This window comes from Canis lupus, chromosome 3, assembly GCF_048164855.1.
Source record: "Canis lupus baileyi chromosome 3, mCanLup2.hap1, whole genome shotgun sequence".
Taxonomy (NCBI): Eukaryota; Metazoa; Chordata; class Mammalia; order Carnivora; family Canidae; genus Canis; species Canis lupus.
This window is the reverse complement of record NC_132840.1, coordinates 34,114,725-34,396,679: the sequence shown is the minus strand read 5'-3', so window position 1 is coordinate 34,396,679 and position 281,955 is coordinate 34,114,725. Positions and strand designations below refer to the sequence as shown.

At 51.2% G+C, this 281,955-nt stretch overlaps 3 protein-coding genes and 4 long non-coding RNA genes across 18 annotated transcripts in view; 4 read left to right on the top strand and 3 right to left on the bottom strand.

Moving 5' to 3' along the window:
• The window catches only part of LOC140624689 (uncharacterized), an 8,246-nt gene extending 2,522 nt beyond the window's left edge, over positions 1-5,724 (bottom strand). Inside the window, exons 1-2 of the long non-coding RNA XR_012024150.1 lie at positions 5,589-5,724; positions 4,761-4,920 (exon numbers count right to left, since the gene is read on the bottom strand). This is a non-coding gene — a long non-coding RNA (uncharacterized lncRNA). The remainder of the gene's footprint in view (positions 1-4,760; positions 4,921-5,588) is intronic.
• Positions 5,725-26,019: 20,295 nt separating this feature from the next.
• LOC140624687 (uncharacterized) lies at positions 26,020-30,157 on the bottom strand. Its single transcript, XR_012024139.1, has 3 exons — positions 29,900-30,157; positions 28,931-29,117; positions 26,020-27,843 (listed from the first exon to the last, which is right to left on the bottom strand). It is a non-coding gene; the product is annotated as an uncharacterized lncRNA (long non-coding RNA).
• Positions 30,158-32,572: 2,415 nt separating this feature from the next.
• On the top strand, positions 32,573-55,277 carry LOC140630342 (uncharacterized). 2 transcript variants are annotated; one of them, XR_012028105.1, is made up of 5 exons: positions 32,573-33,138; positions 33,388-33,628; positions 35,769-35,884; positions 36,767-36,924; positions 54,862-55,277. It is a non-coding gene; the product is annotated as an uncharacterized lncRNA (long non-coding RNA). The 2 variants fall into 2 exon arrangements; XR_012028106.1 differs by lacking the exon at positions 36,767-36,924 and having other exon boundaries at positions 32,574-33,138.
• A 17,127-nt stretch (positions 55,278-72,404) lies between these two features.
• On the top strand, positions 72,405-76,499 carry LOC140630341 (uncharacterized). Its single transcript, XR_012028104.1, has 4 exons — positions 72,405-72,578; positions 72,869-73,750; positions 74,420-75,654; positions 75,793-76,499. It is a non-coding gene; the product is annotated as an uncharacterized lncRNA (long non-coding RNA).
• Positions 76,500-80,788: 4,289 nt separating this feature from the next.
• On the top strand, positions 80,789-245,061 carry SSBP3 (single stranded DNA binding protein 3). Of its 7 annotated transcripts, none has more exons than XM_072820329.1 (18): positions 80,790-80,947; positions 81,842-81,914; positions 82,157-82,218; positions 84,882-84,966; positions 196,998-197,087; positions 219,096-219,176; positions 220,120-220,179; positions 224,275-224,341; positions 224,435-224,511; positions 231,464-231,528; positions 232,221-232,269; positions 232,923-232,958; positions 233,504-233,558; positions 234,940-235,010; positions 242,003-242,081; positions 242,338-242,366; positions 242,500-242,601; positions 243,293-245,061. In XM_072820329.1, the coding sequence occupies exons 1-18, from the start codon at positions 80,892-80,894 to the stop codon at positions 243,320-243,322; spliced, it is 1,167 nt and encodes a 388-aa protein (XP_072676430.1). In that variant the 5' UTR covers positions 80,790-80,891; the 3' UTR covers positions 243,323-245,061. The 7 variants fall into 7 exon arrangements, with proteins under 7 accessions (XP_072676433.1, XP_072676430.1, XP_072676437.1 ...); XM_072820336.1 differs by having other exon boundaries at positions 231,440-231,528; XM_072820331.1 differs by lacking the exon at positions 219,096-219,176.
• A 2,529-nt stretch (positions 245,062-247,590) lies between these two features.
• On the bottom strand, positions 247,591-261,890 carry MRPL37 (mitochondrial ribosomal protein L37). Its single transcript, XM_072820328.1, has 7 exons — positions 261,470-261,890; positions 258,102-258,285; positions 257,892-258,007; positions 254,872-255,057; positions 252,819-252,976; positions 249,687-249,890; positions 247,591-248,039 (listed from the first exon to the last, which is right to left on the bottom strand). Exons 1-7 carry the CDS (start codon positions 261,813-261,815, stop codon positions 247,962-247,964), a joined length of 1,272 nt encoding a protein of 423 aa, XP_072676429.1. The 5' UTR covers positions 261,816-261,890; the 3' UTR covers positions 247,591-247,961.
• A 25-nt stretch (positions 261,891-261,915) lies between these two features.
• On the top strand, positions 261,916-281,275 carry CYB5RL (cytochrome b5 reductase like). 5 transcript variants are annotated; one of them, XR_012028102.1, is made up of 9 exons: positions 261,916-262,071; positions 264,839-265,129; positions 266,038-266,186; positions 269,441-269,528; positions 272,888-272,992; positions 274,723-274,815; positions 276,096-276,299; positions 279,880-280,209; positions 280,858-281,275. XR_012028102.1 is itself a non-coding variant. In XM_072820337.1 (8 exons), exons 2-8 carry the CDS (start codon positions 264,935-264,937, stop codon positions 280,081-280,083), a joined length of 1,038 nt encoding a protein of 345 aa, XP_072676438.1. In that variant the 5' UTR covers positions 261,916-262,071; positions 264,839-264,934; the 3' UTR covers positions 280,084-281,275. The 5 variants fall into 5 exon arrangements, 3 of the variants coding, with proteins under 3 accessions (XP_072676438.1, XP_072676439.1, XP_072676440.1); XR_012028103.1 differs by lacking the exon at positions 280,858-281,275 and adding an exon at positions 279,185-279,281 and having other exon boundaries at positions 279,880-280,019; XM_072820337.1 differs by having other exon boundaries at positions 279,880-281,275.
• Positions 281,276-281,955: the final 680 nt, after the last annotated feature.

Here is a 281,955-nt window from a genome sequence, read left to right as displayed (position 1 = left end):
GGAAATGGTGGCAGTGTGCTCCCTCTCCATGCACCTAAAAAAATCAGACACATTCCACACCTCAAAAACAAGTTTCCTGTTGAAAACCTTCGTTGTGTTTATGTATTCTTTGTGATATGTAACTTTGGCCTAATTATGCTTGAAGAACTCTTGCCCTCCCTCACCATGGAAACCCTTACAAAAGCCTCTTGCATTAACCCAACCTTGGAGTCCGCTATATTGAAGGGCTCCAGACTGACCAGGTCCTGGGTTTCTCCCCAGCATCAGGAGCGGATGTGAGAGCTCTGTCTCTCTTTCTATCTGCTTTTACTTGCCTCCTACCATTGCCCTCACAAGGACCAACTTCCCTATCTTTCTCTGGAGTATTTGGAGATGAGGGTATTGGTTATCAAATGCTAAGTAACAAATCAAACCAGAACTTAGTGAACCCAATATTTCATTATGCTCACAAATTCTGTGAGTCAAGATTTCAGGAAGCTGGGCAGTTCTCATTTCGGGTCTTCCATGTGATTGCAGTCAGATGTCAGCCAGGGCTGCAATCCCCTGAAGGTTTGACCAGGCCCAAGGATCTGCTTCCAAGGTGACCCACTCATGTGGTTGGTAGGTGATGCTAGGGATTGGCTAAAGGCCTTGGCTCCTCCCCATGTGGGCTTCTCCACAGGGCTGCTCAAGCCCTCTTAAGGCATGGCAGCTAGCTTCCCCTAGAGCAAGACAGCCAAGAATCTAAAGCAGGAGGGGCAATGCCTTTTGTGATCCAGTCTTGAAAGCCACCTTATCTCTCTCATCTAATTCTAGCATCCACACAGGGCCAGCCTTGATTCAGATGCTCCTGCAAGCGATGTGGGTCACTGGGGCCATGTTGAGGGCTGGCTACCACAGGAAGTTTAATGAGAGCCCTCTCCACCCCAGGTACTCAGCCCATACTGCCTGATGTTCAGTCCTGGCCCCACCCCGATACACCTCTCTTCCTTTACCACCACCACCACCACCACCACCTCCCTAACCCCCCTAACATGAGACTGGTGTATAATAGCATGTACCAAGAATTCGGGACAGCACAGGCCTGGGGCCCAGGGCAGGAAATGTCTGCAAAGCCCTTGTCTGCCATTGCTGTTTTGAAGCTCATCACCATTCCCCTTAGTGTCCCTCCCTGAGCCATGCTCCTCTTGCAAACTCACAGGACTCCTAGGGTCCGGGAGGGAAGCCCCATCATCTTCTGCTGCCCTCCAGGGACAGAGGCCCCAGGAGGCTCAAAGGGAAGAATGGGCTTTATTACTGATGGGGTGAGATTGGGGGATGGAGGTGGGGGGACCTTCTCCCTACCCCACAGACTGTAGGATGACAGTCTCCCTGCTCCAACAACCAGCACCAAAAGAAGAGAGAATCCACTCCAGAGGCTGCCTATACTCTACCAGAGGAGACCCCAAACAAGAAATGCCCAGCCTTAAGTTCCCAGAATCTGTGGGCCACAGGGTCTATGAGCAGAATGCAAGATGCTTTTAAGCCACCTGGTTTGGGGATAATTTGATCTGCAGCATTAAATAACCAAAACCCCCTAGTTCCAAATACACCACATTTCTGCCCCAGGCTAACCTGACCCAGGGATGTCAGGCTGTTTGCAATTTTGTCAATCAAATGGGTCACTCCTCCTGCTCTCATGTGGGAACAGGCAAGACGATTGGAGAGAGGGGCGAAGAGCATTCACTGCAATAATCTTCAACTACAGCAGGCAGGCAAGGGGAATGCAGACAGGGCCGCTCCTCAGACCACATCCGCACACTGTGCCTTGTTTTACCCACCCCTGTGCCCAGCTCCCTGGGTACAACCCTTAATCCTTGTTTCTTCAAGCAGTTTGGCAATTCGTCCTCTCCCTTCCACCTCTTCCCCACCCACCCCAACCCCAAGTCTCCACGCCAGCATACGTAAATGCTTAGGGCCCAGCTGAACACAGTCCAGCCTCTGCCTCCGGCAGCACAGAAACCCAGCAGATGCTGGACATTACAGCTTGCTCCTGAGCTTACTGAATGAAAGTGGCCGCCCACACAAGGAACCAGCCCTGGGAGGGTAGGCTAGGGGTGGGTAGAAACTTCATATTCCTGGAGTTTGACCACACCTGGGAGGAAAAGCATAAACTATATTTAAGCAAAATGGAGGGTTTCTTGGGAGGTCAGTGGGATGGCCCACGAAACAGCAGGGATCTTGGCAGGAAGCGGGGTGGTGGCTCCAGGGGCCTTGAGAACTAGAACATAAACCACACTTTAACAATGATTATGTGTGGGGAATAGGGCCATGGAAGACTGTGTTTCTTCCATACTGTTTGGATTTCTTTCTCAATACTCATGTAAAATCAACAATAAGAACATTTCCATTTAGGGACACCTGGTGGCTCAGTGGTTTAGCATCTGCCTTTGGCTCAGGGTGTGATCCCGGGGTCCTGGGATTGAGTCCCTCATTGGACTTCCCACAGGGAGTCTGCTTCTCCCTCTGCCTGCGTCCCTGCCTCTTTCTCTGTATCTCTCATGAATAAATAAATAAAATCTCTCTCTCTAAAAGAAAAAAAACATTTCCATTTAGAGAGAGCAAAGAAGTTTAGATCAAGGGGTGAAGGGGTGGGAGGATGCCTGGAGCCTCACAACCTATGCCCCAGTCAGCACCCACCCACCCCCACCCCATTCCCTACCAAGGCTCCCGAGCAATCCACTGGACGATTTCTCAAGATCTTCCAGCTCAGACCTGTCATCAAATGCTGCCAAGCTGGAGCTGTTCCACGTCCGAGCCCGGCCTCACCTGCCCTGCCCTGGCCCTGGGATGGCAGCCAGCACCCCACGTGGAGGGACGTGGGCCCCCACTGTTGATGTGCTGACTGCTGACAAATGATCCTGCCCGCGCCATGAGCTGTGACACCCAGGCCCATCCGTCAGCTGCCCAGCCAGCGCCACTGGAATTTAACGGTGTCGTGACAGGAGTGATTACAATTGTTAATCACCTCCCAGCCCTCAGCAGCTTCCCAGGTACTCAGCCATGTGGCGGCTGCACGCGCACCCCAAGCCCGCACACACCTCTCCCGGCCTCATGGACCATCCCGCCCCGCCCCGCTCCCCAAGGCCCTGGGATTCGGGCACGCGCATTGCAGTGGGGCGCCCCGAGGCACCGGCACGTCCCCCATGGCCCAGCACTCTGAGGGCCCGAGTACTTTCCCCACTGGTTTAATTTCTGGAACCCGCGCTGTCAGGATCCTGAAGGGAAACACCGGCCACCCCGCTATCTGCTCACAGTCAATGGCTCCCTCCTGCCACAGCATAAATTTAAACACCTCAGCTTGGCATTCTGAATGTTCCACGGAGGACGCCCACGGAGGAGGTTTCCCGCCTTCCCCCAGCCATCGCTCCTATTACTCAACCCTGCACGGGCCGCCCCTCCCCGGGAGCCCAGAGCCCAGAGCCCCGCACCTTCCATCCCTACCTGCTCTTCCAGGCCTGCATCCAGGGCTACCTCCGCGGAGGATGGCGGGGAGGGAGGGCGGCCCGGATCCTCTCTCCCGCCCCCCACACCCCACGCCAAGTCATTCTGGCCTCCTGGGATCGCCCAGAGCACTTCCTCTGGCCCCCGCCTTTCTCACTCATCAAGTCCCCGGTGTAGCTGAGGCCTGTGTCCCGGTCAGGGGTCAGGGCAGGGCGTCGGCACTCAGCCCAGGCCCAGCGCGGTTCGTGCTCAGAATCAATGGGTGAGTCTTCCAGCTGGCCCAGGAAGAAGGCAGGGCGTGCCTGCTGCCTCCTCCCCAGGGGACCCTGTGCCCCCGTCCAGGCCCTCACCACCTTACGCAGCAGGAATGTCCCCCTCACTGGTGCCCGCAGCTCCCCGCTACCCTCTGGCAGCTAACGCAAGCCTTCAAAGCTGCAGGCTGCACCCCGCCACTCTGCACCCCGCCACTCTCGGCTTACAGCCTTTATCACCTGAAGGGTAAGTTCCTTAGTGTAGCATTCAAGGCCCTTCACGACCACGGCGGGCACACTCAGCGCTGGCCTCACGGCTCACTGTCACTCCTCCTTTGAAGACGACAGCCGAGGCCACAGGAGCCATGTTTGCACCTCATGCGCTCCCCACCAGTCACAGGTGACCGGGCCTCAGCTGGGCCTACCTGGTCCAAGCTCAGCCCATTACGTGCTCTCTCTTCCCATGAGACCTGGGCTTCCCAGATGTGAATGGAGGGTATCTAGGTGCTCAGGAGCCATGGGGAGGTTATCATCCACTTAGAGACCAGAGAGGACACGTGAAGGGACACAGAAAGAAGGGAAAGGAGAGGACCACAGGGAGACAAGACTCCGGACTCAGTTCCAATGGCTTCCGGACAGGCTCTCTTTGTAACATTGTCCTCCTCTCATACTCTGGTTTCTCTTCAATGTGTAAAAGAGCAAAAAGGACATTTTGTTCACCCAAACATGTATAGTTGGGAACAAATATTATGTGTGCAATGAAGAAATTCTCTGCAGAACCAATCTGGGGTGCAGTAGGGACCTGGGGGGTGCAAGTTCCAAGGGCTTGTCCGCATTCCACAGGTTGGGGGGCTGCCCTCTGAGAGGCAGGTGAGAACATCAAGCTGCTTCTAGAAGCTTTCTGCAGCGGGGATTCCAGAGAACCACCATGTGGATTTCAGCCCCCGGCTCTACCACTCGCTGACTGGGTAATAAGACAGGACCAGTGGACTCTGGCTTTAGTTTCCTCATTTGTATGACAGGCGTGCTGATGGGAATGGGACCTACCTCAACGGGTTGTTGAGACGACTTGAGGCACTTCACAGTACCTGGTAACAGCCAGCGCCAGCAAGCATTAGCAACAGTGAGGGAAGCGGCTGCTGTCGACATCAAGTCCCTGGAGTCCTGAGATCACTTTAGTGTGCAAGGAGCTGGGGCACAGGTAAATCTGAGAAGAAAAGAACATAAAGCGGACTATTGGCCACTGCGTTCCTGGGGAGGGGGCGGTATTCTGGGCATGAGGCACCCCGACTCCCTGCTCTCACGGAGCTTTAACACCTGAGGGGAACAGGCAACTCACAGGGTCCTTTCAGATGATGACCCCAACACAACAATAGCCGGGAAGACAATGGGGGTGAATGGAAGGAAGGCTTCTCTGGAGCTGGTGGTCAGGGAAGGAGGTAGAGATAAGGACAGAATGCTCAAAGGCACGGGCCCTGAGGAGGGAAGCCACCAAGGAGGGGACAGCGCATGCACGGGCTGGCCTGGTGAGGGAGCGGGAAGAGAGATGCACCAAGGTGGGGAGCAGGTGTGAGGAGGGCAGGATGGGTGGGGGCCCAGGGCAGGCAGCCCAAGTCCAGTCAATCTGCTGTAAGAAGGAAGCTGAGAGACTTCACCTTTATCCTGAGGACTTGCTGAAGACCAGAAGGTTCTCTCAGTGACCTCTAGTGAGGAGAGGAAGGAGCACTGGTTTGGGAGTCCAGCAGACTGGGTTCCAGGCCCTGCTCTACCACCTATGTACTAAGTGCCTGGGCAAGCCACGCAAGCACCCTGCTCTGTAACATGCGGTGATACTTCCTAGGAAGGGCCTTGCACACCATGTCAAAGAGGACTGACCTTGGGGTGCCTGGGTGGCTCGTGGTTGAGCGTCTGCCTTCTCTCAGGGTGTGATCCCGGTCCTGGGCTCGAGTCCCACATCGGGCTCCCTGCATGGAGCTGCTTCTCCCTTTGTCTATGTCTGCCTCTCTCTGTGTGTCTCATGAATAAATAAATAAAATCTTTAAAACAAACAAACAAACAAAGAGGACTGACCTCAAGGGACCCAAGCTAGTCATCCCATTTTCCCCTCCCAGGGGACAGGGCCAGTGGGACAGCATCTCCAAAGTGAAGAGCGGTGCTAACTACTCCTGGATGACTGCCTTCCAGGTGCTAGGCAGGGGCTAAAGAAAAAATACCAAAAGAGACTAAAAACACCAAGAAGGAGCACTGGGTGGCACAGCCTTCCTCCAGAGCTCACCCAATCCAGGATCTAGGCTCCGGGGGGGAGGCAAGTTTGATGAGGAAAAACTGCATTAGGCTTTTTAAAGCCAAATACCAACAACCGTCTGCCCCATGTGAGGAAAGCACAGATTCTGAATGGGCCGGTGATCCCAAGGCTTATCAGCAGACAGGTGCTGGGCAGGCTGGAGGTCCTGCCTGCATGTGCGGCCCCAACTCAGGGGCAAGGTGTTAGCACCGCTGCTGTGCTCATCACAGGCACGGGGACACTGGGGTCAGAGCCCAGCAGGTGTGTCCCAACCTCAGTAGGCCAGGTGACCAAGGCTGGGTTTATCACCCTGTACAAAACTCTACCTGTGTTATCGCTGATCCTTAGAACAACCCCACAAGATACAGCTTCTTATTCCACTTCTAAAATGGGAGACTGAGGCCCAGAGAGGTCAGGGATCCCCCTGCCTCTGCCCCCAGGTCACAGAGTTAGAAGGCGGCTGGGCTGGGATTCGAACCTGGATCTGCCTGGCTGCAAAGGACCTAACTGTCACATCAAGCCACAGAAATGCCTGCTCTGGGCAGCTAACAAGCAGGCAATAGGCAGACTGAGCTCAGAAGGCTCCGAAGTTTGTAGAGGAGGGAGGCAAGGCGGAGCCGGGCCAGAAGCGTGGGGCCAGCGTGCCCTCCCAGGCCCCTGGGGTGGGTGGGAAGCGGAGCCACGATGGCACTGAAGGCAAAGTGGGATCTCTTCCAAGCTGCCTTGGCAGCACCAGCTTCCAGCCTCCCCTCAACAGCCCCCCCCCCACCCCTACACCACCACCAGGGGGTGATTTTTCAACCCAGACTTTCCAACCTCACCCGGCCCCTCGCTGGGCGGCCAGACACCCCGACCCCCCTCCCCACACCCCAGACCGCCTGCCAGCCAGGCCTGCTTCCCTCCTGGAGCGGCCGGAAGCCCGCAGTCGCTCTGCAGACACCCCCTGGTGGAAACAGCTCATTACGGGATGGGGAAAATGTGCTAGAACATTAGCTTAATAAATCAAGCGCTCCCGGAGCCTGCAGCCGCCACTGCTCCGTGAGGCCGGGCCCAGGGAGGCAGGGCCTGGTGAGGCAGGGCCAGGAGAGGCAGGGCTGGGAGGCGCTCACCCCCGCTGGGCCTGGAGTGCAGGCAGCCACAGCACCCGCTGGTCCACCCACCCCTCCTGTCCTGTAGAACCGGCTTGCATCCTCACCCCATGGGGCCCAGCCGAACCCCTCACCCGCAGCCACCTCTGCCATGGAGCACAGAAGCCTGTGTGTGGAGAGGGCTTGGGAGTTCAGGCCACCCAGGGTGTGAATTCTCCTGCTGCCACTTGCCACGTGAGCATGTTGGAGCCTCAGTGTCTTCATCTCTACAATGAGGCAATAGAGACACCATGGATTGAGACACCTGGGTGACTCTGTGGTTGAGCAGCTGCCTTTGGCTGAGGTCATGATTCCGGGGTTCTGGGATTGAGTCCTGCATCAGGCTCTTCCGCAAGGAGCCTGCTTCTCCCTCTGCTTGTGTCTCTGCCTCTCTCTGTGTGTATCTCATGAATAAATAAATAAATAAAATCTTTAAAAAGGGGCACCTGGGTGGCTCAGTGGTTTAGCATCTGCATTCGGCTCAGGATATGATCCAGTAATCCTGGGGTCCTGGGATCCAGTCCCCCATCAGGCTCCCCATGGGGAGCCAGCTTTTCCCTCTACCTATGTCTGTGTCTCTCATAAATAAATAAATAAATAAATAAATAAATAAATAAATAAATAAATAAATAAATAAAATCTTAAAAAAAAAAAAAAGATACTGTGGATTGAGGGCCAGCTAAGAGCCAGTACCTTCCATAATTCTCAGGACTCTCTGAGATCCCTGAGGCCATCCCATTTTTCAGAATGGAGAGACATAAAGCATGTAGCTGGGTTATTTTCTATCAGCCCTTTGCCACGGAGCAGTACCAACCCAGTGGCCCCATCCCCCGGCCCCTGAAGGGCACTCTATGTGAAGGCAGTCCTGCAGGGTGGCCAGGTCCTGCAGAGCAACAGGCTGGGCACTCTACTAAGTCTTGGGCCTCCCTGCCCAGGAAATCCCAACCAGTGGTAAAGGGGCTGCTTCCTGCCAGGGACCCAGGAGTCCCAGGCTTCCTGCAGCTGGCTGCCCCTGGTGTGTCTCACACTGAAGCCTTCCCAGTCTTTCTTCCCCACCTTCCTGGGACAGTGGAAGGGCTGCCTCCAAGCAGCTTTTCCCTTCTAGTCCTGGCTCAGGTGCCAGCCCACTTAGGGCCTGCAGAGCATCCCTCCCTCCCTCCCAGGGCCTCAGTTTCCTCCTCCAATGCTTAGCCCTGGAGGATCCTAAGTAGTCTTCTGCTTGCCACCTCCCTCTCTTCCTGCTGATCCAGGCTGGGAAGGGGATGCAACACGAGAGCTCCTTAGCTGGGAAAACCACTGTCTAGAGAGCTAATTCCTTCTGCTCTCTGGGGGGTGGAGAAAGGGCTAGAGGAAAAAAAAAATTCAATTACCAGACCGACTATTTGTCAACTCCTCCCTCCCCATTGACTTAATTTTCTCTAACCAGACGCAGAGTCAGAGAAGGCAGGAGTAAGCCTGCAGGCCCAGAGAGGGAGGGAGAAAAGAGAGCTGGGGCAGGGATAGGGAAGGAGGACCCCCAAAAGAGACACAGGGATGAGCCTACTGGACACACACCCCAAGCCAGGAAGCCACACTTGGGAGCCAAAAACAAACAAGCAGCACCCAGAGAAGAGGGACAGATATTCTTCTGTGCCTAGCCCTGCCCAGAAACTCAGAGCAGCACCACTTCCTCCAGGAAGACTTCTCAGATCTCCCAGGCTGGGTTAGGAGTCGCCCCTGGGCTCCCACAAATCCCCAACACCACGCTGATATGGACTGTCAACTTTCATTCATTTATACAACAAATATCTGTAAAGGATAGTATGTTCCAGGCTGAGTGCTGAGAATAGAACTGAAAACAAAAACTACTCGGCCAGAGGAGACTGACAATAAAATAAGTATAAACCTGCTTGGATTATCTACTGCTGTGTAACAAATCATGTCAGACCCTCGTGGCTTAAAATAACAATCATGTTCTTTCCTCTCAGGATTTCTGTGGGTGAGAAACGTGGGAAGGGCACAGCTGGGCCATCCTGGCTCAGGGTCCCCCACGGGCTGCAGGCAGACAGCCACTGGAAACGGGCCAGCCGGGGCCCAGCAGCTGGGCTGTCGGTGGACATCCCTGTGTTCTTGTAGTCTCAGGACGCCTCCGCGGGATCTGTCCGTGTAGACGAGTTTGGGCCTCCTCCCAGCATGGCGGTTTTAGGGTGGCCATGGCAGCCAGCTTCCACCACAATGAATCTCCCAAGAACACAAAGCAGCCGTGCATGGCATTTTTATGACCTGGCCTTTGTCATAAAAATCGTGTCCTTCCACCACACTTTGTTGGTCAAGGAGTCATAAAGGTCTACCCAGGTTCAAAGAGAGGACATATTAACCCTTGATTTGAGGGGAGGAATGTCAAAGTCACATTGAAGAGGAGCGTATGGGATGGAAGAAATTATTGAGGCCGTTTTTGGAAAATACAATCTGCTACAAAACCCACTTCGATTAAAAAAAAAACATAAAACAAAAACAAAAAACAAAACAAAACAAAACCCACTTCGATTTAAATAAGATCACCTGAAACCCTCCATTCACCCTTAGGAAGCTAACTCCCCAGGGGCTAACTTACTTTTCCACAATCACCTCTGATTCCAAATTCCTGCTTCTGCTCTATTTGATTATTCTTTGGACGCTCTCACTGGCCTGTGGGGGCTGACTCTGTCACAAGCCAGGAAACTTGGACAGAAACTCCACCTCCACCTGTTTCCACGAAACACTCACCTGAGGCAGATGAGGACAGAGTGGGCTTTGCGCGTGTAAGGAGATGGGGGAGCAGCTCTGGAGACCTGAACTGAGTGTCAGGCACCCTGCCCTAAGGAGATTTATGCCTGGCCTCTCCACAGGGCACCCCTCACCCCGCCTGCCTCCCAGTCTCCTCTCCCCCACCTCCCCTTTGCTCCCTGCCTCGCCCCTTCCTCACAACCCCGACCCCCACCCCCCACCTCACCATTTGGTCAGCTAAGCTAAACACTTCTCCAGGACCCCTTGCCCTAATCTCAGCCCCAGGCACCCATCCTTCAGGAGGCTCCAACGAAAGGCCTTCCAAGTTCCGAGCTGCCTTCCCTGGAAGTTTGGGGTGGGTTTGTTGATTCGGCGATGGCTGTTTTCCTCCATTCCCCAAGCCAGGACCATCAAATGGGACAGATGCTCTAATGGGGAAGTGCTTCATTTCTACTGCCTCACTCAGTAGTCTTTGGAACAACTCTGTCCTGTCCCGTCTGCCTGTCTCCTGGCACTGTGAGTTCTTAGGAGTAAGAACAGCCTGAGTCATTGGGTCCTTGGACCCCACACAGGGCCCAAGCCCAGGAGAGCACTCAGCAATTTCAATAACAGTGACACCAGTGAGTGAGAGCTCAGACCCTTCAAGCCAACCTGATTACCCCATTCCCAGAGGACAGATCTGCTCTGAGGCAGTTGCTGCAGGCTGTCCTCGAGGCTGACCTTGGAGCACCCAACAGGAAGGCAGGTCAGGAAACCCACAGCAGGAGAACGAGGACTCAACAAGTGATTCACAGAAGGAGAAGCCCTGGTGGCTAACAAATGAATGTGCTGGCAGTCTACACCCATCATGTTGGCAAAAATTAGAATGGTGGATAATACCAAGTGCTGGCAGGCAGGACTCTCCTGTACTGCTGGTGGGGCACCAAGTGGTTCAGCCATTCTAGAAACCTAACAACATTTAGTACAAGTAAGTAGATATGTGTCCCATAACACAGCCGTTGGATCCCTGTATATCCCAGGGAAATTCTCGCACAGGTCCACAAGAGGACACATCCAGGTCTGGGGACACTTTTTCTTTTTTTTAAGATATTTATTTATTTATCTATTTATTTAGAGAGAGAGAGAGAACAAGCAAGCAGGGGAAGGAGCAGAGAGAGAGGGGGAGAGAATCTCAAGCGGACTCCCTACTGAGCACAGAGTCTGACACGGGGCACTTCTCACATCCCTGAGATCATGACCTGAGCTGTGATCAAGAGTGGGATATTCAACCGCCTGAGCCCCCCAGGCACCCCTGGGGACACATTTACAAGGGTGTTTTTTTTTTTCAAGAAATTATTTGTGAGCTGAGTGAAGTAACTCAGTCGGAAAAGGACAAACATTATATGTTCTCATTCATGTGGGGAATATAAATAGTAGTGAAAGGGAATACAGGGGAAGGGAGAAGAAATGTGTGGGAAATATCAGAAAGGGAGACGGAACGTAAAGACTGCTAACTCTGGGAAACGAACTAGGGGTGGTGGAAGGGGAGGAGGGCAGGGGGTGGGAGTGAATGGGTGACGGGCACTGGGGGTTATTCTGTATGTTGGTAAATTGAACACCAATAAAAAATAAATTTAAAAAATTATTTGTGAGAAGACAACGTTGGGGACAACACAAATGTCTTCACCAGAAGAAGGGATGCTAACACATGGTAGGTGTATGCTCAGGAAACTATACAGCAACTAGAATCCACATAGAAAGATCTTCAAACACATGGTGTGGAGTAGGGGGGTGAAATGAAAGATTCAGAATGACACCCCTAGCACCCAAAACAACACTACATATTTTACAAAGATACATACGTATTAGGGTCATATATGGAGTGGGAAAGAAGAGCCCGGGAGAGGGGGCTAAGAAGAGGGTGGGGGCAGTTAGGAAGAAGCAGAAAAATGCAACATACATTATATATTTACTGTGAGCCAGGCAGAGTATCAAGAGCTTTGTATGTAGCATCTCATTTAAACTTTAGAATCTCCTATGAAGTAGGTATTACTAATACCCCCATTTTTTTTTTTTTCAGATGAGAGAACTGAGGCCCTTATACTATTCAAGGTCACACAGCTGTGTTTTGACCCCAGGCCTTGGATTGGTGCTCCTCTCCTCCTGCGCTGCCTGAGTTCACCCCCAGCCCAGCTCCGCTGAACTCTGAATTCAGCTCCATGAGCCAAAACTTGCTCCTTTATCGGGTTCTGTGGCCTTGCGTGTCTACCAGGCTGCTGGCACTCAAACCCCAGCTTTCTCTTCAGACTCTGCCTTTCTTTAGGATCCCTCCAAGCCCTGGGATTCCCCCATTGCCCCCAGCTCTGGCCCCTCCAAACCCAGCCCCACTGGCCAGCAACCAGCCCCCTTTGCCACCCCACAAAGGACAAATTGGTCCAAGAGAAGCTCAAAGCTCAGATAAGGGGGCAGCCTGGGTGGCTCAGCGGTTTAGCGCCGCCTTCAGCCCAGGGCCTGATCCTGGAGACCCGGGATCAAGTCTCGTGTCAGGTTCGCTGCATGGAGCCTGTTTCTCCTTCTGTCTGTGTCTCTGCCTCTCTCTCTCTCTCTCTCTCTCTCTCTGTGTGTGTGTGTGTGTGTGTGTGTCTGTCTCGTGAATAAATAAATACAATCTTTAAAAAAGAAAAAGTCTATTCCTATTATTCTCAACAACAAAAACTTCACTGAGCATCCATTCTGCGCCCTGGGTATATATGACCTGGAAACCCCAGAGCTGATCAGAGTTGGAGGCTGCCGATCTCCTGTGGATTATTCAACCATGCTAGGATGGGTTCTGGGATAAAGAGGAGACAAGGCGAATTGAGGGGAGGAGGCCATGGGGGACCATGGAGGGCTTCTTAGAAGGAGGGAGCCCTCAGCAGCATCTTGAGAAGGCCAAGGGTGAATGAACAAGTGGCAAGGGGCCTGGGTGCTGGAAAGTAGGATTCCAAGCAGAGCAAACAGTATGGGCCCAGGTCTGATGGCTGGTGGTCCACGGGGGGCAACCGCAAGTAAGAGCTGGCTGCAGGAGAGGAAGTGGGAAGGGTGGAACCGAGGTGAGCCATGAGCGGAGAGGTCATCAGGGCAGACCACCAGGGCCCTAAGTGCCCCGCAAAGGAGCAGGGCTTGCCACCGAGGGCACCAGGGAGCTAATAAAGAGGTTTCAAACAGGGATGAACAGGGCCACTAGATGTATATTCTAGAAAGTTCCCACTGTGCTTTCTTTATTCTGCTTGACCCACTTTATTCTTCATCTATCCCAGTCTACGAGCTCCTTGAAGGCAAGGACCATATCCGATTTTCCTTTAGATCCTTTCAGATCCTCTACAGAAACAGGCAGGAACAAGGACGGCTGTAAATAAAACAGTCATTTCTGTATTCCCGGGACCTGGTCGCAAGAGGAAGGGTGTTCCAAGCATGCAGTCCAGCCCAGGGCTCAGAACCCTCCCTGGCTCCCCATGGCCTGCATGTGCAAATCCCAGCTCCTCAGGCCAACACCAACAAGGACAAGGACCACCTGGATTTGGCTCCCTCCCCAGCCTCATCTCTCCTTACTGCCCTATCCCCTCACACTTTAGCTCCACTGTCTTCTAGATTCCTTAAGGGTCATGCTCTCTCATGACCTGTGCCTGCCCGTGCTGATGCCTATTCATGTCATTTCTCTCCCTGGGTTGTTTTCCCTCTTCACCTCCACATATCTTTTTTTTCTTCCTTGATTTTATTTATTTATTCACAAGACATACACACACACACACACAGAGGAGAGAGAGAGAGGCAAAGACACAGGCAGAGGGAGGAGAAGCAGGCTCCATTCGGGGAGCCCGATATGGGACTCAATCCCAGGACCCCAGAATGATGCCCTGAGCCAAAGGCAGATGCTCAACCACTAAGCCACTGAGGCGTCCCTTCACCTCCATGTATATGACCAATTCCTAGTCTTCCCCAGCATGAGCAACACTGCCTTCAGGGAGCCTTCCCTGATTTCCCCCCAGCCAGGTGCGGATCCTCTTAAGACCACATTCCACCAACAATTATTATAGGACCATGCTGGTTGTGTCTGCCATGGTCTATGAGCTCTCTGCAGGGAAGAGTGGTCTTCTTATTCATCTCAGTATCCCCAAGGCCTGGAAAGACCTAGGGTCACAACTTGTAGGACCCCAGGGAGCAAGACGGGCTCCTGAAGTCACATGCAAAGTCATCAGGACACAAAAGACACACTAGACCCAAAATGAGGCTGGAGAGGCAGGCTAGGCCCAGGTCACAGAGGACCTACCAACCTGGGGTTGACCCTAGTGGAGTAGAAGGCAGGGCAGGGATTGAAGCAGGAAAGGATGCACTCTGTGGCTCAGAAAGCTAGTGGCAGGGGACAGGTGTGGAGGAAGGCTCAGAGGGGCCAGTTCAGAGACCCCTGGAGACCAGCAGTCTGGCAGATTAGGGTGCTGGCTGAGTGATGGGGAGAAGAGGAGGACCGAAGAGAGATTTAAGGGGAGAAAGGACCAGACTTGGTGCCTGATTGTTCGTGGGCAGTAGGAAGGAGGGAGGAGTAGAAATGACTCCCAGCACAGCTCTCCGCATCTCTAGGGAGAGACGAAGGAGGCTAGCAGCCAACTTGGACACCAGTTACCTTGGACACAAATAACCCCCGGGGACCCTGCTCCGCCATCGCCTAGCTGCAGCCTCTGACAGCAGTCGCCCCCCCCCCCCCCGACCCTTTTTCCCTTTTTCCCAAGGGGTTGACTTGACGCTCTGCTGGCTCCTTGCCCACCGCTCCCTCCCACAGTCAGCTCTGCGCCTGCCAGTAGACGAGGGGAGGGGCGGGGCAGCCGCAGAAGCCCTGCGGCGGAGGGGGGGGGGGGCGCTGGCGGAAGCAGCCTGTTCAGCCGACCCCAAACCAGAGAGCCAGGGAGAGCAGAGGAGAGGCAGTGACAAACAAAAGAGTCGGAGCAGCATAGTGTTATCCAAACACTAGGGATGCAAAATGCCTTCCAGATCCTCCTGCCCACCTCCCATTTTAGAGATGGGGAAACTGAGGCCCAGACAAGGCAGCAATTCAGGAGCCTAGAACTCAGGTTTCAGCAGACCCACGCCCCCTCAGCTGGAGCAAGCACCTCTGCCCTGGTCTGGCCGCCGTGGGACCCCCAGGTGGAAGGCTGCCAGCTATCTGAGCCAGTGGTTCAAGGTCCCCGAAGTCCTCATAGTATGGAGAGCTGGGCTGGAAGTCAGGGGGTCTGAGTTCTCAGCTGTGAGGCTTAGGGAGGTCAAGACATCTCTGATTTCTCATCTGTAAAATGCCTGATAATGCCTCTCTCGACAGCGCGCTGACATCAGGGATGAAAGAGGACTTTATCAATCCAAAAAAGCCAGAGGACCCCGGGAGGACTGGGCGCAAACCCCACGTCCCTAAGCAAGTCGTTCCCCTCTCCGGGCCTCAGTTCCTCCAACTGCACAGTCAGGGGACTAGATCCATCGATATTAAAGATCCAGTCCATCCCTGGAAGCCCGCAGGATGCACCCAACTCTCTGCCAAAGTTTTAAACCCTAGAGCGGACGAATCCCACCACCTTCGTCCCCCAGGCCCTAGCACGGGCGCTTGGAAGCCGTCCTCCGGGCTGTGCGGGTCACTGGGGTGGCCGCCGCCGCCGCCGCCGCCGCCGCCGCCGCCCAGGGCCAGACCTGGACCCAAACCTCAAGGCCCCGGACCGCCCGGGTTTCGGAGCTCGCGCGGCGGCCCCTAGGGGGCAGTGTTGCCCCGGACTTGGGCAGGCGCCGCCGCGGCCCCCGCCCCGGAGGGTGCCCCCGCCCCTGCGGGCGCCCGGAGAATCCTCGAGTTCTGGGAATGTTGGTCGCCCCCCGCCGCCCCCGCCCCCGCCCCCGCCCGCCCCAGCCCCGGGGGCTCCCGCGCCGCGCGCAGCCTGCCCGCTGCGGACTTGCCGCCGGCTCCCCCACCTCTGCCGGCAGAAAGCACCTAGCAAGGATGGGGCTCTGGGTTTTATGTTTTTATTTATTTTTCTGTTTTTTTGCAGGAGTAGGGGGTAGGGGGCAGGTATGGGGCTCGGGCTGCTTCGCGGCGACTGAGGTGTCGGTGCTCAAAGATCCGAAGGAGGAGACATTGGAGGGGCCGGAGGGCCAAGAACCTGTCAGCTGCTTCCCCCGCCGTCCTCTCACCCCCTGAGCACCCCTACCTCCTCCCCCCACACCCATCTCCAGGGATCCCCCCACCCCAACCCCGCCGGATGAGCCCCCGGAGCTGGGGAGCTGCACGAGGCTGGGGGTGGCCACGGGATCCGACGGGCCCGACCCCACCGCCACCAGCCTCGCTTTCCCCGGTTCGAGCCCAGGATGGGGGCGGGGGGGGGGGGGGCAGGACACAGTCCTGATTGGAGGGGTCGGGGAGGGGAGGGGAGGGGGTGTGACCCCTGCTGCAAAGAGCTCCCCCCCACCCCTACCCACCGCCCTGCAAAGGCAGGGTCTGGCGTGCAGGCGCTAGAGGGGAAACGGAGGGAAAACCCCATTCAAGTTTGGTCCAACGGTTTCACGGGAGAGAGGGGAGTGGGAAGAATTTAAAAGCCCCGAACCCACAAAGCAGACTTTTTAAAAAATCATAATTGAAAACATCTCGAAGTAAGGGCCGCCAGAAGTGGGCCAGCTCCCCCCCCGCCCCTCCCCCTCCCCCTCCCCTGCTCCCCGGAGTCCGATGAAGTCACGATAAGTAGGCTGCAAAAAAAAAAAAAAAAAAAAGTGGGGGGGCTGGGGGCACCGGGGTCCCAGGCTGGGGCCCCGCGTGGACACAGTTTGGATACTATGGTTACGCGATCCGACCCAAACAGCCGAGGCGGACAACAATAGCGGCCGCCAGAGGAGGAAATTCCTTCCGGGGTGGACGGCGCGGGGGGAGGGGCGCCTGGCTGGAACGCCGAGGCGGCGGCTCGGCCAATCAGCGCGCGGCCGCCGGCGGTTTCAAGGTGCCCCGCGCCGCGCGCCCCCCCCCCCCCCCCCCCCGCGCTCCGCTCGGGCGCTGGAATTGCTGAGACGTTTCCCTGCACGCGCCCGGGTAACCCTGCGGGGGCTGCTGCCCAGGCCGACCCCCTCCCCAGCCCGTCTCCCCGCCGCCCCCCACCCCCAAGCCCACCGCCCCGGGAAGGCTGAGCCTTCTGCTGCAGGAGTTGCTTGCACTTGAGGGAGGTGGGCGGCTGGGGGGGAAGAATCCCTCCAAACCACCCCTTGCTTTGGGGTTGGTTCCTGCACAAGCCTGTTTTCTATTTTAAAGCCTGTCTCGAGAAAAAATGAGAGAAGGAGGCGAGCGAAGGTCCACCCGGACTCAAGAAGCCTGGGAGGCTCTGACCCCTGCCTGCCTGGCCGCAGGGGCTGTTATATAAGAAGCTGGGTTATTGATATTGGCGGTCCTGCCTGGGCATCTGGCACGCGGAGGTCCAAGGGCAGAGCTGCACGTAGAACCCCCTGGTGTCGGTCCCCCACCCACCCCGTTACTGTTACCTGCCTTGTGCAGGACTAGAGAAACCAGGGGTTCCCCTCCGCCGGCATCTGGTTATGTATGTGATGCCCGCCCGGGGACTGCCCGCTTCTCCCCCACCTACCAGGGACTCTGTGCCCAAGTGCCCTCCTTCAGAAGCCCCAGACTAGTTCCCAAGCCTCCTTCCCTGCCGCCAGGCCCTCCGCCGTGCCTCTTGCTCTCCTGCCAACTACCCAAAGCCAAAGCGGCATGCTGGGCACTGCCAGCACCGAGTTGGTCCTGTTCCTTTTTTAAGCTCCCTGAACCAGGTTTCTGCTTTCCGATGCCTCCTGGGCACGGAGCACCACTTCCGTGGGGAGTAGATGTCTTTTTTATTCATTGCATATTAAGAGATTCACTTCTCTGGAAGGATCTAACGTTCAAAAAGTATTTGCCTCTCTCTCCCACTCTTTCTCTCTCTTCATATATAATGGGGATAGCCCTAATTCTCCAGTTCCTCGTGTGTCGCTTTATAAATAAATAATGAGATTTTATTAATTATGCACGTACAGTATCTGCAAGCAGATTGCTACGTCTCTTGATGCTTAATAAAAATAAAAAAAGGAAAAAGGAAAACCCCTCCACACTGAAGCTGGGTTGTTTTCTTGAAGCAAACAAAAACTTCAAGGGGCCATAGGTCTTCCAAGGAGGGAGAGGAAGACAGAAGTTGGGGAGTGTGTCGGGTAGGAAGGGAAGGATTAAAGGGGGTTCCTTGGGGATCCCCGGGTGGCTCAGCGGTTTAGCGCCTGCCTTTGGCCCAGGGCAGGATCTTGGAGTCCCAGCATGGAGCCTGCTTCTCCCTCCTCCTGTGTCTCTGCCTCTCTCTCTCTCTCTCTCTCTCATAAATAAATAAATAAATCTTAAAAAAGGGGGGGTTCCTTTGCAAATTTTCAAGGCAGCTGAAGGTGTATTTTGAGTTGCCTGCTTCACGTTTGTGACTGAGCTGCCTGTCTGAAAACACACCAAGGTTCGCAGGGGCGTTTATGCACTAGGCGGGATGGGCAGCTGTTAATAGTAAACAGGAAACCAGTGAGAAGAGAGCTGGCCGCAGCCCAGTCCCTCTCTCAACTCCATGCCCCTCCTCATGCCCTGAGCCCCCAGCTCTCAAAACACACTTTCAGGGCACTTGTGCATCACGGATCTCCTGAGCGCCCAGCATGATCCCTGCACATAGTAAAGGCCCAGCAAACACCTGCAGGTTGAAGATCTGGAGCATGGAGCACCTACAGGGGGTTGTGGGAGTGGTCTTGGGGCACCATGACTCAGAGTTGTGAGAGTTGGGGCTTTTGCCCTCAGACAAGGGGGGAGGGGCTTGCCTCTCAAGTTTTTTTGGTTCAGGAAATGACAGAGCAGACCTGAACGGTGAAAAACGAATCTGGATGTGGAAGACCAAAGAGAGGTACAGTATAGTAGGGTGACATGAGGCAGAGTCCATGTGGCTAGAGAGAAAAGGCTACGGGGGACGTGCCTTGGTACCTGCAGCACACCCAGATGAGGAAAGTTGGGGGGGGCGGTCAGGGGCGAGCTGTGATTCAAAACCTTCTGGTTCCGGTTCCGAAGAGCAAGTCTGTGTAGAAACAGAGGTTTGAAGTGTGCCGGCATGAGATACAGAGTCTCCTCTAGAACAGGCACCTTAGGCTGAAATTTGAAAAGCAGAAAAAATAGACCCCAGGGGAGGCGCGTACAATTGCTCTTAGGGCTGTTGTCCAGGGAGTTGCTGGGGCAAGAGGCCCCAAAAAGAGCAAGGACACATGGGGTTCCCATGGCCAGACGGTGGCCAGGCTGGAGCACTGTGGCCATGATCTTTGCCTCCTTCTCACCTACTTTGCACTACACCCGCCGGGCAGGAGAGGTTTCCTGGCCCAGCCCAGCCCCCGACAGACCAAGTGGCCTGACCAAAGGGTTAATTCAATTGGGTGGGTATTGCACAAGTTCAAAGATATGTGGTGTTGTGTTGTGTTGTGTTTTGTTTTCAAGGGAGAAGTTCTGGATGCCATTTCTCCTGCCTGTGAGAGGTCTATATATCACCAAGGAGTTAAAACATAAAAATAAAATTGTGCTGGCTGAGGTTACCACAAGCTATCAAGCTGGGTCTTGTTGCTGGAGCCCTGGCATCTGCTGTGTAATTTGGGGAGCACTTAGTCTTCCAACCGTGGGTGGGGGTAGCCGTCTGACTTCTCTCTTTGTATCCTCCTAATTAAAAAGGACCAGGATCCCTTTCCACATGTGTTAAAGAACATCTTTTTGTGCCCAGGAAAGTCAAGGAGATGCAGATGCCATAGGCACTTGGGATTTGGGGAGGTGGTGCCAAGATGCAGCATGAACCCCAGAACCCCCTCTAAGCATGACCTGTTGTGTGACCTTGGGCAAGGGCTTCAGTTTTCCCACAAATCAAATCATGTGGAGGAGGGGAACCTGATTGAAGATCAAAGATCCTTCTCACTCTCTGGTTCTAAGATGTAGGTCCAATTGGACCTCAGGGCTATTTTCCCTTGTTGTCTTTTGGGATGGAGCCCCTGCCCCCATGCAGCCATCATGCCTATATCCTACCCCCAGTTCTAATTGTGGGCCAAGGTCCAAAAACACAAATTACCTTTAGACCATAAAGGTCCCCAAATTACGGACATGCCCAAGCTGCAACAGACAGGGTCTCACATACATGCAGCAAGATCCTAGGGTCAGACACCACCCAGGCTGAAAGATCACCTGGCCCAGCAAGCTCGGGATGCACATAAGCCCTCTGCAACATCCCAGGCTAGTGCCTGTCCAGCTCCTGCTTGAATGCCATGTATGACCGGCAGCTCACGCCACTTCTGAACTCCAGCACACTATAACCTAACCACTTACTGCTCCTGTCCAATGAGACATCCTGCTAACTTCTCAAAGCCAGCAGGCACCAGGATTGGAATCTTGATGCTGTCCTCAACAGACCTGCTCCTCCTCCCCTTCCTCCTGCATCTCCTGGCTCAGAAAACTGGCACCACAAGCTAAAAACCTGGGACTTCTTGATTTACCCCCTCCCCCACCACCCATCAGTCTCTGAGTCCCGACCTTCAATCTCTATCTCTTCGATTGGTCCCTGCCTCATCATTACTCATCTGTGCAATGGCGTCAGCTTCCTGGCTCAGTCTCCCTGCCTTCCAACTGGTCCCATCCAAATTATACTCCAAGCTACCTAGCAGAGGACTCTTTCTAAACCCTTAGCCTAAAAAAAAATAAAAATAAAAAAATAAACCCTTAGCCTGAATACAATACTCCTCTGCTTATAAATAAATGAGGACCTGAGTTGCCCATATGACCAAAATTCAAATTCCTTAGCACATTATTCAATGCCTTGCTTGATCTGGCTGCAGATACACATAGAGTCCCATTGCCCGCTTGTCTCAGCTGCTTTGCTTTACATGCAGCCATACCAAATTCTCTGAACATACTTTGTTCTTTCACGCCTGTGTCCTCCTCCAGGCTGTGCCCTCTACTGAGGACACCACTCTCAGCCTTGAAGAGATGAGAAGTAAAGGTCTCCTGCCCTAGGGGAACCCTGATCCTAGAGCTACCCTATCCACTATGGTAACCACCCACCACATGGCCTCACTGAGTACATGAGACGTGGCTGACCCTGGGATGCCTGGGTGGCTCAGCGGTTAAAGCTTCTGCTTTCAGCTCACAGCACAATCCTGGAGTCCTCACGGCGTGATCCTGGAGTCCTGGGATTGAGTCCCACATTGGGCTCTCTGCATGGAGCCTGCTTCTCCCTCTGCCTGTGTCCCTGCCTCTCTCTCTCCGTCTTTCATGAATAAATAAATAAAATCTTAAAAAAAAAAAAAAAAAAGAGAGAGAGAGAGAGAGAGAGATGTGGCTGATCCAAATTGAGATGTGCTGTAAAGTTCAAAATACACACCAGGCTTCAAAAAAGAAGAGGAAGACTATCTGTTAGCTTGTTAACAATTTGTTTATATCAATTACATGTTTATAGTATTTGGGATACATTGGGTTTAATACAGTATATTATTAAAAGTAATCCCATCTGGTTGTTTTGTTTTCAGTAAGCTCTACACCCAACATGGGGCTTGAACTCAGGATCCAGAGATCAAGAGTCATATGCTCTACCGACTGAGCCATCCAGGTGCCCTTATTTTTTATTTTTTAAAACATTCATGGCCTGCATGATATGTGGATGGGACAGTACCTCAAGGAGCAGAACCATGAAAACAAGGGGTTCTAAGGATACTGTGGCAGGAAGCACAGGGTGCTGGAGGCAGAGGGCCAGTGGGACACTTGGGCAGCACCTGCATCCGGCTGGTCCAGCTGGCCTGCTGTGACAAGTGCTGCTGGAAATCAGTGCAGAAAGGAAGGAGAAGCAAACATTCAGATCTCCACTCCCAGCCACTTTCTCTGGGAAGCCATCCCTGACCACCCTGTCCCCGGCCCCAGCCTGGGTTAGGTCTGCCCTGGGGCTCCCACAGCCCCTTCTGCTTCCCAGTTACACACTACAGATCAGTCTGCATCATCATTGCCTTTAACTGGTGTGACCATCTGCCCACCCTGTCCCCAAACGTGTGCCCGAGGGCAGTGTCTTGCCTCCCTCACAGTGTGTCCCAGGGCTTGGCGAGGGCACAGGAACGGGGGCGGGGGGAGGGGGTGGCACCCGGTGAATGTTTGTTGAAAGTTGAATGAATTCCTTCGTTCAACAAACAGTCACTGACCCTGAGTGACCTTTCCAACGACATCCTTCTCCGATCCCACACACCCTCAAGCATGCCTGCCAGCAAGGCTATGTGCCCATGCTCCAGCAGATAACAGCAACGGGGGCTGAGTCTCACTGGGCACTGCCATGGGCCGCGTGGTACTGAGGCAGGTTCCTCTCATTGCCAGCTCTCCATAATCCCGCGTGAGATGACCTCCGTGTGCACCCATTTGTGCACAGATGCGGAGCTTGAGGCCTGGAGGGGTGAAGCACTTGCCCAAGGCCCAAGGTCACACAGTAGGTCTGGAAGGAGCTGAGTTTCACAAAGCTGCCCTCCAATTCCCAGGCCTTTGGCCTAAGTCAGGACCCGCCCAGGCTGATCCTGGGACTGAGTTGACCACTGTGCATTCTCTCCTCTTCCTTGTCCCTCTCCTTCTGTCTCCAGCCTATGAGAGAGCTAAGTTTAACTCAGACCCCAGCAGCAGGGAGGGCCCCCACTCCACACCCTGCGCAAGGGCAGGGCCTCCCCCCAAATGCTACAGAGGGCTTGAGCACCCCGCCCCCAGCTGGGGAAGGGAGGAGGCCGGGAAAGAGAAACCCACCGGGGCCTCTGGGGCACAGCCCTCGAGGAGCCCCGGTGTTTGGTTTCAATTAGGAGGACAAATTCCAGGAAGCCAGGCCAGTGCTGAGGGGGGTGGGGGTGTGCAGAGCAGGGCTCAGAAAGAGGAGGCTCCTGGAATCTGGCCTCGGGAAGAGGCTCCCGGAGGGCTGAGGGGCCCACAGGGGAAGAAGCCTGGCCTGCAGGGCCCAGCATGAGCCCCAGTTCACAGTTCCCCACTCACAGTGTGTGCTCTCAGGGTGGGGGAGAATGTGGGCCAGGCGCCTGGCCCCCAGTAGGCTCTCCATCTCTCAGTAAACAGGGACCAGAATTGCTTCTGTTGGTGCTCACATTGTTCTATAAATTCCAGCTCTGGGGGTGGGAGCAGTGACTGGCAATTGACAGTGCAACCTACTGCATATGGAGCCGGGCGGGGGGTGGGGGGGCAAGATGACCAAAGCAGAGAGCTCACACACAGTCCAGGAGCAGACAGGTACAAAGGGCTGCTGTGCTTCGATGTGGCCGAGGTGAGAGCAGCCAGAGCCGGGCCCAGGCCCCGGGAGGCTCTGAAGGGTGGGAGATCAGGAGGGAGGAAGACTCCTCTGCCCAGTTCCTGCCGGCCTCCCCAGCCCCCAACCCCATGCCCGACACATAGGAAGCACTCAGTAGTTATTTGTTGAAAGAATGGGTAATGAACTCTTTTGGGAAATTCTTCTGGCAAAGCTTCTTAGAAAAAGGGTGCATCTAAGCAGGGTTTTAGCAAGTGAATCAAAGCTGAGAGACCAAGGAAGGAAGAAAGGGCATTCCAAGCAAAGGGAACAGCTGATGCATCAATGAGGCAGCACAGAGCAAGTGGCAAAGTGTTCACTGATTCACTCATTCAACCAATATCGATGCCGTGTGCCTGTGAAGGTCCAGGCACTGTGCTCAGCAGATGGCTGTGGCTGGGCTGGAAGGGGAGGAGCTGGAGGGGGGAGCAGGGGTCAAGCCGTGGGGGCGATGGTGGGGGTGGGCTTGTGTCGCCTGCAGGGGAGTCAGGACTCTGCCCTGTAAGCTCTGGGAGCTCCTGAGGGGTTTCTGCCTTCTGGGAAGTCCTGGAGGCGATATAAGAGTGGCATGTGGGAGTAGAAGAGTCCTCCGCACAGATGAGGAACCTGAGGCTCAGAGCCCTGTTGGCCCGTGCTCAGGGACATCTAGATAGGCAATAGCGGAGCCGAGCCTCTTGTGTCACAGCCCAGGACTGGCTCTCCTACGCCAGCACTGGGCCTGGCTCCCCTTCAACTAGCCCCACCCTGGGGCAAGATCCTGGGTCCTTGGCCTCTGAGGCTACTTCCTTACTGAATGACCTTGAATATGTCTCCTCCTCTCTCCCCACCAAAGGGCTTCAACTGAGGCCGAGGATCTCGAAGCGTGTGTCGGGTACACTGGGTGGGATGGCGCCCAGACCTGGCCACACACAACATGGAACCTCAAGCTCATCTCAGGAAAGTCGTTTCTTCTGTTGAAGTCAAGGAGAAAAGGCCAGTGTGAAGCTAATATGTCTTTAACACCTAACACCGACTTAATCTCCCTCTCTAGCAAAGAGAGAGGCCTCCTAGCAAGCAAGAGTAGCTAAGCTAGAATTGCTTTGTTTTCATTGAATTTACTTTTAGATTTACTGTCTGTTTTTGGAAAGCCAAAACATTTAGAGTATAGATACAGTTTCCTTCGTTAAAGTTTTGTAAAAGTGAGTTAATTCAAAGAAAACCACTAAGTAGATTGAGGTAGGCAGATAACAGCAGACATCGTGGCAGAGGTACCGATGACTGGACATTAGGGAAATCCTGGGTGGGGCGCCTCTGGCTCTTGGGTCTAATATCAACCATTTTTTTAAGGAAACTGACCTAGGTTCTCAGTGCTGCTTTTCATCTTTTTATTTAAAGGTAAGAATTTGGGATCCCTGGGTGGTGCAGCGGTTTGGCGCCTGCCTTTGGCCCAGGGTGCGATCCTGGAGACCGGGGATCGAATCCCACGTCGGGCTCCTGGTGCATGGAGCCTGCTTCTCCCTCTGCCTGTGTCTCTGCCTCTCTCTCTCTATCTGTGACTATCATAAATAAATAAAAATTAAAAACAAATTTTTTTTTAAATTTAAAGGTAAGAATTTCACCCAGGCATTTCATGTTGGAATCAACTCTACTGAGCAAGGAATTTCCCTCATTGAACTTCAATAACAGCTGTAGCACCTTGGCCAGGTCCCCACCCCCCCATGAAGGTGGGGATAGGGAAGGAACCCTAAGCTGGTGTCGCCCATCTTAAGTCATTGTCACCTTCCTTCTCCTGATTCTGGGGGAGCTCTTGGAGGGAACTCTGGGACTCCCCCAACCCCAAAGTCAAGAGCAGCTGTCAGGAAGGTCCTTAGCAGAACGTCTGACCTTGGAGCCATTGGGGGTATTGGGCCAGTGAAGCCAAAGACCTGCGGGGGTGCTTCTTGTGTGGCACTCAAGACTCTTCAGTGGTATCCCCAATCTATCTTTGCACATGTCTCATCTAGCGGGCTGGTTCCCACCCTGGCTTCAAGCTCCCTTATCACCATTTCTGTGGAGCCCTTTGTCAACCTCTCCAATTCTCTGCCTCTAGTCTGAGCCAGGACCTCCTGTGGGATCCCAAATTCCTAGAATCCCAGCCCCAACCATCCTAAGTCATCATTGCCTGTGTGTGTGCCTGTCATCCCCAAGGATGGGAAGACTGTGTCTATTGTGCCTCTATATCCCAGCACCCAAAACAGGGGCTGTAGCTGGGGGATGCCTGGTGAAGCTTTGCTGCATTGAAGAGGGCACATTTCAGTGTCCATGTGGTGACCTCGGTTCCTTTCACAGAACTGCTCTTCCTCTGTTGAGTATCCTGTAGGAAAAGGTGCCTATGAAGAATAGTGAGAGGCAGGAGGAAAGGCCAACATCTTACACCAGGCAGATATGGATTCAAATCTTGTTTAGCTGTTCAAGTGATGTAGCTGAGCTGCAGCATTCCCACATGTTAAGGGGGATCCTAATCCCCACCACAGAGGCAGATAGGGGGTGATGAATAAATGAGAAAATGTGAGAAAAGCAACGTCCACAGCTCAGGTACACACTCCCCCGTTAAATCACAGAAGTGTTAGAACTGTGGAAAGTGCAGGAAGCCCAGATGCCCAGGAGTAAACAGAACTCATTCTGTCCAATGGAATGACACAGGGAAAGCCCTCTAGTTGAGGGGACAGATTTTGAGTTGGGCTTTGTTTTTTTGGTTTTTTGGGGGTTTTTTTTGGTTTTTTTTTTTTTTTTGAAAGATTTTATTTATTTATTCACGAGAGACGGGTGGGGGGGCGGCGGCAGAGACACAGGCAGAGGGAGAAGCAGGTTCCATGTCAGGATGTCAGGGAGCCCGACATGGAACTCGATCCTGGTTCTCCAGGATCACGCCCTGGGCTGAAGGCAGCACTAAACTGCTGAGCCACCCGGGCTGCCCTGAGTTGGGCTTTGAAGGATGATTAGGAGCTCCCCACAAATAGTTAGAGGACATTGAGATGAGAAGACTGAGGGTCCCTTAGGCAGAGGACTTCCAGCCTCTACATGGAGCTACAGCAAGAAAAATTTTAAGATTAAGGGAAAAGGACTTCTCTTCCCAAGTTTAGGGCAGAATTGTAATCCAGGATTTGACTAAAGGTGAGAAATGGCCTAAGAAGGGTCAAAGGCCTCTTCATTAGAAGTCAAGGGTCAAGTGGTTCATCCCTCTAGGGCTAAGCTAACTCATGTACTTTTGTCCATAAATCTGCTTCCTTTGTGCTAGAAGGGAGTTCACCTTGAGTGAGTAAGGGGGAAGGAGATCCTCCACCCCACCCTACCCTCCCATTTCCTGGGTTCCTAGCCAATAGGCCAGCGGAGGGCCAAGCAGCCCCCTTCCTTCCCTCTCCAAGAGGCTGACCGGCATCCTGCCCCGCTTCTTTATTTCTATCTGTAGCCTTGACTCAGGCAGAGATGCCAAATTGGGAAATAAGCCCCCTTTTGTGGGCTGGGGAGGGACAGGAGGCAGGGCCCATTTCCTAGGTCAGAACTCCTAGTCCTTGCCCTTCCTCCCCTAGCCCATGTTTTCTAAAACTAGACCTTGGGGAGAGCAGGAGGAGGGGGTGGAGGCAGAGAGTGTGGATGCTTCTGTGTGTGACTGAGTGTGGAGGCCTGTGTGGAGAGAGGGAGAGGGAGGGAGAGAGAACAGAGCCTGGGAGTGTGTGTGTGTGTGTGTGTGTGTGTGTAGAGAGAGAGGGTGACAGAGAGAGAGAGAGGGAAAGAGAACAGAGCTTGGAGTGTGTGTGTGGGGCTGTGCGACGGAGTGACTGTGTGCTAGGGAGACTGTGGTGTGTGTGTGTGTGTGTGTGTGGCACTCCAGCAGCAAGCTGTACCTTAAAGGCACAGACCCTGTCTCTGCCCTGCTCCTCTGTACTTCCACCCCTAGCCAGAACCACCCTCCACCAGCGTCAGCAGGGAACCAGGGCAGGGTCAGTCCCCAGTGACTTCTGCCAGAGGGAGGAAGCAAGGCCTGCCCTCCAGACAACCCCCTCCCTGGCTGGGGCTTGCAGCGCTCACAGAAGGGTCCTGCAGGAGGCAGGAGGAAGGACAGCAGGGCCTCCCAGAGAGAAGACTGGGGTCTGGGGAGGTGTGGAGGCCCAGCTCTGGGGCCATGCTGCCGGCTGGGGGCCCAGCTCATCATTTACAGCATTTACCACGGGTGGGTGGGGTGGGCCGAGGGAGGACACAACCTCCACACCTTGTCTGCAGGGCCAGGACAATGGCCCCAGCTGTGCAGCGGTGGGATGCAGGTCGCGAGGGCGTGAGTGGTGGTGGGAGCCCCACGGGGGTCTCTGCTGCACACGGGGAGCCCCTGTCTCAGGTGTGCGCTCCCGGGCAGCCTTCCTGTCATCTGGCCAGAGCGGGGGCGTTTGTCTTCTCCCGTTGGCAACCTGGGTTTTGGCTCCTGATGGGCGGAGCCCTGGGAAGCTAGGACCCGCTTTTTCATCCTGTAGCCTGCGACTGGCTGTGTGACCCTGAGCAGGTTCCTGGCCCTCTCTGGGCTTCCGCTGGCCGCTCTGGCCGTCCACCAGCTCTTGTAGCTCTGCCATTCCCCGCTTCTGGGTCCTTTGATGAGAACGTGCCTCCGTCTAAGAAGAGGATGAGAAATTACCCAAGCCTGAATCCTCCGGGCCTCTCCCAGAGCCATAAAAAGTACATGCGCTGAAGCGTGCATGAAAATGTCCTGGTCGGGCTCCGCCGCCCCACAGCCGGGGAAACTGAGGCCGGGAAGGAGAACGTGGAGGAGGTGGCCTACGGCCAGATGCGCAGGCAGGGAGTGCGAGCCGACTCGCCAAGGGGGCGGCGGGAGCCGGGAGGCAGGGAGGGGAGACCCCCGGGGCGCGCCCCTCCAGCGCCGGCCGCGGGCCCCTTCCGGCCCCTCCCCCCGCCTGCGCCCCGTCCCGCCACCTGCTCCCCCGCCCACCGGGGCGGGGCTGCCGCCCCCCGTCCCCATGGCAACGCGCGCCCCGGCCGCCCGGCCTCCCCGTGGCGGTGCAGCCCATCTGGCCCCGAGCCCGCCCCAGCTGGGCCGCCCGACGCCCGGGTCGCCGGGGGCCCTCGCGGCCCCGCAGCGCCCTGAGACTAGGGCGGGAGCGCCTGGCGTCGGGCACGTACCCTGCCAGCACCTGGGCTAGCGCCTGGGCGCCCGGATGGGTCAGGAGCCACCCAGGACCGGCCACACACACCCCACCCCCGACGCTGCCGCCCCAATGTCCACCCACAGGACAGCGGGAGGCAGCATCCTAGGATTAGAGGCCAGCTTTGGGGGGGGGGCGGGCAGCCACTCTGGTTGCAAATCCCCAGGTAGTGTGATCTTGGGCCATTTACTTAACCTTTTACCCATCTGAAATTGGAGATGATCATAGGACCTGTCTCCTAGGGTGCTCGTGAAGGTTAAATGGGTCAATAAAGAAAAATACATGGAGTCAGCACTCAATAAATATCAGCTGTTGTTATGAGTGCAGGTGGCAGGTGCTGCAAGAGAGCCAGGGCAGCCAGAGCAGGGGTCCTAACCCGGTCTGGGAGCAGCAGGGGTGGCTTCCTGCAGGCCATGCTGGTGGAATCTGAGCAAGTAGCAGTTAGCCAGGAAATCCAGGGGAAAAGGGAACAGCAGCAGCAAAGACAGAGAGGTGAGGAATAAGCCTGGGGGGTGGGGAGGGGTGTAAGGAGACTTACAAAGCCCTTCAGTGTTCCTGGAGAGTACAGGAAAGCTTGGCTTTTAGTCAAAGGGCACTGAGACAGGAGCCACTGAAGAGTTTCAAACAGAGGCATGACTTGTCCCTTGCTTTCCTAGAGATCACTGTAGGTGCCATATATGCAGTGGCTTGGGAGAGCCAGTCGTCCTTCAGGGAGATGATGAGGCCTGAACAAAGAGAGCTGCAAAGTCAATGGAAGATGGGGACAGGTTCCTGGCTATGAAGGAAGTAGACCCAGCAGGTTGAAGAACAATGGACTGGAAGTAGCTGGAGAAGGCAGAGTTAAGGATGGACACAGACACTGGCTTGAGCACTGATGGTGTGGCAGGGCCAGGAGAGGGGCAGGTCTGGGAATGAGGGGTGCTGCTCAGCTTGAGAACACTTGAATTTGGAGCCAAGAGACCTGGAGGCCTGGGCTGGGGACGTCAACATAGAGACATCATACATGGATGGTCACAGACCCTGCCAGGGTCTGAGAGCACCCCAGAGTGAGCGGAGAGTGAGGGCCCGCACCAGACCAGAGAACAGGATTTATGCTTCATAATTGGATTCTAAGCTTTGTTTTCCTGGAACCAAGTAGAATTTGTCCAAATGACTTCTGACCCAAATTGAGTGCTGTTATCTCTGAGGTTTTGGCGTTTGGGAGGGTTCTTTGGAGTGAGGGAGAGGCAGGAGAGTACAAGGCTGATATCATATTGTGCTGACCCATCCCAGCTCTGTCGATTGCTAGCTGGAAGGTCTTAGGCAAATCTTCTTGCCATGCCTCAGTTTCCTCCCAGCTACCTACCTTACAATAACCCCGTAGGGTTTTTTTTTATTGTAAGAATTAAATGGGGGACACCCAGCTGGCTCAGTCAGTGGAACATGCAACTTTTTTGGGGGGGTGTGGGTTTGGGCTCTATACGTTGGGTGTAGAGGTTACCTAAAAATAGTCTTAAGGATCACCTACCTGGGTGGCTCAGTTGGTTAAGCATCTCCCTTTGGCTTGGTTCATGGTCCTGGCATCCTGGGACCCAGCCCTGTGTTGGGTTCCCTGCTCAGCAGGGAATCTGCTTCTCCCTCTCCCTCTGCCCCTCTCCCCTGTTCGTGCTCTTTCTTACTCTCTTTTTCTTAAATAAAATATTTTTTAAAAGACGAAATCTTAAAAAAAAACAAAAAGAATTAGATGGGGAATGGGATGCTGGGCACAAAGCTCCCTGCATGGTCTCTAGCCATCTTTATTAGATATGCTAATTCTAGAATCTTGGGGCACCCAGGTGACCCAGCGGTTAAACGTCTGCCTTCGGCCCAGGGTGTGATCCTGGAGACCTGAGATCAAGTCCCACGTCGGGCTTCCTGCATGGAGCCTGCTTCTCTGTCTGCCTGTGTCTCTGCCTCTCTCCCTGTGTCTCTCATGAATAAATAAAATCTAATAAATAAATAAATAAATAAATAAATAAATAAATAATTCTAGAATCTTCTCCAAAGTCCAAGAATATGAATTTCCATGGGTGGATCTGGGAATCCACAGGTAAAATTGGCCCATCATTGGATCAAAGTCTCCAACTACCATCCTGAGACTCCTCGGACACTGACCCTTCCTTGGGGTGGCCCACCAAATATGAGGATATCTGGAGCAAGAGTTCAAATGGCAGTCCCCTTGCCAGGTTCTTCGCTCTCTTCCCACCTGCTTCGTGCCTACTGGAGAAGTCTTTGTGTGCAGACCCCATGTCCAAGGTCTTTCCTTGTACATCCCTCAGGCCTCAGGCTGCAGCACAGCCCACTGGGAGAATAGATCCAGGTCTTGGAAGTGATCTCAGAGCCCTTTGGGCAGGGAATTCCAGATACCAGGCACCTGGATTATGATCTAGAATGATAAACTTGGGCTCTAGGTGGCATGTCCCCTTGGCCCCGGCCCTGTGTGTATCCCGCACCTGGGAGCAAGGAGGGACTGGAGGCAGGGATAGGGGAAGCTGAGATAACAGAGCCAGAGCAGAGGCCCGACTGCACTGGACTGCGGGCTTCCCCTGCCCGTTTCTATCAGCCTTTGCCACCAGGCCCTCTGGCCAGCCTACCGCTTCCCAGCAGCCGTGTCATGGAGCCTGCAGCCACTTGTCCATCTGCCTGCTCCCTGCCCGGCCAAGGTCACCCCAGACTTCGCTTTAGCCTCTGCTGGACCTGAGAAGTATGGGGTTCTGGGGCCTCCCACGCAGCTACCTCGCAGCCCATACATGCCGGTCCCTGGCTTGACATGACAGGTTATGTTATTCTTTAAAAAGAAGAACGCTGAGGCTCAGAGAAGGCAAAGGAAAAATCGGTATTAAGAGCACCTAGTGAATGCCAAGTGCTGAGGTATGGTGCTTTTAAAGACATGACCCCGCAACACTCCTGTCAGAATTAGCCCCCATTTACAGGTGAGGACGTGGTGGCTCAAGAAGGACACCTAACTGGGCCCAGGAGCAGATAGGGGGCAGAGTCAGAGTTCAAACATAGATCAGTCAGACCCCCCAACCCAGACCCTGGGGATGCATGGTAGGCCTTCAGTAAGGCTTACCCAGAGGAGCTGAGGACCGATGGAAACCTGGACCTGCCACCTCACGTGAGGGCCACGGAATGTGAGGAATGTCCACCCCCAGGGTAGGGCTGTGGGCAAGGTGACCTTTGGGAAGATAAAGTTAAATTCCAGTCCTCAGAGACTAGCAGAGGTAAACCTGGGGTGGTACTGCTGGAACCGGAACCCCTGCAGTGGATCACCAGCCCCCCAGACCCTGCCCTGAGCCAATAGTTGGGGGTGCATGTGGGGAGCCGCTGCTATGTGTCAGCCCCCCGCTCTTCTCTCAACTGGAATCTCCTTTCCTGGACTCTGCTAGTAGCACCTTAGCCATGACGTTTCTTCTCCTGTCCCTAGCCATCACCTGAACATTTATTTCCATTAGGAGGGCCCTGGGGAGTCTCAGCCATTACTGTCCATAACTAAACTCAGCATGTTCTTGAACTGTCTCCCACTACCCACCCTGGGGGGGGGGGCAGTGCCTCCTCCATGCCCTGACTTGATTGCTCAGACAGCAGGGTACAAGCCTTGCCTCTCCCTTCTCCTTCTTACTCCATCTAGACTCCATCTCCTGTGTCTTCACCCCCTCCCCACTACCTCTGGCCTCCAGCCTCAGACTTTCTGACCCTGTCTTTCCATGGCAGCTGGGGTAAGTTGCCAGATGTGGCAAATAAAAATGCAAGAATCTCAGTTAAATTTCTTTTTTTTTTTTTAGATTTTATTTATTTATTCATGAGAGACACAGAAATAGAGGCAGAGACACAGGCAGAGGGATGAGAAGCAGCTGCATGTAAGGAGCCCGATGTGGGACTCGATCCCGGGAATACGGGATAAGGCCCTGAGCCAAAGGCAGACGCTCAATTGCTGAACCACCCAGGCGTCCCCTCAGTTAAATTTCAATTTCAGATAAATAATGAATTAATTTTTTTAGTATAAGTATATCCTAAATGTTGCACGGGACATACTTATGCTAAACAATTTTTGGTTGTTTATCTGAAACTTAAATTTGTATTTAAGCATCTTGTATTTTACCTGGTAACTCTAAGCTAGAGGGTACTTCATCTCTTATTACTCTCCAGTGGTTCCGTGAGGAGCGGAGAATAGGGAAATCTCCAGCGCTTGGAGCACTCCATCCCTGCCTGTCATCAGCAACCATTCAGTTCTCAGAAATCACCTCCTCCAGGAAGCCTTCTGGGCCACCATACTTCCCTTATCAGAACCCCAAGAGCATTGCTGGTCGCCATCAGTAAGAGCTCCATCTAGCATCATGGTTTTTTGTTCACTGTGTTCTCTAGCCCCTAGCTCCTTGCATGGCATGTGCAAAGATCTGCTGTGGAAGCCGGAGCAAGCCCGTTGCCTCCTCTGGGTCACTGTCTCCATCCTTATGAGACGGGCCATATGAAATGGTCTCTGAGTCCTCTTCCCACTCTGCTGTCTGCCCATTATGGCTGACCCTGCACTCAGATCCTGGAGATCCTGGGTAGGGCAGCCCAGGCAAGAACTCTGAGCTCAACTTGGAAGAGATGAGGACATTCCTGAGCTCTGCCTCTACGCAGCCTCAGACACCCCCACCCTCTCTCAGCCCAACCTTCCTCTTCTGCCAGGTTCTGGACAAGTGGGGATGTAACACAGCCTGCTGTAACCACCTTAGCAGGCTGGTAAGATTGTTAGGAGGTTGAGGGCAGAGAGGAAAAGGTGCAAGCATGGCCCCAGCACCTAACCCTCAGGAACACAAGATTCCTGCCTGCTCTTCCCACTCAGCTGGGAGGCTGAAGGGCCCTGGAGGGGCTCAGGCAGTGGGGGCTGTAAGAGCTCCAAGGGGAGGAGGGAGGGAGAAGCTGGGCTGGGAGCATTCAGGCAAGACTTTAAATCTGGTCTTCGATTTATTTATTTATTTCTTTTTAAAGGGCCTGAGCGTCTTCTGTGAGGAATCCATCCAACCCAACAGAGAGACACCCTGAAGCCGAGTCCCCCACTTGGTGCAGGGGGCTCAGTGTTCAGCCTTAAGCGCAAGGTGAGGATCACGTGGGCGTCGGTGGAGCAGACCTGGGAGACCTGGGTCCAAGGAGACACCACCGTGCGGGTTCATCCAGTGCCAGGACAGGCTGCTCTCAAGGCCCCATTCTGGTCTCATCTGAACAATTTGGGGTAAGGAGCAGGGTTCGGTCCCTTCTGGTACCGAAGGGTTGTCCAGGGTTCTAGAGTGCGAGACTGCAGTGGGTAACTCAAGTGTTCTGAGCCCCTAGAAATGAATTCCTGCCTCTGAACAGAAATCTGAAGACCAGGCTCTCTCCCTCCACTTCTGCCTCCTTAGATGCTTCCCTGTCCCCTCTCCTGCCTCCTACCTTCTCCTGCCCTCCCTGCCTGTCTCTCCCAGCTCCTGCCCAACTCGCTTCCCAGGCCCATTAATCAGGCTTGATCTGACCTCAAGGCCGATGAGCCAAGAAGGAGGGAGGCAGGGAGGAGGAAAGAGGGGAAATGGCCTGCACGGAGACCTGGTTAGTGCTGCTCACCTTTGCCTCCCTTGTCTCCTAGAGGTCTCCCCCGGTCACCCTATAAGGCAGAACCTATTTTTAGGGGCGCTAACTCAGCCTCCAAGAGCATAGATGTGTTGACAGACACCACACAACTGGTAAGGAGCCACCTTCCGCGCTCCTCCTCTTCACTCTAGGGTTCCAAGATGAAATTTGGGAGCATAAACTGACCCTGGAGGAAGAAGAGCATCTCCCGTGTCCTGAGGCCCTCTGTCCCAGAGAAGGTGATTCAGGGCTGAAGCCAGTTAGAGCAGGCAGGAGGGCTGGCCTGGCCAGTCCCTGTCCCAAACAGGCCTGGTGGCCAGAGGCAAAGTTACTTCACCTTTCTGAAGATCCCTTTGTCCAGTTAAAAGCTGGCCAGGTGTGACCTTTGGCCTCAAGGGAAAAGTGGTAAGTGCCCTGGCTTAGAGCTAGACTTGATTTCACTTTTTTAAAAAAAGATTTTATTTATTTATTCATGAGAGACACAGAGACATAGGCAGAGGGAGAAGCGGGCTCCCTGCAGGAAGCCTGATGCAGGACTTGATCCCGGGACCGCGGGATCTTGCCCTGAGCCAAAGGCAGGCGTGCTCAACCACTGAGCCACCCAGGCATCGCTGCACTTAATTTCAAATTCTGGTTCTGCTTTTCCCTCATTGAGTAGTTAGTGACAAGTCACTCCCCAACCCTGTGAAATGGGTGTGATCAGGCCATCCCCTTGGGGTTTCACTGAAGACCAGGCACCTTAATGGGCTCCACCGCTGGTGCACGTGCTGTGGGGAGAAAAGCACTGAGAAAGCCTAGTGACTGAGAGCCATGGGACCCAGGCCTATAAGGTTCCCACCACCTTGCTATGGGATTAGGCAGGTGGCTCCCCCCAGCACCAAAGCCCTAGAGACTCATGTCTGACCTTTCACCCTCTTGGACCCCCAGAGAGTGCACCTTCACCCCATCCTACCATCCTAGCCCGGACATACCCATCCTGCTCCATTCTTCCCCACACTGGCCCCAGGGCTCTATTCCCACACCATCCCCAGAACAAAAGGGACATTTGACATTCTTTGTCCAGTGCAGATTCATTCTCTGAGTGTGGGACCCACCAGGCCTTGCAGCTGGGACCTGCCACCTTCCCCGAAGGCTTGGCCCAGCTCTCTAAGAGCTTCTCACTGAAGGAGAGAAAGAGAGAGAGAGAGAGAGAGAGAGAGAGAGAACACGAACAGGAGGGCGGGAGGAGCCTCACAGGAGAGTCCCAACCCCCACCATCAGAATTGGCAGGAAGGAAACCTGGTGGGGGAGGGGTGGGGAGAGTGCCAGAGAAGCTCAGAGAGGACTGCACTCCTGGCTTCCAGCTATAGGGGTTCTTTTCACTAACTAATTTCATAGTAAATTTTAAAGGAACTGGTCCCAACTCTGCCCTTTTCTTGTGTGACCTCTGGTGAGTTCTTTTCACACTCTGGACCTTGGTCTCTGGTATAAGATGGAGGGAAAGATCCAGAGGATCTCTCACATGATAGATTTCCTGAGCCCGGCACTGGGGTACCACAGACAAGCCATGCTCCCAGAATCTGGTTCTAGGATTCTATCAAAAGGAGCACAAAATGACTCTTGATGTAAAAGTAATATGTTTCCATCAAAGTAGGATCTCCCCAGATGGATCTAGCCTCCCTACACTGGAACTCATAGGGTCCTGGACAACCTCCAAAGCTCTTGACTCCCCTTCATCTATCCATAAGCTTGTAAGACAAATGAGACTAAATAGTGTTCTCCTTTTACAGAGAAGGCTGCAGGCACCCAGAGAGGACAGGCTCCAACCCGCCCCAGGAGTGATGCCTGAGACCAAGGGGAAAGATGGACAGTGGATATTCTGGGCGAGGCAGAGAGCACCACACAGGTACTGTGGTTCCTTATGCTGGGGCTGGTGGTGGGCTGTACCCCAGGGGAGCAGAGAGGAGGCTGGAAGGTGTTGGCTATGTGGCTAAGGAGTTTGTCCTATGGGTGCCACACACAGGGGTTTGTGCCAGGCCTGTTTATCTGCTACTGTCGGTGGAAAGGGAATGAATGGTGGGCCCAGACAGAGATCCAGGGAGCCCGGACAGCTGCACACACAGGTAGCTTCTGACAAAGGGGCCAGGGAGCCTCCACAGGCCATGGGGGAGGGGGAGCAGAGCAATCCCTCTTGGGAAAGAGGGGAAGTGAGCGGAGAGATGAAGCAGGGGAGAGGAAATGAAAGATTAAGTGTATAAAGGCCATAAAGCTCTGAAATGTCCAGGCCGGATGGATTCCCAGTTTATAGATACATTTGTGTTCAAGGATGCTCAGCCAGGCCTGATACCTCAGCAACTGCAGCCACCCAAGGAGGTAGAGGGGATCCTGGAGGCTGGAAGGGACCCCTCATGTCCCTGACCTCCTCTCTGGCCCACAACCCCCCTTTCCCAACCTACCCCCAACTCCTCCGGCTGGCTGACAGCCCAGCTGGAAGCAATTGTGGGAGCCTCCAGCCTGGAGAGCTGCATCCCACAAAGGGCCCTGGTAAATAGCAGCCCACACCCCAGACGGCCTGCACAGCCCCCCCTGCTTTGCAGCCCCCTGCCCGGAAATTTAAAACAACTGCTCAACATAGTCTTAAATCCTCCAGGAAGGAGCTCCGGTAAGAAGGCCAGGCAGGAAGCTTGAGACTGGCCAAGGCCCTGCCTGGAACTCCCTCCCTCCCCAGCTCCCACACTGAACTCCCCTGAAAGATCACCCCCTGAGAGTCTCACCCTGCTCTGCCCAGCCCTAGGGTTCCTGTGCTGGTGTGCACTGCAGCTCCAGCTTCGCAGAATTGCCAAGGAGACCGTGAGCAACCCCACACAGGATGGTCTCATCCCGGCTTACACCCCACAGTGCACATGCAGAGCACATATATGAAGAATGAATACACGAAGCCACCAGGTGACCCTGACTCATCACATCACTCTGTTCTTTGGGCCTCAGTTTCCTCACCTATCAAATGGGCATGATAACTTTTACTCCGTCTACTTCCCAAGGTCGTAAGAGTTAAATAAGAACCTTTGTGCAAGTATTTTAGTAACTGCAAAGCTGGCCTGCCTTCCTGGCCTTGGTTTGCCTTCTGTAAAATGAGGGTCCCTCCCAGCTTTGCTATTCTGAAACTTTAGCTAGAGATGGGGATGCTCCTTAAATACCCGCTGGGCATTCAGGGGAAGGCAGAGGATGCAGTGTCCAGAAATAGAGCCCTGTCCAGGGCTAGGAAGGCCACTGTTGTAGTTCCAGAGTGGCCCCTGATTCACTATATGATCTCTGGGCCTCAGTTTTCTTCTCTGTAAATTGGGAGTGGCTGGACATAGAATGTCTGAAATGACCTCTAGGATTCTGTGATGACAGGACATTATCCAGAGGGCAGCAGGAAACCACTGATGGGCTTTGAGCAGGAGAGTAACATGATCCCAGTTGTGTTTCAGAGCACTTGCTCTGGCAGTGGGGTGGTTTGTGGGCAGAAGGGCAGGGAGGCCAGAGTCTGGAGCCTGGAAAAGGGCTGTGGCCTTTGCTCAGGCAACAGAAGACTGCAGCCTGAGTGTCTTCCTCATGCTGAGCCCGTGCTTGGACTACTCTGCCTTTTCCCCATGTCCCTGCTTTTTCAATATCACCCATCTCAGACACAGTTCAGGGAGTACTTCCTCCCGGAGAAGGTCTTCCCAGCATATCTCTGATGCAGTCACTTCCTCTGCCTTGTGGTTTCCCATCACTGGACCAGTGTGGATTACTGTTATGTATGTATACACAAGAGTCCATGCATGTTCTTTCCTGGGCTGTGAGCTCCTGAGGTCAGGGTGGGTTCACCCCACCCTCATATCATCTCTAGAACCCATCACCCAGCCTGGCCCAGAGGAGGTGCTCAGTACATGCATGCAGAGTGCTGGGGATGCCAGAGCATCTTCCTTCCCGAGTCCATCTGCCAGATGGGAGACTGGGCTCCAGCCCCAGCTTAACTGCCAATAGCCATGTGACCCTGGGCCAGTTGTTTCTCCTTTCTGGACCAAGGGCCTTTATTGGGCAAGTAGGAATTACCCTGATTATTCATTCTTGAGTCAGGACTCTGAAGGGAGAGAGTATCCTTAGCATCCCTCCCACGCTATTTTCTTTCCTTCATCCTGGATCACAGTGAGCTGTGACAAATGTGACTCCCCACAGAACCCAGGCTCACTGGGAACCTCAGCCCTGGGTCCTGCACAGTGCTGTGCAGAGGGTGCTAGAAGGCCTGTATAGAAGGCCTGTATAGAGGCCCCAACAGAGGGATCCCAGTAGGATCTCCATAAAGGGTGATGTGCATCAAACATAGGGCTTTGCAAGAGGCCAAGAGCGTTGGAAGTCCAAGAGCAACTGCAGCCTAGCCTCTACCCCCCATTCTCCTGGGGCTAGCTAAGCTGGCCTCCCCTCAGAAGTGTGGGGAAGGGGTGCTGTCAGCCCCCCAAAGCAGATGGATCTTTAGCCAGCGCCACTCAGCCCCAGGCAAGCCCCGCATGAATCTCAGCCAGATCCCCCTCCCCCTCCCCCGCCCCCACGGCCGGGACAGACCTCAGCCAGCAGGCCTCCCAGCTTTGATCAATACAGGGCAGGCAGCCAAGGCGGCTGCAGGCTCCCTCCTCCCAGGAGGCCCCAGCTCAGCCGGGGTCACGGGGGAGGGGCCCCCACCGCCCAGCTCTGGGGCTCTGGGGGCGGGGCGGGGCTGGGGAGGAGCCCGAGAGGCAGGCGTCCCTCCTGCGGAGCTTCACCCCTTCACCTGCTCACTGGAGCCCACAGATACTTGGTGAGCATCAACTTTGCACCAGGTGTGGCATCAGTTCCCAGCCGAGGAGGACAGGACAGCTGCTCCTGTGAAACTGAGGTTCGCATCCAGGAGAGAGAGAGCCCATGAACGGAAGGAACCAACAAAACAAGAGGTGGTTTCCAAAGGTGCTAGATACAGAAGAGGGTGCAGACACAGAGAGGTGGGGTGAGGTCGCACACGGTGAGCAGGGAGGCGGCCAAGGAGGATAACGTCTGAGCTGAGACTCAAATGAGGAAGAGGTGCCCACCAGACTGCCTCAGTGGGACTCCCAGAAGCGGGAGAGTGGGGGCAGGAAGCTCCAGGGGTGGGGGCAGGGGTGGGGTTGGCTCCACACCTCTGGGTGAGGCAAGCAGGGCAGGGGAAAGGAGGGAGTCCCGGACACTCAAGTCACAACAAAGGCCTCAGCTGCCCCCCTCCACGGATCTAGGAGCCAGAAGAGCCTCTCCAAGCTGTCCTGTTCCAGACAATGGGCCCAGTCTTTGTACCCTCACCCTGACCAGCCACTAGGTAGCTGCTCACAGGAAGGGCCAAGACTTTGGGGGAGCCAGCCATCTTCAGGGGGAGGCGTTCCAACGGGGGGTCTCAACTGAGGGCAGGTGGGGAATGAGTACCTCATCCCCAGTGGGAAATCTAGGTGGCACCCCTCAGCATTTAGGAGGTGTGCTTTGATTTGAAGGAAGAACATTCCAGATAGAGGAACACCAAATGAAAATCCCTGAGGTGGAAATGAGCTAATGTGCCTGTGTAAGGCACAGAAAGAAGGCCAGCGTCATGGAGTGTGCGGGGTGAAGGAGTCCGAGGACAGTGGTTAGACAGCAGGCAAAGGCCAGCCCAGAAGGGCCTGGAACCGAGAGACTTTATTCTCTGTGTAAAGGGCCACACCAGAGAGTCTGAAGAGGACCGTGATCTGATAATTACCTCTTAACCCTACCCTGGCTTCTGGAGGAGAAGGGGAGGGGACCCGGAGCAGTGGGAGGCCGTGGGAGGGGTCCCAGTGAAAGGGTTCCAGATAAATCTTGGCTGTCAAGGGGGATATCATAGAGATGCTTCCAGTATCCTGTGGGAATATTCACCCACGTGAATTTTACTTTTTCCAACCTGAAAATTCTGAAATCTTTTGGCTTGGGGAAGAAACCTCAGACACCCCCAATTCCTCTCCCCAACCTGGGCATGAAGGCCCTTTCCAAAACTGGCAACTAGTGACCAGAGTTCCTGCTGCACCCCAAAGGGACTGAGGAGTTCATGCCTCCCACGGATCCCTCTGCTAGAAAGTTCTGAGAGCTCCCTCCTTGTAGCTGTTCCCAGGGGCCCCTGCTCTGCTCTGGGCCACACTAACCACATCTGTTCCTTCTGCCCCAGGAGTTCCCCAAAGGTGAGGACATGCTCCTGTCTCCACCCCGTCCCATATCTTGTCTAGTGGTGATCTCAGAGGATGTTCCCTCCCTACCTCAAGCCTGGTTCCTTGCCAGCTCACCGACTCATTGCCATGATGTGCATTTGATTCTGCAAATAAATAAAATTAATTACTTACATTTTTTTTAAAAAAGATTTTATTTATTTATTCATGAGAGACACACAGGGAGAGAGAGGCAGAGACACAGGCAGAGGGAGAAGCAGGCTTCCTGCAGGGAGCCCGACCTGGGACTCAATCCTGGGTCTCTAGGATCAGGCCCTGGGCTGAAGGCGGTGCTAAACTGCTGAGCCACCCAGGCTGCCCATATTTATTAACTTATTTTAAAGATTTTATTTATTTATTCATGAAAGACACACACACACAGAGGCAGAGACACAGGCAGAGGGAGAGAAGCAGGCTCCATGCAGGGAGCCTGATGTGGGACTTAATCCTGGGACTCCAGGACCACGCCTGGGCTGAAGGCAGGTGCTCAACCACTGAGGTACCCAGGCATCCCTATTGTTTATTTTTTCAAAAGCTTTATTTATTTATTTATTTATTTATTTATTTTTAATTTTTTTATTTATTTGTGATAGTCACACAGAGAGAGAGAGGCAGAGGGAGAAGCAGGCTCCATGCACCGGGAGCCCGATGTGGGACTCGATCCCAGGTCTCCAAGATCATGCCCCGGGCCAAAGGCAGGTACTAAACCGCTGCGCCACCCAGGGATCCCCAAAAGCTTTATTTATTTATTTGAGAGAGAGAGTAGAGGAAGGAGGGGCAGATGGAGAGAGAGAAAATCTCAAGTAGACTCCCACTGGCCCAGAGCTCAACACCACAGGGCTCAATTTTAGAACCCTGACATCGGGGTAGCCCCGGTGGCACAGCAGTTTGGCGCCGCCTGCAGCCTGGGGTGTGATCCTGGAGACCTGGGATCGAGTCCCACGTCGGGCTCCCTGCATGGAGCCTGCTTCTCCCTTTGCCTGTGTCTCTGCCTCTCTTGCTCTCTCTCTCTCTCTCTGTCTATGAATAAATAAAATCTTTGGGGGAAAAAAAAAAAAGAACCCTGACATCATGACCTGAGCCAAAATCAAGAGTCAAACACAACTGACTGAGTCACCCAGGTGCCCCATTTTCTTCTTTTACTTTTTTTTTTTTAAATACATTTTCTTTTCTTTTTTAAGATTTTATTTATTTACTTGACAGAGAAACAGAGCACAAGCAGGAGGATTGGCAGGCAGAGGAAGAAGTAGGCTCCCTCATGAGCAAGGAGCCCGATGCAGGACTCTTATCTCAGGACCCCAGAATCATGACCTGAGCCAAAGGCAGACGCTCAACCACTGAGCCACCCAGGTGCCCCTGTAATACATGTGGAGGCATAACCAGGCTAGGAGTTGGGCTCTAGCTTTCTATGTGACTTTGGACTAATCTTTTCCTCTTTCTGGGCTTCATTTGCTCCTCTGCAAATGAGGCTGTTTTTTTTTTTTTTTTTTTTTTGTTTTTTAAAGATTTATTTATTTATTTATTTATTCATTCACGAGAAACACAGAGAGAGAGGCAGAGACACAGGAGGAGGGAGAAGCTGAGCCACCCGGGCTGCCTGAGGCTGGTTTTTATTATATTTTTAAAGATTTATTTATTTATTTATTTATTTATGACAGAGAGAGAGAGGGGGGCAGAGACACAGGAGGAGGGAGAAGCAGGCTCCATGCCGGGAGCCCGACACGGGACTTGATCCCGGGACTCCAGGATCGCGCCCTGGACCAAAGGCAGGTGCTAAACCGCTGAGCCACCCAGGGATCCCCCTGCGGCTGGTTTTTAAAGGCTGAACCAAAATATTGTGAGTCCTTGTGTAGATCTATCCTTGTTCTTTCTTCAAAACCTGAGCCAAAGGATTTTCTATTTTCTTTTCCTCTGACTCCTAGAGTCAGAGAACTCCAGACACTTGGAGCTAGAAAGGTCTTGAAAAAGTCTAACTGACACCCCCTGCTCCATATGCCACCTGCTTTCTGCACTTTGTTTCAACATCACCATCAGCTGATTTTCTCTACTTCCAGAGCTTGAACACCTCCAAAGATGGGGAGCTCACTACTTTGAGAAAGTTCTTCAGCTAAACACAAAGATTCTATAAGTAACACAGTGACTCTTATTTTACTCTTTGTCACTGCTCACCCATTCATTCATTCAACAATATTTTTTGAGCTTCATCAAATGAAACAGAGCACTCACAGCCTAGTGTTGGGGCAAAATCATAATTATAAAGGTAGTTTATGTTCTTTGAGTACTTATGCAAAGGCCAGCATTGTACAAAGCACCTCATACACACCATCTCATTCAATCATCACAGTTGCCTCACTGTTTACAAACGAACGAATTGAGGGTTAAGGAGTATGTGACACAGAGTCCCAGTAGGAAACAGATGGCAACTGAAGTGTTTCTTGCGGAGTTGAACAAAGGGACTATTTACAACAGAAGGATGGAAAGGGTGAAGTTTCCTTCACCCTTCAAGGCATGCCCCCACCTTCCTTCATCCCTACAAGGGATGATGGGGTGCCCAAGTTTAGCAACAGTGGGGAGCTGTTATCATCTATAGGTCTGTAGGGAAAGAAGTGAGAAGGTTGTCACTAGCACCAAGTGAAGCTGGGGTTGTGAAAGTGGGGGCACCTGTTGGGAGCCATGGATGTAGAAAATGAGGATAGGAGGAGAGGCACAAATACCCTTTCTTCCTGTTCTTCGAGGACTTCCCACTGATTGAATCCATAGGGAATCAGAAGGCAAGGTGTTTCAGGTGATAGATTCCACAGAGGTCAGCCTTCTGGGCACAGCAAGGGAAAAGCGTAGTGTGCAAACTGAATTGCCAACGCAGAGAGTTAGGTGATTTGCCTAAGGTCTCCCAGTCAGGGAGTTGTAGAGCCATAGAAATAAAGACATAGTGGGTACCTGGGTGACTCAGTGGTTGAGCGTCTGCCTTCGGTTTGGTCATGATGCCAGGGTCCTGGGATCCAGTCCTGCATTGGGATCCCAAAAGGGGGCCTGCTTCTCCCTCTGCCTGTGTCTCTGCCTCTCTGTGTCTCTCATGAATAAATAAATGAAATATTTTTTTAAGGTTTTATTTATTTATTCATGAGAGACACAGAGAGAGGCAGAGACACAGGCAGAGGGAGAAGCAGGCTCCCTGTAGGGAGCCTGACGTGGGACTCGATCCCGGGATCATGGGATCATACCCTGAGCCAAGGGCAGACACTCAACCACTGAGCCACCCAGGCATCCCAATCTTTTTTTTTTTTTTTTTTTTAAAGATTCAAGTTTTAAGAGCATGAAGGAGTGGGGTCGTGGGTGGGTTTAGAAGAGTCTGAAGCAGCAGTTTGCAGGACAAGAAAGGGGAAAGGACATTCCAGAAAGAGTAGAGATGGTACAAGAATACCACCTGTTGGGCAAGATTGAGCCACTCTGCAGGGCTAGAGAGAGCTGGGAAGATGCCAGAAACCTCTGGGGGAGGCTGGAGAGGGAGCTTAGAAGTGTTACTATTGGAACGAGATAAAGCCACTACTCATCCATTAATTTACTTAAAATATGTATTGATTGAGCTTCCTCTGTTTGCCAGGGACTGTGTTAGGAGTTGGGGTTACAGCCGCAAGAAGTGTAGTCCCAGTCCTGTGCAGTCCTGTCCTGACCTTGTGGAGCTTATGGTCTAGGAGGGGGATGGTGGCAGCCACACAATGAGCTGATGACCATGGGGATCAGCTCTCTGAAAAGGAATCTGGATTTTCTCCTGTAAGCAGCAGGAGACACTGATGGACATTGATAGTTTAAAGTTTTGAATGTTTTTAAAACTTGAGGTGTGGTTTACAAATAGTAGATCACCCAAATCTTAAATGAACTACTTGATAAGTTATAACCACCACTCAGATCAAGACTGAGAACATTTCTGGTGACCAGAGGCTCCTTCATGCCCCCACCCAGCCATATCCCCAAAGAGTAACCACTATTTTGATTTTTACCACCATATATTCATTTTGCCTGTTTTTGAACTCTGTATAAATAGAATCATATAGTATGTATGTTTGTGTGGCTTCTTTTGCCCTACATTTTGCCCAAAAGTTTCAACTGTGTTACAGCATGTGGCAATTGTCTGTTCTTACCCATGGCTATATAATCTACTCTGTGCGTGTGTGCGTGTGTATGAAAACATATATTTTTTATTCATTCTACTGTTAATGGACATTTGGGTTGTTTCCAACTTTGGGTTATTAAATAATGCTGCTATGAATATTCTTGTATCTTGTTTTTGGAGAGCATATGCACACTCATTTCTGTTGGGTGTGTACACAATATTGGAATTCCTGAAACATATATGTTTAACTGCAGCAAATACTGCCAATTTTCAGAAATAGGTATCAATTTATTTTTTAAGATTTTATTTATTTATTCATGATAGACATAGAGAGAGAGAGAGAGGCAGAGACACAGGCAGAGGGAGAAGCAGGCTCCACACAGGGAGCCCGACGCGGCACTCGATCCCGGGACTCCAGGATCACGCCCTGGGCCAAAGGCAGGTGCTAAACTGCTGAGCCACCCAGGAATCCCCAAGTATCAATTTATTTTCCTACTAACAACATATGAGAATTCTGGTTGCTCCACATCCTTGCAAACACTTGAAAATGTTGGTCTTTTTCATTGTAGCCACTCTCCTAAATGTGTAATAGTACCTCATTGTAGTTTAAATTTGCATTTCACTGGGGCACCTGGCTGGCTCTGTCAGAGTCTCGGGGTCATGAGTTCCAGCTCCACACTGAGTGTAGAGATGACTAAAGAAAATACATCACAAAAATATTTTATTTATTTATCTGAGTGAGAAAGTGAGCAAGCACAAGCAGAGGAAGGGACAGAGGAAGAGGGAGAAACAGACCCCCCACCTCCCTGAGCAGGGAGCCAGACATGGGGCTCAACCCCAGGACCCTGAGATTATAACCTGGACCAAAAGTAGACGCTTAACCGAGTGAGCCACCCAGATGCCCCAAGAAAATAAATTTTTAAAAATCTTTTTTTCTTAAAGATTTATTTATTTATTTATTCAGAGAGAGCGAGAGAGAGGCAGAGACACAGGCAGAGGGAGAAGCAGGCTCCATGCAGGAAGCCTGATGTGGGACTCGATCCCGGGACTCCAGGATCACACCCTGGGCTTCAGGCGGCGCTAAACCGCTGTGCCACCAGGGCTGCCCTTTAAAAATCTTTAAAAAAAATAAATTTGCATTTCACCATTAACTAATGATGTGGAGCACCTTTTCATGTGCTTACTGGCAATTTTTGAAGTATCTGTTTAAGTCTCTTGTTTATTTTACTCTATTTTTTTTTAATTTTTGTTTATTTATGATAGTCACACAGAGAGAGAGAGAGAAAGGCAGAGACACAGGCAGAGACACAGGCAGAGGGAGAAGCAGGCTCCATGCACCGGGAGCCTGACATGGGATTCGATCCCGAGTCTCCAGGATAGCGCCCTGGGCCAAAGGCAGGCGCTAAACCGCTGCGCCACCCGGGGATCCCTATTTTTTTTTTTTTTTTTAAATAGGCTCCACACCCAGCATAGAGCCCAACACAGGGCTTGAGCTCACAATCCTGAGACTGAGACCTGAGCTGAAATCAAAGAGTCAGGTGCTTAACTGACAGAGCCAGCCAGGTGCCCCTCTTGCTTTCTTTTTTTTTTTTTTTATTGGGTTGTCTGGTTTGTTTTCTTGATATATGAGTTCTTTAAATATTCTAGGTGTAAGTCCCTTGTTGGATATATGTATTGCAAGTATCTTCTCCCAGTCTGTGGCATACCTTTTCACTTTCATAGTGTTTTTTTTTTTTAAGTTTTTCTTCTTTCTTTCTTTCTTTCTTTCTTTCTTTCTTTCTTTTTCTTTCTTTCTTTCTCTTTCTTTCCTTTCTTTCTTTCTTCTTTCTTTCTTCCTTCTTTTTTTATGATTTTACTTATTTATTCATAAGAGACACAGAGAGAGAGAGAGAGAGAGAGAGAGAGAGGCAGAGACACAGGCAGAGGGAGAAGTAGGCTTCATGCAAGGAGCCCAACATGGAACTCGATCCCAGGACTCCAGGATCACGCCCTGAGTTGAAGGTGGTGCTAAACGGCGGGGCTACCCAGGCTGCCCTATTTATTTATTTTCTTAGTAATCCCTCTCCTTAACATGGGGCTTGAACTCATGACCCTGAAATCGTCTCACTCTCTACTGACTGAGCCAGCCAGGTGCACCTCTTGGTGGTATCTTTTTTTTTTTTTTTTAATTTTTTTGGTATCTTTTTTTTTTTTTTAAGATTTATTTATTTATTCATGAGAGACACAGAAAGAGAGAGGCAGAGACATAGGCAGAGGGAGAAGCAGGCTCTTTGCAAAAGCCAAATATGGGAGTTCATACCAGAACCCAGGATCAAGACCTGAGCCAGGACAGCCCAGGGTGCTCAGCCCTTTAGCGCTGCCTTCAGCCCAAGGTGTGATCCTGGGGTCCTGGGATCCAGTCTCGCGTTGGGCTCCCTGAATAGAGCCTGCTTCTCCCTCTGCCTGTGTCCCTCTCTCTCTTCCTGTGTCTCTCATGAATAAATAAATAAAATATTAAAAAAAAAAAAAGACCTGAGCCAAAGGCAGCTGCCCAACCACTGAGCCACCTAGGTGTCCCTTGGTGGTATCTTTTCATAAACAAAAGTTCTTAAATTTTTTTTAAGTTCTTAATTTTAATGACATTCATTTCCCTTATCTTTTATCTTGTCAACTTTTTCCTTTATGGTTGATTTTTTTTGTTTGTGAGTATGTGATATGATAAAAAAATCCTTATGTACCTCAAGATCATAAGAGATTCTCCTATGTATTCTTCTAGAAGCTTTAGTATTGCTTCATATTGGGCATGGAGCATCTTAAAAAAAAAAAAGAGTTGTGTATGGCATGAGGTAGGAATCAAGATTTCTCCTCCTCAAATTTCCAGCTTTCCAGGAAAATACTCTTTTCCTTTCAATGAATTATAGTGGCCTTTTTTCATATATTAGGTAAAAATATATGTGTGAGTCTATTACTAGGTTCTCTATTCTGCATCATTGGTCTACTTGTCTACTCTATGCCAATACTATATTGTCCTAATTGTTAAAATTTTATAGTACGCTTTTATACATAGCACTATAACTCCTCAAGCTTTGTTCTTCTCCAACAATGCACTAGTTTTGTCTAGAAACTAGACAACAATCAGTCTAATTTCTTTGAATTTTCTTTTTTTTTTTTTAAAGGTTTTATTTATTTATTTGAGAGAGTGACAGAGCAAGCATGAACAAGGTGGTGGGGGATGGGCAGAGGGAGAGGGAGAAGCAGACTCCCCTCTGAGCAGGGAGCTGATGCGGGGCTTGATCCCAGGATCCTGGGATCATGACCTGAGCCAAAGGCAGATGCTTAACCACCTGAGCCACCCAGGCGCCCCATGAATTTTCTTATAAATTTTAAAATCAGGGATCCCTGGGTGGCGCAGCGGTTTAGCGCCTGCCTTTGGCCCAGGGCACGATCCTGGAGACCCGGGATCAAATCCCATGTCGGGCTCCCGGCCCATGGAGCCTGCTTCTCCCTCTGCCTGTGTCTCTGACTCTCCCCCTCTCTCTGTGTGACTATCATAAATAAATAAATAATTAAAAATAAATAAATAAAATTTTTTAAAAAAATTTATTTATTTATTTATGATAGTCACAGAGAGAGAAAGAGAGAGAGGCAGAGAGAGAAGCAGGCTCCATGCACTGGGAGCCCGACGTGGGATTCGATCCCGGGTCTCCAGGATCGCGCCCTGGGCCAAAGGCAGGCGCCAAACCGCTGCGCCACCCAGGGATCCCCAAATAAATAAATTTTAAAATCAGGGCATTAACTTAAAAAATCTATTGGAATTTTTATTGAAATTGTATTGAATCTATTAGGCCAATTTGAGAAGTATTTGTATCTTTACAACATTGAGTCTTCCAATCCATGAACATGGTACATCCTTTCTCTTTCCATTTATTTAGGTCCTTTTTTACTTCTGCAGCAATATTTAAAGTTTGCAGAGTAAGGATCTTACACATATTACATTTATTTCTGATGCTTTTTATGCCATTGTAAATAGCATCATTTTCAAATTTCATTTTTTTAAAAACTGGCATGGAGCCCAGTGTGAGGCTTGAATTCATGACCCTGAGATGAGGACCTGAGCTAATATCAAGAGTTGGACACTCAACTAACAGAGCCACCTAGGTGTCCCTCAAATTTCATTTTCTAATTGTTTATTGCTAATATATATATATATATATATAAATTATTAGATATATAATTGTTAATATATATTTATTTATATATAAATTATTTTTGTATATTGTCTTTAGATCTAGAAATTTTTTTTAATTCATTCTAATACTTTATTTAGAAATATTTTTGGGGATCGCTGGGTGGCTCAGCGGTTTAGTGCCTGCCTTCAGCCTAGGGTGTGATCCTGGAGTCCTGGGATCGAGTCCCACGTCGGGCTCCCTGCATGGAGCCTGCTTCTCCCTCTGCCTGTGTCTCTGCCTCTCTCTCTGTCTCTCATGAATAAGTAAATAAAACCTTTAAAAAAAGATATATTTTTGGTTTTAAAAAATATTTTATTTTTTAAAGATTTATTTATTTATTTTAGAGAGAGAGAGCCAGTGGGGCAAGGGACAGAGGGAGAGAATCTGAAGAAGATTCCCTGCTGAGCATAAAGCCTGATGCAGGGCTAGATCTCAGGACCCTGAGATCATGACCTGAGCTGAAATCATGAGTCAGATGCTCAACTGACTGAACCACCCATGTGCCCCTAAAGATTTTATTTTTAAGTAACCTCTATACCCAATGTAGGGTTCAAACTCACAACCCTAAGATCAAGAGTCTTATGCTCCACCAACTGAGCCAACCAGGTGCCCTATTCTGTTGCTTTTCTTGCCTTATCATCCTTGCTAGGACCACTAGTATAATGGTTGAACAAAAATGTGTGATAGAACATTTTTGCCTTGTTCCTGACATCAGGAAGAAAATGTTTGATACTTCCCATTAAATATACTCTCAGCTCTAGGATTTTGTGGCTATCCTATCTCAGACTAAAGAAGTTCCCTTCTATTGCTAGTTTGCTCAGTTTTATTATAACTGGTATTGAATGTTATTAAATGTCCTTTTTCTCTATTTATTGAAATGATCATATTTATCTGTTTTGTGAATATAATAAATTATATTGATCTATTTTGATCTCTTTTAGAATATTAAACTAAACTTGAATTCCTGGAATAAGCTCTACTTGATTATACCCATAGACCAGTACATAGCATGGATCAGAGAAAGCATGACTGGAGGCAGTGAGCTCACTGAGAAGGCTGGTGCAAAGGTCCTGGTGAAGGGGCCTGGACTAGGGCAGAGGCTGTGATAAGTAAAGAAGACACTCTGAGAGGATAGAATAAGCAAGATTCAGTGACAAATGAGAACAAGGGCTTCTGGTCTGGGCATCAAAGTGGGTGATAGTTGTGTCATCATCTAGGAAGGGGACTATAAGTCTGGGTGGACAGTGAATGATAAATTCTCTTTGATGTATTACATATATCCAGGAGAGCTGTCCAGAAGACAGGTGGCAATGTAGGCCTAGAAATTGCGAGGTGATAGAAGCTTTGAGAACAGAAGACATGGCCTGGGGGACAGAGTGCAGATGGAAGAGTGGAGAGCCCCAGGATAAGCCTCCGGGAAGCCCCCGTTAAGAGACAGAAGATGAAAAGCCAGGAAGATGTAGAAAAGAGCAGCGAGAAAGGATGAAGGAAACCCAGGACCCTGGGATATCAAGGAAGCCACAGGAGACCACATTCCAAGGAGAGAGTGGTCAACTGCATCAACCAAGAGGTCAGATGATGAAAGACCCCAGTCAGAGTTAGCTCCAAGTACCCCTGGGGAACTGAGGTAGGAGCAGATCTGGGAGGTCAGAGGTAAGAACTGGCTACTCTCACGGAAGCAGAATCAGAGATCTGGTCTTCACATTTCCTATGCCAGAGACTGAGGCCTAGTACGAGGAAGCATCTTGTTCAAGGTCACACACCATAGCTGAGGCAAAACAAGGACCAGAGACCTGTCACTCTAAGTCCCATCTAAGTCCCAGCATTTTCAGTATTGATTGCAATAACGATAGCTAACATTTGCAGAGCGTTTACCAAATGCCAGACACTGTTTTAAGCACTTAATAACATTAACAATTTAATACTTTTTTTAAAGAAGATTTTATTTTGGGGGTGCCTGGGTAGTTCAATTGGTTAAGTGTCTGACTCTTGATTTCAGCTCAGGTCATGATCTCATGGTAATGGGATCGAGCCCCATGTCAGGCTCCATATCCGGTATGGTATCTGCTTCAGATTCTCTCTCCCTCTCCCTGTGTCCCCCCCACCCCCACCCCCACTCATATGTGTGTGTGCTCTTTCTCTCTTATTTTTTTATTTTTTAAAAAGATCTTATTTATTTATTCATGAGAGACACAGAGAGGCATCTCTCTCTCTCTCAAGTAAATTAATCTAAATTTTATTTTATTTTTTAAAAATTAAATTTTAAAAAGATTTCATTTTTAAAAAATTTTTATTTATTATTTATGATAGTCACAGAGAGAGAGAGAGAGAGAGAGAGAGAGAGGCAGAGACACAGGCAGAGGGAGAAGCAGGCTCCATGCACCGGGAGCCTGACGTGGGATTCGATCCCGGGTGTCCAGGATCGCGCCCTGGGCCAAAGGCAGGCGCCAAATCGCTTCGCCACCCAGGGATCCCAAAGATTTCATTTTTAAGTAATCTCTACATCCAATGTGGGGGCTCAAACTCACAACCCTGAGATCAAGAGTTGCATACGTACTCTACTGGCTGAGCTAGGCAGGCATCCCTAACTAATTTAATCCTCAAAAAGTGAGATATATATTTATTTCCCATTTTATAGATGGAGAATCCGAGGCACAGAGCATGAACAAAGTCCATGTTCTTAAGCATTTCTCTATAATCCCTCTTTCAAACTTTATAAACTACCCCTCCATGGGGGCACCTGGGTGGCTTAGTGGTTGAGCATCTGCCTTTGGCTCAGGGTGTGATCCTGGGGTCCTGGGATCGAGTCCTACATCAGGTTCTCTGCAGGGAGCCTGCTTCTCCCTCTGCCTATATTTCTGCCTTTCTCTGTGTCTCTCATGAATAAACAAATAAAACCTTAAAAAAAAAAAAAACTACCCCTCCATGGATCTGAAAATAAGGATCCTATCCTACAACCTCATGATTTCTAAGTCTGTATATATGTTCCCCTTGGCGTCCACAAAATATCACCAAGGCATTGCCACTCCTCTGCAATGTCCTTCTATAGCTCCCCATTGCCTACATCCTAACCCCTAAGCTGGCTCTAGTCCTCCGTGATCTGGCCCAGCTACACCTCATCACCCACCACAGCATCTCCCTTTGTGTTTCATTCAGGGCTGAAGAAATGGTGTGTTTTGCAGGTTGTGAGGTAGCTCAGAGAATCATCAGGAGAATTAGAGAAACAGACTCAATAATAAACATCATTTCTGGGAAAAACTGCAGAACTGGTCATTTGAGAACATGCTGTCACTGCCATTATCATAGCCAAACACCAAATGCTAGCACCTCAGTGTAGTGGCAAGTGGTGGTACTGTGCCACAAGCACCAATGCCACATCTACGTCAGGGACCCAACTCTGCAAACTGTGCTGCCCCCCAAACCAGAAGCGAGTGTATTGCCTGCACCAGCAAGATGTAATATCATGTTGCTCCATCTGGAATCGAAGTTCTGGGCAAGTGCATGGGCAGAGCCTATGTCACATGTCTGCCTTCTACTTGCAAGAGTAGCTCAGATTTGGTGTTCTTCTATCTTGGGAAGGTGGGACTCATTAGGGAGAATCACCCACATAAAAAAATATTCATTAAAAGATAGACAGCCATGAATATGATAAATGTCCTTAATACACATTCCATCCTATCAACCAGCAGTGCCCTCTCTGTTCCTAATGAACTATGGAACTCGTTTTTTTTTTTTTTTTTTTAAGATTAATTTATTCATTCAGAGAGAGTGAAGAGAGAGGCAGAGACACAGGCAGAGGGAGAAGCAGGCTCCATGCAGGAAGCCTGATGTGGGACTCGATCCTGGGTCTCCAGGATCACACCCCAGGCTGCCGGCGGCGCTAAACCGCTGAGCCACCGGGGCTGCCCTGGAACTTTTTATTTTTATTTTTTTAAAGATTTTATTTATTTATTCATGATAGTCACACAGAGAGAGACAGAGAGGCAGAGACACAGGTAGAGGGAGAAGCAGGCCCCATGCAGGGAGCCTGACGTGGGATTCGATCCCAGGTCTCCAGGATCGCGCCCTGGGCCAAAGGCAGGCGCCAAACCGCTGCACCACCCAGGGATCCCTGCCCTGGAACTTTTTAAAGGCATCCTTAGGGGGTGCCTGGTGACTCAGTCGGTTGGGTGTCCAGCTCTTGATTTTGGCTCAGGTCCTGATCTCAGGGTGGTGGGATGGAGCCTTGCTGCAAGCCCCACACTGAACAGGGCAGGGGGATGAGAGGGGATCTACTTGGGATTCTCTCCCTCTGTCCTTCCCCCTGCTCATGCTTTCTCTCTCTCTCTCTCTCTCTGTCTCTCTCTCTCAAATGAATAGATGAATATTTATTTATTTATTTATTTATTTATTTATTTATTTATTTATTTATTTTAAGAAATAAAGGCATCTGGGACGCCTGGGTGGCCCAGTGGTTAAGGTGTCTGCCTTCAGCTCAGGGTGTGATCCCAGGGTCCTGGGATCGAGTTCCACATCGGGCTCCCTGCATGGAGCCTGCTACTCCCTCTGCCTATGTCTCTGCCTCTCTTTCTGTGTCTCTCATGAATAAATAAATAAATTCTAGAAGAAAGAAAGAAAGAAAGAAAGAAAGAAAGAAAGAAAGAAAGAAAGAAAGAAAGAAAGAAAGGCATCCTCTCAGTATTACGTCTTCCAGGAAGCTTTCCCTGTTTCCCTGGCTCCCAGTGCATCTCAGCCTGTCTGGGTTGAGTTGGGTGCCACTCAACCCTATAGTGCCCTATAGATCTCATGGCACCAAGAACAACATACTAACATGCTGTGATTGGCCTCCCCTACCACCACTAGATCACAGATTTCCCTGAGAGCTGGAGAATTTTTGTCTCACTGAGATTTCATCACAGGCAATATAAACCTAGTGAATGTTTGTTGAATGAATAAATAGATAAATGAAGAGATTAATAAAGAGGGTGAGTGGGTGAGTTGTCCTCCACCTGGACCATGGCAACAATAGGAGTTCTTCCCGAAAACTGAGGCACAAGAGAAGGGATATAGGGGCATCTGGGTGGCTCAGTCGGTTAAGCATCTGCCTTGGGCTTGGGTCATGATCCCGGGGTCTTGGGATTGAGTCCCAAGTTGCACTCCCTGTTTAATGGGGAGCCTGCTTCTCCCTCTCCTCCTGCCCTCTTGTTCATGCTTTCTCTCCCTATCTCTTTCTCTCTCAAATGAATAAAATCTTAAAAAAAAGGGGGGGGGGATGTAGTTGAATAAGGGAGAGAAGAGACTACTGGTATATCAGACCAATATAACAAACAGGGCTGTTAGCATTGCTTAGATGGTGCAGCCTCCTGGTAGTTCTATTGGCTGCAGGGAGAAATATTTCGAAAGACCTGGAACTAGGGATAGAATTTTGGGTTCCATTTGAAACCTGATAGGGTTGCTGTGAGTTTCCGAGCCAGCAAAATGGAGCAGAGCAGATAGACCTGCACTCCAGTCCCTTTTTTGGTTACTGTTTCCCCGAGTGGCTTAGACAAGTATTTTTATGTCCTTGTGCCTCAGTTCCCTCATCTATAAAATGAGGATGCTAATGTCTCATCCCTCCTGGGGGGTATGAAAAATGCATTTGTAAGTTTGTGGAAGTTTCTGGCATGGAGTTGGCCCTCAGAAAATGGGTCCTTTCTTGCCCTAGCCACGAGTTAATGTTTCCTGACTCTCCCTCTGTCTTCCCTCACAATCCTTCTTCCCACCCAGGCTTGTCCTCCTCCCCTTTTATGACACACAGCAAATTTTAGGTGCTTTTTAAAATGCTTACTTAATTCAGTGAGACCAAAAAAGTAACTTTAAAAAAAAAAAGATTTTTTTTTTAATTTGACAGAGCACAAGCAGGGGGAATGGCAGGGAGAGGGAAAAGCAGACTTCCAAAGGAACTGGGAGCCGCATGTGGGACTCGATCCCAGGAACCTGGGATCATGACCTGAGCCAAAGGTAGACACTTAACTGACTGAGGCACCCAGGCGCCCCAAAAAATGTAACCTAAGAAACTAACTCACCAGCTCACCAGTGTGAAGCTATTATCAGTGTTAGCAGCTGGGCAGAGGGCTAAGCCACACTCAAGCCTTCCAGGGTTGTTCACACCGTCCATATGCAAAGCCATTGGCAGGAATGCAGGCACCCCTATCTTTATATGGATTTCTGAAAAGGAGAGTGTACCTCACTCAGTAAATGCTTATTCTTCTAGAAGCATCAGGGCGGGGTGGTGGCCACCTACATTATTTTGTCTGTTCAGCATTTGTTCCCCTCCTTTGGTGACTAAAAAGCTTGCTTTTCCTTTCAGGAACTCACTCTATCTGGATGAGGCTGAAACTTCAGGCTACCTGGCTAATCAGAGCATTCCACGGCCTTGAGCTCAGTGATTGGGCCTGAGGCAGTCACATGATCCACATCAGCCAATGAGAGGAAGACCTGGGATTCTTGGCAGAGTTACCAGGAGAGAAATGCTGCTTTTTCATGGGGATTACCTAGCGGTAGAACATAAGCCTGGAACCATCAGTGCCCATCTTCGAGGCTTTCTGCGGGAAGCTCCTGTCTGTGAATGAAGCCAGAACCAAAGAGAGCAAAGCCAAAAGTTAGAAATGCATATGTATGCAAGGGTGGTATTGGAGTCCCTGGACCCAGCCAGGTCTGAAGCCAGCACTACTCCTGGGTTTTTCAGCTACATGAGCCAAAAAAAATGTCTGTTTTGAGTAAGCCACTTTGTTTTTTTTTTGTTTTTTTTTTTATTTTTTATTTTTTTTTGAGTAAGCCACTTTGAATTAGGTTTCTGTCATTTCCAAATTAAGTCACCAGGTGTGAGAATCTTTTTCTATCTAAAAAATCACATTAGGAAAAAAGAGCTTAACAAAGTGGTAATAGTGGCAGTCACCCACAGACAGCCCTGGGGGCTTGTGGTACAGGGCTGGGCAACAGATTCATTTTTTATTATGTATACAGATTCTCTAAAAAATTTTTCACCATTAGAGTGGATTTTCAAATTTTTATATTTTCATATAAAATTCAATCATTTATATTCAAGCCATGTAACTTGTTATTTAAAGAACAATAGAAACAATTTGTTCACTTACCTAAACACATTTACTTATTTCTTAATTATAGTGTGTAATTTTAGAAAATTTGAAAAGTACCAAAATATTGTAAAGAAGATGATTCCAAGCGTCTGTAAACCCATCATGGTTGGCATTTTTTTTTTGGTCTTTAATTACTTTTCATATTTTTGTTGTTGTTCAATCTTATTTAATTCCTACAGCAACCATATGAGGTAAGTACCACCAGTGCCCCATTTTACAGAGGATAAAACTGACTTATAAAGAGGAAAAGTGACTCACTGAAATTCAGAGCTCCTTTTTTTTCTTAAAGATCTTATTTATTTAGCCAGGATGGGGGAGGGGAGGGCAGGGAGAGACAGAGAGAGAGCCGCACAAGCAGAGGGAGCAGCAGGCAGAGGGAGAGGGAGAAGCAGTTTCCCCACTGAGCATGGAGCCTGATGTGGAGCTCAATCCAAGGAACCTGTGATCATGACCTGAGCCAAAGGCAGATGCTCAACCAACTGAGCCACCCAGGCACCCCAAATTCAGAGATCCTAACTGATGTAGGGATGGCTGGGTGGCTCAATGGCTGAGTATCTGCCTTTGGCTCAGGTCCTGTAGGAAGCTCCCTGCAGGGAGCCTGCTTCTCTCTCTGCCTGTGTCTCTGCTTCTCTCTGTGTCTCTCATGAATGAATGAATGAATGAATGAATGAATAAAGAGGTCCTAACTGATGTATATATCACATATGGACACACCCATCATAAAATATAAATTGAGCGGGAAATGTCTCTGCTGTGTAAGTACCTTATATTCTCATGTTTTTCACTTAAAATTGTATCATAAACATTTTCCATAACATTGACTATTTCTTTAAAACATGATTTTTAATGGCCATAAAATATTCTGTAATTTGACTGAAGCATTATTAATTTATCTAATTATAACCTATGGGTTTTATAACTATTTAGATGTTTCTCATCAATTTTATTGTGATAGGCTTGCTAGTATGTGAATGTTTGCTTCCCTGGTTATTTGTCCAGGTTAACCCCCAGAAGTGGATTTACTGGGTCACAGAACATGAGTCTTCCTGGCATAAGCTGCCGTGCTGTTCTCCAGAAGGGCTGGATCCAGGTAGAGCCTCGGCAGCACCCATGGGCATGCCCAGGCCACCACATCTTCACTAGTACTGGTCACGGTTTTACTCACCTACACACCACACTCCTTTCTGTAACATAGTAAGTGTCCACATTTGCACTTACTCTTCTGTGTAGAGTGTAAACATTCTCAGATATAGACAGGACAGCAAGTTTCAAAATTTATTGTTGCTTTGTCATTATCATTTGCAGTTTGGGCATAGGTCCATTACAAGCCTCACTCATAAGTTGGAAATGGAAGACTCTTGGTAAAGAAAATCCAGTCATGGTTGAATGAATGGAAGAAGTAATTGGGAATGTTGTGGACTATGAAGCTGCTAGCAAAGTGTGTGCTCAAGAAATATACATATCTAAACTAAATTCCAGACAGAATGAAGATTTTAATATAAATGATGAAATCATGAAAGTGCTGGAGGAGGGTGCCTGGCTGGTTAAATCGGTGGTGCATGCTACTCTTGATCTCACAGTTGTGAGTTTGAGCCCCATGTTGGGGGTGGAGATTATATAAAAAAATAAAAATCTTTTTTTAAAAAAGTGCTGGAGGAAAACATTGATGAATTATTTCATAACTTAGAAACACCTTCAGTTATGATATTATCCTAGAAGCTATTCAAGAAATGAAAGAGGGCAGCCTGGGTTTAGCAGTTTAGTGCCACCTTCAGCCCAGGGCCTGATCCTGGAGACCTGGGATGGAGTCCCACGCCAGGCTCCCTGCATGGAGCCTGCTTCTCCCTCTGCCTGTGTCTCTGCCTCTCTCTCTCTCTCTCTGTGTCTCTCATGAATAAATAAAATCTCAAAAAAAAATAAAGAAATGAATGATAAATTTGAGAACATAAAAAACTATAAATTTCTATAGGGCAAAAACCTTGTAAACAAACTCAAAAGATAATTAATATATATTATATATACAGATATACTAATATATTTAGACACATATACATATATGTATATTATGCATACATTAATATATCTGTACATACATAAACTATTGTGATTTATAAACACATGTCAAATTTTATTAAAGTATAATTTTTAAATTTTATTTATTTATTTTGGAAAGAGAGAAGAAGAGTGGGGAGGCAGAGGCAGAGGAAGAAAGAGAATCCTCAAGCAGACGCCCTGCCAAGCATGGAGCCCAATGAACAGAGGGGAGCTCGATCCCAGGACCCCCAGATCATGACCTGAGCCAAAATCAAGAGTCAGCCATTCAACCAAGCCACCCAGGTGTCCCAAAATATAAACAATTTTTATAAAATGATATGACTAACAGACATAAAAGCAGATAAAGGATTCAAATAAGCTGTTTGCTGAAAAAACAAATACAAATGGTCAATAAGCAGTAAAAAGATGAGCAACCTCACTTATAATTAAATTAATTAATGTAAATTAAAACAAAGAGAAACCAGATTGTCAAAACTGTCAATGAGATATCAGACTGTCAAGATGAAAAAGCCTGCTAGAATGTTGACAGGGAGGAAAGCTAACCGCAACATTCATACGTGCTTAGTGAGTGTGTAAAAGGGCGTCATAATTTTGGAAGGTGATTTGTTTACCTATGGTGTGCAGTACTATGAAGCTGTTAAAAAGAATGAGATGTACCCTTACATAACATGAAAAGAGGTCGAGGATATAGTATCAAGTTAAAAAAAGCAAGGTACACGGCACAGTACCAATATCATAAATTCATTTGTTAGAAGTGGGAAGGATAGGGCAGCCCGGAGGAGGGGTGGGGGGGCTCAGCGGTGTAGCGCCGCCTTCAGCCCAGGGTGTGATCTTGGAGACTTGGGATCGAGTCCCACGGGCTCCCTGCATGGAGCCTGCTTCTCCCTCTGCCTCTCTGTGTCTCTCATGAATAAATAAATAAAATCTTAAAAAAAAAAAAAAGAAGTGAGAAGAATATATGCATGAATGTGTTTAGAAGTGTACAGAAAACATTTGGAAGGGTACACAGAAAACTGCTAACTAAGCTGGCTGCCTGTTGAGGCTACCTGAGTAGGTTTAGGCGGGAGGAGAAGACAGTGGGGGCTTTTACTTTCCACATTTTCTGTACTACTTGAAGTTTTAAAATACCACACACGTTTTATTTGAAATACACAAAAGTGTGCATACAATAGTGTTATTTCCCAAACGAAATTCTCAAAGGCTCCTCTTTTCCTATAGGATCAAGTACAAAACCCCAACCTTCTTCCCACCATTACCTTTCACCCAGTCCCCTAACACCCATGTTGCTTTACACTCCAGAGATCTTACCGTGCTGATTCTTGGTCTGCCATTCCCTATTCCCCATCACCTGCCCGGACACTCCTCCTCATCCTTCAAGACCCACTCAGGGACTTCCTCTTCTAGACAGTCTTTCTGGATTTCCCATGATAAAATACTCCATTGTGTATCCCTCTTACCTTGGCTCTTTCGATTTCTTTTTTTTTTTTTTTAATATTTTATTTATTTATTCATGAAAGACCCAAAGAGAGAGGCAGAGACACAGAGGGAGAAGTAGGCTCCCTGCCCGGAAGCCCAATATGGGAGTCGACCCTAGGACCCTGGGATCATGTCCTGAGCCCAAGGCAGATGCTCAACCACTGAGCCACCCAGGTGCCCCTCGATTTCTTATTAAACTTTATATTTGTATCTGTGGGCTTTATAGACCTGGAGCTCCTTTGGGGGTACGAGTACCCAATATCTAAGCCTAGTTAATGCTCCTAGAAGGAAAAAAAAATGAACACACCAATTGATATGTCTCTATTCCACCAGGTTGTCTTTATTTTTCAAGATGTCTTCTTCTTCTTTTTTTTTTAAATTTTTATTTATTTATGATAGTCACAGAGAGAGAGAGAGGCAGAGACATAGGCAGAGGGAGAAGCAGGCTCCATGCACCGGGAGCCCGACGTGGGATTCGATCCCGGGTGTCCAGGATCGCGCCCTGGGCCAAAGGCAGGCGCCAAACCGCTGCGCCACCCAGGGATCCCCTCTTCTTCTTCTTCTTCTTTTTTTTTTTTTTAAAGATTTTATTTATTTATTCATGAGAGACAGAGAGAGAGGCAGAGACACAGGCAGAGGGAGAAGCAGGCTCCATGCAGGGAGCCCGACGTGGGACTCGATCCCAGGTCTCCAGGATCACACCCAGAACTGCAGACGGCGCTAAACCGCTGCGCCACTGGGCCGCCCTCAAGGTGTCTTCTTTCCCAGCCTTTTCTTCATGGTTTCCTAAAAGTGACACCTGGTAAGTGACCCCAGCACTATCTCTACTGAAGAAGTTGGTATACGTGCACACACACACACACACACACACACACACTCATATGCTTCAACTGCAGTGTAATACCATCCTGTGCCCATAAACTCATGAAGTCCCTTACTCAGGGTCAAAACCTCGATGTAAGCAGCCCCACTGTTGGATGCTATGCCTTGAAGGCCCTCTTTCTGCCTGAGGCACACCTATCTAGGGCTTTTGAGGAGAACCAGGCTCTTTGCTGTTCTCAGACAGGAGCATGGGTGACAGAGGCAAGGGAACCTGGATGCTCTTGCCTTAGGGGTTCAAGTGCTTCCTTAGATTTGGTTGGAGGCCACGCCCTCAGCATACAAGTCTCAGCCCTCTGATTTTACCAAGGAAACTTTGAAGAGATACTATAGGAAAATGTGCTATTTTCTCCACAACAGTTTTTGTTTGCTCTCTATGATCCCAGGTTTGATCTCTATGATCTTGTTTGATCTTGTTTGCTCTTACATCCATCAGTTTTTTGCACATAAGCAACAGAAATTGGCTGTGGCTCACGTGGGCCCAAAAGGAACTCATAGGAAGGTTGTGGTATGGTTTGTAGAACCAAAGGAAAAGCTGGACCACTAGGCGTTGGAGAGAACATAGGAAGAAGACTTCTGGAAACCCAGTTAACAGGACCCAGCAGCCTCTTGAGGCCTGTATCAGGCATCTCTTGTGCCCTGCCTCACATCCTCTCAGCCTCGCATGTGGCCTGTGGTCTTCTCTGCACAGGTTTTGACCCAGTTTGCATGACACTGTCCATTTCAAAGTGAGATGTGCTGCAGCCTCTCACTTCTGCCCCAACTTCTCCTGATGCTGCCTCCTGAGGTGCCTGTGGGAGCCTACTGGGCATGCATGTATGGGCAACCCAGGGACATGGGGGTGTCCGCCCTTACCCAGTGGGGTCAGGGGCCAATAGACACTGGCTTCTCCCTTCTCGTCTCCCCCATCCCCTTGCAGACTGTTCTGAGACTCATACTTCCTTCCTCAGAAGGCTCCAGTGGGCTGGAGCATCCAACATCATAACCCTTGGATTAGATTTCTCTTCCCAGTTTCTCTCCCCTGCTTCCTCGAATTACTTCCCGAATACATTTCCTGCACAGACACCCTTGCTCAAGCACTAAGTTCAAGGGAGACCAGATTAAGACAAAACCTCGTCCTGGGGATGAATGATTATCTTGTGAGATAAGTCAAGGTTCAGATTCTAAGGAGACCATTCAATTGTTCAGGCTTGAATCATAGTCTACCTTTTAGCCAATTTTTTTTTTTAGATTTTATTTATTTATTCATGAGAGACACACAGAGAGAGGCAGAGACACAGGCAGAGGGAGAAGCAGGCTCCATGCAGGGAGCCTGACGTGGGACTCGATCCCAGGTCTCCAGGATCACGCCCTGGGCTGCAGGCAGCTCTAAACCTCTGTGCCACCAGGGCTGCCCCTTTTAGCCAAATTGATGGCAGACACCTCCCCCATCCCCAGTCCCCTGAAAGGTTCTATCCAGTGTTTGGGGGATAGCCAAGCCAGCCAAGGTGGCTATCCGAAGAAAGGCAATAGATGCCTCTCAGGAGGCTTCCCTACATCTTGGGTCTTGGGTACAGACCACATCTAAACCAAGCTCTGTTTCCCACACAACACTTCTTGCATTACCTTTCTCAGTGTGTGGCACCACCATTCCCCCAGATGCCCGAGCCTGAACCCTGGGAGGGAGCCTCATCTGCCTCTTCTCCACCACAGTCAAATTGCTCACCCAGGCTGACAACTTTGTCTCTTTTCCATTTCTTTGACTTTTCCTGCTCTCCAGCTCACTGCCCTTGCCTATTAGTATTCCAGCCGATCTCCTTGCACTCACTTGTGCTCACACCCTTGCTCTTGCTCTCTTTCTGTCTCTGTCTCTCTCTCCTGCAAACTGTTTAGCTACTAGAGTGATTTTCCTACTGTGGATTTGAACAAATCACTTTGTTTAAAACTCTTGGCCAGGGGCACCTGGTATACAACTCTTGATCTCAGGGTTGTGAGTTCAAGCCCTACGTGTGGAGTACTTTACTCAAAATAAAAAAATAAAAAAATAAAAAAATAATAAAACTCTTGGCCAGCTTGCCACTGCCCTCAGGACGAAGTCCTGGAAGCTTTGATGGCATAATCTTGTCATGACCTGGCTCTACTGGCCTCTGTCTTGTCAGCCCTTGGCATTCTTCTTCTCCACACAGCTTCTCTTGAAGCCACACTGCACTACTGGCCATTGTCTTTCATCTATTCCTGGTACCTGGAATGCTCTTCTGTGATGGCATGCTTTCAGCTGCAAGTAACAGAACACCCTAATGCAAGCTAGCTTACACAAACAGGAAAGGCCTTATCTTACTTGGCACAGAGGTGGGATGAACCCCAAGCACTGTACAACCCACAGTTCAAAAAGTGTTGAGGAAGCAGCTCTTTTTGTCTCTTTTCTCTGCTACCATGGGGATCTGATTCAGTTGAATCTGATTGAATCCTTTCTCGATTAAAAGAACATGGCAGTGCATTCAGTCTTCACTCCTAGACACGACAGTTGCCTCAAGAAGAAAAAGAAACCATATCTAGCATCTCTTCATTTGATGCTTGAAAGCTTTTCTCAGAAGCCCCCTGGTGGACTTCCCCTCAGCTCACATTGGCTAGGATTAGTCACATGGCCATTACTAATCCAATCACCAGTAATGGAAATGGAATTATGACTGGTGGAAGGAATGCCAGGCAGGGTGGGGGGTGGAGTCAGCCTCTATCTAAAACTGCCAACACCTTTCCTTTTCATTTGTCGGGCTAACTTATTTCAAAACTCAACTCAAGTGTTAGGTCCTCTGGAAAATTGCCAAACAGAAACATCCCTCCTCTTCTCTGCCATAGGCAGCACCCCTGCCCCCAGAAATGTATAAAATCTTTCAAAGCAAGAAGCTGGTTCTTATTCATTCTATATTCCCAGAGCCTAGCCCAGAGCTGGCACAGTAGAAACTCCATTAGCTCGCTGAAAATTCCTGTTAATTAAAAAAACTATTAAAAAAAAGGATTTTATTTATTAAAAAAAAGATTTTATTTATTTATTTATGAGAGACACAGAAAGAGAGGCAGAGACACAGGCAGAAGGAGAAGTAGGCTTCCTGCCAGGAGCCTGATGTGGGCCTTGATCCCAGGAAGCTGGACCACCTGAGCCAAAGGCAGACACTCAACTGCTGAGGCACCCAGGTGCTCCCCCACCAAAAAAACCTATTCTTTAAATCATAATGTATCATCCCATATACATTGTCTACAACCAACATATTCCATTTCACTATATATTATAAAAATCTTTCCATCATATTGTAACATTTCTAAAAATAGCTACATAATATTTCATAGTATTGACACACTATACCACAAATTATTTAACCAATCCCTATGGGTCACTGGTCTTTTAGATTGTTTGCAGTTTTTTAACATTATAAACAATGTTGTGGTAAACTTCCTTTTACATAGATCCTTGACAAGTGTATTTGTCCCCTATGATAAATCCTCACAAGTGATGTGTGGTTTAAAAAAACAAATGGTTGCAAATTCTTTGATACTCCTCTCATCAAGAGGTGTGGTCTACATCCCCTTCCCTGAAATCTGGGTGAACTCTTACAGCTTTGACCACTAGGACACAGTACAAGTGACAATTCTTACCTTTTAAGGCAAGCTGATAAAGTTACATGTACCTTATATGGGATTTGGGAAATGTTCTTTCTCAGTGTTCTCTCTTTTGAAACCTAGATGCCATGCAGTGAAATGCACAAGTTACAATCCTACTGAACCCAACTTTTGAGTCATCCCAGCCTAGGCATCAGATTTGTGAGAGAAGAAACCTCCAGAAGATTTCAGCCTCTAGCTGTTGGAGTCTTGCTAGCCAAGTGCCCAGATACCCCAAAGCAAGGAACAGCCACCACTACTGTGCCATGTCTGAGGTCCCCAGAATCCCTGAGCATTTTGAGCAAATGAACTGTTGCTTATGCCACTAAGTTTGGGGTAGTTGGTTATGCAACCATAGCACCTGGAAAACAGGGAATTTCTCTTGCAAATAGCATACAGATTTTAAACCTTTTGATTCTTAATTAAATACTTAATTAAAATTGTGTAACTCAATGCAAGAACACTTTTGCCTCCTTTGAGAATCTGCCTCCATGACACAGGGGGGAAGGTGTTTATCAGGGCTGTTTCCTTGAGTAAGTTTGTCCACGTGTCTACTTAAGATTGGGTTCCTCGGGGGGCACCTGGGGGGGGTTCTGTCAGTTAAGTGTCTGACTCTTGATCTCAGCTCAGGTCTTGATCTCAGGGTCATGAGTTCAATCCCTGTACTGGGCTCCATGCTGGACATGGAAACTATTTAAAAAAAAAAAAAAAAAAGATAGGGTTCCCTAAAAGAAACTCCAACTTTGAGACTTGTGGCCAAAGGTTTATTGTGAAGTGCTCTTGAAAGATGTGCCTGTAAAGAAAGTAGGAAGGCAGGACTGGTTGGAGGCAGAAGCCGACCAGTAATCTTGCTGTCATTGAAGCCTCAGTTGATCCTACAGAGAGCCGTGGAGCTGGGATGGCCCTTCAGAGATGTCCCAAATTGAGGCAACGTAGCAGGCACTGCAGCTCCACATTAGCCACCTTTGGGAGGGGGTGTAACTAACATTGAGTGAGGATCCCTGTAACAATATCTCAAGCAGCTTAGGACAGATGGGTTAGCCTTGAGGAGGAAATCTGGGTGGAGGACCAGAGCATCCACTATAGCCACCCCTTGCTCTGTCCTGATTCATTTGCTGCCATGAAGTCTGACCCATGTGGGAATCACTTCTCCAGAATTCTGGTTGGCTTTGTTTCCTGGGAAGCTTGAAAGAGAAGTGTTAGAGGGATGAACCACAGCACCAGCTGTAGAAGTCTCAAGGCCATAACTGATACTGGTGATTGCCCTTCCACCACCTTTCTAGAGTGCCCTCGCATTTTGCCAGTATCTCTTCTCACCTAGGCAGCTTTTCTGGTGGAGACCCAGACCCTCAGCCAGGAAGGGCTTGAGCCCTGCGTTACTGTGGTCTGCTTGACATGTCCATGTGCCATTAAAACTAGGCAAATGGCGTGAAGGACACCCCGGTGGATCACCTGAGCATGACACATCTTCTCCTCTGCTCCTGTTGCTTAACTACATGGCTGTAAGTCCTCCTTTTGACCAGGGTCAATTACTCTGCTAGTATGGGGATTCTTTTCCTTGCTGATGGTGTCTTAGCTCAAAGAGTTCAAAAGTAATCAGGCAGCAGCCATGGTTTAAAGTTCACTGGAACTGTACTGTGTCTTTTGATGGAAACATGATCTCTTTGGGACCTCCCAACCTTCAGAGCAGGAAAAGAAATCTCTTGAGGGGGGCATGACTTTTAATGTAGGTCCCTGCAGCCAAAGGCAAATCCCAGGGAGGAACACTACTGCAAACTGTTAGCAGCCTAAATTCCCAGGATCTGTGGGATGAGTGTGTTGGTCCAGGAAAGGGTATCTCAGTGAAGTACTAGCACAGAATCCACTGCAACATCTGAGATTCACGTTTCTTCCCAGAAAATGGGAATAACAATGGCTTATTGGTATGGGTACTGGGAAGGAAGGAAATTAAAGACTATATGTTAAAAATCTCAGATTGTACTCAATGAATGTTAGTTTTTATCCTCTTTACGTCAGGACTTCTAGAAGTGATCATGTTTCCTTTTTTGCCTTGGCCGGTAAGGAGCTTATAACTTCATCTGGAGCTCTGTCACAAGCAGAGGCGCTACTCATTTCCATTCTCTTCTTATTTCCTTGCTCTTGCTTTTTTCCCCTTCTCTCTCTCTTTAATCTGGAACAGAATCTCTTTGTTGCAAGCTCTTTGAACTGGAATCATGTTTGCAAAGTGGCAGAGGATACATAAATGCCTAGGAGAGAAAGTTGCTGCTCTGAAGACAGTCATTTTCCAAGAAGTGACAGTACCTCACCTAAAATACCGCCCCAGCACCTTGCTAAACCTAGCCAAGTACTTCGCTACTGGGTCTGATTTGTTTTGGCATCTGCCAGCCAGCCAGTACCTAGGCATGGGAATCCCTTCACTTAGAGGGTGACTCATGGCTCTGACAAGTTGGAAAAATACAAAAACTGGAGGGGAGGGTTTCGTGTTATCAGGCATTCCGATCAGCTAAAGACACTGCTGATAAACTCTATTCCTGCCCTCTTTGCAGAAGGATCCCTCCATTCACCCCCAGATGGCTTAGTTAGTAGTCTCATCCCTTTATTGGAATTGAGCCATTTAGGGGACAGAATGGGGCATATGTGGTCCAGATGCTGTGACTGAGCTAGCTCCTCCCAGTCCAGGTTACCCAATGGGTTACGATCCTACCTCAAGGCATTTGGGGGGACTTAGCCATGGAGTGAGCAGACTCAAGGTGTGGCCAGCTGGGGTTCCTGCTTCAGAACCCCTCACTGTCTCCAGGGTAATTCTGTGAGCGAACGCCTCCCTCTCTTCCCTCCCTCCATGGGAGGCCTCAGAGTGCCAATGTGGTGCCACACCTCCTATTCTTGTTTCCGTGCCAGTGTATAAGATGAACCACACTCATGAATAGCACTTCCCTGGAATTCGCAGCAGCAGATACCCTTTTGCTGAAGGATTTCACATGTCCCATTGTTCATGGCTCTTGCTCCCCACCCCCACCAGCTCCTCTCCCATTTGTGGTTCCGTGTTAAATTCAAGAGCTTGGCTGTCCTGAATGAGCCTCCCAAGGCAAGAATTTTGCTCCCACGTATTGCTTCCTCATGCAAAGCACATCGTTGCCTAGTGAAAGTGAGCAAATGAGCGTGTTCAGGGAAGACCTATGAGCTAGGACTTAGCTTCTGGGTTTGGGGGGAAGCTCTGGAAGGGAGAGAGAGGCTAAAATAGTGACAATGTCAAGAAAGAGACTGGAGTCCAGTCCCAACCCTGACTCCTGCTAGCTGGCTGACCTGGTAAACTGCCCCTCCCTCCCAAGCCTCGCTTCCTCCCCTGGAAGATGGATGAAAGAACACGTGCTTTTGGGATCATTGTGATAGCCAGTGGGCTAACATTTAGAAAGCTAGTGTTTCCTGACCACACACCAGGCCATGTACTTGGCCAAGTACTTTATAGCTATTATCTCATTTAACCTTCCAAAAACCCCTAAAGAGTTGGTGTGACGACCTTCATTTTGCAGAAGAGGAAACCAAGGCTCACAGAAGGTCAATGACAGAGCAGTAAGTGGCCTCTCTGTTCCAAAGTTAGAGCTAGCAATCACTGCACAAGACTGGTCTGCAGCCCCAGCACAGGGCCCTAGTGCAGTACAGATACGTAGTACAGCCTTGCTCCATCTTTCCTGGCATATCCACACCCTGAGAGAGAAATTTGAAATGATCATTCACTGAGCATGTACTACGTGTGAAGCATGATGTGCTTTATACACCCTGCTCCAAATCTCACTCCAAAAGAATGAGAGCATGACCCCCATTTCCAAATGAGGAAGCGGCAGCTCAGAGAGGTCAAATAGTTTACCCAAGGCCACACAGCAAATGAGGAGTAGAGGTGAGATTGAACCAGATTTTCTGCTGTTCTCCATAGAGTGCTGCCCACTGCCCACATCACACTGTCTATCGATTAGAGGGCTGTCTACAAGGTTGGTATCTGGGGGTTATATACCTCTTTCTCTGAACCTCCACATACTACCTCCTCATGCTTCTAGGGGCCTAACATTCCTTTTCCTGGAGGCAAAACCTTCCTCTCCCCCAAGCATTCCAGAGAAGAAATTCTTATGTCCTTGAAAAAGTATGATGGTGGGGATCCCTGGGTGGCTCAGTGGTTTAGCGCCTGCCTTCAGCCCAGGGCATGATCCTGGAGACCCGGGATCGAGTTCCACATCAGGCTCCCTGCATGGAGCCTGCTTCTCCCTCTGCCTATGTTTCTGCCTCTCTTTCTCTCTCTCTCTGTGTCTCTCATGAATAAATACATAAAATCTTTTTTTTTAATAAATAAAATCTTAAAAAAGAAAGAAAGAAAGAAAGAAAGAAAGAAAGAAAGAAAGAAAGAAAGAAAGAAAAAGTATGATTGATTAAGGGCAGTGAGCGGTTGGTCTCAGTACCTTTCCTACAGCAAGTTTTTGGAGGGAGTGGTCTTTTGGCCCTGGGGTTCTTGCTGTCAAGAGGGGCACCAGGCAGAGGGAAACAGTGACTCAGGAGCCAGCTGAAGGCCCTGGAAACAAATTACTGACCCCCCAGTTTTGCTGTGGGCTGCCCCAGTACCTGGTCCTGTCTATAATGGTAATACGGGGGGGAGGGAGGAATGCATGTAGGCGGCTCTCTGAGGGTTGGAGCTGCAGTATTGAAGTTAGGTTTCCTAAACCCACAGCAATCTAGGGAACATTTACAGGCAAGAATGCTGCAGAGGGTGTGTTTGTGCACGCGCGCATATGTGTGTGTGTGTGCGTGTGTGCGTGCGCGAGCTCATGCCCCCATGTGTAAAAGAGAGGCTGGCAGCCACTGACAGAACAGGGAGAGAGAATGAGAGAGACAGAGCAAAAGAGAAAGACAAAGGAAGGAAGGGAGAGAGAGAAGCAGAGGTCCAAAAACACACAACAGTAGGCAGATAAGGACGAAAGTCGGGGAGGCAGACATGCAGGAAGGGACACGTAAACAGATCATTCATTTGGCAAGTGCTTGCTGAGCACCTACTATGTGCCAGGCTCTGTCCCAGGCACTGGGGATTCGATGATGGACAAAATAGATAAAATCTCTGTCCTCATGTGTCTTTCAGGTGGGAGACCAGAGAAATCCAGAGAGACAGGTAAAACCCAGAGGAGCCCACAGAAGGGGACTGAGAAGGGGACGCCTGGGTGGCTCAGTGGTTGAGCATCTGCCTTTGGCTCAGGGCGTGATCCTGGGGTCCCGGGATCGAGTACCACATCGGGCTCCCTGCATGGAGCCTGCTTCTCCCTGTGCTTGTGTCTTGCCCCTCTCTCTGTGTCTTTCATGAATAAATAAAATCTTAAAAAAAAAAAAAAAAAAGAAGGGGACTGGGAGGGAACTGTACGGAGAGATCCAGAGACAGAGATGGGCCAATACATGGAGGCCAGAAGAGGTAGAGACAGGGAAGCAGAGACAGAGCAACAGGCTGCAAGATAGAGCAGAGGAGAGGCGGAGACCAAGAGCACAAGCAGGCATTCCAGAGCATTCCAGAGCAGAGAGAGGCAGAGCCCAGGGGACACTGCATAGAGTCCCTTTCCTGCGAACCTGCCCTGTGCCAGATAAGTGCCGGGGGGTGACCTGTGTCCTCTCATTCCTTCCTCTCAGCATCCTCTGGGGCAGGACCCCAGCCCTCAGTGACCAGGGAGCGGATCTTGGGCTCCAGTGACATCAGCCTTGGAAGAGGAGGATGCTACGCCCACCCCTGTGCCTGGCTTTCTGGGTGCCCCTGCACTGAGCTGGCAGGAGTCTGAGGTGCCCAACAGGTGTGCATTTCCAGTACTTTCTTCTCATGAGATGGATGGATGAGCAAACTGAGGCCCTGCTAATGGGTCAGGATGGCTGCGGGGTCTCCCGGGCAGCACCGGATGAAGGATGAAGCACTGAAATAGGAGCCGGGTCTGGTGTTCTGGCACCAGCTCTGCCCTCACGTCACAGGGCAGGTGGGACCCTCTGGAAGGCCCCTGCAGCCCCCACGATGGTGAGGTCTGTGAATCACGTGAGAGTAAGTTTTGGAAGAGACTCTTGTTTGAAAGCTGGGACTTTGATGGTTGCCGCTGTCTGTTTCCGTGGAAACAGGGCTCCGAATCGGAGAATGAGCCTGTAGCTCTGCTCTGGGTGCCCCAGATAGCTGGGGAAGAGGACTGCTCCCATACCTCCTCCCCGGCGGCCTCAGAGGGTGGCTAGAAAGGTCTGGAACACAGGGCCTCCAGCGATGTAGCCGACATTTATTGAGCACTCACTAGTGCCAGCCCAGGACAGCATCCAGCGCTTGGAAGGGAGAGAGGCCACGACCCCCTGAGGAAGTCTTGCTATCTCCACAACACTCGTCCTCAGGAGAGATTTACTCTGTCTGAAGTGGACCCTTCGTTACTCAGCACACATAGGAGCCACGTACCGGGCCACACAGAGGTAAACAGGACACAGTCCTTGCCTTCCCTCGGGGTCCAGGGGTACCAAAGGTGGGCGCCATGAAGTCAATGTGGAAGGGTGTGGTGAACATCCTGGTTCCCCTCTCCTGTCACCATGCCATCCTCCCCACCCTCAATACCCAGGCCTTATGCTGTTCCCTTGCCTGGGATCCCCTCACTACTGCTGCTCTGCCTAGCAAATTCGTGCTCAAGCTTCAAAGCCCCAGCTCCAAGCTTACTTCCTCTGCAAAGCCGCAGCCCTCTCCCCTAGGCCATGAGCATCTTTGTTTTGTTTTTGTTTTTGTTTTTGTTTTTTTGAGAGAGAGAGAGAGAAAATATGATCAGGGAGGGGCAGAGGGAGAGGAAGAGGGAGAGGGAGAGAATCTTAAGAAGGAGGCTCCACATGTAGCATGGAGCCTGACTGGGGGCTCGATCTCATGATTCTGAAATCATGACTTGAGCCAAAATCGAGTCAGATGCTTAACCAAGTGAGTTACTCAGGTGTCCTGACCAGGAATGTCTTGAAGGCACAGACTAAGTCTCCTCATGTCTGTGTTCCCAAAGGGGAGTGAAGGCATCACTCCAACTGTGTTGAGCCCCTTCCCTCCCACCTTATTAGGGATTTCACTATAACCTGTCCTCTGGCTCCATCCCGTATCTTTGGTCTCTACCTCTCTACTCGCTCCTTCCAGTCAGCATTCATGCAGGATCTAGTCCCTCTTGTCTTCAACCAAAACACAGCAAAGCTCCTTACCCCTGGGGCACTGGCCTGTCTCTTGGCCTCTCCACAGCCCAAGATCTAGAGAGTCGTCTGCACTTGCTATCTGTTGGCCTCCCTCCCACACGGCCACTGCTGTCATAGGGTATCTGCTCAGATTGTGCCCCCAAACTGCCCTCACCAGCCAGCCAGCTTCTGCAGAGCTCTCTGTGGCTTGACCACTATCTGTGAGTCTACATTTTCCTTGAAACATTGTCTTCCCTACATAACTTCTCCCCAGATTTCCTTCTCATTGACCCCTCTGCACAGGCCTCCTCCATCACTCTCATCAGCTCCTCCTCCATCAGGACTGCTAGTGCTCCTCAGAGCTCCGTCTCCAGCTTCTCCTCAAGAGCTCACCCATTCCTATTGTTGTCCAAGGAAGGCCACCTTCTCTGGCCACTGGGCCAGCATAACACCCCTGCGCTATGCCCACAGGGGCCTGTATCCTCCATTGTGACACTTGTCATGTAGTATCATAAGTACTGGTAGAGTTGTCTGCTTCCCCCATCAGTGCAAACTCCCAAGAAGCACATCCATCCCCAGTGCTCAGGACACTGGGGAACAACAAGCTGCAAAGGGAGGCAGGAGCCAGATTATGAAGGACTTTGAACTTTTTTGCTGAGGACTTTGGGCTTCATCTTGTATGAGAATGAGAGCCACTGATGAGTTTTGAGCAAAAACATGTCACGTCTGTGCCTTAAACACATCTATCTCATTGGCAAGAAGAGGGTGGAGGGTTGGGGGAGAGTCTGAAGGCAGAGAGATCAGTTGCGGGTTGTGCAATATCCAGGGCTGGACCACAGTGATGAGAGGGGCTGGTGAATGGACAGAAAATGAGATGCCTATCGGTCACCTGGCTAGCTCAGTCTGTGGAGCACATGACTCTTGATCTTGGGGTTATAAGTTCGAGCCCCATGTTGGGTATAGAGATTATTTAAAGATAAAATCTTGAAAAGAAAAGAAATAAAAGAAAAAAGAAAAGAAAAATGTAGGATGCTTACTAGATCTAGCTGACCAACCCAGGCTCTGGCAGAGGGGTAGAGGGTAAGGAAGAAAAGGAGTAGAGGCCCAATCTTGGGTTTCTGGCCCAGGTTGTTGGCTTGGTGTTGGTGCCTTGCACAGAGATGGGAACCAAGAAGGAACTGGATAGGGAGAAATAATGAGTCCACTTCTGGACACAGGGATTTTGAATCACCCAGGGGACATCCAGGTGGGAATACCTTTTAACTAAACAGATGGTGGGGGGTGGGGGTGAGCAGTGGTGGTAAGGAGAGAAACATCTGGGCCAGGAGGATGTCTTCAGGAGTCATCATGGAGGCTCAGGTGTGGTCAATGCCATGGGCATGGCTGAACTTGCCCAAAGGAAAAGTGAAGGTCAAGGACAGAGCCTGAGAGAAGCTCATTCACGGTAGCTTGTGTAGCAAATCTCCACCTCCCTTTCTGTGGGAGGCATACCTCTCCCTGCCCCGCTGATGCTGGGTTGGCCATGTGACTTGGGAGCGGCGGGTGCTTGCATGGATTGGCTTGGCATCTGGTGCTCCTCTCACCCACTCTGAAAAAGCACACCAGGCAGCCTCTGCCCTTCGGCCTGGGCCCCAGCAAGGGGGACCCAAGAGCAGCCTCAAGCTGCACTCTGAAGCAGCGCCGCCAGACTGACTGCAGACCTGTGAGTGAGAAATAAATGGCCTTTATAATAAGCCACTGAGATTTTTGGGGCTGTTTGTTATGTAACATTGTATCAGCAATAGCTTGCCTAATATAATTTTAAGAGGAGGCTGGGAAATAAGAATCCTTTATAGGATAACAGGAAGAGCAGTCAGAGGGGGAGGAAGGAAATTGGGAGAGAGTGGGAAGTGGGTTTCAGGAGCATCTGGACCTCTGATGCTCTGAGGTGGGGGACTGTGGGGGGGTTCCCACCATTTGCATCCTGCCCGCATGTTTTCTTCTTTCCCACAGGCTATGCTTGGGTCACCTTAGCTGCCTTGCTGGGCCTGAAGCTGAATTCCACATGTTGATGACTCCCCAGGCTCTGTCTTCAGGGTGGACTTTGTTCCAGAGTTCCAGACTTACCGTCTACCTGTCCCTGGATATCTCCATCTGGACATCCAATGGGCTTTTCCAACTCAACACGTCCACGACAGACCTCCTCATGCTTGCCATCCACAGACCTGCTTCCCTTCCTGGGCCCCCTGGCCTGGCAGCCCTCTCACCGCCCCCCCTCCAGCCTGGGAGTCAGCTTTCACACCTTCATGGGCTATTAGCAACTGAGCCTGGGGAATCCTCTTCCACCGGCTTCCCCCCATCTCACCTGCCTCAGCACCGCTCACCACACCTACTATTGAGCACTCCATGCCCTCCGGGCTCCCCTCTTCCTCCCTTCTCCCATGCTCCCAGTGCTCTTCCTAAAGCATAAGGAGGTCATCCCTGGTGGAAACCCCTGCCTGCAAGGATAAAGGCCAAACTTCCTAGCAGGACACCTAAGGCCCTGAATGGTCCAGTGGGATAAATTCATGAATGCCACTCATTGTTGTCTGAATCACATACCACACGTGCCCCCCAGGTCCCATTCAAACTTCAGTTTAGACCTGGCCTGGTCCCAGTTGCTTTCTGGATGCTTCCCACCACATCCTGCTCTGTCCCACCTCTCCCCCCACTGGACAAGTTCAAATGCTCCCCTTTTTAGGTGCCCCTTTCAAAGTCCCACGACATCCTGTATTGGACCCCTTCTGTACCCTCCCCCATCACTCTTACTGCAGTCTTTTTCCTTTCTGTTTTTTTATTGTGGTAAAATATACATAACATAAAACCTTACCATTTTAACCAGTTTTAATTGTACAGGTGAGTGGTGCTCAGTATATTCAGTGTCGGGTAGCCGTCAGCACCATCTATCTCCAGAGCTTCATTTTCCCAAACCAAAAACTCTGTACCCATTAAACCAACAACTCAAGTTCCCCCTGCCCGACCCAGCCCATTCCAGTTTCTGTCTCTGTGAATTTAACTGCTCTAGGTAGTCGTATGAGTAGGCGCACATGGTATTTGTCCTTCTGTGTCTGCTTATTTCACTTGGCATCACATCTTCAAGGCTCATCGACGTTGTTGCCTGTGTCAGAATTTCCTTCCTTTTTCTTTTTTTTTTTTTTCTCCTTCCTTTTCCAGGGAAACATTCCATGCTATGGATACATCACATTCTGTTTGTCCATTCCTCTGTCGATGGACACTCGGGTTGAGCCCACGTTTTGGCTACAGCGAATAATGCCACTATGATCGTTGGTGTATAGATATCTGCTTGGGTCCCTGCTTCCAATTATTTAGGGTGTCTTCCTAGGGGTGGAATTGCTGGATCGCAACTCTATGTTTAATATTCTGAGGAATGTCCCTACTGTTTCCCACAGTGGCCTCGCCAGTATATGCTCCCACCCACAGTGCACGAGGGTTCCCCTTTCTCCACATCCTCCAACGCTTGATATTTTCTTTTTTTCTTTCCTTTTCTGCTATACCATCTATTAGGACAAGTGTGAAAGTCATCAGCCCACTTGTGACTCCAGTCACTTGTTGCAGTGACCGGCTTCTTGAAGTGTTACCTGACGGCGCCTCCCGGCCTGCGCCTGCGTGAAGGAGCTCTTGTTTCCTGCTCTGGGGTTTCTCTGACACTGTGGTAAGGGCACCTGCAGGACAGCTGGGCATTCTGCTCCGGTCACAAGGACTAGCTCTCACTAACTGCACCTGACGTGATGGGCTCCTCCCTGCCGCAGACTTCCCTGCCCCACCTGGAGCATCCTTCCTTTGTGTAGTTAACTCTCCCATATCCTTCAGAACTCAGATGTCACCGACACAGAGAAGCCCTCCTTGATCACCACTCCTCCTCCATGGGATCAGACTCTGGTATTCGCTCTTATAGCATCCTCTACTTGGCACAGTTTGTCATGACATATTTATCTGTGTGCTTATTGAATTAACCCTTATCTTGCTCGCTGGGCTGTGAGCTCCGAACAGAAGGAGACTGTGACTGTCTCGTTTGCCCAGCATTCTCGGCACCAACCAGGAGGCAGAGCCCATACCAGACGCTCAGAAAATCTTTGTTAAGTAAATTATTTTATTCAATGTTGAACATTTTTTTTATTATTGAGTACCTGTTCTAGAAGTGGGTATAAAACTCCTGCAGAGCTTAAATTCTAATGAGGGAATAAGGTAAGAAAAATAGACAAACATATAACACGTTAGTTGGTGATGGTTGCTATGGAGGGAAGCGGAACAGGATGAAAGGGACAGGTGCCATCCTGTAGACGTTTGTTAGGGAGGGCTCTGGCCATGTTCAGATGGAGCAAGTGAGGCTTGTCTGGGAGAAGGTGTTCTAGGCAGAGGGAATGGTGAGCATAAGGATGTAGCCGGCAAGTGCTCAGAGAGACGTGCTGGCCCAAGGGCAATGGAGGATGCAAGAGGCACCTGTGTCCCAGTGCTGGACACTTCAGAAGGCTTCGTGGTGGGTGGCATGGGAAGGAACTCATTGCCCAGGCACCCTGGAGAGGAGGTGGAGGAAGCTCGACAGGAGCCTTGGAAGGACCACAGCATTGGCTTCTCTTCCCCACTTACCCTTGGGAGGACCTTGCCTTGTATCTTTTTGTACTTTTCAGCATCCCTGGCTCCTGAGGGCTGAGCACTTGGTAGGTGCTTTCTAGAAAGAACAAAACCCATTCAAGAAAATGCCTAAAACCATTTTGCTACGACAAGGTGTCTCAGCACAGGTGTGTGTCCATCACAAGACATTTCAAAACACATTTGATTGTGTACTTAAATTCACTTCCTTCTTCCTCAGCACCTCTCCTTTTGCTGGCTCTGCTGAGCTAATAACATCAGGACTAATCATCTTTTTCAATTTACAGAATGTTTCTCCAATTACTATCTCTGTTGAGCCTCCAAACAGTCTTCAAAGCAGCGAATCTCCACTGTCCCGAGGCGTTCAGAAGTGTTGGGTTGGCCAGCACCAACCAACCGACAGCCCAGCCGGCACTTCCCTGGGGGCTCCTGCGCTCCATCCTCCTGCCTGTCCTGGACATCTTGGCTGCCTTCTTTCCTAGACAGGCTCACAGAGGGGACGTCCCACTAGAGTGGCCTGAGCTGGGTGAAAGCCAGGTCCCTGGAGTCTCCTGATTCCCTAAAACTAGGGCTGACCTGCCTGGGCTGGGTCCCCCTTCCCTGGCAGAGCAGCCCGAGGCTTTGACCAGAGGTGCCTCCATTCAATTCCAGGACCCACTGTGCTGGGTGCAGGAGGGGGATGGGCTATACCACACTCACTTGGTGACCATTCCAATCATCACCAGAGGGGAGCTCCATTCCCCCAGCAGCTGTGAGGAACTCTGAAAAAGAGCTTCTAAACCAGGGAGAGGTAAGGAGATCCTCTGGCATCCTTGTCAAGCACAACCAACAAGCCTCACATCTTTTTCCTTTAACCACCACCTTCTGGAGCCCTGGCCACTGCCAAGCTGATCCCAGAGCCCAAGATTTCTGCCCTCCTGGTTCTGGCCGCTGAGTGAAGGAGTGGCCATTCTAGCCTAAGCTTGAAGTTAACCATCCCTTCTCTCCAACCTCATCTGCCTGTTCCTCCTCATTCTGGTCGTCTAGTTATTTGAGTCTCCTTCTACTACAGTTGCTGGGCACTGGGATTCCATGGGTAAGTGGGGGTCATTCCCTAAGGAGGAACTCGTGTTCCCATGAGGGAGATGCACACGTCCATGCCTATGCAGTGTGCATCTGCAATCTGTTGGGTTTTTGGGGAGGCCCAGGGGCCACCAGGGGACCCCTGGCCCAGTCTGGGAGCTCAGAGAAGGCGTCCTCTGAAGGCTTCCTAGAGGAGGTGCTACCTGCCCAGGCTGGATTTAATTTTAATTTAATTTTATTTTTGTAAATATTTTATTTATTTATTTATTTATTTATTCGTGAGAGACACACACAGAGAGGCAGAGACATAGGCAGAGGGAGAAGCAGGCTCCCTGCAGGGAGCCCGATGTGGGACTCGATCCCAGGGTCCCGGGATCCCGGGATCACCACCTGAGCCAAAGGTAGATGCTCAACTACTGAGCCACCCAGGTGCCCCTGGATCTTAGAATTAGTAGGAGTCTGTCACGGAAAGAGGCTTTTGGACAGAGGATTTCCCAACCGCGGAAGCTCTATGGAGTAAGAATTTTTGTTTGGGTAAGAATTCTGGGTAAGAATTACCCAGACCTGGAACAGTGCTTGGTACATAGTAGATGCTCAATAGATGTGTACTAAAAGAAGAGAAGGAAGATAGGGAGGGACAGAGAAAGGGAGGAAGAAAGAATGAAGGAGTCTGGGGTGGCTACGTGCAATGACCTGGTACATTCTGGGGACCAAAAGTATAGTAGTTCCAGGTGGCTGTGGTTTAGGTGGGTGGGGTTGGGAGAGGGGCCTTATCTAATCCCATTGTTGGCAGTATCCCTTTCTTATCTCCAGCTTGGGCCCAGAGCTACTTTGAGCATGAGACCATTTTTTCCTCTCCTGGTTCCCTAGCCCCTGGTATGCACACTGAATGTTGATAATGCACACAAGTATCGAACCTGCGCCGGGTGGTGGAGACACACCGATGACTCAGAGTTAGTTCCTCTCCCTGCCTGGTCTGGTAGAGGAGACAGACAGTAAACAACTGGCTACAACAATAGGCAGAATGAACAGAGAACCACTATGGAGGTTCAAGCAAAATGAGACCAAGCAGGGGGACAGAGGAGTTTTGCTCCAGGAGTGAAGAGCAAAGAGGTTTGGAAGAGATGCACAGCGTAGGAGGCGATGTTAGCCTTCTATGGTCAAAGGGGGATGTTGAGTTAGAAGGCATTCAGGTAGAAATAGCAGGCCAAAAGATGTGTGGTCTAGGGAAGGTGGAGCTGGGGAGGGGGGTGTTCAGTGGGGGGAAAGGTGGGTTGCGGTTTTGAAGGCTGTTCTTGGGTGTTTGGACTGGTTTCTGATAGGACTGCATCTTGGATCATTGTATGCACACCTGGTTGGGGCTGCGGAGTGGTCCTGCTTTCAGGTGCCTGTCAACTCCCTTCTTTCTAGCAGGCTGGGGGGCTCCCTGTTTTTTCTCTCTGGGTCCTCTCACTGACTCTTTTAGCTTCATCACAAGCCTTCTGTGTCAAGGCCTAGCAAAGGGCAGACCACAAGGACAGAGTACCTGGCACAGGTTCCCTGAATGCCACTTCTCTTCTCCTGCTACATATGCTCCGGAAGAAGGTCTTTTATTCCAGGGTGGGGGTTGGGGGTGGGGAAAGAAAACTATAGAAGGGAAAAATCAGCATCCTAGAACATCAAATTCTCAAGAGAGATTAAAGATCTTCTAACCCTCCTTTCCCATTTGACAGGTGAGGAAAATGATGCCCAGACAGATAGATTTGCGGCGCAGTCCTGGTGCTGATAGGGCATGGCCAACTTGGTAGATGCTGCCATCATAGAGCTAGAGAAGGGCAGTGTTTTCCTTTAGCCAGGACCCGATGGATACTCACCATACTCGTAATTCGTGGGCCTTGCAGACCCAAGATGAGTCAGGCTTCTTGTGAGTCAGTCTGTTGACAAGCCATCCCTGGCCATTCCTAGCCCATCAAAAATAGAAGTCCAGGGGAAGGGGATGAACAGGCCAATTTAATTAGCGTGGGCTCTAAGGCACCTTAAGTTAGCCCTATTAAATTAAACCGCCTAGGGGAAAAAATAACTGTAATTATTTCCTTCTCTCCCCTATCGTTGTATTTCAACTCCCTCCCAACATCCATGCTTCTCATTCACAAAACAACCTCTCAACTAGGGGCTAGCCTACGAACAACCATAGACTGGGGTTCAGTATTTCCCTTTATCTGTCACCTTCCCCTGCGATCTCTAGGTCCCAGCAGAGAACAGAGTGCGTCCATTGGCATCCGTAGGGCCTGGCTGTATTCTAATTTAGGGAGACTGTTACACGGAGTAGAACATTATTCCAAAAATGCACCGAGTCTCCTTCCTGAACCAATGCAGATCGGTTTGCTGCGGGGCATTTCTTTCAAAAGCCCCTTTTCTCTTTTCAATAGATCAAAATAGGCAAACTTTAATGGTAGGAGATTATTCTTTATTTTGTAGAAATTTAGTTCTGAGTTTTCCTACTTGAAACGTGTTTTCCCCAGGACACTGACCTATCCTTTAATTGTTTGGTGCGAGGCATGTTAGGGGGAGGGGCGTTACTTGTTTATTGGAACAGCGCAGTTAAAAAAAAAAAAAAAATCAACCTAGGCTAACAGTTTCAAGGCTCCCCTAAAGATGTATCCAAACAGGCAGCCAATCAGCGCTTACACAGCTTTTTCTGCTTGACTCTTTTAAAGAGACAGTGCCGACAATGTTTTATCACATTTAAAGAGAACCGCGCTCTAAACGCAGTCTGAAAATGGGGGAGTCTTCCCCTATTTCGCCGGATCCTGGTCTAATAAGGGACTCATCGTGTGTACTCGGGGTTCTCAGAGTGGGCAGAGAGGAGTCAGCGGCAAATAGCTGGGTCACTCTGCCACCCCCCCCCCATTTCCCATTGTACACCTGGGTCACTGACAATGGAAGCTTCCCCTCCCCCCAAGTCTGACTCTCATCCCCCCCCACCTCCCCAATTTAGCTCCATTTATTTGAAGTTTGCAGATTCCTGTGGCGCGCATTCCACGTTGCAGGGCGCCCAGGTGACGCCCCCGTACCCCGCCCGCAGCGGCACGGTCTCCCGTGGAGAGGCCGACGGGCTAAGTTGCCAGCGCCGGCCGACCTGAGAAATTTGGGAGCTATCACTCTTCCCTTGTCTTAGCGCAAGTCCCCCGTCCCCTCCCCCAGGCTCCCCAAAGCACGCCAAGGACCTTCTTCGCGCGGCTCCACTTTGGGGCTTTCCGAAGTATTTTAATGATGTAGTAAAGGAGCCGCCGCGCGCCTCGGCGCCGGATCGAGCCGCCCAGCTCGCAGCGTGGAGCCCCGGGCCGGGCGCTCGGGCGGCGCACTGGGCAAGAGGGAGGGCCGGGGGCGGGGCGGCGGGGGAGCGGCCGGGAGTGTGGGGAGGGGGTCGGGGTCGGAACCCGGCGCGGGGGGCGGGGGGCGGGGGAGATAAGGGCCGGGCCGGGCCGGGCCGGGCCGGGCCGGGCGGGGGGAGGCGAGGGGCCGATAAGGGAGAGGGACGTGGCGGGAGGGAGCCGGCGGCGCTCCGCTGGGGGGTCCGCGCCCCCTCCCCTCCGCCGCTGCCGCAGCGCCCCCCGCCCCCTCCGGCGGCCCCCGCCGCGGCCGGGCCCGGCCCCCTCCCCCTCCCCCTCGGCACCTACGGGGAGGGGAGGCGCGCGCCCCCGCCCCCGCCCCCGCGCCCCCCCGCGCCCCCCGGCGCCCCCCGGCGCCCCCCGGCGCGGCCGCAGCAGCAGGGGCCGCGGCTCGGCGGAGGCGGCCGCAGCGGGGACTGCCTGGGCCGGGCGCTGCCGGGGCGTCCCTCCCGGGCCGCCGGGCCCGCCCCCGCGCGCCGATTGGCCGGAGCGCCCGTCCGTCGCGGGCCGCCGCCGCCCGCCCCGCTTCCTCGCCCGGGCAGCCACGTTCGGTTGCGCTCCAAGTAGACCAGCGGCAGCGGCGGCGGCAGCGGTGCCGGAGGCGCGGAGGGCGGCGCAGGCGGAGCCGGGCGGGCGGGCGGCGGGCGAGCGAGCCGGCGGGCGGCGGGCGGCGGGCGAGCGGCGGCGGCGGCGGCGGCGGCGGCGGCGGCGGCGGCAGCTCGGGCCGAGCCGGCGCGGGAGGAGTTCCAGGGCGATGGGGCCGCGGCCGGGGCTGACGCTTTGACAGCTGGAAAGAGCGCGGAGCCGGCGCCGGGGGGGAGGGAGGGGAGCGCGGCGAGGAGAGCGCGAGCGGGCGAGCGAGCGAGGCCGGGGAGGGGGCCGGGAGCGAGGGGGCAGCTCGGGAGCGGCGGCGGCGGCGGCGGCGGGGCTCGGCGCCCTCTTCCCTGCAGACCATGTTTGCCAAAGGCAAAGGCTCGGCGGTGCCCTCGGACGGGCAGGCTCGGGAAAAGTAAGCCCTGTTCTCCTCCAAGTGGCGGCCGCGCCGTCGCGGGGCTGCGGGCGGCGGGCGGCGGGCGGGCGGGCGGCAGGTGGGCGGCGGGCGGCGGGCGGGCGGGGGTGCTGCGCCCCGGGGCCGGCGCCGTCCGCGGGCGGCGTGGGAGGGCGCCCATTGTTGGAGGCGCCGGGGGGGCCGGGCCGCCGGGGTGGGCGAGGTCCCGGGCGCGCGAGCCCGCACTTGGCCCGGCGGGGCGGGCAGGGGAGGGGGCGCGTGGCTCCGCGGCTCCCGCAGCCCGAAGGCTCCTTTTGTCCGCCCGCGGCGTGAGGAGTGCGTGCCGGGGGCTTTGTTCGGCCGGGAGCGCTCTCCGTGCCCGCCCTCGGCCTCGGGGCGCCGCGCTGGGCAGGGACGGCGGCGCCGGCTGGGCCCGGGGCTCGGGGGACCGTCGCCGCGAGGGGGCGGGGGAGGCGGGCGGTGGGCAGGGCAGGGCAGGGCAGGGCGGCGCGGTGCTGCCCCCTCCAGCGCGCGCCCCGCGCCCCGCGCCCCGCGCCCCGCGGTCCGGGACCCGGTCTCCGCGGACGCTCCCCGGGCCGGGGCACACGGTGGCAGCCGGCGGGGTCGGCGGGCTCGCGAGCTGGAGGCACCCGGCTGGGCTCGGCCCCGGTGCCGGCTGGAAGTTCAAGTTTGGGGGGCCGCTCTCTGCAGCCCTCGCGGCTCGGGGCGGCGCGTCCTCCGGTGCGCACCCCCGCCCCGGGGCGCCGACAGGCCGGCCGCCCTCCCTCCCTCCCGGCCCGGGCCCCTGGGGCAGGCAGCGCGGACGCGGCTGGGAGCCGGCTGGCGAGGTCCAGGGCGAGCGCCCCGGGCGACCTGACGCCTTCCCCCTTTCTGTGCCCCCTGCCCACCTTCCAGGTTAGCTTTATACGTCTACGAATATTTACTGCACGTAGGAGCACAGAAATCTGCACAGACCTTCTTGTCGGAGGTGAGTGCGACTGCCCCCCCACCCCATCATCCAATTTCTTGACACCCCCTCTTCCCCACTATTCTTAGAGCCTTTGTTTTCAGGAGCAGCCACTGTGGCCACCATTTTGAATTTTTATCACCTTTTGGCATTTATTGTTAGTTGGTCCTCACAGCCTTTTGGCTAATACCCCCCCCCCCCAAAGCCCCCAGCCCGCCCGTCCTCTCTGCCCCTCTAAGCGGTGTCTGCTCTCTGCTTTCCAGATTCGATGGGAAAAAAACATCACATTGGGAGAACCGCCTGGGTTTTTGCACTCGTGGTGGTGGTAAGTTTCTGTGGTAGTTTGTTTGGTTTTGTTCTGAGACCTGGGTCCCGGGTGAACAAAGACAGGAGGCCTGGAGCAGACCCCCCGTGTCTTAGCTCTCAGGCTTGGCACAGACCGGGGCACCTCTGGGCGCTCTGACCGGGGCTGGTGAAGGAGCAAAAGAAGACGGGAGGCTGGTGCCTAAAGTTTTTGCCTTCTCTTTGCCCTCCTATTGAGAAACCTACTAAACCGTGTTTAGTGTTTACGAAGAAACTCCTCTACTTTTCTGTCTCTCTCTCTGGGGCACCAGGCAGGGGCTTGAGAAAACCTGGAAGGATTTTTTTTTTTTTTTTTTTTTTTTTTTTGGTCAATTCTGCATGCTGCTTTAATTAGGGGGAGTTGGAGTGGGGGTGGGGTGGGGGGGATAGGATACCAGGTCTGTTTTACAACTGGCCTGTCCCTTCCTTTTTCTTCTGTGAGCTCAAACCTGGAGAGAGCAAAGCCGCTGGGGCCTTTCCCAGGCACCCTGAGGAAAAGCAAGAAGGGGCTGCCACTTCCTTTAGATACTGATTCAGACTGACTGGATCTTCCTCTCCTCTGTGGGCCCTCCTCCCCAGCCCCCTCCCCCCCAAGCATCCCTAAAACCACAAAGTTTCATTTTACTGAGAACCTTAACTGCTTGCTGTTGACCTGAAGGAGTGCTTGTAGTTGGTAGTTCCTGGCTCTCTCTTATTTGTGGCAGGTAAGGAGGGAGGCTGAGGGTCAGCAGGAGTGAGTCGCTGTGAGCGTAAGACCTGGATGTTTTGCGGGACCGATTGGTGGAGTCTTTGACATCCTTTTGAAAGGGACAAGAAAGCAGAATGGCCTTTGATATTTTGGTGGAGTTCGGAAGGATCAGAGTGCCGTGTCTTGGGATCTTAGAGCGTTTACCTGACCACCGGTTCACGTTACTGTTCAAGTGTCTTTGAAATGCGGGGGGATGAAGTATCTGTTCAAACTCGCACAGAGAAAATGAGTTTTTAATTACTTCTGCCAACCTCAGAACTGCGGTGTTGTGGCCTCAGGATTCTACCTGTAGGAGCGGGGGATAGGTTTTCTGTGGGGGTGGTTTGCAGAGGTGGGTGTGCCCGACCGTCATGGTATTTTGCAGAATCTTGGGCTTTTGCGGAATCTTGGGCTTCGGAGTAAAAGTTCCTGAGAAGGGGTTGGGGAGTTGGTAGCGTTAGAAATCTTTAGTGTGCGGAGGAGTTAATCAAATATGTGCAGCTTCAAGGGGCAGAAAGGAATGTTTTTTAGCCTCCCTCTGCAGCTGCTGGAAGCCCCCGATTTTCTTGTTCTATCCGTTCTATCAACCCACCCCCTCCCCCCAGGTCTTCTCATGCATTGTCTCAGCTCCCCCTGAAAGAGAGGAGTCTGTTGTGCTGGACTTGAGCAGTGGTGGCTCTGAGTGGCTGTGTCTGTTGTGTTGTTGGTTAGAAGTTACTTTGTGCCACCCTGAGCAAATGACAGCTGAGGCTCTCCAGGTGGGAGGAAGGGGTGGCACTGATTCAGACTCAGGCCATGGAATTCAGACACCTTGAGTGAGATGGCTTGTCTGATGACTCGCAGAACTAGCTTGTTTGTGATGGGGACAGGAGCACTAGACCAGGCGTCAGACTTCTGCTCTGGTGCCCATTTCCTTCAAGTGGGTTTCCGGCCCTGGGCCTTAGGCTCCTGACCTGGTGAGGGTTTCTACCCTGTATTAATACCAGTGACTACCCCATGTTTGTGTAAGGTGTTACTGGCTCACAGATGGCTTGTACGTCTGTTCTTGTGTAATACAAAGTGTTAGAGTGACTGCACCAAATTTTGGAGGGGGATGAGGCAGAGATATCTAGGCTCTCCTAGAGCAGAGATATCTTACCCTCTCCTTCCCCCACTTGCAGGATTGGTGGACAGGTGCCTCTGTGAGGAGGACTATTTCAACAAGAAAGGACAAGATACTTGGTTGTCTATAACTTCTTCTTTGGCTAATTGATATGCATTCTTTGAGTGGGTGGGGGGGATGGTTCTTGCATAAGAATTCCTTGGGGGAGGGCCTGGATGGGAGTAGGGGTGAGGAGGGAGAGGTGGGGGGGTGTAGGCTCTGGGCTCTGAGATTAAGAACCTGTAGGTTTCCTTTATTGCCAGTCACCCAGATTGCTCCCTGTATGAATCATAGTCCTGACTTTGACAGTTTAACCTTTTTATGAAATGTAGCCATTTTGGGTGGGGGGGTGGGGGTTGGTAAAAGGAGCACAGATGAAGCAGGCAGGGATTTTTATCCAGATTCCTGCCTATCCTATCTGGGCACCCATGCACAGGTTGTACCACTCTGCCCAAGCTTCAGCTGCCCCTTGCATAAAGTGGGGATAGCCGCCTGCCTTAGAGCACCATGGTCACTGCAAGCAGGGTCACGGGTGTGAGGCAGCCAGCACTCAGTAGGTGCCTGATCCATGAGAACTAACACTCTTACTACAGATGTCGGGCTTGCCAGAAGAGGTTGGTCCATTTTGTTTTCAAGCCTGAGTTTGCCCAAGGAAGACTGGAAATGTGGGATCGAGTCTTTGGGAGACCTAGTGCCTTTAGCACTGTACACTGTGCTCTTGTCGTTGGTACACAAGTGATAATTAGTAACCCGATCTTATTTTATTTTTCGATTGCAGTGTATTTTGGGACCTTTACTGTGCAGCTCCTGAAAGGCGAGACACTTGTGAACATTCGAGTGAAGCAAAAGCCTTTCATGATTACGTGAGTAACAAATTTTTAATCCTGGCAATAATTACAGGGTTGGATAGCTCTAACTTCTTTAGTACCAGAAGCAAATATACAGCCAATTGGCAATGGTCTTTGTTTTCTCCTGGCCTTTCTTCTTGTTCTGCTCACCTCCCTGCTGCCCTTGCTCCGTTCTAACTTGGTGAATGGTGTTTCATAACGTGGTAATTATGCAAAGAGTGTAGATACCTATCTGGAGGATTAAATGGTGGCGTTCAGGGCTCAGCCATGTGAGGTTGATGTCGGAGTGGACAGTTAGCTGGGAAGGGACTGAGCCTCCTTGGTGTTGGTTTAATTAAAAAATTCACCACCACCACCACCACCACCACCACAAAAAAAAGCAAACATGAAACTTGTGTTTTGGAGCAGAAGGAGTGGTTGAGGGAGAGTTTGGTGAAATGGACTCCTTCCTTACTTTCCAGGGAGCAGTCTTTCAAATTGTTTTGGGGTGTGCGCGTGTGTGTGTTTGTGTGTGTTGGAGGGCTCGTGCTGTGCCCACTAAGACCACGTATACTTTGAGGTACTTGGCTGGTCCATAATCTTGTGTTCAAAACGTTCTTGTGAAGATAGTTAATTTCATCACACCATAGCACTTGCTACCCTGTCATTCGTCCTCTACCTGGATGAGTTTCTTAAGATTTATGAAATGCTTATAAGAGTGATGTCTGCTGCATATCCATCTCCCATGGCAGTCCCCCTCAAAAAAAAAAAAATTAGACTCCAAACATGGGTTGGAGTCAGAATTTATGATCAGATGAAACATGATCTGGGGGAGATGGGAAATGGAAGGGGAAGTGTCTGCAGTTCTTCCCGGCCTCCTTCCAGTCTTTGCTTCCCAATGGCCTTGTAGATGGGGTGTGTACATGCATGCGAGCGAGCACATGCACATAAGAAAGAGGTGCTTTATTTGGTCTTGCGCTTTTTCATAAGGTGGGTGGGAACGGGTCTTCAAGCTCTAGAGCATGGAAATTGGTTTCTTGAACATTGTCAGAGCTCACCTACCTGGCCAGGCCATGTGTGTCCCCTGCATGCAGAGGTTGAGACTGGCTTAGGACACTAGAACCCATCTGGTTGAGTGTTACAAGTGGTCATATCCCATTACCATGAATGCTTTTATGGTGAAAATTTCTCCAAGCACTACGGAGGAGTCAGAAACTCAGCTGGAGGTTGCATTGGTTTTGAGAATATTTAATGGGATGAAATTTTGTTATGACTGAAAAGTTAATGCCCTTGGAACAGAATGCTCAGAAAATGGACCAGTCCTTCTGCCCTCTCCAGAGCTGAGAAAGAGAAGCTGGCAAATGGCACTCATGGTCTGGTAAACTTTTAGTAGTAAAAGGTGAGGTGACTGGTTCTCTTGTGATGTGGTTCTTCTGGGAAAATCCGTGGTGATGATCATAGGGTTTCCTGAGCTAGAGGTTGGGGGAGGAGGCTAGGAGGGTACATTAGGCATATAAAAATAGTTGGTGAATTTGACCTTTCTACCTAGTAAAAAAAAAAAAATCTTGCTTTTTTTTTTTTTTTATTTTAAACATACGGAGAGCGAATTCCTATATGGTCAGTCTTTGCCGTGCAAGTAGTTTCATTTTAGAGTGGGGGTTAGTGGATGTGCCTGTTTGAAGGAAATCTCATGGTAGAGGATGTCTATGTTATCTTTTGCAAGCTGTCAGAGAAGTTTAATAATTTTTAATTTTGGTTCTCTAGTAAATGATGTAAGATTTTTCTGGCAGTTTGTGGTTTGTTCTGCCATCTTGAAACAGTATGGGTGGCAGGGAAAGCTTGATGGGTTTGCTTTCAATATTATTTGTTAAGGAATGGTGGCATAATTATGGGGAGAGTACTGAAATTGGTGTAAATGTGTAGAAGATGCTACTAAGCGTTGAAGTCCTACTGATTGAGGCCCAAGATTCACAGATTTGCGGGGGTCAAAACCCTTTCTTCTTACTTTTTATTATTTATTATTTTATTTTATTTCATTTAAAAAAAATATTTATTTATTCATGTGAGACACAGAGAGAGAGGCAGAGACCTAGGCAGAGGGAGAAGCAGGCTCCTCACAGGGAGCCCATTGTGGGACTTGATCCCGGATCCTGGGATCATATTCTGAGCCGAAAGCAGACGCTCAATCGCTGAGCCACCCAGGCATCTCAAAACCCTTTCTTTTTAGATTGGAATTCTCTTGGTGTCACTGGCCTGAGATTGAGGTGGTGTGGGAGCAGGGATGGAGTGATGAATGGGAACAGAGAGGGAACATCTGTATTTTATGGGGTGGCATTGGATTGCAGAGGTGACAGAGGAGCCCCTGGTAAATTAAGAAAAAATTGAGAAAAGGAACCCTCTCTTCTTTTTGTGCTTCTCAAATCTTCCTGTGTTCTTTCCATTCCCATGGCTACCATCTAGTTAGCCCTCATTCCTTCTTGCTAGAATTGCTGTTGTCTCTTTCCGGGCTCCCTTCCTCTTATCTGGAATGCATGCCTCTCTTATCCATTCAAATCCTATTCATCTTTTAACTCCTTGGTGGACTTTGGTGATAGTTTTCTGCACACTCTGATCACTCCATCTCATTGTCCATGGAAACCATCTATACAGAGCCTTTGCTGACGGCTTTCCGTGTGCCAGGCCCCTGTGCTGGGTGCTTTGGTTTTAGTCTTTCATTTCAAGCTGCCAGTGGTCGGGTGAGAGAAGGAGTTGCTAATTCCATTTTTCAGATGAGGAAGCTGAGGCAGAGAGGTTAATTTGCAGCTAAGTGGTAGAATGAGGATCCAGACTCAGGCCATAGCTAATTCCAGAATTGGTGCTCCTAACACTGTCGAGGCTCAGCCCTGCAGGTCCGTAGCAAGTGTCATTTGTTTGTACCTATTCCGACTAATTTCTCTTTTAGGGTTGTCTTTCCAACCACAGCTTATTAATTTTTTCCATGCCAGAGCCCATTCATCGATCTACAGAGCTATTCATCTCTGTAGCTCCCACAATACCTTGCACACAGTAGGCATGTGTGCTAATTGAATGAAGGGGTTAAGGAGCTATGGGTGAGGAAAAAATAGGTAATTTGTGGGTCACTGAGTAGCCTGGCTTGGAGCAGCCATTGGAACATTGGAAGATACTCCTTTGGTGATTTCACCTTTGCCGAGTGATCTTGAGCCAGGCGATTCTGATGCTGGTAAACTAGTTACCTTACCTTACCTTACCTCTTGTTAATACAAGTGTGCAGTAACTGTCCTTCCATTTGCTGTTGAGGTGATTCAGAGATTCTCCTGGTTTGTGGGGGAGTCTGTGCAGCCCAGGTACCACCCAGGCCTTGGGGGGGGTGTAGTGAGTATTAAATGCTTTCAGGGCAGGGGTGGAGGGGGCGTGCCCAGGTGCTGTGGGACTGAAAGGGTCTTTGGAAAGGACCTCAACTGGGAAGATCCTGGTCTCTGTTCTGGAGAAAAAAATTTATGTTCCTGGCAAATTGCCACCTCTTCTTGATAGCAGTGTCAGGGATCAAGTGATCATGGGTCAAGGCCAGGCTGTGGGGCCTGAAATGAACCAGGTGACTCAGTGGTGAGGGGACTTAAATTTTCTTTGAATTGGTGAGTTTTTATTTGAGTCAGAGTCTACTGCCCCTCACCCCCTCAACACACACCTGGCACGTTATTTGTAAGCATGAGTGCCCTGATGTTGACTAGGTGCAACGTGGAGTGTTAGGGCATTTGGTGTAGGAGCAGACTTTTTTTGAAAAATCCGTTTACCTTAAGTCGAAGAGCTCTGACCCTGGGAGGAGGCTCATAGGGACCCTGCTGTCATTTCCCAGCTCTTCAGTCAGACCAGAGCTGTGGTTCTCAAGGGTATTTGGTAAAAGCCCTTGGGGTTCTTTGGACCCTGTTGTCTGGGTCCTGGCCTTTTGTGGAGTGGACACGCCCAGTGCCACTTGTGTCTCTTACATCCAGTGGTGTCCTAGCCACCTTCTCTGCTCGGTTGTCCTCTAGGGTCAGTGTGGCTGGTAGAAAGAAGTGTCTCTGGTGCCTTCTTGGCTCCCCAGCAGCCCTGTCTCTCCTTGTGGTAGCTAATTGTGTGTTTTCTTCTTGATGGCAAGAAATGAGTGGAGTAGGGAAGAGCCTAAGGCGGCCTCTGAGCTGAAGGTGCTAGAGGGCAGCTGGGCTCCTTGCGCTGCTCACGTCACTACATTTCTCATAGCCCCTTTCAGCACGTGCTTGTGGTTTGGCGTCACGGTGGCCTTACTGGTCAGGTGTTACTAAGTTTCATCCCCATTTCACAGATGAGGAAACCGAGGCCTGGAGTTTAGATAGTTTGTCTAAGGGCATGTAGCTGAGTCGGGGCGGGGGGGCATGGGGATGGGGTGGCAGAGCTTGGGCTAGCTCTTGGTGTTTCAGGTTCTGCTGCTCAGCTTTTGACAGCCCTCATTTGAGAACAGAATTTCTGCTGAATGGAGGAGGGAAGGGGTTTGCAGTTGACCCCAAGTGTCTCCTGTACAGAGTCACTGAAGAAATGCATTCAGCAGAATTAGTCTGAAGTTCCTGAGAGGTGATCTACAGAGTCACTGGTGGAAGTGGGACAGGAACTTGGGAAGGGAGTTTGTTATGGTGCAGTGGCCCATGTGGCAGGGAGAATGTGATAAAAGCTCTGGCCTTCCCTTCCAGAAAATACATGTGTCCCCACAAAGGAGACTTTGTACCTAATTTCGGAAGATGTGCAGGCTGCTGCTCCTAAGCCCAGCCCTCCTGTGATTCTCAGGAAAGAACTGAGAGCATATACTAGACATGAGGTCCCAGAGAGCCCCAGTTTCTATGCTCTGAGGACCTGAGGTCCCTTTCTGTTCTGCTCTTGTGGGGCTGGCTCCCTTGCCCCTGTGCCCCTGCAGCAGGACTCTGCTGACCCCTGACCCCACTGTGAGCCTGTGTCTCCAGGAGCCTGTGTCTCCAGGCGGTGAGAGGGGATTAGGAAAGTGCCCCAGAGGCCTAGGCGTGGAAGGGAGCTGAGGTATTTGTGGCTCTGTGGCAGGGGTCCAGCGTCCTTGGTGGGTTTGAAATAGCAAAGTGATATTTGAGAGGGCTCTCCTTGGATGTGCTGAGCTGGGGTTCCTGCCAGGCTGGGAGTGTCCACGCCCGCCAGAACCTTTTGGGGGCAGGGGAAGGCGGAATGAGAGGGAAAGGGCCACGACCTGGCTCTGAGGAGCTGGGGAGTGCTCTCCCCAGAGATAAGCCAGCCTAGCCATCTGCCCAGAGGTCCTGGCAAGTTCACAGCAGTTGCCTTTGGCTCTGACCCTTGGCACCCTTGTGTGGCAGATTAAAAAGACAAAATACACACACACAGTTATTTCTTTCCCCACCCGCCTTGGAGCTTAGACTTTGTGTCGCATCCTTTCTTCGGGCTTCTACCCTGTTTGCTGCAATTCCTCTGACCCCAGAGGCTGCCAGACTCTTCTATCGGTGGCTAATTAAACACTAAATGAGTAACTGGAATTGCGTTTTGCCAGAACTCAGGCTGTGCGGCCACCTTAATGGGTTTCAAGTGGCGGCAAGACCCCAAATTGCAAATCCTTGCCCTTTATTTCAAGGTGGGAGGTGGGGCTGTGGCAGGGGCAGGGGGTGGTGGTGGTGCTAGAGTGGGGGGACCCAAACAAAGTTTTTGGCAGTGGTCACTTCATTTGAACTCCAAGACCAGCCGTGTGCACGTCTTTGCATAATGCCATCTTTGTTAGCTACGCATTTGCAAACTTGGACCGAGAGTTAGCTCTGTGCCAGCCAGTGCTCTGAAGGAGCCAGAGACACCCAGCTCTCCCCAGAGTGTCCCTTAGGCTGTCTTAATTTTCCAAGGGAAGCGAGTTCTCTAGTGGAGACCTCAGGCCAGAGCTGCCTTGCCCCCTTCCCCTGACTTTCCTGCCTGTGTGTGTATATGCCCGTGCCCGCGCATGCGTGTGTGTGTGTGTGTGTGTGTGTGTGTGTGTGTGTGTTTTAAGAGGGAGAAGTGGAGGGGAGGTATGTGCGCTTGAGGGCCTGTCAGCCAAGATAACAGAAATGTTACACTAGCTGTAGCCTTTATAATAGCGTCTAGGGTTTAGAGTATTTAGAAAAATTAATCTTTTTTAGCTTGGTAATAATTTTGACCATGGCACAAGTGCATTAGATGATTCACATAAACTTCTTTAATACATGTTGCTAGGAGCTTACAGCAAATAGACAATAACGATTGTTTGTTTTTGATTCGCCAGGGTAATGGGGTTTTTCTGGAGCCTTGGCGAGATGAGTTTTAGAGATGTTTCTCTCCCTGTGTTATGCTTTTCTCGGGTCTGCAATCCTCTGCATTTGGAAGGGTTTGGGCTCTGAGTGGTGGTGGGGACGCACACCTAAGTTCCAGGCCTCACCGTCCTCTCCTGGTGGGGTGGATTTGCGGATCCTCTGTTCCTGCCTCTGTGGAGGGTGGAGTGATGATCCCTTTGCATGGTTGTTGAGAGTGAAGTATCCTATACGTCAATTGGTTGTCTGTCTGTGGCTTGTGCTTGGTGAGTTTGTTTACTTTCTCTTTGCAGCTCTAAAGTTGTCCCCCCAAACGTTTAAAATGATGGGGACAGCAGCGTATTTTTCTGGGAGAGCAAGCCCACCTGTAGGAACTTTTGGAACACTTGAATTTCCCAACAATGCCCTGCAGTGCCTGGGCTCCCCTGATGTGTCATGGGGTCTTTCCCTCCATACCAGCTGTCTTGTCTCATCCCCACAGCCCTGCAAGGGGCAGAGCGGGTAGTCCTGCCACAAGCTGGCCCTGATAAATGCTCCCCTGAGACGTCTGTACCCCTTATCTGTGTGGGGCAGAGGAGTCCTGTCCCAGTCCTGCACAGTGAAGTGGTAAGACCCAGGGGGGCTTGCAACTTGACACCAGCAGAAATCTGGATTCAAGTTTTGGCTCCACACCTTTTGTTACTGGGGGAGCCTGCACTTTTCAAGATCTTTCTCTCCACTGTGAAAAAAGCACAAGTGTCGTCCTTGCTTATCCTGCCCTGGAGTGGTCTAGAGAAAGGCAAGGAGGGAGGTTAGTTGTGCTCTGATGTGCTGTGATGTACAGGGATGGACAGGGTTGGAGGCTGCTCTGTTGGCGTCTTGTTGTCATCCTTTTTGGTGTGTAGCCTGCCTCACATTTCACTTGACTCTTTAGGCTTGGCGTCCTGAAAAAGGAGCCTTAGGAAGTGAGCTTGGGAAGGGATGTGTCACTGTCGCAGGTCTGTGGGAAGCTGGTGCCCGTGCATTGACTGCTTTCTCTTTGGGTTTCCTGGCCGAGCCTCAGGGAGACATTGGTCAGTTGGCTCCCAGACCAGGAGCAGGAGACACCGATGAGTTTTGCGGGGTTGATCTGGTTCACTGACTGAGCGCCTGTTCTGCTCATTGTCTCGTCAAAGAGGCAGATGCAGCCCAGGATGTGATAAGTGCGTAGAAAGCTTCGTGGGAGATGGTCTGGGTCTTCCGAGAGACCGAGATGCAGTCAGGACAGATGGTGGGAGGAGGTAAACAGTCCCACCCTCTCTGGCAGCCGAGAAATGTATTTAACATAAATGTACATAACAAGATTGGAGCTGATGGAACTGGAGGTCACCTCGTCATCTTACAAATAGGTAAACTGAGTTCCGGAGAGGAAAGGTGCCCCACCTGAGGTCACCAGTAGGACTCAAACCTGCAAACCTAATCCAGATCTGGGACTTTTTCCTTTGCCTTGTGCTGCCTTGCTTCACTTCAACCTGTGCAAATTCAGGCACGTTAATGAGCCTCTGTTTCTCCGTTTCCCTCAGGTGGAAAATGGGGTTGATGAAGTATATCCTCCGTATAAGGTTGTCATGAGGGTTAAATGAACTTATGCACCTGTACGCACCCCATGACCTGTAATAGGGCTTGGTGCAGCCAGTACACACCATGTACACGTGTGCTATCCTTTTTGTGACCTCACCACGGGGCCTGTATGGATCCTGGCCTTCTCACAACTAAAAGGGAGGCAGCTGGAGAATGGTCTAAGTGTGACGGGTGTATGCCTTGGGCAGGAACTGTCACTGGCTGCCTCACCTGTTGATTGGTGCTCCGGATCCCTGGATTTGAATCTGCCTTCTTCAAGTACCCTTGAGCAATTGGAGGGCGAGGGTCACACACACACAGCCTCCAGACGAGCCTCCGTGTCTCATCTCATCCAGGGCTCTCCTGGGTGGTACCTGGACTGGGTTGTTCATTCAGTGTTCATTTCCTCTTCTTTTGGCCACTTCTCTTGATACAGGAATCTGGAACTTCCCTGCTGCCCCTTCTGACCCTTTCTCTGGTCCCTGCTTGATACCACACCACCTGAGGTGGAGTTTTTGCTTCCACCCTGGAATGTGTTTGTCACCACTGGCCCTGCCAGGACCACCCCCATGGGAATACCCTTCTTTTCTTCTTTTCTTTCCACCTCCGGGAACTCTGTGTCTGTATTCACTTGCTACTTGCAGCCCAGAAGAAGAATGATTTGGGTCAAGGCTGTATCTCTTCCCTTCCCAACTCGTAGATTAAAAGCTCTTGAAGAGCAGGCGCTCTTATCTCTACTACCCCGTGTGCCACCCCCCACTCCCGGGGCCTGTTGCAGAGTCTTCAATAAATCCCCACATTGGTGAGTTAGACTCGGGCATTGAAAAGCGACAAAGGTCTGATCCTTGCCCAGGGATCAAGTATGTTAAATACACGTTTTAATGGAGATGGACAAGTGGTACATGGTAACGCATTGTTTTGCAAACTGTGTGTTGTGACCCATTAGTGCCTTGGGAAATCAGCTTAGTGGGTCACGACTGGCAATTACAAAAAATGAAACAACTGTATCACATGGAGTAAGCATAAGTATCTTTCTGTGTTCCGTGATCTCTGTGTGTAAACGTGTGTCCTGGGTTTGCGAAGTAAAATTTGCCTTCTTGTGGGTCTCAGACAAAACTTTGAAAGCCACAAGCCCAGAGGAGGCTGAAGTGGAATCTTGGGATCCCCCAGTGGAGTGACTTTGGCCAAATGGGGTCATGACCCTCCTGTAAGGAGGGAAGGATTCCCACCTCCGAGGGTTCTTGAGAGAATTGTTTCTCCACTATGCTTCTTGCTTCCAGGGTGGTGCTTGGTGGTTTCCTTGGTGGCCACCTTTGGTGTTTGTTGCCATATTCTTCATGCAGAGAACACGTAGAAGGTGCTCAGTGGGTGCTTGCCAAATGCTGCATAAGCAGTGGCTCCCGCTTGAGGTCGGCAGCTCGTCCCTGCTGGCTGGCCACTGGGCAGCTTCTCCTGCCCGGCCCTCCTGTGTGTCTGCGGGTCCAGGTGGCCCCTGTGGGGGGTGTTGTCTGAACATCTTCAGGGCTCAGTCTCTGGCTATGGCAGGAATGTTGAGAATAGGTCTCAGGGCATCACAGCTGACCCAGGCTGGCCCAGCCTCTCAGATTCTCCGTCCCCTCCCGGTGACCGCTGTTTGCACAGCTCCCAAGGCAGGCTTTGTGTCTCCTGCTCTTTGTGTGTTTGGGTGAAGCGCCTGACATTTCACTTCTGTTTCATAGTCCTCTGACCTTAAGAAGCACAGCTGCTCCCTGGGGCCCCCGTCAGAGGTTTTCCTCTGATCGTCCTCTCTGGTCACAAAAGGCTGCTGGAGAGAGCAGGCTGTGGGGTGGCACACCCCGCCCCTGCGGGGATGCTAGCTGCAGCTTGGTGAGCTCTTGGGGTAGGCAGGTGGGGCCTTGCACGCAGGACCCGACCGGGAGAGCCGCGGATGGTGGGCGGGTAGTCCCCGGGGTGGTTGCTGCGGGCCGCCTCTGTGCACTTGGTGGTGGGAGCTCAGGCAGTGTCACGGCTGGCCCGCGGGATTTGGACCCGGGTGACCAGAGTTCCGAGTTCTCATTCTTTCAGATGGCCTGGGGTAAGTTATTTGGCCTCTTGGAGCCTTAGTTGGTTCCTCCGTGATAGGAAACGCCATGAAGTAAGGCCTGGACTTTTTTTTTTTCTTGCCTCTCAAACATTTTAGAAGCTGGATGAGAGCGTGTGGAAATGGTTTATAAATTGGGGTTCCCCCATTGGGAAGGCTTTCTGAGATGCGAACAGGCCATCAGATCGTAGAACATGTATTAAGAAGCAGCCTCTCAGTTTGCAGATGGGGAAACTGAGGCCTGAGTGGGATGGTAGCTCAGCAGGTCTGTGGCCAGATGGACACCTGATGCCCGTGGCAGCCGTTGAGTTGGGAAAGCCTTTACTGGGGAGGCAGGCGCCTCTGGGCCACCTGCTAGGAACTTTGCAGCTCTCTTTGGGTGATGCTGTGGGCTTCGTGGGGCTTCGGCCATCTGCTGAGGGGCAGACGGCCCAGTGGGCAGGCCTGGTGTGGGGCGTGTGCGTGCTGCTCTTCCTTCTCGCTGTCTTTTAGAAGGCTTCCAGTAGCAAGTGTTATCCTCTCTCTGGAGGCCCTTCCTCTTGGCAGCGCCGGCCGCCCGCTGCCCGCCAGCTCCCGCCCCGGGAGCCCGCTTGTGTTACACGGGCCGCCCCGGCCCACGGCTCTGGTGGCAGGTGTCGCTGCGGATCTCCGGGCTGGTGAGCTGCTGCAGAAGGGATTTTACAGCATGACAGGGAATTTCAGCCACCACGTTATCTCTGAATTGGCCAATTGATGGTTTCAGCAGAGCATTTCAGCATCGGGGAAGCCAATACAATTTGAGTTAGTTGTGATGGCTGCCACTTTAAATACCGCAGTGAATTTCTGTCAGCGAGCTAATGCGTGGAATAGGGAATTGCAGAAAACTTGATCACTAGAGTGCATCAGTCGATTCTGACCCCAAGCTATAGAAAATGAACTTAAATCTAGTTGACTGTCGCCACATACTTTCTTTGGCATTATTTTGCTAGCAGCATCTTTGTCAAAGGGAACCTGAAGAGAAGAGATGAGGCAAAAATCACTGCGAGGGACTCTGGCCGCCGCTACTTGAGAGGGCCAACGATCTTCCATGGAAGGTTGAGCCATTAGGAGTTGGGGTGGTAGTTTTTTGCTGAGAGATAAGTAACTCAACTTACAGGGTTGTGGCTTAGTAATAACAGATCCCTGGTTTAATGAAGGAAACTCGAGTTTACTGAGCACTTGCTATGTGCCGAGAAAGTGTTCTTATTTAATTCTTGCCCCCTTGGGGCAATGTAGGGGACGTGATCTTCTTCCCCTTTCATGAAGGAAAGAACAGTTGAGAACAGTGAGCAAGTTTAAGTGCTAACTGTATGCCACGCGCTGTTCTGAGTCCTTTAGGCTTTATCTCTTGTTCTCCTCCAAACAGTCCAGTGTTAAGTTCTGTTTCCATTTCCTATTTTGCAGAAAAGGAAACGGAGGTAATAGAGAGATCTAGTCATGTTGGAGGTGGACTTAAAAAAAAAAAAAGTGCAGGGTACCTGGGTGGTTCAGTCGCTTAAGTGTCTGCTTCGGCTCAGTCATGTTCCCCCATGTCCTGGGATCAAGTTCCACCTGGGTCTTCTTGCTCTGTGGGGAGCTGCTTCTCTCTCTGCCACTCCCCTTCCAATTTGTGCATACATGCGTGTTTTCTCTCTTTTTTTTTCTCTCTCTCAAATACGTAAAATCTTTAGAAAAAGTGCTTTTCACTATCACACCATGCTGCCTCCCCAGGAATTAGTACCAGATTTGGCATCTTTGCTGCCTAATTAACTGATGCCCCACTGCCCAGGCCAGGGTAGTTTTGATACTGGTACTGGGAGGAGTAGGTGGGAATGTGTCCCGAGGGAGATGGGCAAAAACTGAAGCCCTGCCTGTGGGTCTGATGGTTCCTTACTGGGCTGGTTTTCAGTGACCTCGGCCAGGAGGAAGACTTGTTGCTTTAGGCCTGCATGCCCTAATGGGAGAGTTTCCCCATCTCTTCACTTACAAGGTCACTTTTTATTAATCCTCTGTCACCTCCTGTAGACTCCATGCCTGAAGATATTTCATTGGCAAATAGATTGCATGCATCGAGTCACTTTTAATGAAGAAATGGAAGAAGAACTATGGAGTTGCTGATTAGAGCTGCTTTCAGCTCAGGGGATCTAGTGTGAGCAGGCCAGGTTGGTCGAATTCTGGTCAACAGAACACATTGGGAATTTTGGTTCCATTTCAGTTGAGGTAGACTTGATTTTTTTTTTTTTTTTAAGATTTTTATTTATTTATTTACCCATGAGAGACACAGAGAGAGGCAGAGACATAGGCAGAGGGAGAAGCAGGCTCCATGCAGGGAGCCCGATGTGGGACTCAATCCCCCGACCCTGGGGTCACACCCTGAGCCAAAGGCAGATGCTCAACCACTGAGCCACCCAGGCATCCCGAGGTAGGCTTGATTTTTGTTGAGCCTAAAAAAATACCAACCAGGCTTCAGGCTCCAGGAGGGTTTTCAAGGGACCTGGTTAGAGTTCTTTGGCTGGGAACCTGTGGCATCCATCTGTGCTTTGTCCACCTAACAATGAGGGAGGCTCTTTGTAGGCTTGTTTTGGAATGGCCAGGATTAGGCTTTGTAGAGTGAAGACCCTTGTGTTTCCCCCTGGAGTCAGGAGGGGCACAAGGCAGAGTTCTTTCTGGGTCATCCCTCCAAGTTCAGGCTGCTCAAAGCTTTCCTATAGGGAAAACCCACTTTGGAGGATGGGTGGCCCAAGGCTGGTAAGACTCTGTGTGGAAGGTTCCCATCTCCAGAAGATGCTCCTGAGACCTCCAGCCCCCTCCCCTGCAAATAAGTATAAGTTCCCTACTGCTCTCAGCTGGCTTACAGTGGAAGAGATGGATCCCTGGGGCAGAAGTCCTCTTTCACAAACAAACTTCCCCACTTACTGGCTGTGTAACCTTCGACCGAGCATTGTCTTCTCTTTGGGCTTCAGTTTCCTGATTTGTAGCCTGGGGGCAGTGAATTCTGAAACAGTGGTGACTGGAATCTGATGCACATTTACCTTGGGCCGGGTGCTGTGCTTGGGTATGATGTTTAGTCCTGGTAAATATTTTTATCCCTTTCTTTCGAAGCTTAACTGGTGATGAGGTCATTAAATAGGAAAGTCCGGTTTTGAACCCAGAGCCTCTGTCCTAGCCTTCAAACCATCCTGTTACTCTAAGAAACTTTAAGATGACTTTAGGAGTTGGTGGAGACCTTGGGGTAAAAATGCACTTTGAAAGAATTGGATTGTTTCAGAAGAAACCTATAAACATTTCTTTAAAAAAAAAAAAAAAAAAGAAAAAAAAAGATGTCAGTGACAGTTTGCTTCCCAGTGAGATGAATGCAGATAAACCTATTTTGACTGTTAACTTACTTTGTTGCTTAAAAGCCAGTGACATGTAGCGTTGAATTTATTTTTCTTCACAACGTTTAAGTGTTTGCCACTTCTTGAGTGACGTGTGTGAATTTGGGAATTGCCTGTACTTTGGGAATGTAGGCCGCAGCTCGCATTTCAGGCTTTCGCCTTAGGAGGGACTTGGCGGAAGGTGTGTGCGGGGCTGTAGCTGAGAAGTGGCTCCAGAGCTGTGTGTGTACCTGTGTCTCAAGATGTTGCCAGAGCCAGAGCCTGCTCTGAAGTTGGGGTCACGGTGGAGAACTGATTGCAGGAGTCTTTGTGACTGGAAGCCTAAATATTTATTCTGTTCTGTCCCTAATGAAAACAAATTGTCAACAGTTGTTCAGTAACTGACTAAATTAAAATCTGTAATTAGTCAATTAGATTAAAGAGTTGGCACAACCTGATTGTATCATGCTGGTTAGGTTATTAAGAGAAAGGGTGTGATTTTTAATTACTGAATGCTAATTTTGACAGTTTCAAATAGAAACAGACGTGTTTTTTCCCCCCTTTCCCTAATTCTGAATGGTTTGGAAAGTAAAGACACTCAATGTGTAAATTATGTTTTGTTTTGTTTTGTTTTGTTTTTTGAAGGAAAATAATCCGTGAACACCCTGCCATAGAGTAGGGGGATTTTAGTTAAGAGGCCACATTGGATTTCATTGGACGGGTTAGCTGGAAATCCTTCCTTTCTTCAAGGATGGATGGCCTGGCGTTTGGCAGCTTTGTTTTTGCTTTAAATGAGAAGTTGGATCTCAGCTTCAAGTAGTCGAGTCATTGAGTTAGAGTTCTTTTTAGGATCCTCCCTCGTTTCTCACTTCATGGGGCTTTTCTGACCAACATCCCAGAAGTGATGGCAGCAGGAGACAGAGTCTAATGAGTAAAGGGCTGTGTATGGGATGTGTGTGGGACTCAGAGACCTCAGCACACGTGAATAACTGCATCTGACTTTTTGTAAAGGATTTTCTCATAGACTAGGCAGCCATGTGAGAGTGACCTAAGTTCTTACTGCTCTGCTTTATGGATGAAGCAAGGTGAGGGTGTAGGAAGGAGGTACCCAGGTGTAGGGTAGCGGGAAGGGGCAGACAGGTGGGTGGCAGAGGGGCTGTGTGCAGGCAGGCATGCCGGAGTTATGGAGTTATGTGGGCCAGATAGGAGAGGGGCTACCTGCTTGGCAGGAAGATGGGGTCAGAAGGTAGGGCCCACTGATGAATTTAGGGGTATAGAAAGCCAGCGGAGAGTATAGGATGAATGGAGTAGGCTGATTTTAAAATGGAGAAAGTCCTTCTATTTTTTTCTGGGGGATGCTATCTCATTGCCTCCCCTGCAAACACTGGAATACAGGTTGTAAGCAGTCTTGGAACTGGGGGTGAGATCTGAGCTATTTCTAGACTCCAGCATAGCCTGGATCCTCTCAACTGCTAGAAGAGCCTTCCTGTCTCCCTGCCCTCCTCCTCAGCTCCTGGGAGCTCACATGTGGTCAGCCCTGGGGGCTGTAAGGCGCTCTGCACATAGGTCATGTTATCTGGAGCGCCTCAAGCCATTGAAGAGGTTCAGAGGCCTTGCCTCTCATTGCCCCGGTCCTGTGGTTAGTGACTGTGGGTTGAGGGTCTAACCCCATTTCCCCAGCCAAGGGGCTGCTGTTTCCTCATGACCTATTGGGCGTTGTCCCTGTTTTGGAAAGACTACCCCAAACCCTGTACCTCAAGGAACCACCCCGAGTGGTGCCGTTAATGTTGAAGCACAGGCTCTATTTACTGCTTTCTGAGTTTTCCATGATCCATTTTGGAAATACCAATTGAAATGGCCTTTGGTTTTCAAAGTTTACTATTAAAGCAGCTGGTGATCCAGAATGAGTCTTTTTAAATTTCTAAAATATTTTTTGTACGTACGTATGTATTTTTTTTTTAAAGATTTTATTTATTCATGAGAGACGAGAGAGAGAGGCAGAGACATAGGCAGAGGGAGAAGCAGGCTCCCTGCAGGGAGCCCGATGTAGGACTCAATCCCAGGACCCCAGGATCATGCCCTGAGTCAAAGGCAGATGCTCAACCGCTGAGCCACTCAGACGTCCCTATATGTATCTATTTTTTAAAGATTTTATTTATTTGAGAGAGAGAATGAGCATGAGCAGTGGGGGAGGGGGAGAGAGAGAAGCAGAGTGAGAAGCAGAGTCCCCACTGAGCAGGGAACCTGACTCAGAGCTCGATCCTAGTACCCCAGGGTCATGACCTGAGCTCAATCCCAGTGCCCCAGGATCATGACCTGAGCCGAAGGCAGACACTTAACCAGCTGAGCCACCCAGGTGCCTTCAGAATGAGTCTCTTTTTAAAGGAAGCAATTTTTCAGTTTGGATTTTGAGAAATATATGGGATGCCGGCGAACCAGAGTGTAGAGAACAAGGTGAAGCAGCCTAGGTTCTAATCCCCAGTAGGGCTTTTACTTATAGTATAACCTGTGCCAGTTGCTTAACTGAGCCTCCATGTCCTCATCTGTAAAATGGGTTGCACTCAACCTGCAGTACTGTTTTGGGGTGAGGATGCCAAGCACCTTAGAAGATGCCCAATAGTATTTCCGGAATAAAAGAACGAGAGGCTAAAAGGTAGCCAGTGCTCTTGGGAAAGTATCCCTGCTTAGGGAGCTGCACCAGGTATGTTTAGACACACAAGTAAATGAGAGGAGCCGAATAAAATGTAGGACATACTTACAAGTGGTGGATTGGTGTGTGTTCTGAATTTGGAATCATTCTTTCAGACTCAGGATCCACAGCTAAAGTTAAAGAGGTGGGGTGTGTGTGTGTGTGTGTGTGTGTGTAGTGGCAACTAGAAGAAAGGAAGTGACATTGCTAGGAGAGAGTTTATTTTAAAAGCTTCCCCACTGATAGATTTGTAGTCCTGGGTAAATAGGGAAGCTTGTAAAACTTGATTCATTTTCTTCCTGCAGTCTGTTTTTGCTGGGGAGTGGGGGTGAGGACAGAGCTTCCAAGAGAACCAAGTGCTTTTTGGTTAGAAGTGTTTGTGTGTCCTCAGCACATCGTGTACGAGGCAGAGCAGTGTTCTCACCTCTGCCTCCTACCCCCAAACCATCTTTCCCTTCCCAGGACTGAGTGCCTGTTGCTGGGCTTTGGTCTGGTCTCATCTAGGGATGAGCGAGGACTTCCTGCACTCAGGATGACTTCCTACTTCCTTCCTGGCCTATGCTGCCCAGAGCAGATTGGTTTGCTCTTTTCTTTTGGTTAGAAAACATGTTCTCCCTTGTCCCTGTCCAGGCCTGTTCTGCAGACATGAACAGGCAGCCTGGATGACCACTGGCCAGCTAGGAAGCTAGGGTGTGTCTTTAACTGTAGGCGCGTGTGAGCTGTTCAGGGATTAGAAGCCTCTGCTTTTGGGAAACCACTGCAAAAATGGAAGGGTGGTCAGCAGTGAGGGGTCAGAAGGTGGTTGACCTTGTATGGTGGGGGGAAAAATTGAGGGAATTTTGGAATGTTGACTGTGTATTTTTATGGTGAGGGTGGAAAATACAGGGTTCACTTAGGACAATGTAAGTTTCTTAGACTTGGTTACCAAACATTCCCAGACTGTAGTTAAGGAAGGGAAGGGCCAGGCTCCCTCCTCAGGGCCTTTGCACAGGCTATTCTTCCTTGCTTGAAGTGCTTACCACTGTTCTCTCTCCCCCTGGGGATCTCTATTCATATTTCATGTCTCAATTCAGAGATCCTTGAATTCTCAGAAATCTCTCATAATCATCTGAGCCATCAGGCATGGCCCATAAACTTAGGGCTTTGGACACCTGATGGATATTCCAGTTTGTATTTGTGGACTGAAAGTCATCAGGAAGTACCAGGAGGCTGCCCACCTAGCTGGGCTCCGTCGGTGCATTCAGTGGCTCCCTGCAGCCTTAATGCCCTCAGCATATGTCCAGGTTTCACTGCCCTGGCCCTGCTGTTCGCCTGGCTTTTCTGAACTAGGTCTTTGACATATTGATGGAACTTCCAACATGAAATGTCGTCAGAGAAACGCTTAGTGTTCACTCAGCCCAACCTTTTGCTAACTGCTGAAATCTCTGAGGCTGAAAGTCCTGTGACTCTTCTTCTGCCTGGTTTTTGCATTTTTTTATAGAGGATGGGGAAGAGGGTGGGCAGGGACCTGGCTAAGAGCCCTGAACACTGTCCCTCAGCTGGTGCCTTAGTGTGGTGTTAACGTGGGATCACGGGAAGCAGCCAGGTTCTTATTCTTGTAACTGTTGCGCTTATCTGGTAGGAATATTTCATGATTGGACCCCCTGTCACTCAGCGTTGGTGGTGATTTTATCAGGCCATGCAAATCTAGTACGGTTGGCCTTTGCATTATCTGAGAAGAAGAAGGTTTGCTTTGCCAGGAGGATAAACAAGATTTGGGGACGGGAGGGGGTGGTGGTGGTGCTCAGGCTTTGGGCTGGGAGGGAGTTTGTGCTGCGGTGGCTCCTAATTGCTAATGGCTCTTCACCTGTTCTTCACCACGGGCCGGTGACACCCCAGCGGAGGGGCAGCTTTAGTTCTAAAGCAGCTATACAGGCTTTTCCCAAGGCTTGAAATCACTTCCTTCAAACACCACTTTATCCAAAATCTACTGAGAGGTTAGAGCAGATCCCTGGTTTTCTTGGATATTCACCCAGTCAGTTTAGCTTTCATTCATCAAATAGTTGATGCCTCTGAGGTGTGGCTGCAGACAGGGCAGCAGCAGATCATTTACCCTCACAGAACTCATAGACGTTCTTCCCCTTTCTCTGGGGTTTATGTGTTTTAAGATCCTAACTGCGCATCTTTGAACAGTAGATAATACCTTGTGCAGGTTCAGATGGACTTGTCCTCCTGGGGGGGAGGGGGGCACCAAAGAACCCTCTAGGTCTCCCTTGAAAGAGGTCAAGTGTGCCTTAGCCTGCCCCATCCCTGGGGCCGCCACAGCCTGGGGCTCTGGATTTTGGCCTGACTGCTTGGACTTACCTGTTCACTTACTTCTCTGTAAAGTGCTGGTAAATGATACCTCCCCCGTCCCGGTGTTGGTGTGTGTGCGACTCCGCACAGCTGGGCCATTCGGGGCCCTTGTCAGGGTATGGCTAGAAGTTTGGGGAAAGTGACGATTGTACCTTGGAGACAGAAGAGGTGGAACAAAAATGTCCTTGCATGGCTGTTATTCCAGTAAAATTTCTTGAAAAACTGGTTATTGGAAACACAAATCTGCAAGAACATAAACTATGAAAGAATGAAAAATATGCTGGTTTTAAGGATGTTTTTAGGGGGTCTTTGTTCTCTCAGACCTGAGTTAAGTTTTCCAGGCTTTACCAAAAGCACAAATGTGTCCCCCCCCCCCCCCCCGCCGCGGTTGGGGATTGGACATTGCAGCCAGGCCCCAGGCCACCACTGAGGCACAGGTGCCTGCCACAGTGCCACCCTTTTCTGGTGAGTCAGTGAGTTTGTTCCGGAATATCTCACCCTGGGGAGGGCCAGGGCCACTCTGGGCTGCTGTGTCTCAGGAAGCCTGTGCCTGTCCTGTCCAGAGCTTCTTTGACATTTGGGGTACCCAAGCTACTTTCCCCCTCACTTTTTAATGAAAATGATTCCGAGGAGCATGTGTCACCTCGGCATTCTTTTCATGAGGACAGAAGCTCTCACTGAGAGCTGAGAGGTGGGTTTTGATCAGAGCTGATCGTGGCCCAATCGTTGGTCTTATTATTTGGTGGGTCAGTTGCTGGGGCCCCATCCAGGGTATAATTGGGACTCAAGCGTTGGGCCTGAGGGTGAGGAGGATCTGTGAGAATAGAAGTCATAGGGGAGGTGTGACTTAGCCTGTCTAGGCCACAGAAAGGGTCACTCAACCACTGGGACTGCGGCATCTGCTGCTCTGGAGGACAGTCCATCCCTGACTTGATACGGGAGCTGTGGCTGCTACCAGCTTGGCCGTCCAGCCCAGCCAGGACCGAGGAGCCTGGAGCAGCCCTCCCAACCTCTCTCTGGTTCATTTGGCCCAGTTCCATTTTTCCTTTCTCTGAGTATAGGCTCTTTACCGCTCCTCAAGCCCCCATTGTCTCCACTACCGGACTGGGAGTGCCCTTTCCCAGGCCCCTATGAAAGAGTGAGCCCCCCGGGACTGGCACATAGTCGGTGCTCATTAAAAGTCTTGAGTTTCAAAACAGTAGGAGTGGAGGGCTTGATGCATGATGATGGAAGCTCTTGCTGGGAGGATGGGGACTTTTCTACCTGTGCTGTGCCTGGTGTGTTGGCGGTGCTCAGCTATCTGGATATCCCAAGGAGTGGTGTCCCGAGGAATGGGACTCTGGCCTGGCAGGGGCATGGGTGGCAGCAGGGAGGGAAGGAGCCAACTGTGTTATGTATAGAAGGGCTGTGGTCCATGGAAGAGGGCACTGGTGGCTCCTGCCTTTCTCCTGCTGCCCCTGCTGGCGGTGACAGTCAGCCTTCTGGCCTCACCCTTAAACTGCCCCTTTGTTGTCTTGGGCCTCTGCGTGGATGCCAGTTTTGCTTTGTTAATGTAAAATATGATGGCCTCAGTCTCTCCTCTACTAAACTCAAAATCAGATCAAAACGAAACAGATCAGGAGCTGCGGTAAAGACAGCTCCGAGGTTTCCCTGACTGTGGGACAGAGGCTCTGCACGTGAGCCAGACATTCCAGGCCTTTCTGGTCTGACCTCGCCCACGTTTCAGATTTTGCCATCTTGATTGCAGACCCCATCCCGGTGCTGGACACATTCTTTTTCAATATAGATTAATTATCACAATCTCCTGGTGAGGTAGGTGGTGGTCTTAAGGGGAAAAAAACCCAAAGGGCCAAGCAGGTAGGGTTTGAGAGCATCTGAGGGTACAGAGGGTGGCCGGCTTGTGTGTTGCTGGTGACAGCCCCCCGCAGACTAGAAAACCTGGCGCCTCGCTCCTGCCTCCTCATTCCTGTATAGAAAGTATCATGTCTGTCACCGGCTGACACTTTGAGGGTTTTTCTTTTCTCCAAATAAATAATTCTTTGTCTCTCTTCAGGGTGGCGGCTGGGGCTGGAGAGAGGCAGTTGATCAAAAGCAGCCTCCCTGACTTTGAACAAGTGGGCTGAGGAAGGGGGCCTGGACAGGCCGGGGGCAGAGGACGACCATGACCAGGGGAGCCACCAGTGTGCAGCTGAGGCCGGAGGGGTGTCCGTGTCACCTGAAGCCGCCTCCCATTGCTAGCCTGGGATGTTTGAGTGAAATATCAGGCTAGAGGGAGAGTTCCTTCCTCAGAGGAGAAAGCAGGCTCCCTTTCCTGTCCTTTTGTCTCTTGTCCCCTTTGTCCCAGCCCTCCAGCTCTGCGGCCTCCCCTCCCCCAGCGGTTCCTTCCTTTGTGCCCCCGCCACTCACTCACCAGTGAAACTTCAGTGGAGCCTCCAGTGGCCGCCTAGGCCCCCGCCTTGCCTGTTCCCAATGAAACAAAAGTAGTTGGTGGGTCCCTGCCTGGACCTTCTGACAAGGACTAGAAGGAACCAGACAGGGGGGCCACAGCACCCCCAAGGTGGTGGTTAGTTTGGAAGTTTGGTGCAGCTGTTGGTAGCCCTTCCAGAAGGAACAGTGTTATTGTTGTTGGGGGGTGGGGTGCTCCTGCCCTAGTTAGAGGGATCTGCGGCTGTAGCTGTGGCAGGGGCACAGCTTTCACCCCCTTCCCTGCTGAAAGACCCTGGGGTCCCCATCAGAGTTCCTTGATCTCCTGCCTTGAGCGGTTTGGGGGCCCTTTTGGTCACCAGTTCTGTGTGTGACACCTAGAAACAAGGCTGGGCAAACTCTAGAAGAGCTAGATCCATGCTTCTGGGCAACAGAGCACCCCCACCTTTGTTACAAGATAGGGTTCGTTATCTTTTTTTTTTTTTTTTTTTAAGATTTTATTTATTCATGAGAGACAGAGAGAGAGAGAGGCAGAGACACAGGCAGAAGGAGAAGCAGGCTCCATGCAGGGAGCCTGATGTGAGACTCAATCCCGGGTCCCCAGGATCACGCTCTGGGCTGAAGGCAGTGCTAAACCACTGAGCCACCCGGGCTGCCCAGGGTTCGTTATCTTTAAACGAGCTAGCGATGACTAGGGGCTTAAGCAGAAATTGGGGGGAGGAAAAATTGAATGTTGGGGAAAAGTCTAGCTATTACCTTAATTTGTTGGAGGACGAGCGTGGAGTTTTTCCTGGTGACGTGGGAACTCCAATGCCTGGTTTGTTTGTTTGTTTGTTTTTTTAACTTTATTTATTTATTCACGACAGACCTGGTGGGGGGGGGGTGGGGGGGTGGGGGCACAGAGACACAGGCTCCATGCAGGGAGCCTGATGGGACTCAATCCCAGGTCTCCAGGATCATACCCCGGGCTAAAGGCGGTGCTACACTGCTGGGTCACCAGGGCTACCCCAGTGCCTGGTTTTCTAACCTGGTGGGAGGTGTGTGCTTCCTGAGGCTGCGTGGAGGGGCACCTTATGTAGGACTTGAGAGGGCTGGGCAGCCTGGGTGGCTCAGCCATGTAGTGCCGCCTTCACCCCAGGATGTGATCCTGGAGACCCGGGAACAGAGTCGGGTTCCCTGCATGGAGCCTGCTTCTCCCTCTGCCTGTGTCTCTGCCTCTTTCTTTCTCTCTCTCTCTCTGTGTCTTCCAAAATGAATAAATCTTTAAAAAAAAAAAAAAAAGGACTTGAGAGCTGAGGCCTGCAGCAGGTGGAAGTGGGTGTGGATGCAGAGCAGAACTGTGGCAGGTTGGTGTGGCTTCATTGTTGCCACAAGTATTTTTTGCTCCTTAAAGTATTAAAGTTATTAATTTATACTTTTAAAATCATCGCTTTATAGGAGAGGGCATGTAAGTTTAGAAGTGTTATATTCTGCTCTCAACTTACATCAAAAAATTGACTCTAGGTCTCCACATGCATTTTTGGCATGAGTGTCTTAAATGCTGTCACCAAAGCCACTTTTTGTCTTCTAACCCACTTTTCTAGCACGTTTCACCAATACTCCCGTCTGAGTTGTTTTGGTAGATGATATTTTTCAAATTTACATATGATTCTGCCCTTCAGATTTTTATCCAAAGTCACAGGGATCCGTTAGAACGTGAAAACTGTTGGATTTGTGAAATGTATCTCATTGGTATTTGTTGCTGGGAATGCTCTAGCAGACTTGAGACCCCCATTTTGATGCTAGAGAGTGGGGGGAGGCACTGTCCTTTCTGAGTGCCCTGTGTGGCCCTGATATTTCTCCAGCCTCATTTTCTTTCTCTGTAAAGAACAGATGACAAAAGCGCCTAAGGCTCCCTTCTCTAGATTAAGTATTTGAAGGAGGCAGGATAGTGCCCTGTAGACAGTGTGCTCTCAGCAAATGCACTGTGGGAGGCTGGAGAGCTCTGGTTCTGGTTTGCAGAGTGGCTTTGAGGTCTTACAAGGTGGAACCCAGAGACTGTCCTTACAGGGGAAGCCGGGACCACGGTGGGTTTTGGTTTTGGGTTTTGGGTTTTGGAGTGGGGGAACCATTCCCAAGGGAAAGGGGTGTCACTTTCACCTGATGAGAGCACAGTAATGGGAGCAGAGCGAGAGGAGGCCCTAAGGCCTGTGGCCAGAGTACCCTTTACTCTTTGCCCTCTTGAAAAATAGTCCCTGTGGCCTGCCCTCTGGCATTCCTTGAGTGGAATGTTTTAAATTCCCTTGGTTTGGAACTTTTTTACCCAGGAAGTAAGAGAAGACTTGACCAGTCTGTAGATAGGACTCAGAAAAACATTTACGCTGTCTTTCAACTGTCTTTATTTCAAAGCTGGCAAAGCTTAACTCAAGATACAACAGGCACCAGGCTCCCTGTGTGCCCGAAGATGTCTGTCGTCACGGTCATGGTCATTGTTGGCCATCTCGACATTGTGGGGGATGGATGACACTCACAGCCCTGGTCCTTGGTGGGAATGGACAGTGGCCATGGTGTGTATTGTGTGTGGGTGTGTATTGTGTGTTGTGTGTCCAGCTTTATGGGGCAGATTTGCATCACCATTTGTAAATAAGGCCTGCTTTGAATATCCACCTCTGATGCACCTGTGGTGCCTGCTCTGGGATTCCCAATTTAGATGGCTGATGGTAATTTGAAACTGAAACAATCAGAAGTATGTATCTTGCGGAAAAAAGAAGGGGGGTGGTGGTGGCTGAGAACAACCCCGCCCCACTGGAAGTTGTCACCTAGCTTGGACTTTCCATGTGCTTGGTGGGTGCCCAACATAGACCACCAGGCCAGGTGAGGGCCCTGCCTCAAAGCTGATTTTTACCCTCAGATACTCTGTTTCATTGAGAGAATTAGCAAAATAAGATGGAAGTGGGTGGTGTATTCACATTACTTTGTGAAGCTCTAAGCGATGGATTGCATCTTCCAGTTGTGAACTGTTCCCCTGGACTAGCTGTTTCTGGCCCCCAAATGAGAAATGAGTATGGCAGTGGTAAAATTAGGGTAAAACTAATTTCTAAAGACCAAAGACCTTAAGGGATGGGGTGGGGGGCAGGGGCAGCTTTCTTTTCCGAATGGGCAAGGCCTAAGGGCCTTGTGCTTCTGTGTGTGTGTGTGTGTGAGAGAGAGAGAGAGAGAGAGACAGAGACAGAGACACAGACAGACAGACACGCAGAGGGAGGGAGGGAAGGGGCAGAGGAGCAAAGGAGACACCCGAGAAGGACGTAGAAATCTAGAGGGAGTGGGAAGGGGCCTAGGAGCAGTTGGCAGCTCTGGCTTGGGGGAGGGGTTCCTATTTGCATAACTGATTGTTGCTCTGGGGGATTGTGTGGGGGAAGGGAGGCCAGCACAAAGGCTCTTTCCTCCCCTCCCCTCCCCTCTCCTCCTCTCCCCTCCTCTTCCCTCCCCCCACCTCTCCTTTCTCCTTCCCCTGTGTGTCCCCCCCCCTTTCCTCCCCTTTCCTCCCCTTAGGTGCCAGGCCCTTGAGCCTGGTCAGTACCACCTGTGCCCGTCGGATGGCTCAGGGTTGGCCTGGTGCCATATTGCCCAGTGGACAAGGTTTTGCCGCCCAGGCTCCTCAAGTTATAGGCAGGGCCACCGCAGCTGTCTGTGTCCAGATAAAGTCCAAAGGAAGGCCTCTGGCTGTGCCTCTCTCTTTAAAAGCTGGTGCTTCATAAAAGATGATTCCTGTATGAACCCTGAAGTGCTTGCCTTGACCATCTTCTCTGCCTGATGACGAGACTTCTGGTGGGGGTGGGGAGGGGGGAGACCGTGGCCTGTGTCTGTGTCTTGTCTCATGAGATGGTTTACCAGGGCCGATTTCCCGTCCACACCCTGACACTTGGGGAGTGACTGCTGTCAATGAAAGGGGACTGGCTGCTGAGGTGGCCCCTTGCAGCATCAGCCAAGTCTCAGCATGGGAGTCCTGAGGAAGGTGAGCTAGAGATGACTAGATGCTCCGACCTGAACACAAGAATTCAGAGTGTGTCACTCACTGGTACACATCCTGAACAGTAGTATCTGCTGGGGCCACCACCCTCCTTTGCTAATAAACCTGTAACTGAATGGAGGACCTCAAACAGGAATTAATAGTACCTAGTGGCTTGTTATCCACCTCTGGGTTTTTCTGTTTACCTTATCAAGTGCCCTTTGGGGTGGCCACCTCCCTGCCCTCGGTTTCCTCATTAGTAAAATGGTGATGACATTCTTTGGTCAGGCTATCCTGAGACTCCAGTGATATTCGCTGTGGTGATTTTTGCCGTAATGCTAATAAACTCATTGACTTGAGGGGCCTGCCAACATCTGGGGACAGAAGCAGGCCCTGGACTCATCTGTGGACAAGTGGAGAACCTCACAGGAGAAAACTAGTGGGCAGTGCGGGCAGCTGACCTGAGGGGTGGGCTGTGTTATTGGCCTCCAGCCTGCTGGGTGGTGTCTCCTCTCCTCTCTGCCACCTTGTTGACTTTTCCATAGGACAGAGTTACCTGTTGCGAGACTCCTACCCCAGGAGGTAGGGTGCCTGCCATGCTGCCATTTACGTCTTCCCTGGGGAGCAGCCCTTCGCCCCTCCCCTAGACCAGAGTTCCATCTTTGTGCATAAGCTTAGACTAGTATCCTTTCAACAAAGTGAGGATGGAAAGCATTTCAAAGCAAAATCATGCCCTAGTGGCCGCCAGTTAGGGCACCCACCCCGGGTTAAGGGTGGGTGTCGTAGACATGAGCTATAGCTCCCCTTCAGTTCTCTGGGGCCAGGGCTGGGTGTTCAGTATTCCTGGCAGGGCGCTGGGCCCAGTGGGTACTAGTTTGCTTCGAGGAGGGAGGCAGAGGCCTGGAGAAAGCTTGTGCCCCATGAACAGCTTCACTGACTGCTTCATTCCTTTGACCTCACAATACGACGTTTCATCTATGAGGTGGGGAGAGTGTAAGCCTCCACCAAGGATAGTTGAGTGTGATTTGTAGACCAGTTTCTCTCTGGAAAATGTTCGGTATTTGGTATTGATGATCCTGGAAAGGCTTGGCCAGGTCATGAACTTGAGCTGGGAGGGGCTGGGCTTTGGTTCCTGAAGGATGGGGTGGCTGCCCTTTTGTGGCTAGTTGAGGGGATTAGTATCAAAGGGCGTAGGGGCTGAGACCGCCTTCCCTGGGTGTTTGCTCAGAGGAGCCCATGCCTGCCTTGTGGGTAGCCCTGGGAGCTAGGACTCCAGCCTGTCGGTTACGTGGCTGCTCTGGCCACCCCCAGACAGCTATGTCTTTTTCTTGTGAACAACTTGGGTGTCAGCTCTAAACGTCGAGAATAGCTTGTCTTACCTGTCCGAGCAGGTTTCTGGTCTAGTAAGGATGATGGGATGAAAATACTGGTAGCTCTATCTCCAGTAGTCCCAGATCACACACAGCCAGGAATAGGCTCAGCCCATGGCGCTCAACTCTGAGGCCTCAGTGTGCAGCAGCCCCTTACAGGGTGTGTGTGTGTGCATGGGGTGGGGGTGGGAGGGTGGAGGGGCGGGTCTGCTGAGCTAGGGTGCCAGAAGGTATTCCTGTTTTTTAAAAACACTTGCTTGGCCCATCTAAATCCAACCAGGGCCCCATACTCCCTGCCCCCACAAGGCCCAGTTGCCTGGATTCCCATAACTCTTCTCAGCTCTACAACTAGAATCAGGGAGGGTGGTGCCTGCTTTTTATAGAAGAGGAAACTGAGGCCCAGGCAGGGAAGAGGCCGCCTTGATTGATGGAAAGAGGCCCCAGAGGCTCTTGAAAATTTCCCTCCAGCCCTCAGCAGCGGGCTGCTAGGTCTCACCTTGCTCCCAAGGCCGTTGCCATTAGCAACCAACTTCCCCTGTTGGTTCTGGGGGCCCTCGAGGGGAAGAGGGAAGAAGGTGGAAGCCAGGCTGTCAGTCAGTCAGGTGGCATTTGAGTGTCTGTGTCAGTGGGTTAGTGCAGGTGACACTGGGAGGAGGGCCTGGGCACATCAGAGCCATCCAGTGCAGAGGCCCGTTGGTTTGCTATTAATTGTTCCTAGTAACGGGGAAATTACATGTGGGGACACCTCACTTTGTGCAAAAAGATACCGTATCACTGTTAAACCATACACACCCAAAAATAGAAAAGGAGGAAAAGCAAAGACCAAGTAGAGGACGACTAAGCAGGAAGGTCTACTGGAGTCAGGTAGATTTGCTCTTGTCTTGGTCCAGCTGTTCTCTAGCTGTGTGTCCTTAGCTTAATTATCTGGCCCCTCTGAGCCTCAGTTTATCCATCCATAAAGTGGGTCACGGTATAGGTGTCTGTGAGCAGTGCAGATGTGCGATGGATGCTCAGCACCTTCCCTGGCACTCCTGGCTCCTCAGTAAAAGATGGCTGGCATAAGAACCGGAAACCTGGGAAGGGTGGCTTGCCAGTCACTTGGTTTCATTTATTGAATGTCATCTAGGTCCTGCCAAAAGCATGGTGCCCCAGGGGTACAGAACTGGGTGAGGATCAAGTTGATTGTCCTGAAGGGCAGGCAGATTGATTTGACAATCGACTGAATAGGTCAGAGTCAGTGCTGGGAGGGGGACCCAGGCCAAATCTGAGGGGAGCCCCGAGAGGGGTGTGTCTGGCTGCTTGAGGGCTTGGGAGGGCTTTCTGGAGGAGACGTTGCAGCTGGGCTTCAAAGAAGACAGAGACAAGTAAGTAGAGGAGAAGCATGTCTCAGGCAAGTGCAGATCTTTTTCTTAAGGGAGGACCTTGGACAGTGAACAGTGACAGTGGCTGACATGTGGGCTCTTAGTCTGTGCCAGGCGCTGGTCTTGCCTATGTGAAGTGACTTAATTCCCATAACCAACCTTCTGAGGCATGCACTGTCCCATTTTACAGTTGGAAACCTGGCCCTAGAGAAGTTAAGGGACCTTTCCAGGCTCACACAGCATGGAAGAGCCAGCATTCAAACCCCCCAGAGCCGGGATCCAGAGACGCCCCCCTCCTCCCCCCTGGCTTTGAGTCACTGTCTTGCCTGACAGGATCCAGATCTAGTCACTGAGAGATAGATGCTCATTAGCTAACTAATGGTATGACCCACTATTTGGGCGAGTTGAGGAGTCTTCCCGGCCTCACTTTCTTTATCTGTAAAACGAGAATAACCCATGTCCATGAAGCAAAGTAAGGTTCTTGGATGGAGTTTGCTCTGCGGGGCATGCTCAGAGAGTGCTTTGTGGGTTGGGAGCCGTCATCCCCAGCAACTCAAGGAGGGGTGGTTGCAAGGTAGAAAATACTCACCCGAAAGGCAGGCTCCCCTCCCCCACCCTTCTTGTTGGAGAAGCCAGGAGCCTATGAGACTTGGGCAGGATTAGATAAAATGTGGGCACAGTGCCCAGCACAGCACTGGCACGCGCACAGCCCCGGTAAACAGTAGTCATTTTCATTATTGTGTCTTATCTCTCGATATTAGTAATTATTATTGATGGTCCTCTCATCAGTCCTGTGGGGTGATGTTAGCCTCACTTTATAGGAAAGGAAACAGCTTGGAGGGTGGATAATGCATCCAGTCACAGTAATTGACAAGATGCACGGAGATTCTGAGTTGGGTGTGTCTCGCTCGCGTCCCTGCCCTCCCCTGTAACATCACGGAAAGGCTCCAGCAGGCCCTCCTGTGTGTCGTAAGGCAAGGCTTAGCATTTCACCAAGGCTTTCTCAGAGAGCCTTCCAGACATGCCGGTTGTGTAAGGTGAAGCCTGTTCATGGACATGTGGACTCCTAGTCTGTGCCAGGCTCTGGTCTTGCCTGTGTGCAGTGACTTCACTGCCATAACCAACCCTGCGAGGCAGGTATTATCCCATTTTTGTGGTTGAAACTTGGGCCACCGAGAAGCTAAAAGATGTTTCCAGGCTCCCACAGCATGGAAGACCCAGCACTCAAACCCCTGAGAACCAGACTCCAGAGACACCCCCCCCCCCTCGCCCCACTTGGATGCTTGAGCTCATGATAGTGACTCTACTCCACCAGCAACGCAGTTACCCTGGGCACAGGTGTATGAGCCTGCCCTAAACCAGATCTTGGCCTAAACCAGATATGGACCTCCAACACCTGAGTCTTACAAGGACTTGCAGCTCCTATACAGAAAGTCCAGTTCAGTGACCCAGTACAGTTACAAAAATAATGCAGTGGAAGAAGTGGCCATAGCTTTGGGGTTGCCTGGCGGCTTTCCGGCATGGCCCTTTGCCAGACCGCAAGACCCCCTTTAGGTGGTCTTCTGGCAATGGTGTCATTGCTTTTCTCCCATCTCACCACTGCTGGGAAGAGGTGGTAGCCCTGTTGATTTGCAAACTGGGCTCTGTGGTCTCCAGGGCCTGTGTGCCCACAGCTTAGTGCCAAGCAATAATGGGAAGAATCCATGCAGACACAGGGACCCCAGTGTCCCTTTGTCCTGTGTGACGGGAGCAGAGAACCATTTTCAAGTTCAGAATTGAGCCTCGCCTCATCAGGGCTGTCACCCTCACAGCCACCACGCTCGTGCTAATTCTTTGTTGATTTAGAAGCCTCTTCAGGATCGTGTAGTGCCTCGGGGCCACTCTTGTGGAGAGGAACTATAATCCCTCAAATATCATAATCCCCTGCACTGGATACTTTAGAGCACGGTCTCTTGTACATGAGCTTGTCGGCACCCTCCAGCAGTCCTGGGGGAGTAATGGACAAGGCTTCTTATCCTGTTTTGTTGATGAAAAGGCAGGTAGGTGGCTTTTGTGACTTTCCCAAGTCACATGTCCAGTGTATGATGAAGCTTAAAGTAAAATCCAATCTGAAGGGCTAGTCATGGTATAGAGGACAGATGGCACATGCTTGGCACACACACCAACACTCCTCCCTTGTTCATGTCAGACATTGCAAGTTGATCACGGTGACTCTTTTCCTTGTGCCCCAGGTTCACGATTATTTTCGATAGCACATTCAGCCAGCTATTGTTAGTTGAATAACATCGGCATGCAAGAGGAGTTCCTTGTCATCGGTGTCACACACCAGCTGGAAATTGGCCAGTGACGTCGTGTGCATTTCCTGGTTGTTTGGATTTCTAGATAAGTGAAAGTCAGATGTGTACTGTAACTGGATTCCAGTTGGAAGTCCTGTACCTTTCTGCCAGAGCCAACTGCCAGCCTCCAGAAGGCCCTGGAGAGGCTCCATAAGATGTGAGGTGGCTGACCGAAGAAGGGCTGCTTGAATTGAAGTGCCAGATGGGGATCCAGAAGGGGATGGAAGGTGGGACACACTAATTGCCAAAATGTGATCGAACCCTCCTGGTTGGAGGAAGCATAGAGGAGGCAGCACAGATGCCTTTCTCTTTCAGACACCTTGAGTTCCATTCCACACAAAGATCCTCATGGGTTGGGGTGGGGGTGGGGAATCCTGAGCGGTGGAGGGGTGATAACCTCAAGGGGTATGTGTGCCCAGGAGGCCATTTAGGGTGCCATCCTTGGGGATCCTATCTTGGCCAGAATGCCTGGGACATGTTCTTGGACTAGTTGGTGAGTCTGAATATCCAGGCCTGTGCTGGGCATCCTTCTATACCAGGTTTGAGGTGGAGGTTGAGTTTGAAGTTCTCATTCAAGTTGAACCTTGAATTCTGCATTTGACCTTGGATAGCCAGACCATGAGCACTTCTTCACCTCAGCCTTTCCTCCATGCTGAGCCACAGAAACCATCCGCCACGGTCACCTAACTAGTGGCTCTCTTGTTTTGATCGCATAACTCTTCAAACATCGGCCGATTTCTTGCTGCCAGCCTCCACATGGCTATTCTTGACCTTGGTTTCCAAGGTGCCTTTTCATCCGTCCACTTAGTTGCACAGACCCTCTCATCTCCCCCAGCACTGTCACCCCGCTCCCCACCTTCCTGCCCAGAGGCAGACTCCCTGGTTCATCCCCAACCCTAAACCCGTGGAGCGTCTTTTGGAGCAAGTTCAGCTCAAACCCTCACCTTCTCCAGGAAGACTGGCCCAGCCTCTCCATTTGAGATGACTCTTTCCCACATGAAATACAAATTTAAAGAAAGTCAACTGTAACAGTTAGAAGGGACCTTATAGGGCTTCAGTGGTTTTTCAACTTTTTTTTTTCTTTGTAGCAGGAGAGCCCTTTCTTTACATGAAGTCTTATGTGGAAGACCAAATAATAAAATAGAAAATGGAACTGTCCACTAGTGTAAGGGAAGCGAGGTGCTGAGGATCCTGCCCACTGAACTCTTCCCACCTTTATGCCTCCCCTCCTGGCCATCGTGGCCCTCTGATTTAATGCAGCTCCGGTGGAGAGGGTGCACCCGGGAAAAAGAGATGATGTAGCTGAAGATGCTCTAGTAGGTGAGAGGCACAGGGTCCCCATGCTTCCTGGCCACATCCGGGATACTTTCTAGTCCATCAGCATTCCCTAGCATTTCAGTGACATATTCAGACAGCTTTCAGTGAAGGGTCTGCAGCCAGATGCTCATGAGAAATGCAGGCGTAAGCAGTTTCCAAAATGTAGGGTGTCTCGAGTTCTTAGTGCATTGGGATGCATTGCAGATCCCAGAAGTGGGGTAGAGAAAGGGAGTGGGGTGTGGGTAGATAGTATAAAATACAGTGATTCTCAAACTTGTTTGACTACAGGACCTTATTTGGTTGAGGAATCCTAAAATGGTTTCAGAAATACTAAAAAGGGTGGGGGGGGGGGACGCCTGGGTGGCTCTGTTGGTTAAGCATCCACCTCTTGATTTCAGCTCAGGTTATGATCTCAGGGTCGTGAGATAGAGCCCTGCGTCAGGCTCCCTGCTGGGTGTAGGGCCTGCTTAAGATTCTTCTCCCTCCTCCTCTGTTCCTCTTCCCCCTTTTAAAAAAAAAAAGAAAGAGGGAATGCTGCGTGGCCCAGTGGTTGAGCATCTGCCTTGGGCTCAGGGCATGATCCCGGGGTCCCAGGATTGAGTCCCACATCGGGCTCCCCATGGGGAGCCTATTTTGTTTCTCCCTCTGCCTATGTCTCTGCCTCTCTCTCTGTGTCTCTCATGAATAAATACATAAAATCTTAAAAAAAAAAATACTGCAGGTGGGGAAGTGACTGGGTTGTGAGTTGGTGATCATCCCCGCCCCCCGCCACCCGACTACTGTTGGTCTAGTTGGCAGTCCAAAGACAAGTCTCTTTTCCCAGGCTGTGGCATAGCATCTCCATCCTTCATAGCTGTCTGTTCTTCACGAAGCTTCTGATTTGATGTCAGGTGAAGGGCTCTCATAAACCTCCTCCCTTCTATGTCATTAGATACTTTCTGCCTTTTTCAGTGATCACCCAAGTATTCTGCTTCCCTGAGTGCAACATAATTTACCAGTCCCTTGCTATGGGATATTAAGATTGTTTCCAATTTTCTCATTCTGTAAACAACACAGAGGTGAACATCCTCATGGCTCAAGGTGTGCGCACATAGGATAGCATTCTTAGATGTGGAACAGTTGGGTCATATGGTATCCACAGCACACCTTATAACCACTAGTGCGTCAGAACTGCCACCACATTGCTTCACAGACGTCTGAGTTTCATTTGCCAGCATTGTTCCTGGCAAAGGTGCTAACCAGCAGTGTCAGGAGATGCCAGCTGCACTGGTAGCCTTGACCTCGGTAACCCACACCCGGGAAGTCAGTGCAGGGCCTCCCGTTGTTGGCTGTGCGGCCTTATCTGGCCAGTCTGGCGCTGGAGGGCTGGGACCCGGCCCTTGTTCTTTCTCCTCTTGCCCTGCTGAAGCTTGGCTCCAGTGGTGGGGACTGCATACGTATTAATTGATTTAGATTTAGAGGTTTTTCCCCATGTAAGAGCTCTGTAGTAGAGACCCATTTATCTGAATGTTTTTATGTCCCTGAAACCTTGTGCAAGAGGCACAGATTGGACTACGGAGACAATGGGACATCAGGGGCCTCATTTGCCAGAAGGTTTCTGTCACTGGTTTTATAGCCAGAATCTTGCCTGGCTCCTAAAGGGTGGTCGACCTTCTCAGAAGGGGAGGCTCGGGGCTGGGGGTTTATGGGCAGGAATGGTGGTTGATAGCATTCTTTTTTTTTTTGCCCGAGTAGATCATGTTGGAGAAGGACCATCTTGTGGATGTGGACTAGAAGAAACCCTTCAAAGCTAGGGGGGGCAGTGGCCATACTCTGGCCTCCTGTGTGCAGACCGCTACATTAGAGCTACTTGCCACTTAACGCGAGCCTCGTGAAAACTCAGGGTGAGGTCAGGTTCCCTTCCTGCTCAAGAGATTCAAGGCTCTGAGAATTTTGGTACCTTGAGCAGTATATAAGGAGAGAGATAATATTGAGACTGGCAGCCCGGTTTGTCTGACTCTAAAGCTGGACTGTACCAAGCCTTTTGTCCAGGAATCTCAACATTTTGTTAGAGTGAAATCTGAGTGGTTATAGGTCCTGCTGGAGATGAGTGTAACACGATTCTTTTTTTTTTTTGTAACACGATTCTTAATTTTTAATTATGTGATTAGTACCTAAGTACTTCTTGGGTTAAATATTGCTAAAACACAGAGGTGTATAAAATAAAACTTGAGGAGAATCTCCTTGCCCCCTAACCCTACCCCCACTGCACTTTTTCTTTGCATTTACATGTGTGAATATCTGCTCTGGTTCAGCCCTGAAACCCAGTCCAGTTCTGGCCCAAGGCCCTATTGCATGGGTACTCTGTGTCTTTAATTTCAGCAAACCAGAATTAAACAGCAGCGTGCTAACTAACTCTGTAACTCTAAGTCACCCATCCAAGGGAGAGTAAGTGTCAGATCCCCCATCTAGTATCCTTGGGTAATAGTCTAGAGCATCATGGGGTTTTTGAGAGAATTATGAGAGAACAATGTAATGGCCCAGTATTGGTACCAGATGAAGGTACTACAAATGAAGGTACCAGAAAGTTACCTGGGTTGTGCTGCCAGTATTGCAGGATATGGGAATGGATGTAGTTAGTACCCTGCCCAACTCAGAGTCACGTGGACAACAATGATTATAAATAGCTGCGAATACAAAATAAGCTATAAGTCCTCTATAAATGCCACCAGAGGTGTTAGCAGCAGATGGAGCTACAGGCTCCAGTGCGGAGCAGTTAAACCATGGAAGGATTTCAGGAAGGCTTTCTGGAGGAAGTGCCTTCTAAGAAGGAGGAGTTGGGGGCCTTACTAATACTTATTTAGGCTTGACTTTGTGTCAGTATTCATATCATTGCACATAAACAGACTCATTTAGCCCACACGAGGAGGAAGTCTGAGGCCAGAACTGTATCGTAGCAGTGAGGAGTTAGGCGGAGAAAGGTTAAGCAGCCTGACCTAGGTCACAGAGCTGGTAAATGTCTGAGCTTAGATCGGAGCACAGGTATTTGGTGTTCTTCACGGCAGTGGTGCACAGCCTGCTGGATTTCCAGGACAGCCCGGCTGGAGGAGTGTAGCAACTAATGTGAGCAAGGCTGGGGTGGGGCGAGGCAGCTGTTGGCAGAGCTGGGAATGGCAGTGTAGGGGTGGCAGGAGTGCCAGTTCATGACAGGGCTGGATAGAGTGATTGCAAGCGGATAAAGGAGCACTTCCAGCCACTAATATCTATGGTAGATGGGCCTCCTCCTGCCTCTGTTCTGTCACTTGAGTGGGAGAGCATCTGCCTTCCTGGCGTCCACCTGCCTGTCCTGCTCTCGGGCCACTCGGTGGCTCATAGGCAAGCTTCTTGCTGTTCCTCAGTGGTAGCCCTTCCCTTTAGCTTCTCAAAGAATAGAATCTTACTTGTATTTTGGTCACTGCTGTGTTGAAGATTTTTAAGAAAATCTACCTCCAGATTAGTCTTCTACTAGCCATTACGCGCACACACACACGCATACCTTCCTTGAGGGAACCATGTTGGTAACACAACAGAGAGTGTCCTCGCCTCTTGTACCTGTGGCTGCCAAGGCCCTTTCGACATTGTGTGTGATGCCCTTGCACTTGGATTGCTTCACCGTGTGGCACAATGGAGCCTCTGTCAACATGCCAGCTAATTAATTTTCACTTTGTAATATTGCTTCATCTCCATGCACTGCTCACGTTGTCCAGTGTTTTCCCTAGTGCTGGTTTGAGGAAAGCTCTGGAAAGGGTAGATGTGGATTCTGACTCTCCCTCTTGTCCCTTCTATGAAGGCCTGGGTCTTTTCCATCTCCATTTCCCTCTCCACCCAATTTCCCACAACTGTTCTGGGGGAGAGTGCTGAGCACTCCTTTTGGGAGAAGTCTTAATTATTAGAGTGTAAAAATGAGCACAAACCTCACTAATTTGGTCTCCTCAAGGGCAGAGTTGCGTGAGAACCAAGAGAAGCTAGAATTGCAGGCAACTGGTAAAGAAAGACCATTTCAGTTCAGGACTGCCAAGTTCACTGCCACTGCGGTAAGAAGGAGTGGCCATCTGCCTGGGTAGGGAGAGGGCAGGATTTGTAATTAGCACATGTGCTTTGGGTATTTGGAAGGGGTATTTTCTAAAGGGCTTAAAATAGTCTGTCCTTTTGAATGTTAATTTGCTTAGACCATCCTATGTCCTCTTCCCCTCCCCATTTATTACATTGCTGATATTAAGCCTGGGCCAAACATTAATATGTTTGTAGAATTTAATTTTCTTTTTGTATTTTTTCCTGTCACTGTTTTTTTTTTTTTTTTTTTAAGATTTATTTATTTATTAGAACACGTGAGTGGGGAGAGGGAGAGAGACAATCTAGAGCAGACTCCCCGCTGAACTAGGAGCCTAACGTGGGACTGGATCTCATGACTGCAAGATCATGACCTGAGCCAAAATCAAGAGTTGGATATTCAACCTACTGAGCTACCCAGGCTTTCCTATCTGTGGTGTTTTGTTTTGTTTTATTTATTTATTATTATTATTATTATTATTATTATTATTATTATTATTATTATTATTTGGTCTGTGGTGTTTTATTGTGAGAAGCCTCACCTGTTGCTTTGTTGCTTTATGTTGAAAGGAGTGCTGGGTTGAAAGGCAGGAGGGACTTCCCGGTCTTTGTAGCAGTCTGACCCTAGCAGGTCACTTCTTCCTCTCTGTGCCTCAGTTTCTCCATCTCCAAAAGTGGAGGTGCTGAACTAGCTGTCCTCATTCTGAAACCCATTTATTATTACACGCTTTGTGTAGTGGATTGGTTGGACTCTGGTTCAGCAGGCTTTTTCTGTGAAGGACCAGGTAGTAAATATTTTAGGCTTTGTGGGTTGTATGGTCTCTGTTTCAACCACTCAGCTCTGCATCATAGCATAAAAGCAGCCATGTATAATTCAGAAATGAAGAGGTGTGTCTGCGTTCCAATAAAATTTTATTAAGAAATAATATTAAGAAATATTAAGGTGGTGGGTCACCAATTTGGCTCATGGACCTTAACTTGCCAAACCCAGCTCTAGAGTGTTCTCTTTGGATTTTGTAAGGTTTTCGTCTGCATGAGACTAGTCTGCAGGGAAGAATTTCTGACTTGAGTTACAGGACCAAATCTGAGCCTGACCTTGCCAGGAGCCTGGTCTGTTTCCCCTCTGGTAACTGGGGAGGTAGCCTGTCCAGCTTCTCTAGAGAGCAGGAGTACCTAACTATGCCAATTACTCTACTCTGAAGAGTTGTAATATATGGTAAATCCCAGCCTAAGTCTGATTAAGGAAGCTCTCTTACTACAAAACAGCAAACCTTTCCCTCTATCTTTCTCCTGTAGATCTTCCCTATGATATACCTTTACAGCGAGAGAGGAAATAAATCTTGCTTTTGTTGCTGTATGGCTTTCTTAGCATTTTATTTTGACATAAAAAAATTGGTGGTGGTGGGGTACCTGGGTGGCTCAGTGGTTGAGCGTCTGCCTTTGGCTCAGGTTGTGGTCCTGGGATCGAGTCCCACATTGGGCTTCCTGTAGGGAGCCTGTTTCTTCCTCTGCCTATGTCTCTGCCTCTCTGTGTGTCACCCAAGAATTAAAAAAAAAAAAAGGTGGTACACAGGGTGGTTTCAGGGACAACAGTATTGTGCTCCCCACTCATATACAGGTTGTTTCTTTAAGAGGCTACTTGTTTGAGGGCCTGAGGAGACTGTGGTTAGTGATGGGGGAGGGGAGGAGTATAAATAAAGGTTACCCCTCTTCTTTGTAACTGTCAGTGTGGTATCAGATGGCTGATTTGGTGGCAAGATTGTCTCACATTTCTTTGAATTGTGTTAAAATAATACTTTTGCTCCAGGTGAAGAAATGCACATTACTTACATCATTGCTGAAAGCTGTGTGTATCCTCCCTTGGCCTTTCCCTTTTAAATTGAGAAGGGAACACTTGTCCCCATTTCCCAGATTGGCAAAACAAGGCAGTGTGCTTTTAAGAGCTTTGCAGTTCTGGATTGAAAAATCTCACACAGCTACGACGAGCAAATGTCTTTATCATTTTCCTGTGGAAACTGAGATGTGACTCAGCAAATAGTCTCTGGGCGTTCAGGGCTCTGTGCTAGAGTGGGCTTCCCAAGGCCTGGTGCCTCCCTTCCCAGGAATGCCCTCCAGAGAGTGTCGCATCCTGATGGCTGATGGCAGGCTGGGAGGCCTCTGCCCCACCCCCCTCTCCCAGACTCTCCGTGTATGTAAACATGTGGCTGAGTGAACCAGCGGTGTGCTGTGCAGACACACTTGGAGACCACCCTTCACTCTGGCCCACTAGCCCCATCCCGGCAGATTCGTACTTCCGGGAGGCACGCAGCTCTTATAAATGGGAGGCTCTGCTATTATCTGAGGGGAGAGAAAGAGGGGAAAAAATTGACCACTAAAAGCAGAACAGACCTCCAGGGCAGCCTAGCATGTGGCTGAGATACTCTGGCAAATGTTTGGACAGCTTAAGAAGATAAACTGGGACTTAAAGAAAACCAACTACCTGGTCTATGAAAAAAGTTAGATTTGGGGACCTGCTATTTCCTGAAGCTTTCAAGGCTGGGAGCATATAGAGGGAGAAATGTCCCATTGGGTGTTCCTTCCTGGTGGACTGACTTCCTTCTGCGGATCACAGGACCCTGCCTCTGTGTAGGGCCCACCTCAGGGTACCCAGGGTGCCTCGGGGAGTCCAGGGTGCAGTGGAGGTCTCAGCCTGATGGTCACAGCCCAGACGCCTGTCCCCCACTCATTAGTGAAGACTGTTTTTCCACACAGCAACCCCTGGTGGGGTTGCCTGGCCTATTTTGGGGGGTCGAGAGGACTATTGGTGGAGAGTCTGCTCTGTGGAGTAGACCACTCAGTGGGCATGAGGAAGTTTTGTTTGTTTGTTTATAAGTAATCTCTACACCCAACACGGGCTTGAACTCACAACCCTGAGATCAAGAGTTGCACACTCTGCTGGCTGGGCCAGTGAAGCGCCCAGAGGAAGTTTGTTCTTAACTGAGCACCTATTTGTGTTGGGGATTGTCCAGAGGGGTGCAATATTGACATCAACCACCCAGCACGCTCTTGGGGAGCTGGGCCAGAGTGAGGAAATGAATGACCCGTGAGAAGAGGGAGGGTTTTTTCCCTTGTTAGGATATTCGCGTGGATGTGTTGATTGATGGTCTTCTCTGCTTGTCCTAACCACGGAGGTGAATACCTGAGTGAAGATAAGCAAATAAGATGCCAGACCAGGAATGAAAAGATGTATATGCTGTATTTTGCCTTAAGCCACCCAAGAAACCTTTGCCGGGCCTTAAGCCCCTCCTTCCTGAGCTGTTTTAATTATGCCCCCCAGTCTCTCTCCAGGAGAACTTCTGGTTGCACTTTCTTTTAGTGAGAAAGGGAGGGAGGGGTAAAGGGTGGGGTGCGTGGTGGGGGAGTTGACCACGCCTCCCAGTCAGGGAGAGTTAAAAAACGAGGCCTTTTACCTTTTAATGATAACGCACGTTGCCTGGCAGTATCATAGTGGTGTGAAAGGCCTGAATATGTCTGGTATGTCCAGTAAGGTCACTTGTCTTGATTTTGGCTGTCACTTCTGCTGTTCATAGATGCTGTGTTGATATATACCGCTGATTAGGGCCTTGCTTGTTTGCTGGCATCCGGCCTGTGGGGAGGAGGGTGAATGGGCTCCTCACCTCCTCCCTGAGGCCTGGGAGGGCTTGCTCTGTTGGGGGCAGCATTTCTCTGCTTGTTCCATGCCAGCCACCAGCATGGGTTGAATTTTGCAGCTTCAGAAGGGCTCTTGTCTACTTACTAGGGGTGGTCAGTTTTCCAAATATTTCCCCTTCTCTTCATTAAACCACTGTCTGTTCAGTCTTCTGAGAAGGGAGCAAAAAGCTCGAGATGAACTGCACATGGTAAACATTTACATCTTTGTACATAGGACAGGCCAAGTTACAGATTGTGAATCTTCAAATAATGTGACCTTGTGAGCTGGTCTTGATTATACTTTGTCCCAAATTGGCATCTTCTCCTTAAGGGTAGAAGTAATTGTAAAGCCTAGAGCTGGAAATGACGTGGGTCCCTCTGTGAGTGAGGGTTTGTGGGGCCTTGCTCTGTGCTAACCTTAACCCTTTCAAGGGGCTTTTATGTGCATTATCCTATAATCCAGGCTGCAACCTGAACAGGTAGCTAGGCGTGGTCTCCCCAATTTGCAGATGAGGAAGTTGAGGCTCTAGGAGGTTCAATGACATTCCCTTAAGTCCTGTGTCTTGAGCTGAGCTGGGATTTAAACATTTGGGCTCCAAAGCCTGTGTTCTTTCTATGGCACCACACTGCCTCCTAGCTTCCTTCCTTGTGGAAGCTCCTGAGGGGACCCAGGCAGTCTTCTGATCAAAGCCATTTGTAGGCCAGCTCACCTGGATCACAGACTTTGGAACATATTAGAGCTGGCTGGGGACCCCTGAGCCCGGTGGCATTAACATTTTCTGGTTGAGAAAAGATGGCCTGTAGAGAGAAGCGATGTGCCAAGATCGTACAGTGAATGTGTTTGCTCGTGCTTTTACGATGTTTGTTGAGTACGAACCATGTGCCAGTGTTGTACCACATTATTGAGGATAAAGCAGTGAACAAAACAGACAAAAATTCCTACCCCTGTGGAGCTCAAATTGAGGGTTCCATGTTCCCATGCCATAGCTTCTTACCCTAAGCTTCTAGACAGCTCCTTTATCCCACCATAGAATTGGAGAATGCAAAAATAATTTTCATGTAATATTTTGAGCCTGAACACAAGGAGAGAGGTGAATCAGCGGGAGAAAAGAAGTTACGTAATTGACTCTAAAACTAAGGGAGAAGATACTTGGTTTGCCTTTTTTTTTTTTTTTTAAAGATTTTATTTATTTCTTTATGAGAGACAGAGCGGCAGAGACATAGGCAGAGGGAGAAGCAGGCTCCCCATGGGGAGCCCGATGTGGGATTCAATCCCAGGACCCCAGGATCACCACCTGAGCCAAAGGCAGATGCTTAACCACTGAGCCACCCAGGTGCCCCACTTGGTTTGCTTATTCGTTTTAAATACCTGTTCTTTCTATAAGTATTTCTTGAGCACATGTTATGTGCGGGGCACTGTTCTAGGTCCTAAGCATTCAGCAAGTAAATGAAATTCTGAGTAGCGATTATAATATACTTGGTTCTCACTGATACCCGGCAGGGCGTGGAGGTCGTGCTTTGACTCCGTGGTAACCCTCTGATTCGTGATCGGAACAGTTTTCCCTGTAGGTGGTGAGTGTTGACTGCTCTTTGCAGCTCACCGTCCACCCTCAGCATGCCAGGTTGTAGGATGCTGGCGTACGATGCCTACGTGGCAGCTTGCCCCCTTAAAATGATGAGTGCCGGTCTGCCTCATTTCTTATATGGGGTCTGCTCCCCAGCTTGCTATCTGATTCTGTGCTCTGCAGAGGCACCCTAAGCATTTTAGTGTTTACATAATGGAGCTTTCTTACTTAGCCATGGTCTCAGTTGCCACCTGCAGCTTTTGCCAGAAAAACAGTGACCTCTGCAGCCCGCAAGAATTTGACCAAGGTTGTCTCAGGGAAACTTTCTGTTGATAAAAAGCCCTCTGTAGGTTAGGGGCAGGAAGAACATTTTCAAGTCCTCCTTGGGAGTCCTACACTTTTTTTCCCCTTGCTTTTCTTACCCCCCCCCCCCTTAAGGAAAAGCTATTTTAAAATATGAAAGGCCCGAATGCTTCCCTCTGCATTTCCCTGCCATCAGCATTTTATCAATTGATAACCTCTAAAGTCCCTTCTGAACTTGAGCCTCCCTGGCCCAAGTTTTCTCTCCGGCATCTGCTTCATGTTCAGTGATGGGGAACTCACCACCTGATGGGATGGCACGTTTCAGTTTTAGACAATTAGAATTAATTCTAATTGTTCTTGGTATTACCACCACCAAGTAGAAAGATGCCCTCTTCTTTATGCTTTTTTTTTTGGGGGGGGTGGTTAATTATAGCAACTCATTCATGTTCTCTGTTCTTCCCATAAAACTTCTCCGCCTCCACCAATGGGTTTCCATTTAAAATAGCTCCTGTTCTGTTTTGGAAGGCTTCTCTCCTGGCTTCTGGTTTGCCAATGTTCTTCTGAAAATGTGGCTTCCAAAACTGACCTCCAGCCCCACTCTTTGGCCTGGCACCCTCGAAGTGTCTGGAGTTGGCAAGAGGGAGAAGTGTGGCAGGGGCGAAGATGCTCTTGAGTCAGGAGCTGGCCGTGATCCGCTTTGCTCTGTGGTAGGTATTAAGTACGTTCCCAGGCCTGTTTCCTGCTTCCAAATGCCAACATCCCTGCCTCTTATGTGAGGTTTAGCTTAATCCCCAACCTTACCTAAATGTTACTTCTATTATTATTCAGAGCTGTGGGTAGAATTTCCCTGTGTTGTTGAGAGCGTGGGTGGGTGGGGACGTGGTAGCAGGGTGCCCACTCTGCCTGGAATCCTCTTTGCTGGGTCCTTTGTTCCAAAGCCCTGTCTGGCCAGGATGGTGATTCTCTCCTGATGTTGCTTGTTAGGGTGTCTTCAGATGTTAGATGGGACCACTCCCTTGGTTTACATCGGGGGATACTGTGGGCCAGAGGTTAGAAATCAACTTGTACCCCGTTCTCCTGTCACATGGCAGGTTAAGTTAGGTTTTGTGGCTGGAAGCCAGGCTTCTTGTCTCTTTTCCTGGTGCTTTCTAACCTGGAGCAAGGCCAGAACTGCAGCCCCCTACGACAGGGTCTTTAGTTTAACAGTTGTGGAATTGTCAGTGAGGCTTCTGGCTGGTTTGCCTTGGCCATTGGCTACTGGGGTTTGCACAGAAGCCCTATGACTCTGCCCTTGCCTTTGTCTATCTCCACCTGAACTGGGCACGCTGGCCAAGCCTCAGGGGTGCACCTGATGAGAGTCTAAGAGTCCAGCATTTCCATCAAATACCGAGGGCCTGCTGAGCACAGGCAGGGGTGGAGAGCTGGTGGTGCACAGAGAAGAGCTGCCAGATGAGAGGTGTTCCTCGAGGGCAGACAGGTGTGTTAGTCCTCATGCTTGTACGCACAATGCCTGGCACATAGTAAGTGCTCAGTAAGGATTTATTGAATGAACCTAAGGATTTGGATACATGAGACCAAACAATGGATAAGCTTGGTGGCAGCCTGCCCATCTGGAGGGTTACAATGGAAAAGCTGATTTCCTTTTTATCTCCCAAATGTTCTTGGAGCTCCTGCCCCATCCTGGACACTGCAGAGGGATGTAAATGTGTGGTCACAGCCCAGCCCTTGAGTAGGTTAGGGAAGGAGATTCGACTATAAGGACACCCCCGTGTCTGGATGGTATGGGGAGTATTCTGTGAGCACTGATTGCCTAACTGCCTTGGCTTTGGAGGGTCCTTCTCCAGCTCTTTCTGGAGGTATACCCCCAGGTATCACGGTGGCCAGTGCATGCAGCCCAACGATAAAACTCTAGCCGAAGTATTGCCTTTCCTCTTGGCAGGGACAGAGCTTCCCCCACCCCACAGCCTCTGCTCAGCTCCTCTTTAACCTGACTGACTGACTGCTCTGCGTGTGGAAGGCCTGGGTGACAGGTGAACATGCTAATAAAAATCATCCCTCCTCTCCAGGCGCTGTGCCGTTTGTGGTACGTTTTGTTAATTACTTGGCAGAGAGAACATTAGGACTTTAATATACTGGACTGGATTTGCTCCCAGGTGTCCAGCTGCATGGGTGACAGGTGGAGGTGGCCAGGCTGGATGGACAGTGGTTGAATATGGGGCAGGGAGTTAAGGTGACAGGGATGGGAAGGGTTGAATTTTCTCCTTTTTCTCTGCTAATAGTGTTGGGACACTGGCAAGGCACCCCCTTCCTGCTCTCCAAGAAAACCTACTGAAGCACTCCTGACCCCCATGTTGTACATCCTGCCCCCCACCCAACTTACTTTTTAAAAAAATATATTTTAAAAATTTATTTAAGAGAGAGAGAGAGAGGAAGAGGGCAAGCCCATGTAAATATGGGGAAGGTTCAGGGGAAGAGAGAGAGTTTCAAGTGGGTTCTGCACTGAGTGCTGAGCCTGTTGCCATTGCCAGGCATGATCTCACGACCCTGAGATCATGATCTGAGCTGAAATCAGTCAGATGCTCAACCAACTAAGCCACCCAGGCGCCCCTCCCCCCCAACTGAATCTACTGCCTTCTGTCAAGCATGGGGTTGTGGTGTGTGTGTGCAGCATTTGTCCAGTGCCTGCTGTGGGAGGGGGGGGCGGGAGTGTGGCAGGCAGTGCTGTGCTAGGCACTCTCGAGAGACATGGGCAGCACCCTCCATCCCCTGCTGCTGTCCAGCCTGTCCTTTGGGTCCCAGGGTGCCTGCTTCCTTTTCCCCCTCCCTCCTGTGCCTTTATTAGGCTTTGTCTTTGCTCTCATGTGGACTTAGCCCCTTCTTGCTTCCCTCCTTCCAGAGACCTCTTCTCGGCCTCTGGGAAACCACACAGGACCCCCCATCAGTCGGACTGTGGGTCAGGAGCCTCTGCTCATGCTTACTGGCCCTATTCCCATTCTCCTTCATGCCCCCCCCCACAACAGACAGTGTGGTGTGAGGTAAAGGGGCTGGCTTCACCCCCTAGTACTGGAGTCTGGCTGGTGTTTTTCTGCCCCTGCATGGTTTCATTAAGTTTCTCCCATCAAATCTGAGAGGCTGAGGAGAGTCATTTTTAAGATTTATTCCTGAAGGACCCAATGAACTCTGGTCGTGGAGCACAAAGAGGGTTTAGTGGCTGGGGGTTGGGGGTGTGTGTGAAAGACCTTCCCCCTGAAAGGAGAGAGAGAGTAGCCTGGACGATTGAGGGAGTGGATGCTCCTGCCTGCGCATCCCCCACGCCTTGCAGATGTGGGGGGATCAGAGGAGGGACGGAGCGACCCCCAGAGCTCTGGTGCTCCAGTGCCTTGGAGGCTGTATGCAGTTTCCAGGAGCCGTGCGTGTGTGCGTGTGTGTGTGTGTGTGTGTGTGTGTGTGTGTGTGTACTGGGCAGGGGGGGGGCGCGGGGGGGGGCTGCAGGGAGGTGGGAGCTTGTTTGGCAGCAGGCGTCTATCAGACAACTGGAAAGTGCCAGTGCTTGCCTGGCCATCTGTCCCCCTCCGCCTGGCTCCTGTCCGCCTTCTGCTTACCACAGAAGGGCCCGGCAAAGTCTGCAGCGCAGGGGCACAGAGCCTGGCCGGGAGGGGCAGGCACAGTCCCGTCCTGGCTTTGTTTATTCTCATCTTGTCCTGGCTCCCGCGCTTTGCAGGAGTTGCCAGGTGCATGAAAAGTTTGCTGTGCGGCACCCATCGTGGTGGTTCTGTGGCTGATGGCAAGGTGGATGTGTGCTACGTTTCTCTTCTGCATTGTCTGTTTGCTTAAGTGGGACCTTCGCCCTTCCCCCTGCCCGCTGCTTTTCTCCGTCCTTGCTTTAATTTGTAAAAGCACAGCCAGAGCCAGCCAACTCTCCATGGTTTGGGCTCGCCTGCACACTACCCTCCTCAAGCTAGTTAAAGGGTTAAAAATTATGGGGAAGTTCAGCCGGCACTTGCAAGATATGGTTGCCGTAGCAACAGGCCTTCTAATCTGGTAGGTGACCTGAGAGACTGGAGAAGATGTAGGGGTTGGTTTGGCATTTCATTATTTCATGAGGCTGCCTCTCCAGCTGGTTTCTCTGCTGAGCTTAAAGCTTGCTGTTCCTGCCACTAGAATTACTGGCACATTCCAAAACAACAGTGTTGATGGCACTAGCAGTGCGTTAATGGGGGTCTGGCCAGGCAGGGTGGGCGGAGGAGAGAGAGCTGGGTTCCAGGAACCCTAATGTGGGACTTGTCCCCTTGCACAAAGAGGAGGGTGTGGATAGAAGACTGTACTCCGGTTCATTTTCCTGCATACAATAGCTGCCTTCTTGAAACACCACCGTGTAAATCGAATCCTGTTTCCTAGTGCCCTCAGAGGGGACTGGCTTTTTAGAAGGATTTTCAGGGAACGTCTTTAGTTGGACAAGAATCCTTAAATTTTGGGGGTCCTATTTAAGGTCGGGGGAGACCCCCCCATTGCAATATTTACACTGGGTTCCCTCCTTCTGTATATACCTCCAGATGGACGTGGTCCAGAAATTCAGTTCAGTTCAGCACATGAGTTGCATGTCTCCTGTGCTCCCAGCCTGGTGCCCAGAGCAGAGAGAAGTAGGACAGGATAGTTAGTCTCATTCGTTCACTCAGCAGATGTTGGTTAGAGGTTGCATGTGTTGGGCCCTGCAGAGAATGGACAGGTCTCATCATGGTCCTGGCCAGAGAGGCTCCTAGTCTGAGGGACCTTCCTTTAGAGTGACCTTGTATTGAGGACACCTTTCTCAGAGGGGTCGGCTCTGTTTCTCCTCTCTTCCCCTTGGCTGTAATTGCCCAGAAATCCATGGGCCTGATAATTGGCATGTGTAGAGGCTGTGCTTTCCTAAGCACTGTGTCCTGTGCAGAGTTACATGTTAGCCTGGGCCCAGGTTCAAAGGGATTTCCAATTGGTTGGCTTCTTGGGTTTCTTGCTTTTCTGAATTTCTTCCCTCTAGAGAGGTTGAGTGTGCCTGGGGTTTGTCAGGGAATTTTATATGGCTTACTGCCTCTCCCCATTGAGAGAGTTAGCTCTGTGCAGAGAGGTCTGTGGGTTAAAGGCCCAGAGGACAGCTATGGAGGCTCACTGTTCCCATTTCATAGACGCAGAAGCTAAGGACCAGAAGCAATGGCATATTCCACTCCTGGGGCTTCTGGATCCCACACAGGGACTTTCCCCTGCTATACCAGGTCCGTGTTGGACCGTCCCATCTACTGTGTGTATGGCAGGTGTGTGAGAAGGTTGGGCTGGAATGTGTCTCTTGATGGGTGGGAGTTTGAGGGATTGGGAGGTGCACCTACACTGCAGATGATAAAAGGACATGCATCCTCATAAGATCAGGAGAGTCCATAGGCAGTAGGATTACAGTTCAGAGGATCGTTTGGGGCAGTGGAATGAAAGAGTCACCCATTGCTGGCCAGCATGACCCCGTGTTGGGATGTGGGAGTATTCTTGGGAGGGCACATGGTGTGCCACCTGCAGCTGAGGGCCCACGGCCAGCCCAGCTTCTTGTGCCCGTGTACTTTGGGTGGTCAGTCTCCTCTGCACCACAGTCTTCCACCTGTAAAACACTGAAATTGACCTCATCGTCCTCCATCCCTCTCCCATCACTCAGTCCAGGTCTGGGGATGGAAGCAGCGTCTTGGCAAAGTCTCTTTGTACTTCTGGACCTCAGGCTGGCTTTTTGGTCACTGTAGAAGGTGGCTTTAGGGTTTTAGCTAGTTTTTATCTGGCTTGTGTTAATTTGTCCATTTCAGGCATTTTAATGCATTTCAAGCCCTCGCCTTTGGGCGGCACTGTGGGGGAGACAGGGGTCAGGCCACATCTTGTGGGCAGCCTTCTGCCCACTTTTGTCTGTCTTCTGTGGAACCTAGAGAGGTTGATCAGAATTGGGTTCTGATTCTCAGGTGGTTCACCTGGATACTCTAAGTTTTAATTTTCCTACGGGGAGAGATCTTCTTGGCTTAGGGGTGGGAAGGCCAGATCAGGTCCACAGGGCCTTTACAAGTGAAGCATCTTAGAACAACTAAAGGAAGAGATCTTCAGGATTGAAGCTGCTGGGATTGGGTTTTGTGTGTGTGTGTGTGTGTATTAAGGGTAAGTCACTGGGTGGAGTGGGGGCACATGGGTTGACGTGAAGATTTCTGGGACCTCTAGGATATAAAAGTGGAGGTGATTTTGTTCTTTCCCACTTTGACTTAGATTTTTGTCCAAAATTCTTTCTCTCACAATGGGCCTGATTTCCATGGAAAGAATAGATGTGCTGTGTTGTAATTAGAGCGCCGAAGCCTGGTTAGATGCAGAATAAAGAAAACAAACTGTATTGGCTCCAGAGCTGGCCGAGGCCCTCAGAACCCTGCCCTCCCCCATGGCAGAGGTGTATGGAGAGCCTCAGTGGTTTCCTTATGGATGAGGAAACTGATGGCCACACAGAGGATGGACTACTTGAGGACCAGCTCTTCCCTCTGACCTTGTGCCCCCAGTTTTCTCCTAGAGTTCTCAGGTTTGCCATTCAAGGGATGCCCCTCGGAGTCTGCTTATATTCTATGGGGTTGGGTAGGTTTTGTGCTTGTTGTAAAGTGGGGGGAATCTTAGTTGAGCCTCATGGATTTTGTTGAGGTTCTTCTATCATGAACCATCCTCTATTTTAGAGCAAAAAAAATTGGCAAAGAATTTACCCCCATAGGGATGCCTGGATGGCTCAGTGGTTTAGTGCCTGCCTAAAGCCCAGAGTCCTGGGATTGAGTCCCACATTGGGCTTCCTGCATGGAGCTTGCTTCTCCCTTTGCCTGTGTCACTGCCTCTCTCTCTGTGTCTCTCATGAATAAATAAATAAAATCTTAAAAAAAAAATTACCCCCATATTGACGTTTTAAAGCAGTTGATTGAGATTGGGGGGAGGTGGTTCTCAAATTTTGCATTATTCTGTGTATTTCTGCCAACAGTAATAATAGTAGTGAGTACAATGCCAATCATGGTAGATCCTCGGATGGTCATAAAGATGAGTGAAATGCAGCTGCTTCCTGCCCAGAGCCTGGTGAGGTGAGATTCAGGATAGCCACCCACGTTTTCTGTTTGCCTTGTTGTGTTAATGTTGCCATAGTAAGACATGAAATGGATGACTTTCTTCTCTAGAGAGTGGGAGGTGAGGGGAAGAGAGGTGGGGGTTTGGAGATGAGACGAAGCCTCATAGGAAGTGTGGGGTGGATGCAGACCCAGTGCGGACAGTTTCTGACAAAGGTTCTCTCAGGAATTTTTGTGGAAAAGTTTGACTCCTTTTCACAATGTCACTTGAGGAAACCTCCATACCTACCAGCCAAGAAATTTGGACACATTCAGTTTTTCTGGAGTATGTCACTTCCTGGGGTAACAGGTGACTTCTTGCTAGGTGAAGTAGGACTTGAATCAATTTCCTTCAAACTTCCTAAGATGTCCTGTGCTAGTTTCTGAAGTTTTGTTTTGTTAAGATTTTATTTATTTATTTATTCATGAGAGACACAGAGAGAGAGAGAGAGAGGCAGAGGGAGAAGCAGGCTCCATGCAGGAAGCCCGATGCAGGACTTGATCCCGGGACTATGGGATCACGTCCTGAGCTGAAGGCAGATGCTCAAGCACTGAGCCACCCAGGCATCCCTGAAGTTTTGGGTTTTGATGAGGAAACTAGTATCTTTAGGCCTTTGGTCCTTTCATGTACCTTGATCTCCATGTAGCCCAAGGCTGTGCAGATTGACGGTGCTTGCTAAGTTTTTATCTTTCATAATAAGGAAGCCTATTTGCTGAGAGTTCCCAGTTTCTTGGGAGTTCCTTGTGGAGAATAAACCTTGAAATGTTTGGATGGGTGATGGGTAGGTGGGAGGGTGGGTTGGGTGGATGGCTGGCTGCTTGAGTGGGTTGAGAGTGCTGATCCAGGCTTGGGTGAGTCAGAAATCTTTCCAAAATGCCACGTTACATTTGAGGACTTCTCGACATCTGAGTGTACAGGCAACAAGCAGGTCCTGAATCTCATGAGGGCCTGTGAAGTTTCTGACCATTCCCTTATAGCATCTGCTGCATGTTCCTTCTTATTTAGGTGAATCTGTTGAGGAACCTTGTCCTATGTGAGTATCTCCTATGCCAGAGGAATATGGAATAATGAAGGAGGATTGTTTTTAAAGCTTAATTTATATTTAAATTATCACAGCTTTACCCTTGAGATCTGTGAATTTTTAGCATTTGTGGCTTCAACAATTCACAAGTGACAGGAGTAATTTATAACCTCCCTGAGCATAACTCTGATTATTGGCCTGAGAGGCAGTTTGGCCCTCTCGTCACTGAGCTGGTGGGTAAGCCTGGTACACTGTCCAGTGCCCACAGCTCTTGGGTGCTGCTTATTCATACATAATCTAATTTCATCCTTATAGTAACTGGGAATTGGGTGTAATTGCTGTGGCTTTACACCTGAGAAAACTGAAGGAATTAAATGTCCTGTACATGCTCATTCTGAAAAGCAGAAGAAAAAGTCACCCCATCATTCCACCACTTAAACGAACGTTGTGCTAACTTCTTTTGGGGGGGTGTGTAATGGGGGTTGTATCTCCTGTCAGGCTTTTTGCCTAAGATCTCATTCATGTAGCATTTTTGCATAATCATGTTCTAGTCAGAAGACTCTCATTACAAAAAATACCAGTTAAGAAGCTGTGTAGGCTCTGTTTCCAGACTCTGGGTAATTTTCCCAGGTAGGTATGGTTCCTGGAGGGCCTCTGGGGGTTCTCTTCACAGTCTCTGGGCCGAGCTAACCAGAGGCGAGTGGTTCATTCATCCAGTATCCCTGGCTTAGGCATTCAGACCCGAGTGGGGCCCTTTGTGTCTAAAGTAGTAGTTGATTGGAGTGCTAATGAATCAATTAGAAAATTACTTGCTGCTGAGGTCCTCAGCCAAACGAGGGTGTGCACGGTCTTAGAAAGCCATCAGAAGGCCATACGCGTATAAATCTCTCTTGGCTGTGGCCCTTGTAAATCGCACCACAGCCTTTCTTGGACTTGTTCAGCACTTGAGAAAAACGAAGACCCCATCTGCTTTGCAAGGGCTGCCTTGCGCTTGGGCCAGTTTTCTAGCATGTATGTTGGTCCATCCTTCCGCGGTGAGAAAGTGAAGACCAGAGTACCTAGTAACGGCATTTGTGTCTCACTTTGGAAGAGGACCCCTTAGGAGCCATTCCCTTATTCTTTCTTTCAGCCCTCTACAACAACCCAGTGGGGAGGCACTGTTACTATCGTGTACCAGTTTTTCTGGCTGGTGGGCCTGGAGCTCAGGGAAGGGAAGCAACCTGCCCTCGGGTCACTCACCTCAAGAAGGCGGTGGTTTGGCCTTCAGGTGTCCCCCTGGTGTCCTGCTTTTCCATGCAGATGCCCCCTGAGTCTTAATCATAGTGGTTCTTAATAGTCCCAGGGGGGAAGTGGCAGGTGAGATACAGCCCTTAGGGGTGGAATGGTAAAGGCATTTCCAGTTCAGTACCCAGGTTAGGGTTTGGTGAGGTTTAATCTGGGGTAGGAGAGTTGGAGTGACAGCCAACAGCCATGGCCGAAGGGACCCTGGGTGGGTGATGGACGAAGGAGCTCAACATGGCCAGCAATTTGTGTTATGCATTTCAGGACACTTGCCAGGGTGTTTGAACGTGAAGTAGAAACGGGTATAAAGTTAAAAAAGGGGGCATTTTTGTGAATCCTGACTAAAGTGGGAGCTCTCTCTTGAAAAAGATATCTGTAAAGCAGTGATTTCTATATGTTTTTCTAGCGCTTCTACACTCGTTTCCTCCTTGGCTACCTATCTTGTATGATGACCTCAGTTTATGAAGAATACTAAGATGTCACTAATCCTTTACCTGCTTGATTCAGGTGGAGCCTGTGTGCTTCTCCAAGGCTGCAACCAGAGGCAGCTCCGTGCTGGTTTCCTCTTTTAATTTGGCTTCATTTAGGGGGATCCTGTGGCCCTTTCATTCCTCGGTTGTTGGGAAGCAGAATCCTTGTTTATAATATCAGATTTCTGTCCTTTTGTTCTGCATGTCATGACAGTTTTTTTTTTTTTTTAAGATGTTATTCATTTATTCATGAGAGACCGAGAGAGAGAGACGCAGAGACACAGGCAGAGGGAGAAGCAGGCTCCATGCAGGGAGCCCTATGTGGGACCTGATCCTGGGACTCCAAGATCAGGCCCTGGGCTGAAGGTGGCGCCTAACTGCTGAGCCCCCCAGGCTGCCCTGTCATGACCGTTTTAATACCTCTGCCAATAGTGGGTGCCTTAGATTTCTGGCACCCAGCAGGTGTTCATCTATCATTTGAGTGCTTACCATGTGCCAGGCACAGTTGTAGGTTCTGGAGTACAGCAGGGAACAGTACAGATGATAACCCTGCCTGTCCTCATGGAGCTGACATTCTAGGGGTTGGTACTAATGGAGACCTTGGGTGTCAAGCTCTGATTTGGAAAATAGGACCATAATAACTCTGATCTCTTTCACAAGGGCTCTTTTTAATATGCCCAGCATTGTGCTGGGCATTTTATATGTGTCTCGATGTTCCGTCCTCAGAAGAGCTTCAGGAAGGCAGGTATTGTCACCCGATTTTTGCAAGTGAGGCCACCGAGAGCACATAGTAGGTGTTCAGTAAATCCTTGCTGGCTGGATGCATGGCATACAGCTTGAAGGCAGTTGGAGCTGGGTTTCGAACCAAGCCCAGGTTCTCAACAAGATGTTAGGCTGCCTGTCCAGCGCTGCACCTGTCACTTGAGGCCAGCTTCATTTTGTGGATTTGCTTTGCATGTGAGTGCCAGAACCTTGGTACAAGGTTCTGGTGTGATCTCTAACCGGCTAGATGTGTATTACCATCATCACTGCCACTGCCCCTGCTGGAGGATTCTTTTGCTTCTGGTGGTTTCATAGAAGTGGAAGATGACTTTCCCATTGACTTCTGTCAGTCCCCTGGCCTCGCTGCTTGAGGCACATTGGTGGCTGCCATCTTGAGTTGCGAGGGTTGTAGGGGAGTAAGACCTGCCCTTATGCCTCAGGACCTCAGGTGACTCTGCTCCTTAAGTTGGCAAGCATGAGGCAACATGTGAAACCTTTAACCTCATTTGTCTGCCTGGTTAGCATCTTGGTCATCCTGTGTTAACGTGGCCACACCAAGTTCCAGGTATTGAAAATCCAAAACAAATAAAGCCTAGCCCCTGGATGGAAGCGGGCTAGCTTTCTCTTTGTGGAAGCTCAAAATGCAACAGCTCTGTGGGTAGTCAGCTCTCTAGTGTTAACCTGCTTGGCAGGCTCTTGACGTAAAGTTGCAGGCAGGTGTCAAGTTGGTAGAAAGGGGAGGGAGTTATAAGCATGTGGCTGGCCATGGCGGGCAGGGGAGATGACATCCACTTTCTTGTCTGTGCCCTTGACCATCAGGATCCTTTTTGAACTTTCTCCTTTTCTCTCCTTCTTTCTGCCAAGTCTCTTAATTTCCACCCACCTTCAACCTGCTTCCCCACATCTCTGCATTTCCTAATACCTTGTGCATTGCCTCAGATTCTCCTTGGCTGCAATCAGTTGGCAGGCCAAGGGGCAGAGTCCACCACCCAGTAAAGATGACCTTGTGTCCCTGACAGGACTCTAACCTGTCTCAGCAGATATTGGTGGAAGTTCAAGGGTGGTTGCATGGATGTGAGAGTGGGTCATGTAACACTGCATTGGGAACAGTGCAGAGAGGGAGGAAGGGGGTGGATGAGAGTGTAGTTGGAGGTTGGAGGGTTGGAAAGAATTCAGGATGGATTCGTTTACTGTACTGCAGGATTACCCCAATGGGCAGGCTTGCTTGCTTTATTTATTTATTTATTTATTTATTTATTTATTTATTTATTTATTTATTTATGGGGGGCTGGCTTTAAGCAACAGAAATTCATTATTTCATAGTACTGGCGGTTTGAAGCTGAAAATCAGGGTGTTGGCAGGGCCATATTCCCCCGAAGGCCCTAGAGGAGGATCTGTTCCTTCTGTGCCTGTCTCTTATCTTCTGGCATTGCTGGCAGTCTTTGGCGTTCCTTGGCTTGCATGGGTCTAGGCTCTGCCTCTGTCATCACATGGCATTCTCCCTGTGTGTCTGTGTGCCCAAATTTCTCTTATTTTGTAAGGACACCAGTTGTAGGTTAGGGCCCCACCCTAATCCAGTATGACCTCCTCTTAACTTGAGTATATCTTCAAAAGATCTGATTCCAAATCAGGTCACATTTACAGATACCAGGGTCAGGACTTGAATGTATCTTTTAGAGGGACCCAGTTCAACCCTCAACACAGGATGCTGGTGCTGGCCCCAAATCCAGAGAGCGTATTCAAATTCTTGTTTTAAGGGACCTTAAAGACCCCAACTGATTCTGTAATTTCAGTCAGTCCAGCACATTCATGTTAGGAATCCTGTGTTGGCAGGATTCTGGGCTTGGCCTTGCATAGGGGGAGGTACTGCATGGCCTTTACCATGAGAAGCTTCTGTGGAGACCAGGGCTTTTACATGCAGCTACTTCAGGGATGACCTTCGAAATGGTTTTGTCTTCCTGTCTTATTAATTTGGAGGCCACCTGGATCAAGCCAGGATTTATTCGCCCTGCCCTCTGGAAGGAGGTGGTTGGGAACCCCTGGATCTGGAGGTTTTTTCAGTGCTTAAGTTTCCTCCTTCCAAGTGAGGGTGGTGCTTAGGAGGCCTCTGAAGTGTGCTTCTGGGTGTCTGTCCCAGGCAGCCATGGTAGCTAGGAACTGTTTTATCGGAAGGGCAAACACTGTGTCGTGTCAGTAGGGATGTTTTTAAATAAGGGCTCCTGTGTTTTGTTGTGTATGAACAGGAAGCCAGGTGTGGGTTAGTGTCTTACGGGTCGGGCCAGCCCCCTTTTTTCCCTCCCAGAAGTTTCCTGTAGGAACAGAGAGAGAACTGAGATTAGTCTTGCCACGAATGAGAATTCTTCCCACGACTTTACAGTCTCCCTGTCTGAGAAGGATTTCCACACAGATGACAAGAGTGGAGCAGAAAGCATTTGTAGTTATTGTGTTGGTGAAAACCAATGTAATGTAAATAGGAAGTCAGGATTATATGTATCCTCAAAATGCTGCCACTAAAAACCACACATGCCAAGTGAAATTTACACCAGTGCGCCGTAGGCTTCAGAGCGCTGTCTGCGGGCGGCAAGGGCTTAGGCAGTGGGGGGACTTTGTTCTCTCTGCCATCCTTCCTCTCCTCTGTCGCCCACCCCCACCCCATCAAAAAAAGAGAAAGAAAATTAATTAGGCATTTCCCTCAATTCTTTCACCTCTTACGAGGCCTTCACCGCTCTGAAGATAACAAAACATGTTGAGTCCAGAAGATTCACTGCCCCGTCTACCAGTCATTACAGGAGGACAATTGTATGTCCCTAAATGACCAAGCCACAGGGGATCCAAGGAAGTATCTTTGGTCTCCTCACTCTGTCTCCAGAGTGATAGCTTTTTTGGGAGTGGCTTGGGTCCCCCATTGCCAGAGGGGGCCCTCAGGAGTCTATTTCTGCAAATATTCACGATGCCGAGACTGATCATGTGCTTCACATAGGTAATGTTGTGAGTAATTAGCTTCATGTCTTATTTCCAAGCGCTATTGTGGGTGTATGTTCATTTGAAGGAAATGAGATAAAATTCTGGCACTTCCCATTATCCAAAGATTAATATTGTTAATACCCTGTTTTGAATTGTGTTGGTGTGACTTATTTTCTGAACATGCCCCTGCCCGTAGAAGGTCAGATGCACTGTGGTAATACCAGTCCATTTGGCTGCTTGAGCCCAGCCATCAAACCATAGGTGCCTCTTGGCCAGCACCCTCCCCACTGAATGCTTCCTCAGCTGCCAGGTGCTTGGCTCCTGGCCACTGTCTCCCTTCTTCTCAGAGCCTTCGGAAGTGGAGACCACCTGCCTCAGTTTGCCAAGTTGCAAGTCCTCTTGTAAGATTCCAGAGCCTGTGTAGCACAAGGCTTACCTTCCAGGAGGCTTGCCCACATGCTCACTGCCCATGGCATTCCTTTCTCCAGTCTGGAGCTCTTTGTAACTAATGTTACTAAAAGCCAATTTCTGGGGTGCCTGTGTAGTTCAGTCAATTAAGCGTCTGCCTTTGGCTCGGGGGGCTCTGGTCATGATCCCAGAGTCCTGGGATTGAACCCCAACACGGCATATTTGCCCCCACTGGCTGCCCAGCAGGGAGTCTGCTTCTCCCTCTCCCTTAGCCCCTTCCCATCACTCTGGTCCCATGCGCGTGCTCTCTCTCTCTCAAAATCTTAACAAAACAAAACAAAACAAAAAACAAAACAAAAACAAAACAAAACAAAAAAACAAAAACACCCAGCCAGTTTCTTTCCTTTGGGGAGAAGGGAGTGGGGAATGGGTGTAATCCTTGTTCCAAGTCCTAGAGTCCAGGACTGCTCTCCTGTGTGTGTCCAGTATGGAGCACAGCTTTCACCTTCCTGGGCCCACAGGTCCTCGCAAGACTGATGAGATGGATGTTCTCTCCAAACAATGCATATTCACATGTACAGATAACTGTCAAGGGGTTTGAAGACCCTTTGAAGCCATTCCCTGTGGCCATTCAGAAAAGCCATGCCCCTCTGCCACTGGGTGTGCCCTGTGACTAGCATGGCCTTGTGGTGCCTGTTTTGTTCTTGTGTAGGGTGGGGTTGGTGACAGCTACCTGATGGTTAATGATGTTGTGAATAGTGACCGTGGTTGTTAGTAGCAGCTCATTTCCCAGCCCCATTTCGCAAATAAGAAAGCCAAAACTCAGAGGGGGAAATGACGAGCTCAGGGCCAGAGAGTTAGAGTCAGAGTCAGGACTGCGACACAGGCCTTGTGACTTGAGAGCATGTGCCAAACACCCGATTTGTAGCAAGGAATGTAGTAGGTGCTCAGTAAATGATAATAACAAAAGCCACAGGGGGTTAGGGCACCGCCAACCTGTTGGTTGTGGGGCTTCCCCTCCCCTAAAGGTCTCCACCTGTCCTAAGTATCTCCCTGGTACAGGATCTGGGCTCCAGAGCTTGCAGGTGGGTGGAGGCGAGCACAGATCCGCCAATCCTGGGAAATGTGTAAAATCCTGTTCCTGAAAACCGGCCGGGTTCTCAAAGTGTCCCGGCTGGCGTGTTTTGCTAGTCACGAAACATGATCCATACGCTGTATTTTAGGACTTCCCATCTGTCGGCATAGGGAGGGTTTTCACTTGAGGGAGCTCAAAGCATGGCAGCTCACCAGGGGGGGAGGGGGTAGGAGGGGGAGGTGGGCAGGGAGGATCTGTGACAGCAGGGTGGCTCTGTGCCTCCACCCAGAGCACAGTCTGCCTAGTTGGGGGAACCTGGCACCTGAGGGACAGGATCAGGGTCCTTGGGATGTTCTGGTCAGCAGCATCCCACATCCCTCTTCCCATTACTTCGCTCAGTTTTTAGACATATGCCCACATTTTTAGCTTAGGAAACTGGTACAAGAAGTCTCTTGTCCAGGATTTCAAGGCTGCGCTGACATCAGAACTTAAGTTTTTAGACTGTCCAGTGTCCTGTCCCTTCCTTGAGTCTGTCCTTCTGTTTGCTGGGTTTTAACTCTGTAGGTGGTACAAGGCAGGGTGTGGGAGACCTTGCCTGGGAGTGAGGATGGGGAGGGGTAGACCTGGCGCCCCACCCTGCTGGCCTCTGGTGGTGGAGGTGGTGGAGGTGGTGGAGGCAGAACAACGCTGAGAGGGCTATTGATCCACCCAGCTCTGCTGAGGGACGGCTGCAGCACATTCGAGGCTTTCTTTTTAAAAATGCATTAACTTGACCGTAAGCAGGCCCCGGTTTAAAAATAAATAAATAAAAATAAGAAGTCAAACAAGTGGGAGTGAGAGGCAGGGATGGATCAAAACCTTAGAAAAACCAAAAGTGTGTTTGAGGAGGGTCTTTTCTTTTCTTTTCTTTTCTTTTCTTTTCTTTTCTTTCTTTTCAAGATTTTATTTTATTCATGAGGGACACACACACAGAGAGAGGCAGAGACACAGGCAGAGAGGGAAGCAGGCTCCACGCAGGGAGCCTGACGTGGGACTCGATCCCAGGTCTCTTCAGCCCTGGGCTGAAGGCTGCACTAAACCACTGAGTCACCCGGGTTGCCCCGAGGAGGGTCCTTCTTGATGTAGGTGCCAGCTCCAGGCCAGGATGCCATGCCCGTGTTCTGGGCCCGAAGGCTGTCCTGCTCTGCTGTGCCCGGGTTAGCTCTATCTCGCTGGCTTGGTCTCTGCAGGGAACTTTACCCAAAGCCAGAGGTTCCAGCAAACCCCCTCTGGGGGCGGGGTTGGAGGGAATGGAGGAGGCCTCCCATAAGTATGACAGTCCACCTGTGAGAACCTGCCTTGCCAGCCCCAACTGGGGCAGTTTGCTCTCCTTTTGTGCCCTTAAGCCACCCTGGCCTTTCTCTTGGTTTTTCCCAAGTGTTCCTTCCCTGCCTGGAAGGTGTGTCCCTCCCTTCCCTTACCTCTGGTCTCCAGTTTAGCACCTGCCCATCTTTCAGATCTCAGCCCCAAAGGGTACTTCCTGACCCTATGTGGGTCAGGCCTCCAGTTATACAGACCCCCGAGGCTCCCAGTACTTCTCTTTTGAGTTCTGACCACAAGCATAATAAAAGAATTAACTTACCTTTTACAGCATTTAGCAATTAGGCTTGGGGGGGAAGGCAGGGACTGGTCTGTCCTGTTTGCCCAGCACAGCACAGTAAAGGGGGTGGTAAATCCTTGTGGAATGGAGAGATGGCAGGTCAGGGTCTATTCTCTTTGGCCCATGGATGCAGTCTGAGATCAGAATTCACCATGATTTCCTAACATTCCTGGCGGCAAGGGGCCCACTTTGAGGTCAGGATATGATTTCAGAGTGGAACCTCTAACACTTGAAACAGGGAGACTTTTGCCTGTAGCCCCAGAGGCCAGGGTAGGCAGCACCTCGGAGCTTGCATGTCTCGAAGCTTGTCCGGGCCAGTCTGTCCCCTTAGTGGGTGAAAAGACACGGAGCCCAGAGAACAGAAAGGACTGGGCCAGGATCACACAGCAGAGCCTTTGAAGACCTTGATTTGGGCCCCAGTTTAATGGCTAAAAGCTTGTGGATGAGGTACCAGGTGCCAGGCACTGTGTTTCCTCTGCTCCATGCCATGGCTCCACCGGGGAGGCACCATTTGTGGAGAAATGGAGACCCAGTACTCAGTGGACTTAGTTGCTTGCTTCAGGACGCAGCAAAGGCAGCAGAGGTGGCATGGGAACTCTGGTCTTTCTGATTCCACATTCCTGTGCCTCCCAGCAGGAGGGCCCAGTTACTGGATTGGCTGTGGTGGGGACCCCACCTCCTGCTAGGAGGTGGAGGTGTAGCGACCTCAGGAGGCTCCACAGCTTGGTGGTGGTGGTGGTGGTGGTGGTGGTGGTGGTGGTGGTGGTGGTAGGGGAACGACAGCTGGTGGCTCACACAGAGACCACCTCTCTTTGCCCACCTGGTTTCACCTTTTTCTGTGTCCTCCCTCGCCGCCGCCTCTGAGAGAGCTGCAGAAATTCCTCTTCCCCCTGGACCTCCTGGAAAGGGATGGAGGGTGACGAGGCAAAATTTGCACCATTCCGGGAGTAACTTTCCATCATTTGTGGCTAAAAATAAAGCATGCACTGGCTCGTCACTGCCTATGGGCTTTCTTTTGGGGTTTCACTGGGAGCCGCTTGCCCCTTTATTGCCCCCTTCTTGCTGCCCCTCAGCAGGTGTGGGGACTCCCACAATCTGGGGACGTGGGTGGGCTTGATGCCGCTCGCCCTCCCCCCAAGAGCAGAGCCCGCAGCGCCTCCAGGGGAAGTGCCCCTGCTTCTCTGCAGCCCCAAGCAGCCCCGGTAGTGGGCTAGGGCTCTGGCATGCATGGGGACGCCAACTCCCTCTGCAAATATTACTGCAGCTGAAAAGAGACAAGCCCCTTTAGAGGGCTTTCTTTGTGCAGCCTGCTTCTTTCTGATAGCTGGAATGCACAGAGGCAGGAGAGATAAATTAATTTGTTCAATTAATTTTGTAAATATTGACTGAGCAGAAGTTTTATGCCAGTCACATGTCAGGGACCTAAGGGCTAACCAGAAAGCAACAGGACCCAGTCCCTTCCTTGAAGGTGTTTATGCTCTCTGTAGGGGAAGAAAGATGTGTTTAGGTAGAACTAGAGTGGGCCAGCCATGGGGTCCTGGCTCCCCACCACACCCAGTTCCTTTTAGAATTCCGTTGCAATGTCTGCCTGAATGGGGAGCTAAATGCTGAACTGTACATTTTGCCTTTCCCTCTTTTTAAGACGCTTTAATTCCTTTCTCCTCCAGCCAAGAAAAAAGAAAAAAACATTTTTTTGAGTGCTTATTATATGCTAGGGCTGGGTGCCCTGCTAGTACTTTACTTGCACTTATTTCTCTGGACTCAGAGTCACCCTGGGAAGTAATTTTTATTCTCATCCTTATTTTCTAGTTGATGAAATGGAGGCCCAGAAAGGTTAATTAACTTTCCCAAGATCCCACAGCTAAAATGTTGCAAAACCTGGATTCAAATGTAGGCAGATTAATTCCAGAGCTCACTCTCTGGCTAGCTGTATAGGCAAACACATCTACCTGGAACATATGTGTCTGTTAAGCACCTACCATCTGCTCACTGTGAGCTACCCTAAAGGTGCATTCTCTTTAAAAAAAAAAAAAATCTTCACTATGCTTTCTATTTGATCTTTAATATTCCTATTAGCCCTGTGGGAGAAGAATTGGAGCCTCAAACCCCAGTTTTCCTTTCTAAAAAAAAAAAACAAAACAACCCCAGGTCTCTGTAGAGGGCACCATACTTTAGAGGCTGCTATTAAGTCCTCTTGTCTTAATCTGGCGCTTGTGGAGAGAGAGGGCCTCTGAAAGCATTCTGCAAACTGTAAAGTACCCCATGAAATGAAGGGCACGGGAGAAAAGGTATGCACACAGACTAGCTGGTAACATGGACCTCATGCATCATACTTGGGGATTCCTTGTGCTGTTGTCATGGTCTGGTTTCAGGTACCTGTGAAAAATTATGGTAATTAAAATGTAATTTGGAATCCCCTGTTGGCTCACAGCAGCTGGTCCAGATGTAGGAGGCTGGGGCTGTCCATGCAAGAACAAGCTAAGACTCGTTAGGGGTGTCACTTTGCTCTGCCCTTTGTGTTGCTGAGGAGAAGGGTGGGGGCAAAAGATAGAGCAGCTATTTTTATATTGTTCACGTCATGTTCAGCATTACTGGATGTTTGTGGTTGGGTCCCTGTTTAGCCTCAGCTGGGAAGAGAGAACTCCCTTTGCTGCCTTGGTCTGTATAGAAACTCAAGCTCATGTCCCTTGAGTATATATATTTTTCTAAAGGCAGAGGGACCCAAAGTGACCATGCAGTCACCCTGGATAGGTCAGAGTTGTCTTATTAGGGCTTAGATTTCCAGGGCTCTTCAGACTCCTTCCTGGGGTGGAGGGCGGCTGCAGAGAGGCAAGAGGCTATGTCCTTATCCACTCCTTTATTACATTCAACAGATGGGTTTTCAGTTTGAGATACATGCCAGGTCTTTCTCCAGGTACTTGCAAAGTGAAGTTGACCCTTAAACAAGCGCAGAGGTTGAGGGACAGCCCCCACCTAGTGGAAAATCCACATGTTATTCTCGACCCCCCCAAAACTTAAATACTAACAATAGCTTACTGTTGATTGGAAGCCTTACCGAGAGCACAAACCGTGGATGAACACATACTTTGTGTGTTATGTGTATTATATAGTGTATTTTTTTTTAGGATTTTATTTATTCATGAGAGAGAGAGAGAGAGAGAGAGAGAGAGAGAGAGGCAGAGGGAGAAGCAGGCTCCATGCAGGGAGCCCGATGTGGGACTCGATCCCAGGGTTCCAGGATCACGTCCTGGGCCGAAGGGAGGCGCTCAATCGCTGAGCCAACCAGGCATCCCTATATAGTGTATTCTTAGGGTAAAGTGAACTTGGGAAAAGAAAATGTTAGTAAGAAAATCCTAAGGAAGAGGAAATCTGTTTACAGTACTGCACTCCACTGTAAGTAATCTGTATATAAGTGGGCCAGTATGTTTCAAACCTGTATTGTTCAAGGGTCAACTTGTATTATCCCTTAAGGATTTCATAGTCTAGTTGGGGAAATGGAGAGTAAATGTTGAATTTGGCTGGGCTTTGTTAGGTACTGGGGACCCTGGACTGTCTTAGTAGGGGCCACAGGGGCTGTGGGACATGGGAGAGGCGCCTAGGATCACAAAGGGCATTGAGATGGCTTCTTGGAGGAGGCGTTGAGTTGCAAGAATTGACTTAATGAATTGGGGGATCAGAGGTTCCAAGTATGTATTTTGGTTTTATTTACTTTTGAGTTTTATTTGTATACATACGTGACATTACCGGTGGGTATAGCCATCATATCTTACTTTATTACTCAGTTGAGGTTCTGGGATTTTATTTTTATACCCAAAGGGCATGCTGTCTTTGAAAAGTTTGAGGAGGAAAAAAATGCTGTATGTCAGCCAAGCCCTTGTTGCTTCAGAGGTCAGAGATTGGAGGTCAGCCTGGGCCACACAAAGCCTGCCCTTAAAGTCCGTGTCTCTCCAGGCCTCTTGGCACTTCCGGCACCTTGTTTGCTAAAAGGACATACTTGAGTGAGTTATTGCATAGAAGGAGTTAAGGTAGCTGGCTCCCCAGACCCTGGGTGCTGGCCTGTCTTGTGCACTGAGCCCGAGCTTGTGTGACAGGGATGAGCATGTGGTTCTACCTGCAGATCCTGCTGATTGAGGCATGTGGTCCCAGGAGTGGCAAGGTTGCTGGTGGATCTCACCGTTAAAGCCAACTGTGGGATCTGTTGCAGAGTGGAAGTATACAGAGCATAGCACTTTGCCTGGGGCAACCTAGTATGGTATGGCTACTTCAGAGCAGGGGCTCACGTCAAGAGTTTGCAAAAGTACTGGTTACTGGTTCACTGTCCTTTTCTACTTCCACTGTTTGTACACTTTATTTGACATAGGTTCTACCAACAGAGCATCCACGATAGCATTTCTTGTCCACCAACCACACTGTGGGTGGGGTGTTGAGAAGCCAGTGAATTCAATACAGTCCTGCTCTTGGGGTAGCTGACAGTTTTGGGTGGTCCTGGTGCAGGTGGTATGGGGCCTGACCCAACATGTGCCTTCTGGGACCCTCTGCAGATAGCTGGAATGTCTTAGAGTGTCCCCACCATCCTTGTGAGCCACATGCTGACACTGCAGCATGCCAGCCCTGTCCTTGGTGTGGGATTATTTGCAGTTAGTATTCCAAATGTCAAGTTCCCCTTGACTTGAGCTGAGCAGACGAAACAAAATGGCAGACAGATTAGAAGGGGCTTGAGAAACCTTTTAGGATTTGAAAACCTTCCTTTGTTGACTTTGAGAAGCTGCTGAACCAGGCCAGTCTGCAGAGGTGGGACATCTGCCAGGTGCCCATTGGCTCTCAGGGCTTGGGAGGCTCTGGCCAGTGCTGGCTTTTTCTCCTGTAGGTAGATGGCAGCTGGGGTGCCCACTGAGCCTGGGCAGGAATCGAATCCAGTTCCTTCACGTTAGTGCCCCCAGAGCAGGAGGGGAAGAGGGTGGGAGGTGAGGAGCCAGGGCCTTTGAGGGTTTCAGGAGGGGCTTGGGTGGGTTCCTCTGGATGGCTGGTGAAAGGTTTCAACAGTGCTCACCAAAGGCATAAAAATTCCTAGCTAGAACCTGGAGTGTCATTGCTAAGAGAACCTTAGATATGGTCCTGTTCATTTTCTTCTTTCACAGAAATGGTAGCTGAAACTCAGAAAGGTTAAGTCATCTGTGCAAAGCCACACAGGAAGCAGTGAAGCTGGAATTTGAGTAGTCTGTCCGGCTCTGGGCTCGTACTTGTCCCATGATGTCACATTGGCTCTTGCTCCCAGTCCTCCCTTCTTTGAGACTCATTTATCCTGCCCTTCCCCCAACTGCTTCCTTTTCCTGCCTGCATTCCCCAGGAATCCCTCTGCAGAGAAGTGGTAGGAACTGAAAGTCTGAGTGGGAACCCCAGCTCCGCCGCCTCCCCAGCTGCTTCTCTACCACCTTCCAGGGGACAGAGTGCTTGTCTTCCAGGATTGTATTCTTGTCTCCTGAGGACAGGCCAAGATGAGTCTCACTCCTTGCTGGGCCACTGTGGGTGCCAGAAAGGGTTGGTGGCATTGATCTGTCTGGCTTCAGGGGAGAGAGACTTTAAATGGCGTGAAGCTCTGTAGACCACGGTGGGCCCGTTTTAAGTATGGCCAGACATGGGATCTTGAACGCCGGCCTTAAGTCTGCCTCTGTGTCCTGCAGCCATTGCAGGGCAGATGGCAGAAAGATCCTCTTGCATAAAGGCTTCTGCCAGTGGCCCCTGGTTGCTAGATCCAGAGTCCGGGAGGCAGTTTTCGCTTTTCGCTCTTTTTCCTTGCACACTTAGGCACAAATGCCTTTTGTTCCCAGGAAACACAGCTTTCTCAATCCCCATCCTGGAACTATCACCGGAATGTAATAAATCTGATTTGTGTTTATGTTGAAGAAATGAAACACATTTCTGGGGAGGAATGCAGTGGAGGCCTTGAGAAAGGGGCTGTGTTTATGACAACAGTTTCCACATGTGGCTTTAGTTTTGAAAGTGTGGTACTGTCCCTTCTTCCTGATAGGGCTCTGGTAGTAAGAACTGTCTCTCGTGTTCTGGTGCTTGGCGGACATGGGGCAGAGTTGGCGCAGGCCCTCACAGCTCTGGCTGTCACCTTACTAGTTCTGAGAGCCCGGCTTCTCTGGACCCTGTGATTTCTTGGGGATTGCAGTGTTTCTGGGGACAGCACCTCTGTACTGGTTGAGTCAGAGCTGATTAGCAAAACCTCCTTGCTCCCATTCCAGGTAGAAAACAACAGGATTGAATTTAATAGGTATAAATGGAAAGTCCTGTATGCGGGTTCAAAAAATACCAACTTCATAGGCACAGGATGGGGAGCTTCATTTTAAACAACAAGTGAGAAAGTGACCCTCGGCGTTACCTGACAGTTGGTCCTATGTCCCGGCAGTTGGCCTTGGCTGAAAGAAAGTAGCGCAGGCTCGCTGAACAAGGATCATGTCCAAGAGGAGAAGGATGATGTTGTTGTTGTTAATAATTCATAATAATAGCTAGGTGCTTTACATGCATTATCATTCCATCCTTAAAGTCATCCTTTGAGGTAGGTCAGAAGAGCCTCTTTCTTTGGAAGAGGAAACCCAGGCTTGAGAGATGGCATTTCTTGCCCAGTGTCACACTGCAAGGAAGTGGCAGAGCCAACTGGAACCCAGAGCACCAGAGCCTGTGCTCTCTGTGGTGAACGAGAGGGTCAGCAGCTGGTGGGGGTGCTGGATGAGGAAATGCTGGCGTTGAGCTTGAAGGTGGTTTTAATGATGCCTGACTTCTGTATGGTCCTCATTGTGTGCCAAGCGCCATTCCAAAGAGTGGCTGCTGCTGCTGCTGCTTTTTTTTTAATTTTTATTTTTTTACCAAAATTGTTAATTTTATACATATCAATTCTGTTACTATTTGGTTTTACAGATCAGGAAACTGAGGCACAGAGAGGTTGAGTCAGTTGCCCAAGATGATGGAGCTTGTGTCAGAGCTGGATTCAAACCCAGATTGTCTGGCTTAGAGTTGTTAATACCTAGGCCCCATGACCTTGGACATGGCTGCCACTGCTGGGGGTGGGGAGGGGGGAGGGCAGGAGCCGGCTGTGTCCTTTGTTCTGTGAGGCAGCCTGTCTGCAGGACGCTGTTGTGTTTGGATCCAGGGCAGAACCACAGCCTGCGGGTGGATGTATAAATAGAGGCCTCTGCTCTCCTAAGTCCAGGCACCAGGTGGTCGTGGAACAGGCCCCTAGAGGGAGGTAGGGAGTTCCCCACTGCCAGGTGAGGGCCCATGGTCCGGGATGCCCAAAGAGGTGGGAGGACCGAGGAGACCACCTGTGTAGGGTCTGAGAGGCCCCCCGGGCCCCCGGTAGCTGGCTGGCTCCCCGTCCTTTGTTGAGGAGAGGACAAGGCCGGCTTTCCTGGCACCTCCCCCACCCCCAGGCAGTGGCATGTCCCGGTGGACCACTGGAGGGGAAGTGACCGGGTGTCCGCCGGGTGCAGCCTGCCCTATTAGGAAGCCCCGGCTGTCAGGCCCGGCAGAACTGCTGACGGAGGCACGAGGAACAATGCTGCGTGGGAGGAGGCGTGTGCGTGTGTTTGTTCGCCTCCTGACCCGAGTGCCAGGAGTGACACGCTTTATTTGTCCCTTCTGGTCCCCTGTGGGCACTCAGCCTGTCTCCGATGCATTTGACTCCCACTCAGGCCCCTTGTCCCCCTGCAGCTTTGGCTGAAGGGTGGGGGAGCCAGTGTGCTGGCGCTGGGCCTCTGGGGGGCACTCCTTAGGCCCACCTGGCCTCTTGGTGCTCTTAACCCAGGAGCTCTGGTTTCCGTCCTGTCACCTCCTTGTCTCAGGCCAGGGAACAGAGGCACAGAGAGGTGAGGTGACTTCATTGGAGGCCACATAACCAGCTGGCACCGCTATAGTCAGGGCCAGGAGACTGGGAACACGGGGCTGGGGGTGGGGGGTGGAGCTTACAAGATGCTCCTGTCCAGCCCTTTCATTTACTGATGAGGGAACAGCCTCTGACTACACCTTGACATGGCCAAGGCACGGCCGGTGGTCCATGGTGAGTCCAGGACTGGCACCTGGGGCTTCTGGCTTCAGGTTCCCGGTCCTCCACATGCCACGGCTTCTGCGGGGCTGACTGCTGTGGCGACTGTGGCTGCCACCCAGGCCTCCTGTCCTCTGCTGCCACTGCTGCTCCTTCCTTGGCCGCCACTGTCTGATTATCCCCGTTGTTACTTCCTTTACCTTCTAGGACTGGTAGGGGCAGCTGGTTTACGGGAATTTAGCTGAGTGGAAAGAGCATGGGCTTAGCCAGGCAGCTTTGGGATCCAGTTAACTTCAACTTCTGAGCTGTGTGACCTGGGGCAAGTTGCTTAACTTTTCTGAGCCCTGGTTTCTCATCTGGGCGATAAGATGATTTGGACTAGATAACCTCCAGTGACCTTCCAAGCCCTGCAGGCCTGTGACTAATGATTTTCAAGAGTGAGTGGGACCCACGTGGACCTGTGCCTGCAGGCTATTGGAAAAGGCAGGTGATGTGGGCTGATGGGAAAGGCCTGTGTTGGTAGGTGCAGGGCATGCGTGCGTTCCAAGTTCTGGCTTCACCAGGGGACTGTTGCCTTGGCTTTGGGTGCCAGTGGGCGCTTGGGACAAGGGATCATGCTGGTCCTTGGCTCCTTTTTTGCCAGTTCTCTTTTCTGTGTACCCATGCTGTGGGCACCAGTGCTGCCCGCCCTTGGTGGCAGCTGCTCAGGGTAGAGAGGTTGCTGATGGAGGGCTGGCCAGCTGATTGGCGTGGCCCTGAGGCAGGCATGATGGCCAAGCACAGGCAGGAGCCAAATCTTGCGACCTCTCCCCTGCATCAGACGCCACTGGATTTTGTTGTGGGAGGCATGCCAGCCTTGTTATTAGGCCTGAGGGACCCCCTGCTTTGTCCAAGTGAGACCACACGTGTCTGGTGGAAAGAGGGGAGTTAGCGTTAAACCCAGAGTCCTCGGCCTTTTGTGACTGGCTTGGTCCTGTAGTCCTGTTGGTATGGTTTTTGTTCTTGGGTTTTTGCCTTGGCTGTGAAGTTGCACTATTTTCTGAACTAGTCCTGTTTCATGTAACCTGAACCCAAGTATCTAGACATGAAGGGCAAGCTTTTTTCTCCTCTTCCCTAACAAAGGCAGTCCTAGACAGTAGCATCTGGAAATGATTCAGCATCTGGTCGAAGTATTGTGTCCATGCACGGACACACTTCCATGGTATAACATGCCCTCATCCAGATGATATGCCTTTGTCTCTCCAGCCAGGCATGTACCTGTCCTTTCTACATAGTTGATTTTACATACAGAGGTTACCTTTTTTGGGCACGTGCTTATGTGCATACACATGTGTAAAGCTTTATTTCTGCTTAGGAGGAAATATTCAAGGGCTTGATGTATATAGAGAAGCATTTGCATTGATGGATGTTGACGTATTTTTCTTTGCAAAGTTTAATAAACCATTTAACAATGCCTTCAGTGACTGTAATTAGCTGATTCCTCATTGGTCCCAAGCTTTGCCTTAACAGGCACCTCAGGACCCTGTCCCCACTACTAGTGTGGCAATCCTCTACACAGAGTTGAGTGCTCCAGAGAGGTGGCAGAGTCAGGGTGGCCTTGGGGGGGGGGGGGGGGCTGGGGGCATCTGTTCATGGTGTCTCTTTGCCATCTGGTGGTGGTGTGGGTGGGAGCCTGTCCTGGGGGATTTCTGAGCCGGTTATGTCTTCTGGTTTAGGCTTGGGGGAGGAATGTGAACTGGTACTAAGTTGGAGCTGTTGGTTGTATTGAGATTTGGTCTGTGTCAGCAGACAGTACTTGTGTCCTCACTGTGAGCATGACAGGCAGGGAGCACCGAGCACCTCTGTTCACTCTGGTAGAGAATGGACGGGGGGAAGTGAGATGACCAGTGATGGTGGAGAGGGACCCCAGCAAACAAGGAAGGGGTCGCCTTTGCTCCCCTTTACCTCAAAAGACTGCTGGAAGGCCAATTTCTAGTAATATCTTATACTTGATACCAGGAAGAATTTGGGAGGAATTTGGTCAAATGTAACCACAAGGGTGAGTGAAACAGGAAGAGATGAGTGGTCTTGGAGGAGGCACCTGGAGGTGAGTGGGTCGTGCCACATGAACCCGGGCAAATGGGGGGGCATTATTAACTCCCTCTGAACTGCAGGTGAAGTGGAGTGTAAGGTAAGGCAACATGGGTAAGGCAACATGGGTAGCACCGCTCTCATGGTCACCACCAATCCTCATTCGAGTGGCACTGTGGTCCCTTGGGGTAGCCTTCCTCCATAGTGGCAGCAGCTGACTGTTGCTTTTTTTCCTTTGACAGTAGACTTTGGCCCAGGCCGCCTTCTGGGTCAGGTGTGATGGAGAACCCATGGGCGATAGCCCTTGAGAGCAGTTTCCTGTAGGTTTTTGTTTCTGCCCTCTTTGCTCTGGGGGTTGCCTGCAGTGAGGGATCGATGCAGGTCCCTTTCCTCCTTTGGCTCAAGCCTCTGATGTGCGTTTGTTAGGGACCATATAGGATCTGAACTGGGATACTTGTATAACCAGGCCATGCTGGGCATCAGTATGCTGGGCAGCAGGTGGAAACCTGGATCATTTGGGATGCACAGTTCCTCAGTGTATGTTGAAGGCTCTCCCCCCAGCTCATGTAACATTTGACCAAAATCCTCCCAAAGAGCAAATCCAGGGTTCCTCTCCCTTGCCTGCGCCAGCCCTAATGTGAACTGTGGGGTGAGGAGGACAGCCCCCAGGGCCGACCCCTCCCCTGGTTTTCAGAGAACAGTGCAGCTGGGGCAGCTGTTTTGTGTGGTACATTTGCCACCATGGCATCCAGATTCCAAAGAAATGAGGGGCTCCCTGCTTGGTATTGTGTCTTGGAACAGTTGACAGGGAGCTGGATCCTTGAATTAGGTCTGGAAAATGTCTGCTTCTGGGGAGCCCTTGCAGAGCCCGTGGCTTCCTTGAGGTGAGTTCAGCTCCCTTGTAGCATGGGGCCTGGGCTGAGCCTGGAGGCCCAGGTAGGACACAGAGGCTCTGACTGGGCTCTGTGTGGTTGCAGGTTCCTGCCTGGCGGGCTGTCCTGCTGCCTCCAAAACATAACTCAGTATCGATTATGCAGGAGGCCCAGACTCTGTCACATGCAGCAATCCTTGCTCCACAGAAGGCATGCTCCTTCAAGGAAGAAAGGAAGCTGTTTTGTCCCTGGTACAACATGCTTTTAAAAATGTACCTTGATTTAAGATTCTGCTTTTTGCAACGTATTTAAAAATGTCAGAAAGATAAATATGCAGCCTTTTTAAATGTGTCTGCTTTGAACAGCCTTTAAAAAAAAAAAGTCTATCATTCATTCTCAGGGTCACAGGCATATTCAAACTCAGAGCCACCAGCCTTCAGTGGTATATCCCTCTCTTCCAGAAGCAGAGTTTTGGTGGGGACTGGGGATTAGACTCCTAAAGTCCCTTTCTTCCAGAAAGTCCAGGAGATACATTTGTTTCCTCAGTTTTGAGTCTGGTAGTTTCCAGAATATTTTTTTGGAACTTTACTGTTGGACCCATGAAACAGGCATTGGCTTCTATCTAGCTGCTTCCATATGGGGACCCTTCTCACTTCCCATGAAAACCCACCAGTCAGAGGATCCTAGGATCTAGGGAGGGAAAACATATGCTCCCACCCTGGGCCTCTGAGACCGGCAAACACTGGTTCCCTGTTCCAGTATAACATGGAGGAAGTTAGGCCTGGTGTTAGGGAGTGCCTGTTGTGGCGATACAAAGCACCACATTTCCAAGGTGGGGTATTGGCACCTTCTATGCTCAGTGATGATTCTGGAAGAGGGCTGGGCCACAGGTGAGGGAGATGCCACTAGAGGGTCAAATCAGTCTGTGGGTTTCATATCCTGTTGTTATTGTGCGCGGCTTTTTGTAAAGATACCAAAAGGAGTTGGAGGAACCGCAGGGTCTTTCATGATGTAAGTGAGGATGTCAAGACCTTGTTCCATTGGTTGAGGAACTTAGAAACCCCAATGGGCAAAGCTGCCGTCTGCCTGAGGGAGAGCGCCAGTGGAGCTTCTGGTTTGAGAGGTAGTCATGCATAGTTAGGCCTTGAATGAACCTGCAGGGTTCTCTCTAGGCCAGCTTCTGCCATTACAGAGATGAGGAAACAGAGACCCAGAGAAGTGCTGTGACTTGGCCAAGGCCACACAGAAGATCGGTAGCTGAGCCAGAAGCTTATAGTTACCTTGCCCTCCAGTCTCAAGTGAGCCTGGCTTTGACTCAAAGGCCCTGGCTGTAGCGTGTGAACAGAGCTTTTGCAGACACCTGGCTCTTACGGGGCTCCTGCCCTCTTCTGGATCAGTGGGTTAGATCTCTGACGACTGTCCCTTTGGCATCGACTGTCCCTTTGGCATCGCGGACGGTGTCTTTGCTCATTGCTCCCCTGTTGTGTAGGGAGTGCAGGAACGAGGAGGGGAGGGCCGTGTGGGGGAGGGTTCTGTCTGGACAGAAGTCCTGTTGGCCCCGAGCAGCAGAAGGGCCAGAAGGGCCGATCCCCCTCCTCTGGTCCTGCTCCCAGTCCCATCCCGGGGAAGAGCTTCCCTTCTCCCGCCCAGCCCCTGACTTGCTCTTCCTCTTCCCCTAAAAACCATTTTGAGGATCATAACATTTATCATGAGCTTTATTATGGGAGACTCTTCTTCATGTTTAAAAATAAACGCTGGCTTACGGAACTATATTTGGTACATGGAAGCCGTTTGCATGTAAATGTGCTTAAAGGACACTGCTTTATTTAAGATGCAGAGTGAGCCCCAGCTGGGGTGGGGGGTGTGCTGGGGTGGGCTGCCAGAGGGACCCCGGGGTCTGCCTTGCTCAGGACAGTTGGCTCGTAGCCTGTAGAATCTGTCCTCCTTTCCTGGGGGACAATTGCAAAACAGGATAACTGGTGCTTAAAAATTCATAGAAAATGTTTCTTATCACCACGTCATAATTGTTATGACTCAGAAAAGTAGAATTGCCATTCCACTCTGCCTGTCTGGCCTCACTTTTGTTGCCTACCGAGTCCCCAGTAGCAGCTGCAGAATCATAAAAAAGAGATAGAAAGAAAGAAAGGAAGAAATCCAGGGCAATGCTTTATTTATGTTAACGGCTACATTTGACTTGAAAATTCCGTCCCCTGAGCCTTGGGGTCAGCACATTACAGAGTGATTGATGGCTGTCAGGAGCGGGCAGGGCGGCAGATTGTAAAGGGGGAAGTGGACAGATGATGCCATGGGTTTCGGGGGCTTAGCAGAACCCAGACCTTGAAAGGAACGCAATGGAAAACAAAAGCAGATGGGAGAACTCTGTGTTGGGCCCTGCCCTTTCCTCCTCTCTTTCTTTGCTTTTCCCTCCCTTTCTCCTGAACACCAGGAATGGGGCGGGGACACCCCATGGCACCAGCACACCCCAGAATGTATTGCTGTTGGGGTGGCACTGGGGTAAGACCCTAGAGAGGCTGGGCCTGAGGTGGTACACCCCCACCTCCCAGTGTCTTCAGTTGTGTTTAGAAACCAGAGGCTCTTCCCCTGGGTCACCTCTTGGCAAGAGCCCTGTACATATCCTGTGTCCCCTACCTTCTCCTTGGCCTCATTTCCTATGTCCAAAAACTGAGCAGGAGGGGACCCCCTCTTCAGGCAAATCGGTCCCACTTTCCGATCCAGGCTACTTCGGATTATGTTTCCAGAGGGCTTTCTGGCTAATCCTTGTGTATTTTTGCCGGTGGAAACAAATGGTATTGGACCCACAGGCCTGTTTACAGATGGGGAGACACGGGAATGATGGAGGAGCTTTGAATTTTAAACATTAGCTAATGAGATTGCAGACGAGGGCACTGGGTGGAACGGCCTGGGTATTCCCATGGAGCACTTCGCATCAGTCGTGAGGGAGAGAAGCAGGCGTTTCTGGAGCCCCTACTGGGTGCCAGTAGCCACAGAAAGTAAGAGCCCTGAGTGCTGCTCCTGAGTAAATTGAGGGTATGCATGAAACTGTAGGGAGGAGGGTGGAGGAAGGTGAGGCAGATTCTTCCCAGAGTAGGAGAGAAAGGAGCCGGGCTGGCTGACAAAGGGAGGGCATTCCGGGCAAATGCTGGTGGCCTGGGCGTGGAGGAGTCCAAAGTGAGGCTGGAGCCACGAGTGTGCTTTAGAATTGGGACGCCTGTCCCCAGGCGTGGGCAGGATGGCCAGCGGCTGCAGTTTGTCATTTCCCCTGCCTCTGCCTCCCCCTCCTTGCTGCTCTTGTGCAGTTGTGTTGGAGACAGAACTGGCTGTTCATTCATCCGCTAATTGTTTTGATAAGAGACTCTAATTATCCACTGTGATCATCAGATTACCGTGAGCTCCAGGAGGGAGATTGGAGAGTTTAAGCCCCACTGCTGCAGCCACCCGCCGCACCCTCTCCTTGAAAGGGACCCAGCGTCAGTACCTAGCCCTCTGTGCCCGGTTCCCAGTCCGCGCCTGCTGAGCCATCGAGTGGAGGTGTCCCAGATGGCTGGGGTGGGTGCTGGAAATCCACTGGAAAGCACAGCTCTGATGTCAAGCAGGACTTTCCCTTGGATTATCTTTGCACTGTGTTAAGTCCACAGATAAGGGTTTTGGTTCTAGGGATTCAGAATAAGGTGAGGAGTGTGGAGAAAAACAGAGGAGAAGCAGTAATGCTTCTAATGAGTTGACATCAGCAGTCGAGACATTCAAAGGCCTTTTTGGACTGTTTAAGTTCTACTTACATGTGATTTTGGTATAAAGAGAGCAATAGGCAGAAAAACAACCAGGAAGGCAGATTATAAATTAATCCAATAATCAAATCCTTCAGCAAAGGTAATGGGGAATGATGGTGTTGTAATTGATCTGATACGGACCTGTACATCAGTGGGAGCTACGAAGTGAGGGAGCATCTCATCTTGGGATGATGATTGTGATCGTGTATGTTGCCTACGGAAAGACTTGGGGTGGTGTGTGTGATCTCTCCCCACAGGGCTTGTTGGAGAGGAGGGTTATACTCTCGGTGACTCTGTCTTCCTTCATTTAGGCAATGTCTGTAGTTCCCAGATGAACTGGTGAGCCTGGTGATACCTGAGCTAGAGAGGCACAGGGCCATCCTGCCCTTTCCCTGTGAGATCAGAGGAGAGGCTTTCTGAGAAAAGGGCAGGCCTGGGCAGAGGGGTATGGCTGGGGTTTGGAGGGGTGGGCAGGGATGTGACTGCCCAGGTAGAGTCAGATCCTGATCCGAGACACCAGGCTGCCCTGTGTGCTAGTGTCTGAGGCTCTGTCTTCCCATTGGAAAGATGGTACTACTACATGGATGATGTCTGAGTTCCCTCTTGGTTCTGCTCTCTTCAGCTCCTTTGTTCTTGAACCCTACCCCCGCCCAAGCAGGAAGCCAGGGAACTTGAGTTCAGCTTTCCTTGGTTCTCCAGCATTGGCTGCTCCCTGCATACTTTCCCGCCTCCTAGAAGAGGGGGGCCAACTTTCTGCCTTGGCTCTCCCGTTGTCTTCACATTTGGGGCTCAGCTAGCTGGGAAGTTTGGCAACACGTCAGGCCATATATCTTATAAACCGCCCTCCAGAAACTACCTCGTTTAGCAGATTTACTGATGTAGTGGGCCTGCCCATTCTCAGGGGCTGCCGTACTAAATCATGGCAGGTCCACTGGACTTGCACGCCTCAACACAGAACTTTTCAGAAAATTTCAGGCAGGATATATCACTGCCCCATTAACTCCCTGCCATTAATCTACTTCTCCTAAAAACCTGAAGCTTTCCCCAAAGCCCTGGAACTTGGTGAAAAACTGACCCATTTGGTAAATTCTGTAAATCAGGCTGGCTTTCTCCTTTCCTCCCCCGCAAGGCCTGCCTCCATCGCCTTGGGGAGGGAATGCCAGGTGGGCAGGCGAAGCTGCAGCCTTACAGGGTTTCCAGGGAGCGCCCGGGGTGAACACCAGCCTTGAGGGTTGCTGCTCTTTCCCGCTGCCTGACCTGTGGCATCACTGAGTGAACAGCCATCTCTGCGGTGGGGACTGGGGCTGTCCTCAGGGTTGCCAGAGATGGTGGGGGCCCCTGTGGTGGTACAGGGGCTGGCGAGGGAATGGGGCCATGCCAGAGGGCCGTCTGAAAGGGGCAAACCCCTTTCCTGATCCTTCTTTCTCTGATTGCCGAGAGGGATTTTTGTCCACAGCCCAGAGACTGTTGAGAGTTTGTCTCCGCGTCTGGTGCCCGTGAGCTGGGACTTTGGAGTCCACAGACCTGGGTTTGAATGCCAGCTTTCTTGGTCACTAACCGCAGGAATTCAGGGGTATTTGGAAAAGAGATGTGACTTGGAAGAGTGGGGCCTAGGATGAGCGAAAGAAAGAACAAGAAGGAACAGCTGTGATCTCCAAGAAACAAGTTCTGCGTGTCTTCCCCACTCCACCCCACCCTCCGAGCTCCTCCACTCTGTGGCTATATCCTTGGGAGAGCATGCTTGAGGATTACGTGAGCAGGTTCTTGTAAAAACTCGGTACAATACCTCGTGCCACGGACTTTCAATGACTGATACTCATTAACTCCTGTGGGGGTGGGGTGGGGCACAGAGGCATACCTGCCGTACCCCACCTGCTGAGGTGAGCCATTGCAAGCCTCAAGGGAGGGGACTCTCATCTTTGCTGGTTCCCCACCTTCTTCTCCCCAGTCTTTGCAGCCTTGCTTATGGGTAGAAGCAGAGGTTCACCTGTAATCCTTACAGGGTCAGTACTTTTTTTTTTTTTTTAAGATTTTTAATTTATTCATGATATACGTAGAGAGAGAGGGGGGCAGAGACACAGCAGAGGGAGAAGCAGGCTCCATGCAGGAAGCCTGATTTGGGACTCGATCCCAGGTCTCCAGGATCACACCCTGGGCCAAAGGCAGGCGCCAAACCGCTGAGCCACCCAGGGATCCCCCGGGTCAGTACTTTTCATCTCCAGAACTGGATGAATTCACTGCATGCCTCCCCTGTCACCAGAATCCAGACTTCTGGAATCCAAGATGGAACCACCCCGCTATGCGCCACCGCCCCCCCCCCCCCCACGCGCTCTGCAGGCCTTCTCTCTGCCCTCTGCTTGCCTGAAGGCAGATAGTATGGCAGGTGAGGCCAGCAGCAGTCCTTTCTTGCCTGTTGGGACAGGGGCTGGCAAAGCAGGCTGGGGCAGGAGGCTGGAGCGCCTGCTACCTTCTCCAGAGAAGATGGGGAGCCTCATTCCACAGGGTGCTTTGGCATCCTGCCCTGCTGGAGGAACTGGTTTCCAGGGCCTGACTCCCAGCCCCACCTGTTAGAGGGGTCCTGGGGGCTGGGGACATGGATCTTGTCTGTTTCCAGGAGTAGTTTAGTTTTCTCCTCTTTTGGCAAAAGTACCTGTTATCTGTGCATCTCTTGGCCTTTCACAAAGCTAATTAAGCCCTAGAGGCAGAGGTTTTTTTCTTTTCTCTTTTTTCAAAGTCCCCCTCCCCCCCCCCCCCTTTCTTTTGCCTAAAGAGTAGTTTTAGGTGCTCTGGGAGCTTTATTGACTTGCTCCAGGGCCCACCACTGGTTCCCAGTGCTGGGATGGGGTGGGGGGAGGGTGAAGGATGCTGGACGTCTCTCCTCTGCCCTCCCCTGGAATGTTCTAATAATTCAGATATCCTGCCTTTTCCTTGTCCAGAAAGCCTGGAGTCGTTTCCTGAGTTCCTTGAAAATCATAGGCTAGGGTTCAGTGAGCAGACCTGTGGAGTGTAAGTCGTTATTTATCAGTATTGTCCCAGAAGGCAGGGAACCTGTCTGTTTTTATTTTCAGCACCCCCGCCACCCTTAAGGTTCCAGGGGCAGTTTTGGAGGAAACCACTGATTGTATGGGGTGTCTGTCCCATGACAGGTACTGTGTTAGACTTTCAAAGCCATCTGGTAACGCTAGTTGACTTCATGCTTTTGGGCTGTTGGTTTTGTTTGAACCTGGCTTCATTGATTGGAGGGGCAGGGGACACGGCTGACTTACTTCTTGGAGACCACAGCTGTTCCTTCTTGTTCTTCCCTCTGCCCATCCTAGGAGAAAGGGCCTTGCCTTCTGCATCTCTTGAGTGCACACGCTGTGTCCCTGCTTGACTTGGCCTGGCTGTTATCTTTTGGTATTTGGTAGGTGCCATCTTGAATTTATGTGCCAAGTGCATTATTAGGTGGTAGTGATAAGAAGGAGCTGTTTATTGTGGGTCCTTGAGGGACTTGCCTCCTGACCCAGATCAGAGAAGACTGGCCATTGTCATTGCTGGTGGGCTACTGGCCATGGCTGCTTGTACACATAGGCCTCAACCCACTGATGCCTTTTCCTTGTCCAGTCCTCCCAGCCACAAAACTTCAATGGCAGCACTGCAGCACACCTCCTAAGAGCTCAAGTCCATGCAGTTCTTTAGTCCACATCAACACTGTTCACCAAACCCTTACTGCCTGAAACGGTGTGTTACTCTCTCTCACCTGTTGCACCTGTCTCAGCAGCCAGCCAGCCACGGGAAGGATAGTGGATACTGGATAGTGGATGTTGATCAGATCAGAGCTTTCCTGAACAGTGATCTCATACACTGTGCCTTGGGAAGGCTGGAATCCAGACCATAGCTGTACCCCAACGACAGCCCTGGATACTGGGGAGACCTACTAATTTTTCAGTCTCAGAATTTTGGAAGGGGCAGGATAGAGCAGTTTGCATTCCATTTTCCCAGCTGCTTTCTCAGCCAGCATTCTGGTTTTATCTCCAAGCAGGCAAACATTGTATAAAACACATGGCTTCACTTTCTTCCTTGCTTACCTAATCCCTCACTCTATAGACCAAGGGCCATCAGCCTGCACCCCCTGCTCCCGCCGTCCACTCTGGGAAACATTCTGTCCATTTTTGTCCTAGTGGTCTCCAGCTTCCTCTTCCTGATCAGAACAGCACACAGGAGACACTCAGGTGTGTTTGAATGAGTGAATGATGCTAGTCAGCCATCCTTCAGAGGGTCAACATGCCAACGTTGTACACACCCTCACTTGGTTTGCATGGCCGCTCTCTCGGTTCAGCATCTATTCCCCATCTTTCACAGGAGGCAGAAACTGGGGCTCAGGCCAGTGAAGACCCTCCCAGGCCCCAGAGGCGGACCACTTGTTTGTGCAGATTCATCCAAAAGAGCTTCTGTGGCATTTTTGGAATATTTAGGTAATGCAGTGAACGCTCTCAGGACAGTAGTATGGGTGGCAAAAGGAGCCCTGGGATGGAAGCCAGGGATGGACACCATCCAGCCACTGGACCTCAAGCAAGTGTTGGACCTCCTCAGGTCCTCTATTTCCTTACCTGGAAACGGACGGGGGACACTGGACTGTGAATTGAAACTGCCCCTGGAACTCTTGCTTCTGTGATGGCAGTCTGGCCATGCTGTACCTGTGTCTGGACACCCCTGCTTTCTCTCCTGCTTCAGGATGCAGCCCATGCTCTGCAGCTGAGCCCAGGGCCCTGTGGACTTGGGACCTTTGCCCTGGGCATCCCTTGTCATTCAGGCATGAACAGAGGGGCTTCTTGGAGTTCGTGGATATGCCCCCTTACTTTGTGTCACTGTGCCTTGGCATGTGTAGTCCCCTCCACCCAGGATGCCTGATGCTCTTTTGCTTTTTGAGGGGCAGGTTACCCTTTATGACTAGGCTCCAGGTTCTTTTCCAGGCATTCCCATTTATTCATTCATCCCACAAAAAGCATGGGTTGAATGTCTCCATTTGCCGGGGATGGTGCTAGTAGCTGGACTAACTGAGATTGTGGGTTGAAATTATTCGTGCTGATCTCTTCCACCTTGTTTTCTGAAGTCTCGGCCTGTCTCTCTGTGGCTCTGCTCCGAGGTTCCTAGCACCTGGATGATACTTGAGATCCTGACTGTCCGGTAACGGGGCTGTTAACTTAAAACCTGTTCAGTGTAACCTCTGTCTTTGGCATCTTTGAAGCCAGGCCTCTCCCCTCCTTCTCCTTTTTTCTTTTTCTTTTTTTGGGAATGGGGGCCAGAGCCCAGAGCCAGCCAGCATTTCTCATCTTAGAGATTGGCTTTTCTTCCACATAACTTTTTTTTTAAGATTTTATTTATTAATTTGAGAGAGAAAGCACAAGAGCCTGAGCATGAATGGGAGTGGGGAGAGGCAGAGGGAGAGGGAGAAGCAGTCTCTCCACTGAGCAGGGAGTCTGATGCAGGACTCCATTCTAGGATCCTGGGATCATGACCTGAACCAAAGGCAGATGCTAAACCAATGGAGCCACCCAGGTGCCCCATCTTCCACATAACTTACTTGGTGCTTTTCTTCCCTTGGAAGTCTCTGGTGATTGTGGTGGCTCTCTTCCCCACTGGACTGGAAGGCCCTGGAAGCCAGGGGCACTTCTGATTCACCTCTGAATCCTTACCCCCTCTGCTCTGCTTGGTGTGGAACAGGTACCATGTGCCCATGATGGTGGGAGCAGCAGGAGGTGGCCTCTGGTCCTTGCATTTCAGAGGACTCTGTGAGCTGAGAGAGCCCCTCCCCCTTCTCCTGTCAAAACCTGGAAAGTTGTGGAGTCTGTCTAGATAGTGACTTTGAAGCGAGGCTCCTGAGCACTAATCTTTGTGGTTGGCTCGTTCCTTAGGCCTTTCCCATACCACCTGCCTCCTTGAAAGAGAAGAGGCGAATGCAAGGACAGCAGAAATACTGGAAACACCATGTCTTCACTGCTTTCCCCCCTTCTTTCTTTAGGACATTTGTTTTTTTTTAAAAAAAATTTTTTTTATTTATTTATGAGAGACAGAGAGAGAGAAAGAGGCAGAGACACAGAGGGAGAAGCAGGCTCCATGCAGGGAGCCCAACACGGGACTTGATCCCAGGATTCCAGGATCAGGCCCCGGACTGAAGGCGGCGCTAAACCACTGAGCCACTGGGCTGCCCCTAGGACCCTTTTTTTATAACCTAATAAATTGATGCAGAACCTGCTTTTGGCCATTTTTTTTCCTGGAGGTGTTCACTGTGTCTTTGGAAGGCTGGCATCAGCCTGGAAGGTTGATCATGAATAAATTCAGGGAGGGTCTGGGTAGTAAAGCAGGAAACAGCATGTTTGCACTGGGAGTTGGTGGGAGATTAAGGATCTTCCTAGTGGTTGGGCTAAAGATGGGCGCAGTGGGTTGTAAGGTTCAGAAGAAGCTGCTGAGCCAGGAGGCAGCATTCTTCTCCCAGGAGAACCCTGGTCCTGTGCTGCTGCTGCTGCTGCTGCTGCTGCTGCTGCTGCTGTTGCTTGTGTGTTTGGAAGTCCCCCATTAGAGGTAAATCCTGGGAAGTTCCTTTACCCTGGTTTCTGCCTCCCTTCCCCCTCAACAAAAGCACATGTCTGGAGTACCTACACACAGTTAGGTACAGACCTGGCTGGGAGCTACACAGATGGTTTGCAGGCTGGTTCCTGGAGGAGCTTTGGACAATTGAACAGGGTTGGGGGTGGGCTCAAGTCTAGCTCATCACTTAGGAGCTGGGTGAGAAGGTAGTCTGCTCTTCTCTGAGCCTCAGTTTTCTCATCTGGAGATTGGGGATGAGAATAGAGTTCTCCTTCTCCGGGCTGGTAGAAGGATTCAGAAGAGTGTATGTAGGAGCATTTGGCACACACTGAGTGCCTGGTAATGGTCCCCTGTCCTGTGCTCTGTTGAGCACAGTCTGCAACAGCCAGTGTGGTATAGAAAGTCTAGAATATGAAGGACTCAACCACAGAACTGCAGCATTTCCAAGACTTGGTTTGCTCATTTATAAAATGGGAATACCCTTGGTCAGATCACTGAGGGGAGAAAAAGAGATCGTGGGAAGAAGGTGCCTGGTGTATCCTGGGACACTATAACCTTCTTTCTCCCATCACTCTCTCAGTAAGTTATAAGGATGTGTTAAGTGGCAGGGGTCAGGCTGCAAGTAGTGTGATAGTCTAGAAGGTCTTTGCGATAGCAGAGCAGAGCGGAGGGAGGGAAATATTCCTGCTTGAGCTGGGGATCTGGAGAGGCCTGTGGGAGGCAGTGCCACCTCCTTCTCTGAAGGAGACCCTGGCGGCAGTGGGGGTACAGTGAGGATGGTGGCTGGGGATGTGGCCCTTTCCCAGCTTCCTATTCCTTTAAGCCTGTGCTTCTAGTTTCTCTCCCAGGAGGTGAGACTGCGGAGAGCTGCTTGGAAGCTTGGTCCTCCCCTCCCCCAAACGCTGGGGGTGTGAAGATGAACTGGTGTAACTACAGCTTGGTGTTTTGGTGTCTGTGAGAAAAGCAGAATTGGCTCAAGCTGCTTTCTCAGTTAAGGGGATTTAAGAAGAAAAAAAAATTTAATCCAACCCTGGTGATCAATCTGACACCTTCCCTTTGAGCCCCAGATGGCTGACTGGGGCAGAAAGTTGGCCACCGTGGCTGTTGGGGATGGAATGGTGTATCTGTCTCTGTGTATTGAGGACCGTGGCTCTCTGTATGCGCATGCACACCATATATGAAGCCTGCCTGCCTGGTTTGGCAGTTTAGGGGGGTATTTAAATGTTTCTGGAAGGTTCCTGTTGGTTAAATGTCATTCTCGGAGGTGTCCTGTTAACAGAGCTTGAAACCAGGTTCGGCTGCCATGGTTCAGAGTCCTCCCCGACTTCTTGTCCCCTCGCTGAAGTCCCAGGCCTGGTCATGAGGTAGAGGGGTTGGAGGAGGACAGAGACACAGGCATGGCTCTTCCCCTCACCTAAGGTGGATCTTTAGCATCAGCTTGAGAGGGACAGTTTGGAAACTGAAAGGAAAACATGCTTTCCACCATTATCTTATCACAACTTCTAGACTTGGACAAAATGCTCTCTGGGTCTACACGTGTGTCTGTTGCCTGCTTTTTCTTTTGATGAGCATGCTTCTAATTATTCCTGATTATACTTCAATGGCTGCCTAGGTTTTTATTTAGCTATTCATTTCTTACTGGATAGACCTTTGTGTCCTCCCCCTTCCCACCCCACCATGGTACATAACACCGCAGTGAACATCTTAGCATTTTATTTTGAATTATTTCCTTGGAATGAATTTCCAGAAGTGAAATTACTGGGTCAGAAAGTATGGGGCTCTCCTTTCAAGATCCTTAAGTCATTTTGGTAAATTATTTTCAAAAGGATTGTCTTGATTTATACTGATGCTAGAATAGATAAATGGGTATTCTAACTGCATTTTTGCTTGCTCTGGGGATTACGAAACACGTTTTTAAAGGAAGCTCTTTTTTTTTTTGCTCTAGATGAAAAATGTTATAACCCTGACTTTTCTACTTTTTGTACCAACCACCAAGTCCGACCGCTGTGTGCTTCTTATAATGCCAGGTGGAGTGTGGTGAGTTCTTTCTGTTCCCTGACTGCCAGGGACTCACAGCTGCCCAAGAGAGAGGAGAGGGCGGCTGATGGGAACAAAGGTAGGCCAGGTGTGATCTCGTGCTGTTGTGTGCATTGTGAGCTGTGTGCTTTCAAGGTTAAGGAGAGGAAGTTGCATGGTTTAGAAAGCCTTAGCCTTGGAGAGTGGGCGTGGCCAATGCTTGCTCTGCACAAGCAGGCTCTGATGGTGCCCTGGCTCATCATTTTGTTCAACAATGTTTATGGGGCCTCCTGGGCACCACACTCAGTGGGGATAGGGAGATGGATAGGAGCCAGCAGTCTTTCCAGGCAGACAGAATCACACGCAGGGAATTTCTATATGATGTGACAGATGGCTGGAGAGGGTGCCATGGATGATCAGGGCCGGAGTGACAAGCTTTGCCGTTCTTTTGTTCTTAGGATTTTCGACTCCCTTCTCCCTTCCCTATTCATCAAGGGCTCCCCTTACCAGCAAGAAAGGGTGGGCAATTCAACAAGTATTCCTCCTTGTCCAGTATTCGTACCCAGGTGACCTTTGACTTCATGGAATTTCCATGCTGGGAAGGGACAGTGCAAGCCAGCACCCTGGTCCCTGTTGGGGTACAGCAGTGACCAGGTGTTTACTGCTTAACTAGGATGCTCATTCCACACATGTTTCCTCCAGGGAAGGTCCTTTTTAGGAAGGATCTAAGGAAATATTTAAGACCATAGCATATTTGTCCTGGGAAGCAGTGTTAGAGGTGTCAGGCCCAGCTTTCTTCTATCCATTTAACTAGCTATGTAACAAGTCATTGTTGCATTTTGAAGCTTCCTGTGTGTGCCAGGCATGGAGTCCCTGTTGCCTTGCCAACATTGGTGAGACTGCACAAGCCAGGTCTGGGTACAACTTAAATAAGGCTACAGCTCTTGGTCACATTGGATCATATAGAAGGGTTCTCATGCCCATCTTCTTGTGGGTGTAAGGGCTCTGTGAAGTAGGGGAGAGTCCTTTATTCTTTCTGCTTTTCCACAGAATTGGTGTTAATGTTAGGTCTTTTTTTTTCCCCCTAAAGATTTTATTTATTCATGACAGAGAGAGAGGGGGGCAGAGGGAGTAGCAGGCTCCACGCAAAGAGCCCAATGTGGGACTCGATCCTGGGACTCTGGGATCATGCCCTGGGCCTAAGGCTGACCCTCAACCACTGAGCCAACCAGGCGTCGCCATGTTAGGTCTTCAAACCTGCTTTTTGGGATGTGTCCCATATGCTTGGTTGGTGTGGTTTGCCATTGCGTGGTCATACTCCCCCACATCTGGCAGAAAACCAAGTAATCCTATCTCCCCTTGGGGATTTGGTCTAGCGTTACATGTTTTGGGCGGGAGCTATTTGGGTGCCTGGGAAGAGCCCCAGGATAGGAAGGGAGTTCTGGTGTTGGGCCTAACTCTGCTGCTTATTAACTGGCCCTACCAGTCCCCCATTTTCATTTCACCCACCTTGATACTTTGTAGGTCTGCAAAGTGAAAATCCCAGGGTTCCCATTAACTAGCTGCTCTGAGGTTCCAGGAAGGCTTGTTTTGGGAAAGCTTGACAGTCTTGACCCTAAGTAGCATCAGTTTAAGGCCTCTGCACAGAGGTGATGGGCAGCCTTCAGCCGGCCATCTCCTGGAGGGGGGTCTCTGGTCTCCAGCACTTTGGCAAGACCCTCAGTGCTAGGGGATTTGGCTGTTGATTTCAGAAAACTCAGACACACAACTGGCTTCGGTGTGGTCATCTCCCTTTCCCCCAAGTTCCTGGTTGGGGAGCAGGGAAGTCCTGAAGCAGAAGAGAACACAGAACCCCGAGATTGTGCCTGCCGGATTGTGCCTGCGAGGGGGTGCCTCATAGGACCAGCTCCCAGATGCCTTCCATTGTCTGTCTGGGCCGGAGCCTTAGCCCCCTCCCCCAAGTCCTCCTTTTGAGAATAAACATATCAACAGGATTGATTACCCGATTGGTCCCTGGGCAGCTGGCTCTGGCCTGCATCTGGAGCTGATTTCTCTGCTGTCACACACCCATTGTCTTGGATTATTCACTTCCACAAATCAGGGGTTGGCTTCACTGCCCTAACCCTACCACGACCCCTAGATGCTTGTTTGTCGGTCGAATGAACACTTCCTGCTCAGTGGAAGAAAAAAAAGCCTGAAGCACACGTGGGCAGCCTTTGAGCCCCACCCCCATGCCCTGATGCAGACAGGATGTTCCCATCCCAGCTCCTCCCCAGCCTCCCAACCGAGCCTGCCTTTCCAAAGTGGATTCAAAGTGGAGGAGACATTTCCAGAGAGCTGGCTCAATACCCCGATCTGGAAGGGGAGCTTAGTGGGGAGGAGACACCCAGGGGTTTCAGCGGGGCTCTGTCCTGTGGCCTCTGCCTCCCAGGTGGGAACAGCAGGTTTTGAGTCTTGGCATCTCTGGGCATGGGGGTTGGTCTGGCTTGAACACTGGGCTCAGGAGCTGGGACAAGATGGGACAGCCTTAACGGCATAGAACAGATCATGACTTTCCTTTGAGCCCAAAGTAGAGGCTGTGGAGGAGTGAACGGGAGCATGTTCTCTGTGAAATCCCGTCTATTCTTCCAGGCTCATCGTGAGCTCCACCCTCCTTGTGAAAGGAAGCCCTTTTTGACCACTTGCCCCAAACAATCCCTTTCCTTTGAAATACTACAAAGCTCAGAGCTGGTGCTGTGGGCTGGAGCCCTTTTCCTGTGGGCTGCTGCTTTGTTGCACAAGAATGAGAAAGGGCAGCGAGGCCAGTGTAGGCTAGGGGAGAGGCAGTTGGGTGTAGGCTGGGACAGATGTGTACGAGCTTTCACTAGCTGTATCGTACGTATGCTGGGCACAGTTGTCCAACTGCTATAGATGCCAGTGGGACCCTAGCAACACGGAGTTTGGGTGGAGTAATTCAAGGACTGTTCATTTGGCTGCGTTCTTGCTTTTGTATGGTGATGATAATTTGGCTGGTTCTCTGGCAGAAGACCTTAGAAATCAGATCCTCTTATGCACAGGGCATGAGGTGGAAGGTGGGGGATGAGAGGGCTGCTTGTTCAATGTATTTGGGCTGCTTTGCTGAACCTCGTGGCCCGCAGCTCCTTCCCGGTGTGACAGTGGTGATTGTGGTGGTCACAAGGCCAAGATGCGTCACTCCTGTGGGCTGCATCACCCCTGTGGGCTGCATGTCTTGCTTATTTTCTGACAGGGCTGACTTGGAGGCCTTGCTGGCCAGGTCCTTTGAGGGCTCCCCAGCCTGCACCTGCACTGCCCCAGTGTGCCCCAAAGTGGCCTCTTGCGTTAGGTGGATCTCACACCTTGTCTTCATCCCCAGAGTCCCGCAGAGCCCCACAGTCAATAGGGGTCAGGACCATCGTTGACTTCAGGTTCTCCACACTTCCTCGTTGCCTTCTGGCTTTTGTTCCAAAGCAGAAAGTGCCTGTGTCTGTCACCCCCTTCCCTGGGGTATTTTCAGTCCTGGGACCCGAGTCCTAACTCCTAGGCTGTCGGTGGGTTTCTTTCCAGAGCCCAGGCTGCCCAAGGCCAGACCGGAACTCTGCTGCCCCCTTCTGGGGTGGCCTGTTCTCTCCCTGTGCCTGTCCCCACTGGGCTTTCCTAGCAAAGACAAGGAAGTCTGTCGCTGGTTGGCATCAGGGAAGCTTGTGTGGCTCAAAAGATACCAAACCACAGATTTCTCATTGCTCAAGACTCCGGAGAGGTGAGGTTGGGGATGTGTGCTCCCTGCAGGTGCCCTTAGCTCCTGGTGTGGAGAGCCCTGAGTCGGACCCCACGGAGACCCTTTTCACAGGCTTGTCGGCTCGCCGGCTCCACATGTGGTTCGCTTTGTCCCGTGAAGTGGAGCTCCGCCTGTCACACGTGGCGCAGGCATTTCAGTTGTTGGACAGCGCAGCCAGTGAGAACACCTGGAGTGGGGACCCTCCTCTTCCCAGGAGCAGAAGAGGCAGACGGGAGCACTTGGCCTTCTCGCTCTTCTCCCGGGCCTGTGCCCACCCCAGCCCTGCTTTTCCACTTAGCTCTTGCTCTCCCCATGGTCTGGAGGAGTACTTTGCAAATTGCATCAGGGAACCACTTACCCCAATTAAAACAGCCAGGGTGGGGGCAGGAGGAAATGGGCCAGGGTGTGTTGGGAATGTTTTCTTCGCTAATGCGGGGAGTGCTTTTTAAAAGGCAGGTAGAAAACTTTTTTCTCTTAGTAGATCAATTAAAGGTCTTTCTTAAAATTAACCCCTGGAAGGTTTGTGTCGGTGGGCTCTGTTTTCCTCTGTATGTATACCCAACTCTGTGCAAACCTCCCCCACCCTGCAAAAGCATACTCTCAATGCCTTTAGAAATTTCTATGAAAGGTGACCAAGTGTTTTTCAAAAGAGCTCCCCCTCTGTGATAAATGCCAGGTAGTGACTGAGCCCACGGCCCCTGGGGAGAGAGAAGAAAGCCTGGCTGAGCATTGAAGAACCATTTCCGAGAGGGTGGGAGGCTGGCTGCACCTCCCTGAGGTCCCCATGGCCTGCTGGCAGCAGCAGGCACGAGAAGACGGGCATCTTGTCAGAGCCGGGCAGATGGCGTTCACCTGCTCGGGACACGCTCCCTGGTGCTGGGGCCCTCGGAGTTGCTAGGATAATAACAGACAGCTGCCAGCTCGGGGACCGAGATCCGCGGGCATTCAAACACTTGGGAAGTGTGCAAGGGAGAAGGAGCAGGCTCCAGGCCTCCCCTCCCTGCCACGGCTCATCTTTTGTTTTGAGATTTGTGCGTGCTCCCCCCGCCCCCCCAACATCCGAGCAACAAGAGTGTTTTAATAGAGGACAGTTCTGTTTTGGAAACGACAAGAAAGCGCCTTGTCGAGTGTGACCTGGCCTCTTCTTTGTCCAACCTTCTCCTGCTTTGTGTGCGCCTGCAATGGGTTTTGTTCTAAGGGGCAAAGGAGTTGGACATGGATTTGCCGTGTTCCTGGGGTTTTCTTTCTTTTTCCTTTTTTGGCAGTGGCTGAGGCTTTTGGTTATTTCTTAGTACAGGGCAATTGGGGAGTTAGGGATTTTCAGGACCACTCCAGAGTCTTTGAGTTTTACTGGGTGGTGTCAGGAATGGTAGAGAAGCCAACTTTCTGACCGCCTGCTGTTTTCCCAGCCCACTGAATATGTTGTGGAAGGACAAGTAATTTCTCACAGTGCCATCAGCTTCAAATCCTAATAGGGACATTTCCCCAAATATCAGTTGGATGCAAGGCTGACTGTTTTGAGAACCAGCTTCCTTTCCCTTCTCTTGCTATGCAGTTCTTATATCGTGGCTAAAGCTCAAGACTATGTTGACTTGATCTGGCTTGTTGTAGAAACTTTGGCTCTCATTAGGCTACTTGCAGAATTGTGTATTGTTTGGAGGCGGCTCAGTTTGATGGGGTCTGATGGAAATTTTATAACTGCCCTCAAGGCAGAGCTCATGCCTCACTCCCTCAGGCCAAGCCTGGAAGACAGATTTGCCAAGCAAATGAGTGGTGTCCTAAGATGCAGGAAGATAACAAAACCTGCTTGATAGTCTGCACTGCTCGAAATTAGCGTGTTCTGTTTGCTTACACGCTCTGGGTATGCTGTTGACAAATGGGCCCTGTTCACTCACTAAAGCTGTATTCTGTATGTGTCTCATATACAGTCAGAAGTACATTGTAACTTTGTCACAGTGGTAAATCATATTAGCTTTCCATCTTCTATCCCTAATTATTCCAAATCAGTGAGATTTTTCCGTAAGCCAGCGGCAGAGATTACCTTTTTCTTAGGTATTCTCAATTTTCTGAGCTGACCTAGGGATGACTCCCTGCCCTTCCGAATTGGTGTGTTATTCTAATCTTCTTTGTTATTTTCATATTGTTCTGGTGAGGGGCTTGGGAGTTGTTTGGCAGGGTGTGTGTGTGTGTGTGTGCGCGCGCGTGCTTTAGAACATTACTTTATTCTACAACACTAGGGATTCAAAGATAAATTAAGATGGGTTCTTTGCCCTCAAGGAGCCTACCATCACGTAAAGCCAGATAGAGCATAGTACGGTACAGCATGTAGTTCCATGCAGGGTCCAGGCCAGGGTAAGCCAGGCACAGAAGAGAGAGAAGAGGGCGTTTCTCCAGGCTCAGGGGAAACAAGGAGTGGGTATAAAGATTGGTAGGGAAGGTGATGCTAGAGCTGATTTGGTATCGGAGAGTGGTGTTTGCCAGGCAGCCAGAATGTTAGGGAAGTGGTTTCCTTCATGCAGTGCGCCCTAGGATTCTAGGGCCAGAAGAGCAGAAGGAATAGAGTGTGATGGGATTATAGGGTACTCCAGGGCGGCAGGGCCTGGGTGACCCATTGAAATCTGTGTTTCATCCATCCTGGGGGCTATGGGAACAGGGAACAGCTGGAATCCTATCTGAGTCTTCATCATTTCCCCCTGGCAATCTCCAGATTGAGTTTCAAGGTGAGTGATGGTGGTGGGTGCCAGTGGGGAAGACTACAGTGGTTACGGAAAGAGTTCGGCATCAGGCAGATGCCAGCTCTGCCAGCTACAACTGTGTGACCCTGGCAATCCAATCCTCAGTTGCCTGCTCTGTGAAATGGGTCATATAAAGTATTTACATCTTGGGGTTGGCATGAAGGTAGAGAGAAGTGAGCGTAATAAGTGCTTTGCACCAAACGAACACAAAAAACTGTTTCTGTCACTTTACGGTGATACTACCCATAATAGCTCCTGAGCAACGTCAGATGCCAGGGTGCTGGTCTCACACACCCCTTCCCCAGGGGATAACCCAGGTAAGGGGTGAACACGGTGTCAGGTGAGGCCGTGCTGTGGACATGGCTTTTTACCTGTTACGCAGCCTGGTTTCAGATAACCTGATGTTTGCTGATAGCAAACCTGGTGTCCTGGCCTGAAACTCTATGCCTGTTCAGACTTGTAGCTTTTCCCCTGTCCTCCGGTGGATGTGCTGTGTGACACAGGGCTGACACCAGCCTGAGGCTTATCGCACCAAGGTGTACATTATCACATCCCTCCCACTCTTTAGCAGGTGTATGATCTCCACTCTGTCCTTGGGAAGGCCTCGTGGGTTCTGTGTGGGCCAGACTTAGTCCTGCCCGGCCACGGAGGCTTACAAGGAGGAATAAGAAAGGAACCCATGAGCTGCCAGCCTGGATAGAAGGGTGCCAGGAGTCGGGGACCGAGTGGTAGTGGGGGAGGGGCACCACAGTCAGGTTTTGGGGAGGTCTGGGAAGGGCCACAGAGGAACGTGGGTGGCATGTCCCTGGGGCCTCCAAGGGTAGAGTGTTTGCACAAGTGACGAAGAGTAGGAGTGGATCTTGGTAGAAGACAGGGAAGGGTGGGAAAATGACTAGCAGGTCAGGGTGCCTGGGCTTGGGACAAAACAGAGAGGGCAAAAAAGTCTACCAGAGAGAACCACATTGTGGTGACGCTGTGTGAGCCCTGACCTCACCTGCGAGCTTCCTTCTGGCTCTCACGTTTGTCTATGAGAAGATCCAGACTTGAGTACCTTGTTGCTCTGCCCTGGCTCCGAGCTGCCCAGCCTGGCAAATGCAGGCAGTGGCCTGCAGCTTGACGCTTCCTTCTCTTTTTAAGAAGTGTTCCATGGCCCTGTGATTGCTCACTGAGGTAACTTTCTGTTCTCCTAACTGGATCTAATTTGCTGTTCCTCAGCCATGACATCTGATAATAGAAATTTTACTATTTATTGAATGCCTTTCATGTGTTGCCCACTGTGCTAGGCAGGTGCTGTGCCTTCCCCGACTGTGGAAGGGAGGCATTCGGGGGACCAGTAACACTGGAAAGGGAAGGGCCTGGGTCTGTGCTGGGTAATTCACTTTTCCCGAATCACTTGATTTCTCCTAAGGACCCTGGGGAGTAAGATTGTGGTTCCTCTTTTACCCAGCTAACAGCCCCAAGGTTTTCAGGGTGCAGATGTCAGAGCTGGAATTTGTTACCTGCAGCCGTGCTCCCCTTGCCACACCTCCCTCCAGACACCTTGGCACTGGTCTGCCTGGCTCTCTGCCTGTCATGGTAGATCTTCACTGGGTATGCTAAGTGGCCACATCGGTCCCGTGAACCTCACCCCTTTGTGGTAGCATTGGCGGTGCCAGGGAGAGGGGTGTTCTGGGGTTCTCTGGGGTCACCTTCTCAACAGTCAACAGCTGAGAGTTCTTTGGACCAGGCCCAGGGGTTGTTTCCACGAGTGAGGACTGGTCAGTTTTCTGGCCACATTCCCAGACTCAACCTCCAGCCTTGCACCAATGGTATTTAGTCTTTATCAGCAGAAAATCCTGGGGCCTGGCTCCAGCGACCCCTCCAGGCTCTGCCTTCTGCCTCTGCCTGTACCATGTAGGCAGCCTTTGCACGCACACATCACACCTTCTGCCTAAAATAACCTGTTTTTCTAGAGCCCCACCTGCCGTGTCCTTTGCCCACCCTCACTTCCTTAACCCCCATTTGGCCTTGCCCTACCAGCCCTTCCTCCTCCAAACGGCCTCCTCTGCTCCCCCTCGTGAGACTAACCCTGTGACCACAGAACGTTTGTGCCCACTTGGAACAAGTTTCCTGGCCCTGGGGGGGAGACCCACTCCAATGCTCTTTAATTCAGGAAATTGAGAAATTGCTGTTGTGTTCTACAAGGCAGCTGGGTGGGCAACTAATTCTAGGCCACTAGTCACACTGGGCCATCGTTCCCAGCTCTCTTCTCTGTGTGGTCCACAGCTCTGCCGCCTGTTCTTACCAGAACCCCCAGGGTGGAGTCCTGCTCTGCTTTCCATGTTTTCTGTCATTTGGCACCAGTATACCTGACCGAGCCCTCCACTAGTTCTAGCCGAACGTCACCCCCATTCATCCAGCCTTCAGGGCTCAGGGCTGCCTCCCCGCTACTCTTCGGCTCTGTGCTTCCTACTGTCTGAAATGTTACCTTCATTATCCTCCCGTCCTCTTCTCTGCATCCTGCTCTCATTCATTCACAAACATCACAATGTTCACAAGAATGCAACCACACCTATCCTCTTAACATTTTCTCATAGTCACATTAAAAAAAAAGTGGAAAGAAATGTATGAGGGACACCTGGGTGGCTCAGTGGTTGAGCAGATGTTTGCCTTTGGCTCAGGTTGTGATCTTAGGGTCCTTTGGATCAAGTTCCGCATCAGGCTCCTTGCAGGGAGCCTGCTTCACCCTCTGCCTATGTCTGCCTCTCTTTGTCTCTCATGAATAAATAAATAAAATCTTAAAAAAAAGAAAAAAACAGATGAGATTCATATCAGTAGTATACTTATAAATGAGTATGTCCACAATACTATAAGTCAGATATAAGATATAATCACTGTAAAAATAATTGATGAGTTATTTTACATACTGGCTTTTTATATCAAGTCCTTGAGATCTGGTCTTTGTTTTAACATCTCTGAACTGCCCACATCTTGAAGTACTCGGTAGCCCACTTCCATGCTGGACCATGTGGATGTGGAGATTTAGGAGCATGAGATCTGTAGAGCAGTGGACATGGTTTATATTGTCTCTTGACTCTGCCATTTATTGGCACTGTGGCCTTGGGAAGGGGACTTTCCAGCTCTGAGCTTATGATCTGCAGAAGCACACGCCCTCACCTCCTGGGGTTGTTGTAAGGCCTGAATGAGGTGATGCATGCAGAGGCTCAGGATAGTGGTTGTGCATGTTGAAATGATGAACCCTGACTGGTTACCAGGGGCTGGCTTGATGCCAGGACCTGCCACCTGCCGCTGGGCTGACCACACAGGTGGTCGATATCAGACTGCCTGAGAAGGACCGCAAGTGACAGAGGGATCGGCCAGCTCAGGGTGGGAATGAGCAGGAGCACTGAGGAGGGAGTGGTAATCTGGAGAGGCTTCCTGGTGGAGGCTCCACCCCAGACTCACCTCGGGTTCCTTGGTCTCCAGAGCCCTCTGTGACAACTCCAAGCAGCCCAGCGGCTCCCATTTGCTCACTCTTTGTCCTGTGTAATTAGTGCAGTGTGCTTCAGTCTTGTCTCTAATTGTGTCGTACAGCGTGTACTTTATTATATCAGGGTATAATACCGTCAGCCTGGCGGTTATCTTGTTCACTAATTGTTTCACGTGTCTGTCTCGTCTGCCCCGCCAGATCACCCGCTTCTTTAGAGCAGTGAGTGCATCTTTGGTGCCTTTTGTCTCCTCTGCCATGGCAGGGTGGGCCTCAGGACCCAGATGCGAGTCCTGCATCTGCCACACTGACTTGTCTGTGGCTGCAAAGAAGGCACTCTCCCTCCTTTTACAAATGAGCAGGGTGAAGCTTCTATTAGGCCCTCACATTCCCTGATCCGGTGGCTATCCCTCCATTTGTGGATCTTCAGTGTTTTCAAGGCGGTGAATGGTCATTTCTTTGCTTGAAGTATTTATTGAGGACCCCCAAAGTGCCAGGCCTTGAGGAGGGAATGAACAAGGCAGGATTTCTATCCTCAGGGGGCTTAAGGCTTAAAAACAGGAATACATATAAGGGAATAAAACTGGCAGTATACCTAATTGGAGTTGTGACTGCATTCATTCAGCATATCTTTGAATCTGGTGCTAAGCACTGGGGGTGTCACCATGAATGACACAGGTTGGCCCTGCCCTCACACACTGGGTGGAGAAGACAGACGCAGATGGCCATGAAGGAAGATGTCATCCTGCACATGTGGAGGTGCTCAGAGGGAGAGTAGGGGACACTGGGCTGGGAAGAATGGGGGTGGGAGCCTTTCTAGGGGTGTTTTGCCTCTCCTGCCCAGAATCCAGAGTTGCACAAAGTTGGCACCTCCCTCCTTCCCATGGAAGCGTGTCCCAAGGCTGGGGTGTTTGCATGCCTGCCCTTGTGCATATGATTTGGGGGAGGCTCGGGGAGGGCTCCAAACACAAACCAGATGAAGGCGGTGCCTGCGGGTGCCTGGGAGTAGGGGCGGCCCCCAGAGCATGTGGCTGGGTCACCCTTTATAATTATAACACTGTGGTGAAGGCCCCGGAACCCAGGGTGGTGGCGGGCGGGGGAATGCCGGGTTCCCATCTGCTCAGCCTCTTTGGGCTCTGAATGGATTAGTTCTGTTTGGGTTGCAGCTTACTGTTGTGTGTGTTTTTCATCCCCTCCCGTTTGTTCTCTCCCTGGCCTGAACGCCTGCTCAGGAGCAGCGAGGGTCCTGGTGTGGGAGGGAGAATTGCGAAGTGGCCATTATCCAAACAAGAAAGGGAATCTTTGGAGTTTGCATTCTTCTGGGCTTCTATGGAAACTAGGATGTGGCTGTGTGGGGGGGTGGGGTGGGGCGGGGCGGGGTGTTGAAGCCTCTGGAAAGTGAGAAGATAGGGTGCAGCTGTAGAAACTGGGGTATGGTATGGTCTGTGTGAGTGACCCCCACCAGGTATGGTCTGCTCCAGAGGTTAGTTGGTTTGCTGGTGGTAGTGTTTTTGCAGATGGGATATCTGGATGGGCACTAACTCATTCCTACCAAGCAATCTTGGTGATGCTTTTGTATAGGAAACTGTTGGCAGAGAAGTAATATGGGCTGTGTGATATGGTTAAAGACCCACGTGGGCCTGCTGCTGACCTCACAATGTGACTTCTCTACAAGCCTCGGTTTTCCCAGTCTGTCAAGTGGGGGTGTTGATTCTTACCTTGCAGGGCTGTTGAGAGGGGGAAGCAGGTAAGGTGTGGAAGAAGACTTAGTGCCACCCGTTAGGTACAGGAAGTGTTCAAGAGCCTAAGGGTGTCCATCTCTTAATGCCACACTAGGGGCATGGGACATTTGGAATGTTGGGAGTGCCCCAGACACTGCTGGATTCCTTGATGGGCTTCAGGGAGCTTCTGCAGGTAAAGCAGACTTGTGGGAAGCCAGAAGCATTGCTTCTACCTCCTCTTTGCAATAGACAGGTGTGGCTCGTCACTCCTGTTGGTGTTGCCTTAGTGTCTGTGAGGAGCCCTGTCAAATGGATGCTTTGGAGAGAAGGGTTGGGGAAAGCAGGAGAAGTAGCCACAGCCTTTGCCTCTCGGAGTCCACATTCTAGCTTAGAATCAAAATTTCACACATGTGGAACAATTAGAGAAAAATAACAGATGGTGTCTGATCAGATGTCACCACTCTGTGAAGCTGTCCCAGACTGCCCCACCCTCTGGCAGAAATAATCCTTCCTTTCTTTGGGATCCTGGAGCCCAGTGCAGGCCTGTACGATACCATGCATTGCATTGGTTTATAATTGGTCATTTGTGCCATGAATTGTGCAACAGCATATGTTTGTTGAATTCCTCCCTGTGTCAGGTCCTGTCCTTGGTCCTTCCTCTTGTCATTGTCGAGCACCTGGTTAGGACACTCTTAATAGTTTCCACTTGGGGTTTCCAGGCTGGCCTGTCCCATTTCCTTCTCTGGGGCTCCTGGGCTGCCTCCACACCTCTCTCCTGCCCCTCTTTCTTGGATGTTTGGTCCTGGTAGCACTCTCCTGAGTTTGGTTTTGCTGTGGGGGCTTTTGGCCTATTTGAAGGAGTCAACGAGGACTCAGGCCCCGCTGCCAGCCTGGTCTGCTAAGGAGCTGTGTGATATTAACACTCTCTCTTTCTCCCTGGGCCTTCATTTTCTTGACTTAAAACAACTAGGATTGGATTGAACAGTGTCTCTGGTATTGGTTCTGAGACTTGAAGGGTTTTTTGGAAAATGGAGTGGGCCTAAACGTGCCTTTGGTGTGCTGGATCCTCAGCTGGGCCTTGGGAGATGCCTAAGAGACTTTTTGTGGGATCTCACAGTTGAGTGGGAAAGAGGTTACATAGCAGATGCTGATGGTGCTCCAAGAGACCTGTTGCTGGATCCCAAGAGAAGGCTCTACCCAGAGGGCTTCCTATATTCGGGGAAGATTTCTATGGGTCCTGCAAAGGAAAAAGGAATAGCAGTTGATGACCTAAAGGGGAGTATTTGGAAGAGAGCATTGCAGGGTGGTAAAGGAATAGTTTGCAAACACTCAGAAGCTTGAAGAGACTTGCTACATTCAGGAAGGAGGGATTGTGTGAGCGCAGCTGGAACTGAGAAGGGCCCAGTCCAGCTGGTATGCAGCCCAGAGCATACAGTCCCCTGAGCTTCTGAACCTGCATCGTTAGTGGCCTGGTTAGGTCAATCTGGGGAGAGGAACAGGGACCAGGGGAGGACTGGGGCAGCTACAGCAGTGAGGACACTGGTGAGTGCTCCAGGTTTGAGGACCCAGTCTGGATGGAGAGTGAGGTGGATGGGCACTGAGGCATTGTATGGTGGCTGAGACGTTGGCTTGGTTCACCTAGAGCTAGCATGGTTGGAGGATTGCCCACATGCACTTGACCCTCAGATATTTCCCTAATAATTGATTGCTCTTGTGCCCTAGAGGGTGGGCTTAGTGGTGATTGTAGGCAGCTTAGATATAGCTGAGGGCATTTTTTTTTTTTTTTTAAAGCCACCACTATCCAAATTGTCCAAAGAATGAAAGTGTGATGGAATAAGTGGCACCCTGGCCAGGTTCTTGGCACATCTGTCTCCTATTGTGGGCCTTTGTTTCCTCTTTGGTGAACTGATGGGACTGGGGAGACAGTGGCCAGGTCCCCAAGATGCGCTAGCCCACCCCATGACTGCTGCCTTTGTTTCCACGGGGCAGGGTTCTTGGCAAGTGGAGTGGAAATTGCCAATGTCTTAATGTGAGTCCCACAGGGGGTGGAGATGGGTGTGTATGTGTACTTGGCTGGGCGTGCCCCCAACATCTCCCTTGGATGGGGCATTTGTGTGAGCCTGGCTCGGAACCTGCGTGGAATCCCTTCCCTTTGAAAATATTATCTTGCCTATTAAATATTAATAACAACCAGCCTCTCTCAGCAGGACCGAACCCCTAGCCTACTCTGGGTGGTTGCTGACTGTGTGTGTGTGTCTCCATGCCTGTCCTTGACCCAGTGTGGCACCTTGAACAGAGCAGAGAGAGAGAGAGAGTGTGTGTGTGTGTGTGTGTGTGTGTGTGTGATTGTGTGACAGAGTATGTAAGAGAGCATTTGAGTGTGAGTGTATAAGTGTGTGAGAGTGTATGTGTGAGTGTATATGAGTGTGAGTATAAATGCATGAGAGTATGAGAGCGTTTGTGAGTGTATAAGTGTGAGAGTGTGAGTATAAGAGTGTGTATGAGTGTGAGACTGTGTATGTGAGTGTGAGAATGTGTATGAGAGTGTTATTGTGTATGAGAGAGTGTGTGTATGACAGTGTGAGAATGTGTATGAGTGTGTGAGTGAGAATGTGTATGAGAGTATGTGTGAGTGTATGACTGAGAATGTGTATGAGACTGAGTGTATGACAGTGTGAGAATGTGTATGAGACTGTGTGTGAGAATGTGAGAATGTGTATGAGAGTATGTGAGTGTGTATGACAGTGTGAGAATGTGTATGAGTGTGAGAATGTATGAGACTATGTGAGAATGTGTATGAGTGTGTGTGAGAATGTGTATGAGAGTGAGTGTGTATGACAGTGTGTGTGAGAATGTGTATGAGAGTATGTGTGTGTTTATGACTGTGAGAATGTAGGAGTGTGTGTGTGTTAGAATGTATGAGAGTGAGTGTGTGAGTGTGTGTATGAGAGTATGTGTGAGTATATGAGTGTGTGTGTGTGTGTGTGTGTGTGTGTGTGTGTGTGTTTGCTACTTTGGAGCTGTGGCAGAATTTCTCACCACTGCCAAGTTATTTTCTTGGGATGTATTTAGATAGAGGGGATGATCGAGAAGTGGATGACATGTATTTGCACAGGGATGTTTGCACACGTTGACTGATGTCCAGGAGCTGGATACTTCCTCAGCCCTCCTCACACACTTATCAGGAAGGGACGTCGGGATACCTCCTCTCAGAGGGGGGGGGGGGAAGGGTGCTGGCAGGACAGGTCTTCTCTTCCAAAGATGCAGAGCAGCTGTCTGGACTCCAGACCATAGCCCTCTTCCCACTGTGAATGGGGGAGACAGTGGGGGAAGGGGGAGGGAAGCAGTTGTGAGCCTTGCACTCTGCCCAGAGGGGCAGCTGTCTCCTGGGGTGCAGTGGGTGTTATCACACCCTGGAAAGATAGGGAATAAAATTACTTGATGCTTTACATGTATCGAAAGTCCTAGGGACAGCGCTGGCTTCCAAGGTGGGTGGCACGCCTGGCCCTGTGTCCCCCCACCCCCACTGCCCGCTCTAAACACTTCTTGCCTGCCTGCCCCTTCTGCAGCACGCCCCCTCTTCTTACAGTCTGAGTTTGTGACATCTGCACACAGCATGGCGTGGAAAGGGCCGAGGGGTCCGGTGCGGGCCGGGGGCAATGGTCCAGACCCGTCCTCTCGGGTCTCCCCAGACCTAATCAGCTTACCTCAGGCAGGGCAGTGCTCTTCTGTTATTAAATGCAGAGCTGTGGTCTGCATGATGCAGGCAGCTTTAATGAGATTAGAAAGCTTAACCGAGAGGCCAATTACATCTGGGCTCGTACCTGTTTGGATGGCTGTCTAAGCCCCGACCTGCATCCAGAGGCTTCCTGCAGGCCTCCTGGGAGCCTGGAGGGTAAGGGGCAGGAGAGGACTGCCCATCTGGCTAGTCATCGCTGGACCCACGGTCCATTTTCCCTGGTTAGGGCAGAGGCAGAACCCAGGAGGAATCTGCTAGAACGTTTGATCCAGGAGCTCCCAAAAAGCTGGATCCCTGCAGCCTGGGAAGGGTGGGCAGCTGGGTGGTTGCAGAGCTTGCAGGTGCTTTTGATGTACAGCCACGTTTAAGGACCAGGAATCCAATCCCCACTCCCTTAGTTTTGTAGGTGAGGGGAAGGACTGTGGGGGGTGGGTGGCACAGCTAGCCAGGGTTTTGTCACCTCAGCTTCCTCCTTTCTTCCTGCCACTTTGGTGGTCTGGGGACTGGGGGTGTTGTCCTTCGGGTAACACCAGGTTTTGTGTTTGTTTCAATATTTGTGCCTCACATTCCTGCATGAGGTAGGCCAGGCAGGTAGTGACGACTTCCCATTTGACAGATGGTCACATTCAGGTTGAGGAGACCAGGCCCCAAACTGGTGTCAGAACCAGAGGGCTTGGTCGCAGGGTTAAGGTTTTTTCCCTTCTATGACGGATGTCTTCTATATGGTTCCCGCCAGGGCCATGGGGTGGGTGACATTGGTTTGTGATAGCAGGAAGAACTGTAACCTTGTGAAGATACCTCACCATCGTGACCTTTACCAGCAAGACAAGTCAGATGTGAAGCAAAGGAGTAGAGTTCCCACGTCCAAGTCGTTGGGAGGTTTGGTGCCCACCTTGAGTGGTGACTTGTTTCCATTGCTGGGAATCATGGCCGGCAAACTTCAGGGGGGTCCACAGGTGAGCACTGCCTGGCTGGTCCCCTCAGGGTGAGTGAGGCCTTCCTCAGTAGAGCAAAGGCATAGAGGAGGGTTTTAGCAGGAGTGTCTATTCAACAGGTACTTATTTATTGAGTACCCGATGGATGGAGGCCAGGAAGAGTTCTAGGGGAGGCTGCAGAACCTTAACTTTCATAGACTCTGTGAAGCAGGGCTTATTAGCCCAGTTTTACAGATGAGACTGCCAAGGTACAGACATCTTTGGATGTCTGGGACATCTAAGTCCCAGACCCGACTCTTGCCCTTGACCCATGTCTGTGAGCCTGGGGCCACATCTACAATAGAGGGACCATGGGAGCCCCTCCTCTCTGAGTTCTAGATTCAAAGTTTCTGAAGGCCTGTGGATTACCCAAATCTCATTAAAAACTTATGTCTTTGGTGGAGAAGACCCAGGCCATGGCCTCAAATGGAATTAGACAAAACAGAAGAAAAACAGACTGCTTTAGACGTGTTTGCAGCAGAGGGGGGCACTTGGTCATCCATCATGGATAGTCCTGCCATGTCTCTGTGACTCACAAGTTTCAAGCTACGGCAGAAGCAAGATTCAAATTCAAACCTTTCCCAGGGTTTCCATGTTTCTCTTCTGCAATGATTGCTTGAGGAGAAAAACATAGAAACACTGGAAGGTATGGCCCCTTTTTGTCCCTTTTCACATTTGGGTTTATGAAAGTCTGTTCAGTTCTTTAAAGTTACATCTTTCTAAAGGTGGAAAATAAGGAAGGAATTTCCCAGAAGAGCCAGGCCTAGCTTTGTCCAAAAAGCTCTTTCATAGTCTCCAGTCATTCGATGGTTATTGATTATTAGGCATAGTAAATATTTGGATTTTGTTTTTTGGAACCAACAATCCTGCAGGGAGCTTTTGTCCTTCCAATAAGGCCACATAGAAAATACTGGAAGAGTCACTGGTAGAGTTTCACATGGGCTTGGAAAATGAAAAAATTATCCTGCCCAGGGTGGCCCAAGGGTCAGATGGAGAGTTGAAATGGCATTTGGGAGGGAATGATGGTCTGGGCACAGGTTAGGAACCAGAGAGTGTTCCCCATGACTGAAGCTCAAGGCACAAGAGAAGAGGGAGGTTGGAGGAGGGGGAGGGAAGGGATGACATGAGATCACAGCCCTTTATCATCTCCTTGTTTGCTTTAAGTCTCATGCCAACCCGAGTAGAGGTGTTGTCTTGCATTGAGGGAGCATCTTGAGTCGGGGTGAATTGCCTGCCTCTCCGAATTAGCTGGGGACCTGGAGGCCCTCATTCCACTGTGCTCTGCCCTTTACTACAGCAGCCCTTGGGTAGGAAGGAGTTCATTGGCAGTGAATGTTCTATTGGATGATCTTGAGACACTTGCAGGTGAAAGTTGGTATCTTCTGATACTGAGTTCTAGCTCACGAACCTTCTCAGGGACTTTGCCCTGGGCTGGGAGGCAGGGACATTTGAGCTGGCTGTTGATGAATGACTGAGAGTTCTATAGGTAGATAAATGGAGGGTAATAGGGAGCTTGTCTGGGAGAGAATGCAAAAGTAGCACAGTGTCCCTGGGGCAGTGGAGGACCTGAGGCCTGGTTGGTGAGAGGCTAGAGCCATTCCCAGGGCGTGGTAAGCAGCGGGAGAGGGCAGAAGAGGGGTGCAACCAGAGGGCCCTGTGGGCTCCTAGAGCCTGGTCTCTGTTCTACCTCTTTTCTCTGCCTTTCTCAGGTTCTCAATTCCATGTGAAGTGAGGGATTGAATCAAGGAGGAGGAAGAGGACACATTCTTCCTGAGTGAGCTCAGGGCTGGCTCTGTGGCTCATCTCTGATTGCAGGAACCATGTCTCTTAGAAACCTGTGGCTTGGAGGGTCCAGCTGTGAAGGGCAGTCCTCCGATTGGCAGAGGATTCCTGTCTGCGGGGTGCATTTTGTGGAACAAGGAGAAAGGCATCTCAGAGTGGAACCTCTGCCTTGCAGCCCTCCTCAGCTTCCCACCATGCCCAGGAGGGGCCCCTCCCACCTTTGTGTCCCCAAGCCCCATAGGTGGTAGGCAGGTTCTCTCAGCTTCATTAAGGAGTCTCTGGAAAAAGAGGCTCCTTGGTCAGTGGTGCAGACCTCTATCTTCAGGGAGATAGAAAACCAGGACATCTAGTCTATCTGAGAATATCACTAGGCTTTGGTTTAGAGATGGAAGAGAGGCGTGGCCAAGAGGGCTGAGAGAAGCGGCCAGATCTCAGCAGCTCATAATTCAAATCCGCTTACTGCACCAAGTCCACTGGGCTTAGTCTCGACTTCCTTCCAAAGTGGGAGTTTAGCTTCCTGTCATGGCCTCACAACTATCAATGCTTTGCCCAGATGTTAGCTTTAGCTAATTTATAGCTGTCTTGGGAGGAGAGGTATAAAGATGATCCCATTTTACTGACCTGACCAGTGAGTCTAGAAGTGACCTGCCCAAGTCATTTGCCACAAAGGGCCAAGTAGCACCAAGGTTTTTCTGAATCCCCAAAGCTTGACTTTTGCAGACAACGGAAACAGTGTATTCTAAGACAGGACTGGGTATTTTGTGTGGGTGTGGGTATATGTATGTGTTGTTTAGAGGGAAGGGAGTGGTTGTATGGATGTAGCCACATGGTAAGTTAGTGAGTGACTGAGCTAACTAGTCTTAGAATTTGACTTTGTAGATGTAGTGGATATTCTTGAAAAGCAGGATTTCTGCAAGGACTTTATTCATCCAAAAAAATACTTACTGAGCCTGCACCTCGTCTGTGCTGTGTACATCATTCTTGCCCCTGTCCCTGGGAAGACAGCTGGTGAATTTAATAAGGAATTAACAGTTAGATGTGGCAAGTGCTGTGATGAAGAACACATAAAGGACGAAGAGGCATCACCCTGGGAGAGAGTGTGGAGGGGTGGTCCAGGGAGAAGGACCAACCTGTGCAGAGGGCACTTGGGTGTGCGCATCAAGTAAATACGGACAAAGGAAAGGCCTTCGTGAGCTGGAGTCCTAAATATGTGTCCATGATAATAGATGATTCTTTCTCTATGAGACTTTAAGTATCTCACTTGTTGAACCCTGATGAGCTTCTCTATAAAGACTTTCTTTTGTAGTTTCAATGCCCTATATGGAGTAGAAGGCGTGCCACCTCTATGGGAAATTCTGGGTCCGTTTTATTAGCCATGTTTGGGTCAGAATTCTCAGTAGATAAACTCCTCTGTCCCCTAGCCTTTGACTGGCTAGGTCATCTCTGGTGCTTCCAAGCTGGGCTCCTGGCCCCACCTCATTAGCAGGTTTCTCGCTAGGATCCCAAAAGGATATGTGTTCTGGGATGCTCTGGACCCGTTCTGGGGCAATGCTAGCAAGAAAGCCCTGTCTTACACACCTGATAGACACCCAGCAAATATCTGTGGACCTCTCTGTGGGAGCTCTGAAGAGGCCCTCCCCAACTCCTACCCTGCCCTCGAATCCTCCACGGGTCCATAGCAGGCTGCAGACTTAGCTCTGTGGGTTGGGGCTATATCAAGGACCAAAGCAGACCAGCTCTTGGTGTATACCTGACCTGGCTCTTCAGCCCTTCTGCATCACTTTTGAATCAAACTAAATGATCACCCTCTGAGGTGATTCACTCTGAAAGCTTGCTAGGGTGGGCTCTGTTCCACAGTGCCACTGAGCAGGGTGGGAGTGTGATGTGTTTTTGAGGGGTTGATTCCTGTAATTATAGAACTTGAGTCAACCAGACTGGCTGTGTTTGGTTCTTTGGGCACACAAGGTACCAGAGGATTTACCTTTCCTGCTTTAGAGAGGGAGATATGTGTATAGCACCCCGCCCCCATCACCCTCACACACAGAATCTGTGACCCTATAATCTTCCTATTGGGAATGTTAACATTTCTGTAAAATGAACATTCTAGTTCCTTCATCTCAACAACACTCCCTTGTGTTTGCTCACAACCCGAGGAATTGGGAGCAGGGCAGGATGAGAATTACTTCTCTCTAGTCTAATCTAGTGCAGCAGACCTCCACCGTGAACTACTCGGTGCCTGGCTGGATTCTGGGAAGGTTTCCCGGACCTGTTGCATTTGGGCTGTGGCTTGAAGGGCAGGTAGGGCAGCAGGGGAAACCATGGGAGGGCTTGCCCCAGCAAGAGGAGCATGCACACCAGAAAGTGGCCCCTGGGGTCTATGATCTGTGTTGGCAGCAGAGCCAAGCCATCAGCATCTCGCGGGGCCAGTGCCTCAGGGGCCAGTGCCTCAGGGGCGTAGGAGGAACTGAGTCCCACAGTCTTTCTCTCTTGCAGAGCCTCAGGCCTCACTCACCTTGACTCTGTCTCTTTATAAATGAGGCACTGGGGCCTCTGAGAAGAAGGGGGCTGCTTTGGTGTCTTGTTCCCCCGATTAGTTTTGGCTGGAGTCCTTGTTGAGGCTGAGCCATAGTGCCCTGTGGTGTCAGCTAAATGGTAGAGGGAAGGGGATGTGGACTTTGAAGTCAGGAGGACCTGGGTCCGATACCCAGGACGGCTGTGCCCTGGCCTGCTGTATAACTAAGTGCTTGTTCTCTTCACTGCCACCACCCAGGACTGTGGCCAGGGTCAGAGAGAAGTCCTGAAGGGCCAGGCGTTAGGAGGCACCTGTTATTGTCAGCTGTTGCTGTCCCGGCACTCCTGAGGGCAGTGCAGGGATAGGGAGAGAGTGGCAGGAGCCTGTTACCTCCAGAGGAGCAGAACCCTGGCTTGGGACCACTCCCTGGCCTCCGTAGTCCCCCGGAGGGTGGACACACGGGCCTGGGTGGGGGCCAGTGAAGGCTTCTCTCCCCCTCGTACCCAGTTGCTGGTGATCATGCCTGGCAGGTGCCTGGGAGCCAGCTGCCAGGGGCCTCTGGACAAGGTTCTCTGCTGTCTACGTCTTTGGCAGCACCAGCGCCTGAGCGGGAGGCAGTCTGGCACCCGGATTTCAGGCAGGAGAGCCAGCTCTGCTGTCCCCCCATCTGACAGCTGGGCATGGAGGGCTTCCCGAGTGGACAGTGGCTCACTCTCTAAGTGCCCAGCATCTCATGGTGTTGTTTGGTCCAATTTCCTTTTGCATTGTGACCTACATCATTCTCTATTTGCTAAACCCTCTGAGCAGGCAGCAGTAATAAATCAATTAATGACTCCGATGAATCGTTTAATGGCTGACAAAATAACACTAAAGCCAACAGCTTGCATCTCTCCAGCAGTACCAAAGGATGCTGGTTGACTGGGGTGGGGGACGAAACAGAGACTGTTAGCTAAATTAGTGCAATTAATGCGTGCTTTCAAGGCGGAGGCGGCATCTGCTCAGCTCTGAGCCTGTGCACCGGTCATGCAAACCACTGTGGTGGGCCACTCACTGGCTTCTCTGGCCAAGTGTCTGCCTTTCTGACCTTGATAACAGGGGACCCCAGTGAACTTTTCAGACTGTACATTTGTCCTGTTGCAGCAGAGGATGAGCCGAGGGCAAGTGACTGTCCCCGTTAAATTTGGCGCCAGCCAAGCAAAGTGTGGTCTCCTGTTTTTGAAAAATGTGCTGAGGGTCATGCCTTTAGTGATTTCTTCTAAAGTTAAAAGTTTCTAGAAGCAGGCAATTTTTTTGTTCTCTGCACACCTCAGTCCTGGCAGGATTAAGTTGTCATTGGAACTGAGCGTGTGTGTGGGTCCACGCCAGGGAATTTTCTGCCTTGCAGAGGCAACTGCCAGTGTTCTTGTTAAGGAGCTGTCACTGGCCTACTATGACATGTTTGCGGTTGTAAGTAGCTCCTTTAAGACTGTGTGTGTGTGTGTGTGGGGTGGGGGGGCTAATGGTGTAAACCCAGGCCATGAAGCTCATCTCTCTTTAAGAAGAGAATCAGTGTTGTACAAATAGTGTGCGGCTGATCCACTCTGTACTGTTCATTTGTGAGGGCACCTCTAGCCCTTAATCTCCCCCGTTTTGCGTGTACATGCCTAGAACCCGCGCCCTGTGCTGTGCAGCCCAGCCAGAGAGGTGTTTGCACATGGCGGAGGGTGCCCTGGCCAGCATCCATGATATAACCAGGTATTAATTATGTGGGACTCCACCTCTTACACAAACGGTACCCTTTGATCCAGTTCCCAGAAGTTGGGTGCTCCCTGGGATGGATGAGCAAGGCCCGGTGGCATGGTGGCCCTGGCCTTCTCAGCACAGGGAAAGAAGCCAGTTCTTCATTCTGGGAATATCCTGACTGGAGTGCCTTTGTTTTCATTTTTAACAATGAAATCCTATTTCTCTACATGGGGTAGAGAGAGGCCACTCCTCAGAAGCACGACCTCTGTTGAGCAGAAGATGTCTGTGGATAGCCCTGACCCCCTTTCCTTCCCTGGCCTGCTTCATGTTCATGGAATCCTAGGAACTAAGCATGTTTGATGTCGGCCTGGTGCTGTGTCGCTGGTTCAGGGGCTTCTGTTTGCTGATCACCTGTCTCTGCCTGGACCTGTTGCCTGAGAGTCCTATTTCAAGTTCCCCACGCCCCAAAGAAGATAGAGGGCTCCCCCCTTTAGAGATGCCTGTGAAGGGCTCCTGGAGAATGGAAGGGCTGGGCCTTAAACCCTGACCTCTGTTCTCTGGTCAGAGAACATCTTGAAGCCATCTTGGAGCATCAGCCTTGAAACTGAGACCAGAGAAGCTGTGATGTGTCTGAGAACTGGGCTCTGATTTTAGCACACCTGGGCTTGACTTCCAGTTCTGCCCATCTGAGCTCTGTGACCCTGGACAGATCCCTTGATGTCCTCATGTGGAGTCCCTACTGGGTTGTCGGGAATGCTGGGGGGAACTGGATAAGCTGTGGCCAGAGTAGCTGGATGAGTTCAGGCAGCGGTGGGGGGTGGGTGGCTGACTGCCTTCCTGCAGAACAGTCCCCCTTTAAGGAGGGAAGTGAGTAAGCCCCAGGCACGCTGCCCCTCTCCACCCTCCCCCCCCCCCCCAACCCCCCGATATTGGGCTGGGCCAGAGCCTGGCGAGGTGGAGGCTTGGCAGCATCTATGCTCTGAAAGAGAGGCTGTCGGGCCTGGCTCCCGGGGAGGGTTGAGATGACAGCGGTAATCTCTCACCTCTGTATCACCGCCCGCATCTTCGAGTCCTGCCATCCTCTAAGGCCTGGGCTTGAGTGCCACCTCTTCCGTAAAGCCTCCCTGATCCCACTAATCCCCGCCTCACCGCGCCCGCCTGGAGCACCTGCCCACACCCCTCCGCTCTGTCACCGCGGCTCATTTCATCCTCCTCTGGACCTCGAGGGCAGAGCCATGCACTGTCATCTGCCGCCCTGGCAGGCATGGCGCATCCTAGCAGCCCCAGAGCGAGTGTCTGCCGAGCGCGTCCGACGCATGTAAAGCCCTTGTAACCTTTTCAAGCTCCCACCTACCTTGTTTTTCCTTCTCTTCCTAGGGTAATTTGCCAATTAGATCCAGAAGACTTTTCAATGGGTTCATGCATTCCTACACACACACACACACACTCCCACCACCACCACACCCCTTCCTGAAGGCCAGCTCAGCTATTTGCTGGAAGGAGCAGGGTTAGGTCAGTCTACTTAGGAAGAAGAGCAAAACGTGTAGATGATCTCAGATGCAGAGACTGCTTTGTGCTTGCCTCATGTTTGTAATGATCTCTTGTTTCTTGTCATAAGTGTCAAAAAGCATTACAGAACCCTCCTGGGGAACTACAAGGGTGGCAGGGAGACTGTTTGGGGTTTCTGGACCCAAGATTGGGGTGGGGGTGTGGAGGGACAGGGAGACTAAAGTCAGAGCCACTTATGATGATGTGCTTCTCTGTGCCTGTTTCCTTACTGCTAAACAGAAATGACCTCTTTGTGGGGCTGTTGAGTCAGTCAGCCATTCTCTTCTCTGTCCTAATCTCTGGGGTCAGGATGGAAGACAGTTGCTTCTTTGCGCATCCTTTCTCTATGTCCCTGAATTGATCCCCCTCACCCAGGAGATGTGGGAAGAAGCTCTGGTGTCAGGACAGCTCTCACATGGGCCTGATGGCCTGGCTATGGCAGGTCAGGGTCTTTTTTGCCTACCCGTGGCCTCTTTTTCTGGTCACTCAACTGAGATCTCAGTGTGATGCCCACTGTTTCAGCAAAACCACAGCACCTCAGGCACCTTGTCTGGAGCTGAGCAGAGGCTGGAAGCAAGAAGTCTTGAGCAGGTCACACAGTAGGTAGTTTGCAGCCAAAGTGGGAGCCCTTGTCCAGGGACCCTCACTCTAGAGCTCTTCTATGATAATAATTCCCAGGGGGAAACACCAGACAGTGGTAGGGTAATGTGGCTCTCCCCTCTAACAGAGGGGAAACTGAGGCTGAGACAGCCAGCATGGGTGTCAGTTGGAGAACAGAGATCAAGCCCGCATGTTCCGATTTGTAGCATGCTCTTGCTGTGTCCCAGCTGTGAGCCACCCCAAGTTAACATAGGCCATCACTTTCTGAGGCAACTCACTCTGATGCTCAGATGTGGAAAAGCTTTTTGTAGCTCTGAGCATCTACCTCTGGACCCAGAGCCATCCCTTGGCACCAAGAGATCTTGCACGTCCACTCCTCCTTCCACATGACTGCCCCCTGGCTATTTGGGGCAGGGATCCTGTGTCACTCACTCCTGTGTGTCATCTAAACCTATTTTTAATGCCAGCTGGTTCTGTCTCTTCACATAGCAACAGCTCTGTGTTTTCTCCAAGCTGCAGAATTAGAGCCCCCATTCTCCAGAACAGATTCTCTTCTATGGTCTGTGTGTAAAATCTAGAGGCTTCTTCTGTCTCTCTCCCTATTTTGACCCCACTTCTCTCTATCTTGGCCTTTTCTGTTTGGATGATGACATTCTCTCCACTCCCTTGTCTACATCTCCGGCTCATCTCTCCTGCTAAGATTAACATTCCCTCTAGGAAACTGGGCCCAGAGGGATCCAGGTCACCCCGATATTTTGCACAGATTGCTGAAGCCTCTGTCTTGATGATACCGTTGCAAGCATCCCTCCTTCCCCTGGTCCCACAAAGACCATCATTTTTCACTTGCCCTTCTCATGTAGGCAGCACAGAGGTGCCTTCACTCCTCTGAGTGACCTGTGTTGCCGAGCTGCATGTACCCGGCCACATGCCACACACCCTGTGGTGTCCTGGGTGCTTGGCCACATGGCCTGTGTGGAGTTTCAGTTGAGGAAGGCTGTACTTGGTGGTTTTGCATGTGGGCTCTGTGCTGCTACATGCCTAGGCCTGAGTATTGGGGTGGGACGAAGAGGGAGGGGGTTGCAGAACAAAGTTCCATTTTGCAGCCTTGTAAGTCAGGAGGGGCGGCCAAGCTGGCAGGAGTCCCACGGTTCCCTTGGAGTGTTTGTTTTTATTCAGTTTTCTAGGGGCTTTGTGTACAGAGGATTGTTTTTATTTTAAAGATGCATTTGTTTATTTTCGAGAGAAAGAGAGAGAGAGTGCATGCACACAAGCGGGAGGGGCAGAGGGAAAAGGAGAGAGAATCCCAAGCAGACTCCACACTGAGCCTGGAGCCCAACGTAGAGCTTGATCTCACAACCCTGGGATCATGACTTGAGCTGAAACCAAGAGTCTGACACTTAAGAGACTGTGCCACCCAGGCACCCCGAGGATCATTTTATAAGAGGGAAAATGGGTATGATGCGGGGGAGGGAGGGAGCTGTCCCATGTTAATTTGTGAGTGAGAATAACTGGGGTTCTTGGGGTGGGGTTGGAAGATAACACCTTACAGGGTACATCCTCCAGACCCACACTTTGAGAAGGAAGCCTGAGCACTTGTCACTTTCCACAAGATAACTGTGAGTTACGAGGTGAGAGTCTTCTGGGAGCTTCTCCTGGTTCCTCTGCACTGACCATGCTATTCCTGCAGCCACAGGGGACTTCTTGCTCCAGAGCGAGAAAGGGGCCCAGCAGCATGTTTGAGACTTCCAAGTGTGTTTGTACTTGAGTGGTGTCGGGTGGGCTTGTCAGAGGTACATTGGGATGCTCAGCACAGGCATGGCGGTCTCTCCTGAACATCAACTTGCTAGCACAGGATGCCTGTCGCTGTAGGCATGTGTGCGTGTGTGAAACCAGTCCGTGTGCAGGGTGAGGCGCGGGTGAGGCGCTGCAGTGAAGCCCGGGGGCCTGGTGGTTGTGTAACCACCATGGGATCGTAAAGAAACCCTACTCTTAAGGGAGAGGGTTGTGGGATCAGTCCTCCTTGGAAGGCTCCCAGGCCACAAACAAAAAGACAGTATGCTGCGGGGCAGCTTGAGGAGCTTCAGGCACTTGTCTGGAGGCACCTTGAGCTTTTCAAGAGGACTGTTGCCCCTGAGTCATGGAGGAAGCAGCTGGCTAGAGTGGGCCACACCACCCAGGGCAAGGCCTGTTTTCTATTTAGAAAAGAATTTTCAGTTAGTTCTTTTAAAAAATGCATGAGTTACCAAACTGCATGCCTGATTTGATTCTACTTTTTTTAGTCCACGTATGTGTGCCTATGTAGATAAATGTGGGTGAGGGGGGCCTGGGCACGGGGAGCTCAGATGTCACTGGCTGTTACCTGCAGGCTCTGATAACAAAGAGATTTCTGGGTGGTTTTTAATCTTTGATCTCTTAAGTGTTCTGTAGTGAACAGAGAAGCGCTAAAATTCAGAGTCCTCCGGAGAGAGGACTGTTCTCCTGTTCACACAGGACCTGCTCTTTCCAGTCCCTTGCCCCCTGGGTGTGTGGACTGGGTTGAGAAGAGCAGTGTAGAAGGGCCCTGGAGATTGTCATGTCTTGCCCTGCCGTTGGACATGTGGGGAAACTGAGGCTCTTAGCCAGGACCTGAGCCCACAGGGAGGTCTCCAGCTTCAAAATCCAACGCTCTTTATAAATCCTGCTCCAGCAGGAGGATTCCATCCCCGGCACCCACCACAGCCCCGGCAGCTATAGTGAGTGTCAGGGGCTTTTGGTTTGGGTTTTGTGTTTTTAGAGAAAACTCACATGAGACGCTTTGCTGAGTGCCTTAATGGAGCTCTAACTCAAAGCTGGAAACCGCAGGGAGAGGCCGATTCTTAGCAGTCCAGAAAGGCCTGGCTCCAGATGGCCAGGTTTGAGCAGGTCTTTGAATAATAAAAGTCGTAATCATTTATTGAACACCTGCTGTATGCCTCACATCTCGGAGATAGGTAAAACAGCCACTGCTGTCAGGTGCGGGGGTGGGAGAAGGGGGTCCAGTGGATTGGGTTTTGTGAGCAGCAGTTAGTACTTAACCCTTTTGTTGCCCTGTAACACTGCTGGCCACTCTTTTGCTTCTTCAGTCTTTTCTGCCCTTTTGAAAGTTTTCCCGTTATAAATACATGTTGCCTTCGTAATCAAAGAATAGCAGTAACTGTCATAATTCAGGTTAATTATTTGGCTTATTTTTGCTGCTGTGGATGAGGCTTTGAATGATGAAAGTTGTCTCCTCAGTTTCCTGCCACCTTAATCACTGTTAACATGGCTTTCCTTTCCTTGGAGGGTAGCAAAAATCTGTCCTCCACCCAGATGTCAGAGAACTACACCATCTGTTTTCTAGAAACATAGTTACCCCAGCCCTGACATTCAAAGAACCATGGCCCACCCACCAACCCATAGTTCCTAGAACCATGGACTCATTTCAGATTTTGTAGGGAAATGAGATCTCAGAGGGAGGGAGCCTTGTAAGTCATGCTCCCATGTTCAAATTTTCATTTAAGAGGTTTTTTTTTTTTTTTTTAAATTCTAAGATATCCTTATGTCCTTAAAATATAAAGAGCTCTTATTTACCACTAAGGAAAAAGTCAAATACACTAATAGCAAGGGACATGAACATCTTACCATAAAAGTAGATCTACAAGTGGCCAGCATAGACCACTTCAAGAGGTAGTGATCCAAAAAATAAAAATACCAAAGAGGTACCATTTTGTAACTACCAAAGGTATCGAACACTGATGTAATGCATGTTAATTAAGTTGGGTAAGTAATGATACTTCTATATAATATTAGACTCATTAAAAACTCATGTTTTCTTTGGCTGTTTAACGAGAAGGGGAAGTGCTCTTGACATTCCTTAAGAAAACACGGTGGCTAATTTTCTTTTTTCCTTTGCTGTGTTCTCTAATAAGTGTTGTATGCTAAATGATAAATGCTAATTTAAAGAATCAAGTTGGTGAGGCTTTCCAGAGCTTTCTGTAAAAACAAAGTGTTGTCCTGGGTTAAAGTCTGGGGAGGAGTGGATCCGGACAGAGGAGGAGAAATGGGAGAGGGCTGTCTTGAGTCTGCTTTCCTCACGCAGACGTTTGTGTCTCTGTCAAGCAAGGGTGCTTGTGTTCACCTCAGAGGCTGCCTCAGTATTCAGGGAGAGACAGGGCAGGAGAGGGGGTGGCAGGAGGGACCCAGCCTATTTCTAGCGTCAGGCCCAGTGGCTCCTGCCATACACATCACCCAGGGCCTCCCCAGGCAGGAACTCCATCTTTCTCGTCCTCGTCCCACAAACAAGTCAGTGCCACATTTGTTGAATAAAACATTTAGTTAGTTTTAGCAAGACAGGATTTTGGTTTTCCCCAGGCTGTTGCCTACTACTCCCACCTACCCGTTAATTATTGTCGTTGACCTCCCAACCTGCTCAACTGCAGAACTTGTGGGGAGATGTGAGTGGTTGGAGAAAGACCATGTTCTGGGAGGGCCCCTCTGTTTGAGAAAGATGTCATTTCTACTCCGGGTTTGTGTGTGTGTGTGTGTGTGTGTGTGTGTGTGTGTGTGTACACTATATATGAACTTTTTTCTTTTGGTAGGAGGGTGACTTTTATAAATGATCTGACATTGGAGGGATAGGTAGGTGAAAATGAGCCAAAAACTTCCACTGAAGAATTGGAGGAGAAAGTAAAATACATAGTGAAACTCTAGTCGTGACAATGGAATCATAGAGACTTAGGACAGAATTTAAAAGCATAGAAACAGATCCAAGCCTTTGTGAGATTTTTGCTTCCGGATTTCAAATGAGTGGAGCAAGGTCATGCCTGAAGAGTAGAATCTGTATCCTGTACCAAAATAAGTACCTGCAGGATTAAAGAGTTATATGTAAAACCAGTCTTTGAAAGAACTTGAAGAAAACGTGGGTGCCTGTTTACGTCACTCCTATTTTTCTTTCAAACTTTTCTGCCCCTGCTTCCGAGGAATGACTGTTGGCTGTAAATCCTGAAAAGTTGCATTTCCACAGAACCATCGAACACAGACATATGGTGCAGCTAATGCATAGCCTAGCATACTCTCCCAGGTGGCCATTACCCAGATAATACTGGGGTGGGGTGGGGGTGCAAGGCAGGTGGCCCCTCCCTCCATCCCTCCTGAGTGGGGCTCTTACCCGGCATGGACCTCACTGTCCTCATTCGTGATGTTTGAGGATGCTTGCAACACATGGCAGGATGGTTAGTAGAGTCTCTTTAATTATAGAGAGGGTTGCATTTCAGTAGGCAGAAGCATTTTAAAATGTTGGGCTAGATTGGCCAGTCCATCCCCACCCCAGTCTCTTTACCTGGGTCTCCTGAGACACCCAGTGCATGCCCATACCGAGCCCTCCTTGCTTCCAGATTACCAAGCTTTCCCGGTTTACAAAACACAGTGCATCCTGTCTCATAATCCTCCACAACCCCAATGAGCAGGCAGGATGACAGCGATCCCCCACTTTTTACAGGAAACTGGTGTGGGAAGGCCACCGGGCTTGCTCATGGCCATCCCCATCGGTTGCTAGTACAGGTAATAGCACTGGAACCCAGATGTCTTGATCCCCAGGGGATATCTGTTCATCTTGCTACATGTAGTGTGTTCATAGGATTCACACATTACCTCATTTCCTTCTATCAAAGTTGGAAGTTAGGAGTTCTGGTTCCTATTTCCTGGCTGAGGAAAGGGAAGAAGTGAATTCTGCTGAATTTGTAGGAGAGAAAGAGGCCTTCCGTTTCCTGACCCCAGGGGGGCTCACTCTTGTCCCGGAGAACAGACCCCTGAGAGGCTGTTGAGTCTCAAATTCAGTCGGAAGGGTAGGGGGAACAAGGGGTGTGGGTAGGTTGGTGACGTTGAGGTAGGAGAGGGGGTCCTGCAGGAGGAATGCCTGGGTGGGGGAGGGGTGTGTGTGCAGGGGACCAGCCCAGGTAGGGCGGGGCGGGGGCATGACTTGCCCCATCAGGCTCAGACATGCTGACCACACGGCAGGTGGGATGCAGATTGTCTGGAAGCGGGCCAGGCTGGGGAGAACGACGTGTGTTCACCCCTGGGAGGCATTTGCTGAGGCAGATGTACCAGGTAAATGCCAGAATAGCAGCATTGAAGAAGAAAAGTGCCTCTAGTCCCTCCATTGGGCAGCCTACCTCATCTGCTGTGGGACCCGAGACCCTGATGGGGCCCAAAACGAACGCCCTCCTTTGGCCTCTCCAGGGACATTTCCCAACAAGGCTGTTCATTCATTAAGTTGTGGATATTTATTGATCTGCTCTCTATACAGCATGCAACCTCTTGGGGAGGCACAAACATTTATAAAGCACCTCGACTGCCCTGCAAGAGCTTCATAAAGCAGTTGAGTGGGGAAGGCAAGGCACCCGTACATTAACAACAGCTACACTGTGCTGGCCACCTACTCCTGCACTGTGGTGCCAATGAGAAGTGTGGGCATTGTTCTCCCATTTTAGAGATGGCAAAACAGAGGCTCAAAGAGTTCATTGCTTGCCCAGCAGGAGACCCTTCTGGGAAGGTAGTGTTTGTGGAGGACATGGGCAGACAGAATGGGTGGGGGGCAGCCAGGGGTGGGAGTTCCAAGTGTTTTATGGTATGTGCAGCAACTAACTGTCCACCTCCTTGTCTCTGCAGAGTGCAGCAGCCGCCCCGAGCCCTGTGCTTGGCAACATTCCCCCCAACGATGGGATGCCGGGAGGCCCCATCCCTCCGGGTTTCTTTCAGGTATGTGCTGGGCCCCCTGGGTCCTGTACTCCTTCCGCTCCAGGCCAGGCCCAGGCAGGCAGGAGGGAGGGAGAGACAAGAAGCAGTAGCTCAGTTTGCCATGGTCTAAATACAGTTGCTTTATGCTGGTTCCAACCCTTCCCATCCCTTTCTCCACCCCTTCCAAAAACTGAGGAGAGGAGAAAAGAGATGGCGAGCAGCCCCCCTGCATGTGCTGTGTCACTTCTGCTGGAGCTTGTTTTCTTCACACCAGCTTCGAAGTCACGACATGGCCCGCCCCAATCGGGGAGGCAGTGGGGCTGCTTCCAAGTCCGTGTGGAGCTGTCTTCTAGAACAAAAGGCTTTTTTTTTTTTTAAACAAGTAAACTGTTCTTTGTTTCTGTTTTGTTGCCTGCTGTCATCGTCATTGTTTACTTTGCTTGTCCAAACTACAAACCTTAGGCGTAATCTAAAAAAAAACAAAGAACCCACCATCCTGGCAGGTCTCAGAATCCTTTCCCTCTGGTTAACCACTTGATTTTTTCCGAGTGTGATCACAGTTGGCATCCCACGAGCATCTGTGCCCGTATTCCGCCCGCCAAAGACACAGGCAGGTCCCACATGGGGTGGGAGCCCCGTCTTCTCCAAATGACACCTTGTCGGCCTCTGGGGGCTTTGTCATCTGTCAGGGTTGGGTGTGGCTGCTGTCCTCTCTGTGCCTCCTCCTCCTCCTATCTCTGCAGTCCCCTTGGGAGGGTGGGGGTTGGCGGGGGGACTCATTTGATTTTTAACCAGGCTGAGACTGGAGAATGCCATCTCAGAGAGGTATCAGCGTGCAGGGCTGGAAGGAGCTTCTTTGATGAAGCTCTTCAGTATAACATCTCATTCTTTCAGATTTGTCTGTGGCAGGTTTGAGAACCTGCCTGTGTTCCCCACTGCTTTGAAAGGCTAGCACTTCCAGATAAGAATATGGAAAGAACTGTTGTATAGTAAAGAAGGCCAAGATCTCTCTGTGAAGCCCAAGAATTTAAAACTGGGAGCATTGAGGCAAAGTCCACAGAGAATTTTGCTTGGTGTAAGCCAGAATTTCATACCTTGTGCATCTAGCAGTCAGACGCAGGCTGTGGGAGGCAGGGGCTCCCTGTTATTAAGACATCCTAGCAAAAGGGGCAAACTTCTCTTAGAGATAGTAAGGGGATTTTCTTCTGGGTGGGGGATGACCTAGAGGACACTTCTCCTTTGTAAGATTTCACATTTCAGTTGATCTTGAGTCCCATGAGACAAGGGTTTGGACAATGCTGCTCACCATCCAAGGAGGGAAAGGTGAAATTTGGGTGTTGTCCCAAACCAGAAAGAGCAGATTGCCCACCACCGTGGTGGCAGTAAGGGGATTGAGAAAGGCATAGGGATAGCGGTTGAGAGCTTTGGATGGCCACACTTATGTCTATGTATTCTTAGCTTGCTGCCTGAATTGGAGCCTTACCCTGGAGTTCAAAGGGGTACAGCCTCTGAAATGGTTGTGTGTAGGCTCCAGGTTAGACCAGACCAGGCACTGCCTGGGGCTTGGCTTGTGGTGAGGCATCAGACGTGGGCCAGGGGCCAGACTTGAAAGAGAATGAGACATTCAAATCTTGGAAACCTCATGGACTCAAGAAAGAAAGCCAGGTAGGCATCTGCCCTTTCCCCAGAGGGGCAGGGCAGCCCAAGAGCCACTGTCTGAGACGATCATCCATGCAAGGAGCAACCTTCTTTCTGGGCACTTCAGACAAGTGTTGTGTACCAGTTGGTGGCCTTTCACACAGGTGTTTATCTGCTTGGGACTTCTTTCCCAGGTTTATGCATCCTCACACACAATGCATGGACACTTTCGATACAGTGCAATTGTGGCTTTCCTGCCTGGTGGACAGAGCCCGAGGTGCCAGGCTCCACCTGTGTGTGTGTGCATGCCTGTTGAGGCTGCTTGCTGGCATCTGAGTGCCCAGTACAGGCCACTGTGGTGGGAAGAGGTGGACAATAGCGAACTGTATTTTTTTTTTAAATAGGCCATTGACTTCTATTTTGGCCTGAGTCTGGGGCAAGGCAAGGTCTGCCTGATATGTGGGCAGCTCTTAACTTCCTGCTTTGGTATAATTGTCCATGGTTAAGGCCTAATTCCAGACATACTTCTCGGGCCCTCCCCTGTGACGTTCAGGGGTGTGTGGTCAGAAAGCTCAGACTGATTCCTGTCCTTATTTGGCCACTTCCAGCCACTATCAAACAGAGGTAACACTTGGATCCTCTTGACTGGAGGTCTTTTCTGATCCCCAGTCAGGATGAACCACCAGGAGTTGGCAGGGGGGACATTGAGCAGGGACCTCTCTGCGTCCTGGGTGACTTTGTGTCCATCGTTCCACTCCTGCCCCCCTTCAGGTGAGGACATCATTTTCTAATCAGACAGATGAAGATGAAGGCGGATACAGTGCTTCCTGGCTGTGATGCTGAACTACTCAGGCTGGGTCACTGCTGAAGGGAAAGGGTATCTCTCTGGAAGGAGGTAGTGACTGTCCGTTTCCGGAGTAGGCCAGCTCACAGAGGGAATATTAGCTATTGATTGCTGGCCCTGCCCCTCGCTCATCTTGCAGGCGGCCACTCCGATATTAGAAGGGAAATAGAGATGCTATCAGGTTTTATCTGCTGCCAACAATTGCACTTCTTTCCCTGCTTGGCCACAGTCTGAGTGGGCAGCTCTGCTGCACCAGGGAGCCAGCCCAGATTGACTGATCTAGCTTTGACCAGATCCTATCCTAAGGTGGCTGGCCCAGTTTTTGCATCAGGACTCCACCCCTCAGTTGGTGCTAAAATTTGAAGCCAGTAGTGCCTCCAGGGTGGGTGGGAGGGAGCAGCTATCTACCCCCCATCCTAGCCCAGAAAGGAACACAGGGGCTACTTCCTTAGATTGCAAGGCTACTCCTGAAGTCAGAAGGTTTGGCTGTCCACACGTTAGGTTCCATCTGTGGGCTTTTTCTTATTTAGGTTTCTGAGATGCACAGTGCCCTAGTCCTGTGGTATGAGATGTTTCTGGTAGAAAGTTGAGGGCCGGCAAAGAGATGGTTTGGGACCCAGCCTGACTATACCTCACAATATTGGGAAATGTTTTGGGTTTTTTGGCATTATGGTAGAACTTAGCAAGGACATTCTACTGTGTGCATTCCTTGTAAAAAAAAAAAAACAGCCTTCATCTTGGCATCCCCAGCAACTGGTGTGCACTAGGAACCCAGGAAATGTTTGAACTGAGTTTGTGTTGCTCACGTTACCAGAAGTGGAGCCCAGCCAGTCCCAGAGTTCTAGATCCTCTTTCTGACCAGGCTGGGAGGGTCCAGGGGTGGTGTTCTGTAGTGGGGAAGGATGCAGAAGACAACAGCCTGAGGACAGCTGTTCTAGTCCCTAGTCCCGGTTGTCCATGAACTTGCTGAGTGACCATGGGCAAGTTGTTCCCCATCCCTGGGCCCTAGTTTCCTCACTAGTAGATGAAGCAGGGTAGACCAGATGGTCTTTGAGGGCCTTTCCAACTTGGATTTTCTGGTTTGGCTCCAGATGGGTTTTACATAATCCAGCAGTGGCATTTTTTTCCCCCATGCAGCTTAAGTCAGTTGGGCTGCACATCTGGCACACTCCGCTTAGTTTTGGCTAGACCTGCTGGTCTGAGTGGGCCCCCAGCTCCTTGGCCCTAAGGTAGTTCTAAGGGAGGCAACATCCAATGAGGATTTCTAGGTCTAGAGCCGGGGAGTTGCAGGAGGGCAGGAGTCACGAAGAAGGGAGCATTGAGTACAGGCTGTTTCTGTTCTTGTTTTGTTTTAAATTCCAGTGATTGTTTTCAGTTATGTCGTATTTGTAGACATGCGACTTACTTTCATTTTGATCCCAGTGCTTCTGCAGAGGAGGCAGGCCTGATTGGGAAAGTGAGACTCAGAAAGGTGTATGACCTGCCCCAGAGTTATCAGCTGCAGGCTGTAATCAGCATCTGAACCCAAGCCAGCTGGTTCCGGATCCCAGCATTCTTCCACAGCAGCCCAGATAACACATCTGATTCTCTAGAGAGAAGATAGAGAATAAGAGAAAAGGAGGGAAATGATGGAGGGAGAAAGAGGAACCCTAGCCATCTTCTCTGAAACGCAAGCAGTGTTTCTGTTCAGGCGCCAGCCCTGATTGTTAGTGGTAGCTGCTGGAACACTGTTGAGGAGGATTCTGAAGCTGTGTGTGTGCTCAGCAGATCCTGACTGGCAGTGTCTGCCATGAACACAGGGATGTAAGTGGTAGTATGTGACCTGTGTATTTGGCATTCTTGATCTAGTCCGTACTTCATTTATAGATGCAGAATGGAGGCCCAGAGGCAGACGGGACTGTGGTTAGTGATAGTTATTGGCCACCTCTGCGAGAGCAAGGGGCTTGAATCTGGGCCAGAACTGATCAGTCATAGCCTGCCCCCAGGAGTAGCCAGCCTGCCAGAGACACTGATGGGCAAACCCATGCCCTGTAGCAAGAAATGGAGAAGCCGGGGCCTGCCTGGGGGCTTCCTGGGGGCAACACAGTTTGGGATGGTGTCCCAGCGAGGTGGGTGATACATAGGTGCTCAGTAGGAGATGAGGCTGGAGAGTTTGCTGGCAGTGTTTGCTGGAGCTTTTTCAGGACTGTTGGCTTCATCAGGACTGTTGGGTGAGCTGGTGCTGCTGGAGCACCCTGGTCTGCACTATGTCTGGGCCAGGTCTTTGTTCCAGAACGGTTAACTCTGCGCCTTCTCTGTCACCTCTGTGGAGGCAGGAACCTGGGGGCGAGCCACACTGATGATGGGGACGGGTATTGCTGAGGTCTAAGGGCTAGAGCTTGAGCCTTCTCTGGAAAAGACAATCTTAGAGGGCCCAACCCCCTTTGCCAAATGCACAGTATGTTTTGCCCTGAACAATCCCCAGATTCTTTCCATTGTAGTGGGGCACAGTAGGGATTGACATGCCCCCCCCCCTCCGCCCCCATTCCAGTGAGTTCTCATTCCTGCCAGCCAAGTCCACCCACCTCTGAGGCCTACTCCCAGAGAACCCACCCCCTCAGTTGTGGGCAGGGGGGAGGGGGGAAAGAGGAGAAGAAGCATATGATGTATATGGTCCAGAAACCAGAGAAATGATCCAAAACTAAGAGGGAGAGATAAATACACACGACCTTGGACCTTTCCTATTACAGGGAGCACTCTCCTTATTTCTCGAAGAAGTAGCTGGGGTTTCTCTCAGAGAGGAGCCGCCTCAGGAGGGCTCTGATGACTGACGAGAAGTATCTAATGTTCAGCCAGACAGAAGATACTCAGACCAGGGGTGCCTGTCTGGCTCAGTCAAAAGAGCATGCGACTCATGATCTCAGGGTTGTGAGTTTGAGCCGCACGTTGGGTATAGAGATGACTTAAATAATAAATAGATCTTAAAGAAAAAATGAAATACTCAGACCTGCCGCAGTCTGCAAGGCTTTAGTCCTCAGATCTGAGATCCCTCAGACAGAAGAAGAGGGAAGCCAATTTGAGTCTTTGTATGGAAGATGGTTCTACTACCTGCCAACTTAACACAGTAGTGAGCTGCTTGGCACCAGTGATAACCAAGTAGAGATTCAATGCCCAGTAGAGAGAGAGCCTTGGGGACTGAGCGCCTTGGGGTGGGACGGTGTGTTTCCAGGGATGATCAAAGCCCAGTAAGTGAGGGCATGCCAGTGGCAGCAGCTCAGGTGCTCCCCAAAAACTGGGCCAAGTGCTGTCTGTTTCCTGCCTTCCTCTCCGGTGGAAAGTGGGCAGCAGCACTGTGAGCTGACATTTCTCTTGGCAGAAAGCTGCTGAGGCAGGAAAGACCTCTCTAGGGTCTAACTAGGGCCAGGGCGGGACTAGAAGAGGTTTAGAAAGAAGCAAACCACCTTGTTTGTGTGGTTTTCAGAGCCTGCTGCCAAAGGAGGACTTGATGGGCAGGGGCATGGGTCTCCATTTGATGGATGGCAGCCTGAGGCCTGGACCTAAGCCATGGGAGGCCTGGCAGACTTGCTGGATATCCCCTAGCCCATGGGCCAGGCAAGTTCTCTGAGGGCATAGTGGCCTCCCAGTCACGCAGCCTTGGTGAGCACTGTGGATGAAAGAGGCAGCCGTGGACCTGTCCTCCAGGGGCTCACAGTCTGGTGGAGGAGGCGGGGAGTGATTCCACTGGGAGTTCAGTGCCTTGGGGGCAGGCGAAGGAGCATCTGGCCTAGCCTATGTTCCATCTGGGAAACTTCCCTGAGGAACTCTCAGAGAGGAGTGAGGCCTGAGCGGCAGGCAGATGCCAGTGACTGGGGAGACAGCACAGTGTGCCAGGACGTAGGTGGGAAAGGGCAAGTGGCCTGGATAGACACTTGAAGGACTTTAATGTAAAGACAGGGGAGCCATGGAAGGTTGCTAAGAAGGGGAGTGACGGGGTTGCAGGAAGACCCCCAGTGACCTGGAAGAGCTGGGCTTGTGGCAGGCTGGCCACCCTGGGAATGTGGGTTCAGGCTGTGGCTCTCTGGGGGAGGGGGACTTGGCCAGGACCTGGGCTGCACTGGTGACTGGGTGCAGTGGCCTGGGCTCCCTGCCCTGAACGGACAGCCCCATGCTGGATGTGGGAGTGGGGAGAAGCAGAGCTGGGAGGATGCCCAGGGTTCTGACTTGCATTAAGCTGAGGTAGTGAGAGGCTGTCAAGGGGCCTCCTACCCTGTCAGACCTTTTGCTTTCAGAGGGAGGTGGTCTTGTGGCTGCCCGCCTGCCCCTGGAGGCTCCCAGCCAGTGCTCTCGGGTCCTAAAGTGGAACTGTCTAACCTCCTCTTGTAGTGTTGGTGGAACACTCTCTAGATTAGAAAAGATACCCCTTTCTGTGATTCCATTTGACCCTGTGAGCTACATCTGAGAGCTAACGGCATTCCCACTCTGGATGAGGAAACTGAGGTTCACAATGGCCAGGGAATTGCTCGGGGAAGGCGGCCCTGGAGTGGGGGGTAGGCTCTAGAGCTTCTTGATGAACACCCTGTCTGTTGGGGAGCAAATCCCCTCCCTTTCTGGACTGCACTGTCTGCGCGCCCCCCCCCCCCCCCATTGCTGCAGACAGGAGAGGTTCTGATAGATGCGTTGGTCTCTCTGGGAGAGGAGGACAGAGATGCTGTGTCAGGGGTGAGTGTGCCAGTTCTTCAGGGGACAGAAGTACCCCCTCCTCTCCCGCCCCCACCCTGCCTTCTGCCTCCAGCCTGACAGAAGGCAGGGTCACCCCCGCTGGGAAGGATTAGAGAGGAGGCGGGGCACCCCAACTGCTGGGCCCTGGGTCGCTCCCACCCCAGCCCCACCTGTTCCAAGCGCAGCAGCAGCCCCTCCCCTGGCTACTGTGAAGAAGCCAGCAGCTGGCTTTACGCCTGAGGACCCCTGCCTTGGTTGTGGGACGTCCTGGTTTGAGTCCAGTCCTGCTGTGTGTCCTTGGGGAGCCATCCTCCCCTCTCTGGGCCTTAAGTGCTTGAGAGGGCTGTCGAAACAAACCCCTGGCTGCTGGGAAACTGGGAAACTGTCACCTGGGCTGTCTCTCCACCTCCCCACCATGGACGCATGCACACACAAGCCTCCCCCGACAATTGCCTGGCCTGTGTGAAAAGGCCAGGGCAGGAGAGAAGGGGAGAAAAAGGCCTTTTCTTCTTGCCAACAGCACCTCCACAAAGGTCAGGCTGTGCTCCTGCCCCGCCCGGCAGCCAGCCTGGTGCCTAACGTCTGCCCAGCGGCAGATGACCGCGCGGGGCTCCTAGCAACCGCGGACAAAAGGTTACTCCTGACGTGCCGGGCACGGGCTGCGTGCCGGCTGCGGGCCCCTCGCCCTCCCTCCTGAAAGGGAAAACAAAGTTGCGGCAAGGCCTGGCGCGTGTGCCTGTGTGCGCGCGTGCGGGCCTGTGTGCGTCTGCACACTCGAGCCGCCTCTCCGCCCCTCCGAAAAACGTGAACTCCGCGTGTCGCCGTAACTCTCGCTGATGAAATGGAAAGTTGAACATAAATCAGTGTCTGCCGCCCTGTTAGCTCTGCATCAGCAGTCAGTGCCTGGGAGATTTGCTCGGTAACAAAGCACCCGGCTGCTCCGCGGGCCTCGACCGCCCCCTAACGCGGAGCCGGCCCAGCACCAGGGAGCCCGGCCACTGGGCACCTCTGCCTCCCCGCCGGGGACCCCCAGCCCCGGGCCTCTGCTCCCTCTGTGGGGAGAGGAAGGGGAGCGTCTTCCGGAAGGACCCTTGGGTCTAGGAGGCCTGGACTCATTCTTGCTGCTGCTCCTTAAGCCCCTGGAGACCCCAGGCTGTCCCATCTCTCCCCCTGAGCTGTAAGCCGACTCAGATCTCTGACTTTTATGGATCCCGTCCTTAAGGATTGGCAGCCCCTTCACTTCCGTGTGCTCAAAACTTGGGCTGATTTATCCTTTTCCCCTTCAGTCCTGGGTTTTCTCTTAGATTTTCCCCTGTGTCTGAAAGCTGTCCCAGTACGCCGACTATCCCCCCGCCCCCCGCAAGATCCTCCCCCACCTTTCAGGAGGATGGGGGAGCCCCCTGTGTTTTTGTTTTGTTTCTTCATACTTAGCCAAGGGGCTAGACCCTCCTGTGTTCCTGCTTCCACCTTCTGTGCAAATCATGCTGAGGTTTTTTATTTTTCCCCCTTTTAAAAAAAAAAAAAAGGTCAAATTCCTCAGCCCTTGTAGCAGAAGAGATTGGAGGAGGAGAATTCCAGTGGAATCCTATAATAACATGCCTTGGCATTATGTGGCTCAGGGTAGACCCCCCTGAATACGATCACACCATGCTGAAAGGAAACTGCCCTTCGGGGAGCCGGGGCTGGGCCAGGGGGCTGGACCGGGGTCAGAGGGCTTTCTCACATCTTGCCGAGTGCTAATTGTGAGGTGCTGTCCTAAGGGCTGGGATATAGCAGCAGATCCACAATGTGGGTTTGGGGTTCATGTCCTGTTTCTGCCTAAATTAACTCCTCAGCCGACCTTTCCTGGACAACTCCCTCCCCCAGATGAAGGCCCTCAGATAAATGAAGTCCTTGAGCCAGGCCTACTTGTCATCCAGCAAGTCTCTGTCTCTTGCCAATACCAAAATGGTGGGATTATACTTGGTAAGAGTACGGCCAGGGGGCAGGTGACAGCTTCTATGAAGTGTCAGTTCCATGCTGGGTGCTGAGCTACCCTGGGGGCTGCCTGACCAGGGGACACCACGTTAGCTCTGTATGCAGTGCAGTGATGAGGAGGAGCAGAGCATCAGCCCTGGGAGAGGCTTCCTACAGACATCTCTGAAGAGGGCAACACAAAGCATAGTGTTTGGACTTTTTTTTTTTTTTTTAATTTTTTTATTTATTTATGATAGTCACAGAGAGAGAGAGAGAGAGGCAGAGACATAGGCAGAGGGAGAAGCAGGCTCCATGCACCGGGAGCCCGACGTGGGATTCGATCCCGGGTCTCCAGGATCGCGCCCTGGGCCAAAGGCAGGCGCTAAACCGCTGCGCCACCCAGGGATCCCCGTGTTTGGACTTTGGAGCAAGACACCCCAGTGCCACTTCCTGGCCATGTGTCCTGGGGGAGGTTACCCGACCCCTCTGGGCACTAGTCTGCTGCTCCTCCACAGAGGAGCTCATTCAACAAATTGCAATGTCTTCTCTTTGGAGCTCTGTAAAGGACTCTACATAGAAACATTTACTCGTGTTCAGTGATGGTTTATCACTGCCATGGGAACATGACCCATTGGCTTCAGGATCCATATTGATCAGCAGTCAGAAGCTGAGCACCTGAGCCCCTGGAGCTCATTCACCATCCCCCTCCTCACCCTCTCTGAAGGCCTTCCATCCTACCTGGAGGCCCTGAGGTCACGTGGCCTGGGCTGGCATGTCGGCTGCCTTGAAAAAGACTGTTAACCTATCCGAACTTTATTGTTTCACCTGGTGTTGGGAGTGAAGATAGCCCCAAACTCTTGGGCGCTTGTGAGGATGCCATGAAATGAGGCCCACGAAGCCCTGCCTGATGCCTGGGGTGGCTAAACACTCAGGATTCTGTGTTGTGGATGCATGTATGTCCTGGGGCTGTTCTTTCCCTCAGAGCTAGGGGTCAGGGTGGGGCTAGGTCTTGTAGCTCATTCAAGGGCAAGGGCCACAGTAAGAATTCTTCCAAGAAGTAAGTCTTAGGGACTCAGCACAGCCTTGGGGGCAGTGATGTGCGGGAGAAGTTCTGGGTATTTTCGAGATTGATTGGCTTTTTAGTACTTAGCCCTTCTGTTAGACTGATGTATATGACACCTACTAAGCCCCAGGCCCTGCTTGGTTCTTTTAATGTGTATCTCACTTAATCCTGCCCTACCTGGCTTAACTCCTTGTTCCTTGGTCCACCCAGTGGGAACTTACAGGGGAGGTAGAGACAGGGAAGCAGGTTGTATGTCTAGGAGCTTCTGATTCTGTTCCTGCCGGGCTCATTAATAGGAACTCCTTATCGTGAGTTGATGTCAGCTCTCCCGCCTAGGGGGCTAGGTCTTTGCCAGTCATCCTGAGTTTTGTCACTAGTGGATCTCACCTGGGAGTTTCAGCTCCCCACCTGTAAAATAGGAACAGCTTCACCAGCTATGAGTTTGGAAATGTAGTCGAATAAAAGGTAGATCAGACATCTGCACAAGCCCTTCTTTCCAGGGGAGGTGCTCAGTCATCTGTTCCTTCAGCGATACTCAAGCAACAGCTTTCTGCCGTGCCATGCTGGCTTCCAGGGTCGGGAGGCCAAGCAGAACCTGTCTGCAGGTGTTCACAGTCCACAGGGCCGACCCCAGCCTGGGCTAACTGCAGGCCAGCGGGCAGCTGATTCCCCTCCCTGGAGCACTCTTCCTGTTGATGGCATCCCTGTGGTAGAGAACTAAGGTCCAGCTTCTTGGTAGGACACAGTTCTTTGTGATCTAAGCCCTGCTGCCTTCACACCATTACTGAACGAGCTGTTGATCCCCCAGGACAGGAGGCTAGGCTGAGACCCAGCCTCCGTTCCTCCAGCCCATCTGTGTGGCCTCTTCTCCAGACTGCATGGTTCTCTCCTCCCCTTCTCGAAGTCTTTCAGTCTCGGGTCAGTTTTATTCAAGAAGACTTTGACAAAGTCTTGCCCTGTCCTTGTCCCAAGGTCAAAAAACACATGTCCCACATGTGGATCTGATGAAGTACCTCTTCCTCAGAGTAGTTATAGTATCTGGTCCCAAGAAACCTACTCTGCAGTTATGGAAAGGCTCTAAGAGTTTAGAGACCTGTAGTCTGTTCTGGAGCAGCAGCTTTACCTTTCTGGGCCATAGTCTGCCCACCTGTAACACCCAACATCAGGAGGATTGCATGGGAGGTGCAGTGAGAGAAGAGATCTGGCTCCTGTCCCCTGAGACATCAGAGGCTTTTGGGGCAGAAGAAATAAGTGACCACTTCAGGGGTCAGACGATTCCCGCAGAGTTTGCTGAAGAGCACTGAGCATCAAGCAGGGCACTTAAGGGGCATGCTTCTAGTATGAGACTCTGGGCAGTTAAGGAGGCAGCATGCCAGGATCGGGGTCATAGGAAAATTTCGCCAAAGAAAGGGGCTCCTGAAGGATTGCTCGAGGTGGGGAAGATCTGAGCCACAGCTTTGCATTATCATCAGCCTCCCTTTGGTGAGGGCTAGTTCCCAGCACTGGACTAAATACTTGACTCCCAGTATCTCAGTCGTCCAGCTCTCTGGGAATGGGTGGGGCATCCAGCTTTACAGGCCAGGTGAGCAACTGTGGTGGGGATGGAGGGACTGCAGATGATGCTCCTAGACCATGAATCCGGGGTTCATTGAACAGCACTCGTGGCCCCCCCCCCCCCCCCCCCCCCCACACACACACCCCAAGCTGGCCTTGTGCTTCTTTGAGGCACTCCAGGTTACATAACCCACTGCGGAGTAGCTGTGGGCAGGCTTCCTAAACCCATTTCTTCCCAGAGTCCTGCCTCTTTCCTTTGCCCCATCCTGTTGCTTCTCCTTAGCTGAGGAAGGACAATGAGATCTTGGGCCATTCCCCAAGCTGCTTCCTTCAGGGAGGAGGTAACATGAGACCACCCGGTCATCCAGGGAGCTGCAAACCAAAGGGGAAATCTTGGCTGAATTTCCTGTTCTCAGCTCAACCCTCTTCTGCTCATTGTCAGTAGGGGGTGAATTCTTGCATCCTGGATGCGTAGCTTCCAGAGTCCCCTGTCTCCCTTTCCTGGTTGGATATGATGAGATCTTTACTCTCAGAATTGTCTGTCAGGGTGTGAAAGGGTAGGGGGATGAAGGCTGCATGCGTGCGTGTGTCCAGAGATCCTAAAGCAGAACAGGAATTCTCTGGGTGGATGAAGCCCTGCCTTTTTAATGTGCGCTTCGCCTTCACCAATGCTGATGTGATTAACAGGGGAGCCTTAGCACTGGTGAGAGGTGGTAGGGAGGCTGGTGGGCAGGAGTAGGATGCATCTTTGCAGCACTCTCCATTTTCAGAGTAAAGGCAAGCTTTTGGTTGTAGGGGATTTGGTTCTCTTAGCAAAGTTAGTTGTTCCCGGGGATTGGCATGGTTCTGGATCCCAGGTCAGTCTCTACTACCTCTCCAGCTTACCTACAGAGTTGGTCTGTACAGCCATGAGTATACGTCGTGGGAAGAGAGGTTTACTATCTGGATCCTGGCTAGAAACCCACATGGTGGCTAGGCCTGGGTATTGGAAACCTTCCCCTGGGTCCCAGCTCCTCTGCCAACATTAAAGAAGGCTAGCTATTCAGGGCTAGAGTATGGCTTAAAGGGAGAGCAGGTACATATTCCATGTGTAGTGTCCAGAAAGCTATGAACTCTGTCTTCCACTGGCCACAAATCTCGATTTCTAACTTGAGAGACACAATAGAAGCATCTTTGGAAAGGAAGGGAATGGATGTGTGATTCCCAAGACCTCAATCTGATTGCCAGTCTTATGCAGGAGCTCGGAAAGGTTAATGACCTGACTTTTCCATCCAGAGGTCCTAGCCCCAGGGTCTCCACCTGGTGCATAAGGCCCTCCAGCATTATGCCCACGCTGCCTCTCCGGCATAGGCTCCCGTCTTTCAGCCCAGAGTCGCCTTTTGTTTCTTCTCTGCCAGAGGACACCTGTTCATCCTTCCAGGCCTTGCCTGAATGTGATGATGCTGTAATTGCTGTCTCTTGCTCTCTGGTATACCTGGCTCCTTGTCTCTGTTTGGTCATAGTTAAACCGCGGTCTCTCCCACCAGCCTGGGATTCTTTCAGGGAGGTCTGCAGTACTGTTTATTCATGTATCTCCAGCACTTAGCACTCCCTCCAGGGTGCTAGGACCCAGTGGCTTGATGCACGCCTGCTAGACTAGGTCCTGCACACGTTCCGCAGATGCTTTTTCCTGTGTCCCTGGAAAGGGTGCCTGATTATGTAGATGCAGGCACATACAAAGAATCTCTAGCAGGGGGGCCCCAAAGCTTTAGAGCCACCTCTCTTGTCCCCCACCCTATCCTGACCGTAGCCATTCAAGGTAGAGCCCTGCCCCGAGATAACCCTAGAGCTAATTCACTGTATAGGAGAGGGTCAAACAGTGTGAACTTGCTGAAAGAACTTAGGGCTGCAGTTGAGCCCCCAGAATGTTCTGTGCTGGCATTCGAGGGACTAGCTCATTTCCCAGTACTGTGGTGAGAATGAGACTGGGGAGATGATCAGCAAGGAGATACTCTGGGACCAGCCAGGGGATGGGAATGCTGTCTATTTTGTTATAGTGATGAAAGGTCATTTTGTTTAAGACCAGTGGTTACAAAAACCAGGGCTATAAGAGTGGCCATGTGGCATCTTGGTAGGAGAAATAGAGCTCAGGTTTGCTGACCCCTGGTCCAGAGCTCATTTCTGTTCAGTGGGAAAAATCATGGCTCTGATAAATAATACTGTAATGTCATTGGACTGCAGTTTTCTTATTGTCAGTAGAGTTAATCTTTGTTTCATTTGTCTTATTGGAGGGATTTAAGGTAAAAAATCAGAAAGTAGATATAACACTGTTTTATTTTACCTCGACAATTTTAAAAGACCCCAGTTTTTTCCCCCCTCTTCAACCTTGAAAGCCATTACCTCTCCCAAGGGTCAGCAAGCATTTTCTGTGAAGGACCAGATAGTAAATATTTTAGGCTCTGTGGGCCATCTGGTCTCTGTCACAGCTCTGCCACTGAAGCATAACAACAGCTCTGGACAGTACACAAATGAGCATGGCTGTATGCCGATAAAACTTTATTTACACAAACAGGCAGCAGGCCATCTTTGGCCCTGAGCCATAGTTTGCCTCCTCCTACCCTTGCTCAGCATGGTGGCTGTGCTTTTGGGGTCCTCGCACTGCAGCTGACCCCACCTCCATCCTGGGTATGTAGTGTGGTGCAGGGCACTGAACCTGGCCCCGGGACCAGAGAGACGGGGCTCAGTCTTCCTGTCTACACATAGGGTTGGGGAAAGAGGCCGGGGGCGGTATGTGCCAGAACTCTGCATTAGGTCTTGGACACTGCCACTACTTTCATTTGCCACACTTCCTCCCTTTGTTTTGAAAAACCATTGCCTGCTGATTCTGCGTCTCCGTCTCTATGGGGCAAGCGTGCCTCATGTCTCTTGAGAACATTTGCTGAGCACCTTCTGTGAGTGTCTTGGCGCCAGATTCACACGTATGCGGACCTCTCGCCCTTGTCGTCTGCCCAGCACTGTCCTGGCTCCTCAGAGCGGTGCAGGGAGAAGGGGAGGTCATCTGGGGCCTTTGCTCAGACAGAAATCAATGAGTCTTCTGCTGATCTTTGCACAGAGTGGACCATGGTGGCTGTGTAGATTGCTGATAGTCTGCAGAGGTGACCCCAAGAGGGAGACGTTGTGTACTGTCCTGCTCCCTCTAACTGATGGCTTCCCCACCATCCCAGGAAGATGGGCCACCACCACTTTACCTCTCTCTGGCAATACCCATTCTCCTTGTCTGGTGCCCCCAGGGGGTCATGATTCTTATGGACTCATTTCCCAGGTAGCCAACAGCCCCTGACTTGGAGCTCTCTGGGGCTCATGCCATTGGGTGGGCACACAGATGGCCCAGGCTCCCTCTGCCCTTGAGTTGGTAACTTCAGTTCCATTTCTGGCCCGTACCTCACACACACACACACACACACACACACACACACACACACACAAGCATGTGTGTCTGCTTTCACGGAGGGGACAGTTAGAGACAGGATAGGAAAGCAACTATGCAAGCCATTGCCAACTTTGTTCCCATAGGGTCAAAATAAAGGAATAACTTCCTCTGATGAGGTACAGGTTAAAGGGGAGGGTGGTTACAGCTCCCCGCTCCCTCACCCAGCCAGGTGATCAGGTTCGTGCTCCAGGGACAAAGCAGACTGTGTTCACAGACATGGGGTGTCTGTAGCACTAGGGCACACCTTGGCCCTCTCCCCAGAATGGGTTTACAGCATTTTCTGTCAGCATTTGTGTCCAAGGAGCAAATTGGATTGTCTGCCACATGCCTTTTACCATGTGTGTAATTAATGTAATTTTATATTCACTCAATTAAAGTGACACGCCCAACAGGCAGATTACACAGGCCCCTAATAATGCAAGTCGTCTGTTTCCACTGCCGGTCGATAACCTCCCCACCCCAGCCTTGCCAGGCCAGGGGCCAGTGGCCCCATGAGTGAGGAGAGATGGGGATGGGTGGAGTGTTTGGTCTCTGAGCCACCTAAAACTTCCAAGGCCTTCCCCTAAGGCCTTCTGTGAAGATACAAGACAAATTTGGCCAGAGGTGAGCACCTAGCAGCTCACAGAGTACTCTCATGGTTTCCCTGTGAGGAACATGTCACCTGAATTCTCCCTCCTTATAGATGAGCAGCCCAAGGATCAGGGATATAAGGCAGGACTCCAGCCCGAGGCCCCTGGGCTTTGGGGCCCAACGCTTGGCACTGGCCACAGCTCGTCCTCATTTGCTCACCTCTGCACCCAGAAAGCCTGGAGTTAAGTCTCAGCTCTGTTTTCCTGAGGGTCTGGGAAAAGGCAGCTTTGGGGAGCGTGCAGTGGTGCTGGGGGAAGGATCGGGGAGTTTTGGAAATACTAAACTTGGCATATAGCTTTTATTACTTTTCAGCTTAAAAAAAAATCACCGTGGGTTTTTTTGTTTTGTTTTGTTTTTTACTTTAAAGGACTCTCTTATCTGTAAGAATCTTTAGTTCAGAGGACCAGCTTGGTCACCCTGTTGGTACTAATTTTTCTTCCTGGTTCCTTAAACTCAAAGGTGTTGGGTATGTCCACCCCGGGGCTGGCTGACCATGGCCATGGGGTCTGCCTGTCGGCCAAGCCTTGCTGCCCTGTTCGGGCCCTGACCGGGATGTCTACATGGGGTAGAAGGTAGTGCTCATGCTCTTGAGCAGCCTGTGTGGCTTCTACAGATGAGACACGATGTGTGGGGAAGACACCACGTGTTGCGGAGTGCACTTGGGGCAGAGCAGGCTTCAGGAAGGAGAGGGGGTGTGGGCTCTCAGCAGGCTGAGAAGAGTGTTCCGGGCAGAGCAGGCCCAGCTCCAGCTTTCCCTGTACACAGGCAGCGAGTGGCCACCAGAGCATGAGGTGCGTGACTGCGGAAGCCTGGGAACCTCCCTGGCTCCTAGCGCCGTCTGCAGCACCACCCCACTGCTATGTCCCTTTCTCCTGATGAGGAAACTGGATTCACGTTGTATCCTGAAGGAGCTGGGATCAGATGCCAGGGCTGTGGAGCTGGAAGCTTTCCTTATCATGCTTCATAAGCCCATCTACCTCTCGAGGATGGCTTCAGGTGAAGTACAGGGACTCAGCCCACCTGTGACCTAGAGGCCTAAGTGGCCCCTGCTGATGCTCTGAAGTACCTTTCTGCAGAGACCTTGGGTCTCTCATGCTGTGGGAGTGTTCTGTTCCCCACCATGCCTGTGATGGCAAAGGCTCTTTCACTGAACTTTCCATGTCCAGGGTTTTAGTGAAACAGCCCAGTGTTTGCTTCGATCACACCCATAGCAGAATCTCTCTGGGCCCTGCATAAGTGGCTCTCAGAGGCGGCTAGATGTAACACTACCCAATGCTGGAATTGGAGGAGAAAGAATAAAAAGGAAGTGCGGGAGTTCTCTATCTCCGGTCAGAGACCTTGGGACTGCCTGAGACAGAGTGGCAAGTCCATTACCAGGGTCTGGGGCAGAATGAAGGCCCAGGCAGGAAGTGGGCACATTTGCTGCTGCTTTTTCCCAGACTCGGTTGCAGGGTTCCCTGATTGGGGTCTCCCCTGGGTGCACATCCCCCTGCTGTCACCCCAGAGGGGGGGCAGTGCACTGCAGGGAAAGACTTGTGACCAGTCCAGGGACCTCAGTTCTCATCCAAGCTCCCTGGTGGCCAACATTCTGTGGATAACTCTGGCCCTCAGTTTACCTGTCACCGTCTGTTGGACCCCATGGCATTTTAAACCGACACTTGGGCTTGTTTGTCACTGTGTCCTCATCCTTCTCCCCAACTAGCCTGGGAGTTTCCAGGGCCAGATGGGTCTGATGCACCTCTGTGACCCATCCCCAGGATATGGGGCTAGCCAGGCACCCAAGGCCAGCATCTAGAATATGAATGTGTGTGGCTGAGTGACGAGTTGCACCCACACGTCCTTCAGCCTCTTGGACTTGTTCCTCTCTGTTCCTTATGTGCCATGTGTGGCACGGAGGCTCCGCTGGTGGGCTTGTGAGAGTAGTGGGTCAGCTCAGGCCACCTGGAACTCTAGAATCAGACTTTGAGGCTGGTTCCACTGCTTGATAGTTTCTCAGTGGCCTTACTCCTCTGAGGTGTGACATGGAGCGACAGACAGCCTTTCCAGAGAGGAGTTCAGGGTTACACGAGCTAACGCAGGTGAAGGCCACTCCCACTGTGTGGGACATGTGACTTCATTATTATTCCCATTTAACCGACTGCAGAAGAGAAACCCTGTTGGTGGCAGAGTCTGGATTTGAACCCTGTTTTTTCCAAACCTTGTTTCCTTACCTACAATGGACAGGAACATGATTATCCTCAAGAGATCCCTGGGCTGGGGTTAGATGTGGCTCAGCCACCAGCGAGTTCTCTGTGGGCAGGTCACGCCTCTGCCCTCAGCATCTCTTTTCTCTCCTGTGAATGAAGGACATTGGAAGAAGTGATGATCTGTCAGGGTCACCTGACAGTCTGCGGGCAGGTGGAGTTCTTCCCAAGCTTCCGGTGGGACCCCCAACTCACCTAGCACAGTACTCTGCATCGCAGATGCCTGCTGATGACTACCCGCTCTGTGGCGTGCTGGGAGGGGGTTAGGCAGTTCCCGAGACAGAACGCCTCCACAGTCTAGGTGGAGCTGGACTTCGAGGTTCTTTTTGGCCAAACAGGCTTTCAGACACCTAATTTGGATTCTTCTAAAGTTTTCAGCAAGTAGAAGCTGGGAAGGCCCCATGGAGGAGCCGTCCTGTGTGGGAAAACTCATCATCAGTGTTGACTCCTTCCTTCTCCCACCTTCTACCCTAAACTTCTCCCCCTGCCTGCCAGGTCTGATCAGTTTGGGGGAGAGAAGAGACCAACATAACCACAAAGGTCAAAATTCTCAAACAAGATCCTTTCTGGTCTGCCTCCTATGTAGCCTTTTGACCAAGTGGGTAATGAGTTGAAAAGACCACAAAGTCTGTTTTCTCTACACCTACCTGTTGATCTCTCCTTGAGGATGCTTGGTATGAGAGAGAGATGTTTTATTGGCCCCACTAAACCACAGGGCAGCAAATTCTGTCCTTCCTTGTGGAAATGGGAAAATGTCTGTCTTCTTAACAGAAGCAAATATTTCCAGTGTGGTGCCCTATTCTCTCTCCTGAGAATGTGCCAAGTGTTTAGGGTCCCTCCATGTGCTGTCACATACCATCTCGGGGACAGAGTCCAGACACAGAGTGGCAGACAGCTCCAGGCTGAGTGGAGGTAACAGAGATGTGGAAGATGGAGGATGGAACTTTGGCTAGATGTGGGTAGCCATTGGGAACTGATAGGCTTCTGACTTCATGGAAGAAAAGCTTCCAGCTCATAGAGCTCCCAGTGGTCCTTGGGGCCATGCTGGGAAATACACAAGCAGTCTGGTCAGCACCGACCCTGGGGTGGGAGACGAGTGCTGAGCTTCACCTGTCTTGAGATCTTGGTGGGGTTTTCTCTCTGGATAACTGCTAGCCTAGGCTAGGGTTCTCTTGTTTCAAACCCTGGCTCCAAGTTACTGGGGGAGACTTCTGAGAATGCCACTTCCTCCCTAGACTTAATAGCCTACTGGCCAGAGAAGTTGCTGAGCTGGCCGGAGCCTCACTGACCAGCCGCATGCTCCCAAGCCCTTAATATTCATTGGCCGTTTGCCTTGAGGAGCTACTTGGAGGCGAGCTTGTGCGGCATCCACTCACTGAGAGTCCAGCCAGGGAGCTTCTGAAGGAGGTAGAGAGGTGAGGCGCACATACCAGCCTGCCCTCTGGATGTTGGGGGCGGGGGGGCCGAGCAGCCAGAATCCAGGGCTGAGAGACAGCTTGGGATGGCCCTCCAGACCCAGTTTCAAGCATTGGCCCTTAGTAGGGACTGCCAATGACTGAGGCCCCCTGTGGGGGCCAGACACTCTTGGGTGCTTTCTTTATGTTTTCTACAATCAGTTATTGACTCGGCCACTACTTGCCTCCCCTGGCTAATGGGGCCACAGGTGTGGGGTCCTGCCCAGAGACACACTGCTCTCTCTAAGGAAGCACTGGGTCTTACCAGGGAGGGCCACGAGGGTTGGAGGGAGGAGGCGCTCCTTTCTTGCCAAGAGCTGGGAACCGACAGAAGGCCTTTTGCCCCCTCTTGGCAACTGGACCTCACCCTCAAACCCTCTTCTTCCGTTCTTTTTATTTTTCTTTTTCTGGGGGTTGGCTTTGAATTATCTTATTTTGTTTACATTGCACCCAAGTTTCATGGTACAAAAGACTTGCAGGTGCAAATATGTCCCGCCTTCATTAGCTTCCCCTCCCTTTTTAATTTATGTGATTTCAATTTTCCTTCCCTGTACTGTTAATTAGGGGACCCTCTAATCAGTGCCATTATCACAGTGGTATTCATGTTTAGGAAAGCCGCTAAACAAATGCTTGCAAAATTGCTAAATGGCTAATTAATGTCTGTTAATTAAGAAAATTGCTCATGGTAACAAACCATGCCGTTGCTGGCAGCCGCTAGAAAGACACACACTTGTTGAAATTAGTAGCATGGCAGGTAGGGGAACATCTGCTCTGCAGAGCTCTCCGGAAGTGAGCAGCCCCTCACTTGGCCAAGAAACTCCAGGCCTGTCCTCAGTGGCACCCCTGGCTTCCCATACGGCACCTGCACACCTCTTCTCTGGGTCTCCAGGCCCACCGGCTGGGACCCACCCCTCTGCCCTGCCCCTCTGCCCTGTCCCAGCTCCCCGCAGTTTGCTGAGCAGGCAGGAGGCTGGGCAGCCTGGCTTTGAAGGAGAAGGCTGACAAAATCCTTCCTGCATCTCAAAGATTCTCTCTCCATCTCTCCTCTTTAATGCAACCCCCCGCCCCCTGTGCAGGTTTTGAATTTTTCTCAAACGTGACTTCCACAAGTAATGACATGCTCGAGGGCAGAGAAGAGTGAATTAGGGCACTTTCTTCAGCAACAGCACCAGGGTCCAGCTCTGAGCATCCCAAGTAGGAAGGAGCTTCCAAGATGGGCTTTTTGTCCTTTATGATTGACCCACAGTAGGAAATATGTTTGATTTTGTGAACCAGTATACATAGACACACGTATGTATAAATGTGAAAAAAGTTAGTGAGAAATACCTGCCTTAAAACACATGGAGCTGTTAGTTTCTTTTCTTTTGTCCCAGGTTTATAGAATACGATGGTTGCAGCCCACTAAATTGATTCCTCCACCCACTAATGGGTTGCATCCCAGTTTGACCAACCACATGGTTTAAGTGAATTTTCCTGCCCATCTTTTTAGGGTGGGGGTAGTCAAGGTCAGCATAGCCCACGGTTTCTGGAGTCAGCTTGGAACCACAGGTGGCTCACCGCCAACTGGAGTGGAAGGCCCAGCCCTTCCACATTTCCACCCACGCAGCAGTCCCAGACCACCAGCCCCATCCCCCTAGCTCCTCTGCACCTGCCTGCTTGAGCTCTGGGCTGCAGGAGCCTGGGTGAACCTTGCATCCATCAGGTGTCTCATCCTGGCTCTGCCATCTACCAGTTGTGTGGCTGTGGCCAGATGCCTTCATACCTGGAGATCCAGTTTCCTAACTGGTAAAAAAGAATGAGAAACCCCACTTCATGGGGCCATTTTTAAGTGAAGGTGAATTAGCAAAGTTTTCCGAGTGGGTGCTCGGTAATGGTCCGTCCTTTTGTTTCCTTGTTTGATCTCTGGCACAGCCTGACTCTTCCTGTCTATTCTTGTGCACCCATCAGGCCCCCTGCCCTCAGTAGACTGGCCTGGGAGCCCGCATCCTATCTCTATCCCCCCCTGCCCCAGCCCGCCCTAGACTGGGAGCTCCCAGAGGGCAGGGCCTCTCTGGGTTCTTCTGCGCTCAGAAGTGGCCCTTGCACACTTTGCAGAGCAGGTGCACTTGCTGTGCCTCACTGTGCTCTCTGAGCCCATCACAACCAGCGTATTTAACATGGCAAACTCTGCTCCAATGGTAGACGGTGCCCGGGCCCCTGCTCCTGCGTGCTTTGACAAAGGAGCTGGGTTTCATTCTCCATCCCTGTAAAGCACCCCGTGAGTGTGTTCATCGGCTTCTCTCCCTCCTGCTCGCCACCTACACTGTTGAGCCTGCGACCCAAGCAGCCGCGCACACCTCCCCACCAATCAGAGCCCGCCGCCCGCCCGCCCGCACGCCCGCCGCCTGCCCTTCGTTTTGGTTTAATTTTTGTTCTTTTAAGCTTCTGCGCTTCTCCATGTGCTGTGATCTATAACCTGCCTCTACTGTCTGGCCTCACAGGGTCCTCCGGGGTCACAGCCCTCGCCGCACGCACAGCCTCCACCTCACAATCCCAGCAGCATGATGGGACCCCACAGTCAGGTAAAAGCACTGTGGCTCGCCTGCCCGCCGGGGGGCGCGGGGCACGAGGAGGACAGAGCCAGCAGAGGAAAAACAAAAATCAAAATGTGCTCTAGCCATGGTTTTCGAGTCTTTATTGACAAACGAAATATAATAATAATAATAATAATAATAATAATAATAATAATAATAATAATTAATAATAATAATAAATATCCCCCCCCCCCCGAAAATAGTCTTCATTCCTGGGACATCACACCCCGCTTAGATATGAAACCAAAAGAAAAGCAAATCTATTTCTGTGACCTTGTCAGTGGCCTTTGCGTTTTTGTTTTTTCCTCTCTCACTTTTGGTTTGGTTTTTTGAGTTTGGTTAACCATTTGTCCGTAACCGAAGCTGCATCCCTAGCCTTTTCTGTGTGCACTCTCGCTGCTGAGAAAGCTTTCTTGCCCATTGCCCTGCATAAGTTAGGGAGCCCGCTGGCCCCTTTCTGTTCTCATTATGTTTGCCCCCCTGAAATCCTCGCTCCCCTCCCCACCCACCTTTTGTCAGTGGTTTCTGTGTGTGCGTGTGCGCGCGTGTCCAGCTTTATCCGCACACCCTGAACATTTTGTGTACAACTCCCTTTGTGAGTCTTTATTTGCCCCTCCCGGGAGCAGAGGTTTCTTCCTTTGCCCTGCACTGCTCTAACTGCTCTTCCGCGTCCCGTGCCAAGTCCCAGCCACGCTCTCCTGCCACCCAGAATAGATCTCCATGGGCAAGTGCCGAGTCAGGCTGTGCCCTCTGCATCTATTGTTCCCTCTGCCCAAAGGAAGCTTTGCCCAGAGGGAAGAGGCCACCGAGAGAAAGAGAGTTTAAAAGATCACCAGTTTTAACAAAACTGGACTTTGTGGAGTGGAGTGCTTTCGTGTTTTCGCTGTGCAGAAGTGCAGGCTGTCATTGAACTAATTCCCTATAATTGCAGCCTTTTATGTCACCGCGATACGCAGGCGGCCCCAGGCCCCCGATCAGAATGGGAAACCAGGTACTGTACCTTTTCATGTTCTCTCTCCCCTTACCCAGCTACCCTTGGCCCCAGTTGGACTTTGACTCAAAGCAGAATTTGGGGAAAGAATTGGGAGGTGGAGGGGCAGGTTGGAATGCAGGAAGTAGCTTACAGGTGGGTCCCTGGGGCGGGCCCTGTGTCCACTCCGTGTCCACAGTACAGCCCCTCTCACAGCATTTCACCTACCTCTCATTGGTGGGCTTTGGACAGCTGGCTCTGGAGTTCAGAGGGCAGCAGCAGAAGCAGCCAGGATGGGAATGCAGGGTTTCGGCTATTCTAGAGAAGGTGGTAATGCCCCTGCCCCTCCCTTCCAGCCCCTTCTTGGAAAAGGGTCTTCCTCCTTAATGAAGTTAATTGACAACGTGCATTTTTTCCTGGAAGCTTTTGAGAATTGCCAAGGCTGGTAAATATAATCCTGCTATTAAGGGGAGAAATGGCCCATAGGAATGCTTAGATCAGGAGGCTGGATGCAGCAGAGCAGGACATTTGTGAGTTTTTAAGCAATGTCTGCCTGTTTCCCAGACCCAACTCCAAACAAGAAAGGATTTGTTTGTATAATTAGAAAAGTGGTCTGCTTACGGGGAGGGCTTCTCAGCCTGGGGTTGTGTGCCTTGTGCTGGCCCATTAGGGTTGGCAATTCTAGGTGGTCTGGAGAAATCGGCCCCCATGCCACCCTCCATAGTTCAGCTTATTGTGGTCCGGGGAGCAGTGGGAGGAAGCTGGAGAGGTAACGATAAAGTATCTTTGGCGATGAAAGATTGAAAAGAAACTTAAATGTTGGGGAGATTGCTTTTCGTGCCAAAGTGTTTTTTATACATAATTCTTAGAGTGACCCTGCAAAAGCCCCTACAAAAATTTGACGGCATCACCAGCGCGTCCAGCCCCTTTGCCCTTGGAACTTGGGAGTTCAGTGACCAACTCGAGTGGCTTGATTGTTTCTGTTCTCCAGGCTCTGTAAGAAAGGCCCCCAAGTACAAGCTCCAGGGCCCAAGGAGAGACCATCGTAGAAAGGGACTTCCAGTTGTAGAGTTGAATTGTCGATCAGGTTTCCGATGACTTTTTTTGCTCTCCAAAAAGTCTTTTGTTTCCTCTTTCTGTGACATGAAGGAGAGGTTCAGACAAGGGTTAGAGACCCAACTTTTTAACAAGGAGGGGGACCCTTGGGTATGTCACAGATGAGGAAACAGGATTCTGGGAAGTCCTGCAGTAAGCCAGATCAAGCTGGTCTGCAGCTCTCAGCCCAGGGCTGATTTCCTCTGCACCTCACCCACTTCGGTTAGCTTTCCGTGTAGTCCACATGCTGCCTCGGTCACCAGCGGGGGCCTCCCCTGCCATCACGTGCACAGGCCCCAGCAGCACCTTCTCCCGCAGCATGTCCAGGGGCTCTCCATGGCCTGAACTGGCCTCTGCCCCGTGGAGAGAGCAGATGCTTCCGTATCATCATTATGGCCTTTCCTCCAGCAATTAAGGGACACAAGAGGAAACATGTATGTTCCTATTTATCAGTTAAGCATGAACAAGTGCCCAAGAGAGCAAATGGAGAATAAATCCATCATCTGCACCTCGAGTTACAAACCAATTGTCCCAACCCCCCCCCTCCCCACCCCCTTCGCCCTTGCCCTATTGGAAATCTATACCGATTTTCCAGTTTTCTCCAAACTCAAGAAATGTTTGCCCTCCAGGAGGGGTGTGCCCTTCCTAGATTTTGTACCTGGGGAGTTCGTGGCGAGTGCCTCAGTTGGGGCTGCAGGTTGAAGAGGAGGCACTGTGCCACTCCAGTGAGCTCAGTCCTCCCCTGTGGCAGGTGGAGGAAGCAGAGGCAGCAGGACTTGCTCAGGTTCATGGGGCCCCCTGTATTAGGGTAATGAGAAAGGCACTTTGGGGGACAAGAAGCTAAGGATCATTAACCTGTTCCCTAAGCCTTACAAGGCCATCTTCCCACCTGCTTCCCTAGTGATAGTTTTGGGATTGTATATAGAAAAAGCATTGCTGTTTTTCAAGCGATTATAGGTGAGGGGGTGATGAACCCTGGGGGTCAGCCGGGCTGTACATGTCCCAGAGGAGCCCCCGCCGGCCCTGTGGCTGACTGGGGGACTGGGGCAGGCAGCTGGGTGACCGTGCAGATGTGGTTGGGATTTGTCCCTTCCCTGGGCAGACGCTTCCTGTGGCCGCCCCACAGTGCTATAGCAGAGGCACTGGCCTATTTCCAGGAGCCTGTGGGGCAGCCCCGGAGCGTCACCTTCCCGAGCAGGCTCCAAGAGAGCACACAGTATGTGCTTGCAGTCCCCTATATAAGCAGTTATTTTGCTTTCTTCCATTTGAAGGCTTCAACTTTCTCTGTATGAGAGCCTTTATCTTTGTTCTGGCACATCTGCCTTCGCTTGTAGAGGGGGCCGGGATTGTCCCTCCCCTCCCTGATCGGGGTCGCTCCAGTGAGGGAGGGAAGGAAGCAATGCCCAGGCTCCCTCTGAAGCTGCAGGCAGCCCTGCTCTGCTCCTGACCCAGCAGGGTTAGGTGGGGCCCAAGGAGGAGCTTCCTTCGAGAACTGTCCTCACTGGAGTACTGAAGAGGGAGTGATTGCCCAACCTCCACGGCTGCTCCATCAGGGTTGGGTTAGGGGTATTCTGTGACCTGGAGGGTCCCCGGTCTACTTTCCCCCATGCTGGGATCTCCCCTAAACCAGATGGCCTCAGAGGCAGGCCTGCCTTTATCCTCTCAGGATCCTGTAACCAGGGTCTAGAAATAACCCAGATCCCCAAGTGGCCAGACACAAACTACTCCAGTGACTCAGACCTTGGGAACTTGGGGAGAGGAAGCAGGGCTGGGAGAAAGCAAGAGGTCAGAAGAGCTAAGACCCAGGGGTAGAGGGACAGACTGTGAGTACCCCCAGGCACTGGAAACTTTCAGCAGGTCCTCCCACAAGCACACACGAACATATACCCCATTCTGAAGCTTGGGACAACACTGAGAACTAGTTTCTTTGCTTCCCATCACCTCATTCCACAGCTGGTTTAGAGTTCCCTGCTGGGCTGTCCCCCCCAGCAGCAGTCAGGGCTGGGGATGGGGTGGAGGGCTGTCCCTGTCCCAGGTGCCCGGCCTCTGAGAAGCACTGGCAAATGCAGATGGGAAAAGGTGGTCAGTTTTCACAAAGGCAAGGGCCTCGGTTTCATCCTGAGGCATAGGGTTCTAGAAGCATACTTTCCTTCCAGCCCTGCTGCTGTGTTTTTCTTTTCTTCCCGGTTGCCACTGAAATAACTTCAGTCACAAGTAAATCACTTTTAATAGGTTTTCACAGTGAGTGTGCCAAGCGTCACTCAGGAGACCCGTGGCACCCTGTCCTCACCTTCTTAATAGCAATCACACCAGCATCTGCCACTTGCTCTAGGCTTTAGGGAATAGGTTCTCATTGGGCATCCTATTCCCCACTCTCTGGGAGGCCTCCTTTTCACCCCTTGGGTCAGAAGGAGGCATTTCATATGGAGGACGAAGACTGGGTGGGAATCCTGAGTGCTTCTCCTGGCTCTGCCAGTAGGTGACTGGGGGCTGTTGGGGCTCGGGACCTCAGTTTCCCCATCCAAATCTCAAAGGCCACCTCCTCCCTAACTCCCCTGTAAGAAGACCCTGTGTAGTGATAGGATTTTTAGCTAGCGGGTCTCCTGGACCCCACACTTTAGGGGAAGGGATAGAGTGAGTTACATCTCCATGGGGTGAAGGAAAAACAGGGTTCGGCTTGAATTGCAGTGGCTGGGGTTTGGGAGGTGAGCATGGGAGGTGAGCATGGGAGGCTGCCGCTGAGGGGTGTATGGCAGGCAGCGCGGCCAAGGTGAGGCTGAGCTCTGGCAGGAGCACAGATGCATGGAGGCAGCAGGATGTGTGACGGTTCCTGTCCCAACACATGCTGCACCCTCTGCTGATAACAGCTTCAGTGCCGGCCACTCCTGGGGACCTCACCCCCAGCCCCAGCCGGGAGGTCAAGTTCTCGAGTGCCCCCAGATGGGTAGTGAAAGGGCCAGGGCAGGTGGGCATGTCTCTTTTGTCCCCAGCCACTCAGCACAGATCTCACGTCTCTTTCAGCCTCCGGGAGGAGTTCCTGGGACCCAGCCATTGCTGCCCAATTCTATGGATCCCACCCGACAACAAGGTAAAGGGCCAGGCGGGGCCTCCCACAGCTCACAGGGAGTCTGTCCCATCCGCCCCCGCCACCACCTCACAGTTCACCTACTTTCTTGTGCAGGGCACCCCAACATGGGAGGATCGATGCAGAGAATGAACCCTCCTCGAGGCATGGGGCCCATGGGGCCTGGCCCACAGGTAACCACCTGTCTGTCTGTTCATCTCCCTGGCCATCTGTGTGCACCCGCCTACTCTCCTCCTTCCATGGTCTGTCGGCCTTTCCATGTCACTCACCTCGCAGGGGTCCCCAGCTGCCCTCTCTGCACACGGCCAGGAGCAGCCCCCTGTGGCAAGCAGCAGGCCAAGTTGAGGGGCCCTCTGGGAGGCAGGGGGAGATGGACAGCCAGGTTGGTGGATCCTCCCATGGGCAGGGTTTGAGGAATTTGGAAGGTGGAGGGTCTGGTACCGGAGCAGTGGTGTGGATCCTCCAGGAATCCCAAAGCCTTCCTGTCCTGGGTCCTGAACTGGCTCGGGGTCCTAGTGACCCGAAGGCAAGATAAAGGAGGGGCCCTAGTTCAGCCCGCAACGGACTCATCATTTGTCTGTCCTTGGGTGAATCATTTGACCTCGAGGGGCAGGTGGGCCCTAATAGGCCTTGGTTCCCCACCTGTTTGATGTGAGAGGAAGAGGAAATATCTCTATATCTGTGGTTCTCAGCAATGCCACCCCAACTGAGAGGAGGCCAGGCCGGCCAGGGCCCCCAATACCCACTTGAACCCAGGGCTTTTGCTGGTTTCATGCCCCGGCTCCAAGCTAAGATTTCTTCTGACCAGAGAGGTTCCATTGTCAAAAGGGACACCTCAGAAATCTCTGGAAGAAATGATGTCAAGTGCCCTGTCTACTCCTTGTGACCTAGCCCCATGCCTCACAGGTACAGGGTCCCACAGGACCATCCAACAGGGGGTCTGACAGGCCATTCCTGTTCTCGAGCCTTCTCATGGTTGGATCCCACTCTTCTGAGTGTTTGAGAGTGGTTCTGTTTCCTGTAGTAGCTGTGGCAGAGAGTTTGCTGATCTGACTATCTAAAAGAACCTGGAAGTCTAAATAAGGAGAGGGGAGTTTCGTTTAGTGAGATCAGGAGGGTTTTGCTGTAGGGTGTTCCTTCCTTTTTCTGCCCTGCCTGGAAGCCTGCTTGTTTTTGGGGTCCGTCCCCCTGACTCAGTGTACAGATGTTTGCGTTCTCTGGGCCCTTCCTCAGGTTTCTGGTTCCCTGGGGGAGGGGGAGTGCTCCCACGCACAGGCCTGCAGACACGTGCCCTGCTTTTGTAAGGAGAGGTGTCTGCCCACACCCAGAGTCCTCCGCTCCATCTGGAGTTGTATTTACAGCACACCCAGCCCACTGCTTTCTTCTCGGTGGTGGCTGCAACATCTGTGGTGCTGAAAGATTTTAGGGAGGTCCTTGTCTCCTCTTGGCCCCATAATCCTAAAAGGAAGCAAGCCCATACCAATTGCTGCTCTGGTTTTCTTGTTTGTTTGTTTTCTTTCCTCAAATTCCCCAAAGCTTGTGTTTTCATGAGTTCCTTTTAAGCCACCAGAGCGGCCCCTTCCTGCCATGTGGGTGTTTTGAGCTGACCTCTGCAGGGTGGCTGTGCTGAGGAACTCCTGGGAGGGGCAGCAGTGTCTGAAAGCAGAGTGTTCCCTCTCCTGAGTCCGGAATCTGTAGGTCCCTCAGCTGCCCATTAGAGATGCTCTTGGGGTGGACAAGCAAGTGATCTTGGACTTCCACATCCTGGGGGATCTGGGGACACAAGAGGATGGACTGGGAAGGCCCCCACCCGCCCCTCTGGGCTCTTGGAGGCTTAGCAGCTACATCTGTAAAATGGGAAGGAGACCAGCATCTGCAGAATAGGAAACGCTCAAAGGGGGAGGCTCAAGTTCTCGGCATGACGGTTGGCATGGGGTACTCTTAGTAAGTAGTCTGTGTCTTCCAACTTGGGGACTTAAAATTGGTGTTTAGGACTCTGATTGCCTGGGTTTGATGATTGCTTTGAGTCATGTGTGTTTTTGTTTTTTTAATTTTTTCTTCTGGCTAAGGCCATTAACAGAGTTAAGCCTGTATTAATAATACTGGGGTTCTGAAAGCTGGGAATGGATGTCAGCTGATTGAGAGCAGAGTATTCTGTAAGTTTAGGACTTCCTCCTAGCCGAGCAGGTGTCTCGTCATGTCCCTGACCAGCAGTCTGGCACACTCTCGTCGCATGCTTTAAAGAGGTGAGGGTCCCAAAGGCTGAGGTCTTGCCAAAAGAAGGCCTCTTGGGCCCATGTGGCTCTCCTGGCTTCACCAGGCAGGGTGCGAAGTCAGAACTCTCCTGGAGGTCCTAAGAGGGTTGACCGAGAGGGAAGGGAGAAGCTAGCCCCGGGATGAGGCCAGTGGATGCACCCCCTCCCCCCTGAGCCTCAGGGGCTCTGGAAATGTCTTATTTTTTATTTGACTTTATCGAATCAGTAGAGAGACCCTAAAGTGCTTTGTCCATGTCTCCCATACTGCTCTGGGTAGAGTGCAGTCTTAAATCTCTGAGCCACATCTCCCTTAGAACAACCCAGAATGTCTGCCCCCTGCCCCCCACTGGGGGCAGACAGGCCTGGCCTGGTTTGGGACAGGTTTGGGGGTCATCCAGGGAGCGGGCACTACAGAGCCTGAGAGGGCAGGAACACCCTACCTCCTGCTCTGGCCCTTTCTTGTCTATCCCCTGGGGGTGCTTTCTTGGTCACTCCCAACAGACAGGAGAGGGACGAACTCAGAACTCAGTGCTGGAAAACTTGGTTCCAGCCGCAGCTCAGCCGGCTTGGGCCTCTAGTCCCTCATCTGCAAAGTGGGCAGCTGAGTGATCACCTCACAGAGCCCACGGTAGGTTTGGCAGAAACAGCATAAGGTGCCTGCAGGGTGTTCACGCACCCCACTGTCTCCCTAGACCTGGGCTCGGGGAGGGAGTCCTGTCTCTGCCACAGCCTGGGCTGTTAGAAGAAGAGACTAGACTAGCCCCTTGAAGCAGCCTTTGCTAAGCACCACTGCAGGCACAGTGCCAGGCTGAGAACAGAGACACCCAGGTGGGAAACCGTCAGCCTGCAGTTCCAAGTGGGGAATAAGATTGCTAATAGCCGGTCACCACTCCAGAACCTTCCCAACAACGAATATTTACGGTGTAGTCTTGGGGCTACTTTATAGATTTCAGAGGCGGACGGAGTGACATTTGCACTTCCTGAGCCTGTGTTGCATTTTAGCCTGAATGTCACAAACGAACCAGCAGACCAGCCATCACCCTGCCCTTTTCTCTGAGTGCCTCAGACAAGCTTTACTCTGCTTTGGTGAAACGGCCAGTGCCAAAGGGAGGTAATAGATCTACTTAATTATAGTCCTTCTTTAAAGAATTATGTCGGTATCAGATGGGAACGTTCTGGCGAAGTTTTTCAGAAAGTGGCTCCTGTTGGAATGAGTCTAGAACCGCAAGGCCTTCTGGCCGGGCTCCCATGGACAGAGTGCAAGGCCTCCTCCCAGGTGCTGGGGCTCATAGAGCGCATGGGTGCTGCTTGCTAGCATCTCTGGTGCTCAGGCTGGGGATGGAGGGCAGCGTCAGGTGGCCAGCAGCCCCGAGGGTCTGTGTTTGACACAGTTCACATTGTGGGGTAACCATGGTCCCTAGCAACAGTCCTGTGCTGCCCGGAAGAATCTGCATCTCCCTGCTGATCCAGGACAGCCCCACTCTTTCTTGGCGCTGCCTGTAGCTTCTGGGCAACGGCCCCAGCAAGCCATGGAAGGATCAGAAACCTAGCCAGAGCAGCTGGAGGCTGGCTGAAGAGAAAGTGGGGCCACATGAAGCACTTTCCCCAAAGAGGGGGGAGGGCACCCATAGGGGCCCCCAGGGGGCCCTGCATGATGGGAGGGGGGATGGAGGACAGGACCCTGCTGCCCAGGAAGCTGTCCTGACAGCCTGTCCTAAAGACTGGAATGTGTGAAGGTGACAACAGTGCTGGGCGGGCTCCGGGCAGCACCAGGAAGAGCCCCTGCGCCTGGGACTTGCAGAGAGGGGGAGCAGGACCCAGCCCTGCCAGCCGGCCAGCAGGCTGGGCCTGGTGCCCGGTCTGAGGTCCCCAGCAGGGGGGCCCTTCATTGTTCCTGCCGGTAGACCAGACCCTTCTGCTTAGGGTCCAGGGTGGCCAAGAGGGGCCGAGGGTGAGGGTGTGGGAAGACGGTGACTGCCTCCGTAGCTATGGCCAGCCCCAAACTGCGTGGAGGGTCCATCCGGGCGTCCAGCTGCCCCGTCCCTGCAGAGCTGTGCAGACAGCAGCGGAAGGGGGAGCATCTGGCTGCTGGGCACACCTTGCAGTCCAGGGACGTGGACAGGCGGGCACTGAAGGAAGGGGACCATTTCTGTGGAGTCTCTGAAACCATGCTTTCAAGCCAAGCCCTCTGGGGAAAGGGCTGCTGTTTCTGCTCTGAGAACTTTCCCCCACAGCTGACAGTTCAGCCCTACTTTTACCCCCCGACTCTGTTCACCCTTGAGCAAATCTCAGGCTTCTCTGGGCCTCTGGCCTGTCATCTTTGAAACGGGGAGGCGGAAGTGGCCCTCCAGAGTCTGTGTCTCTAGCAGGGAGGATCTGGTGGGCAGCCTCCCTCTTGGGAAGTGGCCGTGCTGCTGTTGGGAAGGCTCTGGAAGGTGAGCTAGAGGTAGGAACAGCAGCTGGCTCCCCGGGGGTCTGTGTAGCGCATGGGCGGGCACATCCCAGGAGTGAGCACCTGGCTGGTCCTCCCATCGCCCAGTCTGTGCCGCAGCGGCCCGAGCCCCACCCGCCCCCACTAGCCCCCAGGCCAGCCTTTCCCTTGCCTGCAGTGGGCCAGAGAGGCAGCAGGAGCGGCGGGAGCCCGCAGGAGAGTTCTCTGTCTGGGAAACCTTTGGAAGTGGCCAGGCTGTGCCCCGGGGGAGAGCGGGCTGCCAGGGGTGGCTGCAGGCTTCCTGTCCTGCAGCGGCGGAAGTGAGGCTGAGATTTGTGGAGGGATTGAGGAGCTGCACGTGGGGCTTAGGGAGGACCCTTTAAGACCAGAGGTTCTGTGATGCTTAAGGCAGCATTAAGGGCTTTGGTGTTCGTTCTGCTAGCATCCCAAACCAAAGCGCATGTCCGAGAGCCGAAGGAGCACTTCAAAGCTGTCATTTCATTTGATCCTCCCGGCCCGCTCTCCGTCTCCACCGCGTAGGCAGGGCAGCGGGGCAGAGGTGGCGGCTGCAGAGCCAGAGCTGGGCTGCGCGCCTCCGGCCGTAGCTCTGCTGTGCACACAGCCGCGGGGGGCTGTCGCTCTGCTCCTGACCCTCAGCGGTTTCGTCTTCCCAGTGGGGGGCTGCGATGGAGCAGTTGTAATGATTGAGCACCCGGCACGGTCTAAGCCAGAGTAAGCACTGGGGTGTCCCGTGCCCACGCCCGGGCTCTCCTGTGCTCTGACCTCAAGCCTGTGGCTCTGCCTGCCAGCCCGTGGCCCTGTCTATAAGCCAGGCCTGGCACTGGCTCGTCCCGGAGCTCACTGGGATCCCTCAGTGGCCCACTCCCCCTGCCTCCTCCATGCCAGGCCTTGCTGTTTGCCAGTTACTGTCTACACACTGTCCATGTGTCCTGTTAGACGCCAGGCCGCTGTCAGGGACACCAGGGAGAGCAGGTGGACCCACGGCTTTCATGTTCAGGAACCCGGCCTCGGCTCAAGAACTCCGCTCCAGCATGATGTTGGCTCGGAGCTGCTCAGCTCGGGCTCTTCAGCCTCCTGGCCTTTTGCTCTTCCTGATGGCCTTTCAGCAGATATGTGGGGAGAGTGCAGACCTAGAGGCTTACAGATCCAGGTTTAGACCCTGGTGGAGTCATTGGCGTACTGACTTCGGGCAGTCAGGTCCTCAGTCTCCCCTTCTCTAAAACGGGACTCATACTAGCTTTGTGGCATTGTTAGAAGGACAACCCAGGGCCTGTATGTCAAATGGGTTATGGGCTCAGCTATTTCTTTGCTGTCAAATTTCCACCAACCTCACATTTTTCGGATTCTATAAAGGCAGAGCTTAAGCTACAACCAGACTAATTTTACTTTCTGTTCATTTACTTACTCACTCCTTCATTGATTCAGCACCCAGTCTGTGATGGCTGGTGTGTGGAGTGACACGCGTACGGAGAAAATCAAGACACAGTGTCTCCCCCCCCCCCCCCCCCCCAACACACACATACAAGGTACTCAGAGCCCAGTGGGAGAGACACATGGCCATGATCATAGCCCTGTGTGGCATGGGCTGTGGCAGGGGTCAGGGGATTGCAAGGCATTATGGGAGTGAGCATCCTAAGAGATGTACAGGGAAGGCTTCACAGAGGAGGTGCTCTTCGAGCTGGGTTTGGAAGATATGTAGGAGCCCAAGTGGAGAAGGGAAGCAAGGCATTTCTTCTGCAGAGAAAATAGCATCGGAAGTGGAGAGCCAGGGGTAGTAGTGACTAGAGGTTCCTCATCTGGCACTCACGTGACCCCTTGTGCTATGCCTTGGGGGGGTGTACTGAGCTGAGGTAGGACTCTTCCCCCGAGAGTTTTCTTCCTGCTTCTCTAGCACTGTGTGTGTCGCAGGCCCCACAGGCTGATGCTGGAATCAGGCATCCTGATCCCGGGGCTAGGGGATAGCCCAGACATGGGGCAAGGAAGGGGGTATCTGTATGTGCTGGACTTTGGGGACAGCCACTGGCCAGGCCTTTCAGGACTCCTCCTCCTTCCACATTCAGACCCACCCTGCCCCTAGCCTCAGAGTTTCCGATGTGGGCAGTGTTCCCCTGTCGGTTCTGTTCCGAGCCCACTTCCTTTACTCACCCAAGACCCGAGACAGATGTGAGGGCTTGCTGGACATCCCCATGCTTTCGAGAGAACCATCCCGAAGCCTCCCTCTGTGCTGGCTTGTCATTGTGGTCCTGTCACGTGGTTCCCACCCCCTCACCTTATTTAATGAATATGTTATTTTTTTTCCTCATCAGATCCTTTCCACAGACTAATCCTCTTGCTTATATTCTGTTTGTCTTTCTTCCCTCCTCCTCTCTCTGGTTCCCCTCCTCCTTCTCATAGACTGACCCTTGGTTATCGTTGCAGAATTATGGCAGCGGCATGAGACCACCACCCAACTCCCTCGGCCCCGCCATGCCCGGGATTAACATGTAAGGCACAGCTGACCCCACTGGTGGCACAGAGCCTGCGGCTCGCCCCGCCCTCTGTCACTCCCCGAATGGCCGGTGAATGATGATAATTCTGGGCACCTCTCTGGACGTCAGTCCCCTCTGCAGTGGAGTGATGTCAGAGACACTGCGATAAGAGCTCCCGTGCCCTGCATTGGGCTTATCCTCTCTGGCTGTGGCTCAGAGCCTGCTGCAGGCATTAGACCCCCCACTCTTCCTAATAATCCTGTGAGGTGGTTATTACCCCCCACTTACACATGAGGGAACTGAGGCCCAGAGAGGTGAAGTAACTTGCCCGTACTCACACAGCTCTGAGTGACAGGATTGAGACTGAACCCCTATACAGTGCTGCTCTAGTGCTTTAGTGTTTCTTAACCCCTCCTTGCGGGGACAGATCCCTGGGAGAATCTGTGGGTTCCCTTCCTGGGAAAATGCACACAGGAGATTTTATATACGTTACACATTCTCCGTGTGATCTATAGGAGCTTGTAGTTCTCCACTCAAGGAGCTGCACTTTGCTCCCCGAGAACCAGATGGTGTGTAAGGCCCTAGGACTGTGGAGGACTTCCTGTTAGTGATGTCAGCCCTCTCGTTCTGGCCCTGCTGGCACCACCCCCTTGGGGTTGATAAGACCTTTTTCATTGTCGTCCTCTCTCTCTCTCTCTCCCTCTCAGGGGCCCGGGAGCTGGCAGGCCCTGGCCAAATCCTAACAGTGCTAACTCAGTGAGTACCCCAGTTGGATGGGATGGTGATGGTGGTGTTTGCGAGGGAGGGGCTCCTAGGGTACAGGGTGGTCTTGTCCCCAGGTTGGAGGTGTCATGAGAGGCAGGGTTGCGGCAGGACTCTCCACCCCCGCCCCCTGATGCCTGCAGGGACGAATGCTGCTATAAGTGAGGCTTGGAGTAAGGTGCTGCGGCCTTCAGGGATTCGGCCCCAGCCCAGCCCATTGCTCTGCAGAAACCCTGATGTGTGAGCCGAGGGGGCTTGCTCAGAGACCACTCTCCACGTAGAAACCCCTGGGGATCCCCTCTTCCCTGGCAGGGCTGGCTTCTCACACCCAGAGGAACTAGCTGGGAATGGGCTCCACACAGAAGGCCACGGGGCTGGGGAGAAGCTCTTGCTTTCCTGTCCTCTTGACCTGGAGGACCTCCCATGTCCACACCCCCTCAGAGCTCCCTGCCAAGGCTCTCGGGATCAGTTCAGTGTGGGCACTGGGCTTTGTTCACACCCCTGGCCGTCCCAGGGACACTAACCAGGGGGTCCCACAGCCTTCCCCAGCAAAAAGGGGGTGTGTCCCCAGGTGGATTTGGAAGCCCAATGACATTCTTTGAGAGGAAGTGACTCTGACACGTGGCTCCCCCACTTCTTGTTTTTAGATTCCATACTCCTCCTCATCACCTGGTACCTACGTGGTAAGTATGTGTGGGTTTGGAGCATTGCGTGTCACAGCCCACATGTGGCTGAATGTGCGAGAGAACTTCTCCAGGGTCTCTGTTTCTTTCCCTTGCACAACACATTCTGGGTACAAGTTCCAAACTATGCTAGAACCTGCTTTATCTGTACAGATACCTGCTGTATTCAGGTATCTGTACCTTCTAGTGGCCCAGAAATCCCCCAACAAGACCTAGAGTTGGGTCCCCATCTTGGGGGCTGCCCAGTGGCCCAGCTGGCTTCCACCACAGGCCTCTGGTTCCCTGCATTGGTGTGTGTGTGAGCACATGTGTACACCCACAGCTGCCTCTGGGTCTGGAGAACGATGGGGATGGTTGGGGGGCTGTAGACCAAGTCCAGCTCTCCCAAGGCTTAAACACGTGTGCCCTGCTTGAGCTTTAACCAGAGCTAACACCGGGCTGGGCCCTGGGCAAGCACTTGTCTTTGATGTCACTGGAGCTCAGTGGCTTCTCCCCACCTGTATCATTGTCATGGATGTTTGATGTCAGTTTTATCTCCCTTCCAGGGACCTCCTGGTGGTGGTGGCCCCCCAGGAACACCCATCATGCCTAGTCCCGCAGGTGAGAAGGCTTGGGGAGAGGGTACCATTAAGATCATAAGGGGTCTTGGAGGGGCCCAAATGCCAGGCCTAAGCTCACCAACTATTCTTCTTGAGCAATGTTTCCCCCACCAGGTACCTTGGCATTAGGGATTTAGGAGGCAGGCGTCCCCTGGTGCCACTAACCTGCCCTGTGGCCTCAGCCAGGCCACTCCTCATCTCTGGTTAAAGGATGGGGCTGTGCAGTGGGGAGGGAGATCCAGGAACGAGGGTTCTCACTGTCCTCGGCTTGCACCAGTTGGTAAGCACCAGTCCTGGCTGTGCATTTCTCTAGATGCCTGAAAAGGGGCTTTGGAATTTCTGGCCTCCTGGGACCAGCACTGTGTAACATGATGGTCCCTCAAGAGTTCCCAGAGCTCTTGGCTTCCGGTCATCTATGCAGGGGATGGCTTCTCCCTCTTTCTTTGATCAGAAGAGGGCATGCGTGCACACATGTGGGCATCTACACACACGCATACACACACAGCATCATGTTTATACTTCTTTCACAGCTAAGAACACCCTTCCATCTAGAAGGGATTCCACAAACACCTTTACCCACCCAAAAAATAAAATAAAAAATAAAAAAATAAAAATAAAAAGTAGTTGGATTTCTGTCTGAGGAACAGGGTGCCTGCTCCTGATACAAACATGTTAGCTGAATTTCTAAGGAGACTTTTCTGGGAGACAGATGGGTCCCTCTGTTCCCAGACTCCTCAGCTCCCAGTAGCAGGGAAGCTGCTAAGCTGCAGTGGTCAGGCTGGCAGCTGTGATGTTCAGCTCCCGCTCTTGCTCCCTCTTTCTGCTGCTGCATTTTTATGAGCTGCATGACCTACATTCAGACTGGGTCACATTAAACCACTCCATATGTTAATTCGTCTCCAGCCCCCTCCTGGCCTCTCCCTCCTGTCCCATCAGCTGGGCAAGGTGGCCCCTGGGTAATTTGTGGCGTTTCCCTTTCCCCGATTTGATTAAAACTGCTGGGTGGGATTGGGGGAGAGCGCAGGTGGTGGTCTGGCTGTCCCTCATCGTCCTCCGCAGTGTCTGGGGAGCACGTTTGGTTTGGGGTGGGGAGATGAGAATTCAGATCCCCCACACACACACCCACACGCCTTGCCACATTCACACTGTTGTCCAGACATCCTGGAATTCTTCGTTTCAGGGTTGAGTGGTTTTCACAGTTGAATTTTCTGTGATTAAAAACTTTGTGAATCTTCATTAAATACAAATTAGCCAGAAAATGGTGGTACTTAGAGGAGATTTTAGGTGATAAAATACAAAAGAATGAGTTCAAGTGCCACGAGTTTGTTTTAATTAAGAAATGAATTAATCACCCCGACTTGTGGGTTTCCACTGTTCTACAGATTCAACAAATTCCAGTGACAACATCTACACAATGATTAATCCGGTGCCGCCTGGAGGCAGCCGGTCCAACGTAAGTCCGCTTTCTAATAATTTACATATCAGATACCATAACAAATCATAATTAACTTCATCAGCTGAGGGGAAAGCAAGTTTAATTGATTTCAGCCATTTGTTACCAAAGATGAATAAAATAAACCATCAGAAAAGTGATTTAACTCTTGGGCAACTCGGTTCCCATTTCGTAGCTGGGAGAGAAGGGGGTAGAGTGATGTCCTCCCTTCTGGTCAGAGTGGGGTGCCTGGCCTCACTGTGGGGGTTGCCACTGCTCTGGAGTGGGGTGTCGGTTTGGGAAACCACTAGGCTGCGGGTGGCCTGGGTCACACCATCCCTGCTGATGGGCTGTGCCGCCCCCCGGCCGCCCTTCAGCCTCTCAGGTCTGGAGCTGTGGGTTGCTGGAGCCCATCTGGGGTCCCGTCTGCCCTGTGCCTCTGGCCCCTTTGGGAGCCCCAGGACTCCTACACTCTGCATCATCTTGGCCTCTCCTTGTGTCACTGCCTGGCCTAGAGGCCACTCCCTCCCCCCTAGGCTTCTCCAAGCCCCAACCCTCAGTGATATCGCAGCTCAGACTCCACTTTATCTGATTCTTGCTCACCCACTCCCCTCATGTCTGCTGCCTTGTGCCAGGTGGCCCTTGGCTCTGCAGCTGTGGCCTGTCTCCATCTCCCAGGTGGGAGCTCCCTGAGGGCAGGACTGCTCTGACCCACGTCTACAGACGGCTCCTCCTCCTAGGTGGGGGAGGTGAGTCCCGCTGACCTTGCACTCAGGGAACTTACTACCTGGAAAGGAGGCCGCTGTGTGACCAAATGCACAGTCTGGACTGCAGAGCCAGAGGGTGGACTTGGGGTCCCAACATTATTCGGGCCTTTTGGGGTGCTTTGTTTGGTTTTGTTGGTTTGGGTCCTGATAGGACCGGTGGATCACTCACCATGCTCAACACTGCCTGGAGGCTGTCCCATGCTGGACACTGCACATGTCTAATCCTCTGGCAGCCTCTGAAATGAGGCTTCCTGGGTGCCTGCTCTATGCAGAGAGGGACCTGAACCAGGGGTCATGTGATGGAGAGGGAGGGGAACTGCACTCCTTAACCCTTGCTCCGCCATCCCTGTCCCTCTCCTGGGCAGCCAGCATGCTAGTCATCCCTGCCTCTCATTAGGGTGACCGACTATCAGGTTTAGCACTAAAAGCTCAGTGTTCAGGACACGACTTCCCAGGACACAAAGTCCGGGGTTTTGACAGTAACTTCAGAAGGCTGGGTGCCAGAGTGTAAGGCCCTTACTGCAGCCCCAGAGCAGGGGACTACGCTCAGGGTGTTCAGCGGCAGCTGGAAACGGCTCCCCCGACCACGGATGCCAGCGCTCATGGCCTGCAGCTCCTGGTAGGCTGGCCACATCATGGCACCAAGAGGGGTGGGGCTCGAGTGCACTAGGGTCAGGGCCCTGACAGGGTCGGCCTCGACTCTGCCTGCAGATCAGCTGCTCGGCCCCGTGTCAGGATTGCACGGCCTGATTTTTCATGCTGCAAGCCAGGGGCACCTTGTCTTCTGGGCCAAGGGGCTGGAAGGGAGCAGGATGGCAGCACTAGCGCTGCCCGGGCCTCACTGGATTGGCAGGTGCCAGCTGTGGGGCGGGGGGGACATGCACAGTGGACTGGGGAGAGGAACCATTGGAATGGAGGTGCTTGGCGGGGGGCACGACCAGGGGGACAGTGGCCCCGGATTTGTGCCGGCACAGCCCTCCAACGACACTGCCACCAGGCTGTCCCTGCTGCAGTTCCCTGAGCTCAGGAGGCCACGGTTCCGGATTCGAAGGCTGCACCCAAGTCCCGTGTGGTGACAGAGGAGGGCATCTTGATGTCGAGCTAGTCCTCTCGGGAGCTTTCTGCAGCCAAGTGGTGCCTCACATCACGGTGATGAAAACCTGTTCCTGGCTCTTTGGTACTGACTCAAAAGCTGGAGCTTCACCTCGTCGTGTTGATTTCTACCATGATCTTAGTGAAACTGCAGAAAACAAAGCAAAGACGGTTGTTGTTCTGTCCAAACACAAGCTAGACTTGGCCCATCTGTCTGCATATTGGGCAGACAGCACACGGTTAATTTGGCAAATTTCATTTGGCATCTAAACTCCTTACCTGCTGACTGTCCCACCCACCGTGCCCTCAGCACTGCTGCAGAAGTACGGCTTACTTCCTTGTGAGGCCAGGCTTTCCTAATGAAAGATTTTTGGTCACCTGTCAATCTCCTCAAAATGCGCAGATACACTTGGGGCTTTTTGAAGGCGGAGCCAGACCCAGACACCTGCCTGCACAGTGGCCAGAGCTAGTGCTGGCCACAGGAAAGGTGCTGAAAGCTCGGCCCACTGTGACGTCCTCCTCTCCTGGGAACCATGTTGAGGTGAGGGCGTAGAGAGGAATTACAGTAAGGTAGATGTGTCTATGCTGTGGCTTTAGAACTGTTGGGTGATCCTTTCAGGGGGCCACCGGGAGCCTAGAAGAGGATGGACAGACCACACCTGAGCCATGAGGGGCCACTGGGGGGATTGGGTCAAACCCCATTGGCCAAAGTAGTGACTTGGTTTTGAAAATGAGATTGCCTGAGAACTCAAAACCTGTCACCAGCAAAGGGCAGGGCTTTCTTGGCTTCTTGATTGAAACTGTAACTTACTTGGAATCCATCTTGGATCTCACAAGGTAACATCACCTCTGTGCTTTAAACTGTTTTCCCTGAAAGAGAGAGAGAGACGCTTAAGTAAGGACGAGATCCACGGTGCTTCAGAATGCTTAGAAATGATGGACATTTGAGACAGGACAGCCTGTCTCCCTAAACCAGCCCATAGATACAAAGTGTGATGCACCTCTTAGGAGAGCTCGAAGTGAATTCCTGCAGGCTCCAAAACCTGTGCAAATCCGTAAAATCCCAAGTACTCTGTGCACAGATGTGTTTGTGGAGAGGGTGTTTCCGTGTTCCCGTGTTGGACTGACGCCAGGGCCTCATAAGAGCAGAGTGGCAAGTCACAGTGATTTTTGCATTTACCACTATATAAGAAAATTAACAAGCATGGGCTAGAAGCTGCTGGCAATCCAGAGAAGTACTGGTGGAAAAGCAGACAAGAGCAAGGTGGGTCCCCGGCAGCTCCACCGCAGCCTCCGGAGAAAACTGAGCTCGGATTCATGTTCTTGCTGTGTCTCTTCAACCTAGCCTGGTCCCATCTGGAAATGTGGCCTCAGGTGCCACCTCTGTTCCCACGTAGGCTTCATCAAGCTGGACAAATGTCTTCCTTGAATGGATTATCCAAGACATTTACCTCACAAAGAAACTATGTTAGCTACCTCTTTGTGTAAAACTTCTTTCTAATCTTAAAAAAGGGGGGGTGGACAGAGCAAAAATGCCCTATTATAGGATAGAAAGAAATGCAATTTTTTAAAAAAGATTATTTACTGGGGCACCTCAGTGGTTTAGTCGGTTAAGCATCTGCCTTCAGCTCGGGTCATGGTCCCAGGACCCATGGTCCCTAGGATTGAGCCCTACATCGGGCTCCCTGCTCAGCGGGGATCCTGCTTCTCCCTCTCCCTTCCCATCATCCACTTATGCTCTGCTCTCAAGAGCAAGTAAATACAAAATCTTTAAAAAAGATTTATTTGAGAGAGCCAGTGGGCGTGTGGGAGCAGGGGGAGGGACACACTTCCGACTCCACTGAGCATGGAGCCGGACTCGGGGCTGGATCCAATGACCCTGAGATCATGGCCTGAGCCGAAATCAAGAGTAGGACGCCTAACTGAGCCACCGAGGTGCCCCAAGAAACATGATTTTTAAAAATCAAACATAAGCAATATCTGTTTCATCAGTCCATTGCGTTTAGCCTCTAAAAAAAAAAATCTTATATTTGTGTATTTTAAGACTACATAGTAATATAGCCTACAAAATTTAAATATCCAATAAAGAGCTCAAATAAATTACTGTATTAGAGAATAGAAACATTATAAAACTGTTACGTTTTTCTCACACAAACCATTCATTTAACTAATCCTCTATCCCCTGCTCCCGTTAACTAGCCTTATTATGGCTTTATTGAAATAATAGCATTTATGTGGCAAAGTAATACAGAATAAGCAAGTGGTGCAGGGAGAGCTGGCTATCCCCAGGCAGGTGCATGAGCCGGACCGCAGCTTCACGCCAAAACCCAGAATCAGCGCAGAGTCGACCCTCCATCTGCCTGCCGGCGCTGAAGCCATAAAAGGCTTAGAGGAAGAGAGGCGTCAGTCTTCGTGGCCTGCGTGAAAGCAAAGCTTTTTTACCTGTGACACGGAAAGCACCAGTGACAAAAGAAAAAAGCAAATAAATTGGGCTTCATCACGATATAAAACTTCTGCGCTTCAAAGGGACACCATCCGGAAGGCAAAAACACAGCCCACAGAGTGGAGAAAACATTTGCAAATCACATATCTGATGCAGGACTTGAATCCAAAATAGGCAGAGAACTCTGAAAACTCAGTAGTGAAAAAACCCAATTTTAAAAACGGGCCAATGATCTGAACAGACATTTCTCTAAAGATGTACCGGTAGCCAGTAAACACACAGAAAGGCACCCAGTGTCGTGGTCGTCCGGGAGATGCCACCAGCCCCGCGTGCCCCTGCACGTGCTCCCAGGGATGACTGGGGACCGAGGCTGGGAACCAACCAGGCCCGGTAGGGGAGAGGCCGGCGAGACCTGGGGGCGGGGGTGGGGGTGGGCGGGCTCCTCCCCTGCTGGTGGGAATGGAAAATGATATAGCTGCTGTGGGAAATGGTGTGGCGGTCCCTCAAAAGGCTACATGGGGCCACCGCGTGACTCGGCACCTCCACTCTCGGTGGGTCTCTGCCCGTGGGAAATGACCACATATGTCCACAGAGTAATCCTGTTCAATATTCAGAGTGGCGGTACTCACAACAGCCAAAGCATGGGGACAACCTGAACGTCTGCTGCTGGCGTAGACAGATAAAGTGCAATCTCTCCATACGGTGCGACGAGATTTGGCCAGAAGGAGGAGTGAAGGCCTAATTCGTGCCCCAACACGAGTGAGCCTTGAAGCCGAGCTGAGCGAAGGAAGCCAGCCACAGAGCTCACGGAGGATTCCACTTACGCAAAAATGTCCAGAATAGGCAAATCCATAGAGACAGAAAACAAATTAATGGTTGTCTGGGGCTGGGAGGCTTGCAGCAGGGTGGGGAGTGACTGCTAATGGGTCAGGGCTTCTTTATGGGATGATGAAAAGGTTCTAACGTGGATTGTGGTGATGGTTGCCCGACTCTAAATATACGAGAAACCACTGAATTGTATGCTTGAAGTGGGCTGATGGTATGGTCTGTGAGTTACAGCTCAGTAAAGCTGTTAAAAATAATATCCAAGAGGGGCGCCTGGGGGGCTCGGTCAGTGAAGCATCTGCCTCTTGATCTCCGCTCAGGTCTTGATCTCAGGGTCATGAGGCTCAAGCCCGTGTTAGGCTCTACACTGGACATGAGGCCTACTTAGAAAAAATTAATAATAAGAAAACACAATGATCTATAACCTCAAAATCTTTAATACACATGCACACACACACACATGCACACAAACATGTAGTTGTTTATAACATTATCGTGCTTGGGGATTGTGTGGTCATTGGGTTGTCCCGAGTTGACTCCCTATAAAAAGTCACCCTCGTCCTCGTCTCATTTGAATTAATAAGTATGAAATTTGTTGCCAGATATCAAAAATGTGGCCCTGGGAAGCCTCTGGGGAGGGGGAAGCCAGGAGGCCAGGAGGCTGCCGCTGTGGTGGAGGTGGCGGGTGGGAGCCCCTGCGGTCTGGGCCCCCTGCCCCTTGTGCTCCTACAGGCCCCCTACCCAGAACGGCTTCCGGGACCTGCCCAAGTCCTACCCTGATGACTTTGGCCCTCGCCCTGCAGCGGGTCTGACTTCTCTGCCCACCCCCCCCCCTCCCCCAGTGCCTCTTCCTGAAGCTGTGGCCGTGCCTGGGCCTCGGCTCCCTTGGGAACTCACCCGTCTGTCCCTGGGCGTCCCTGGGCGTCTGTAGCTGTGGGTTCCTCTTCCGGGCCTAGCTGAGCAGTGACTCGCTCTGCGTCCCCAGCCCCCAGCATAGGCCAGATGCCAGACAGTCCTCCGTTCTGCGGTGTCCACCTCTCCCCTCCCCAGTGTCCCTTCATGACCCAGTGATGGGACCTCTGGCCTTTGGTTGCTGCTTTTCTGAAGTGGTTTGATAGTTCCCCTCGCTGGGCTAGGGCCGATCCCGCCCCTCAGGCCTTCTGCTCAGGGATCAGTGGCCCCTCTGCAGTGTCCCCAGGAGAGAAACCCTCCCTTGCCCTGCCTGACTGCTCCCCTCCCCACCCCCCAATCTCTCAGTAGAGCTGACGTCCCCTCCCCCATGGAAATCCTTCATTTCTCAGGAAGCAGCATCCATAGGCTATGGAAAGGCCCAAGCCCCTGCCCCTGCCCCAGGCCCCTGTCCCAGTTCCTCCCAGCCCCTCCCAGCTCCTCTGGACGGGGCTCCAGCAAAGCATTTCCCTGTTTGCTCTGCTTCAGTTTCCTTATCTGTAAAATGGGGAGGAGAAGCATTAATACTTTTGGTCCCCGGCTTGGTATCCTCACGTGTCTGTGTGTGTGTGTGTGGCGGCGGGGGGGGGGGGTTCTGACCGGTAGGCCATATGCTCCACTCCAAGGATAGAGCACAAGTCCATACCTGTCCCCGTATGACTGTGTGACCTTGGTCCAGTGTCTTTCCCTCTCTGAGTTTGTTTCCTCATTGGGTGCATAGGGCCGAGCACCTCTGCCCTGTACAGCTCCAGGGGCCGAGGAGAGGGCCAGCTGTGGCCTCCTGGTGTCAGGTACCTTGGGGGGCCTGGCAAAGGGGCCCTGCCACAATGGAAGCTCCCTGAGGGCACAGCTGTTTGGCAGCTGGGTGCGGGAGCCCATGAGAGCCTGCAAAGGGCCTGGGGCCCACTAAACCACCATGCCCTGTGCTTCTCCCCCAGTTCCCGATGGGTCCAGGCTCCGACGGCCCGATGGGAGGCATGGGCGGCATGGAGCCACACCACATGAACGGATCGTTAGGTAAGTGGGTGCCCACCCCGTGGCCACACCGCCCCCTGCCCGACCCTGCCCACGCGACTGTCTTTGGCTCTGCCAGGCCTGGTTCCCCAGTACCTTGGCTGGGCCCATGGTAAGATCCTCAGAGATCCAGGCAGGACAGAAGACTGTCGGCACAGAAGCAGTGTGGGATTTTGGCGGGGGGGGGGGGGGGGGGTGGTTCGGAGGCCTCTCCACTTAAGAGAAAACAAGAAACTGAGTCCGTCTTCCTTCCTTGCAGGGTCAGGTGACATAGATGGACTTCCAAAAGTAAGTGTGTTCTCTGTTTCCTCCCTCATGGCATCCACCCTCCCCCAGCCCTGAGGCCCCAAAAAGCTTTTCTCCCCATCTGGTGGGCAGGTTGCTGGGGCACCAGGCCTCACCTCCTCTCTCCTCTCTCCAGAATTCTCCTAACAACATAAGTGGCATTAGCAATCCTCCAGGCACCCCTCGAGACGATGGTGAGCTAGGAGGGAACTTCCTCCACTCCTTCCAGAATGACAATGTAAGTGCTGCGGTCACCCACCCCCACCCATGTTGCCCTCAGACCATCCTCTTAGCCCTGGGACCTGGGACTGCTTATTTAACAAGTTGTGCAGCCTCCTGGCCAAGACCAGCCTGGCAGCTGTGCAGAGCCCTCACCTTCCTGCTGCGTGGCCCTGACCCCACCCTGACCCCTGGCAGGGCCTTCTGGAGGCTTCTGCAGGGAAGCACGATGCCTCCAATACTGAGAAAGCTGAAGTGTCTGGAAGGACCCTGGGTTGGGTCTCAGGAGGCCCAGGCTCTGGCCGCTGGGCCTCTGGGCAGCATGGTCTCTGGGGGCCCACGTGTGTGTGTCCTGGGGAAGAGGGTTCCATGTCCCCTGGAGTTCCTGGGGTCTCCTTGCACAGGGGCTGCCTTCTACTTAGAAAATCTCATTTGAAGAGACAGCATTGTGCTCCAGCAGCTTTGGAGAACCCCAGACAGGCTCCCCTCAGGGCACCCTGGCTGACCTGGCTGGCCCTATGGGGGGGACCTGTGGGGGGCATTGGGTCTGCTGCTTCCTCAGCTGGAAAGGAGGGGGGATTTGAGAGGGGAAGGGGTGGACGGGGGGGCTGCCCGCCCAGCCACGTCCCCACACTGGCCACCTGCAGTCCCCAGGGCCCCCACACCCTGGCCCTCACAACCCCGTCTCTGCTTCCACCCCGCCCCCCCAGTATTCTCCAAGCATGACGATGAGCGTGTGATCCCCTCCTCTTCTCCGAGACGCTGAGAGAGCCGGCATTGCAGGCAGGAAGATGCCAGAAATTATGCAAGAAGAAGTGAGGTGTCATTACCCAGGAGCTGGGGGAGGGGCATCTCCTGCTCCCCCTCAGCCCCAACCCCCTCCTCCAGCCCCCCCACCCATCCCAATTTTAGTTTCATGCAATAAAAAGGCCGAACTTTTTATTCCATAAAACATGAAGGACAAAACTCAAAATAAAAATATATTTCAAGTCCATGACCAGAAAACTCCCACCCCTTGCCATTCCCAAAAGGACCTTTTATGTACGTGACACTTTTTTGTTGTTTGTTTTGTTTGGGGTTTTACCGTTACTGGGATTTTTAAATTTGTTTTCAGGGGGGTTTTTTTGGGGGAAAAATTTTTAAAAATGGAAGCTTCTAGCAAGCCCCCCCCCGCCCCACCCCAGTCAACCTCTTTGCTTTCTTCTTTTAAAAAAAAAAAAAAAGAAAAAAGGCCAAAAAAAAAAAAAAAAAAACAAGCCCTGCTGTCTGTACCCAAGCCCTTCCACCAGGAAAGCTAGTCTAGGTGTGAGGTCTCACGCTGTCTTTGTAGCCATCTAAAAATAATGATAATAATAATAAACTGGGCAGTTTACAATCGGTGGTTTCTTTCAAAAGGCCTTTTTTGGAAAGAGAAAAGCAAGTCCCCTTTCTCCACTTGGGGTTTTTGGTTTGTGCGATGGGCAGGGGAGGGTCAGGAACCTGTTTTAGTTTTGCTCGGTTTCTCCGGGCCGAGGTGGCGGCGCCAGCGGCTGCACAACTGGAACCCCAGGACCCCCTCCCCTCCCACCCCCCCACCAGGTGGCCCGAGGGGCCACACCACCTGCCCGACTGCTTCCAGGACTCCGGCCGGCGGACGCTCGCTGTGACCCGGTGGCATGCACTGTGCTCCCAGGACTGCTTCCTCCTCCTTCCCGGACCTTCCCGCCGGCCCCCCCTCCGCCCCACCCCGCTCTTCCCAGCGAGACTCCTGCCGGCTGGCCGGTGGCCTGGCCGGCGCGCGTGGGGGGAGGCCGCCCCCGACAGGATGGCTATGACCTGGGACGTGGCAGCTGTGACCCGTGCGATCCCGTCCCGCGGCCCTGGCCCGCATCATCCTCGTCGTGTGTTTGGGCCCGGTAGGGCTGGAGTTTGGGTTTTCTTTTACTTTTTTTTTTTTTCCTCTTGATTCTTGCTTCTTTTTCAAAGATGGGAAATTGACCGGAATTGCTCTGTGTACGCTTGGAACTGGATGGAAAGACTTTGGAATAGCTGTGGGGGGCGGGGACACCAACCAAACAGACGCGCCGTTTCCGGTCCTGTTTTTATTTTCAAAAACCGACAAATGCGGCAGTGGAGCCCGTCCCCTCCCAGGAGGGGTGACCCACGGCCTCCGTCACCTCACACCCCCATCGAGACCTCCGTGTCTTGCCCCGAAGACACCCGAATTCTTTGTACATTTACAGCCCCTCCTCCCGCGCCCCTGTAGCTGCTGTTTCCTCCCTCCCTCCCTGATCCATGTATATCATACTATGTGAGATACCATCTGCCTGAAAAAAGACCTTGTGCGGATTATTGGGAACATTGTAGCTGTTTCTGTGTTTTTCTTACCTTGTAGTCTGGTTCTGAATTAAGAGAGGAAAGAAAAGTAATTATGATACATTGTAGTTTGTGTACGATATATGTTGATAACGTTTTATTAAAGGGACATCTTTTTTCCGCAGCCCTTCCTGACGTGTTTGGGGGCGCGGCTCGGGGTTTATGTACTGCCCGCAGGAGGCAGGGTGACCGGTTAGGGCAACCTCCGGTTCGGGCCCTGGGTGCCCGCCGGCTCCTCCCGGGCGCGTGAGCGGGGTCGGGGCGCTCGGGGAAGGAAGACTCCGCGGCCCCACGGCCGTATTTGGGGACCGTCTAAAGTCCACTTCGTCTCCTGCCTGGCGAACACGTGTTGGTTTGCCAGAATGTTCAGGAAGTAGAAAAGGTTCCCGGTGCGGTTTTCTGGGCACCCGGGGCTGCACCCCCCACCCCCCGGCGGTCCTCGGTCCTCCCGTCCACGGTGGTCTAGTGTGCGCCTCAGGCCGGGGCCTGGGAGGATCCTGAGTAGCAGCCGCCTCGCCCTGGATGGGGAGACCCAGGCCCAGGGGGCCCGGCCCCCCGCGGCGCGAGGAGGGCTGGGGCGGCCTCAGCAGCGGGCCCTGCGGATTGGACCATCTGCGAAGTGGAGCCTGCTGCGGCCTCGGCCCGGGGACCCTGCTCCAGGCCCACAGGACGGAGGGAAGCGCCGTGGGAGCCACATGTGGGCTCCGCAGCTCCGCGAGGCCGGGGCCCTCCAGGCGCAAATTGCCTGGTTTGGCCACTGCTTCCCTGCGTGGCTTGTCCATAAACGGGGCGGATGGTTTTTCTTCCTCCCGGGGCCGCGGTGAGGGGCTCGGACGGCGCCCTGGGCTCGCAGGCACAGCAGCATCGGCTTCTGGGGGGTTACTGCCGCACGAGAGGGGGCCCCAGGGGGTGCGGCTTGCATCCTGCCCTTCCTCCTCCGGAACCACGTTGCTTCCTCGGCGCGGTCGCCTCCAAACAAGGGGGGCGGACCTTGCTGTGCACAGAGGATCCTCAGCGGCAGGTTTCGGTCCCAGCAGCGTAGAGCCTCGGCCACGGGCCGACCCAGTGCAGGCAAGGGGACAGCAATGACGAGCAGCCTGCCACTTGGGCCCCAGGATGCCCCCATGCTGCCATCTGTGCAGGTGGAAGCCATGGTGGAGGGGTGCTGAGCTGCAGGGGGCCCCGGGGGTGTCAGGGAAGGTCCCAGCCTACAGTGGGGTCTGCCTCGCATCTCCCCCCCCCCACCTGACGTCCGCTAAACGGGTGAGAACCCTGAGCGCCCCCCCAGGTGGGGGTGCTCCTCAAAGCTGGGGGCCACATCTGTGCTCCTTGTTCCATGATCACCCAGGAGGTGCTGTTACTCCTGGAGCAACTGGATGTTTGTTGAGCACTCACCCCTGCATCCCCCACCCCAGCGTGTGCGGTCACCTGTGTGTGGGTGCTCAGGCAGTGGAAGGTGGAGCCAGTCGCTGTGCCAGCAACCTGGGGGCTCCCAGAGGGGGCCGGGCTGGCCACAGAGCAGGTGTTTTTAAACTGTTAAGAGCTGGACTGCCCCCAGAGGAGGTCTGCAGTGGGGTACCCTTGGGCCCAATCCTGACCTGGTCGCAGGTTCCATCATGCTCCAGCAGGGACGGAGACCCATGTTGTGTGTGTCACTGTGGGGGGTGGCGGCTGGAAGGGGCTACACTGTTGCCGACAGGCTGGACTCCTCACCCTGGGCAGTGAGCCAAGCCTGGGTGCAGGTGGTGAGGCTGAGGGGGGCAGGCACTTGGGACTTGGTGGAGTGGGCACCTGTCATCACCTCTCTGTCACGGAGAAAACCAGCTCCTCCCACTACACCACCTGGTCTCTGAGCCCCAGCTCCGCCACCTATAGGGGGAGGTAAAAACCGCCAGTCCTGTCTGCGTCACCTTGCAGAAGAGCTGTGCGGGGGCCTGAGTATGGGGGGCGCTGTGGGCTCAGCTCCGAGGCCCACCCCACAGCGCTGGCCCCTCCCACGGCCCCGGTTGGCTGGCTAGGCGGTCATGCCGTCCCCCTCCTGTTTCCACTGGTATCCAGGGGTTCAGCCAGCACAGCCTGGCTTCAGACAGCCACCACCATGCCACCAAGCCTAAAAACTAAGTTGCAAAGTGGATGTTGTGCAAGCCCGGGAACCAGACACAAGTAGGGCTCCACTTGGCCACAGCTCTGGTGGCCGTGACACTGCTCTCAGATCTCTCCTCAGAGGCCCTCCCGCAGGCAGCGGGCATGACCGGACTGCTTCTCTGGCTAACTGCTCTCAGCCACGTCCCCTCTGTGGAGGACCCAGAACAAGGCCCAGCACACAATAAGGCAATCAACAGTTTTCTTGAATGTGGAAACACTCTTTACCTTGCAAGAACTATGCAAGGATCAAAGAGGATGCTGCGTCTAAGGTGCCGGGCCGGGCCCAGAGCAGGACTTGGAAGTTACGTGAAAGAGAGGCCGCAGCCGAACCAGGGATGGACTTGCTCTGTTAACCCGAATACCAGGGAGAAATCTACAATGCATGTTCTATGCAGGTTCCCTGCAGTCATTATGGAATGTGCCCGCAATTCCGAGTCCCAGGGGAACCCAGCAGGCATCAGAGAGAGCGTATCACGTGGCAGATGCTACACATACATCATCTACGGGCTTCGAAACAAGGTAGTTCATGTTAACCTCAAGTTTCAGGTGAAGAAGATGAAATCCAGAGACAAAGATTCTTATCTATAGTCAAGATGGGCCGTGGGCAGGGAGGGCTTAGGGTGGGCCAGGTCAGGCCCCAGGGCCGCACGCACACGCAGGCAGGCTCACGGTGTAGCCGCTGTGCAGCTACGGGCGCCCTTCCTGACAGCTCCCCACACCAGGCACGGGCTCCAGGGCCCCAGAAGCGCTCTTTATTGGCAGCCAGACCAGCAGGCTGGAGGAGCACTGAGGTTCCGGCAGGCCCAGCACTGCTCTAGAGGCAGGATCTTCTGCGTGAAGGGGGACGAGGGGGCTTCAGACCTCAGGTCGGTCCTTGGCTTACACAGCACCATGCAAATACAGAGCTAAAAACTTCCTGAACGTCTCTGGCTGGAAACCAGTTGGCCCAACAGGTTCCTGGAAAGAACACAGCCCGTTAGGATCCTGCTAGTAGGTTTAATAGCAGCAATGAAAAGAAAGGTTGGTTTTATGTAAATCCTAAATGCCTGGATAGTCACTGCCACCTCCTCTCACGCACAAGGGGGGCAGCGGGGAGCTAGCACTGATGGCTACACGGCTGGGCTGGGGGACACAAAGCACTCCTAGTGCTTCTAGCCAGAACGTGTGCTGGCACTGTCCTCATCCCCTATCCCTCTCACTGCAACCAGCGGTCTGTTGCCCCCTTTGCATCCCCAAATCATCTCTCACTACTTCACACACATTGCTCAGGCCCCTTCTCTCTGTGCTGCACCTGTGCCCAACAGTGGCTTGAATCTGGTTCTGCCCTCAAGGAGCTCACAGCTAGACGTTCCAACAGTGATGAGAAAAGCTGATAGGCCTCACAAAAGAGGTAGGGAAAAGATGCTCAGAAAGCAGGGGAGAAGGTCTTCCATACAAATGACTGAGTCTTAAAGGGCAAGTAGAATGGCCAGAGAGAAACAGCAAAAGCAGGCTGCCTCAGAGAGAGGAGTACATGCACCAGTGCAGAGCGGAACGTAGAAGGGCCAGGCTGAGGCCAGGGCCTGCACGGGGGTGCAGGAGCTGAGGAGAGGTGTGGAGGAGCCATCTGACTAACCAGGATGTGTCTGCCGCTAAGGCAGTGTTCTAGAAGGGAGAGCCCAGAGAAACATGTAGGAGAGGAGAGCAGGGTAAGAGCAGAGGGCAGACGTGGCTGGTGTGGCTGTGGCTGGCACACAAAGGTATCCGGGGCCAAAGAAAGAAGAGGGCCCAGAGCAGAGAGGCGTTTCCTGCGCAGAAACAGCACCAACAGATGCGGGAGAGGTAACAAGGCAGCTGACAAGCCCATTTTTCAAAGGCCCAACACCAGTTCCACGCAGCACACCTGCTCAGGCCGTGCAGGACCCAGGACACAGCCGGCACCCCTATTCCATTCTCTCACAGCCCCTGACGCTGCCCTGACCCTTCAGTGCGCTTATCACTGCCTGACGTCACATAGTGAATTTAGACAAGGGGGCTGCACAGAACACAGGCCTGGACTCTGGCAGCAGAGCCCTGGGGTGTGACAGTCACAAGGCCATGGGACGAATCCCACGTCCGTGGGAAGAAATGATGAATGCCTTGTCCACAGGCCCTGCCTCCGAGGAGCTTGGAGCTCAGTTTGATGGAGGAGAAAAACCTACAGAATAGCAGCGGGATTGTGCTATGATGGGGGAACACGGGCTACAGGGACCCCACCCCGAGGCACTGCAGTGAGGGCAGCAGTGGGTGGTGGGTCCTTTCACTAACCCTGGAAGGACAGGACAGAGAAATGGAAGGCAGGGGGAGAGGGTAGCAGCAGCACCCAGTAAGGCCCAGAGGGGCGCTGTGAAGAGCTGGGCGTGCTGAGTGCACAGGGAAGCAGGAGGGCAGCGGAGGACTGGGCAGGGCCCAGGGTGGAAAGGCACCGTTCTAGCGGACAAGCCCTCCAGGTAGAGATCCTGGGCAGAAGTCTCTAAAGCCAGGGTCCCACTTGTGAGCATTCCTTCAACCCCACCCTTGGCTCACTCTGGGGAAACTGTGTAATGGCCCTGTTCTAATCACCAGGCTGGAGATGGCTGGACTTACCACAACCACTTTCTTTTTGATCACTGGGCGACACCAAAAATGCTGATAGAGGAGCTGGTCCGAGTCCACCCAGACCAGATTCTTGATGCCGTCGTTAGACGCCAGGTCTGTGGTGTTCAGCTGTAAAACCAGGAACTGGAAGACGCGTCCATCGGTGCCCACACTCTGCACAACAACCGGCTGCTCCAAAACCTTAGTGTGGTTCTGAGAGGAGAGGGGGACGAGTCCATCAAACCAGCAACAGCCGGGGTGAAGAGCAGCAGGGAACAGGCAGCTTCTAGCTTCGGCCTCTACAAATGCCTGCCCCGCTTAAGGTTCCCATGACCGGGCAATGGTAACAGGAGGAGGAGCTCAGGACACCATCCAGAGCGAGTCCGTCCCTCCCTCCCCCAGCCTGGCTCTGCCTGACCCGGGCCTCCTGGTTAATAAACACGTGACAGTAATTCCTGCCGCGGGGGCGGGGGGGGGGGGGGGGGGGGAGGTGAGGACGGGCCAGTGGCAGAGCACAGGAGGTGATGGGAAATCCAAATAGTGATCTCAGTTCCACCAAATGTTAACCTGGAGGGTCAGGTAATATATGACCTTACTCTGCTCAGCTCTCAACTGCCTGACAGATGAGGAAATTGAGACTTGTCTGGTGGCATCACACGGACGTGTGGCCCCAGGAGGCAGACTAGCCAGTGCCTCGCTCCAAAGGGCTTGGCACTGCACAATGCCCAGGACCTGCAGGCAGTCGCCTGACCTGAGCTTTGTGCCCCCGGCAGCTCTGAGAACATGTCAGATCCCTGGCATGCCCACACCACCGTGCCAGCACCGGGCTTTCACCTGGCAGCACATTTGCTGATGATCCCTTCAAATCAGCACTACTTGGTAACAGTAATGGTAGCAACCAGCTACTGCAAGCCTCTCGTGTGCCAGGCATCACAGTGGTTCTATAGCCACTGGTAATCTCATGAATCCAGCAGTCTGCTCCCATTTCACAGATGGGGAAACTGAGGTTCAGTACAAGGTTGCCCATGACAGGTGAGCCAGGATCAGATGCCATGCTAGGAAATCACTGAAAACTCTAACATTGTAGCTGACACTTAACATCCCATGATATCGGGTGGTAGTACCTCTTTTCATGCCCAGGAGTGTCCCGTGCGGATGAAAAATTATACGTTGACCCCACTGAGCCTTTCCAACAGTCCAGTTTGGTGATGGCTACCTGCTGGACAGACCCGGTAGGCAGGCCCCATGAAGCAGAGCATCCTTGATTCAAAAATGCTGCCTACATTCACCCCTCCAGAGCTGGATGACATTAGGAATAGCTAATGTCAGACCTCGGCGTGGGCCACACTGGGACTGTTGGCCTTAGAAATACCTGTTCTTAGCTGCATGAGAAATAAATAAAAAGAAAAGTACCTCTAAGTGTTAGCTGAGAATTCTGTATTGACTCTTATCTCCCTCTACAGATCAATAAAACTGCAGGTAGTACATAAATTTCTCAGCAATTTTACCTTTTACATGGAGGCACTTCCCATAATTGCTCAACTTCACATCCCCAGGAATAATTTGTACCTGGAGGGGTGGGGGAGGTCTCCTCTCCTACCCAACTGGGTGGCAATTAGTGGTAGCATTGCTACCCATGCTCTGCTGGCAACAGCTGGCACAGAAGCTACAATGAGCCTGCAGACTGGGTACCTGGCATGCGACTCTGTCTGTTTCCTTCCCCTGCCCCAGAGTTGAGAGGCAACACATCTTTTGAAGCTGGAGGGACCAGGGCTCCAATGCTTGCTTCCCTACTCAATAGCTATGGGATCTTGGGCAAGTCATCTAACCTTCCAGAGCCTTCATGAGTACGTAGTCAAGGAATGGAAGAAAGACAACCTTCAAGGACTGGAAAGACAAAAAAGGTGACATAAAGATGTAACAGCTGCTAATCTCTTGGCTGTGACACTGGGAAAGGTACTTAGCTTCCTGAACCTCAGTTTCATCTGTAAAATGAAGCTAATGGCACCTGCCAGAGGGCTGCTGTACGGATCAAACAATGCAGTGGTTCTCAAATTTTAGGGCTGTGTTTTTCAACGTTGGGCTTATTCCAGCATCACCTGGAGGGCTTCTTATAACACTGGTTACCTGGGCCCCACTCCCAGAGTTTCTGATGCAGAATTTGTACTTCAACAAGTTCCCAGATGATGCTCATGAGCTAACCCAGGACCATACTTTGAGAAACACTGATCTAAAGAATCCTCATTAAATGTCTGGCATGTAGCAAGGTCCAATCCACTCCCTATCTCATCTGGCCAACCACACCTCTGCAACCCCACCTAGATCTCAGATCAAGTAGGATGGGAAACAGGTGAAACAGAACATCATGAGTCTCCTCCTGGAGAGCCTCAGACTCAGGAGCTGGCAGCTCTCAGCCCTCGCCCAACAAACACACACACTCCCCACACCCCTACCGCCCCCCACCCCAGGATCCAGTGTCCAGGCCTGCTGAAGGAATCCCATACTGTTATTTTTTACGGGAGGCCTTTGCTCCCAGGGCAAGCTCTCCCCCATTTTGGGGGTAGCTCTGTGGGACCACCACTCAGCCTGCATTCTCCACCATCCAGGTCCTCGAAACCTCCTCTGAGAATTAAGGGGCTATCACCAAGTGGTATCTTGGTCCCTGAACCTGTCCTCTCTTGGGAGACAGGTCTACATTATCTCCTCCTGCCCAATGGAGCCTTGTGCTCTGGTTCTGCTATCACAGAATCAAAGGGGTGTACAAGAGCACAAGTAACTCAAGCCTTAGGAGCTGGGCATACCTAGTTCTGACCCTTTCCCCACCACTCACTGCTATGTAAGGCTGAACAAGCTGCTTAGCCTCCCTGCAGCTCAGGGGCATAACTGGAAAATGGGGATAATAAAGAAACCTTGTGGGCTATTCTGATCAACAAGTGAAGTGGCTTATGGAAACGACACGCAGGCACACAGCAGGCCCCAGGCAGATGTCAGGGTATCTCCGTAGGGTGGATAGAAGCACCTGTCCCTAGAACTCCTCAGTCAAGGAAGGAATCCCTTGTGCCTCCCTCCTTTCTTCGAGCAGTGTAAGGCCGGAAGTCAACATCACATAAGGTAGCTCGGTGGTCTCCTCCACATACATACCCCATAAAGGCGCCGGGCCTGAACCAGGGCATTGCCAAAGGCAAACAGGATCATCTTGGCTCGCAGCTGGTCTGGTCGAAAGCGGTGTGGTCGTAAATTTGCTGTCTCCAGGAAATACAAGGTGTGGGGGTAGGGGTAAGGATAACCCTCCTGGAATCCTGCAAGATGCATAATCAGGTAGAGGAGCAAAAAGGATCATCAGCTTGTCCCAAAGCCTTTAGAAAGTCACCTCACCTTGGCTCAGTGCCAGGCACTACAGAGACTCCGTAAAGGCAGATGTTATCACTACAGCTCGGGGGATGGCAAACTTCAGCCTGCCTGCCAGCCAAATCTGGCCCCCCGCCTGTTTTTGAAAATAAAGTTTCTACTGGAGCATAGCCATGCCCACTCATTTACACAATGTCTCCGGAGTAGCTGTCACAGAGACCATATGTGGCCTGTAAAACCTGAAATATTTACTATTTGGCTCTTTATTGAAAATTTTGCCAACCTGTGTCAGGTCATTCCTGTGGGCTGACTCTAACTCCGCCCTCTTTCTCACTATTCAAGCACATAGATGACAGGGATGTTAATAGGAGAAAACCTGAAAACTAGAGTAATTATTTTTTTAAAGCAAATCATTTGCAAAATTCCCTACTTAATTATTAGCGGTAAGTGACTCGCTTCATACTCACAAGTGATCTGCAAATCCTGGCACTGAGGATTAGAGCTTAGCCCTTGTTCTCCCCAGCCACACCCCTGCCAGGCCATCATTCTTGTCCCCTGCACAGCTAAGAGTAAACTCTTGGTAGGCTGGCAGCTTCTGGAATGAGTAACCTGGGTTAGTTAGAGTGGGTGAGGAGGAGGAAGAAGCTGGGAAAACATGGGCTCTGAAAAACCCAGACGCAAGCACTACTTGAGAGCAACACCCTCCCTTGGGCCACCGTCTTGGCTTTAGCTGCTAGCACCCTGTGCAGCCAGCCTGAGACAGGCTCCAGGTACAGCCAGGTGCCAGGAACAGAGGCCAAGCATGGCTTGCCACTGCCTTTGAGGGGTTCAGTTTGGGGGGCCCCACACGAAGGGACAGGTGAAGATGTGGGCAGGGTGTGTTGGAGGCTGGGAAAGGACAGAGGGAGGGGCCCTGATGACCGGGAGGACCCCAGAGCATTTCTGGGAAGGAGTGACTCCAAAGATGAACTACTGAGGTGGGGACAGAAAGAAGCAGCCGGCCACAGACCCCAGTCAGGGGAGAGAGGGCACGCCAGAGCCTGAGGTGAGGAAGGGCACAGTGTGCTGTGTGTAGCTGGACAGGGCAGGGGTGGTGCAGGGGCAGAGAACAGCCCCTCAAACCCTCAGATGGTAAGCTGAGGAGTTCCACCTGTACCCAAGAGGCATCGGGAGGTAGGCACGCAGGCAGGAAGGCAAGGGGCAGAATCTGTGTTTCAGAAGGGTGGCTCTGGAACTGGGAACCAGATGGACTGAGAGGAAAGAGCCCAGGTCAGGTTGGCCGGCTAGCTGGGAGGTTGTGGCAGCAGGCTGGGCCTGCTAGAAGCTGTCACCGTGGAGATGAGGTTAGAAGGCAGGCACTAGGACTCCTAGGGGCGGACTAGAGGGTGCGAGCCTGATGCTCCAGTTTCTGTTGTGGTGGCCAGAGGGGTGGCGGTGTCTTATTCCATGGAGTTTAGATGAATAGTTCCATCCAAGGCCTGTAGGGCTTCCTCTGTCCTTGCAGGAGGTCGGCCAGAGTTTATAGGGTGCATAGAAAGAGGGGCGTCTTTCAAGGGACTTGTGAATAAAGGACTTGGCGCCTGGCCCAGAGCCCCTCAGCCACCCATTACAACTCTGATGTAACAGTTACCTCAGGGATCAAAAGCAAAGTCAGCCTTTGAGCAAACCCCTTAGATTCCCTGAGTCTCATCTTCTTGCCCACAAAGTGGGGATAGGCTGCTACATGGCTCTTAGGAAAAATGCGTGTGAGGTGCCAAGCACACAGTATTCAGTATGCTCCTTTCCTCTGGAAAAAGCGCATCCCTCATCTCCTCACTGCCTGGAGATATGAGGCTATGACACTTACCCGTGTTGTCTTCCACGTCATAAACATTGCATTCCTGAAGGTCAATAGTGGGAGATATGGGATAGAAGGCCTCAAGAATATGATTTTTTGTAGCTTCCACCTCCTCTCTGGAGGCAATGGCAGGCAGCGGATCCTTGCTGTTCAGTCGGGCTCCACTAGGACCACAGACCTGAAGGAGAAAAGACTCTAAAAAGAGGAGAGAGACAATCAGTCTACCCTGGTCTAGAGCCTTCATCCTGCCATGTAGCTCAAATCTTAGTGCCTTCCTAGCTGCTCAGCCTGATCGCAGAAAACAAAACTCTGATCAAGATGCTGACAAGGGGACCAACCAATGCCCTCTTCTTCCTGTGTTCCCTCACCAAAGAGCCCTGAAGCCTGGCAGTCTCTGTGGGTTCAGGGCTGCCCCACCCAGATCTTCCCAAGCACCTGCTCTACGCTGGGGACCAGAAATGATTGAGTTACCCTCTGCTCTCAAGAAGCTTCCTAGGTAGTAAGCGCATACAGAAGTGTGAACCATACTCCGAGACAGAAGAGATGGGGAAAACTGACCTCCGAGGCCTGCGATGCTTCCCAAAAGCGGATGCTTTTAAGCTAGTTTCCGAAGGATGGATAAGAGCAGAGTTGCTCAACTTCAGCAGTATTCTCATTTTGGACTGGATAATTCTTTGGTGAGGGGAACTGTTCTGTGCACTGCAGAGTTCTGGCAGCAGCCCTGGCTCCTATCCACCAGTTGCCAGTACAACTCCCCCCTGTTCAATGAAAAATGTCTCCAGACTTTGCCAAATCTCCCTTAGGGGGCAAAACTGCCCTTGATTGGTTAACAGTGTGCCCAGGCAAGAAAAAGGAAAGAAAAACATTTTAGTTAAGGTGGAAGAAACATGTGCAAAGGCACAGAAGTCTGCTCCCCCACAGCAGTTTACTGAGACAACCCAGGTGATTAGGGCATGATGTAGAAGGGGGAATGGAGAATTGAGGGAGGGAGGTGACTAGAGACTAAGGAGAAAGGCTATTAAACTCAGGAAAGGAGCCAAGCTGTCTTCAACAACTGACAGTGAGGAAAAATCAGGCCAGTCAGGAGCCTCACCTGTGACGGATCAGCCTATCTGCTACATAGCTGTTAAGTTTATGAGGAAACACACGCACACCGGACAAATCAGCAAAGCTGCCACTGCAAGCGTGTGCACATGTCCCTCACAGAGGTCCCCACAGGAGGCTGTGTGCCACTAGGCAAAATGTGCCTGAAAGGCTCCCTGAGAATGGCCTCCTGAAATTTCTCCAGGGGGCAAATCTTCCTCTGAAGGCGCTTTGGGTGTTTAGAAATAAGCGATCACAACGCAATGGTAAGAGATCAAGGGCGATGATCTTCTATGTCCAAACACTGGTTTGGTCAACAGCACTGTCATCTAATTAGCATGCAGTCTCCCTCACTGGGTGTGTAAAGCAGGAATACTACATCTGTGCATGGATAAACTCTGATCCGCTTATTAAAACGCACCCACACCTCAAGAATAGTTTTCTAAAGTATTTCCTGTTTCCTCACATATAATCTGCAAGAAGATAAATGTGCCTGGACCTCTCCTAACCTTGGGTTTTAGATTCTCCCCGCAGACCACTCTAGTGTGGTTTCCAATTCAATTCCCTCCACATCCCTCCTCCAGTGACAGCTCCAAATGGGGCAGTTTAATTAGAGGTAATAGTTGATGATGGGCCAACAAGTACTCCTCTATGAATGAGGTTCATAATTTCCTTAGTGATGCCATTACCTCTGCATAGCTGACTCCTTGCCAGGAAGCACATACTCAAAAGGGGCAAGTTGGGAGAAACCTGATCAAGCAGAGGTCCTGAAAATCCCAAATCATTCCATAGCTAGTTTCCCTGCTCCGGATTTCCACCAATGAAAATACTGGTGTGCTTCCAATATCCCTAAGACACTTCAGAGTGGTAATCACCCACCCATCCCTTCAGTCAGCACTGCTCATGTGCCATGAACTGTTAGATGCCATGTACAAAAATGAGTAAGATGTGGTCCCTGCTGTCAGGAGTTCAGTTTAGTGGGGCAGATGGAGAAGACATTAGAGAATTCCAATACAGTACAACAAGTGCTCTGATAAAAATAGGTATGATGGGCAGAAGGAGCGCAGAAGCAGACTAGCTAACATCTGCATTCACATAGGAAGGGGGCTGAGCCTTGCAGACAAGAATTTAGCCAAATGTGGAAAGCAGAAAAAAGCACTTCAGACAGAATGTACAGCACAGTGCAAAAGGTGTAAAAGCTTGATGCCAAAAAGCTGCAAGTGGCTGAAGTGTAAATTTGGCCAAGAGGTGCAGTGGGGGTGGGGGTAGTAGAGATGGACTGAAGATCAGAAAGACTAGCTGGTAGCCAAATCAGTGGGTCGCATCCAATGATAAATGGTTTGAGATCCTGGGAGGCAGTGAGGGATCTGAACAGGGGAGGGAAGTGCAATTTAGAAAGATTACTCTAGCAGCTATGTGGAAAATGGATTTGGAAAAAGAGAAAAGCATGAATGGAGCAAGAAGGCTCTTACAATCAAGTATGAGCTTTGTGAAGGCAGAGACTGCCTGTGCTTTATTACTTTTCTTCAACATTTAGGCACTCACGGGCACTCAACAGATACGGGTGAATTAAGTCATGGGAAGAAGTGATTAAAAACAAAAACGTCTGAGGAGCACCTGGGGCTCAGTTGGTTAAGCGTCCTACTCGTGATTTCAGCTCAGGTCATGATGGCAGGGTTGTGAGATTAAGCCCCACTTTGGGCTCTATGCTAGGCATTGAGCCTGTTTAAAGATTCTTCTTCTTTCTGTCCCTCCTATCCCCCAAAACAGGCTGGTCTGGTCTGTGGCTAATGATAGGAGGATGTGTCTGAGCCTACAAAATTGGTCTGTGAAGGATGGAAATGAGCACAGGTATGGACGTGGTGTTGGTAAGCTGTTAGTGGGGCTAAGAGCAGAATGATTAAAACAAAACAAAACAAAACAAAAAAAACACCAAGATGACCAACCTCGATTCCAGGTAGTAGAAAACGTGTAGTTTTTGGCATAGATCCGCCTTGTCAGAGAGGGATGCTTGAGAATCTGGGATTTACACAGCTGTATCAGACTGTCCACGATGACTGGACTTAGAAGAAAGAAGAGACATTTGGAGATGTAAAGCAACAGGTTGACTCTAAGATCCACTGACCAGAAATCTTATTGCCTTGGGGGAAACTTACCAGTAGGCCTCTCTCTTGGGGGTGTCTTCAGTGGAGTGCCAGAGACGGGCATGAGAGATCACATTCAGAACGCGTTCATCTTGGTTCTCTATATAGTTCTTTGGATCACTGACCAAGCTAAGCACTTTCTCAGGAAGGCCTTCTATTAACTTGGCCTTGGTAAGCCAGAGGGCCTGCTTCACACCTTTGGGGTAATCAGTCACAAAAAAAAAAAACAAAAAACAAAAAAAGAAAACGATTCTGTAGGAGTTGCTTAAGTCTGACAGTACCATCTTAGGGAAATGTCTGCCTTGGGAGAATCAGGATTTGTGCTAGGACATCTGAGGAGTCAGAACTAAAATAAGAGTGGAAGCCAGGACAGCCAGATTTCAACTCAGCTTCAGGACCAACTAATGATGGTCAACAGCTGGCTGAGGTGGTGCGTGCCTGCCCTGGAGGGATTCAAAAAGAGGCAAAGGTGGCTGGGCTCCTAAGGCTGAACCTTGCGGGAAAGAGTCTGTCTGTGGCCTGCAAGATTCAGACTCCAGACTATATGCCAGCATTTCAAATCCTAGATCCCTTTATTAACCCACATCCAAGGCCCTGATTGGAAAAGCTCATGTCTACCAAATATACTCCATTTGTTAGGTGTGGGCCAAGGATTAAGCCCATGTTGCTTTATCAAGGGAAAATAGTTTTTGTTAAATAATGGAAATAAGAGACCATGAATAACCTGAGGGACCCTGAGTTGGGGAACATTGAAACATAATCTTTCACATCTCACCTAACCCTGAACTTCTATAATGAGCTATCTTTAAGCAGATTTTTGTATGCAGAAGCTGTATGAAATGCATTGCTGTTTTTTGTTGAAAGGATCACATGTTCTATTTATTACACAGGATCCTCCCTGGCCTTACTACCAGAAGGTTGGGGTTTTCCTGGGATAGCATGGTTTTGTCTTATGGACATAGTGAGACTACATAACTGAAAATGTTCTTCTCTATAACAGGAGTCAACAACTTTTCCCTAAAGGGCCAGATAACAAATATTTTCAGCTTCTGAGCTGTACACATTGTCACAATTCCTCAACTCTGTAGCAATGAAAACAGCCACTTACAAGTAAACAAGTGGGTGTGGCTATGTTCTAATAAAACTACAGAAACAGGCAACTGGCCTAGTCAGTGACCCTGTCTCTGTATCATTAACAGGCTGAGAGCCAAGTTAAGGGCTCCCCTTTAGCAAGCAGAACCTCACAGAATGGATTTTTTTTTTGTATTCACCTCAGTGTTTTATTTTTCCTTTGTGTGGATTTCCTCACCTCCATGTTTTTAATTTAATTTGGCTGTGCTGTAAAATTTTTGTAAGATGCCTGAAATACTTTTCGGGAAAAGATGTAATATAAATAAAGAAAAATAGATTGGATTCAGATTGCTTCATTTTTAAACATTAAGGACAGTTACTGTCAGTGGGATGGGCTGCGATGCCAAGCAAAACTCCCTTACTTCACCTTCCCCAGATCGGGCTTCCCTGAGGGAAGAAAGTGCCCAGCATTAGGAACCTAAATTATGCATCAAATCTACATACCAGTCTCCTACCGTCAAAACGATGCTAATACTGTATTCTTCTCCATGAGTGTAGTTACAAGTTAATGGCAGGCTGGTGACTGCTTTGGTTAGTAGGCTACTTGTGCCAACTGGGAAAACACCAGTTTCAGAGACTTATTTTCATTTGTAAAGCTATGCCTAGGATTAAATGGAGCCTAGGATACTTTGAAGGAGACTTTCTCAGGCAATTTACTTTGCGCTAATAAATGAAATGCTATGAGGACAGTAAGACTTCACTTTGAGACTTATAGGACCTGGGAAATACAAGCGTTTAGAACAGTACCTTCTGAATTTTGTGGTGCAGCAGAAAAAACATGGGACTGGAGTCAGAGTTTGAGTTCTACAATGCCACTTTTCCTTAAACTTGACAATGGATTAAAAAATTGAGATTTTTATGGTTCACTAGTACATGAATAATATGTAATTATTAGAGCTGCCATTTACTGAGCATCACCACCTATCCTGTGCCAGGAACTTTATCTCTAAATCTGATGGGATTTTAATGGAACTGGAGGATGAAATTCAGAGACTTTGCTTCAAGTCACATACCCTGTAAGTGATGGTGTGGAGGAAAATCTGAGTCTGTCTGCCCTAAAGCCTGGTCATGTTACCAGGGTCACTTAAGGGTGGGACGCCTGGCTTGCTCAGTTGTTAAAGCATGGGACTCTTAGTCCCAGGATTGTGAGTTCAAGCCCCGTGCTGGGTGTGGAGCCTACTTAAAATAAATTTTAAAAAAAGGGGAGGGGGACGCCAAGTCTTGTGAGGTCCATTTCAGCATTCTGATAGGGCAATGGGAATGTTTAGATACCAGAAATTCAGCTTTTGGGAATGGGTTTGAGTGGCTTCAGAGGCTGGCCAGTTGACTTACTCCCCCCGCCGGCAAATCTAGGATTTATTCTTTGGTTTAGTTTCCAAATCCTGCCAGGCGTCTTCCTTTCCTAATTACTCTTTGGAAAATAATTGCTCCCACTGACCCTGAGACCGTTTTGTGTTTTCAGAACCTGCTCTACTTCCACGTGATTAAGGGACTAGGGAAGAACAGCAAGAACAGGGAGAGACTCTCAACAAACGAGCCCCTCCCTCCCGCCTCCCCGGACTCTGGAAAATAACTTCTGGTTTTACTCTAGACACAGACTGGTTTTATTCGGCTCAGGCATTTTGACCTGCTCTTAGTGAAAGGGGTGCAGAAGCAGGCCAGATGGCTTTTAGGTCCAGACCCCTTCCTGGAAACATCTCAGTTTTGACCTCTGACAAAGGAGGGGGACCTAGGAGACGGGAGACAGAGCCCTGGCTTCACTATTAACCCAGAGCACGTGTGCCCACAAACCACGTCCCTCTCTGTCACCTTCACCAATCCTGCGAGAACAGGCCAGAGGCCAGGAGATTAAGCATGCTTTAGCCTCCCTCCATCTAATTCTTCGGTGTACAGGTACGTGTCAGGGCGTTAAGAGCTGGAAGGGTCAGTGTGGCCCACCTAGTCAGAACCCCGAGCTCCCAGAAGAGGCCGGCTCCCGAAGATTCAGCCACTTGCCCCGAATCACAGAGCTGGACGGCAGGAGCCGGGTCTGTTCCCTTGGCCCCTCCAGCTCTCTAATCCTGCCTCACACGGGAGCAGCGCTTCTCATCCCACTTGGGCTCGAAACCCTCAGAGGCCGTAATCACTACCCATTTCGCAGACGGAGAAACCGAGACCCACGAAGTTTCAAGGCCACAGGGGGCTGGGGCCAGTGCTGGGCGGAGGGACGGGGCACGAGGTCCCCTCCTGCCCGTCCTATAGGGCCTCACCCTCCAGGAGGCGGCAGCGCTGGTGGAAGACGTAGCAGACCCGATCCTTGTACAGCGGCTGCTCGTGAACCGGAGTCGGGCGGCGGAACTTTGGGTGCGTCCAACCAGGGTCCCAGGGCGGGAAGACCGGCCGCGCCAGGCCGGGCATGAAGTGCATCTTCCCCGCGTAGGTGATGGGCTCCAGTCCGGGGATGTCGTACACCCTGTTCAGGGGCCGAGGCTCGGGCTTCCGCGTGGAGCGCACGCCCCACTCGTACGCCCCGCGTGCCGGGGCCCCGCAGTCCCCGAGGCCGAGCCGCGCAGGGCGAACCAGCGCCCGCCTCGCGGGCCCCGACGCCAACGCCATGCCAACTCGGTCCCCCTCACGCCCTCTACCTGGACGCCGCCATGTTCCCGCGCGCAAGGCCTGCTGGGAGCGAAAGGGGCGGGGCGCCAAGCCTCGTTTCGTGAGTGGCAGCCACTTCAACCAATCATAATCGAGACATCCTAGCCTTGCCCCACCCCACAGGCTATTTTCATTTTAGAGACCCTCCCTTCCCCCCGCCGCCTCCCTCGGGAGGGCGGCACCTGGAGGAAGCTCGAGGGGAGGCGCAGGTGTGGAGGTGAGTGGTCTTGGGATAGGCTGGGATAGGACTAGGGGTAGAACGCCAGTACTTCCGATCCCAACGTAGGGCAACCTGGGCAGTTGAAGTTTGGGTAGGGTACTTCCCTCCGAGCCCCTAAGTTAGAGCACCTGCGCAGCGCCCGGGCCGTGGGGGGTGCGCTCCCGTCTCCTTGCCTCACCACCCGCTGCTCGCCGCTGCCCCTCCCCGAGCCTGAGATGGCTGCATCCGACTGCACGCCCCTTCCCCAGCGTCAGGAGGGAGTTAGTTTCCCCCCTTTCCTCGGGGTTTACCTGTCCGCGTCCCAGAAGCAAGGCCAGAGCTGGGAAAAATGTTCCTTTGCTCCTTGCACCAACACCTGTTTTATCAACTGCTTGCAATGTGTTCGGCCCTGTGATGGGCATTTGGTTTGCGTTGGTGAATAAAACAGCTATGGAATGTAGAGTGCATGGGTAGAAAGCAAGTAAAGTCCACGAATAAGCCGTTGCAACTGGCAAATGTGTTTTCCATTCTTTTCCCCCAGTTATTTTTTCGTTTTTAGCATTTAACACTAAAGGCCAGGTTTTCCATTTTGATCTTGTCTCATGATGTCTCTCGCGCTAGAATGTAAACCCCATGAGCGCAAGGGGTTTTGCTTCTTCACTGCTCTGTCTCCTGCACCTAGCACAATGCCTAGCACTAACAAATATATGTTAAATGAATCAATACATAATAGAAACAAATAGGGTGCATGACAGAGAAGGAGAAGGAGGAGGGTCAAGGTGGACCTCTCAGAGGAGGTGACCTTTAAGGAAAAGCCCTGAAGGATGGAGAGAGTCATCCTACCAGAGGCAACAACGTGTCAAGTCCTAGCTTAAACATAGCGCTTCTTATACTGAAGAGGTAGAGGCTAGAAGGAGGCAGGAACCAAATTTTTTTTTTTTAAGATTTTATTATTTATTCACAAGAGACAGAGAGGCAGAGACACAGGCAGAGGGAGAGGCAGGCTCCATGCAGGGAGCCCAACGTGGAACTCAATCCCGGGACTCCAGGATCACGCCCTGGGCCAAAGGCAGGCTCTAAACCGCTGAGCCACCCAGGGATCCCAGGAACCAAATATTTAAAAGTTCATGAAGGACTTGGCCAACTTCTCTGCCAATTTCCAAAATATCAAAGAAGTAGGATAATTAAGACCCAGAGAAGGTAGGTTCAAGGCAAGTACTGATAGGAATAACCCTCACACTGTCTTGCAGATTACAGTTCACAGAGCTCTCTGTTCTCTCACTTATCTTGCAAAAACTGCAAGAGTTAAAAAAAAAAAAAAAGCACGAAGAGGGTTCTAGACTTCATTCACTCACAATGCATCCCTGGTCCATAGCACAAAACAAAAATGGTTTGGATTGAGATAACCTCATGTTAGGCTGCAAGTTCTATAAAGGTAGAGAGCCCATGTCCTATTTACATCTTATGTCCCAACACCTAGCATTGTGGCTGGTCTGGCTCCGAGACCTTATCTGCAAACTAAATGAGCGCTCACCATTCACTGGAGCCTTCCGTATGCCAGGCTTGTGCTTGGTGGTGGAATACAGAAAGAATAAGACACCATCCTTGCCCTCAAGCCTGCTAAACCTTCTTGAAATCATAGAGTTCATGAGCAATAGAACCAAGTTTTCTGAAACCAAGCCCTTTCTAGTATAAGAAAAAGATGTATTGCACATGCACACAGAGGGACTGCCCTTCCAAAACTAAATGATAAGAGGTTTTGGACAAGTTCTGATCAGAAGGAGACTGGGGCACCAGGCAAGAAGATTAGATTGGAGCCAGTAGGCTATTGGGGAGCTGTTAAACGTTGCTAAGCGGGAGACTGTCATGATTAGAGCTGGTGGCAGATGTGCCAATGGATGGTGTAGGGAGAGACTGGAAGCACATCCTCTGGGATCATTGGAAGCTCCAGTGTAAATGGACATGGGAAGCAGGAAAAGTAGAAAAGGCCTTAAAGGTTAGGAATTGTGGGAAGTGATTGGTAACCAAGAAACAGGACCTCCCTGTCTTTTAGGAACTATGTGATCTTGTGTACATTATTACCGCCCCCCCGCCCCAGACCCCAGTTTTCCCATTTATAAAATGACATCTCTAGTACCAGCCTCATTATAAAGATTAAATGAAATGCAGCAATTTGGTGGGTGACTTACCTTGCTGAAAGAAACTAGACACAAAAGAATACATTGGTAGGATTCTGTTTACATAAAGGCAAGAGCCCGGCAAAGCTGAACTATAGTGATTAAATTTGTACACAAAGGTGGCAAAACCAAGGAAAAGCAAGGGAATGGTTATACCAAAGGTCAGGATTATGGTTACTTTATGGGGGATGGGAGGTGATCAGGAAGGGACACATAGGAGTGGCTTCTGGGTTGCTAGCAAGGTTCTTTGTACTTGACTACATGGTAGCTACAGAAGCGTTGTTTGCTAATCTTATTTCTAAATAATTTTATAATTATTAAATTACACTTAAATATTATATTTTATCATTTGAAATATTTTTTAAATTCATTATGGTTTTCTATGTTAAGTGCTTAATTCAGCACTCAAAGTCTGGGAAGAAATCAGGAAACTTTGGTTGCCAGCTCTGATTGTTGTGTCCCGTCTGCCTGCTTCCCCTGCCAGGCAGCCGATCTCAGGGTTGATTCATCCCTGTCCCACTGCTCACACAGAGTGTGACACCTGCAGGCCTCAGAATGGGAGAAATAGAGGTGACCAGAGTGTAACCCACATGTTTTCCTTCTCTCAGGCCAACAACAGAGGGTCTGGGCCTGTGGCCTCACAGAGTCAGATCTGTTCCGGGAGGAGCACCAATTGTCCCTCCCAGGCTGCTCAAGCCCCACTGATGACGGATGAGAATGAGGAGAATGATGATGAGGGAGCCTGGCTGCAGCTTCGGCCGGTGGAGCCCTTGCCCTCTCAATGCTGTGGCAGTGGCTGCTCACCTTGTGTGTTTGACCTCTATCACCGAGAGCTGGCAAGGTGGGAGGCAGCCCGAGCCAGCAAGGACAGGAGCCTTCTGAATGGGGAGGAGCCACAGGTGAGAGAGCACTGCTCCTCAGACAAGAAGGGCCAGGGTGGCAGTGTCAGCCTGGCCTCTGCCCTGCACAGTGCACCTGTGTGGGGAAGCTTTTCCTGACTCTGCACAGCAGAGAAAAAAGAGTGTGCTTAATAGAAGCAGACAGATCCAAGTTCAAAGCGTGACCCTGAATTGGGCATGGGGTCGTTCCAGGAGTGAATGAGGTTTGGGCATTTTACAGGAGAGAGATCTGTGAGTCATGACATTCAGAGAGGACTTCCTGAAGGAGGTGCGGGTGGCTGGAATGTTAAAGGCAGTGGGCTGAGACTTAGAAGACATGAATTTGAATTCCTGCTCAGGGATGACCTTGGACACGTAAGCCACTACCACTCAGGCCTCAGTTCTCAGTTTCCCCACATGGAAAATGAGAATATTGGATTAGATCATCTTAAGTTCCCATCAATTTCTAAATTTTGCAAATCTGGATTTTTGGCAGGTTTGAAGGATGAATAGATATTTCATACATTGGAGATGCATATTCTGCATAAGGGGCACAGCTTGAACAAATAAAAACTCCCAGATAGCAAGCAGGGAAAACAGAGACAAGTTTGGCATCTGATACATCGGAGAGAAAATGAAGCTTGAGGTTTGTCCACAGGCCCGTGGAGTATCCCTCTAAAGAGACTGCATGTTATCCTGTGGCTAAAGGAGCCACAGAAGGCTTCTGAGCAGGGGCAGCTCAGTATGAAAAGCTCAGGTCTTCTTAGATCAGAGCATGAAGGGGAGGGGAGGGGAGGGGAGACTACTCTCTACTATACAGAAAACTTTCAGGCAGAGATAAATAGCCTGTTCTGGGGGGCAGCAAGAAAGGAGCTTGTGGGTGCTTGTGTGTCTGTTGTGCCTAGCTGTTGGATATTTTCCTGTTGCAGAGCTGCCCATCTAGGCTGAGCCCAGAGACCTTCCTGGCTTTCCGCATCAGTGCCATGGACAGACTCACCGAGGACACTTACCGTGTTCGGTTTGCGGTCCCCAGGAACAGCCAGCTCGGCCTGCGGCCTGGCCAGCACCTCATCCTACGGTACACTCAGTGGGAGGGCCAGAGCTTTGCAGCCCCGCTTTGTCATTTGCTGGCTGTGTGGTCACAGGCAACTTGCTTCACTTTCCTTAAGCCTGCATTCATCACCTTTATTTGTTTTTTTTTAAAGATTTTATTCATTGATTCATGAGAGACAGAGAGAGAGAGAGAGAGAGAGAGAGAGGCAGAGACATAGAGGGAGAAGCAGGCTCCATGCAGGGAGCCCGATGTGGGACTCGATTCCAGGACCTCGGGATCACACCCTGAGCTAAAGGCAGACGCTCAACCACTGAGCCACCCAGGCATCCCCATTCATCACCTTTATTTATTTATTTATTTATTTTTTTATATTTTATTTATTTATGATCGACAGAGAGGGAGGGAGAGAGAGAGAGAGAGAGGCAGAGACACAGGCAGAGGGAGAAGCAGGCTCCATGCACCGGAGCCCGACGTGGGATTCGATCCCGGGTCTCCAGGATCGCGCCCTGGGCCAAAGGCAGGCGCTAAACCGCTGCGCCACCCAGGGATCCCCATTCATCACCTTTAAAGTAAACGTAGTGCTGCCTGACTCAGAGGGTTCTGGGATTGTGTTTTCATAATAACCAACAGTAGCAGCAAACAGTTTCATTGCATTTATTCTCCAAGGCACAGTTCTGTATTCTCACACCTAGCAACTCATTGAATACTCACACAACTGTGTATTTGGAGGAAACCAAAGTTGGAGAGGTTCAGTAACTTGCCCAAGGTCACCCAGTTAGGAAGTGGTGGAGCCAGGATGTGAAGGCAAGCCGTCTGCCTCTAGAGCCTGCAGTATGAATCTAATAGTAGTGCCAGTTGATAGGAAGGACACTTGTCCTCCAGCATAAGGGACTTGCCCAGGATCATGCAGGTAGTAAGTCCTGCAGCCAGGATTCAAACCGAGACAGCTTGGCTCCCCAGCTACCCTCTACCAGTGTCTTCTGCAGTTTCTTCCTCTTCCAAGCCTTCTTCTGACAGCTCCCCCAATCTTGATCCCCTCCCAGCCCACCTGCCCAGGGTCAGGGCCCTTTGGGACCTCCAGGTGGAGGCATTGCTAGATGGTTGACTCTGGATCTGAGGCTCAGCAGAGAGAGATGAGCTCTAGATGTGGGTGTGGGAATTATCACCCTGTACCTGGATGGCATTTGGGAGCATATGAGGCATGGAAAGAGGGACAAAGGGCCAAACGGACAACTCCAGCATTTGTGGTATTGGCAGGAAAGGGAGGATCCAGCAAAGCAGACAGAAGGTATAGCCAAGGACACCTTGGGGCCTCTGTCCTTTAAGGTCTTCCTTTGACCCTGGGGTTCTGGAATCGAGTTCAGAGTCCTGCTCAGCAGGGTGCCTACCTCTCCTTCTCCCACTGCCACTCCCTCTGTGCACTCACACATGCTTGCTGTTTCTCTCTCTCTCTCTTCCCCCAAATAAATACATAAAATCTTAAAAAAAATAAAAAAAAATAGGTACAGCCAGAGGATGAGGAGAGTATCTTACTACTGGTCACATTTGAGCCACTTGCCTCATGCTGACCCCTGGTGTCTGTGCCCAGTGTATCCGGCCTGTGGCCTGGCTGGCTGTCCTTAAAGCTCAACATCCCAACGGCTCCAGGGCAGCCCACAACCCCATGCAACCGTCCATTCATGAATCAGGGATGCCCAGCACTCTGCCCTGAGCTTGGTCCCTCTCCTCTACCCTCTCTGCTGCTCCAGTGACAGCCCTAAAACAGGTATCTGACCATGTCACTCCCTTCTGGTGTTCCAGGGAAGCTCCCCAAGGCCCCAGCTTCCTTCCCTACCAAGTTCTCCCCACTCCTCCCTCACACTCGTGCCTTGCTCCAGCCTCATGACCCACTCACCAGTTCCTGGCTTGCTCTGCATTTCCTACCTCTAAGGTCTTTCCCAGGCTGTGCCTTCTGCCTGGATTACTTCCTATCCTGTCCCCACTTTTATCTGTCAGTGGCCTGCCTCTTTCATACCCAGGATGGTAGCAAAAGCTCCAGGAGGCCTCTTGAAGCTCCCCGTGCGAGGGCTCCCTCCGTGTGGAGTGTGTCCGTGTTTACCTCTGTGGTAGCAGGTGCCACAGTGCTCTTTGCATCCCTGCCACACCACATGTCGTGTTTATTATTTCCTTGGTTGTTCTCTAAGCATTTCTTGAATATTTTGGTCTGGCTTCTTGCTTTTGATGCATTAGGATGGGGCTTTGTAATTTTTTATTCTTTTTTTAAAGATTTATTTATTTGTTGAAGAGAGAGTACATGTGTGCGAGAAGGGGGAGGGACAGAGGGTGAGAATCCCAAGCAGACTCCCCACTGAGCATAGAGTCTGAAGCAGGGCTTGATCCCACGACCCTGCCGAGATCATGAGATCATGACTGAGCTGAAATCAAGAGTCAGACACTTAACCAACTGAGCCACCAGGCGCCCCAGGATGGAGCCTTTTTAATGTTTGCATACCTCTGAGAAGAAAGTTTTATACACAGTAGGACTCAAAAGAGGGGTGCTTGGATGCTCCTGAGAACCTCTGAGGTGTCGTGTGAGGAACCTGGCTCTGGAGTCAGACAGAGCTAAGGGTGAATTTCAGCTGTGTGACCTCAGGCGAGTAACATCCTAAGCCTTGGTTTCCTCATGTGGGTTATTGTTGGTTAAATGAGGTAATGTACACAATATGCTTGGTCCATAGTAGGTATTTAATACAACATGGCTCTTATTATTGCTCATGATAATCATCCTGGCCCCCTTGTTGATAACATCATAAAAAGGATTCATGCATGAGGTGAGGCTTTCGACTAGGGCAACTTTGAGGATCCTTCTAATTCTGATACTTCTGGTACCGGTAGTAAGTATTTAATAAATGTTAGCAGTCTTTATCTTTCTCATTCTGTGGTCAGGAAGAGGTCAGGACCAACCACAGTGATGTCCTAAAAACAGCTCACATCATCAGTGGATTCTCTGAAAACTTTCCCATCTGTGATCCCATTAAAACCATACAACAGGGACACACATGGTTGCCCCCACTTTACAGAGGGGCAGCTAAGGGATCAGTGACCTGCCTAGGTCTCACAGCCAGCATGTGGCAGTGGGGGAGCCCAACACTCCTTTTTTCTGTTCCACCTTCAGTGAGGACCACTGGGGCGGCCAGGCCACAGCTAGCTTTCCCCAGCCTGGCACAGAGTAGGTACCTATAAGTGTTTGTCAAATGCCTGGCTGACTACCTGACCATATATATGCTTTTCTTTCTCAGAGGGAAGGTGGATGACTTAGAAATTCAGAGAGCCTATACACCCATCAGCCCTGCCAATGCAGAAGGGTACTTTGAAGTTTTAATCAAGGTGAGCTGACCCACGCAGATGCTCTTAGGATGGTACAGACCAGACCTCTGTTTGCCACCTGGGTCAGGATGGGGCGGTGCCCCCCATGGGGGAAAAGCCAGTGTTCACGTGGGAGGAGGCTGGCTGGAAAGTGCAGTCAGAGTGAAGGAAACCTTCTCCCGTCTCCTCCTTTCCCAGGGGAGGGGAGCTGTCACCTCAGACCGCAGCAGAGACAGATTCTATGAAAAGGAGGCTCAGACTGAGAAAAGTAATGCTGTTCCCTCTCGTCTTCTCAGCTATTCACGGGGAGGGAGTGAGCACTGAGCCCCAGGGAAGGGGCAACCAAGTCTCCTGTCCCTGCTGTGTACTGGTGGCTAGGCTTCAAAGATGAGTCAGATACACTCCCGCCCTGGGATGGGGGGCCAGACCAAGGCAGTACAATGTGAGAGATGCCGTGACATGAGGCCTCAACCTGATTCAGGGCAGCTGGGGGTGCAGGGTAGGCAGCGGGGCTTCCTCACAGAAGCTGAGTTTGAACCGTGCATTGAAATTAAGGAGTGGAGGAAGGTCACAGGGCCGGAAACAGCACGTACGATGGCAGAGGAGGCACGGTTTGAGGAGCTGTTCGTCACTTGTCTCAGAATAGAAGGGGACGAGCAGCAAAAAGGTGGGGCCTCAGACCATTCTCAGGGAGTAGATGGGGCTAGTGCATTGGATTCGGGCCTTGAGGAAGGAATACAAATTGGCAGTGACAGGGAGTGGCATTCCAGGCCGAGGGGACAGATGACCAAAGGCAAGGAGGGGTGAAACAAGGTCTTGTGGCAACTGTACCCAGTCTGAGGTTGAAGAGAGGTGCTCATGGGAGCAGCCGGGGTGGGAGGGGCACTTGGCAGAGAGGAGATGAACAAAATGGGCTGGGTACAAATACTGCCCCACCCCCTAGGACCCAAGGACTCCACACCAGATGTATAAGAGGTCTTGAAGATACGATTATGTGGAAAAAATAATGAAACTTTTGATATGCTAACATTTTTGACTTACAGAAACGGTAGCTTCACAAAGGTCAACCTGATATACAGTCTCCATCATCATTTCCCAAACAGAATCCTAGGGAACACTGATGTTTAAGAATAGCTTTCAAAAAAAAAAAAAAAAGAATAGCTTTCACATCCTTTATCTCCCTTGTAGGACGGGAATTATTATTCCCCTTTCACTGACAAGCAAACTGAGACCCCAGGAGGACCCAAGGCTCCACAAGTATTAAGAAGTGTAGCCAGTGAGCAAGTCCTGGCCTCCTGACTCCAGGACCCCAGGGCTGTCTTGGCTCCTGCCTTCCCTGACTGCAGTCAAAGCCCAAGTGTTTATTCCCTCACACAGAAGCTTGGATGGGATCCCTTCTCCACGCAACTGTTTGTCTGGGAGATTCCACAAATCCTCTCCAAATGGCCTGCTTCCCCAAGCTGCTTGTCTGGGTGTGTTTCTGTTGAAAGGATAAGCCTGGAGATAGTTCTTCAGGGCAGCTGGATCTCTCCCAGCTGCAAGGCTGATTTTCTCCTTCGTTTACCGGAAAGCCTCTCTTTAGAGAGATGCTTAATTATCCCTAAGCCGCTGGCTGGGAAGAGCTGGAAATGTCTTTGCAAATTGTGGAGGCAGGCGAGTTTTTTAGGTTTACCTCCCCTGTGGATGGGAGGGAGGCATTCCCATCTCTCGGGCACTGTCTGGGCACCAGGCACTCTTTCCAGCTCTTCATGTTCATCATCTCCTTTCAATCTCGTAACCATCCTGCAGAGTAAATCTCATTATCCCACTTTACAGATAAAAAAACTGAAACTCAGAGTGATGATGTCACTGTCCCAAGGTCCCTTGGGTAACATGATCCCACATAGAAGAACAGAAGTTCAGTGTCAGTTCTGTTTAATGAGTACAGACTGAGCAGGCTCCACGCACGTGCTGGAGACACAGAAGAATCCTTCCTTTCTCCTTGAGTGCTGTCTATGCTATAGGGCCATGGAAGCCATACCTGGGGCTATGGCTTCCTCAAGACGGGGTCCAGAAAACAGGCATCTTCTGAGACAAGCCTCCAGCGAGTTGGGAGGAGAACTTAGCCTCCCTCCCAGACTTCCTACAGGAGGGCTGTGGACTTACCTTGTTTGATGCATATGGAACCCAACAAAGTCAGAGATGCTCCCAGAGGTAGCTGTGGGTATTCAAAAGCATGTCTGGTGACCAAAGCCCAGTCTCCTTCAAACTTGGTTATATTCTCACTCCAGACACCCTTCAGGTCCTGTCAGAGCTTCCCCCTTTCCCTCACACTCTTATGTCTTGGGCTGTCCTACCCTTGACCATATCACATCTGATACAGAACCCTGTGTGCCTTCCTGCTCCCATCCCTAGTGAATGCAATCTTGCCTCGTCTGCAAGGTGCAGCTCAAATGCATCCTCCTCCAGGAAACCACCCTTGATCCTACTCCATTGGAAGTGACTGTACCTCCTCAGGGCTCTCTCAGCATTCTGTCCTTTTCGTTGGGTATTAGACTGTCTCTACCTTGTATATATGTGAGACTTTGGCCCTCCTAGTTTGTGAGCTCCTTAAGGGAAGGGCCTGAATCTGGATTGATTCACTGATTCATTGAGATATCTACGAAGTCTTTTCCAAGGTTCTGGCACTGACTGCCTTCACGGAGCTTAAGGTCTAGCTGTCTTCCATGCAGCCCCAGCATGGTGCCTGCCCACTCCCATGAAGGAATCCTCTCCACAACCCTTGCTTTTCCATCCAGCCAGGAGACAGTGACAGGTAATGAAGAGGTTGCAAATGAGTGGCCTGCAAATGGATTACAGCACTTAAGTGTATTTGGTTTGGGCCTACAGCATTTTAAATTTAGAATTAATTTCTGATGTTTCAAAAATAAAAAATTTGAATCTCTTACCCCTCTTAGAAAATCAGAAGATATGGCATCATCAGCCTCATAATCCACCTCCCATAATCCATAATCCAGAATCTGCAAAGCAACTTCCTCCTTTAGAAGGAGCATTCATGTACTCACCAATTTACCACAGTCCCCACCACCCCCTGTTGTCTCCCCAGTAGAGTGAGTGTCAGTTGCCATTAATCATCTCATACCCAGTTCTTTACTCAGTGATGTTACATCACAGGACCCCCCTAGTCATGTGGTTTTGAGACCTCTGAAAGTAAGCCTGTCGGTCCTGTGGTTCTTATCCCAGCCTCACCATTTTCCTTCTGGATAAGCTTCTGGGCCCTCATGTGAAAACTGGGACCCATGTACCAACTCTGGGGCAACTAGGAGGATTCAGTGAGATAACCCATGTTAGGCGCTTGGCCTGCATCCATCCCAGTGAGGTTTCCTTGTATTTGCTCCCAGTGCTACGAGACTGGGCTGATGTCCCGGTATGTCAAGTCCTGGAGTACAGGAGACACAACCTTCTGGCGAGGACCTTTCGGCGACTTCTTCTATAAACCAAACCAGGTCAGTGCCAGCACACCAAGTCCCCAGGAGACCCCTCCTGGCTTAGCTTCCAGGACCACAGTTTTTAGGTTTCAGGCTGGAGAATTGCACTGTAGTCTTCCTGAGCCCGAGCCCAAGCCCAAAAGCATCCTTGGGGTTGGACATGGGAGGAGATGGGATGGGCACAAATAAACAAAACTGCCTGCATATGCTCTACAACTATCCAGGGCTGCCCATTGCCTAGAAAATCCATACTCATATACCTGGTACTCAGGACTCCTGTACCATCAGACCCTCAGACATCTTTCCACTTTCACATTCCAGCTATAACACCGTGGAGACTACTCCCTTAAATATACTCCATAGCTCTCCACTCAGAGGCCCTTTCTCTCATCTTCCTGGCATATTCATATCCTTCCCTGATGTGCCCAAGAATTAATAATTTCTCATCAGTTGGTGCCTATCTGGAAGGCAGCTTGGCAGTGCGTACCAAGAGTCTTAAGAATCTTCAAATCCTTTGACCCAGTAATTCCACTCCTGGAAGTCTGTCCTGTGGAAAGAATCCAAATGCTGCCTCTTGTGCACATGTTCACTGAAGCTTTATTTATAATAGCAGGAAATTGGAGGAAACTGAATATTCAGCCGCAGGGGAATAGTTAAATACAATGGGTTACAGGTACTTGATAGAATATCATTCTGGATTTTTAAATTATGTTTATAAATGATGTTATATGCTTATGCTATAAGATCAGGTGACAAACACTATGTACAAAACTGCATATACAACAGGTTGGAAAACTAAGTTTAAATGCACAGGAATAAATATGAAAAGAAAATGCAATGCAGTGTTAGTAGCTCTGAGTGGTGGAATTATGGGTGATTTTCGTTTTCTTCATTATACCTTCCAAATTATCCACAGTGAATACCTATTACTTTTATAATTAGGCAACAAAGCAAATCAAAAGCAAATGAAAAATAATGAATCATTCCTTTCTCTGTTATTTTTGTTTAATATAAAAATAGCTTTTATTGTTTTTTTCCTTACTACAAATACAGTACTTGTACATTACCAAAATAATAATAATAAGTCAGATATGGAGAGGCAAAAGGAAGAAAAGAAAGAACACCTGTAGGCTGCCTACCCAGACATACCAGGCTCGCTACCATGGCAGAAACCTTCCAGCTCCCCTTCTACACATGGATGGAACAGCCATGCACACACACATGTGTGTGACAATACTATGAGGCACGTGGATGGTGCTGCCTATGTGCCAGGTTCTGATGTTCACACTTGCTGTATAAAACTTTATTTTACCCTCACGGCAGCTCTTAGGTACTGCTACCTCCATTTTGCAGACATGTGTGGTATGTATGTTGCAATACTCTTCTGCAGCATACTCCTAGTATAAACCATGCTCAGCCTTGCGTTTTAGCTCTTCCCCAGCCCCTGAAAGCAGGGACCAGGATTGTCCTTGTTTCCTTCTGACCTAGAGGGGACACCTGATGAACATTGTTCTGAGCATTTCCAGGTGAAGCCTTCTCCATGTCCACAGAATGCCCCTACCAAGTCTCTGTACTTCCTATCCAGGGAGGTTGTAGGGCTAGTCAGTAAGAGAGAAGAGATGGCATCTCACACAGAAAAATGTGACTGCTGAAACCGGCTAAGGCTTGGTTCTATGCCCAGGGGACATGGGCTGCTCTGACCCTCTCCCTGGCCCTGCCTTTCCTCTCTGCCTTCATCTTCATTGTAGATGGATATCGTGGCAGCCCTGAGACTGGCATATGAGCATCTGTCCATGTGTTCCTTCCAGACACTCTCAGACCCCACCCAGGGCCACAGACAGGTGGGACAAGGCCCTGTTCTCCAGAAGCTCACAGTGTGATGGGGGACAGACACCTACACAAATGGTGGCAGTACGGCATGACTAGTGTCATGAGGAGGGTGCACAGAGGTGGGGATGCAAAAGAAGGACCTCTCACATGCTACTGGCTCGGGGAAGACTTTCCAAAAGAGACCCTGAGCAGTGGTGGGAGAAGGAGGAGCACACATGCTGGGGACCAGGAGGCTGAGGATGTGCGCACGGGACAGGGGTGGGAGCAGGAGTCTGGGGGCACGCAGGATAGGGTGGTGTGTCCAGTAGCGGGGCTCCATGACAGAAGGGGTCAAATCATGTGGAGCAGCAGGATCCACACCAGACACTTGATGGCATCTCGTTTAATCCTACGACAAATCTGAGGCATGTGCTACTGTGGAGAGGAGCTGTTATTATTTTTAACATGATGAAACCAAGGCTCAGAGAAGTGAAGCAGTTGGCCAGATCATACAGCAGGGGATTTATACCCATGTCTGCATGACTGATACTCAAGGGAGTGTTTCATGCAGGGGCATGATGTGCATTAGTGGTGAAAACTTGGCCTGCATTCTTAGAAGCCTAAGCTCTAGAATGCAGGAGGTAACTGCTTGGCCACATAGGTCAGGAGCTAACCTTTAAAGCACTGACCTTAAAGAAGATCATGCCTCCTAAACAGACCGAGAGCCAGGAGATGGATTCGTGGATTCAGTGATGGGTTGGCGGCATTGGGGCCTCTTAGGAAAGATTCACTTTTATTGCGTGGCTCCTCTGTGCCAGCACCGTGCTAGGCGCTTATGCATAGTATCTCAGACTAGAGAAGAGCAGGCTCAGGGATCCATGTCAGGGCCCTCAGATCTCTGCAGAGCTGCCTAGGGGTGGAGAAGGCAGCCTACAGGGCAGGGCTGAGATAGGGGCAGTGGACAAGGCTTTGGCAGGTGCACATTTCAGCTCAGTGTGAGGTAGAGAGATCTCCCTGGCAAGGGGAGTCAGCCTATAACAGAGCAAATGGCTTTGGGAGGTAGTAAGCAAAGTCCTGTGGAGATTCGCAAGAAAGCAACTAAGCCACTTGGAGGATGGGCTAGACCATTTCATGTATCATCAGCCCCCAGAGTCCATGATTGCTGTTACACAGACCTCACAAGCCAGGATGGCTTCCTGGAGGATGTAGACAGGGGAACTCAGATGTGCTGTGCAGTTCAGGCAAGCCCCAGAAAAGGCCATGTGGCGGGTGAGCAGGCTGAGACCTGCCACATCCCCGTTCCAATCCCCAGCACGGTGAGCTCCTCATGCTGGCATCGGGCACTGGCCTGGCCCCCATGGTGCCAGTCCTGCAGAGCATAACAGACAACGCAGAGGACGAGACCTTCGTCACCCTGGTCGGCTGCTTCAAGACCTTCGAGGGTATCTACCTGAAAACCTTCCTCCAGGAGCAGGCCCGTTTCTGGAACGTCCGAACCTTCTTTGTACTCAGCCAGGTGAGTCCTGCATGGGTACTTCCTTCCCAGATTGAGGCTGTGCAGTCCCCCTGTGCCCGACCTGAGGACCTGCTGTGGCCTCCCTGCCCCACTATACCAGTAATCTCTGCTGCCGGTGGGAACCCCCACCCCCACCCCCCTGTGCCTTGCAAGGAAGGCAGGTACAGTTCTGTTTGGGTGGATGCGGGAACCAAGCTCAGAGAGGTGAAGGTGCAAATCTGTCCACGCTGCTGGCTGGGGCGAAGCCAGGCCTGGAGCCCTGGGAGAGCTCCAGCCCTCCTCACCATGCTGCCTGCCATCTGCCTCTGGCGTCACCAGGTATAGGGCTGGGGGCCTGTTTGTGGAGTCAGTGGGCCAGGCCGCAGATGTCCCCCAGTGGGGGCATAAGCTCCTTCTTGGCGGAGATCATGTGTCTGGATCATCACACTGTCTTTGGTGCTTTGCAGAGTGCCAGGCACAGAGTAGGCATGCATTCCATCAATAATTGGTGGAGCAAGCTTGCTCTGGGTTCACCAAATTTATCAGGGTCCCTACCACACCACATCGCTCCTACATGGGAAGAAAGCTGCTTCCAGACTCCCTGCTGCAGATACTGAACTGCCTCCTGACCCCTGCCCCTGAGATCCCTCCTCCCGCATGCCCCCGAGCCACCCTGCCCACTCCCTCCCCTCTGGCCCAGGGTTTCTCATCAGAAGCCAGGCCCTAAGCTGCCTTCTCCTTGGTCTGTACCTTTATTTCTCTTCCACACACCCCCAGGGTGAGGGCCTTCCCCCCATTCTGTGTTGCTCGGGGTTGGCCTCACTGCCCAGTACTGTGAAGCACTCTTCTCATCAGTTTTCTATTTGAGGCAGCATCAGAGGGTCCCTAAAGACTGCCGTGATCTTCACTATTGTGACCGGGTTGGGGCAGGTGTCAGGGAACCAGGTTTCCCCACCCCAGCCCCAGAGGTCCTGGAATCCTCGGTGCCCAGGTTCTGTGGGCCTGTCCATGGGACAGAAGGCTTAGTGGCATGAACATCGGGAGGGCCATGCTTGGTGAGCATTAGCAGGAACAGGAAGTGCTGAAGGCCGGAGAACAAAGCAGAGGCTAGTGTGCAGCCTGACTCAAGGGCCAGGTCAAAGGAAGGTAGGAGGAGTGGCAGGAAGGCCGGCACCAGGCACTGTCAGCTCTTGGCCAGCCTTCCTCCCCCCACCCCCAACCACATGTCAGGTGCCAGGGACGGTCAGAAATGAGGACGACCTGCCCCCAGCCCTCCAGGCACTCACCTTTCTATGGGGAGACAGCCACAGGGGTGGCTTCACTGACCACTTTCTTTGTGCCTGGCAGTGTTCTAGGCACTCTGTGTGTGTTAAATCATCTAATCCCACCACAATCTTAGGAGGCTTGTACTGCCACTGTGCCTGTTCTATACATATGGCAAAAGAACCTTGACCAAGTGGGTGGAGGGTTAGGTGTGAACCCAGGTGGTCCTGCTCCAGAGGTCCTATTTTTACTGCTTGTTGGTATAAGACAGCACAGGGAGAGGTCCTACATGGAGGGTGTGGAGGGTACTGGCAGCAAGCAGGGAGGGCTTCACAGAGGAGCTGGCATTGACCCTGGGCTTGAGGGCAGAGTTAAAGTTGACCAGGAATAAAGGGCCTTCAGCCCTGGGCCAGGCATTGATGATGCTAGTGGCCTGGGACTGGGCAGGCGAGTGAGCTGGCTGTCAACGACAGGAGCAGGTGAGGGGTGATGGAGTGGGAGGTGCCTCCTGCCCTTCTGTGCCTCCCTGACCTAGGATGCTCCCTGGCCCACCTGGGCTGCAGCCACAGCAGCCTCATGGGTCTCCCCCTGCAGCCACTCCCTGCCAGTTTGCCCTTCATCTTGCAGCCAGAAGGGCAGCACTGACCACATCACCACCCTGCTTCCAGCCCTTCACAGCTCCCCGCTGTTCTCAGGATGATGGCCAAGCCTGCATGGCTGCCCCGACCTCTGTGGCCTCCTCTCCTGGCACACCCTCCTTGCATGTTGGGGCATCACTGGTCTGCTCTTGGTTGCAAGTACCCGGTGCTTTTCTGGCTGCCAGGCCTGCCTGTGCTGGTGCCATTTCCCCCTCCCAGAGCACTTATCCCCACTTCCTCACCTAACGTCGACTCACCGCTCACATCTCTCTGCTGAGCTGTGACTATCCCAGAAATTTCTCCAGAGTCCCCAGACTGGTGTCAGCATTTCTGCCGTCAGGGCCGGGATCTCCTTAACAGCATTCACCCTGTTGTGTCATCGTTGGTAAGGGTACCCCACCCCACCTGGGTAGCAACCAGACCCACCGCATCCCTGGGTATATGGGGGAGGGGTGCTATGCCAAATCTCACTAGCCTGGGGGGATTGGGCAGTGGGAGGGACAGGTAAGGTCACTGGGCCCTGCTGGTCCCAGCCCTCAAGGGTCAGGTCAGAACTAGGAGGTCAGATATGGGAAGGACCAGATCATCGGAGAGGATCCCCTGTGAGCACCACAATGTTGTCTTCTGGGGCCTCTGGGATCAGATGAGCTCTGTGACGCAAGCCCCTGAGGCTTCCACTCATCACAGTGGCCCACAGAGGCCATGGTTGCTCGGCTGGGACACGGTGGCAGAGGTTAGACTCCAGCCCCCTCCTCCTTCCTGTCTCTCTGCTTAGCCCCAGAAGCTAGAAGCTCGCCTTGATAGGGTCTGCAGAGGTGACAGTCCTGTTCTGTTGTTTGTTTAGATGCTGGTTACATGGTGTCTTCTCTCCATTAGAGATTTTCTAACTACATATATTTCCTGATTGGTGTGCTTTCCTGTATGTGTGTTGTACCTCCATAAAATGTCCACTTAAAAAGTTCCTCTAAGTCAGCTTGAGGTGGAGTTTTTCTTTTGCGACCCTAGGATGAAAGCCACAAGTGAAGGGTGGAGGAGCAGAAAGAGAAAAGCCTGGGTCGCTTGGGCACCATGCACTGTGGAATACTCCCTCCAGCCTTTCTATGTGAGAAATACCACCCTCTTGGTTAAGGCACTGCTGCCCCAGATCCCTGAGACACACAGCCAGAGCGAGACCAGGAACCTTCTCTGTTTAGAGACATTGCCACATCCCAGGGCCTTGCACAGGGCTAGACGCAGAGTGACCACTCAGTAAATATCTGTGATCAACAAGGTCTTTAAAACTTTATGAAACAAGTGAGCACATGTTATGCTCCCAGAATGATGGTGGCGGACAACCTTAAAAATGTACTGGGACGCCCCCTATCTTGGGGAGGAAACATCCCCCTGGAGTGACAGGTGGAGTGCCCTCTGGGAAACTGAGAAATAGTGGGGCCTGCCTCACTGTGTGCCCTGGGATGTGCCCTGGGATGTCCGCCTCCTCTCCGGTACCTCACCTGCCGTGGGAGGATAAGCATCCACCCTCTGGCTCATTAGGGTAGGCAGAGCCCCAGGGCCAGGAAATCCCCGGCTTGGGGTAGGGCTGGCTGAAGGTTGCCTTCCCACCTCTCTGCCTCAATTTTCTCGTTTGACAGAGAACCGTGTGAGCTTGGAAGACTTCTCGGTAGTCACCTGCACTGTTTCTCATTGTCTCATTGTCTCAGGAGAACTCCCTGGAGAAGCTTCCCTGGAGCTACCGGGAGAAGACCCGCTTTGGCCGCCTGGCCCAGGACCTGATTGAAGAGCTGGTCAGCTCCTGCCGGAGAAAGCCATTTGCATTGGTCTGTGGCTCAGCCGAGTTTACCAAGGACATGGCCAGGTGTCTGCTGTGTGCAGGCCTAGCCGAGGACTCCTACTTCCTCTTTTAGCCCTTGCCTCCCTTCCAAAGCCCCAGCCAGCATCCTGCCACTGAGACACTGGAAGAAGCACAGACTAGAGTCAGAAAACATAGAGTGCAGGCCTGGCCCCACTGCTCACTGGCCAGGTGACCTTAGGTAAATGCTTTCCCTCTGTGCACCTCTGTCTCTCATCTACCCCACAAGCCTCCCAGCTCCCTCAGGCAGGCGTATCCCTGTGCAAGAGAGTATGGGGCTGCGGGGGCCCTGGGGAGGAGAAAGACCAGCATGGGAGTCAAGGAGGCCTCTGTGGGGGAAAGCCGTGCCCAGCCCCGGAATGAGTCGGGGTAGGCAGGAGAAGGTGCAGGAGTTTCCCAGGTTCCTTAGATTAGAGGGCTTGCGGACTCCCGTCCCGTCCTACCCCTACCCTACCCGTAGGGGTAAATGCCTGTTCTAAAACCTGCCTTCCCTGAAAACTGTATGTTCCTGCTGTGGCCTCAGGGCTGGCTCAGCTGTGTTGCCTGCTAAGTGTTTAGGGAATGACCACAGGGGTAGCTAAGAGCTCCTCAGAGTAGGAACTTGACTTTGCACCTCCTATGCCTCAAGCCTGACACAACGGTCTTGGGGTCTGTGACCTGATCACATTCTCTGAGCAAGGTGGGCCCTGGATTACTGTTATTTTGTACTGGGCCCAGGCCTTTCCTGCTGCAGACAGCTCGGCTCTCAGTCTCCCCTGGCTCGAGAGCCCAGCCCAGAGTCCTTCCCCAGCAAAAGAGGTACAGAAACAAATACCCCTCCCTCCCGCAGGCAGCCAGCTCAGCCCGCCTCCAGCCGGGAGCCCTGGTGACGGTTGCTATGGCGATCTAAAGATAGAGCAAGAGTCAGGAGACCTGGGTCCTTCTCCCTGCTTTGCCCACTGAGCAGCTGCTGATTCTGCTCCGCCCCCACAGCCCTCCCCACCCCACCCTCCATCCCATGTGGGGCCAGCCCTCCCCAGGGACCTGGCGCTCCTGGGCAGCGCACTGCAGGTAATGAACTCTGCTTCCCACCGTCTGGTCTCCACTGTGCTGCATCAGCTTGGGCTGGCTGCGGGCACTCTGGAATTGGAACATGAAGCCATGAAATCTCCAAGTCAGAGGACCACAGAAGCAGAGTGAGAACATTACAGTCATGGGATCACAGTCGTCCTCACACCAGAGATTAAAGCTCAGGACTCCAGAAACCATCCCGTCTAATAGACTCATTGTGTGAATGGGGAAACTAAGGCCCAGCAAGGCTGAGCGATTTGCCCGAGGTAAAACAGTTCACGGTGGGGTTGGCATGAGAAGCCAGGTTTCCTGATGTCACCTGTATGGAGAGTTGGATAACTGGTGATGTTCAAACTGGGCTCTGTGGGACACTGGGGTTCCTGGCATGGCAGCAGTGAGGGGACAGCCAGATGGGGTTTCCAGGCCCCCTGCAACCAGAGCAGTTCTGTTTTCACCCCATTTGTATTGGGGTTTGCAGTTACCACTATTTGTGAGATAGGATTTTCCTATCTCAAATGTTGCCGCACATGTCCGTGCTGTGCCGTGTTCAGTAAACAGCCCTGGCGGGCATCTGGTCAGAGGCTTCAGGCTGCGCTTTACAGGCAGAGTATTGCAGTCCCTGCTGGGGGCCTCCACCAAAAATCCTGCGCACACAAGCATATCAGAAAAGTCTGATTGATGGTCAAGAAATTTCTTTCATTTTGTTTAACTCGGAGTTTTCCAAGCTTATTTAACTATAGGATGGTTTTGTCCACTAGAATCTTTGGAGACTAGCATTCCGTGGCCTGTGCTTTGGGACACAGTGGTCCGTGGCGCAGCCCCTTTCCACGGGGTGTAGTGAGCAGCAAGGACTGCACTAAGCCTCAGGAGCAGGAGC

Coding starts and splice junctions, on each gene's coding strand:
- CYB5RL (XM_072820337.1), top strand. CDS start 264,935: ATGACGGATGAGAATGAGGAGAATGATGATGAGGGAGCCTGGCTGCAG. Junction 269,529..272,887: donor ACTTTGAAGTTTTAATCAAG/GTGAGCTGACCC, acceptor ATTTGCTCCCAG/TGCTACGAGACTGGGCTGAT. Junction 272,993..274,722: donor TCTTCTATAAACCAAACCAG/GTCAGTGCCAGC, acceptor TCTTCATTGTAG/ATGGATATCGTGGCAGCCCT.
- SSBP3 (XM_072820336.1), top strand. CDS start 80,892: ATGTTTGCCAAAGGCAAAGGCTCGGCGGTGCCCTCGGACGGGCAGGCT. Junction 82,219..84,881: donor TTTTTGCACTCGTGGTGGTG/GTAAGTTTCTGT, acceptor TTTCGATTGCAG/TGTATTTTGGGACCTTTACT. Junction 242,367..242,499: donor ACATAGATGGACTTCCAAAA/GTAAGTGTGTTC, acceptor TCCTCTCTCCAG/AATTCTCCTAACAACATAAG.
- MRPL37 (XM_072820328.1), bottom strand. CDS start 261,815: ATGGCGTTGGCGTCGGGGCCCGCGAGGCGGGCGCTGGTTCGCCCTGCG. Junction 255,058..257,891: donor TTCTACTACCTGGAATCGAG/GTTGGTCATCTT, acceptor TCCTCTTTTTAG/AGTCTTTTCTCCTTCAGGTC. Junction 248,040..249,686: donor TCAAAAAGAAAGTGGTTGTG/GTAAGTCCAGCC, acceptor TGTTCTTTCCAG/GAACCTGTTGGGCCAACTGG.